General features: G+C 39.0%; 21 protein-coding genes, 1 long non-coding RNA gene and 6 other non-coding genes across 33 annotated transcripts; 6 read left to right on the forward strand and 22 right to left on the reverse strand.

Moving 5' to 3' along the window:
- Positions 1-668: 668 nt before the first annotated feature.
- On the reverse strand, positions 669-19,917 carry amon (prohormone processing protease amontillado). The gene is made up of 12 exons (XM_018112799.3): positions 19,247-19,917; positions 6,894-7,001; positions 6,108-6,378; positions 6,001-6,038; positions 4,229-4,305; positions 3,593-3,681; positions 2,923-3,098; positions 2,538-2,851; positions 2,232-2,465; positions 1,993-2,157; positions 1,818-1,935; positions 669-1,751 (listed from the first exon to the last, which is right to left on the reverse strand). The coding sequence occupies exons 1-12, from the start codon at positions 19,484-19,486 to the stop codon at positions 1,590-1,592; spliced, it is 1,992 nt and encodes a 663-aa protein (XP_017968288.1). The 5' UTR covers positions 19,487-19,917; the 3' UTR covers positions 669-1,589.
- Positions 19,918-21,251: 1,334 nt separating this feature from the next.
- On the reverse strand, positions 21,252-22,786 carry LOC108659747 (uncharacterized). The gene is made up of 3 exons (XM_018112804.3): positions 22,567-22,786; positions 21,549-22,502; positions 21,252-21,483 (listed from the first exon to the last, which is right to left on the reverse strand). The coding sequence occupies exons 1-3, from the start codon at positions 22,640-22,642 to the stop codon at positions 21,452-21,454; spliced, it is 1,062 nt and encodes a 353-aa protein (XP_017968293.1). The 5' UTR covers positions 22,643-22,786; the 3' UTR covers positions 21,252-21,451.
- Positions 22,787-23,343: 557 nt separating this feature from the next.
- Sfxn1-3 (Sideroflexin-1-3) lies at positions 23,344-25,679 on the reverse strand. 3 transcript variants are annotated; one of them, XM_030390961.2, is made up of 6 exons: positions 25,494-25,679; positions 24,485-24,862; positions 24,205-24,322; positions 23,975-24,136; positions 23,773-23,900; positions 23,344-23,711 (listed from the first exon to the last, which is right to left on the reverse strand). In XM_030390961.2, exons 2-6 carry the CDS (start codon positions 24,795-24,797, stop codon positions 23,467-23,469), a joined length of 966 nt encoding a protein of 321 aa, XP_030246821.1. In that variant the 5' UTR covers positions 24,798-24,862; positions 25,494-25,679; the 3' UTR covers positions 23,344-23,466. The 3 variants fall into 3 exon arrangements, with proteins under 3 accessions (XP_030246821.1, XP_017968294.1, XP_089121492.1); XM_018112805.3 differs by lacking the exon at positions 25,494-25,679 and adding an exon at positions 25,342-25,487; XM_089265366.1 differs by lacking the exon at positions 25,494-25,679 and adding an exon at positions 25,199-25,308.
- A 1,790-nt stretch (positions 25,680-27,469) lies between these two features.
- On the reverse strand, positions 27,470-37,844 carry LOC108659744 (putative sodium/potassium/calcium exchanger CG1090). The gene is made up of 7 exons (XM_018112800.3): positions 37,359-37,844; positions 33,741-33,950; positions 33,433-33,679; positions 33,089-33,378; positions 31,160-32,144; positions 30,797-30,985; positions 27,470-30,736 (listed from the first exon to the last, which is right to left on the reverse strand). Exons 1-7 carry the CDS (start codon positions 37,359-37,361, stop codon positions 30,726-30,728), a joined length of 1,935 nt encoding a protein of 644 aa, XP_017968289.1. The 5' UTR covers positions 37,362-37,844; the 3' UTR covers positions 27,470-30,725.
- Positions 37,845-44,423: 6,579 nt separating this feature from the next.
- On the reverse strand, positions 44,424-47,289 carry Cyp9f2 (Cytochrome P450 9f2). Its single transcript, XM_018112802.2, has 4 exons — positions 47,022-47,289; positions 45,453-45,969; positions 44,728-45,385; positions 44,424-44,665 (listed from the first exon to the last, which is right to left on the reverse strand). The coding sequence occupies exons 1-4, from the start codon at positions 47,222-47,224 to the stop codon at positions 44,499-44,501; spliced, it is 1,545 nt and encodes a 514-aa protein (XP_017968291.1). The 5' UTR covers positions 47,225-47,289; the 3' UTR covers positions 44,424-44,498.
- A 4,622-nt stretch (positions 47,290-51,911) lies between these two features.
- On the forward strand, positions 51,912-53,684 carry hkb (zinc finger transcription factor huckebein). The gene is made up of 2 exons (XM_018112806.3): positions 51,912-52,946; positions 53,021-53,684. The coding sequence occupies exons 1-2, from the start codon at positions 52,307-52,309 to the stop codon at positions 53,257-53,259; spliced, it is 879 nt and encodes a 292-aa protein (XP_017968295.1). The 5' UTR covers positions 51,912-52,306; the 3' UTR covers positions 53,260-53,684.
- Positions 53,685-59,019: 5,335 nt separating this feature from the next.
- On the reverse strand, positions 59,020-60,478 carry LOC108659752 (uncharacterized). Its single transcript, XM_018112807.3, has 3 exons — positions 60,236-60,478; positions 59,825-60,051; positions 59,020-59,764 (listed from the first exon to the last, which is right to left on the reverse strand). The coding sequence occupies exons 1-3, from the start codon at positions 60,319-60,321 to the stop codon at positions 59,304-59,306; spliced, it is 774 nt and encodes a 257-aa protein (XP_017968296.1). The 5' UTR covers positions 60,322-60,478; the 3' UTR covers positions 59,020-59,303.
- A 32-nt stretch (positions 60,479-60,510) lies between these two features.
- Skp2 (S-phase kinase-associated protein 2) lies at positions 60,511-62,944 on the forward strand. The gene is made up of 5 exons (XM_018112801.3): positions 60,511-60,686; positions 60,948-61,881; positions 61,941-62,346; positions 62,408-62,567; positions 62,641-62,944. The coding sequence occupies exons 1-5, from the start codon at positions 60,628-60,630 to the stop codon at positions 62,825-62,827; spliced, it is 1,746 nt and encodes a 581-aa protein (XP_017968290.1). The 5' UTR covers positions 60,511-60,627; the 3' UTR covers positions 62,828-62,944.
- Positions 62,869-63,298, reverse strand: LOC108659753 (uncharacterized). Its single transcript, XM_018112809.3, has one exon. The coding sequence runs from the start codon at positions 63,258-63,260 to the stop codon at positions 62,967-62,969; it is 294 nt and encodes a 97-aa protein (XP_017968298.1). The 5' UTR covers positions 63,261-63,298; the 3' UTR covers positions 62,869-62,966.
- Positions 63,299-63,950: 652 nt separating this feature from the next.
- Positions 63,951-65,236, forward strand: Mpc1 (mitochondrial pyruvate carrier). Its single transcript, XM_018113164.3, has 3 exons — positions 63,951-64,188; positions 64,267-64,472; positions 64,734-65,236. The coding sequence occupies exons 2-3, from the start codon at positions 64,298-64,300 to the stop codon at positions 64,889-64,891; spliced, it is 333 nt and encodes a 110-aa protein (XP_017968653.1). The 5' UTR covers positions 63,951-64,188; positions 64,267-64,297; the 3' UTR covers positions 64,892-65,236.
- A 202-nt stretch (positions 65,237-65,438) lies between these two features.
- On the reverse strand, positions 65,439-78,307 carry Xrp1 (transcription factor Xrp1). 2 transcript variants are annotated; one of them, XM_089256434.1, is made up of 5 exons: positions 77,360-78,307; positions 73,060-73,149; positions 71,261-72,170; positions 66,686-67,410; positions 65,439-66,621 (listed from the first exon to the last, which is right to left on the reverse strand). In XM_089256434.1, the coding sequence occupies exons 3-5, from the start codon at positions 71,973-71,975 to the stop codon at positions 66,046-66,048; spliced, it is 2,016 nt and encodes a 671-aa protein (XP_089112560.1). In that variant the 5' UTR covers positions 71,976-72,170; positions 73,060-73,149; positions 77,360-78,307; the 3' UTR covers positions 65,439-66,045. The 2 variants fall into 2 exon arrangements, with proteins under 2 accessions (XP_089112560.1, XP_017968652.1); XM_018113163.2 differs by lacking the exon at positions 77,360-78,307 and adding an exon at positions 74,858-75,283.
- A 1,798-nt stretch (positions 78,308-80,105) lies between these two features.
- pb (homeobox proposcipedia) lies at positions 80,106-121,205 on the reverse strand. 3 transcript variants are annotated; one of them, XM_089260749.1, is made up of 9 exons: positions 120,077-121,205; positions 118,665-119,238; positions 104,293-104,307; positions 84,424-84,566; positions 83,960-84,074; positions 82,738-82,869; positions 82,486-82,661; positions 81,652-82,418; positions 80,106-80,923 (listed from the first exon to the last, which is right to left on the reverse strand). In XM_089260749.1, exons 2-9 carry the CDS (start codon positions 119,152-119,154, stop codon positions 80,446-80,448), a joined length of 2,316 nt encoding a protein of 771 aa, XP_089116875.1. In that variant the 5' UTR covers positions 119,155-119,238; positions 120,077-121,205; the 3' UTR covers positions 80,106-80,445. The 3 variants fall into 3 exon arrangements, with proteins under 3 accessions (XP_089116875.1, XP_017968651.1, XP_089116872.1); XM_018113162.3 differs by having other exon boundaries at positions 84,424-84,581; XM_089260746.1 differs by lacking the exon at positions 104,293-104,307 and having other exon boundaries at positions 84,424-84,581.
- Positions 121,206-124,201: 2,996 nt separating this feature from the next.
- On the forward strand, positions 124,202-125,593 carry zen2 (zerknullt-related). The gene is made up of 2 exons (XM_018101962.3): positions 124,202-124,615; positions 124,686-125,593. The coding sequence occupies exons 1-2, from the start codon at positions 124,523-124,525 to the stop codon at positions 125,517-125,519; spliced, it is 927 nt and encodes a 308-aa protein (XP_017957451.1). The 5' UTR covers positions 124,202-124,522; the 3' UTR covers positions 125,520-125,593.
- A 2,170-nt stretch (positions 125,594-127,763) lies between these two features.
- Positions 127,764-128,680, reverse strand: LOC108659556 (tetratricopeptide repeat protein 12). The gene is made up of 4 exons (XM_018112547.2): positions 128,488-128,680; positions 128,229-128,429; positions 128,042-128,164; positions 127,764-127,980 (listed from the first exon to the last, which is right to left on the reverse strand). Exons 1-4 carry the CDS (start codon positions 128,589-128,591, stop codon positions 127,764-127,766), a joined length of 645 nt encoding a protein of 214 aa, XP_017968036.1. The 5' UTR covers positions 128,592-128,680.
- Positions 128,681-135,070: 6,390 nt separating this feature from the next.
- Positions 135,071-136,927, reverse strand: zen (zerknullt). Its single transcript, XM_018113589.3, has 2 exons — positions 136,271-136,927; positions 135,071-136,197 (listed from the first exon to the last, which is right to left on the reverse strand). The coding sequence occupies exons 1-2, from the start codon at positions 136,349-136,351 to the stop codon at positions 135,268-135,270; spliced, it is 1,011 nt and encodes a 336-aa protein (XP_017969078.1). The 5' UTR covers positions 136,352-136,927; the 3' UTR covers positions 135,071-135,267.
- A 2,113-nt stretch (positions 136,928-139,040) lies between these two features.
- On the reverse strand, positions 139,041-142,357 carry bcd (bicoid). The gene is made up of 4 exons (XM_018113587.3): positions 141,994-142,357; positions 141,838-141,913; positions 140,315-141,402; positions 139,041-140,262 (listed from the first exon to the last, which is right to left on the reverse strand). Exons 1-4 carry the CDS (start codon positions 142,156-142,158, stop codon positions 139,942-139,944), a joined length of 1,650 nt encoding a protein of 549 aa, XP_017969076.1. The 5' UTR covers positions 142,159-142,357; the 3' UTR covers positions 139,041-139,941.
- A 378-nt stretch (positions 142,358-142,735) lies between these two features.
- Positions 142,736-143,983, forward strand: LOC149092270 (uncharacterized). The gene is made up of 2 exons (XR_016197684.1): positions 142,736-143,219; positions 143,387-143,983. It is a non-coding gene; the product is annotated as an uncharacterized LOC149092270 (long non-coding RNA).
- Positions 143,984-144,961: 978 nt separating this feature from the next.
- Positions 144,962-146,618, forward strand: Ama (Amalgam). The gene has a single exon (XM_018113588.3). It carries the CDS (start codon positions 145,341-145,343, stop codon positions 146,322-146,324), a length of 984 nt encoding a protein of 327 aa, XP_017969077.1. The 5' UTR covers positions 144,962-145,340; the 3' UTR covers positions 146,325-146,618.
- A 25,825-nt stretch (positions 146,619-172,443) lies between these two features.
- Dfd (homeotic protein deformed) lies at positions 172,444-187,107 on the reverse strand. Its single transcript, XM_018113586.3, has 5 exons — positions 185,914-187,107; positions 184,784-184,875; positions 184,548-184,722; positions 174,461-174,846; positions 172,444-173,437 (listed from the first exon to the last, which is right to left on the reverse strand). The coding sequence occupies exons 1-5, from the start codon at positions 186,680-186,682 to the stop codon at positions 173,093-173,095; spliced, it is 1,767 nt and encodes a 588-aa protein (XP_017969075.1). The 5' UTR covers positions 186,683-187,107; the 3' UTR covers positions 172,444-173,092.
- A 26,440-nt stretch (positions 187,108-213,547) lies between these two features.
- On the reverse strand, positions 213,548-213,620 carry TRNAK-UUU (transfer RNA lysine (anticodon UUU)). Its single transcript has one exon. It is a non-coding gene; the product is annotated as a tRNA-Lys (tRNA).
- A 221-nt stretch (positions 213,621-213,841) lies between these two features.
- LOC149092271 (signal recognition particle RNA) lies at positions 213,842-214,136 on the reverse strand. Its single transcript, XR_016196299.1, has one exon.
- A 353-nt stretch (positions 214,137-214,489) lies between these two features.
- TRNAK-UUU (transfer RNA lysine (anticodon UUU)) lies at positions 214,490-214,562 on the reverse strand. The gene has a single exon. It is a non-coding gene; the product is annotated as a tRNA-Lys (tRNA).
- Positions 214,563-214,962: 400 nt separating this feature from the next.
- LOC149092272 (putative G protein-coupled receptor Mth-like 11) lies at positions 214,963-222,804 on the reverse strand. The gene is made up of 5 exons (XM_089256753.1): positions 222,641-222,804; positions 216,519-216,740; positions 215,774-215,957; positions 215,542-215,705; positions 214,963-215,193 (listed from the first exon to the last, which is right to left on the reverse strand). Exons 1-5 carry the CDS (start codon positions 222,782-222,784, stop codon positions 214,963-214,965), a joined length of 945 nt encoding a protein of 314 aa, XP_089112879.1. The 5' UTR covers positions 222,785-222,804.
- On the reverse strand, positions 220,868-221,162 carry LOC149092273 (signal recognition particle RNA). The gene has a single exon (XR_016196300.1).
- Positions 221,596-221,668, reverse strand: TRNAK-UUU (transfer RNA lysine (anticodon UUU)). Its single transcript has one exon. It is a non-coding gene; the product is annotated as a tRNA-Lys (tRNA).
- Positions 222,805-223,720: 916 nt separating the features above from the next.
- Positions 223,721-247,744, reverse strand: Scr (homeobox sex combs reduced). Its single transcript, XM_018113302.3, is given in 2 exon segments — positions 223,721-226,266; positions 246,571-247,744. Coding segments are annotated over 2 exon segments (1,725 nt in total). The 5' UTR covers positions 247,520-247,744; the 3' UTR covers positions 223,721-225,490.
- TRNAM-CAU (transfer RNA methionine (anticodon CAU)) lies at positions 236,429-236,500 on the reverse strand. Its single transcript has one exon. It is a non-coding gene; the product is annotated as a tRNA-Met (tRNA).
- Positions 247,745-271,367: 23,623 nt separating the features above from the next.
- Positions 271,368-273,662, reverse strand: ftz (fushi tarazu). Its single transcript, XM_018113301.2, has 2 exons — positions 272,593-273,662; positions 271,368-272,480 (listed from the first exon to the last, which is right to left on the reverse strand). The coding sequence occupies exons 1-2, from the start codon at positions 273,626-273,628 to the stop codon at positions 271,903-271,905; spliced, it is 1,614 nt and encodes a 537-aa protein (XP_017968790.2). The 5' UTR covers positions 273,629-273,662; the 3' UTR covers positions 271,368-271,902.
- Positions 273,663-288,358: the final 14,696 nt, after the last annotated feature.

Genomic DNA, 288,358 nt, shown 5'->3' on the forward strand with positions numbered 1-288,358 from the left:
ACAAACAAACTTTCAATGGCAAATAATAATACTGCTCGAAGATTTATCTGTTCTGTGTTAGTTTCTGTTTAACATATATAGTATATATACTAGATCGGTTTCATTTGGTTTTTTGATTTGCAATTTCATTTATGTGGGTATTTTGTGTGTATTCATAGTATCTACAACATCCAATATAACTTCACATCAATATAAGTTATTTACTCCGATGATATATATATATATATATATATATATATATATATATATATATATGTTTATATATATATAGGTGTGTGTATATTATATTTTATACATTTATTTGTATATATAAGTTCTCTATATAGACACTGTCTTGTTGCATGTATATGTATATATGTATATATATTTGTTATTGATGTATAATATTTATGTCACTGTTGGATAATAATTACACATGTACTGCATAAATTTTGTATATACGTTTATATATATTTATATATGTTGGTATATATAATATATATATCATTCCTTTGCACTTTAGCCCATGAACTTTAACAATGTCATTTATAAATTTAGTTGCTTTACACTAAACACGTCAATCTCTGCTGTTACACATTCAATGTTCTGCACTTGTACTTTCTATTTATCATTAATATTTATATTCCTCGTTTATAAACAAACACACTCCTTTTATATATTTATCTTTGTTTTATCAAAATTATAACTCAAATCATTTGCATACTCGTTTTTATTATTTTTGGCCCCCGAAAGAAACTGAAGAAAATAACTTTGTCTGCAAGTTATATGCATACAATACATTGGAAAGTACAATTACAGATATATTTATATATACTCATAAATAATAGATAGATTATTCTTATAGAGAGATTTCACTGGAAGCGGTGTGCAGCTTGGACTGACTCCCTTTTCATTCAAGATCAACATTTTATGTTCATATTGTATAGAGAAATGAGAATAGTTTTCTTTTCATAATTTGTATATATCGTTATTAAGAGTCTAAGAGCATAGGACACAGTTACAGATAAGGTATATATGTATACACATCGTTATATATAGTACATTTACAAGACATTTCCGTTATTTAAGAAGATAGTTGTGTGTATTGTTCAATGACTCCCTCGCTCTGTTGCTCACTAATGAAATAACTAATGAAATACACGTACGCTATACCTGTTTCAAATGATTCTTTCTGCTTAACGTTGATAGATACTACGGTTTTATCTTTTGCTACGATTCAACTAGTTTGGTTTCTTTCAAAATTTGTGTTTTTTATTCTTTAAGTGAACTTTGCAGTTGACTAAAAAAAATATGTGCGCTTGAACAACTCCATTACAATTCAAATTACTGGAAACTCAAAGGAGAACGTCTCAGGGCATCAAACAGAATTTCATAAAATTGCAACCAAACTGAACTTTTAGCTCAGTTGATATTTCAATTAAAAGTTGTAGAGACTCGAATTTACAGTTCTATCAAATCAAACATTGTGTTCAATCAATCTCGTTTAAATAAAAAGAAACACAGCCTACACATTCTTGCACTTCATACTAAACTGAATGATAAAAGCCAGGTTGACTAATGGACGACGTCGCGGATGTCACGTACAGCGCTTACTTCATCTTTTTGTCTTCGTGCGCCTTCTTAACGATGGCCAGCTTCGAGTGCGGCGAGGACGGCTTCAGGGTGCGGTAAGGGGCCTCCTTCGTGCCGTGCAACACCAGCGACCACTCCACCAGATGGCCAAGTCGCGTCTGAGCTGAATTGAAGCGTGCCTGGAAAGCAAGCGAACCCAATTAATAGCAATGACCTTCAGCTATCTATAACTTCAGTTAACATACTTCCAGTTTCCATACGCCCTGTGGATACTCGCCCCAGGAGTGGGTGGTCATGAAGGGCCATTTGGTGAAGCCATCGCGATGATCATCATCGTTGGCGCGTCGCGACAGAATCATGGATCTAGCACGCGATATAGAGAATAATCTCGACCGACCTGAGATCTAGACTAACACTTACTTGGTGCCCATGGGGGAGGTGAGGAAGAGCTCCAGGTCGCCGCGTCGCGACGCATTCGCCGTGATGACTGCCTGCACGTGCTCCAAGTAGTTCACTTCCGTATCGGTGCCCTTGCACGCATCGGTTTTGATTTCCCAAAACAGCGAGCGACCCATTATGATTGGCCTACATATGAGTAGCCTTGGCTTAGCACAGACCCAAAACTCAGACAACAACAGCAACAATGTGAGTGCACTTACTGTGGCTTGTTAATCTCGCCCGCCTCGCAGTGATAGCGTGCTGGCACCGAGTGCCACTGCTTTGCCAGGGTCACCATGGCGCCCGCATCGAGCACACCGAACCCGAAGAGGTGATTGAACTCCAGCCCGACGCCGTTCATTGTCCAGTAGAATCGGTTCTTGGCATCGAAAAGGGAATTGCGTTTCGATGTCAGCACAGTCAGATGCTGTATGTCGCGCCAAGTGAGCTGAGGGCTGTTGGCCAAATGGGAATTGAGATTTGCATGAATTGATGTAAGCAACTCGACCGCACCTCCCGATACTCACTTCGCTTCCAAAGCCAATGCAAAGACGCCAGCTGCCTCAGGTGCCGCGGCGCTGGTGCCCGAGTGGGTCGTGGTGCACTTGCCGTATAGGTCGGTGGTGGCGACCCCAGTGTTTGGATCCTTGGCACCGTTGCTGAACGTCGATGCCAGCGTCGAGCTGCAGCTTTCGTCGTAGTGCGCATTCTGGCCATCGTTGATGGCGCTGTTAATGGAAATTGTCCACATGGAGGCGGCATAGCCATCGCAGTTGCAGTCATCCTCCTCGCCGCCATCGCCAGACGCCCAGACATAGATGTTGCCCAAGCCATTTCGGCCCTGCAGGGTGGCCAGAAATTAACGGTGCTTAAGATTTCGAGCTGCGAGCTGCGTATATCGTATAGCATTACCTCATTCACACCCTGGACAATGGCGCGCATGGTGGCATTGCGCGGCCCATCCACCGTCTTGCCATCATCTGTGGGACCCCAGGAGGCACTGTATATGTGGATTTTGTGCGGCTCGTGTCCCATTGAGTTGGCTTCGATTAGGTCCGTCATATAGGGCTGGTCCAGCATGCGTATGCCTGCAGAGTGTCCATTAATCTTAATGCTCGCAATTATAAATCAGCATTTATGGTCATCTATATAAATGCCACCCAACTGTTGCCAGCCCCCGCTATTTATTCTTTTTCACTTTCACTTGACGCTTTATGGCAATCGTAAAAAAAAAAAACAGCACGCAATGTGTGTGCGATTATCAAATATTCCCGATTTTTCACATGATTTTTCCCACTTGTGCTATAAAAACGACAGATAAGATTCGAGCCGATTTATGTGCCCACTTGTGGTGCTCTGCTCTCCCGAGTCTCATACTTGGCTTCAGTTAGATATAGAATACATATATAAACATTTGTCATCATTGCAGAATGCAGTGGAATATTCGTCACACAGCGCGTATACGTGATGCAATACTTTAACACTTGACTTGAATAATTTGCTTGACTTGGATTGGCAAAGTCATGACTGCTCCTCGTCACCCGCCCATTCTCCTTATTTACTACGTGGCAAATCCACTTACCTGCGATTTTGCTGTCATAAGCAACACCCACGCCGCAAATTCCATTATCTCTGGCAGCAGCCACTTCGCCAGCACACCGAGTGCCATGGCTGCAGAAATGAAGGATAGAATAAAAGAGAGTGTGAGAGAGAGAGAGAGAGCGTGAGGACCTTAAGGGTGACCATTTCATAACTATATTTGTGAAATACGTGGCATTTGCCTGCGCATCTTTTTCGGACGCTTACAATCGCGCATTGTGAAATGAATGCGATAAGCACCAAGCAGCTAAAACAAATACGACCCTTCGTGAGGAGCCTTCAAATACCGGAAAGCCAGATGAATAACGAAATGCGCAGTAGGAAATCATAACAAAGCAGGCAATTAACGGAAACCTTGCAAATTGCTTTTTTTACTTCGGCTCCAAAGGAAAAGCGAAAACAAACTTAAAACACGAAAAAACTGAAAGAGCAAAACTTTGCGAATTGTTTCGCATTTCGTTCTTTGGCACAGCTGCTTACTTTACACAATTGAAATTCCAAATGCCAAGGCAGTAACTCAAAGTACTTTCCCATCGGCTCTTACTGCCGGGCTATTAAGCCGGTGCTTATGCTTATGAGCATAAGCCCCCAAAGGCGCTTAGGCTCTGCCGCGACTTACCTGTTAAACCAGTCGTCGGTATACCGCGGATAGGGGAATGCATCATTGCTGCTAAAGTCGTAGCTCGCCTCGGCGTTCTGCAAGTGAGAGTACAGCGGATAAAGTGGGTGAGCAAGTGGGTGAACAAATGGCTGCCTGGTGCTCCACACGTAGAGCCATTAATAGAGAGAGATACGCAGTGGTTGCGTCAAATAGTCGGCATGGCGTCAGGTTTAAGTGCATTTTGGTGTCTCATCACGCATAATCTGCCGACTAAAGCCGCCCATTAATGCTAATAACAATTTGCAGTAATATTTGCAGAGCACTTCAATCATGCACATGCCAAGCGAGGGTAGTTCCAAAAGTATACGTAATACACATGGGCGCAAATGTAAAATGGGTTTATATTTTAATAATGACAAATAAGTTAAAGTATAGTCAAAAAAAAAAAAAAATTTCATGTTTGCTCTCTCTTATATTTGCTGAACATGTACGATAGTGCTTTATCTCTCTGTCTGCCCACTTGTTTTGCGCTTAGATAATATATATATTATCTAATAAAGTGCACATTCATTTCTCTTTTTTTTCAAATCCCAACTCATTGATGTAAATAATGTAAACAGAACTACTTTTTTATATATTTTTTTTACCCTCTTTTTGTTCCATTAAATTCTGAGACCCGTTCTGCTTTAATTATACCCAGTGCGGTTAGCATGGCTCCAACAATTGCTGTATGCGCCAGATAGTTGAGACAACACTATCGGGTTTTAATCTGATAGCATTATGCCGAGCAACGAGAGCAATGGGCGGACCAACAGACGGTAAGGGATTGGCTCTTTCCGTGCAGTGACGTAAGCAAGGGACAAAGGCTTGCACAATTAATTATTGGCTACTTTGCTGAGTGCTGTGGGAGGCAGATTTTAGGACAGGCGTTGTATTTAGAGGCTATTAGAACGAGCTAAGCCTTTATTGCAGAGCAACGACAGCAAAAGTGAATTCATTATCAAAATGAAGCTATGTAGCTAGCACAGCTAAGGATAAATTAATTGATTAATTAAAATATATTAAATTATTTGATACTGACAAAATATGTTTTAAATATGTTTAATCAATTAAGCTTTCAATTCTTCCATGATATATTCCTCTAATTTTGGCATTAAATTAGATTGATGAAATAAATTTACAACAACATATTAACAAGATTTAAAACAATAAAAAAATACAATCTAAATAAGTCATCAATATGCAAATGGGAAATTTCGAAATGCCACATGAAATTCATATTATAGTATTTTAATTAAATTCAGAAATGCTAAACTAACACATTAACATTAAATTAAAATAACTGCTGGATTAACACATTTGCAATATTACAGCTTTAATAAGAAAATCAAAAACCAAAACCTGTATTATAGATAGGTCATCAATATGCAAATGGGAAATTACGAAATGCGGCAACTGATTATGTTATTTAAATTGCTTCGGCGCGTATAAATAGTAAAGCATTTTCATTTAGAATCAAACTTTGAATATAAATAAAAAAGCAATCAAAAAGTTCGCATCTTGATTTGAATTGCATCTGTGGATCAACTCGATTCGATGAGGCTGTGTGCAGTTGAATAAACGTCAATCGTTGCGTTCATTTGACCATAGCACTGTGCAAATATAATTTTGAAAGCCATCAACTCACACACACACACCCACACACACACACACACATACACACGCACAGCAATGTATTTGGCGCTGCTGGCTTTTGAGTTTGTTATTTACGACGACTCGCAATTACTTACATAATTGAATTTCAGATCCGGATGCATGTAGTCCACGCCTGCACAGAGGATAAAAATAAAACAATTTGGAATCATATCGACACAGCTTCTTCATGCATGAAACTTACCGTCATCCATGATGGCCGTGGTCACGTTCTTGCCCGTAATGCCCTGAGCCCAGGCAGCCTGTACATTCAGATCCAATCGCACTTTGCCGCCGTTCTGTCCGGTGTTTTTCAGATACCATTGCAGGGGAAAGTACGGATCCGTCGGCTCCACATCAACGGTATTCGGTTCGCCCAGCGTAGCTGCGTAGTGCAGTCCATGAATCGCAGGTATTGCCGGTCGCAGACCACGCTTCTCGCGTCTAAAGCCCGGCTGTTGAACAGCCGTGAGCACCTGACGAAAGATTTCAAAGGGAATGTATCAATATCGAAATGCCTGCTATCAACGGCTGCATAAGCCCCTAGCACATGGACACATTCACGGGTCGGCGTTGTGTACGTGTCCGTCAGTAATTCGGGTTCCGGCTGGGCTGGGCTGACAGCAAACTAAACAAATATAAGGAATCTGCATAATTCTCGTTTTCATGTGGCATTTTGATGCATGCCTGCCTGCCTGCCTGTTGCATTTTGAATAGTAATTATCGAGAGTGGCCCACTGTCACGTAGCGGCCAGCTAGATCCACTGCAATGCAATCAACGTGATTGTGGTTGAGGTGGTGCAACTTGGACTTGGCCGAGAACGCAATTTGCCAACTGATTGCCAACTTGCCAGCGGAAGCACTGAAGCGGCAAACTGAACTCTGACATTTATGCAATGAGGTGGGTGCCAGGCACATGGCTTCAGCTGCAGCTACAGCAGCAGCTACAGCTACAGCTGTCAATAGTCTTTAAGTTTACAGTTATACTCACCGAGGGATGACTCTTGAGGACACGCGTGTGCATCAGGCTGCGCCGCGAGCGAGCGTGCGGCAATGTCTTGTGTTTGAAGTGATACTCGTGTCCATCAGCGCCGACCAGCTGCAACATTAGAGAGGAATATTATTTCATTAGTGGATGCGTGCCAGACTCCAACTCTAATTGAGCTTAACAACACATTAATTCCTTTCTTGTTCTACGTCAGCCATAATTGAGCCATAATTGACTTCAGTTGGCCAATCCCCAGCCGCCGACATCTCTATATGTAGGTGCACGCACATACATAGAGCTGGCAGCACGAGAGCCCATTATTGCGTTTTAAATTGCTAGTCATGGGCATCATCTTCACAGCCCCATCATCAGCATTAACAACAACATCATTAGCTTTATTACGTATATTAGCCCTCGTCCTTGGCCGAGCTTTAGTAAATTGAGAGTTTACAGCGTTCCCTTCCTACCTCCCTATACAGCCTCCCTGCTAGGCTTCCTTTGCCTTGGCTTGCCTTGGCTGGCAGGCTGCTCTAGTTCCAGCAGTTATTTTCCATTTTCCCTCAATGTAATTCCAATAAAGAGCATATCGAGTTACGCACATTACTCACATGTTCCCAAGTCCCCAATGCGAGCCGAGTCAGCCCCAAAATTGTTTTCTTTGCTGAATAACAACGCCCAGATGAACCGACATTTTACACGCATCAATGTAATAAAAGCCTACAATTCTCTCGAATAAAGTTTCATACAAAAATATCTTCAGAAGCAAGTTTATTATGAGCTTGCAAAGGACTAGAAAATTCGGGGAATTCATTTTCTTCAGAAATATTATAACGAACAAGCTGAAAAAAAAGTTTTGAAAACAGTTTAATTTAAAATATTCATATTCTCACAGAATTGAATTCAAGAATATATGGAAATGAAATAATAGTATATACATATATCTATGCCAATAATAATAATGAGTCCATTGCAGTGTCAAAATATGATAGACAACGTCACAAAAGTCACGTCCCTGGGCGATGCCACGCCACGCAGTTGCTCGTGCTTCAGCCCTGAGCCACGCAGCTCGAGAGTAAAAGTTTTCCTGTTTAGACTTTTCGACTGTTTTATAAGTTTCTCACAACTTGGCCAGCTGCTGGGAAGCTCGTGTCCGTGCGATTCCGTTACTCCCACAGATTGCCAATAATTAACTGCCGCCTGAGGGGCGCAGCCTCGCTTCCTTGGGCCTGATAAACGGCTTAACTAATGCGCGGACGAATAATTACTTTGGTAGTCAACAGCTGTTGCGACTGCCCACGCGTATATTTTTTATTTTTACACATAATACGCTTAGAATGCACAGCTTTATCTCAAAGATGTAGCTGGGCCATCTAAAGATGGCCTTGTCCCTTTGTAAGGAGCAAAGTTTGAAACACTCGCCGTGCAGCCTGAGCAGCTGTCAGCGTGTGTGCAACGTGGGCCTAGGCTGGGCTCTGTCTCAAAATATCCTGCGGCCTTACAAAAGGCTTGTGGTTGACGAAGGATATCATTCTGTTGACGTCTCTCAGCCCACTCGGCAGAAGCCGCACAAATGTTTATAAATACACTCCACCCAGATTTCTATTGAACTGAACTAAAATAAAATTGAATTAAAGACAATAAGCGTAATGCAAATCACCCGCTGTCAACAATGAAAATGCCCAGGCCGTGTCCCGCTGTGAGCGTAAGGAAGAAACATGATATTGTGATAAAAATATATCTGCGTTGAATTAAGCCTCAATGTGTATGTAATCAAAGCAGAGAAAATCGCTTGAAGGCTTAATCTACAGTAAATTCCAAAAATATTCAGATAAACGTCATTAAAATCGATTTGTTTTTATTTTTAATTTTTAATTTAAAGACTAAGATTGGCGTGAATTCAAATTTATATTTACCAGAAACTAAACGGCTTTGGCAATCAATTTTAATGGGCTACTTGAAATGTTTATTTCGTTTGTAGGCGATGAATTTTTCGAAAGTCACGTTACCAACAGAGCTGCTATCAGGGTATGTACGAGACAAGAAGAAGCCGGAAAGCGCTTTAAGTTTTTTTTTTTTTTGCGAAGAAGAGAACTGAGCCAACTGTGCGCCGTCAATTCGATGAGGTTCATCATCATTGGGAACCACGGGGCGGATCGAGGGTTGAAGGCTGATGATTATGAGGGCTTGTCTATTTTTATGCCCTGATAATTTGTGCGCTAAGTACGCAGGATACTGTAACAGCTGGCCAGCTGTTAACTGTTGCCCGCTTGCCATTGAAATTAACTGGCGGCGAGCTGTTGGCCAGGGACATCGATAGATAATAATGAGAGCAGTGCGCATGGGGCGCCCGATGTGCGGACCCATGGAAATTAATAAGGCCAGCTCCCTAATCCCAGCAGCCATTCGCGGCTAAATTGAGCGCATATTTTTAGAAAGTCTGTATAATTTTTGCATTACTCCTAATATATGAAGCATATGGCAGCGACAGAATGGAAAAGCAAAATAACAAAATATAATAAACCAAATAAATAAACTTGATGCCTGAGCTTTGAGTGGATTGAGCAAAACAAAAATAGCCACACACAACGCACAGCACACAAAGCTAGCTCTCAGTGTTGTCATTGTCTCTATGGAGCAGTGTGTGCGTATGCGCTTGTGTGTGTGTACATGTAGTACACAACGTATTAGAAAAATAATGTGTCACAGCGGGTGATAACGCGGACAGCAGCCAAGCAGCCAAGCAGCTGAGCAGCCGAGCAGACAGCAGAACAGGCCAAAGCAAAGTCAGGCTGGGCGGGCAGACACTTCATGTGACTTGTGGCATGTGGCACCTCCTTGCCCGCTATCGACCCCAGGGCAAAGCGCCGTGTGAGATACTTAAGCCGAAACAACACCCACGCGCATTTAGCAACATTTGACAAACTGGCAGCACCACGAGTGGGTGATTATTTTCATTTCAAGTAAACGCGTCGATTGCCAAAATGGCGTCGGTAATAGCTTATGTTAATCGTAGATAGCAGTTCATAGCGAAAATGTGAGTGGAAGACATATGATTATTCGCGCCACTTGTTGCACTGTGGTTATTTGAATATGCCACTAGCACGGGCAGGACAAAGGCTGAAGCGAGCCACAGAAGCGGAAGACAGCCGCAGTGTGGGCGGCGACAGCAGCGCTCTGATATGTATGTGGACGTGGCGTGTGGCATGTGGCATGTGGCATCTAGCACATCATCCTTCAAACAATGTCAGCGTCACAAATTTATGGATTTTAGCTCAGCGCGGCAAGTAAATGCACTGACGAGAGAGCTGAAAACAACAGAATGTTCACAAACAACAAACAACAACGACAACAACAACAACAGCAATAAGCAACAGCTGCATTCTTGTTGAATGCACACAGGGCCGCAGACACCCACACACATGTTTGCATGCATTCGTGTATGCATACATCCCGTTTTGTTGTATGTTTTTGATTGCCCTGCGGGCAGTCAGGCCTGGGAGGTGGTAGTCCTTTGGTAAGCTGCGGGCTTAAACCACGCAGCAACGAAGGCTTAAAGTCGACAACATTATGCAAGGGCTTTGGTATGTGCATCTGGGCTGATAGAACAGTTCATTAGTTTTCACAGTTTTCACAGTGCGAGCATTGAAATGTGTTTTCCAGCCAATTCCAATTTACATTCTATTGTGAGTGGAACAAAGAAACTAATATTTGCCACAAATAGATTTTACATTTCGATTTCCACTTAAATGTTCGCATTCAACAATTTCAGCTGAAAAGTAGGCAACACATTTCCTTGATAGCTCGTCTTGAGTGCAATCATTCGTTCATTTTCAGTGCACATTAGGCTTAAGCCCCTTCTCAAGCTATCTAAGTGTGACAACTAAAGTGAAATCCATTTGTCAAATTTATGCCGCTGGCTCAACTGTGTGACAGGCTCTTCTACTGCCATCGTCAGCCATCCCTTATCGGTTCGTGTCGCTTTATCAGTAGCCAACTATATTTCTGGTAGCACTTGAGCAAATGACTACTGCCATGCACATAATAAGTGTGGTATTGATGCACACATCATCACACATATTTGTATACACAATCGATAGATAGGCACGAGTTCCATGTAAACTGATAATTGTGCTTCGTATAGCAACTATCGAGCGACTGAACGTATATAATTTCGATCTATGTATGTATCTATGTATCCATGTATCTATGTGTCCATGTATCTATGTATCTATGTAACAATGTTTCTATATATCTATGTATCTATGTATCTATGTATCTATGTATATATGTATCTATGTATCTGTGTATCCATGTATCTATGTATCTATGTATATATGTATCTATGTATCTATGTATCTATGTATCTATGTATCTATGTATCTATGTATCTATGTATCTATGTATCTATGTATCTATGTATCTATGTATCTATGTATCTATGTATCTATGTATCTATATATCTATGTATCTATGTATCTATGTATCTATGTCTCTTTGTATCTATGTATCTATGTATCTATGTATCTTGGACTTTCAGATCGAACATGACTTTGAAACTATTGAACTAAATAAAGTTGCATATCAAACGTAATCTAAGTCTTGAACATAACTGTTTCTGCTATGCTACGAAAAAGTTAACAAGTTTTGAAGAACTTGCGCTCAATGCAAAAGTTTCATTTGGCTTTTTTGTTTATATGTCACACAAAAGTTTAAATCAATCAAAACTATACGAAATTAGTTTTCTACTTGATGCTGCCATTTCGACGAACAGACTGCTCTTTCTCTGCTAAGAAAAACTAGCTAACAAAGTTTTTATAATATTTAAGTTGTAAATAACTTGAAAATCAAATAGTAAAAGTTGATTTAAATCTCGATTAAAAGAAAATTTTGATAGATATATCAGCTCTAATAATATTAATACAAAAATATATATTTAAAAAATTATTTAAATATCCTATAATACACTGTTTTGAGATATTAAAATTATTCATATATAATAAATATACAGACTAAAAACAACAATTTCAAAATCACATTGTATTCTGTTGTATATGTATGCATATGGAAAAAGTATATCAAGCATGTGAGAGGCAGCTATTTTTGAGCTTTGGAACGTCTGAAATTTAATTTCAAATCGCTCAGCATATGCGACTCGAGCAGCTCCATTGTTTGGCTGAAACTGTGGCAAATAATGGAAAACAAAAGAAGAAAATATTTGATTGGCGTCTGCGTAAGCCCTATTCAGGCGGCAATAAATGGCATGCAAATTACGCAGAAAAAGTTGAAGCTGTACAGGTGTATATATATATATATATATAAATATGTAGCTGTATACAGATAGGCAGGCGGCAAATGAGTGAAATGCAAATGATTTCCACCAACTGTTGAATTATTCAGCAGGATACGCCGCGCGAAGCGAAGACAAACAGACGTCAGGACTAATAGGATTTGATTGAAGATTTTGGCATGTGGCAGTCATTGTGTCAGGTGCCACGGCCTTGCCTGGCCTGGCCAGGTAAACAGAGCCATGATTTGTTGGTCCCAGCTTAAGGTAGTTAACTGGCTAACTGGTGACTTGCGTGAGCTGCATTAAAACTTTGTTGGATATAAATAATTGAAAAGTTCTAAATGGATGCACTCAGGATAGTATGAGCCGTCAACGAGTCGTTGCTCTGCCACAGCAACAGAGTATGACATTTAATTAGCCCTAAATGTCACAACAAGTGGTTGTCATGGCATTGCCGAGCAGCAACGATGCACCGAACGGAGTGAATTTTAATTAAAATTGCCGAGCCGAAAGTGTTAATAAATGGACAGCTGCTTAATAAGGCAGCAGGAACTCATTTCCCAACTGGGTCACTTGGTGGGTCATCAGCCAACCCAAAGGCCAGTTCAGGCTAGGGTGGGCCGAGCCCAGCTGAAATCGATTGACACATTCGAAGAAACAGTGTGACGAAGCGCGTGTAAAAACAAGTTGGCCGAGACTGGCCATAATAATCGTATAATTCCGTGTGCCATTTAGAGCAACAACAGCAACAACTGCTCACTGCTGACATTGACATGCTGTTTGGCTCATGCTGCGTATGCGTGATTTCCCCCAAAAGCAGCAGGAGCGGTGGCCACACCATTGAGTGTGCATTCCATGCATTACTAGAACTCCATCTCACTCCCTCTATCGTTCTCCTTCACTCTCACTGCATCTCGCTCTCTCGTTCTCTCATTGCCACTCTCATTCTCCAGCTGGGTAATTAAGTTTAATTATTTTTATCTAATTATCAAATGTTTTTCTCTGCCTCTCTCTCTTACTCTCTCTCGCTCTCTCACTCTCTCTCTCTCCCTCTCGCTCTCTCTGTGGCCTTTCAAGCAGCACTCCAAGCTCATTTATGAACATTTCACTTACCGCATGGCAATCAAAACTTTTTCGTCTGCTCTTTGACATTTGCAAAGTGCTCACTTAATTAATTTTAAAAGTATCCTTCAACAGGTGTAAGCACTAAGAGTCTAGTACCTGCCCGCTTTGTGTGGGTGCATTCAAATTGATATGTAAGTACAACGGTTGCTCTCAATTTTCGTAATAATAATAATATATAATATATACATATATATTCTTTTTATTTTTATTTATGTTTTTTTTCTTACACACTCAGTCTAGTGCATATAAAATGTATGTAACACTATGTGCTTAATCGATTTAAGCACATCCGTCGCTCTGTTATTACTCCTAAGTACTTAACTTTTCTACTTCTCTTAAGTAAACGAAAATTATAATTTACTTTTTTGTTTGGTTAACTCAACTAATTAATAATATAGATTATAAACAGAGTTTCTACTGATCATAGCTTCACTACCCAAAGAGCTCGGATCTTTGAACGTTTCTGATCATTAAATTAAATAGTAGTAAGAAATTAAGAATAATAATTATTAATATATTAATTCTTTGCTAGTTTCAGGGTATCTTTAATTCGCGCATACCCGACTTTAGAGCTTTTAGTTTTATAATTAATTTATTATTAATAACGCCGCCAACGCCATATCAAATAACACAATTTATGAGAGCTTGTTTGAAATATAATATATATATTTAAAATGTTTGCGCTCTTGTTGGCCATTGCCGGATAGTGTTCCGAAAACTTTTTAATAAGCATTAGTGCTAATTTCGGGCCGAGTATAATGCATTAAGTTTTCATTTAGGTCCATGCATATATAATTCGACATGAAACGGGTAAAGCGAGAGGACTAAAAGCAGAATATTGTGATACCTAACGGGAAAATGGCAAACATTTACCGAAAGTTGGCTTTTCCATCAAAGTTTACCAACTGCTGGTGAATGGGTCAAGGCACACACACATGGATTGAGCTCCTAGTGTGCGTGTGTGTGTGTGTGTGTAGCGTGCTCAGGTAAGTGCCACTCTAATGATTGAAATTTAGTTGCCAAAATATATATATATACGGAAGAGCTATTGTAATATAACCGCAAACTATTATTTTATTAGAAAAATTTCAATATTGATATCATTTCCACAGCTACGATGTATTCGATTGGTTCGAGTCCAATTTATATGAAGCATCGAGCATAGCGCGTGCTCAGACAAAACTGAAGCTGGTCTGCGTTTCTAAAAATAAACATATATGTATATATTGACTTGGCGGTGAGCGCGGCGTATACGTGATGTTCTTCTCAAACCACACACATATACACTTGGAGGCGTGTGCTTGTGTGTGTGTGTGTGTGCTTGGGCTATGCATGTGGAGTTATTTTTTTGTCCCTGAGGGCTTTACAATTTAATAGTAGGAGCATAACCTTTTCCTGGCATGTACGACTTTCGTCTCTGTTTGCCCGACGTGCAAGTCCTTTGTTTGTCTTGTATTTGCCAACATATGTTTGCCTTTGGTTACAAATTGCCAGCAAATGCCTCTGCCGTTAATTTGCGGAGCCTAGCGAACAGACAGCGAGACCGCAGAATTTGTTAACTCATTTCTCATTTTGCATACCAAATGGAACAAAAACAGACGACAAATTGAACCTCAAGCTGAAACTGATGAATGCCTTTAAAATGCCCAAATAAATTACATAAATTTGCCTCTGTCGTACGGCAGCGCCTTGTTAACCATGGCTGCCTTTCTACTTCAATAACCATAAAATGTGTGCGTTTTGTCAGCTAGATTATGCTGAGCAAACAACTAATGAGTGCTGCATATTTTATAAGCATAAAAAATGGAGTGCATTGTGCAGCTATGCATATTTAATTAGCTCTGACATTCCGCCAACTTTTTATGTTGGAAAAAGTTGCGCGAACAAACTCTGCGGTTGCTCTCATTAAGGTTGAAACTTTACTAAATTGAAATGAACTGTGTAATTAGGGCTCAATTTAAGCATAAATTAAGGTGGAATTTAGAGCATTAAATTCTACGACAGATCATTTGCATACGTCTCAGTAGCTAAATTGAAAATATAACTTAAGGAATTCGAGCTGCTGAAGAAGCTGAATGCATTGATATTCACAAGAGCAGAGAAGCATAACATGATACCCCTTTGTCATCTCTATTTTATATTGCTTCTATTCTCCTTTAGCAGTCAGCGAGTCAGTGAGATGAAAAAATAAATAATATATTCCATTACAATTTATTTTGTTATGCTGCATGCACATATTTCATTGTTTCCATACAATATCATATTATTTATGCAGCTGAGATTCAATAGTTTCAGGCTATAATTAATGAATCGCACATACATATACCATTCCCATAGCATATGATTCCATTGTATGTTTTGACCAACAAACAATAACAAAATATAACAAAATATGTTCTGCAAGTTGTTATTGTTACTCCCCGTTCCTCCTCTGGCCCCCTCTGTCCGCCTGTTGCTTCTGTTGTCAAGGCTTAGGTTTGGCAAACAGAGATCTTAGCTTAACGCTTTGTGCGAGGATTTGCGACACACCGCCTGCTGCCGCGCACCTCACAGCTTACATGGGAGTGGCGACAGGTGGGTTTGTTGGCTTTATAAGTTATTACACATACCAGCTGAATGTGTATGCCCAAAGGCTCAGCGCAGCTACAAAGTAGGTATTAAGTAAAACTTTTAAACACCACAAAGGCAAAAAAAAAAAAAATTAATAATAATAATAAAAGTGAAAAAGAAATAAAATCGCTTTAAGGCATTAGCCATGCAGCACTTTGTGAATTTTCTGGTCATTAAAGAGGACAGACGAAAGACGGCACAAAAATATCCAGCCTAGCATAAAATTAAAGGTCGACTACGTTGATTGCGTTGAGCCAGGCTGCGTGGGCGATGGCTGCTCCCTGCCGAGATTCCTTTCTCATTCCGGGACATATGTGTTTACCAAAGCACGAAATTGACTAATTAAAATCAAAATATTTAAATTGTAGACGCAATGCAAGCTCAATTTTCAGTTATATAATAGATCGAAATTTACATATGTAAGCGTGTATCTAATAGCTGATAGCTGATAGTGAAAACTAATAGCCCATTGCTGATAGCAACTCTTACATCGATAGCAATAAAGCCTAAACGAAGTCTGCGCTTATATGGCAGATAAAATCCAGCGCCACTTCACATGCTGCGTATACGCAATATCGATTTGAGCGAGCCGACTGAGTAGAGGCGTGTGCCTGTGCCTACTCGCTATCCCACGCTGAAAGGTTGCCTTTTTATACGTGTATATATATTTCTGTATATACACATATATATATATATATATACTTTTATATATGTATATTGCTGCTTTGTCGTACAGATTGTGTGATTTCGGTTGGCAGCTAGCGTTTGACGTAAGAGCAACAGATTTTTTCGGCAACATGTGCCGCAATTTTATTACCTTCGCCGCAGCAAACAAAAAATAAAAAAAAAACAGTGAAAGAATTTTGCTGTTTATCTACTGAAAGCATTGGGAACGAATTGTATGAGTATACGAAGCGGAAGTCCAGTCGACACAAATTTCCAATTAAATTTCCTTGTACATTTAAGCCCATCCAAAAGGTCGTCCAGACGAAGAGCACAATAAGAAAACCTTTTGTTATCAGAGTACTTTGGTTACAAATTTAATATTGTCCTGCACAGGGATAACGATAATAGCAACGTGCTGTTACGTATTTTGCCATATTTATAGCTTTTCATTTAACACTAAAAATACATTTTCAGAAATGTCTAATCTAGCATTTATACATTCTTAATTATTAATACTAAGAATATTATAAGCGCCTTATCCAATGAACAACGAAATTGCCTATTGCTAAGAATACCAACCGAATGTAAGCTTCTAGCGAAATTAATTAAATGTATAAAAATATATTAAGCAGGAAATAAGAAGCGCGCCGAAACACCATCTCGAAGAATTTAAGAACATCAAAAAATGAAAAGAATACCAATAATTTAATTTAAAAAAAAATGATAATTCAGATATATGTAAGCAAACTATTTAAAACTTTTTTTTTATTAGATAAACCAGCTCTACTTTAAAATTAATCTTTAAAATAAAATTAAATAAAAAGAATTATCAAATATGGTAGATTTTTTTCAAGAATTCCCATTCCCGCTGGGATAGTTTAAAATCATTTAAAACTCGACTTATGTTCAACCTGCCCTAAGATGAATTTGGCCCATTGAGGGTAAATAAATAAATCATTGCTTAAAATGTCAATGTAAAATCAGGGCATGTAGAAAAACAAGCTGCTTTGCTCAAGTTCACTTGGGTCTATTAGGTTTTCCTAGAATACAAATGCAATGAAAGACTATTTGTGTACTACTGTCCATAGGCGAAATTTTAGAGAACTGGCAAATGATATTATGAGGAACATCATTGCAAATGTGATGAACTATTTACGTAGGGGCTACGCTAATTCCATTTTAATATGAAATTTTCTTGGAATACTATAATGATGTACGCTAGTGCTACGCAATATGGTTGTTAACTGAAAATAGTTGAAAATTGACGCATATCAGGAGAGGAGTCTGTGCGTGGATGCAGTGCATTAATGTGCTCCCCCCGATTGCATTGTGCAATATATTAACGTTGTCATGGCGGCAGTCCTCATATATCGCCGGGCTGCAGCTATGTCTGCGGCGTAATAAGTGTAAGCGTAACTAGCACTCGCACAGCCAAGGCTCAGGCGAGGGCGTGTCTCAGGTAACTAACTGGGCACAATAACGGCCACGCGAAGTGGCTAAGCGCCAGCATATCAATTTACCCATAAATCAGCATTACATAAATAATGTAGAGCGTATAAACTAATTGGATTTGGCGCCTGCTTCGCATTTCTTTATTGACGCAATTGTTGACCCTGACATCGTGTTATTAAGCGTTAGCTACCTAATTACAGCACCTAGTCCTGCCACATAATTGCACCCGTTTCGGACATAGAATAGCTGCTGCTTGAGCAACGAACAATTGATGCCACTGATAAGAGCGCAGAAGGTTAAGCAACAAGTAGAACTACTACATACAGAGTCATAATAGCTGTCAATCCCAGACGACTGGCGAAATATTACCCAATTCGCGTCACACAGGGCGTACACATGTTGGCCAGCTCAAGCTGATGGCTTTTGTAGTTGTTGTTGTTGCTGCTGTTGTTGTTAGTGAATGCTATGTTCGACATGTCAGCATGTTAGGTTTGTTATACTTCTAAAGAAAAGTTGTTGCCCATAGTTGCTGGCCTTGTGCCCGTTTGCCACATGCAACACAAAATGCTTGAAATATAACGCCCGGACAGTATGCAATGGAATTTTTTTTGCGCGCCAGCCGGATGATGGCCGCCACAGTTGTAGCTGACTTTATAATGCTTTGTATACCAAGCACGCGCCCCACACTCACCCGCACACACACACACGCACACACACGCAAACACACTCACATGAACACCCACTTAAGCAGTCGCAATAATTAACAGCCCTTGACGATTGCAGCTTGTTTTAGCTGCTGGTTGTCTCTTTTGGGCTGCAAAACATGCCGACGCCGTCGGAACATAAAATAATTGATTTTTCACAGCAAACGACCAACTGACTTGACTGGCTTTTGTAATAAGTAAAGAGTACAGTGAAAGCTCGGCGAGCGAACAGCTCCCGTGGGCATAGATCCCATCCACTTGGATTGACGGAAATAGATGAATACTGAATGGTATACAGTTTTTCTTCTTTCGGTCAAACCTTTGCCTATAATGAACTCTGATCAGCCTGTCAAAGAACAAACAGAGTGTGAACAGAACTCACTTTCGTTATCAATATTTTGGTATATTCCATTAACATACATATATTTACTATTTTCGACACTTATTTGATATATGTGTGGGTGCCTGTAGACGGTATTCCCTGTACTTTTGTATGGCCACTGATTACTCACCGGTCCCAGATTCTCGAAGCCATACTTGTCGGCCAACTTGTGGGCAAAATCATTGTCAACGCCCCGACGGAAGCGCACCAGAAATGAGCTGGTGAAGACGGCATGATTGGGTTGACCGCCGTGGCCACGGGCAGCAGACTCCGATTCGGCGATAGCCAACGGCAGTGCCAGTGCCAGCATCCCGATGCATAGCAGTCGCCATGAAGCAGCAAAGCTCCATGCAGCTGCCACAATAAACATTTCACGCGTTTCGCCTCGCAGTCGTTGCTCGTGCTCCTAGTTTTTTTTCGGCTTTTTTCCTTTGGATTCTATTTGTGGCTCAGTTAATAACTGCGACGATGGGGCAACGCTGGCGCCACAAATTCGTGCACACGATTTTGACTGGCTTAGGCAGAAGCGGGAGTTTTCGGGAGGTGAATAGCAAAAATAAAGACCGCGCTTCACTAAACACACAATTAAAATTCGCACGTTCTTTGTTATTGACAAATCGTTCAAGAGCCGGCAGCACTTGAAACTTATGCTCTGCGTAACTGCTTGGGCAATTAGCTCCACGTCGTTGAGTTAATATTTTGTCCCTTATTATTCTTGTTCTCTATATAATTTGTTGTCTGCGCTGAGTTGCTGCTGTTAGTTATGCGCTGCCACGAACTTTGCTTTGGCGTTGCGCGCAGAAAACTGTTTGCCAGCCTCGGCTGTGGACGCCATTATGAATATACGTAAGGCTACGCACCGTACGAAAGCATTTCGCGGAAAGCTCAAAGAAAGCTCTGCGACAAGCTCTCGCTCACACCCCTTGACAGCTAGCGCCCACACATTGCATTTCATTTGTCACTAGTGCTATGCTGCTCGCACGCCCAGCTGCTCCTTCAGTTTGGGCTCAAGCTCTCCGCGTTCACTTCAATTTTGTTGTTACTTTAGCAGCTCGGTTTGCGCTTTGTAGACGTCACCAATTTGGTTGACCCGCTGCTAATGCCTCCTACCATATTTTGCATCCCCCCTGAATACCACATTCCTCTCGCTCCAAGATGACTATTGTTGCCTATTCTGTTTTGTTTTCTTCGATTGCTCGGCTTGTTGCTCGGCTGCGATTGGCTTATGCTGCGCATTGCCAACATATGGCAGCATACTTTATGTTCTAGATTCATTGCATTTTACAAAAGTCAGTACATACGCACTCATATACATGTATGCGTATGTGTACGTGTGCTTGTGTATGTCTACTTACGCGTGATGGTGTTTGTGGTTGTGTTTGTGAATTGCTTCTTACGCGAATAATAGCTGAAAAGAGCTTCAACTTTGACCTTCGCCCCAATCTAGTGGCGTATGGCCACATGCATTAAGATGCTCAAATGAGAAGCCCTCAGCTTCAGTCCGCTTAAACTGCAGCTTACAATGGCCCTCAAAGGCCAGTAATTAACATGAATTTCCAGGTAAGTCACATTTAATAACAGCACATGTGAAAGTATTTAAAACTTTTAAATAGTCACCAATATCAATGATGAAATGAACACGTTATTGTGGTATCATAAAGTAAAAGATTTGCATTGCGACATTTTTAGCATTTATATGATTAATGCATTGGTGATAAAGTAGTAATTGATACCATATTTTATACTTTTTGGGAAGGAATTTTGTTGTACATGTAAACATAATAATAAACTCCTCAGTGTAATAATAGAAAATGATTTATATTTGGATATTCATAATTTGTTATCTAAAGCTTTATAAAAAACCTAAATCAAACTTAAATTTATTTAAAATGAGCTCAAATCGTGTCCACTATATTTCGTACATACTTAAATCGAATAAAATTGGTCATAAATTGTAAGCTGCTTTCACACTACCATTGAGGAACTGGAAACTAATCCGGTAAAGGGTACCATCGATTGCAATTGACCTTTACCCATTGAACCAGCTGCACAAATCTCTAATCGCAAGCATACGGTCTGCATCCTGTCAGCGCGCTGTAAACGATGCAATTAGTGCGATAGCCATTGAGAGGTACTTTGAAATAAAATTGTGTTTTAATTAAGCTGCAATTCTAATTACGTAAGTATCTTAAGACTATATGGATTAAGTTAACGTATACATGTTCAATGACAACAATATCTGAGAAATAGGAAGGCGGGCGAAACTTTTGCGCATCACATTTGGTATTCGAAAATGGGAAGCCGTTGGAACAGTTTATCGTGGGCGTCTAAGGCTTTACTGCCGTCTGCCAAAAAGATTGCTCCTTGCTAAAAATACAAACAGACACATTAGAAATGGTTTACATTTGTTATGAATAAGCTGCAGCATTTACCATTCGAGGTGGCCGGGGAGAGGACATGGCTGCTGGCATGGCGCTTAATACGGGGTGTGTCGCTCGAGGAGGTGGAGCTCATTGCGTTTGTGGAAACCACATTATCGGCTGCCTTACTGGGCATCGACTTATAACGCTGCAATGAAGTGCGCTGCTTCTTGGGCTGCGTTGCCTCCAGCATGGCCTCGTCGAGGGCGACAAACCAATCTTCAGTTTCGCTCTCATCCTCCAGGAACTTCATGTAGAAGGAACACTGTTTCTCATTTTTTTTCTTGGTGTTGCTTTTGGGCGTGGTCGCAGCAGGCGTTTGCTCTGGTTTCTGCAGCTTTGACTCCAGTTGCTGTGAGGCCTCTAACAAAAAACAATCAGTGTCCGAGTCATTGAGGAAATCAGCCAATGCCGGATCCGCAACTGCTTCAGTTGCATCTGATTTTGTAGCATGTGCTCCAACAGTTTCTACTGGTTCCGACGCAGCTATTTGCTGATCCAGCTGCCTGTGCAGTTTGTCGCAACGTTCCCTGAGCAGCTCGTGATCACGTATTTGCTGTGCCCGCCACTCTCTGTTGTCGAGCTGTTTGCGTCTATGCTCATGGGCGGCATCTGCACGAACCTGTTTCCGCCTTTCCCTCCGCTTGTACGCATCTGTACCAAACTCTTCCGAATCGAAGCCACTGTCCGAAGTGGTGTTCGCTTTATCTCGACGCCCATTGTTATCGCACTGCCAGCGCCAACTAACTTCCGGGCTGCCGGTGACCAGAGTCTGTGAGAACAAGCAGCTAGGCGAGAGGCTGTTGTACTGCGAGAAATCTAGACTGTCGTCTAGCATCTGCATTCTTTTGTGGGGCGGAGTACTCTCCACATTTTCGGAAATACTAACATTCGGTGAACAAGGAGAACCTCCATCGTTTGCACCTTCCTGAGTTGCGCTGGCGCAAACGCGACTCTGTGGAGAAGCTGAAAGCGCGTTGTTGAGAGATTCACACAGTTCTTACTACACAAATAACCATTTTACACTTACCACTGTGTCGCTTTTGTAGTAATCTGCTGCTGAGTGTCAGGGAGCGCCTTTTATTTACAGTCGCTGCGTTATCCATTGTAATGTAATTGGTGCATTAATTTAAAACATCGGCTGACTGCATTAAAAAATGCGCTCCATTCACTGTTTGGTATTTTTTAGTGCTTAGGAATACCAATACATCGATAGGCACGGTTGGCTGGAAATACTTATCGATATATGGCACTTTTAAAAACTGAAAATACCATCCGCAAACATAATTCAAAATTCAAGACAACTATCATTTCACATTTAAAATTGTAAATAAAATATATTAGTAAAGGGAAAGCCGACTAGTTTGCTTGATTCACTTGCAATGGAACCAAATTTATTTTAATGGTATTTGTAGTATTTCAACGCCGCTTAGTATTTTTAGACCTAGCGCTTCAAAACTGCTAGAAGGCTGATTGCTATATCACCATTCAATGACTACCGCCACTGAAATTACTTAAATTGTTTGAAAAATGCGAGGTCATTGAAAAGACCATTCTTTTTATATTCACACATTTAATTAACAATATAAGTTCTTGCTTCGGCAGAACATATACTAAAATTGGAATTAACAATATTTTATATATGGTAAATTTGTGATTTATAAATATCGAGACACATTATCATTCGTTTAAATTGATACAAATTAGTAGAATGTAACTTTAAGTCAAATAATCAACACAATATTTGAGGTTCGCAAATTAATAATTGCCTTTTAAGATCTTAACAAAAATGTAAATGCAATTTAAGTGGATAACTATTTTAAACTTACATATATTTATTGCCCACAGATAACATTGCCTAAATCTTGTCAATTGTTCAATTTTTACATTAATTAATTTTCTCTTCTTTTTTACTTTAATTTACTCTGACTTACAAGCCCTTGTTATACCAAACCGTATCCAAGTCGGGACGCTCCTTTTTTATGTGGTCGCGCACTTCTGGTTCCAAATCGTTCACTTTGATAGCAGCCCGCTGGCTGAAGAACGCGCAACCCAAGGGCGTGGCAAATATCAGAATAAAGCCGCAGAAGAGCGTTTGAATGGGAGCATTGGATCTGGGGTATTTCTTCAGAAAGCCATTCTTCTCCAGCTTATTCATCAGCAGAGGTGTCAAAGCTGGCAAACAATCATTGCTTAGACAGGTATTTATATAAAAGTTGGGCAAGTCAGAACTTACTCATTCCAGGGATAGCCATGGAAATTCTACTGATCACAACGGCTGAAATGCCCACAAAGGCGGCCTTCTTTGAAATACCCACCTCCTTATTCTTTGCATCCAAAAGTGCAATTCCATTGCGTAACTCCCTGGGGAAAGTAAAATGTTTTTATGATGATATACAAAATATTATACTTCCATTATGTTTCGATAGTTTACTTACTGCATGCGCATGCAAGGAATATTTATGCAATTAGCGGCTGCTACCGCCACGAGAGGCACCAGGCGCCCAAAGATTGGACGCATGTTCTTCACCGCACGGTTGAGGGAGAGCGCTGTGGCTAGGGCGCCGCCCGTTGCCAGGCAGTAGGAGGTAACTAGTTGTCTGTGTGCATAACGATAATACAAATTGGGCACCGAAAAAAATAAGCAATCTTCTCTAGAGAAACCTACGATTGACTAATTGGTGAGGAGCCCGAACGGTTTGTGTAGTTGACAATGGCGTTGAACGTTTGATTGAACCACTGCCAGAAGACAACCGCCCGCGTGGTTTTGTAGAAGGTCATCATCCCTAAATGAAAACAACAACAACATTAACAGTTATTTATTAATCAAAGCGCGGAAACGAATAGTTGAAGGTCTCAAACAAAAGCGAAATATAGCCAATATGATGGACAGAGCGGAACGAGGGTGGTGGTGTGGGCAGTGGGCCGAGAGGGTGGCGGTTACTTACCGGCAGTGATGAATGTGTTCATTGGCATCTGAGCGGACATACGGCCTATGATTATCTGTTTCTCGCCTGTCTCTGGGTGGTGAGCCGAGTCGTACAGATACTTGGCCCTCCACACTTCGTCTATAGACTTGACATCAGGCAATGGCTGGTTGGCACGGTACTTGGTGACGATATCTCGGGCCCTCTCCAGCTCCTCATTGGAGGCGAATATGTTCAAAGGATTTGTGACCAAAAAGAAATGCTTGGCACGCCCGAAATAAGTGCTCTGATCGAATTTCGGCTGGTCAATGTCCACACGCGGTAAATTCGACATTGTGTTCGGCTAACTGGAACTGCCTTATGCTTATTGAATTGTTGTTAAGATATGTATGCACAATGCTGCGGAGACAGGCAATTGATATTCAAATCACATTAAATACATTCGCCACATTTCAAAAGAACTGATAACATAATTAATACACTTATCTCCATCCATCCAGCACGCTAAGAAATTAAACAAACACAACGGCTATACGCTTATCAACAGTTCGGCTGACCCATTGCTAATCTCCCGCAAACAAGCGTCAACTAAATGTATGTATGTGTCATATCAATATGTGTGTACATGTGTAGGTATATGTATATATGTACATATTTATAGTATACTACTAGAATTACTCGTCAGCAATTATGCAGTAAATGCAAATCAAAATATTAACTGCGTTACATAATTACTATAGGCCATCATAAATATGTGCAATATTGAAAAATCCATAAATTCTTATCGCTTGGTGCCGGGCACACAGCTGAGTTCAGTATTAACAAATTCTTTTCTCCACCCAACCAGCTGGAGAACAGGTTGCGACAACAACACTTACACATACGCCGATTGAATGTTAACGAGAGAGTACGTGAGCGCTAGGAGATTGCGGTTCTTCAACTTTTACACACGAGCGCCTAACACACACACACACACACAGCCATACGCATCCAGACGAGCCACTTCCTAGCACTTTGGCAGTGAACTTACGACTGAAACGCAGAGCGCAAACTTCAGCACCGTTGTGGCTGCCGCAGAAAGCTGCCTTCAATAAGCTGCAGCTCCAGAAAGCTTTCTATACCCTCCGGTTGAGCCCAATAGCTGTGCCAAGGTATTCGCTAAAATACTGACCGACAATAAAATAAATAAATTTAAAAACTGTAAAAAACTAAAAAAAAAAAAAAAAACAAAAAAAATTTTAAGCCTACTTGTTAGCGCGTAGGCATTATTAATTAAACGCATTTTAGAACAGTCTAATACATATTAATCTATCATATTCCTCCATTTAAATGAGGAGATAAATAAGAAAAAATTCAATGGGAATGGAAAATGGATACGAAGATACAAATTACAGAATAAAGTTTTAGAGCTATACTTATTACTCTAATCTATATTCCGATATTAAAGCAAGGCACACTGAATTTTGACAAATACATTCAAGCAATACACTATGTAAATTTATGGAGATAAAGTAGCGTATTCAACAACAGCATTGCTGACATCACTTTCTCGACGTCAATTCTTTCTTCTGCTGTTTGTTTACCTTTCCATTGCGTGAACGTCGCGACGCGCCGTCGACGCTGGCGTCACAGCGAGAGCGAGAGAGAGCTTTCCTGGTCTGCGCAGCTTATTAACAGTTGGGCTTGTACGCTGCGAAAGCTTTTAAGGTAGCCTGTTGTGCCCCTACTGAAATGTTGAATGCAAGTTGACTTACACATCACCTTCATTAATGTATTTATGTGGGAGTAGATATACAACTGTAACTGAATACAATATATATTATTGACGGTATATGAATCCTAACTTGTTTGCCACTATTTATGTATACTTATAGATGTGGCTATAATAATATTTATTGTTATATCTTGAGTAAATACGTATTGTGTTTTACAAATTAAAATGAGTAAATTGGGTTTTGTACAACAACCATCCAATTGTCCTTAAAGGCTTTCAATCTGAAATATATAATTGTTTGAAAAAGATACTATATTTGATCATGGGGCATGCCAAATTGGAAAAGGTTATATTTATTTTTTAACAAAGAAAATAAATTTGGAATCGTAAAGAAAAGAAAAGAAAAATCGGAATCACCGTTATATTCTCTATAGATAAACATATAAATTGCCTTGGGAAATAATATATATGAAAAATAATTAATATTTATATTTACCTTTTTTGGGAGCCGTAAATTAATCCTCCGGCTCCAAACGACCGTAAATTTTTTTACTTGTTATTAATAATTAATTCTTTTATTTATTTTGCTCAATTTTGTATGAATTACTGACCTGACAACTGGAAACTCATTTAGGGACTTGCGTGTGTATATTCATTTATTTTTGAAATCCATTAATAGACTAAACATAACATCAACAGTTGTGTATATTAGCAATAGTTATTATGTTACTTCATTCACAAATAAATGTAATTATTTGTTTGTCATTATTAAATACATATTTGTCATATCAATAAATAAATATTTATGCATATGTTTGAAGAATCTCTTAAGTGTTTGCAAACAATTATAGTCATAGTTAACACAAATGATAGTTGTATATAATAGCATAGATGACAATTATTGTACATTATTGTAGGTATGTATATATGTTTGTCTGTACATATATACTATATCTATATATATATATATATGTATATATGTGTGTGTGTTTAAAGCGTGTGTATGTGTGTGTGTGTGTTTGTGTATTTGTCTTTCATTAAAGTCCTTTAGCTTTTCCACTTCAATATATTTAGTTACATATGTATAACTATTTATATGCATACATCATTCATATACAATTTTTGCACAAAGTAACGCGAAATATATAATTGATTTGATTTGATTTAGTTTGAAGACATTTAAAAGTAAATTTAATAAAATATTTCATATCTGGGTAAATACGTTTAATAACGATATTTCAACTGTATTTTGTTTTCTTTTTTTCAATTTTTTTGTTTTGGTTTGGTTGTGTTTAAATTTAAATTGAGCTTCTAATTGAAATAGTTAATACTTAACGATCTTGTCAACAATTAAGGATTAGTTCTTTGCATATGTTATGTTAATTGATGTATGACATATTATCTATGTATGCATGGGCTTTCTTGCATATCAATCAAACGTCGATTCGAAACTCGGATTGCTCTATTTACTGGTAACACATTAAACAATTAACAATTTTTACGTTTGCCAATATGCGTTTAGTATATGTAGGTAGAGTATAAGTATGTACGCATGTATGCATGTCTTTATGTATGGTATACATATGTATATATTTTTGTAGCTGGCTAATTTCATTGAGTGGGGAAGAACATTGTACTTGAGAAATGCCCGTAGAAGCATTTTATATAACTATGTATATGTAGATATATGTATATGTATATTGTTTTTGTTTTAAATAGGAGAAGGTATGTATGTATGCATATGTTTGTGGGAGTTTACAATAGGCGATTGTTCGTACATTTATTGTTTTGGTTAAACTTTAGTTCGCTTTATCTTTGCAAATAGTTTCAAGGAAGTTTTTTATCATTTTTTTAAGTATTTGTTTTGAGGATTTTAGTTACTCGTATTTCATATCGGCGCCATCAACAAATCTAGACAACTTAGCGCTCATCGTGTCGTTAATGTTTGTAAACATATGTATGTATATTAATTAGTACATATACTCTATGTAGTATATACTATATCCATATATATACTGTTTGTTTCTTTATGTGTATGTAACTACATATATGTATGTATGTATGTTTTGAGCGCGTCCATTTAATATAGCAGTGCGTTGCTCACTATGTAAGTTCGTTTTGTATCTTTATGCTATATAAATATATATATATATATATATATATATGTATATGTGTGTGTATGCATATGTAAATTGTATGTGTATTGTGTATGTGTGTCTTTTACTTTGCTTGCAGCTAAATTATCATACTGATTCAGTGTCATATCATGTCTACCATTACCAGGGATTAATACGACTGCCACTGCTTATGTGTATGCTAATAATCCTACCAAAGCATAAACCTAAGTATTTAACCAGCACCTAAACATGGTCTGGTAACTAGCAAATCGTTTTGTAATAGTTTTTTCGTAAAATACTTTCGAAATCAAAACAATATATTATAATGAAATATAAAAATATTTAACAATATTATTAATGTATTTCGGCTGAATGTATTATGGCTGAATACCATTAAATGCACCACCGCTAAACAGCGCTCAAGAGCGAAATTTTGTATTTTAAACTTTAAAAGATGTATATAATTTACTAATAAAAATGTAAACAAAAATAAGCTTTTAAATTATATTATTTTCGATTTATTTCTATAAGTAAAAGGAAAAGAGAAACAAAATAATTATTTTAATACAAATCTTTTTTTATTCTTATACTTTAAAACTAAATTAAATTGAATTTAGAAATATATAAATAAACATACAAAATGATAACAATACTTTAACATAAATAAAATCTTTAAAATCGTATAAAATATAGGAATCTTGTTCTTTTGCAAATCATTTTTTTTTTTTTCTCAACACTGTTCGCTGTTGAGCGGTGGTTTTTAGTTTTAAGTTTTTAGTTTTAAATTATATATTTGTATTCGAGTTGAGTACGAAATTTAACAATTTGTACACAGAAGGCTAAAATATATTATTATCTCTTTATTGAGTGCGTTGTTTGGTTAACTATTATACAATTTTTGATTTTTGTATATATTTTTAGATGTTGCTTGTTTATAATTTGTTTTGTTTTTCTCCCGCTGATATATTTTCACTAAACCAAAAATGAAAAGTTACAAATAATATTAATACGAATGTTTCCTATATTGGTAAAAATCCCACAAATGTGTATAAATATGCGCGTGTACGTAATTTGCACCAAAAATTGACTATAAATTTACATTATTAGAATTATAAATTTTGTATACATATAGAATTCATATATTTACAGTAAAAAATTGACGCCATTAATTGCTATGAAGTTGAATATTTTTCAAATGTCAAATACATGTATTTGTTTATATTTTTATGTGTTTACTATTGGCATTATTTCTATTATAATTATTATTATTATTATTATTTTTAACATTGTGGTCGTATGTGTCGAAACTCAGGACGTTTTTTCATCAATATTGTAAATTTACGCGTAAAAAATATGTTTTATTTTCGTTTGTGTTAATGCTTTAAAAAATATCTACATAAATATAAGTTCGTCTTATTCATCTATCTTCATTTCAGATGTATGCGTAAAAGTATAACAAACCGAGTAGAAACAGATAAAAACAATTGCAAAAGCGCTGGTAGAGAATGCTCGACTAGGAAATGCCCTATACAAAGTTAAAATGACGGAATATCATCAAGTAGTTTCTTAAACGTTTTTCTAAAGTGCAACGAGTCTGTTGAGATTACAATTCAATCGTACTGGAAGTACAGACGCCCTACAACAAACCCATTAAAATTCGTTGACATTTTTGTGGCTTATCATAACGTAGATTTAGGACTCGTTTTTTGAGCTAAGCAGCAGCAGCAGCCAAAAAATAGTTTCAAGAGAAATTCAAAAGTTAACAAATTCTAAAAAACTTACGAACCAAACAACATTTTCATTTTGTAATAATAACTTAAAAATCGATGCCTAGTTCTTAACATTTTTTGTTTTTCTTCTAATCCTTGTTTGAGTGGCTATTCCATTTGAAATTTTGCGTTGTTCCTTTTCTATTACTTAGTTGTTGTTCCATTAAACCGTGGCAACAAATATCATTTGCTGTTTTTGCATTTTACTTGTACTAAATATTATACAATTCTCCCTATCTACAGTGCTATATGCATATAATTCTTGTATATGGAGTTTGGTTTTTTTTTTTCTTTTCTTTTCTTTTTTTGTTTGCCTAAATAAATATGCATCTTTGTAATATATGTATATCGTAGATATAATTCTTATTTTTCTTTTTCATTTTGGTGCATGTAAAAATCCATGTAAAACGCACGTTTGAGTAATATTTACTTGAAATACATATGTATGTATATATAATTTTCTTACTGGGACACCTTGCTCTTTACTATAGTTATGATTATTGGATTGATGGCTTTGTATATACCAGTTGTATATATATGTATGTATGTATATATTTATATATAGGTATGTCTTTGTATATGGTACTCGTAATTGGTGCTGGTGATGCGAGTCTAAGTGCGTCTGCTATTTATGGAAAGATGATCGTATGGCAATCAGTTGTTTAGTACGTGCCTGCAAAGGGAGAGGAGTGTGAGCATTCAAATTAATCGTGTTATTCGATGTGCGACTTACTGGGACACTCTGGTGGGTTCATGTAACCAAAGACGTTCATCTCATAGAGCGACGCCAGCGTTATGAAAAATAGGTACCAGAGCATGAGTATTATGCCCAGACGCTTGTCCAACTTCCAGCCATTCAAATGCGTTGAGAGTATCAAGAAGACAACGGTGGAGAAGAGCGAGAGTGTGGAATAGGCCAGACCTACAAGTAAGAGTACTCAGTGCATTAACATCAACAAGCTACGCCAGCTAAAGTTGGCTACAAAACAGCTAAAGGCACATGCCAGGCATTCCACAAAACACACGACGATTTCAAGCACTAACACAGAGAGAGAACGGGAGAGAGGTGGGGAGAGATAGGCGCTATCATACATACCCTTGGATATAACATTGACGTGCGAGCCGGGTTTGATAATGGCCGTTTGTATGAACCATGGAAGACCTAAGCACACTAGTATATCAAAGACATTCGAGCCAATCGCATTCGAAACGGCCATGTCGCCGTAGCCCTCTTTGATAACGGCTATTGAGCTTAGGGCATCAGGCACAGAAACGCCAGCAGCTACGAACGTCAGACCCATCACTGTGTCTGGTATGGCCAGCGTGGATCCAATCACTGTTATCATCCAGACCATGAAGTACGAGTAAAACGAGATCCAAATCATCGACAGCAGAAACGTGAACGGATACCAGTTGCGATACTGCGGCTGTCGGCAATCCGGCATGGTCTTCTTGCACAGATAATGTATGGGGTAGACCACATACCAGGCAATCAGGGCTGGCTGGCCGCCCTCTGTGGGTCGCACCAATGGATCGGGGCGTGGCTCGCGTTGCTTGTCCGTCGACTTGTAGTAGTCAACTCCGGCCGGATTGGCTGCCACTTGAGGTTTGGCCGATGTGGCTGCTGCCTCGCCTGTGACCACAGACTCCGGTTGATCGGCATTGTAGGCCAGATTCTCTTGACCTTGGCCCTGCGTAAACTGACTCATGCCCCAATCGTCCACCGGCGGCTGACTCGGCTTTGCACTGATGGTCATGGCCTGCGGTTGACTCTGACTCTCGTCGCCCCAAGCTGCATTCGGATCCCAGCTGGCATTGGGATCGTTGTAGCTCTGATAGTCGCCCTGGGTCGATGGCTGCGGCTGCTGCTGCTGAGCACTTGTCTCGGCCTCCTTTGGCTGCCCGCCCTGTGTATAGGAACTTTCCGGCACATTCTTATAGGTGACCAATGCCGATTGCTCCTCCTTGCTAGGCAGCTTAAAGGGCAAATTCAGGCTCAAGGCCCAGCGCTCCAGTTCCGTATTGAAATGCAAGGCAATGCAGTAGCCCACATAACACAGTAGCATAAAAACAGATTCGAACTGTAAAATATCAAGATTTGAGCATATAAGTATATGTATATGTATGTATATGAATATTTCCCCCTATGATCATTAAGTATTATGTTGTATAATATGAATATGTAATATATTATATACATATATAATCAAATTATTATACATTCAATATATTATACAATATTGTATGATTTGTTATCGCTTTAACGTGCCCGATGGGCGAACTATATACAGTCGACTCGAGGGACTCTTAACACATTACGAATTATCGAATGTTTAAAATATTAAATCGTTCGAAATTTTTAAAAGAAAATCAATAAACCTTCGAATTATCAATTATCAAGGGATTGCATTTAACTGCTGATATTTTACATATTCAGAACGTATGCTCAAACTAATTCTTTCTTTGATACGGGTTTGCTTCGATGTTTGCTGATATTCTATATATTCGAAACACCATTCTGAGTGCATGTAATTCGAAATATAAAGAGATTCTGTAGGAGGCTCGTGGTAGCTTTGAATTAATGAGAGGTCCGAAATATCGCAGGTTTTAAATAACGAGAGTCGACTGTATATTGAAAATCTATCTGTGGGGAGAATATCATGTTATTCCTGCAGAACTTGTTGATTCTAATTTGTAAAATGTTGAAAATGTAAATATTTCGTTCATTAAATATATTATATTCCTAGCCCATAATTTAATACCAGCCTATTATAATCTGTTTTGATAAAAAAAAAAACATATGTATATTAAAAAAAATAAATGAAAATAAAAAATTAAGTTAAATTTAAAAGAAGGTAAACTATAATGCAATTTTACTTTTCTCCAGACAGACTTGCATATATAGACAGCAAATCGAATGTAATTAATTATATATAATCAAGATCTGACTGTTACATACATTTCATACGTCTAGTATACTATTTCTTCATGCTTCACGCTTTTACCACATCATATATATACTTACGCAAGAGATGACATCATTAAAGATTATTATCAGCATGACCAATATGGACACGCAGTAGAAGAAGCAATCGCGGACGAGCGGCCACCAGTTCAGCTGGCAAACGGTGCCAGAGCAGAGGGCACAAACCGAAATGACAAACATGATGTTGAACACCGCCGAGCCAATGACACCGCTGATGCCGATGTCGTCCTTGGCGAAGAACACGCCAATGACAACGGTGGCCAGCTCTGGAGCTGAGCTGCCGGCGGCCATAAACGTGGCGCCCGCCACATCCGGTGACAGCTTAAGCTCTGCAACGACTCAGACTGATGAGGGACTTAAGGTGATATTTGCGTAGAGCTCACCCTCGCACAGCCGGTCCAGGCTGGCCACGAAGTACTCGTCGCACACAATGGCCAGGCCAAAGAAGGTATAGATGGCCACGATAATGTGTAGGATGAGTCCACCGTGCTGGCGGGCCCATTTGTTCATCAACGGTTGGGGAAACTGCTCAATGGCCGGCGGCGTGCAATTCTCCCGCTTTGCTCGCCAGGTGGGCACAGCGCCGTGTATGGGCGTGGCCATGGTTGTACCCGGCAATGGAGCATTCGTCTGTTAACAAGCAAAATGCGATTAAGTATTTCAACTTCATGGAATCATCCGCTCTGCTCACTTCGCTAGTCTGGAGAGGATTGGGCGAGGTAATCTCATTGTCAGTCTCAAAGTCAGCATCGGCCGCCTCGGGCAGGCTGCCCACGTCAAGTGGAATATCCGGAGTCTCCTTGTTCTCGCCTTTCGCCGAGTAGACGCTCACACAGTAGTAGATTAGGAATAATAATCCCATGTTCCACATGCGCGCGCGGCGGGAGCGATGGCGTACGATCTAAATGGAAAGTGTTAAACAAATGCATTAGATGTACATTCATCCAAATTGTTGTTGTTGTTGTTGTTGTTGCTTAGTACTGGAGGCAGCTTAGGCGCCCTACTAAGCACACAAATCGTGACATAGACAAAACTGCAGAGACAATGAAGCTTATGTGCTCCACATATGTAGATGTCTCAACGCCTGCAGGTGTTCTCTGAAATGGCTTAACGTAGGCACACGCACACACATACGCACATACAGAGAGAGAGTGAGAAAGAGAGAGAGAGACACATCGTACTGAAGGAAGACTAATGCATGTACTTAATGCTAGGTTAACAAGAGGTAAACACGCTATGCTGCCAACTACTCGACTATAAACTACCCTATCCTTGTCATTCCCTTCATCAATCATAAATTAATTGAGCAGGTAATAAATGATTATGTTTAGGTAAACATTTTTTCTTATAATAAATACATTAAAATAAGTATATAACTACATAAATACATTAAGTTATACATATGTACATACATAATTTAGCTAAATTGTATTATTTATATAAATATATGTATAAGAATACATATATAGTTTTGCATAATTATAACTAACTTGGAAAACATAATACGTTATTATTATTAAATTATTAATTATCAATTATTATTATTATTAACTATTAAAATATCAAAATATAGAATCGACTTCATTCAGCAAGAAATATGGAAAAAAAACAAGTTTCAGTCATTTCAAACTACTAAAACCTCGGCAAGAAATATTTAAGTATGTTAGTATTAATATGCACACAATAAAAGTTAATAAATATATGTTAAAACATGGGCTACAAAGGCAATTCAAATCCTTCTATATGTAAGATTTATTCACATAAAAAATAAAAGAATAAAAAAAGAAAAATGCATGTTACCAAAGATTTTAAAAAAATTATTTTATTGGCCAGCTAAATTTAATTAAAAAGGGCTTATATTATCTTAAATTCCTCTAAATTCAAAATATTTTCGTAATTTTAATATTTTATTATTCAAAAAAAAAAAACAAGTTGAACATATACTTAATGGTTTGGAATTTGTGTTATATTATATATAGTAAAATATTAAAATATTGTTAATAATATATATTATTAATTATAATACAAATAATAATATATTCCAAGAACTATATTATCATACTAATTTGATGATAGTAAAAGTTTAAAATATTGTTAATAATATATATATAAATAATATATATTGTTAATAATAATACAAATAATAATATATTCCAAGAACTTTAATATCATACTAATTTGAAAACCACCTCCAGAAATTATAATAATTTTTTAATGATACCAACTGAACATAGCTACCCAATCTTGAACACTTTGTTAGGGAAGGGCTTCCGTGACAGAATATCTGTATGTGAATATCTGTAAGTATGTCTGTATGTTTACCGTTTGGCTTGCGCTCGTGGCCAGCTTATGAGGTTTATTGCCACAACGTCTGCCTCAAGATAGTTTTGTTAAGGGCGTCAACTAACTTGAAATTTAATACATACTACGCCAGCGCTAGAGCTGGGCCCGGTCCATGCTGGGGTAAAGGCGAATGGAAAACAATAATAATAAGTGCAACGACTGCAGCCGGCTTTTGTGGCTAACATATTGGCTAGTTCTGTTCGCTGTCACGGAGTCCAATACAATACAATACGAGACCTCATAGCCATGGCTTATATCGCAGCTAGTTTTTAACTGGCATGAAATCCAATATCTAGCCCCAGCAGCTGTTGCATTTGTTGGCGAACGCAACAGCAAGTTCTGAATAAGTTTCAGCAGTTAGGCATGTGAATACTGACGGCTGTCTGGCAAATACTCAAATGCCAGCCCAACTTATCGATCACCAAGTGGAAAATGTAACTATAAATATAAATTTTAATTAAGGCAAAGACACAACTTCAGCTGCGCTAAGCTAGTATGCGGCCTGATTGTCACGCCAGCTACTTTAGACTTCGATTTGTTTACCCAGGCAATTAGGCGACCACATACATACTATATGCACATAAATCTATATGTATTTATAAATACATGTATATGTGTGTATGTGCGCACTTTCACAATCTGCGCGCCGATAAGCGACGAGTAAACAAAGCCAAAAGCAGACGCTGCTTAGAAATGGAGCATGGAGCATGGGGAAGACACTTTGCACTGCCAACAAATGCTGCATACTTTCAAGACATCACTCAACACACACACACACATATGTATATATATATATATATATTATATATGTATATTGCTATACTCGTATATATGACATCATGTGCTTTCCTTCAGACTCCCTTGACAAAATGCGCAAATCGTGACACAAACTACATAAGCGACAACAACAATAAATGTCATTGAATAAATTTGTGTAGTATTACAGCCATTTGTAAGCTATTGACAACCGATGTAGTTGTTGTTGTTGTTGTTATTGTTACTGCTGCTGCTGCTGCTGCTGGCCTGATAACAGCGCAAATTTGACGCAAATGGCAAAGGCACAGAGTGCGAGAGAGCAAATGAAAGTTTTCACCACAAACGAAAAGGCGAGCTCGAATTCAACCGCCGGGGTGAGAGTAGCGAAAGGAACAACGTTGCGTTGTTGGCGGCTCCATCAGCTCCGTCGGCTCGTCAGCTGCGGCGTCTGGCTGGCTGCTGGCTTACGAAGCCACCACACTACGAGTTACGGTGGCTGGGCGGCTCCACAGCTCCACAGGCAAAACATACAGCGCCTTGTGGGCCACTCGGTCATGCCGCACAATATCGATTTGCTGGCCGACCCGCTGACGTCGCCGTTGCCCCCGCGGCCCCCACAAGCGTTAACTCATACGCGCCGTTGGCTAAGGTTGCAAATGCTCTCGGTGTATGTGTGTGAGCGTGCGAGCTTGTTAGTTACAGCTACAGTTACAGTTATAGCTGGCGTGGATGCTGCTGCAACATCTTATAAAAATAAATGACACTGCTAACTAAATACTTATGCAGATGTGGATGTGTATGGGTATGTGAATGTGTGTGTGTGTGGATGTCTGTAAATGGTGGCAGGAATCCAGCATCCAGCAGGCTGGCTGCCATTGTGGTTGCCGTCGGCTGTTCGGGCTTACATCATATTTTTCTTAACGTCTCAAAACAATAGAGATGGCTGCCTACCCCGCCGACACTCTGGCTCGAAAGCAAAAGTGATGAAGGCTACTGGCCTGCGGTTGAACCAGAAACGTGAAAAGCGATAAACAATTGAAAGATGTGGCAAAAATGCGATTGACTTGGACTTGATATTGTAAACAATTTGCACAAGGCTTTTTGGTGTTTCCACACGCACACACATAAATATCCATGGAAAAGCGCACACATACACGTACACATGCGTAACACAAATTTCATAATCACTTCAATTCCATTTTGTAATTACCATTTTGAAGGTAGTTTTGTCGCTCAGTGTAAAACGTTCAGCAGTAAGTTGAATATATAGTCAGATTATGTGAAAATTCACTCTTAGTTAGTTATTAATAGCTTGCGGTGTGGGTGTTGCGGAAAACAGATACAGAAGAAAACCGTTGCATTGGAAAACATCCGACGATATTGGCAAAGACGACTTTTTGGCCCACACGCACTGCCAAACACCATCCAATCACATTAGTTATATTTCATAATTGCCTAGCTGGCATTTGGATTAACACGTTTATTTAAGAACCATTCATTCATATGAATTTATTTCGCTCGCGCACTGTAGAAAACTTTGGCGTGCGTGTGTGTGTGTGGCTTGGATGTCACGGAGTGTACTGTGTGTGTATGTGTATGAGTGGGTGGTGTATGTGATTCGAAACGCGCACGAACAAGCAAAGCTTTGCTTTCGCCTGGCGAGACGGTTAAACGCAAACTAACAGCAGCAGCAACGTCGCAAAGTCTGCACCAAAGTTTGGTACATCAGCTGCACTGAAAGAAACTAGTGAAACCTTTGAAAAATAACAAAAGTGCTTACAAGAAGAGCGTAAGTACAAAAGTGATGAAGAATAAAACAAATTTTTAGCTAAGTAAACTAATTTATATTAAAAAAAAAAATAATTAAAAATTAAATAAAACTACCTTATTTTAAATGTATTAATTTCTTATTTAATTTAATTAAAAAAAAAAAAAAAACATTTGAAAAAAATAAAAATTAAAATTATATTGTTCTTATATAGACTTTTTTATTAAGTTTTAAAATAAATTAAAGCTAACAACATTTATTTTTCCAGTGTAGGAAAAGTTTCGGCGGAAAATTCACCACAGCCGAGCGCCGCACAGACACGACTCACGCGTGCCAGGAAATGTGAAAGTCTTGCGCTCAGGAAGTTGATGAGTGTGCGTGCGCGCTTCTGGCCGTTGCAGCGCCATCTATGGGCAGCTTATGAAGTCACACGCGAAAGCTGATTGAAATTGATTTAACAGCATAGCATAACGTAGCACTGCACGTACGATTGTGCTGCTGCCGCTTACTTGAAGCCCTGACTTGAAAATTACATTGGAGACAAACAATGAGCCATGAGGCACATATAAATACATACATATAGACATGGATAAATCTATTTGTTTGATTATTATTTATATGCGCCCTCCCCCGGCCGCAACGTCAAGTGTCGTCGCCTGTGTTGCCTGTGCAAACAACAAACAAACGTTTGCGTTCGATGTCTCAGTTGGCGGAGTCGCTGCATTTGAAGTGCCGGCAAAGGACATCAATTGTCAGGATTTTGCCACATTATCCTTCACATTGCGGCCGACCAAACGAGCCGGCACCTCTGAAGTGCAACGTGACATTGCTACATGCATCCGTCTCAGATCTTGCCGCCTTGAGGCCATGCAAAAACAATGCAGGACACTTGGCGAGTATAAAAAATTGCTCACACAATGACGAATTTACCTGTTGACACCTTCCCAAATAGACAATTCGGCTAATTAATAATGGGAGCCGTGGTCCTCAACGCACTCACAGATCTGAAGCTGGCCTGCCATTCAATTGTAACAGGTTACAGTGTTATATGGCTCAATTACACAAAAAACACCAAAAAGAAAACTGGTAGCTCGAAAAGTGGAAGGTGCAAAATTTGAAGAAAATTCCAAGGAATCGCAGCGGCTGCATTGCTTTGAATTGACAGTCCAGTAAAGTGGAATTATGACTTTGATTCACCAATCAGCAAAGTAAATGAGCGGCTTAGCCGTCTATTGTGAATTTAATTCCATATAGTGGGACATGGGAAAAGTGGATTGGTATTATAAAGGAGTCCTAAATCAAAGCTGATTATCTTAAGCGAGTATCCAATTTATAAATCAGATTATATTATTTTATAGATTTATTCGCTTGTTTTTAATATAGCAATTCTAAAAGCACCTGTGATTAAGTTGATTTTCAAATTTAACCAACTATTTAATTGACTGACGAACTAACTAATTTAGATACTAATTAATATATATTCAATTCGATAAAATAAGATTTTATTTGAATATAAGTTTGCCTTAAAAAAATCTTTCTAAACATTCAATATATTTTATACTGCGTTTTATATTCATTTAAATGTATATAAATTTCCCTTAGCATAAGAGTATAGTATCCTCTTCTAATATATTATCAGGCAGCATGTCTAAATTATGGGTACACCCCTGCCAAATTGTATTTCTCAATGAATCCTTGAGCTCTGTTGGTGGCATCGCATCGCATCGCATGCTTCACGCACGCCACATCGTTAATGGGCAACTGAATTTCAAATTAGTTTATAAACTAAATACAAATATTGTAACTAAAATGCGTTAGCTAATCAATTTCATACGCTCAATTTGAGCGGCGACCGAGCGTCTGCGGCAGGACGAGCACCGGCCAGCCACCTTGGCGACCGCATTTAAGGACATGACGCTCAGGATTGTCAGAGCCACGTTGCCCGTTTGTCTGGGGCATACAAAGCGGGCCGGGCTAACAATAGAGCAGCTCGACTTCACTCTTGACGCAACTGCCCAAATTGGCTCGCTCATCATTATTTATATGCCACTTTCTATTGAATTGAATGGATGGCAGGACAAAGCGCTCGAAGGGAAGGTGTCGATTCCAAGGTGTCGGGACAGCCCAGCGACAGATACGGCTGCCTGGCGCAATTCAAGGCGAAGACGTGGCACAGTTTTCCCTGTCTTTTGGCCATTGTTTCATTGTTTGCTCTTTCGCTGGGTCGAGTGCCGAGTGGCTTGAGTGGCTTGGCCGTGGTTTATAGCCGCGGCGGCGATGGCTGCGGCGGCGAGGTAATCCTTTGTCTCAGGCGACTCAATAAAGAACTTATTGTGGACAAATTTCGACATTTTTCAAGCGATGTTTTCGGCTTGTCTCAGTGTGTATGTGAGTGTGTGCATGTGTGTGTGTGCATGTGTGTGTGTTGGTGTGTGCAGTTCCATTTCCAGCTTCAAAGGACATGCTTGACTTTTAACAGGAATCAATTTATTTTATGCGAAATAATCGTGTTGATGGCTGCGTGCTCGCCCCTTTTTTTCAGCCGCTTGACGTTTACGTTTTGGGCCTCTGGCTTTTGGGTTTATTCACACAGCAACCCCAGAGGGCCAACCCTCCGACGGTCCAATACCGCAACGAGGGCTGTGACTGGGTTTGGCCTGGTGGAGCGCCTATGTGAAGAAGGGTGGAAGTAATTTTAATTTATGATGTCAATTTATAGTAGTTTTTGCGGTTTCACAACATTTTACATAAGACCAGAGATACAGCCAAGTGTGATGCGATCGAGTGTCACTTCTGCGATACAGACATAAGCATATACGGACATATATAGATGTATATAGATCTCTAAATAAATTTATATAGAATTCTATGTACACATATATAGATCAAGTTTTTATCGTAGCACAATTGTATGATAGTCATCAATCAAAGAATTGGCATGAACCCATTATTGGAACTGCGTATTACTTCTTTTTTTTATTAAAAAAATCATTGATTTTTTGTGAAAATTCGAAGCGTATTATTGTTATAGAAAATAGCACGAGTGGAACATATTGGCGATCAATCAAGTCTATTGCGATTTCCCCCCGCAATATTTAGTGAACTCAACAATTGCAGTGCCCTTGGTGCCCGTGGGCAGAGAGATTGGCAAGGTTGCGGCATTGAGGCGGCATTGCGTGTACCTAACTCAGACACCTACTACAACGGCAGCAGCAGCTCTCCGATGCAGCTCATCATCATTCATGCCAGTTGACGATTCATGCATTCATTCATTCATCACACAGAGACACACAGAGCACACGCACACATTGAAACAGACACTTGACAGCTGACCAGAACCCTGGGCTGTTAGGTAAACATGAATTTATCGGTTATTATTAGCACCTTTCCATCATAATTGCACCGTAGGAGTCAGGGACCCAGACTCAATTGAGCTCGGGCCAATTGCAATCTCCTACCGGTTGCCTCAAACAGCAGCATGCATTGAATTGGCCAACAATGTCCGGCCGCATTGCATTGATATGTGTGAAAAGGCTTTTGCCAGCAACATTTGCCAATCCTCGGTAGCACGCATTGTGAGCATTCTGCAGAATTCTGCCAGAGCATTGTCCCATTTTTTCAACATTTCAATTTGCATTTGACTTTGGTACTAGCCATGGGCGAGCCGAGCCACTTATGTCTTTGGCCCGTCTCACAACAGGACGGCAGCGAGACACTGCCGCCGCTTGTGTTAGGCGGATCAAGGCACGGCCCGGTCAATGGGTAGGCTTTTGGGCCAAGAGAGCGTGCCGCCGCTGCTGACGATTGTTACAGATTTGCACGCATTATTTGCGCTCGCTTGCACAAATCTTACGAATCCTAAGACGATTTCCTCTTCCAAATCTGTTATAAGCCTTAAAGCGTGTCACACGGCAAATTGAAGAAAGTTGGCCCGAAAATAAATATATTGTATGAGCTGATAGAGATGTGAGATCTGAATACATACATATGTAGATCTATGAGAAACTTTACTACAATCATATACATATATTTATATACTTATGGACACAAATACATATATTTTATGTATAATTTGGTACATCATTTATATTAATTTATATGATATTTATGAGTCGAATTCTTAGTGAAAATATACATATATGCCATATAAATCATATATACAATTTATATACATATGGATATATATTTGGTGTAAAATTTAGTATATCATTTATATTAATTTATATAATATTTGTGATGAATTTTAGCTATTTATTTTATTTTAATTTAAAATTATATAAATTAATTTATATAATATTATATATTTAAATAATATTTGTGATGAATTTCAGCTATTTATTTTATTTTAAATTAAAATTATATAATTTTATAAATTAATTTATATAATTTTATGATGAATTGTAGCTATTTATTTTATTTTAAATTAAAAGAAAATAATATAATAATAATAATATATAATAATAATAATATATAATATAATAATGAGTAAATAAATGAAATTATATACAAAATACATGTATTTCTGTTAGCTCATGGTAATGACAAATTTATGTTTAAATACGAAAATCATGAGGAATGGTACTAATCAAGTAAATAAAAATAAATAATAAATTAAATTAATAATGTTGTAGTAACTTTATTTAAACATAATAATTCATTTATATGATATTTACGAGCTATATTATATTGAGAATATGCATTTATGTACATATAAACCATTTAATTTATTTCCTGAAAAATGAGAAGCAAATAGCACGTGCTAATAACTCATCTATGTTTAAAATAGAGCTCCTTTTCGTTTTATTTAATAGGAAAAAAATCACTAATAATATATAATATATATTCATATACTCTTACTGTAAATATATTCATTTATATATATTTATTCCAATGTATTTATTCCATTGACCCGCTTGATTTGCATATGCCTCGAAGTGACATTGAACTTATTTTGGGCAGGTAAGGTCAGTAGTCGATATGCCACTGTGGCATTGTTTGAAGGCAAATGTTCATTAATAATAGAACGATTACCCGCCGGGGTCAACACTTTACACACCCAGACAGACATACATATATACAAGGTAGATGTATTCTAGCCCGCATAGGTATTCAAATTGAAAAACGCTGCAGGACATGCAGACACAATGCGATGCGATCGCTGGACTTTGGGCATCGGCAGTCGAAGCGCATTTGAATGAACTGAATTACAAGCGGATTATTGGATTTGAGGTTAAGTGCATTTTCAACGATTGCAACTGTAACGAAAATGAAATTTTTCTCGACGATTTTCACAACTGTTTTGACTTTGGAAATGTTTTCGCCCTAAGCTGGGCCCGCAAAGCCGACTACGACAAAAAAGATGAGAAAACGCGTAGGAAACGCGCGCGGTAGGCGGGGCGAGCACAAACGCCATTGCTCGTGCAAGGCAGCTGCTCACACTCACACACACACACGCGTATACATGTAAGTGCGAGTGAGAGAGAGCGCTCACAGCTGACTACTGCCTGTGGCATGCCCCAAACAGAGAGAAGGGTCGTGCGCCAAGGATATCGAGGCAGACGCTCGTTTTTAGTAGGAAAACTAACCAGCATTGATCATATTTGAAGTGGATGCGAGTTAAACGCGCGTGTTGGCTGTCGTCTGCCATTGTCCAAGGGCGCAGAAGGAATGCTCGCTGCGTGGCCCTCGGCCTGGGGTTGGTTGCTCTTTCTATGTGTCCTTTAATGGACCAACGGCCGCCGCGGTTTTTGTGGCGTTGTGTCACGGGATAAATATTAATCGATATCTGTGTATAGTGTGTGTGTGTGTGTGTGTGTGAGCGCGTGTGCGTTTCTATAGTATGTGTGTGTGAAACTTGGGGTGTAGTATCCTTTTGTTGTTGGCTGGCACAGAACCGCACGACCATTGTGTATTCTGTTTGTGCTAAAATGAACAGCATCCGCGCGCTGTACCTTGGCGCGCTCACCGCTCGAATTAGTCGAGTGCATTCGCTTGAAAAACTAATTTGATTTATGTCCTCGCGTTAAAGTGCGGTTTTCCGTCGTGAGCGCTGCCTCTTCCAGCCGCCATTCACACCCATAACTTGGCCAGCTCATCCAAGTATCCAGCTGCTCTCGTAACGCCCCGCCAAGCGCCTTCCCATGCCTCCCGGCCAATTCCAGCCGTGGACTTTGTATAATTAATGTCGGTGCGTTGCGAATTTTTGGGCCAAACGGTCCTCTATCCCAGTTAGATTAAATCACGAGTTATAGTAAATGTGAAAACAATTAAGTATCTTTAAAACAACTTGAAGCCTTCGACTTTTATAAAAAAAAAATATTTGAATAACTAAGAGCTTAAGCTGACTAACTAGACTTTATTTAAAACAGCCTATTTTATATCTTAGCTAAGTTTTTCTGTATACTTGTTTGAAATACTTGTTTCCTATTTATACGGATTCAATTGAAAATTCTACAAGAATCCTTCTTTTCATTCCTTTTACAGTAAATAATAAAACTAAGTTCCATAAACAATTCCAACATGAATACAGCTTTATAAAAATTAAATATTTTTACAATTATTTAAATTTACAATTTGATCGACTTATTTACGCGGAATAAGTTTCACCCAAAATCCAGTTTTGGGCGCCAATTGAAATCCGGATGTGTTAAGGACCAGCGGAATGCAGGTTTGCTTGGCTGGCACAATGCGGAAGTCGCGCAGCATATAGTAGATCACAGCTTTGGCCTCAAGTAATGCGAATCGAGAGCCTAGAGAAAAATTATTTTAAAACAATATTAACCAATCACAGATCTTTGAGTCCGTCACTCACCTATGCAATTGCGTGGCCCTACGCCAAAAGGATAATACGTAAATGGCTGAATTTTGTCCTTGTTCTCCTCGCTGAAACGATCTGGGTCAAATTTATTCGGGTTCTCAAAATACTTGGCATCACGATGAAAGCCGCAGGTGGGCAACCAAATAGCATCTCCTTTTTTGATCTCAATACTTTTGCCATCGACCTCGTATGTGATGTCCTTGTTGCACTCGCGATCAATGGCGATGGCCGCCGGCCACTTTCGCAGAACCTCCGAAACCACCTGATCCATATACTTCATGCCCATTATAGCCTCGTATGTCAGCTGTCCGCCCTCCAAATCACTGTCGACCTGGGCCACCTCTTCGTAGAGCTTCTCCTGCACATCCTCGTTCTCCAACAGCTCATGGGCCGTGAAGCACATGAGTACCGCCGATGTCTCAAAGCCCGCAAAGAAGAAAACAAAGCATTGAGCAACGATGTCACGATCGCTCCAATCCCGAACTGCGCCTGATTTGGGCTTGTCTGAGTTGAGTAGGCCGCGTGCCTCCATCAGCATGTTGATCATATCCGGGCGTATAATGTTATTCTCCTGACGGTACTTCATGGCGTCCAGCACCAGACGCACAAAATAGTCTGTGCTTTTCTTATCAAAGAGTGAGATTTTCAGAGTCTACAAGGGAAAGTATAAACATAATTTGTGAGCCAATTCAGCAATATTAAGATTAGGGATCCTCTACCTTAAACAGTTTCTGCGCAGTTTGGAATAGCAAAAACTTGAGGTTCATCAGCGCCGTGAAGGTGGTCAGCTTCTTTCCCATCAAATAGAACTTGTTCTCCCGTTCTTTGAATGAGTTCACCTGCAGCCCAAATGCTGTGGAGGCAATGACATCGTTTGTGAATCGGGTGCAGTAGTCCTTCATGTCCAGCTCAAGTCCATTCTCTGGAATATCATCGCGCTTCAGGCAGTCAACTGCCTCTTTGGCCACAATATCCATCAGCTGGAACATTTGACGCATTTTGCTGCCCGTGAAGGCAGGACTCAGAGTGCTGCGCATGTCCTTCCAGCGCGCATCGCGCATGGAGAACAAGGAGCTACCGAAGAGATTGTCCATGTCATGAGGATCATCGTTGTCTACGCCAAAGATATTCCGATGATTGATAAAGTGATCGAAATCCTTGATAGTGATCTGCTTAACTAGATCCGGGTCGCGTATCATCAGCAGCGGCTTGCGCTGCTCAAATACACCTAAAACCCTATAAATAGAAATAAATTGCGAATTATTCAAGGGGGCCTTGACCGATAAGTGAGCTGACAATTGGCAAGGCAAAAACTCTTATCTGTATAGCTGGGAGCCGAATATATATTATTCTAAGTGACTCAGAGCTGTGAACGCGTGTGACACATTTAACACGAAGACGCATAAAATATTTTACCTTCTATAGGAATTTTCAATTGTTCTTGATTAACTGATAAAAGCTATCAAACATGTCTTTTACCTATACTTGTATTTGTGTATATGTATATCAGCTATCATAATTGCGATAAAAGTAATTCTTGATATGGTCAAGAGTTATTGTTGTCTGTATATACATATAGTGAGTATATTTACGGGTCTATAGATAAGATTTTGGTAGCTATCTTCAGCACCCAGCAAATGGATTCTAAAAATTTTATTAGTCTACAAATATTTTAGTAAACACTGAGTTTGTCGACGAGGGGGGGAATGTAAGTTTTACAAATTAAATTAATCAATAAATGAATTAATAAATAATCAATAGTTTTTTGCCCTCATATGTGCCCCACCCGACACAGCTATAAAATAAATGTAAATTCTAATTGCATTCAATCAAATAATTTGTAGTCAAAAGGCAGCTCATATGTATCCATGTGCACACATATGGTAAGCACTGTACACATTCTGAGTAGAATGCATTACATCATTCCAGCAGAAGTGCAGCTTTTGCAATTTACAATGGATAAGGAAATAATACGCATTTTGGATATCGGCTATCAAATAAATATACATACAATTAATTATATATGTATATATTTTCTAGTCTTGTATATAGATTATTGATATCATAATTGAACTCAAGCTGTTAATAAAGCATATAAGTTCAGATTTTTGATACAGCTGTGTATCAGGCACTCTAATAATCCTATACATATGTATGTTCTGGAAGTGATGCTCACTTATGTCATTATAAAAATACATATCTATCGATCGAGCTTTAAGCACTGAACTTTTATAATGTAATACGCAGTTAGCATGTTGATATCATTTGAAAATGTTCGATGTACTTACTTGCCATCACCCTTGTGGTACAGATCGACAATTAGATCAAACATTGATTTCTTGCGCAAAAACATTTTGAACATGCTGCCAAAAAATGGATATGGCTTATCATATGGAATGCCACGATCCTTGAAGAAATTATAGTGCAGCGTCGACCAGCGGTAGACCACCAGCAGGAGGACAACAACGAGCGCCAATAACTCTACTAACATCTTGACAAGCTACCGATCTACACCATCTGATCGAGCGAACATCAAATTTAAAACTAAACAACGCAACTCGAAGCGCACTGAAATTACCTTATTTAGTTTCACTCCGTTGGGCGAGTCAAGTGGGAGCTTTAGCTCAACAAAGCTTTGTCTTACAGCCATACAAATGATGAAATTGCGTTGGCACTTGATGAATTAATTAAATATGTGTGCACATGTATGTGTGAGTATGAGGAAAACTCAGATATGTGTGTGTGTACCCATCTAATCATGCAGCTTTGTTACTGTTATTTTGACTGTGAACTTGACCGCCAATCAACCAACACTGAGCGTAGGTGTGGTTAACGAGAGTAAACAAATAGATTTGCCGCCTCAGATGAGGATGCTGTGCTATTAGATACCCTATTTTAAAAATATCTCTGAAAATTCGGTTTCTTTTTTATAAATTATTATTTTTAATTGAACATGATTCATTTTAAAAAAATCTTACCATTATCAAAAACTGGTTTACGATTAGCTCGTTGCTTACCCAATGAAGTGTAGGTACTTCAAAAAGTCTGACGAAGGAATATATGCGAAACTGTTGCCATTATTCATGCAATCAGGTACTACAAACTTGATGGAACAGCTTTATATAACAAATGTATATGATACACATATTATAGAATTGATTATCACTCAGATTGTCATTACGTTACAGTGCCCGCACAGTCAGATACTAGATCATTTTCAACATCTTTCATATGAATATAATTTATTGCATTATTACTTGAAAAGTCATTGATCCATAAGCGTGCTACTAAACCATATCACAGTAATTGGAATAACCTGGCTAGAAGATATCTTTAGCTTTTGTGGATTTCATTAGATGACGATATAACAATTAAAACCAATATAATTTAAGATTATATATTTATATTGTTATATCGGACGGCAGTCCCGATTATCTTCTAGGACTATCTGCAATTACCTATTTGGGTTAGAGCTCTCCACAGACTCATCTTATCAATTTGAAATCAATATATAGCTTATACATATATTGTAAATCATTATAGGATTATATACTCTCTTAAAATAGAATATAAAGGCAAACTTGAAACCTCAACAAATTTTGTCTAAATGTATATTGTTCAAATCATGCGAAAACTTCTTTTAAGGCTCGAAATAAAAAAATGTAAATTCCTCAAACATAAACGGGAAAAAACTAACTAACAGTCAAAGCTCAAAGTGTCAAAATTTGATGCAATACGGAATGTATATAGGTGTGAAGGTGTGATATTGTATTATTGCCTAAGGAAGTCTGACGTCAACTCAAATATTTCAGCAACAAGTTTAAGAGGCTATCTATCAGTCTGATAACTAATACATCATTCTTCATCAACGATGCAAACCGAAACTACTCCAGTCTGTGGATCGTGTTTTACAGAAAACAGCTGCTCAATCAAGCATCGCGAGTTATTGCATGAAAGCTTTTGATTAAGCTTTGGCCTATCGCCGGACAACAGTTAGAAATTGCTCAAACATTTCGAAAGCTCATATATGTACATACATACACATATACACTTGTTTACATATGGTTAGATGGCGAGTCGACTATCAACAAATATGTATGTATGTGTGTGCATGTGTATATATGTATACGCATAAATACATTTTATCTGTTAATAAACCAGTTACACGGACTGTGAACTTGACTCTTACTGAGTGCATGAGAGTAAACAATGTTATTAATCCAATTGCTCGAGAGGCAGACACCCTATAGCATATGTAAAGTAGTCTAAATGCTAATGTTTTTGAAACAGAATTATATGCATAAGATTTTGGTAAGCTCTGGAAGATATTCATATATTTCTAGTTGCTATTTAAAAAGATACAAAATTTTTTAACCAATATTAAAAAAAAGTTAATTGAATCAACTACCATTTTTCTAGGTATCTATGCCAATGCATTTATCAATTGATAAATTCAAGACGTACTGGATCTCTTTTAAATATAACCGCTAACGACAAGCTGTGTAAATCTAGTTTCCATATGAAAAACTACTCTAGTCGCTAGTTATTTAGCATAGTCTCTGGCTTCTAGAAACCCAAACCCCCTAATATACGCTAATACACTCGCATGAATCACACGCTAATCTCTTGTTGAACCCGATTACGATTAATCTATGTATCAAGATCACACCTAGTCCATTACTTGAGACGATCAATTCAAGCTGTTCTAGGCGCTCAAATACCTATCGCACTGGTCCCTAATCCAACAGAGCCGGATGTAGTCTGATCTATGAGCGGATTGTGATTACGAAAGTAAGTCTTAAGCGAAATGCGCGATCCATCGGGGCCAGAGCTAGATCTATGCTTGGCTTATCTGTCTTTGACGGAATGCGACGATAAGCACGTTAGCATAAGTTGCATTTGCAGTTTGGTTAGGATGTGTTTTCCCCTGACCACAACAGAACGACGCCGTCTAATGAGGCGCCTAGCACATATCCATATGCTGCTTGCTCGCGTGAACTGCTGAAATTTCCTCATTAATCAAAATTTGAATATGACGCCATATCCTTATTGTTTGCTCTAATTACGGCCAGGTAGCGATAAGAGAGCGTCGCCGATATATTCCATGAATGAAACGGCTCCTGGCTGGAAATGTGCCATATTTAATTACACTATAAAAATCTTCAATGCACATTTATGAGCATTGCATTGTTCTAGGTAGGTGCTACTTTATGACGCCGATGCCGACGCCGACGCCGACGCCGACGCCGCTGCCGATACCGATGCGAACGACGAATGCGTGGAAAATCCCGCGCTCGTTATTTGACAAACATGCTGGGAAAGTCCAAAGCCCGTTGCCAATCCAAGGCGGCTGCTTGCCTAAGTGCCAGCCTACACAAATAAGCTCATGGATTTTTTATGGTCCTGCCGCACCGCGCCCGGCAGCCCACCTACAACTACCTGACCCAGGATCACCCGCTTCAGTTTCCTGCCACAGCGCATTTATGAATGAGTCCGATCTCCGGCATGGCTCTGCTAACGCGACTCGTGAATGAATCTCCATGGCGCATTTACATTTTATTGCAGGTACTAAAAATCACCTATGCCGCCAGCCCTAAAACCCTACCCAACCCGATGCAATGCAGCGCAGCGCAGCCCAGCCAAAATGCACCCGTTGCATTCATTAGCGTTGAGAGGAACAAAGCAGTTGCACTTAATCCTAATGATTTCCCTTTTGTTTCTAATGACGCAGCGGTAGGCTTATGTGGGACAAGTGAAGACGCGGCTTCAACGATGAAGCCAACGTTCGTAAGAATCGCGGATAAAACAACTGGACTGTCGATTAATGATCGCATCAATTTTTACTGATTCTCTATGAAAATGCAAGGACAAACTGAAAACTTTTCTGCTTAACAATTTTAAAGATTTTAATAGTAAATGACCTACAGATAATTTCAGGTTATTCCATTCTAATAGTTAGAAAACTTATTTACAAATTTTGTTAATACTGAACTAAGTTGCTTAACCTTAGATAAAATTTTCCTTTTGAAAACACAATTATATTTTCAATATATACACAAAATTTCCCATACATTCTCCAAGGGTGATTATCATTTATATTTTACTCAGAAAATAAATATTTTTCTATCTTCATTTTTATTTCACCACGCTTTTCCAATACCCAACTGTACATTTTCTCATATATTATACTTATACATACATATGAGCCCATACAATTATCTCGTCCATTCTTGAAAACTATTACAAAACATTATTCTTACCAACACCCGATATCTCTTAATATATCTACTTTCGTGCTTATCTACTTGGGGCTGGGAGCAAACGCCCACCAGTGGCCATAAAGTGCCCAACAATATATCCATGTCATCCCCTGGAGCAGCTCCCAAGCCATAGAGATAAACTTAAAGCAACTGTACCGTTTTACATGCTCAAACCTTAAGTCAAACCCCCAGGAATGTGCTGTGAATATTGAAGCCACAATTTGCTCCGTTTACAAATCTGAGCATATAACATATAGACGCGCACCGCGCCCGATACACATTTTGCATATTTAAAGCACAACAGTTGCCACAAAACGGAAAGCAGAAGACGGGACCAACCCCCAGAAAGAAGCACTTAATTCAATAATAAATTGCCACCACAAAAGGGCAGCAGCAGCAGCAGCAGCAGCGAAAGCCCCTTGATTTTTCGGGCAAGCCCGAATCAACCCAGCCAGAGCCCACAGATAACCAAGTTACGGCTCAGCTTTGTTCGACTCACGACGGGCCGGGGGGCCAGAGCCCAGCCCAGTTTGTGCCTCAAAGACAACAACTTTTATCAAATTGCGTATAAGGGGGTTTGTCGGGAGGTAAGCGTAAAATTCATAATCATGAATGCTTCGCTTAAACTTCCACCCCGTTGGGAGTTACAAAAGAACAAAAAAATAAGGAGAGAGGCAAACAGATACTTCTTCTCATGCATATACATACAGATAAATATATATATTTATATATATGTATGTGCGTACGTATGTCCTTAATAAATAGTAGCGCATCGCTGGGAATATACACATTAAAAGCGAAAGTCAAGGAAGCTGCCATTGCGAGAGCCGATTAGATTTGCTGGCATGAAAACTAAGCAAAGCGAACATGAGAGTACGTGAGTACATTATATACAGCATGTGTTTCTCTCTGTGTATGTGTACGTGTGTGTGTGTGTGCGTAGCTATGTATTTGAGTCTGCGTGAGCGGCCATTGTTGTGCGGTGCGAAAAAACAACCCCGAAGCGTGCCTCTCGCTCACACAGACAGATAGGCAGCAAATCAATGAATGAAGCAGGCAACGGATGCTCTCAATGTGTGTGTGTGTGTGCGTGTGCGTGCGTAGGTAGGCCGCTAGGTAGGCCTATACTGCCAGGACCTTAACGCTCATTGAAAAAAATCTCTTTAAATTGTGTGCCGCTCGACTGAGAGAGCTCAGTTCGAGTTGAGATCTTGCAACGCACACACACCGCTCCGCCTACGCAATTGCACGCCAAGTGTTCCTCCGCCCAAGTGAAACAGTGAATTTTCATATAAGAATAAGAAACAACGATTATGTCGACAATTAACATGCATCCACCGCAAACGTACTCGCGCCTGTTCCGTCCCTGGGATACGCAACGCCAGATTCCAGCAGCGCCCGCCAGGGCCGTGAAACGTGAACGTGAGCCCGAAACAGTGACCATCAAAACGGAGCTGCCCAGCAGCAGTAGCTGCTGCTATGGACAGGATAGCGACCGCGAGTCCTCCTCATCCTCGTCGAGCAGCAGCAGCCGGAGCAGCAGCAGCAGCAGTAAATCCAGCTATGAGGATGGCCTAAACAACAGCTACACTCGCACATCGACTCCTCTGCTAGATGCCACGCCCCAGCCAGCATTTCCAGCCACCTCAGCTGTGGCGCCACAGCAGCTATCGCCGCAGCCAGCGCCTTTCATGCCCGCCAACGACTTGTACTACGCCGCCGCAGCAGCTGCTGCCGCTGCCGCCGCCAATACCCCAGCCGCAGCTGCCTTTGGCATGGACCCGTTCACGCTGGGCCTGATGGAGCAGGAGTACGCTCGTGTCATGGCCGAGGATGCCCAGCTGAAGGCACTGAATGCCCGCAAGCAGCGCCCAAAGAAATTCAAGTGCCCCCACTGCGACGTGGCCTTCTCAAATAATGGCCAGCTGAAGGGACACATCCGCATTCATACCGGTAATTTTCTTTGAACTGAGAGATCCTCCGCCTGCTTTACTAACTTATATTTTCCCTCTTTCCTATGCTTACAGGCGAACGACCATTCAAGTGCGACGTAGAAACCTGCGGCAAGACCTTCACACGCAACGAGGAGCTGACCCGGCACAAGCGCATTCACTCCGGTCTGCGTCCGTATCCGTGCAGCGCCTGTGGCAAGAAGTTCGGACGACGTGACCACCTCAAGAAGCACATGAAGACGCATATGCCGCAAGAGCGTCAGCTGGGACCGGCCATCTTTATGCCCATGTATCCATATCTGTATGGCTACTAGGCAGCTGACCCCCACTCCAGCCCCAGCCCCAGCCTCAGCTACTATTACAGCTACAGCTTCAGCGATCTGTGAAGCGCTTGCACGCATTAAAAACGCAACAACCAACTACCAACAAACCAACCAAGCAACAAGAACAACAACAAAAAATTACTCAATGCCGGCCAATACTCTATCTCTATGCATCTACCTCAGGCGTACCTGGCGCATCAAGGCGCACTCAAACCAACTACCTCAGCACCAATCTATGCTATGCTAACAATCATAAAGACGATACAGATAGATATCCATGACGATATATGCAAATATTGAGCTATTTATTTTATAATGAATATTTACATTTCCACTACGTGACGTGAGGTAGAAGCGTCGTAAAAAACCCACACTTGTGTAAATAAATCCTTAAGTGATCCTTTCTCCTATGCTAAGCGATTAAGAGTTTTAAGAGACATCTACATTTATATATACATATATAAGCATATTTTTCACATTTTTATATGCTGAATGCGGTTAATAGCAATATACGATTTACATTTAAATGCCTAGTTAAATATTCAGAGCTATATTATACGATTTATGTTTACAAAAGAAAAAGAAAAAACAAATACATAAAACATTTGAAAAAAAAAAAAAAATTACTTTATCTTTTTATCTATAATCTCAGAATTCAGAACTGAAGAGAAATTCTCTTGAGTGAAAATAGTAAATGGAATATTCATTCATTCATCAATAAGCCATATAACTATGAGAATACATACATACATATACACACATATATTATCCATATAATTATTTACAATTTCACGGCCATTTTGGCAATGGCTTAATGACTGTCACTTCCCACTAACCAGATCATTTTGCAAATTATCCGAATCATGCCGGCGAAATCAAAGACGAATTTGCAGTTTGCATTCGTCGGCACATTTGATGCATCCTCATCAAAGGGTTGAAATTCCCAAGTCATTTGGGTAAAATCTGCGAAAATTCATTCACAAAAATCACAAAAAGAAAACTAGAGAAAAATAACCATTAATTTAGGTCAAGTCAAACGCCCAGTCGAAAGCCTTTAGACAAGCAAATCTAACTTTTCAGCCATAACCAATCCATCTATTGTAGTAGTGTTCGCTCTATCTGTGTAGATATATTAGAACTGACTTGACTTGAGATCGAACGACAAGCGATTCACACAGTTTTCTCACAGTCTGTGGAGGAGTCTGTTGCAATTGTTCACGTATCCTTGCCATTACTCACACGACAGCTTGCGTCATTCATAAGGACAATGGAGAGTGGCCCACCTGAGCAAGTAAGTGCGATAGACACAAAGTCTGCTCTGACAACGATTTGGAATTTATATGTACCCCGGGTCCACAATATCAATGTGACTTCTACGTGTGCACAATAGATGCAATTTTCTTAACCGTAGCAGACCGGTGGGCACTGCCTCTCAACCTTTTCCACAGACAGCCAGACAATGGCAATACGGTCGCTTGATAGAGGCGTGCAGGTCCCGCATCGCATCTACATCTATCTACCTGTGCCTCCTGGTCAGTCCTGAGAAGATTTTCTGCCAGACAGTGCGACGTCTTCGTCGTTGTTATTGTTGTTGTTGCTGTTGGTGCTGCTGCAACACAAGTGGCACAATGATCTAACTAATAATATGTCCCATTGATTTCTGTAATTCTGTTTGCAGCAGACACAGCGGCCACACTTTGAGCACTTGGCCAAACCCAACGAGCGGCAACTAGTTCAAATACCCATTTCTCAAGATGATACGCTTTTCGTCAGCATTTCGAATTGATGTCTTTCGATATTGACAGCGATGTTTGCCAAGTATTGTCCTTTAATTGCTGCCAATTAATTAGAGCATTGGTAGAATTCTTTACTCTGAAGTGTGGGAAAATGCTTTAAATTTGTATAAAGTCCATTAATACATATCATCTATCGATGTCAATCACAAATATTGAATAATAGGCTACTCTAAAATATCTATGTATATATGGATGTATATGGAGAGATTTATACATACATATACAATGTATAGGTATAACAAGTGGAAATATAATTTATTTGTATATGTAGATAGGACCTGTAGCTAGTGTTATCTGCATTAAAAGTAATGAATCATGCTATATGCATTAAACTAAGTAAAAGTTAGATACATAGAGCGGCATGAAGAATACCAATATAAACTGAAGCATTTTAAAATTTTTAGCGAGACACAAAATAGTCCTTCCAATAGTGGTATAATCGATAAGAAAATAGAACAAATTGTTATATAAATATATATGATTATATATATAACTAATCATAGATGAGCTCTCTCTTTCTCTCCCTCCCAGGATTACAATATTTTTCACACGTCTTCTTATGCATAAATGAAGGACTGGTTAGAAAAAATACATATTCATAAATTCATCATTGATTTATATAAGTTTTAGATTTTCAAGGCGCCGCTATTATAAGGATCCACCAGTCTAAAATAATTACCATATTATAATATGCTGGCACCTTGGCTACATTAGCCAGAAATGAATAAGTTTATATATATCATAAAGAACTTATTTATATTAATTGGTTACTAAATTGATTTGCTTCAAGTTTTTACTTGGAAGATCTCAAATTTAACTTCGTAGAATATTTTCTTCATTGCATTCAACATACTGATATACTAAAATCGTGCACACAATAATTTAAACAGAAATAAGAGTTAAATAATAAAATTGAAAAATATGTATACGTAAGTAAGTATAAGTTTAAGTATAAGTAAGTGTCCCAGTTCTTCTATTTCTTCTAAGTTCTAATAGACAACATATTGTATATAATTTTAATTCACTTTTCATATAAGCGGTAATTTCTGTTGCAATTCATTATATTAATAACTCAAATGATTATATCTAAAAATTTCCCCTGAAGTTAGAGTAACTTTCAAGCAGGTCTCTCAAATTGAATGAACTGTAGTACTTCACCTTAACGAAATATCGTGTGTGTCACATATAGTCTATAAAGACGTTAAGGAACTTTGCAATCCCTCCAGCATTTCCCAGGAATTAAAATCGAGGAAAAAAATATAATTGCTCAACTATAAACGTAAACAAGATAGTATTGTTCCACAACAATATCGGACAGAGTCACTTCCTAACAAGAAAGTAGTTTGGCTATCAATAACCCACTGACGTCCTAAGGACAATTGCCATGTAGGAGGCACTAGCCTATATGCCATTCATGACCACAAAAAGGCCAAACAAAAGTCATCGGGTGGTCCAGAAATTCCGCAACTATGCTCGTAGAATTGCCAGCTATGTGGACCTGAAGACGCTGTGTCTTCTAGCATACTTTCTAGCCAGGCCACACAGCGCGTCAGACTGAGAAATTGAAATGTATTTTGTGCCCTAATAGAGAAATATACGGGCCATAATTTCGCAATGCAACAATAGCAGAGCAATTGAATGGGCTATGCGAAAAAAAGATGAGAGAGAGCAGTGCATAAAAAAATAAAATGGAGTCGCCGGCCCGATGGGTATAACAGCGTATAGATGCGATTGCTACCTTTCACAGCGCCAGTTCTTGGCCAAGCAGAGTGCGTTGATGGGTTTCAACCCCTCAAGGAACAACCCTCATCCCCTATATGCATAAGCACACGCACACGCACACAACCACAGAGACACACACACTCACACACTCCCCGGGGCTGGCAGGGGGTACTGACAGTAGTAGTAGCCGTTGTGCCTGTGCGCTGACGTTTTATACAAAGTGTCAGAGGATCCATTTAATTGGAAAATTTATTGGGCAGCAGCAGAAGCAGCAACGAGGACGATATCGACCACGGCGCATAGGAATAGGAGACAGCCTGTCTGGCCCTCTTGTTGGCTTTCTTTGGCTCGCATGTTTTGCGGTTGCTGGAAATACTTTCACAAATCCAAATAGGGGACGACAGACTAACCCATAAAAAGTGGAATAAAAATAAAGCAAAGACAAATTCGTGTAAAGAAATGGATTTGTATCGAATACACGAGTAAAGTGCTACAATCAACGCAGTTGCCTGGAACATGCCACGGAGGTCAACGTGTGTGGCTGTGGCTGTGGCTGGCTGGTTGGTAATTCTATTCTATTCTATTTTGTGTTCGTTCCGATTATATGAGTTTCCCGCTAATTATATTTGTACAGGCCACGCTTCCAGAGCCATCCACACATTGCCCAACATTTCCAGCTACTTATCAACGGCTGTCATTGGCGATTTCCAATCGTATTTTCCAAGTGTTTAGGCTAATCCTAGGCGGAAAAGTGGGTATGTCCCGACAAGCGCTAAACGATGCGTTTATCTGCATAAACACTCTTAATAAGTCGATTGTCTGCTGTCTAATCTCGTGTTGAGGACTCACCGCAGCTAATGACCATATCTCCTCATTATCTTACACTGCAAATGTATGCAATTTGGAACCTAATCCTAACGCCGGGACTTGCACAACTCTGCGCAATGCATGAATAGAGATAGCTGCATGCATATATGTACATATGCATATGCATTCACACATGTACATATGTATGTATGTATGTAGTACATAGGACCGAAATACTTATATGGTTATTCCACGCACATGGCACAAGGTGAGCCCTAATCTGTTTGCCCAGATAAACCACAGTCAGTCACTCACTAAGAGATAGTTGGCCCGAGCAAATAGCAGAGACAGATATGCAAGTCAGCAGTTGATATCAGCATGCCGGCTTGCAGGGGTACTGTGGGCCCAATGCCTAGCCCCGATGCACCCTTAATTAGAAACACGTTCATCATTATTATGCAATTGCAGTCAATTCAAACCGAAAATCGACCAAAACAACAGCATACAGCGCCCAGCTGGACAACAGGCCAAAAAGGTAAACAGTAGGTGGTGCCGGAAGTGCCACAAAGTTCAAAACAAACGGCATTGTCTGCGCTGTTTTCCCATCGCAGTGAGCCAACAAACTAATCAAAACTAATGATGACATAATTGGCTCGATTGGGCCAAAGGAAGCAGCCCGATCCTGTGCTGTGTTGTCATGGGCATGAAATCGAATAGAAATAGGAAGTGTTTCTCGCAGCACAAGACAAAGCCACACACAAATTGTCCTTGCAAGGAAACAGCCATCAGCCATCAGTCAGGGGTCCTCAGAAATGCGACAAAACAGTTTGCACAAGTTAAAAAAAAAAAATGAAAATAGAAAATAGAAAAAAAGATAATTGATTTGTTTGCGAAATGCAATGCGATGACACTTGGATTTTGATGCCTGTGGTGTGGTCCTGTTCAGCAATTAGCTGGAACAGTTTAATTACATTGAGGAAATTGTTGTGACAGTTGGTAAAAGTCAAAAGTGTTGAGCAATTCATCAAGCCAATGCCACACGGACTGATTTTCTTTTTAAGTTCCATTTTCTCCAAGATCTTTTTATTATCATTTGCTGTTTTGCCACCACGGAAGTTGTCCCGCGGCGTAGCGTGTGCTACTGCAGTTGCTGCCTTCGTCCCGTGGGGTCTTCGTACAAATATACAATGTGTAAAACAAAACACTTAAATGAGATATATCTTAACAATGACTGTTGTTTTATTTGTATACTGATAAAACGGAATCAACTGTTATTCGTAAACGAAAAAATTTATATAAGACGAGTACGAGTATATCAAGTACATTCGAGTATAAAATGCATCGAGTATAAAATTTCAAGTATCTGTATGTATACATATGTATGTAGATATAAATATGTGTAAAAGTATATGTTTAAGTTATATAGCTTCAACATTTGTTGTGCAATCAAAGTGCTAATCAGACTTAGCTTAAATACATTTGAATGTTGGCTTATAGACTACGATAAATACATATATGTATTTATAAATATATATACATATATCTTGATATGTGTAAATGAAATATATATATTGTGGCATGCAAGGGGCATCTTTAAGTAAGGCACAAACAATTGAGCCGCTGAGATTACGTGGTGCGCGTTTCTGCATCGCTTGATCGAACATTTCCATTTGAGGTTATATTTGGATTATACTTGCTGCAGCATTCTGCCTAGTAGAGCATTATGGCCGCCTGATTCTTGTCTTTGCCCAGCGGCTCCGAACGATGGCGATCACGATGTTCGCGTCGTCTTGCATAGAGCAGAATCGTTATATTTATGAAGACCACAATTGTCGAAATAACAACCAGATAGAAACTGTAGCCCAGATGGGCCAGGCCGGTGCTGTACCAATGCTGTTGCTGGTGCTCCGTTAAGAGAACATTGTGAATGAGATACTGATAGAACTGCACCAGCCATGCCAAGAATGCAACCACCTGTGCACCTGCCGCTGCCATGTTTGAGGCCAACAGGAGCAGCATGGTGCCGCCTTTCTTGGCTGCTGACGCTGACTTCAGCACAGCGGCTATGGCTGCTATGGTGCATGCCAACAGTCCAAAGCCCGTGCCAAGTGTTGTAAGCAACCAGAGCCAGAAGCTAGTGTCACCATGCTCGGTGCGAATGAAGGAGTAAACTGTGGAAGATTAATATTAGTTCATAGTTACGCTTCCATTGAAATTAACAAAAGCCTCACCATCAACCTGGTTGTTACGTACTCCAAAGCCAGGATTCAAGTTTTGGTTACCATAGAACAAACCAAAATTGACGTCACCCTTAGCTTCTGTAGTATTGGTGCGCCGCGGATAGGCGCGCACCCAGTGATTAGTCGTCATACTGGTCAACAGCAATCCGATGGCCAGGCAACTGCCAAAGAATGTAGAGAACACAAGGGCGCGCGTGCGTAGACTCATCTTTACAGATCTACGAATGTGTATAAAATGGAAAGTTATCATACAAATATTTATTGTTTTTGCTTTGGTAATTGAAAATACTTTGCAGCTTGTGCGTAAACGTTTCCATTCTAACTATAATTTCTCTGGCGACAACAAAGAAAACGCAGCACAAAACAGCAACAAAAGCAGAGCCTGCTGTGAAATTCACTCACCTTGCGAAAGTGGCTTTGCGGGAAGGAACGCGAGTGTCGTCGTTGTAATTATCACCTCCGTATTCCTCAATATACCTTTGTATCATTAGCCTCGAAATTCTCTTCTCATATCTTGTGCAATTTATGCGTATAATTGCGATTTGTTATTAAATTAGTGTTTGACTCTTTGTTGAGTTAATTTATGATTTTTCCAGCCGTTTAGTGAACTCTGTTGTTGTGTTTTCCCTATGATTTCTTAGTGTTGGATAATGTGTGCGGTATTGGAAAACATTTCATTCGCGCACTGTCTGGCAGCACTACAACAAAATGTATTGAATGGAAGATGTGGCAACGCTGCATACAAAAATTGCGCGTAATTTGTGCGTGACAAAAAGAGAAAATCTTTAGAAAATATGAGTGGCCGCAAGCACAAAGGAGCCGAAAACATTGAAAATCTGTGTCCCGTAGCCAGGTAAATATATCCATAATAATCTATATACACGATAGCCCATAAATCAAGGGTGCATGCAAAGGCGGTCTATCAAATGGCGCGAACTATTCCAGTGACGTCACATGAATGTATTGCTAAATAAAAAGCAAGAGCAGCACCGAAACGGGGCCAACACATAATTGAAAGGTGCTTGACCCGTGCTGACCAAGCAACTGTCCCGTACTTGCACGCCGATCACTTTTCATTAAATGCCCCTTAAACCGTATTTCAAACTTGTTGCAGAAAACGCTCAATCGGCGCTGCAGCCGCTGTGCCCCCAACCAAAACGACGTCGGCTTACGAGCACACCTCCTCCCCGTCAGTGCTGACCTTTGAGGCACTGGAAGAAATGGGCATCGGGATGTTGGACTCTGAGGAGAGCAGCTCATCTGCTCTGTCAGCAATTGCACTCGCAGTGAGCACAACCAGCGATGAGAACTCAAATGAGACTACGCCCTGCACCAATGTGGCGCGAATGGCACACCAGCAGGCGCGTTTGAGTCTCAACTCGACAGCATCTACGCTCGACAACACTATTATTGAGGTGTTCAGTGAAGATACTCAGGAACGTACGCTGCAACAGTCGGCTGAGAAGCTGCACGCTCTGGCCCAGGCGAAGCGATCGGCGCTGGCCAACAGCGAGTGCAGCAGCAATTCCAATTCACCCAGCAAACGTACTAGAAATCCCCTTGCCACAGTCACATGCAATAATCAAATTGAGCCCTTGCATGCACAGCAACCGCCGCCGCCGCCGCAACAACAACAGACGCCCCTCAGCCTTATGCCCTCAACCAGTAAGCAGGCGCTGAGGCAAAAGAAACCAACGCAAGCACCAACAGCCTCGCAAGGAGCACCACCGCCGCCGCAAACGCTGACTAGCCGATTGGCGGCCACAGAAAACTTCTTTGTCTACCGAACGCCTGTAATGAGCGCCCATATTAGCAGCGGCATCAACTACTTTGACAAATTGTCCGACGAGATTTTGCTGGACATTTTCAAGTGGTTGCCAAAGAAGGCGCTGCTGCGAATAGCTACCGTTTGCCGTCGATTCAATCGTTGTGCACGTGACGAGACTCTGTGGACGCGTCTGGATTTAGGACTCCGGACGCTCCGTCCCACTGCCCTGGAGCAGGTGGTGAAGCGCGGTGTGCCAATACTTCGTCTAGCTCAAGCAGAAGTATATATTGAACAAATCACAATATCTTTTTTATTAATTCTCAACAATCTTTTCACCAGATTCAAGATCCGGCGTTTACGAACGACCCATCCTTCATAGATTTCCAGTCGCGTCTTCAATATCTGGACTTAAGTCTTGCTTCCATTTCACTCAGCTCGTTGCGCACATTACTGGCGCATTGTCGACAACTGAAGAAACTTAGCCTGGAGCACGCCGAGTTGAATGATGAAATCTGTCTTGAGATTGCACAGAACAGCTCGCTGGAAACACTCAATCTGTCGATGGCCAGTGGCCTAACCGCCAACAGTGTTGGACAAATGATGGAGTCGCTAACCAAACTGAACAGCCTAAACATATCGTGGACTGATTTGAGCGCTGATGCTGTAACCGCTCTGGTCACTCACATACCGTCCAATGTGATCAGATTGAACGTGGCCGGCTGCAGGCGTGTGCTCTTCGATATACGTTAGTATCCCACAAATATTGATTAGGCTCACATCGATCTGACATCTTTTTCGGCTTTCAGATGTGGATACACTGCAAAAGCGCTGTCTCCAATTGCTTGAACTCGATCTTTCAGACTGCAATAGTCTGACGCCTGCGGCCCTCACTTCAATCATGAAATTCAACAGTCTGGAATACTTGTCCGTTTCGCGGTGCTATCTCATACCCGCTGCTAGTTTTATGTAAGCTAATCCAAGCTCCCCACGAAGGATTAGGATTCATTCTAAACGTTTTCTCTGTATCTCTCAAATTTAGAGAACTAAAGAACATGACGTCACTTACTTATCTGGACATTTTCGGCATGCTTTCGGATGCCGCCATGGAGGTGCTGGAGAAGCAAATGCCCAAAATTGGAATCAACAAGTTTATACATAGCTCGGTGGGACGCCCAACTGTGGGCACGCGTCGCACCTCCATTTGGGGCCTGCGAACGCGCGACTGAAGCGTCACCAAATCAGACTTGAAATTTTCTTGAATACTACATTTGTTGCGTTTATATGCCGCTTAGAGCAGTATTTATATTCAATTCTCTGACAATAATTAAATGTCACGTTTAGCATTTTAATGTTAACGTCTTTCAATCACTCGTCGACCTCGCTGAGGGGAGCAGCTGGTTTCTCCCATCTCCAGTCGTCCCAGTTGACGCAGTCCTTCAGGCTATCGAGATAGCCCATCTCATCCGGACAACGCATTTTAGTGGCGGGTTCGTTGAGTGCCTCGCACTTCCAGTAGGACGTAGGATCCCAGTTATCACGGAAGATCGCAATGTCCAACTCCTCCTGCGTCTTGCAACCCGGCTGCCCATCGCTACTGTAGGCGTTAGCCAAATTGCATGCAGCCAATAGAACCAAACAGATAGTAAACTGAAGTTTCATTTTACTGCAAATGATGCTCGGCCAGTGCTCGACTAACACCTTTTATAGTTACCTTGGTGCATTGATAAGCCAAATGAAGTGCAATCTTTACCAGAAAATGCTTTTAGATATTGACTGGTATGCAAACATTTGACAACAACGTCTGTATGACTCAACAATTGTACAGTTTCCTTTATAGTCGGAAGTTTTCACAAAAGTATATGAATTGCAAATAAATAGCAGGTCAGCCATCTATTACAACTGTTGAAAATTTTGTTCTGATTTATTTATTTTGTAAATCAAATTAATGATGCAGAATAGCCACGCATTTCTTTGAATTTTCGTCTCAATTTTATCTAATACATATATTCTATTAACGTTAAGCATTATATATGTGATCAATATTTATTGTTATAATATTACATTTAATTCAAAACATGGCGCCGTTGTGTTTTTATGGTGAATATTAAATGTGCTGGTCACCCTAATGCTATGTTTAAGAGTTGATGCGCAGTCAATAAATACGTATTCCATGGAATAAACCTAAGAATTGCATGTTCATTCATCCAAATAACATTCAATTGAACTTCATTTAACATACAATAATTTTCTGTACTGATTTAAGATGCTGTGAAATAAATTCAGCGTTGCCACTATTGAGCTGCCAGACTTCTAAAAAAAAATTGCCCAAAAATGACAGCAATGTTGAATGCGCTATTTACTTAGGATTGTGTGAGTCTCTTAACAGTGCTATTTGCCATTAGTTTATATTAGTGCTGTGAAACTGTTGGATTCGCGTAGGCTTTGTATTCTACTCTCACAAAATTTAAATTTTACATAACTTTTCCCAATACAAAAATTTTTTGGTTGCATTCCAAAATTATTTATTGCTAATAAATAAAATTGGCGACTACCAACAAACACGTACGCAGTAAACAAACAACAACCTGTAAGACCTTGAAAAATTACAAATCTAGAGCGACGCATATGTGTTCAAGGAGAGCGCTAATCTAAATTGCCTTTCTAGGAGCTCAAGTGGAATATTCAACAGCAGCAAGATGTCGATTAGACGGGCAATGTCAAGCTCAGGCTCAAGCTCAAGCGCCGCCGAATGGCGCAATTACTTTCTGAGCACCCACTTTTGGGGACCGGTTGCCAATTGGGGCATCCCGATAGCTGCCATTGCGGACACATCTAAACATCCAAAATTCATCTCTGGCAGAATGACCTTTGGTAAGAGTTAATTAGATTGTGTTATTAAACGTTATCATCTGTCAGCTGCAAAAGATTCCATACAATCGCAATCGGAGCTCTTCGGTAGACACATTTATTTATGATACACGTTTCTGATTCCGCTAATCGAATTGCTCGACACTGATAAGCCAGATACAGACACTTGGCCATGCGCCAGCCGCCGAGCTGCGGCTGATATGTCTGGCGGCAAATCGGTCGTATTCAAATTTAATTTTGCTTCTTTTTATTTCTTCCTAACAGCCCTGACCCTGTACTCGTGTATTTTCATGCGTTTCGCCTACAAAGTGCAGCCTCGTAATTGGCTGCTCTTCGCTTGTCATGCAACGAATGCTTCGGCGCAGGCCTTCCAAGGCATACGCTATCTCAAATACACGTACTCCAACGAATCATCTGCGTAGGGTGTTAGGTAAGCACCTGTCCCAGCGAGCGCCCGATGTCACTCTCTAAATATTTGAACAACAATGATGACACCAACGGTTGCAATTTATCGCGAACACGCAACTGACCGAACGTAATCGCTCGACCACCATCCCAGCCCCCGTCAAATTGGCTGAATCTCATTGAGGAATGCCACCGATTTATTGTTCACGTGTGCTCCACGGCCTCTGAGAGTGCATCGCGCGCTAATTGCTCATTAGTTAGTGGTTTCTACACGGTTCTGGTTATAGTTATACTGTATATGATTTTAACATTTAAAATTTAATGTGCAATAGACAAATGAAAGATTCGGCCAACAATTGTAAGTGTAAATCTGCCTAAAATCTGTATTGAATATATTTTATGAGGCTAATGAAATGAAAATTGTAAAGCTTAAGTTTGCAAATAAAAATTTGAAGAAATCTAATGAAAACTCCCAAGTTCTCCATTTCCAACGATTTAGAATGGGCACGTTTTTATAATGCACTCTAAAGACGTAATTATGTAAGAAATATAAATAAAACAAAATTTGATTTTGGCACGGCCTTCAGCACATGCACTTTATATTATATTTGTATATAAATCTAAAATATATATGGGTAAATATTGTATTTTCATTAATAACATTTTACACATTTTTGTATACATATTTTTGTAACATTTTTTGTTTTCACGACTAAAGGAAATATAATCAATGTAAGTGTGATTAACCGCTACTCAATTTTTTTGTCTTTTTTTTTTTTTTTGCTTCATTGAGCTTGCAAATAAGGTTTCTTGTTGTTGATTATAATTAGTACATAAAACATAAGTATATAAAACGTGTGGATAAAATTTCATAGTTTCAAACATAATAGTGCATTAATTAAAAAATTTTTAAAATCATGCGCACTTTATATGGCGCCTTGCAATTAAGCATATACAAGTTCTTAGGTGCTAACGACATAATAAAAGTTCTGATCATTTGTTTTTTTGTTGTGGTTCCTCAAGTGGATTCCATATTCTACAGCGACTTCTTCAGCGACAACCTTAACTTAATGGATTATTTGAAATTATCGTGTTACAACTAGACCTTTACATCACAATATGCGACAATCGAGAGGTACGACAGTTTGACTATGGCATGGCAATGAGAATCTTAACACACCGGTTCGGGCTTGACATAGGTGCTATTTTTCATGAAGATGCTTTTAAGGTGATTTTCTAAACGCTCTACTTGGCCCTGAAGTTGATGCAGCTCGCATTTGAGTTTGTTGTTGGTATCTTGCAGGCCTTCTTCTTCACGTTTTTCCTCCTCCTCACGCTGCCTGGTCTTCTGGCGCGACACGCGGCTGGCCTCGTTGTTCTTAAGACGATCTCGGTACACCTTCGCCTCATTCTCGGTCATTCTGGACATCAGCTCCGGATCGGGTCCATCAGCGTGCTCTTTGGCAGGACGTCCTCGCTTGCGCTTGGTGTTGCCATTGGTCGATGTTGTGGCGCTGAACGCTGATGTACTGGCAATGGATGCAGCGGGCGATACAGGTGCTGTGATCAAGCCAGCGAATCCCGTCTGGCAAGATGGTGCGTATGAGGTAGAGGTGCTAATTGAGTATGTGCTATTGGGCGTGCCCGGCGCTGAGAAATCTGGTAGTTGGGATGATGTACTATCCTCTGCGCTGCGGAGCTCCTCATAAATTTGATCATGGTTGGACACGTTACTTGGTGGATTGACCTAAAAGCGACAAAAGTAGTCAATTAGTTGCTTTTGTATTTAATGAAACTCTAGAGTAACTCACTTCACAAAGCTTGAGTACCTGATCAATAATGTCAGGGGTGTTTATGACATCTGGATGGCTGATCTGTGATTTGTTGATGTCAAGAATGAGCTTTGTACGCTTCTGTGGCAGGGTCTCAACTGTAGGGACGAGAGACGCTGCAGAGGCTGTGCGCTTCGCGCCCAAACGCTGAGTGGATGGGGCTTCCTGCACAGCCGTAGCTGTGCAAACATCTTCGTTAAAGCCACCAAGTGGGCCAACACCGAAGCCCAACGACTGCTGGCTGAAGCAATAGTTTTCCATGCTGTTCTCGTCAGCTGGTATGGGCAGCTCGTTAAAGTACTTAGTTTGGCTAGATGACCACAGGATGGAACCTTGTGAGAAAGTTGACAGCATAGGATCGCTGTTTAGTATGTTGTCTAGATCCAAATCTGAATGTGGATCACTTCCGAAATCGATGCCATTGCAAATGGAGGCCATGTCTTCCGCCTCCTCCGCATTATCCAATTGTTGAACTTGAAATTCATCCATTACTGTTAAATCGCTGTTAAAGTTGTCGCTGTAATTGCTATCCAATTCCAGATTGCACTGATCCATTTCCTTGCGCTCAATGTGATCCTCGGCAATCAGGTTTATATCAAAGTCAAAGTCAAATATATCCGTCTCACTACAAATCTCTTTCTCAAACTCCTCGCTTTTACCGTTGCTGCTCGTCGTCGACGTAGCTTCTATATTTTGCAGGAATTCTATGGAAGATACAAAAGATTATTAATACCAAAAAATAAAATTCACATGCATTTTAGATTTTGTGCGTGTAGCCAAATTTTTAATTCGTTATAAATTATAGCTTTTTCAGTTGCCCTTGCAATGACCACTTTTGAAAACTTATTGTTTCATATTCACTTAAGTACGCAATACTCTAATAAGAATGTAAAATGTCATTCCCATCGAGTACTTGGATCTAGAAACAACACAAAAATATTTCACGTAATTCTTCTAATTTCTTATTGATATTTAATGTTGATGGCGATAATAAGTTCCCAACCAAATATTCAAAAGTAAAAAGAACTAACTTAGCTTAGCAGAATGAACTGAATGTCACACAACATATTTTGAATAATTCCAATGCGTCGAATTAAAAAATGTTGCATACTCTTAAGCAGTCAGCTAATTTAGAAAGAGACAGCGAGCTACTGTACATCTACTTAATCGCTATCTCGCTCACACAGTTTGTTGTGAAATTCACAAAACGAAACCGAAAAAAAAGACACAAAAGAAATTAATACAGAATGTAAATACTAATAAATAAAAAAATAATAATGACAGACGGAAATAATATATGATATAAAATAATATATAAAAAATTAAGTAAATGAATTAAGTGAATTAAAAACGAAAATATTCTTAGTTTCCAATAAGTTTCTAGTCTGCTTTGCAGTCGACAGAGGAAGGCGCGCAAAGAAAGAGAGAACAAGCGAGCGGGACTGACCGCAAACATGATCGTTCATGCACGCTTTCAAACTGTTGATGACGAACTGTTAAGGGGATGGAATTTGATTGTGTTTGCAACATATTACACATTACACTAAAGTAAACCCTTTAGCGGTAATTTGGCCTAATAGATATAATAATAATATTGATGGCCGATTTATTTAAATATTTAAATTTAATATTATTGTTTTTTATTCAGGGGCATAAAATATTTGTCAATTTAAGTTATGTGAGTTCAAATGCACAAAACAAAAATTCAACACTTTTTACAGATAGACCTGCTAAAGGGCAGAAAAATAAACCAATTTTCATTTAAAACCATTTATATTTTCAAGAAATTAATTTAAATAATTATATAGTTATATTATTTTCATAAATATTCACCTTTTTAACGTATTTTGAATGAGCCCTGCGCGCTATCCGCTTAACGTTCTTCACGTGCGAAAGGTCTAACAATAACTGACTGAGAGTTGCAAAGACAAACTTTTTATCGACAGCGATCGGAGCGTAAACGAGCACATGCATACACACATACACACATACGTGCATGCGCAACAGCAACAAGTGTTATGCGTATACTGTTGTCTCGCTCTGCCTGATGCGTGCTTTACAGGAGCTTCTTATTGGACAATTACATATGATTTCAATGTATTAGATATTGGCCTATGGCAGACATATTACCAATGTATTCCTATGTATAAATAACAGAAGTTTTGGGTTTTTCGATGCACCAATACAATTGCAGTTGGAATTTCACCAGAGCAGAGAAATATTCGTTAATAACTTTAACTGGGATTCTGAACAAAGAGTGTCATCGTACATGGATATTTATCTATTTATTAGCCTTGCAATTATTCATTATTAAGTCTATCGACCCGATTGCCCAAGAGACAAATATTTTTATGTTACTTATGTTACCAATAAATGCAGAAAAAATATATATAAAAAATAAATATTTTATCCAAAATGTTGTTGTTGTGGTACTATTGAGCGTATACGCGATGTGCATACTGCGAGCACATACATACATATGTATAAACACCTTCGTATTTATGTATGTGTATGTGAGAGTCCGACAACCGGCCGGCAAAAATCAGCTGGTGCATATTTAGAGCGAGCAAGAGCGAAAGAGACAGCATGACTGTGTTTGATCGATGCGTCGCCCGTGAGAGCGGCACACATACTCCTACAAACTGGATTCTCTCGCTCGTCTCTTTAAAATTTTGCGCATCATGCTAATCGAATTTCACAACAATTGGCCTAAGAAATCAATGTCAACGTCTCCGAATCGGGCATTAAACAATTAACTTTTACATAAAAATGTACATGCATTTTGAAACAATTTAAATAATGTGCAAATATTGATGTACACAATTGATGAATACATAGGCCGACATAGGTCGGCGCATGTTTTGGCATCAAAATTGAATCTAGGTCATGATTTGACAAACATATGTATACATACATATACATATTTATGTACATGTGTACATACATACATACATATTTGCATGTATGAATAGTTATGAATACATATTCAATTACAACTGTCTTCAATATCATCAATATATAATTAGCTATATACATATACATATATAAAGGTTAAAAATGGCCTGATTTTCGAGCGCTGCAGAACGCGCCTAGCTCTACTTACTCTATGCCCATTTATGGACATGGTCATCGTTTCAAACAAAGACGATAGTAAGGCCCAATGGGATGGCTTGCTGACGCGAGAGTCGACGCCTTTAGTAAGGCTTCTGATAAAACTTATGATTTCTGAATTTTAATTTGAAGTAAATTAAATTAATTTATAATAACAAACACCTAGATTATCTAATTAATAAAACTTCGATAGAGTGAAAGTACTTATGCATATTAATAATCTATAGGGTGCTCAACATAAAAATTTGTAATTGGCTTTTAGGCCAAAATAAAGTAAAAAATTCATATTATAATACAAAATATTTTTGATACAATTATAATAAGTTAGGTATGCAATTCTCCTGTTGCGTTCGAATGCGTTCATAAACAAATGCGCAGTTAATTCGTTGGTGTAAGAAACAAGTGACAGCCAGCATGACTCAGAGTTGCAAAAAGAAAATCTAAAACTGTGAAGAGACCTACGGAAGCAAAGCAGCTGATAAGAACTGTAGAATTCAATGAATTAAAAAAAAAATGTCAATACATACATATATCATTACTAATGTAAATTCATAGTATATAACGATCAATTTATACAATAAAATTATAAATTATGCTTTTTTTTGTCTTTCAAATCATAATAGAAAATATTTAATTGTTCGTATATTGAACGTTAAAAAAAAGAAAGCAACTTCTTCTTACATGTATTTATTTGACTACGCACATACATATGTATGTATTAATGTATCAATGCCATACCTATTTATAAAAAAAAGTTTAGAAGAGTGTACCCGTAAAAGGCAATTATTGAACATTTTAGTTCAAGTAAAAAAATGCTTTGAACCTGATTCATCGTATGGGTATAGTTTGACTCTCTTGAAGAAATTCAGGTTGGCAAGTATTATCGTTTATTAACAGTGTCAGTTAAGTCAAACTAGATTTTAAATATATACTTGCTTTGTCATAGCAACAGCAAATAGAGAGAATTATCATTAACTATATATGTACATATGTATTGAAAATGATGACTGTTGCATATCTGATCAGAATACTAATACAATTATAAATAACAGTAAATAACCTAAAGTGAATATGATTCACGTAACCCTCTATGAAGCCAAGAAGATGGAAAGCAAGACACCTTGTCTGTCCCCATCCGACTTGGCATTACACAAATTACTCATGACTCTGTTGACCGCTTTGTGGTCGCAATGGGTCATTGCACTGTGATCTTCTTCTCATTCATCAGGTGGTAATGTACCTCGATGTCATAGGCCGAAACAGCGTCCGTCTGCCCGCTGTTTCGAAGGAGCCAGCTAGCAGACGGGCGCCTTTCGATGCCTGCTATCTGACTCTTTCTCTAACTGATTGTTTGGCCACGCATGATTGTTGGCTACTTGTTTTGATTTCGAACAGTAACGAGAGAGTGCTGGTACAAATTACACACACAAACACAGTACTCACCATCTATGAACACCGGTACGTCTATCTCTTCAACTGTAGCAGTAGGCATTGCTCCACTCATATCCTGGCGGCACTGCATGTCTGCACCTGTCAGCTGTATACCAGCCATTGACGCCAGAGTCTGGGGCGTGCTCGAAACCGGGACCGTTTGCTTCACCGTTTCCACAGCCGGTGGATTTACCACTTGGTCGTTCGCGACCTGGTTTACTTGCGAAACTGAGCAACTCGAGCTCGGTTCTTGTGGGTATATTGTCCCAGTCAACGGGATACGGGATATTGGCTTCACGATACGGGATGCTGTCGCCGAAGTTGTAAAGTTTACTGAAGATCTCGCCGAAGGCAATGCAGCGTTCAGAGAATCCGTTGTTGGTACCGACCCTGGTAAAAAGGGTATTCTGATAAGACGAGTTCGAGGCGCGCTCTGCTCTGTCCTGTTGTTGCTGCTGCTGCTGTTGCTGCTGTTGCTGCTGGTGTGCGTGGGCACCTTGAGCAGTATAATTCTTGGATTGGGCTGTGTGTTTATAACAATTGGTATCGTTGTTGAATTTGTTGACGTCAACATAGGCGAATCCCTCGTAGGCACTATTTGATCGGTTCTCTTCTGCGAGCAGTTGCAATTGGATGAGTAGATTCTCTCGCCACTTGCTGCTGAGTTTCGATGCTGTTCCTGTGCCTCGTATGTTGTTGCCTGTACTCGTGCTGGCTCCTGGATCATCAATATTATATCTTTGGGATTTTCGGTATTCCGTTTGGTTGCTGCTTGAGCTGGTGCCGTAAGTACAATCGGATAAGTTGTTTTGACAGTCGTTGCTGGTGTTGATCTTGGTATGCTCGATGCTGTTGTTTGATTCGCTCTGTGGCCTATTTTGGCTGGCTTGGATTTCGACGCTGAATGCCATTTTGAACGGGGCTGCTTGATGCAATTGCCACAATTTCAATTCAATTTGATGATTTCGTTTAATGTTTATGTTTTTATTGGTGAACGGTTCGTATTTCAGGTTTCGGTTCGACAGGATTTCAAAATTAATACAAATTTCAGAATTTGTAAAAATTTTTATAAATATTTCAGGATATGGCGATGAGTGGAGCAAGCACATTTTAGAGTTTTTTTTTTGTTTTTATGTGAAAGAAAATAGACAAAAGAAAAAAGATTTTGTTATTACACAGAACGACGACGTTGTGAAGCACGATCCTTAGTTAGGGTTCGCGCCACATCTTTTGTGGAATATGCGAAATGTTGTGTAGGTTTGAATGTTACCCCAAATCATGGGTATATTATCAATAGGTCAGAGACATCAACATATTAACAAAAATAATTGTTGCCTTGATATCTCCAACTATTGAGTGTTATAACAGATCTATTTATTTTAGCAGGATTCATACCGTGAATGATTGAGATGTGTGAGTGGATGGTTTTTTATTTCTTTTTTGGCTCATGCTCGTTAGTGATATTTTCCTTTTTTCCTTTGCCTTTTTTCCATGTTTTCCTTTTTATATACATATTTTTTATACACTTTTTTACTTTTTTTTTGGAATTACTCCTTTTTTGTTTTTTTTTTTAATTTTATTTTTTTATGGAATTACTCCTTTTTTATGGATTACTCCTTTTTTTGGAATTACTCCTTTTTTATGGATTACTCCTTTTTTTGGAATTGCTCCTTTTTTTTGGATTTACTCCTTTTTTGTTGGGATTTCTCCTCTTTTCATAAAACAATCTTACAAACTAATTGGCGATTGTTATTTCAATCAAGCAAGAATGATGCTTACAACTAAAAAACAAAAGGACTTTGTATACTCACTTTTAATTGACCGTTAGAGAGGAACAATGAAATTGTTAGGGAAACTCTAAACAAGCTCTAAAAGAGTCGTCGACACAACTTCCTCTTAGACTGAAAAAAAAAATTAAGAATAATTTGTATTATTGTAAAGGTTAAATAAATATCAACAAGTGTATATACATATATATCTATCTATACATATGCATAATTCTACATCTACATGTGGGATATGTATACATATAGATGTACATATGGATGTAAGCATATAGGTTGAGTGTACGAAGACTTTAATGGAGGGAAAAACGCGTTTTTTATGGTTTTTAGTTATAACTTTTATGCTAAGCCAAATATTGATATTACTTGTTTTCTAATTTGTTGTTAAAATATTAGTTAATAAATCTGCAAATTTAAATTTTTAATTTTTGGCCATCTTGCATCACTTATTCGTTTCCAAAGAAAATTTTGCGTATGGGCTATGTAATCCACAAGTTAATTGATAGAAAATTAAGTAGGCATTAGCTATGTATGTAAGTCTTTTCTATTCGATACGCCCTAAAAGGGCATGGTAGGCAGCAAAGCTTTTTTGTAGCGGCAGAAGATAGCAAAAAGCAAAAGCTGCGAATTTAATTTCACAACAGTGCTTTGAACCAGCAAAACAAAAACAAAAAAAAGTTCGCCACCGGCAGCAAGAACAACAACAGAAACCAGTTCGCAGTGGGGCCTGTCGCCTAATCAGTTGTTGGTTACCCGCGATCGAGGGGTGCTGGCGATGTAAAGACAATTATATAGCGGGCGACATTTAGATAAATATACATATATGTACATATGCGCGCACATACATACGCAAACTCGTTGTAAGACCTGCGTGCTTCAGATAATGGGCCATATCGCAATCTTTTTGCCATATCAAATCGTGCGCCAGACAACAGCGAAAAACAATTACTAATTGCTGGAAAAACACCACGTACTAATACACATATAGACATTTATAGCGTGTGCTTTACTAAATTATTACTCTTCAAACCCCTTGTCAAATATCCACGTACAACAAAATATATGTATGTCAGTAATTATAGCCACGAAAAAGAAGAAAAAAATCCCCGCCTGACATGTGTGGGTGTGTGCGTATGTCTGCTAAGTGTGAGTCATCAGCTCCTAACTATGCTATAGCCACTGTATCCATTGTCATGTGTGCATATTGCATATTTATCTATCAACAGTATTTATGTACATATGTATGCTTTTATGTATGTACATGTACATACATATGTACATATATGTATATTTTCATTATTATTAAGTATTTCCTGGTATATTTCTTTGTATATGATTATATATTTTTATGTAAACACATATGTACGAATGTAAACATGTGCATATGAATGTAAATTACTATGCACATTTCTACATACATATGTATGTATGTATGTATGTATGTATGTGTGTGTGTGTGTGTGTGTGTGTGTGTGTGTGTGTGTGTGTGTGTGTGTGTGTGTGTGTGTGTGTGTGTGTGTGTGTGTGTGTGTGTGTGTGTGTGTGTGTGTGTGTGTGTGTGTGTGTGTGTGTGTGTGTGTGTGTGTGTGTGTGTGTGTGTGTGTGTGTGTGTGTGTGTGTGTGTGTGTGTGTGTGTGTGTGTGTGTGTGTGTGTGTGTGTGTACATACATATATACATGCATATGCGCTGCCTGTAATTGTTGCTAGCACTTAATTCAATATGGCGGCCGGCGAAAAAAAAAAAAAACAAATTAAACACTACGAGCTTTCGATATATAGTATAAGAAAGTCCATTCATATACGAAAACCCTATAATAATACTTACATAAATTTATAATATGTGTCTTCAAGGACTGTTGGCCGGCTGTTAAAGACCTGACCGAAAAATTCACTTGGTTTTTTTTAGCGACGCAGTTTATTGGGTGGTTTTTTGAACCACCTCCTGATTGACTCAACGCGCGTTGCCGTTGCTTTTATAAATGTACTTTAACAAATACGCAGTTGTTGTTCTACGTAGAACAGCAACAATTCTTTAAAAATCTGTTATCCTTATGTAGGAATATACACCGAAATATTAGATGTATATGCGCTTTATTTATATTTTACACCTCACATCCAATAAAAAACAGAGCTGAGTGTGACTCAACTGCTTGCTTGTAGTATTCACTTGGTATTGAACGGACGGATCGCCGCGAATTCAGCCAGTCGAGGCAGAAAAGACCTACAAAATGCACGAAGTGTAATCTGACGAATTTAGTTTCGTTGTGAAATTCAAAAAGCTCTGCAATAAACCAGTTTGCCATAGGCAGATAACTGGCTGCGAGTGTATGCGAAAGAGCTTGTTCCACAGATACTCTTGAGAGCGCTCAGCGAAAGCTTTGTTATGCACAGCTCTCTTTCTCTCTCAAAGCCCGCATAAGGTTCTGCCTCGAGAGCAACATATTAAATGTTACGTCATTACAAATGGTTAAATTAAGTATTGCAAATTTTACTCCAGAAATTAAATAGCAAATTGTAGACATTCTAAATATTGTAATGTAAGATTGAATAACTAACTAACTTTACAGGCCTAATACTATAAAAAATAAGTACAAAAATCGAGAAAACGTGTTTCTCTTGACGTGACGTCACAGCGTTACTTTGACTCTCACTTACGAGCACCAACCTGTTGACTATTCAACAGTGTCGCAACATGTGTGGGTTAATGTATGGATATGTATGTATGTATATATACCTATGTATGCAAAATAAACAAGTGCACCGGCCGGCTAGCAATTCATTTTATTATTACACATAGGAACTTATTTATATGTACATATAATAGGTTAAATTATTGCATACATAAAATTTACATTTTTATTTAAATGTGTAAGCAATATAATAATTGATAAATATGGATGCGAGTTTTAGACTCATAAAATGTACAATTGTCAATAAGAAATGAAGGTTCAAACAAAGATTTCTTACTGTATGCAAAGAGACAATTCAAAATTGAATTCCGCTAACTAAAAGTGGCTTCATGGCATACAATGTACCAATAAAAAAAGTCTTAAGCCAAATTAAGTTATGAGTTTACATTTAAAAATACGTTGGGATTTTTAAATTTTGGTGTTTTGCTCTCACTTGCATATGGCAGCAAAGCTTTTGTGAGCTGGCATTAGCGAACAACTCTTTCGATGTGTGTACACGTCGGTGTAAAGATAAAAGCTTGTCCACCAGTTCTCAGAATTTCAGAGCTTTCATAACTCACACACCTACACATGCTTCACAGATGTGAAAGCGTGCGAGTGCGAATGTATTGTATTGAATTGTGGCGACAATTAAAAAACACATGAGTCATGCTGCCGACGCAGAAACTGAAAAGCTCCTGGGTGCATGTGATGTAGGTAATATTGACTTTGAGGGATAGGTTAGTGAGGGGACTGATGTTGAAAGCTTCGAAAAACAAAAACAACTTGTATGGTCTCTTTGGCAAAAAAGTGCGCAGAATTCGTGGAAATGGAAATGGTTAAACACCTTATATTATTTTATAAAGCATGTACATACATAACAGATATACTTGTGCATGTATGTATGTATGTATGTGTGTACCTGACGTCGCTATTAGGCACTGAACTCAGAGTGGCACTGAATGGCACGAGATCGGAATACAAACGTACATGTCAAGAAGAAGCAATCAAATAATTAACAATGACCAAACTTGTTGCTGAAATCAGTTTTGAAAATTTGCTAGCCGCGATGATTGCACACATTTCTGTGCCAAGGGCCACGTCAATAAAAAACTTTCACGTAACACTTAGTCTGTCGGTATATACACACATGCATACACACATAGGTATGTATGTACATGTGAAGGAATATATCATAGATAGGGCCATTTTATAATGTGTGAACTTATCTTTGTAGTATTATGTGTTTATTTTGATAACTACGTACATGAATACATGGTCTACATGTATTACATACATACATACATATCTATGTATGTACTTGGATCCTTACACAAAGCCTATTCAAGTACTAAAATGTAGGGTGCTCAACTGAGCGATAGTTCATATATGCTGCAAGCGCGTAGGGTATGAAGAGATTCAACATAAAGGCACGTGTAGCACATGTACATATGTATGTATGTAAGCATGTACATACATATGTGCTGTGTGCACATGTGCGTGTGAGCATTAATGACTGATTGTGTGATACTGTGGGTGCCTTCATAGCATTGAGTAAACATGGTATATAAAATAAACTATGTTTAAGGTCATCGAATGTCAGCGACATTATCATAAGTGGGCTCGTCTCTAGGACGGAGGATCGTCAATCTACTTACCGCTCATTTCGATGCCGCCGCGTGTGGCAAGCAAGTTCCGATGCAACAATTTTCCTTTACTTTTGTGTTGAATTAATTTCTCTAAGTGTGGCTCAAAACCGAAAACCTCGGCAACAAATTCTGCGACGAATATTAATGTCACGCTTCTTTCGCAAATTCTTGGAACGCTTTAGTAGAGTCTTATTAGGCGTGGGATTGCCCGTGATGGTCTTAGCCAATAGATACTTATTGTAGTTAATGTTATGATGCCATCCACGCATACGCATACGCATACACATCAAATTGTTGAGCATGGGAACTTGCTGCCCCAAATGTTGCATAGACATAAAGACAACGACAGGCGAATGTTGCATGACGTTGTAGCGTCCCTTGTTATGGTTGATTATCGCGTTGACGCCTCTTGTTGTTGTGGTTCTTGTCGTTGTTTTTGTGTTAGCAATAGTAGGAACGACAAACATAATACTTGGGCGATCCGCCGATAAATTGAAATCAGTTAATTGAATCGCACGTAAAACTTATCAAAGAGATATTCTCTTATCTATATATGTATGTATGTATGTATACAACACTCGTGTACAACTATGAATATCAAATAATATTTAAAGTAGTTTTTAATTTGCGTATTCTTTGTTTTTCAGCACTTTTCGCTCTTGGCTCACTTTTATTAACAAATTGGAAATAAATTATTATTCTATGAATAAAATATCTTTATATGAAAGTTCACTTGCAGATGCCATTAAGACCGTAACCGAAGTATCAATGGAAATGAAACTAGTTTTCCATAAATCCGTGTTTGAAACACTTTTTAAGCAATTTCACGAATTTTCGCAGATTTGCAAAGCTTTTTAATACGTTCGCTGTTGTTTTTGCTAAAAGCTCACTGAATTCACGACTCGACTTGCGATACGATATAAAATTTGCTCTGTTCACGACGGCTAAAGTTTTGTTACTAACGGATGCCAATCGAGTCAACCAGTCGCTGGACTCATTCAACCTACGTATGCATGTACGTAAGCAACTTTGCTGCTGATAAAAAGTTCGCTGCCATCAGTCGTCGAATCCCATGCTATCCTATGCCATACACCTTCTCCATCCCGCCTTCTATGTGTTGACTCTCAGCTGGCTGTTCGATTGCCGTGCCCCCAAAACTCAATTTTATTTATGCTAAGATTCTTCCGTACATAACTTTTATTTTTAGCCTTAGCAACTACTGCAGCTCCTACTTAGTGAGGTTGTTAACTAATTGGATTCTCTTTTCCATTAAATAGCGACATGTGAAGCAGTTTGAATTTCAATAGTTTTGCAAATGTTTGAGGAACTTTTAGACTTTTAAATTGCCGTTGAATTGTACAGAAATATATACAAACTTCTTTCATTAAATCTATTATTAATTTTCCACAGTCAGTTAAATATGTATGAATCACCATTTATATTATATAGTATAAACATGTACATGTATATGTATTATATATTTACTTATAGTAGTTCAAAATTTTTAAGAAATAACAACTAAATTAATAGCTACAGCGGTTACTGCCTACCGAATGTGTGTAAGTGTAGTAAATTTCGGCGTAATCTTGTTGTCTGAATATACGTATTTGCATAAGTCTGTATACACATTCACACACATACATATGTGTATGTACATTGTACATACACAAGAATACAAGTATGTATGTATGTATAGAAAACATATGTACATATATGAAAGTACATACACGCACTCATAAAAGCTTACTGAATTCGCAAACGTACATACATACATACATATGTGAGAGCTTATCAGCGGGCATTTAAGGCACAATACTCATTTGATAAATGAGTGAATTTAATTTTAAAATTGTTCTGTTCATTCATCTATGATGCGTAAAATGTTTGTAGAGTGCACAGTCGTCAGATGCTGGGTCGCGTGAGAGCAGAGAGAGAGAGAGAGAGCTGTGGCAAGAGAGTAAGTTCGCTTTACCGGTTTGGCTGATGCAACAATTGCTACGCATTACAACAGCAGCTGTTCGTCGCGACTCGCGTTTAACAGCTGATGAATAGTTAGTTGCCAAGCTGGTGCAACATGTTGCTACGGGCATTGTGAACTTTTGCTTAGATTCAAGTGAAATGTTTACAAAGATCTCAAATTGAAATAGAGAAACATTGTCATCTTACATACATGCATATATACAAATAACCTCATGTGACTCTGAATCGTACATCATATAAAAATCACGAGTCTAATTCAAAGAATGCACATTTGTATTTTTATTTTCAATATCTTAAGCGTAGGAAAACCAATTTAAAAACATATATGCACAATTTTAATTGGTGCAGCGTTTGTCTTACCTTTTTCTGAAATATTTTTAGCAAAGAAAATACGATTTATTTGATAATATTTATTTATTTATTTCATTCATTCATTCATTTAGTGTCTAAAATGTCTTTCAAGTTAAATTGTATTTGGGAATCGGGGAACAACATACAAACATTACTCACATTTAATTAAAATTAATATTCATTCGAATACAATTGGAAATTTGTATTTGAATCACAAATTCAGATTGAAATTCAATTGAAAAATTTCACAATATTCGATTTGATCTACACTCCAATATCTATTTACAAAACACAATTTGTGAAAGATTTTGTAGATAGGTTTATATGGTGTATATGCTTATATAGTATATCTGAATTATTTTTGATTAGGGCTGGTGGAAAGTTACATTTAATTTTTACTAGCTATTTACAATTTTGTTTTTAGTTTTCTTAATTTTTTAAATTTCTTGTTGAACGGAGAGAATTTTCCTTTAACGCGGGCTTTAAGCCACACTTTTATTTTTGAGAGCTGCAGTGAACTAGATTACCGAGCCTAGAATATATATATATATATGTGTACACATAGGCATATCCATATATATATCACTCTAGCTACTTACATACACATATACATATATAGATCTAGCATTGGGACAGACATACGAACATATTTACAGATATGTATGTGAGCTACGACAAAGTGAGAGCTGAGAGCTTGGAGATTACAAAGTAAAAATTCGACTACATCGATTGCAGTTTAGTATTTACAATCTGGATTATCAGAACTAACTTAACTGATAGTACTCTGGAGCAAAATCATTGGCCAAATTGCTCAGAAAATTGAAGTCCGACGAGCTGTTCGAGTTCTCCAGCCCGCTGATGACGGCTGCACCGCCAACACCTGAGTTGCCGCCAGTGTTGGCAAACGCCTGCAGTTGTCCGCCAAAATTTGTGTTTGAATTGTGGAGATGATTGGCGGGCAGAGGCGGAGCACCGACTACGTGAACAGCAGCAGCTGCAGTGGCTGGATTGTGGTGTGTATGTATATGTGGATGAGCCTGTGCCTGCATCTGGTGATGCGGGTGGTGGGGATTGGCGTGTGGATGCGGCACTGGGTGGCTGTGTGTGGGCGGAGCTGGTGGTTGTTGCTGACCCGCAGCTGGGTCATAGTAGCCACCGGCAAAGTTGTTGTATCCGTCGCAGTTCTCCATTTGCAGGCCAAGCGCGCTATACGTTTCCCCAGCTCCAATGTGGTGCATGTGCCTGAAAGTATTAATTTGTACATTTCAACAATATTGCAGACATCTTTCGCTAAATGCGAAACGAATTACGAAGCAAGGCTACGTCCAATGTGCAGCAAAAGGCTACAATTTGTTAGTTTGCTTATCAACCATAGTGTAATTCAAATTCGTTATTTAATTGGCGGTATCGTTCAATTTGGGGCTTTGAAAATATTCCTCTTGAATTTCGTCATGTGTGGAGCTACTTTAAATGGCTCTGTAATTTACAGGCAGCCATATTCCTTATCTATTGTTAAATATTGCTTATTTATTTTGAGCTGGGCCGCTCGACCAAATTGATCGTAACATTAGTGACTGCACTAACGATGCCATTTCATGGCGATATTTGTGGTGGCAAGCGATAGCTATGGAAATTTATTGAACACTAGATGGCGTCAGGTCTTTACACGTTGAGCATTGCTCAGCGGTTTAATACTTCACTAACACGCCGCTTGAACGAATTTGTCTGGTTGGCTCTCAACGTCACTAACTGGTACTATCGAAATGCAGTCGATAAGAGTTGGGCAATATATGAAATGCTAGACGAATTTCGTAAAGTGGTTCTGTACACCACTAAATGGTCGCATGTCACAAAAGGGCGTTTAAGAAACAAGATAACTTATAAACGAATTGTAAGTGATTGTGTATCTCTAAAGTTGATAGTCTGTCACCTAGAGAATAATTTAGCTGTAACGTTGAATGGCGACTTACTGCTGTTGATTGAGAGGGCCTTGCTGCGGGTGTTGCTGCGGCTGCTGCGGCTGTTGTTGAAAGACCACCGACTGATGTTGGTGTTGAAAATTCATGTTGTCGTAGTAAGCGCCACCCGTCTGTGACTTAGGATCATAAAAGTTGCTCGGTCCGTTAATAGGTGGCGCCTCAAAGTCACCAATTGGATGATGCTGCTGTTGGTGTTGTTGGTGGTTCATGTACGCGCTGCCGCCATTGGTGTCGTTATAGTTGTAGTAGAACTGTTCGTGCTGGTGTTGTTGTTGATTATTCTGATGGAAATTGACATTGGCCGCATTGCTGTTTGGCTTTGGACTTAGATATTCGCCGTGCAGCGGTTGCTGCTGCTGCTGTTGCTGTGGCTGCTTGTGCGGGTTGTGGTGCGGCGAGGCGGCGAATTCAATATCGTATTTCCCGTAATAGTCCTGCGGCATCTGCTGCGGCGCCTGCAAATTTTTCGTATTTGGATTTGGATTAGGGCTGGAATAGTATCCAGCGTTTGGGAAATAAGCCGCCGGCACAGATGCGCCGTTGTTCTCGCCCAGCGGAGAGGCAACGGCAATTGAAATGGCATTCGCATTGGAGCTCTGATATCGTTTCTTGCCGCCAGCCTTGATTGCCGGCGTGTTGGAGGCGGCGGCGGCGGCGGCGGCGTCTGGATCACGGCGAAAACTGGCCAAACTAGGGCCCGCATCATAGCCAAATGGCGAGGCCTTCGATGAGGTGGAAACGGCCTCCTTTTTGATAACCTAATACGTAGAATATACATACATACACATGGATAAACTTAAGATGCGGATCGAGTTAAACACTCACCTGGCTGTGACCGTCGTCTTTTTTCTTAACCTTAATGGGACTTTCATCGATGTCCTCGTCCAGGCTAACGCTGGACGCAACGCTGGAGTCGGCGCTGATGACGTTCGAAGCGGAGACGGTGCTGCTGCCCAGCAGATTGGACGAGATTCCTGTTTCCAGCGATGAATTGGGAGTAACTGTATTTAAGCATCAATTAAGTTTAGTCTAGGATCCCTTTGCTGAAGGAGAGCTGCTGCTCTGCAAACTACTTACGACTGCCGGCGCTCGGATTATTGTTCGTGGCGCTGGGCGTATTGTTGTTGTGTCCTCGGGAATTGGACGTGGAGTCGGGTATATCGTCGGAGGGCAGCTCGCAGCCTTGACACGACTTCTTCGAATTGGAATCTGCGTTTCGTGTGAACCAATAAGTAAATAAGTTTGGTTTGAAGTGCGCAAATTGATGATATGTTTTTATAAAGAAAACCAAACCAAAATACAAAAAATACAAAGAAAAAAAAAATAAATAAAAATAAAACAAAACTAAAAATAAGAATAAGAATAAGAATCAAAAGAAAGAGCCAGCTCGAACCACTAAAGCGATATCCGCAAAAGGGTTAGCTCAAAGTCGCGTGAGGCGACGGGGAAACTCTCTCAGCTCGCAGCTCTCGCTAAAGTTGAGCCCTCCTCCAGCTGACAGTGATTGATAAGCTACAGCATATTCTACTCTTCTTCTTTGCGTAATCAGTCTCAAAAAGTAAAAGTGACCCGCTAAACCCAGCCGAGTGCTTCACGGCAGAGTGGTTAGTGAGTGATTCGTTTAAGTTGGGAATACAATAAGAATTCTATGTCATTTGATCAGGTCTTTAAGATGCCCCAAATATAAAACAAATTTCCATATCTTCAGAAGATTATCATGATTTGGCATGCAAATATATATATATCGAAATTTGAAATAATACTATTATAGAAATTCATATGGAATTACAATATCTTAAGCAAACTTTAGTGAAAACTATTATTGATAAAAATTATAAACTATTTAGGGAGCTCTATCAAAAATTTGCACTGGGACAACGTAACTACATATTTCAATAAACAATTCTCCGTTTTTTCTCCAGTTTTGGGATTTGCTCTGAGCTACCATATATGTATGTATTGAGTATTTAGACTAAAACTCTGAGAACTTTTTCAGCAGACTTTTTTAAGCTTTAAGATCTCAGATCTCAGAATCTGTATTTTAATTTATAGATCTACAATAATTTTACATACATTAATAAGTGTGATTATTTCCTATTCACATTAGTTAATTTCCTAGTCTCAACTAATATTTCCTTCACTTTAGCCTCTTTTCATATTGAAATTTGATTCGATTCGATAAGAAATGAATATTTTTGTATTTAGTAAAACTAAAGTTTATTCAGTCTCTATCGACTCTGTTTTAGTTAATTAAAGCAGATATTTTTAAATACAAATTTGAAATGAACTTTGCACTCACTGCTATCGGACTGATCATCGTCACCTTTGAGGCTGTCCTTGTTGTCCTCGTCGTCGGTCTTCGACAGCGTTTGCCTCTTGTGCTTCATGCGACGATTTTGAAACCAAACTTTGACCTGGAATAGACAAATGGCCAGCCATACGAAATGCATTGCATTACATAATGTCAGTTGAAGCGAGGTGTGAAAGAGGGCAATTAAAACGAAGAAAAGACTTCAGCCGCGACGAACGTGTGCGGAACTCAGCCACTGTCAACCTTGGCGTAGTGTAATTCATCACAAATAATGGAATTTTTGCACCTTTAAGAGAGCAGGTGGAGGGCTGACAGACGGACTGAGTGCCAGACCTTCAAGCTGAGCATTGAAATAAATTGAGTAAGAAATGGCAGACGGAAGCGGGCAGAGCAATCGCGTTGCATTTGGGACAGGAGAGCGGGGGGTTGCAAGGCAAAGAGTTGGCACTCACCTGTCGCTCGGTCAGATCCAGGCTGGCAGCTATTTCAATTCTTCTTGGGCGGCATAAATATTTATTGAAATGGAATTCCTTCTCCAGCTCCAGCAGCTGCGTGTTTGTGTACGCGGTGCGCAGACGTCGGGGCAGGCCGTTTTCTGGAACGAATTCAGCTGCAATTGAAAATTGCATATTCTGGTTTGAGTCCGTGGGTAAATGTGAATTTGAACGTGGCTCTACGTGGATAGCGGAGCGCCTTCTACTAGCAAATTGCAAACGCTTCGACTTTGCGTACAAGTTCGGGGCGTAACCAACTACGGAAGCAACAACGACAACAACAACAACAACAAGGACTGACAGGAATCGTGTGCGACAACTTGAAGTATTGAGGATTTGCTGCAACTGCTCCTGCTCCTGCTGCTGCTGCTCCTGCTCCTGCTCCTGGACTGACTGTGACTGCGATTGCAATTGTGATTCTATGTGATCAATCCATCAGCTCGTCACCGGCCATAACTAATTCGAAGCTGTGGCAACTATGCGGCAAGCGCTTCCTGTCTGTCGCCTCGCCCTCGGTGCGGCTGCAGCTGATGTTAATGTGGCTGCCACGAAATGCGGGTAACGCAGCGCGGCAGCAAAGTTTTGTCGTCGCGCCTCGCGAGCACCTTCCACACTCTCACAATGCGCATCTCTCTGGCTCGGTCTCAAGCGTTAAGTAATTAACAAAAATCTAATCAATCAATCCGTAAGGCGCGTGAAGCATTGCCACAAGGCGGCACGTAGCGACACTTCAAGTAGTTTGGCTACTGTCTCTACAGCATCTTCTTGCAGCTCACCCAGCCTGCTCATCTCTTCGTTAGATTCATTTAAATATCTGGCTAGGTGTTATATGCATGTGAAGAGCAATGGATATTGTAAGATGTTTACTCTTCTCAATATCTGCCTAGTTTCGTATTTAGATAAAGCTTTTCTTGCCTTTAATTTAAGTATTTCTTATTCTTATACAAACTGTGAGTTAAATAATAAAAAAATTGATCATAAGAAAGAAAGTATAACTAAAGAAATTTAATATTATTTATATTTATATATTATCTAACTACAAGAATGACTGGATCAATCAAATATGTGTGGGTATTATTTTCATATTTAAGCTCATCTCTTCGAATAAAGTTATACAAGTAATAAAATAAATGAATTATGTTTAAAATAAATGACAAACGGAAGAGGCCGAGTTTTGCTAGAATATTAAAATAAACTTTTCAAATCTGATTTTCTTTTAAATTGTATTAGTCCATGGTCACTTGATAGAGAAAAGCTGCGTCAATTTGAATATATTTACTATCTTATATCACATCACTTGAAAAAAGTTCCATCTAACGATAGTGCAAATGCCAAAAGTTATAAAAACAAAAGTCAAAAGTCGTAGCGAATTCTTCTATTTCGTATAGCTACGTTAAAAAGGTGTAAGAAAAATAAAATATTCGCATATGATATGATGGGTAAAATGAGCATTTTGATATTTGTACGCCTTATTTGCATTGATGCGATGTAAATGGAAAATGGAAAATGTTTGCACGTGAATTTCCAGTCGAACGAAGCTCGGTCTCCATAGCCAGCCAAATGGCAGCAGCAGCCAGACATAGACACTGATTGAATTACAGATGCGAGTTCCTTCATCAATACTGCCGAAAGCGGATGCCATAAACACCACCTGGATGCCGCACACACACACCCACACACACACAACCCATTTCCTCGCATAGAAGGGCAGGCCTGTGGCTGTGGGTGTGGGTGTGGCAGCAAGTCGCATGCTACGAGTACTTGCGAAAAGTGCCCAGAAATGAGAGGGTATTCGGTGCGAGAAGCATAAATTTCGCACAAAAGTTGCAACCAAACTGTTTACGAGTCAAAGGCAAACAGGCGGCGAGAACGAGAGGCCAAGCGAGAGGGTGTGATAGAGATGGGGCGACTGGCAGGCGGGGAGGCGGGCGACCGACGAAACTGAAAAGTAAAGTGCACAAAAGCAGAAAATATGATTTCCTTTTTGGCGACGACGAGCAGAAAGATAATTTTCTAAACCGAACCGTGCACACACATACACAGAGAGAGAATACGGCACACATACACACGCACAGCCAGGAGGAGAAGGAGTTGGTAGCAAATGGAAAGCAAGTTGGTTGCAATTTCTGCAGCCTGGTCAAAATGAAAACCCAGCAGGCGAACCAGCTCGACGACAGCTGGCTAGGGCATTCAAGGTATCTGAAAATTACAAAATGAATTTTTGGCGTGGGCGTGGACGAGGGCGAGGGCGAGGTGGGTGGGAATTGGGGATCGTTGCATTGGAAATGTCATCAGCATGGATGAAATGCCGGAAAAGTCAAAACGTAACGAAACTTATCAGCAACTACGTCGGATACTTTGTGCAGCAGCAGCAGCAGCGGCAGCACTTGGCCGCACTTGGCCCAGCTGGGCCTAGCCAAAAAGATTTCTGTTGTAAAGCACTAACCTATGTGCATATGTATATGCATGCGTATATATGGCTGCGAAATATTAATTTGCAATTCGGAAGTGCTACTCGTGATTTACAGCACTTGAAATACACTTATTAACATCGCCCCGAGCATAATTTACATGTTAACACTTAAACGCACTCGCTCTCCCTCTCTCTCTCTCTCTCGCACTCACTGGTTTGACCTTTTCTCTTTTTTTCTTTTCTCGCACCCGCCTGCTATGTGAAAATTTATGTCTGCATTTTGGTTAGGCAAACAGCAAAAAAAAAAGGAAAAAAAATAGAAATGGCCACACTCCACGCATCTGCTGCCCCAAGTGCAGCCCGAAATTAAAATGAGCGTAAATTTCGCCAACAATTGCAAAATGTTTGCAACCGAAGCGAAAGGTAGCTCACGGAACTTGCAACTTGTTCATTGCTTATTAAAATTTATACACTGTGAGAAATTCAACATTGTGGCTGATTGTAATGAGGCTGAACAGCTCACAAAAGTTAGGTAAGAATTTGACAGCTCTGCACAGGATTTTAACAATTATAGTAAAGATGAGGAGCACTTTTTTATATATGTATAAAGTAATTAAAAATATGTATAAAAAATAAAGTATTTAAAAAATATTGTATGTACATTTAAATAATTTAGAAAATATGTTAGACCTTGCCGTTCTCTAAGCCTTGAAATGTTGAGAAAATGAGAGCTAAGACGAATATAAATAAAATAAAGTGTAAATGAAATAAAATATAAAAAAAAAATAATAGAAAATAAAATGAAACATAAACAAAATAAAAAATATAAAATTAAACTAATATTATTAAAAGAAAAATATTAAAATATACATAAAAAAAAATGATACAAATATAAAAATTAATTAGAAATAAGCAAAATGTAAATAAAAGCAAAAAACTGTAACTTTTGAACTTGAGAAATTTATTAGATATATATTTATATTTTATTTTATTATATTATTTTCTGTTGTTATTAAAAAGCAAAACAATTTTTATTTCTTTTGCTTGCGTTTATTTATTTAATTATAATCTGTCGAGTTGAGAATAAATAATTTATATTACACAGATATTGACAGTTATATAGGTTTATATATTGGTCTGGAGACGCGTATAAACACAATTAAATATGATTAATAATAAAAAATAAAATAAGAAAAGAAGAAAATTGACCTCTATCTTATGCCCAGTGTATTTATCTCATTTAAATCATGTTCCACGCCCCTGGCATGGCAAAGAATGTGCCTTTTTTACGAGGCAAGCCTCCACAGCCTTTGCCTTTGCGTTTGGCAACTTGTGGCCAAGTACGCTGGGGCTTGGCCTCTGGGCTTAGGGCTTTTGACCACTTTACACGTGTTAGTCCATAAGGATGCACATTAGGAACATTTGTGGACACATGAATGGGACAGCGGTCAACAAGGTGGACACAATTTGTGGCAGGACCTTTGCGAGTCGCCAGCAAAGAACAAACAAGACGACCAAAGGTGGACACCAAAAAAATGACCTCAATTTATCTTGTAAAATATTCTGGCTAGCTACACGGGGCAAGGGGAGCATAGCATAGACGCAGGCGAAGCAACATTCTGTGGCTTGAGTTATGTTCAAGTTTGTGGTTGCAAAACTTTAAAGGGCCAGGCTGAAAGTACTTATGAGAGAATGTGTGGGTAAGGCCGGGGCCATGACAAATTCAATCAAAAGAGCAACTGATGACGCGACGGAGAGGGCGTACGGATGTGCAGCTTATATGGACGGCTTCTTGGCTTGAGTTTCAGCTTCAGCTACCTCGAATGCCAAATGCTGCAATGCAATGCAGTAAAAATGCTCAGGCTGACAACAAAAGACATACAGCTACATAGACAAAGAGAGAGAGAGATACAGATACAGATACACTTACAGAAAAGCAGAGCTGGAGCTGGAGCTGGAATTGGAGGTCTGGTGTGGGACGACAAACGTACGAATGCGCAGAGCTGCATCATTAATCATTTCCAGCCAAGGAAGACAACGACAGAGACGAGACGGAAAAGAAGGCGATGACGACGAAGACGGCGACGACGACGACGATGGCAGTAGAAAAAGTCAATTTCTCATGAAAATATTTTGTATCTGTATCTATTTGCTATGCGTCTGCAAAACTACAAAAAAAAAAAACAAGAAAAAAGAAGAAGAAGAATCTACGTGGCATTTTAAACTGGAGCCACAGTAGCGCTTATCTATTTTATTGGCCATTCAAGTCCAACGTGGCTTGAAGCTTGTTGCTGCCCAATCCTCAGTTGAATGAGTGGTTGAGTGGCTCACTACGGGGTGCTCGACTCTGGAGTGGCTGCTGATTAGCTGCCTAGCTGCCTGGCCTGGCAGGCGGAGACAAAGGCCAAGCTCGGGCCCAGATGAATGTCTTCAATCATTTAATTGTGGGCTTGATTGACATTCATGCGAAAAGTGTGCAGCGCTTCCTGCTGGCCAAGCCTTTCAGCCTGGATTAGATTTAATTAGCCTGGACGAAAGGGTTGTTGCAAACAGCAAAAGTAACAAAGCAACAACAACAACTACAGCAGGAGCTGAAAAGTATAACGATTATCAAGTATATACAGTTTGCGGGGCGTTTCTTAACTCGAATGCTTTTACCGAGCTGCCAGTCTCAAAGATAAATTAGAGAAATATATTTAATGACTTTTCATGACCAGCAAATGTCAACAAACAGAACATTTACAGAGCAGTCACAACAACAACAACAGCAGCGACAACAACGACAACAACGACAATGATAACAAAACTATGTGAATGGTGGATTGTTTATCTAAACTGTAGGACCCTCCTCCTAGCTATTATTGTTGTTGCTGTCGACTGCAGTGCGCGGTAGGTGTGAAAATTGTTGATTAATGTTTAGTTTTTGAATTGTCATTGCTAAAATTGCATATTCAAAACTGTAAAGTGAATTGTGTTGAATATTTTTAAAAACAGCTTTTAAGATATATAAAAATCAAATTTTATTTTTAGCTGTGAATGGAAAGCCATAGTTTAGAAAATTTGGAATGCCAATCGAAATATAATTATATAAAACTTAAAAAAAAAAAACAAATTGAATGAATTTAGTAAATTTTCGATTTTTTTGTGTTAAGTCATACAATTGGATTTTTGGACGTCATCAACAAGTCTAGTTATAATTTTCCTATACTCATCAGAAACAAAAATCGTATCAAAATAAATAAATGAATAAAATAAATGAATGAACTTCGTTCAGGATTGACCTAAATAATAAAAACGTAGTAATTTATGAATAGCATCTTAATTCAAAAAGTAATTATTAATTTAAGAAAAATAATTTGCTATATTTTCTTAAAAATTTACAAATATTGAAATTAAAAATAAAAACATTATCAAGCCGAATGCAATAAACTAAATTCATTTTATAAATGTAGCCCATTTATTTTTTTCTCAAATGTTAAAATCAAAAAACCATTAGGAAGCATTTGGAAACCCAGGCAAAGGCACAATAAAAAACTGTTATCCGTTTAAATATGGTCACAAATTTTACACAACGTTTTACTATAAAAAAAGGCTTCTCACATATTTTTTTAATACAGCAAATACGAAAAAAAAAAAATTAAGTCATGGCAGATCGTCATTGATTCAAGTTGAATACTTTAAAGCGGCTCAAATTGAAAAACTTTCAACATGGCCAGCCCAACTACGTATTGCTATATATGTACGTATATATATATATACTCGTAAAGCTTATGTATTTTATTTTCATATATTTTTTATACAGATGCGCATGTGTCTAAAAAGAAAGAAAGAAAGAAACATTTCGTTTCGTCTCGTCAGGGAAATATGAAAGCTGTTGGTAAACTTTATGCAGCGCCTAAGCCCGTGCCTCATGGCCATGCCCCATGCCGCATACTCCATGCCCCATACCCCTTGCTCGTCTCCAACTTCATCCCCGCCCATGCCGTTGGCTGTGTCTCCGGTCTGTCATTTTGGCCCGCTGCGTGTATTGCCTCAGCCATGGCTCAAATATGAAATCCATCAGGGATGCTAAGAGCTGTCAATCAAAATCAGCGAGGGAAACTTTTTCAGCAGAAATTTACATTTCCCTTTTCCCTCTATCTCTCTTGCTCTCGCTCCTGCCCTGTGCGGGGTAGCTCTGGATTATGCTCAGCATGTTTGCCAGATTGAAAGCGAATTAAAAATGAAATTTAAAGTATGCCCCGATGCAGGCATCCATGCGAAATTGATGTCAATTTAAAAACGTTGCCAAAGGCTTTGCGTTTTAATTCCTAATGGTCGAAAATGACGACAATTCTGCACGCTGGCCGCAAATGATGAGACTCTAGCAAATGCGATTACGAAAAATATAAAACTAACAACAAGCAGAAGCAGTAATTGCCCCTGTTTTCAAATGTCTCCCTCTCCCCCTCTCTCTCTCTCTCTCTCTCTCTCTCTCTCTCTCTCTCTCTCTCTCTCTCTCTCTCTCTTTTCGTGTTGCCAAGAGAAACTGTCCAGCTTTTCGCAGTTGTAGGTGGAGAGCGCGTAACAATGGCGATCGCTGTACAAAAAGTGCCGCCAGCTCATAAAAAAGCGAGTGAAGAATTATCAGCGCTGCTTGTGCTTGTATTGTGTACTTGGCAGACAAAGACACACTCAGCTGAAGGCCAAAAATCAGCTTAAGATCGTTTCAAAGTCCGCCTGGACGCAACGTATTGAATACGCTCATAGTTAGAGTGTGTGGCATGAATGGCAGCAGCAGCAGCAGCAGCAATGGCTGCCTTTCCGTGATTAATCAATATTTTTGTGTGGAAATGCAACAAAAGCGTCGCCAAGTGGCGGGCAGCAGTTGCCACCAGCTAAAGCTACGGCTACAGCTACAGATGCGGCTGCGGCTGCCGCATTTCTTTTGGGCCAGGTTTTTCAGTTTCGGTTGCGGCATTTGACAGATCAACGCGCGCTGACAGCTTTGTGCTGTTGTTGTTGTTGCTGTTGCCGGGTTGCCATTGAGCAATGTTGAGCATAATTGATGATGCGGCTTTGGCTTTTGAATTTCGTATTTTGTATTTGTATTTGTATTTCACATATATATTGTAGTATATTTCTGATTTTTTTTTCGATGGGGTTTTCTTGATCGCATTTGGCTTCACGCTACGCTCCATGTATATATCTCACATTTTGTGGGGGCTTTTGTGATCGATCATTGGGCGAATAGAAGCGAATTTCAGTTGTCTGATCGCATCGGCTACTGTTTATGTTCACGGTTTATTGCTGATGATAGCCATGAGTGGTGTAAAAGAGAAAGAAAAAATCCAAAAACCAAAACAAACCTGTTCGACCAACCGAGAGCTGGCAATTACAATTTGGAAGGCCTCTAATTAGAATTGTGCCGTCAACGGAATATTGATTATTCGTTAACTAAGCGTATAATATACCCATTGGAAATTGAAAAACAAACCTTATTTTTATATTTCTTATCTAAATCTACACGTGCTTTAAATTATTATTGGAATTGACAAACAATATACATATATAAGTTAAGATTTGAAACAGGATATATAAGATTAAAGAATAAATCATAAATTCATTGAAAACACATTTTAGACTCTCATATAAATCTTGTCTTATCATAAAACTTCTTCTAAAAGCTATTTAGTTTTAGGTTCTAAACTTTATTAATAATGAATTTAAGAATTGAAGGCGCTTATTTATTTGCTTTGGGCTCTGAAATTTCTTTAAAAGTTAAGAACTTCGAATGCGAAATGAGGATTGCATTGAATTTCAGCTTTAACGGCAATACATTTAGTATTTCCGTATTTAATTCTTTAAAGTTTTCCGGCTTACTATGATAGTATCAAGGGGTCATTCATTAAAAATTATTATTAAGATTCGATACCATAGTTAAAATCTCTTTCAATTATTCTATCTCAGTCAGAATTAAATATTCGCCGAAAATATTCAGTTTGCCTTGCTCATTGCTTTTGTTTGAAGGATATCAAATTTATTTTTCTGCCCGATTTGATTCACATTAAATAAGCTGTTAAAACGCAAGTAATTCTGGCGCCTTCAACACTGGAGCTGGAATTGGAGCTGGTAGCTGGAAATGAAATGCCGCAATCATTTTGGGCTGCAGCCACAGGAATCAGATATCCAGCTGGGATAAGAAAAGCGCGCACTCATGGCCAGTGCAAATATTTCAGAGGCCGGAGACCGCCGAGGAAATTGCCGCATTCCACAAGCCGAGGACGACGGACGGACGGCTAGGGCGAAGCTCAACCTGTGGCCAGTTCGCATCACGGCGTTTCCGTGGCCGCGGGCAGAAATGAAAATATAGAGAAATACGTATAAATAAGATTGCGACTGGTAAGCCGGATAGCACGCGGGGATGCGGCTGGGGTTGAGGCAGAAACTTTGCTTGAAACAACAGCAAAATAATGCCTCATTTTTTCTTATCGCAGCAATAAAGCAGCATAAACGCTTCATTTCCATTTGTCTCGCAACTGAATCGCCCTCAGCTCGCGGCAGAGACGCAACGTCACTCGCCCGAAGAGACAGCAGATAGAGCAAGAGAGAGCGACAGAGAGAGAGAGAGAGAGAGGTCAGCTTGACTGCAGGGGTAGTGGAAAGGGGGTTTACACGGTGGCCACCCAGTCGGCGACGCCGGCTGTCCACATCAGAAGCTTTACCGAAGTAAAACTAAAGGAAAAAAACCGTTTACACGCCAAGCTCAAGTTTCTTGCTTTCTTTCTTTTTCTTCTACTGCTGTTTCTTGCAATTTTGCCCTGTTCTCTGTTTCGTCATTTCTTGTAAGCCATCAGCCCGCTGTTGCTGTTGCTGTCGCTGTCGCTGTTGTTGTTGTTGCAGCATTTTTATCGCCCGTAAGTTTTGCTTATTTAAACACATCAACAACAACAACAACAACAACCGGCGGCACAATATTCACGGTAAATAAAAAAACAAAAGTCACTTCCGTTGCGCCAAAAGGAAAACGCGAAAAGTCTGCAGACGACGTCTGTGGGCAGTGGCCCCATCGACTTAGGACTAGATGTAGAGTTCTTCTAATTAGTTGAAAAAAAAAGAAGAAAAACATTTGTATGTATCGACGGCAGAAATATTGGAGTAAGCTTAAGCACAAACTACGGGTATTTTATATGCTTTCTTATAAAGTACATGCGGAAGAGAAATCGCAGATTACGTTAATTAAAAATGTCAAAATGCATTAAATTTAGATTTGGGCTAAGACACATTAAACACTGGCTGAGCACTTCCAATTGACAAGTGCATTAAAAGAGTTTTCATCATATAGACCTAGTAAATGTTTACTTTCATTTTAATTTAGACTATAATAATAATTCATACATGATTCGTCAAAGACTGCTTTAGTTACCAAAAATCATGCCCATATTTGAAATTGAGGCCAATCTTTTATTTTTTTAAGTATCAGTAAAATTTATAATAAACAAATTTAATGAATGCAGACAAAATATAGGCACATGTAGAATAATTTAAATACATTTCAGTGCATAAATACTGATTGATTTGTGGATTTGAATTAGTTTTTCGTACGATTCGATTATAATTACTTTATATGAGGCTTAATGATTTCCGGGCCATTAGCAGTCCTCTTATTATAATATTGCAAAAATGATAAATACTTGATTTGTGCACCATTTTTCACATACCTTAAATGGTTCTTTAGTATTTCACATCTGTTGTTCTCTTTCGCTCTCTCGCTCTCGGTCTCTCTCGCTCTCTGTCTCTTTCTCATTCCCTTTCTCTATCTCTTCAGGTAGATGTAGACAGAAAGAGTTAGAGAGAAGGAAGCAGATAGAGGGAGATAGAGAAAGCAGTATCTGTGCATAGTTTTCTTACTCCAATACTTTCTTATATACATTATTATCTTCTTGCTTTACTTCATTATCTTTTGTATATTTAGTATTTTATTGTTTTTGCGATATTATAATTTTCTTGTCTATAAGTCTACGTCCGATCCAGTTAATCGTTTCTGACTAAGTACTCTAGTAAAATTCTCAGATATGCTTATAAATAAAGAATGCGAATGCAATATTAAAAGTTATTATAATATTACTGACTGACCCTGGAAAACCTAGCAATTTTTAATGTGGTGACACAAATGTTGCATTCTATAAATAAAAATGTTGTTAACTAACATCAAGCAGCTCCTAGAACTGACTCTAAAAGCATTATATTAAGAGCCACAATAGTATTTCTGTTCAATATCGTATTAAATCATTAGACTAGACAAATGACATCCGCATACTTTGTGTGCATAATTGACCTGCTCTTGATATTGATATGGGAGTCTAATAGCTCAACAAATTGCTGTGGCTCAGTGTAAATCAATTTGTTTATGGCTAAGCATTAGATTGCCTCGTTTACTTGTCCAGGCGATAGACCATCAATAAAGCTATCAGCACGATGGTGCTCGGTGCACAGATAAGCGGACAGAAACTATTTAAAAATGTGATAAATCTTAACTCGATTGGCTAATTGACAGCAGATATGCGAGTATGTAATGTGTGTGTATGTGTGTGTGTGTGTTTGGTAATCAACAAGTTTGCGGCGCAAATGCAAATTAATTAGAGAGCTGTGCTGTGGCTGCTTTAATTGCGACCGCAGTAAACTTGCCAACTTGGCGTATGCGTGTTGCATGCAGCAAACCAGAGAAAGGGAGAGGGAGAGAGAGAGAGAGAGAGAGAGAGAGAGAGAGAGAGAGACGAGCACGGCCCGATAATTGAATTTACTCGGCTCTTGGTGGCAGCGTCCGCATGCGTACAGCACAGCTGTAGCTGGCTGCAATGTTGCCTCCAATTTGCCACAGGCGCCGCCTTTAAATTTGAGTTATGGCAGCGAACGAGTCGAAGTGCGTATGTATGATGTATCTATACATACACATATATGTACATATATGTATATTCATATGAACATGCTGGAGCCATGCGTAAATTTTGTCCCCGAAAAACAGGCTGCGCTAGTTGGTAGTTTGGTAGTTGGTGTTGTCCTCGTTGTTGTTGCTGTTGCTGTTGCTGTAGCTTCAGCTGGCCAATCTCCACCCTGCAGTGCTCGTCTTGAGACATAAATCATCTAAATCACTCGAACATGCAGCTGCCACTGGCTCAGTCTGTGCCTCAGCGAGCCAAAGACATTAAATAAATCGCTGCCTGCCAAATGTTTCACATACGATTTGCCTAAGCAACTCAGCTTGGCAAAAAGTTTTGCATTTTATGCCAGCTACAGCTACAGCTCTGCCGAGCTCCCTTTGACTTTCAGGGTTTTTGGTTGGAGTGCTCCTTGGGCAGGGCCATGTCAAGTGCATGTGTATCGTACATTACGCACAGGTGGCGACATATGCAAAATGTCACATAGTTTAAGCTCGATTGGAGCAGGCATATGCATGTCCTGCGCACATGTATAATTTATGATATGCCAGCCGGGCCGGGCCGGGCAGCTCACGTCGATTGTACGCTATTTTAGTTACACAGATAGATTGATCTAGAGTAATAATTGAATTGAACTGTAATTGAATAACACTTAATATATTGCAAACAAAGAGCTCTATTTTTAGAGAACAATCGAGTTAATTATATGCTGTGTGCAACATAAATAATTAGAAAATATAATAATGGAGTAATTGAAAAAATCGTTATATATCTCTGAGATATTCCATAGATATGATAGAACTGAGCTAGTATAAATAGTAAATGTAATGCATTTCACTTTAATTTGAAAATCCCACTAGTATACCACAAGTATCTAGCCCAGTTTTTAAAGTGGGTTCCACGTGAATCTCTTTAAAGTCCTCCCTTTCGACAAGTTGGCACATGAGATGCGAGCCCATTTGTCCTTGGTATCAGCGTAAACGCCACTACAGAATCTAGGTTGACTTATATACTTCCGCTTCCGGCAACAGAACATACGTTGCAACTCCACTCCGGCTCTCGTTTTGTGTGTTTTCCGTATTTTATGGCGGTATTATTCTGGCTTTTGCCTTCTGCTTGGGCCCGAGCTGAGTGCTGGGCGCAGAAACAGAATTTTATGCAAATATCCTAATCAAATTCACATTTTGAAGTTCAACTGTTTTATCCAAAACTTTTACCTTCAGCCGCTGACGACGCGCCCCAGCTTCGGCTGTGCTCTCCTCCGCCTCCTGCCCTAGAGGTTTGCCACCCATTTTTAATTTATTTCCACTTAAAAAACGAAGTGCACGACGCGAACGCTAGAAAAGAAGGCCACGGGCATAGGCTCAGCTTCCAAGTTCCAATCCCACTCACACATCTGCCTCCTCCTCCCTGCTCTCTGGGTGTCTCTCATCGGCAGCATCCGCTGCTCGCATCCTGTGCGTGCGTCCGGTGGAGCGCGGGTCGGCGCTGAGTTCGGGCTTTGGGTACTTGGCTGTGGATGGCGGCGTTATCGGGTGGTTCGTGTGGGCTGTTGCCGTGCACACCACAGTGGCAATATCCTCATCCGCCCATTGCCTGCCGCCCGCCTGCTGTACGCCTGCGAGGGGTGCCCTCCATATTTTCACTTATCACAGATCCCACTCCTGGCGGCCCAAAAAACTTAAATCCGCATGTCGAAAGCGATTAAACAGTTACCGTGTGGCTGTGTCCTGAATGTGCTGGAGCTGGAACTGTTGGCTCTTAGCCGCTGACTGCTGGCTGTTGGCTGTTGGCTGCTTCTTCATTTGTTCAGAATTAAAACAAAAGCATCCAAAGGATAAAATTAGTCACCGCAGTGACAGTAATTCAGACCACCTCTCCTCTTTGTCTCTCTCCATCTCTCTATCCCTCTCTCTACTCTCTACTTCTCTCTATGTGTGCCAGTGGCTTTGCAGTTTAATGCAGGAAGTTTTCACAGCGCAGAGGAACTTCCCACTCCCGTCGAGGGAATTCGTTGCGCCACTCGGCAACAACTGTGCAACATTCGGTGGCTCTGCCGTTTGATTAATTGCAATTTAAACGGTTTCAATTAAGGCAATGGCGCATCTTTCTGCTGCACAGCGGCCCAGAGCCCAAAAACAAGCGCAAACAATTTTGTTCTCTTCTTTGTTTTTGCCCCTAAACGTAATATCAATTGAATTGATTTGATGGCATTGACAGACAACGCTGCAGCTGGTGCCGTCTCCAGATATGTATATTCGCTGCGTGGATAATTTTTGTAATTTTTTTTTTTTTTTTTTTGAAAATTAATGAATGATTTTCTATGGAAATTTTTGTGCCGTTTCGAATTGAGGGGAAGTGCACTATAATAACAGGTAATACGGTTTAAAACATTTCAAAATAATTTGAAAACGCGAAGCACCTGCATTGCGCTCTCAATTTAGTTTGCATAGTTGATTATGTAAAATGTGATGCATATCGAAAAGTTGTTGCATAGCAACATTTTTTATGTGATCAACTAATTAAACTAATGTCAATTACAATTACAGCAATGCATAAACAAATATTTAGTCATATAATAAAATATTTAAATATACATATACATATATATTAAATATTTTTGTTTCTATTATATAAATTATTACATATATGTCTGTATAAAAGCATTTAATTATACCAGCAATTAAGTCATATAATAAAGTATTAAAATCAATATATTTATATTTTATATGTTTAAAAAAATTATTTTTGCTTAGAAAAGTATTCAAACTAAGATTGCAGAGTTGAAAGTTATTGATTTATGTATATAGTAACAATTAAATGTTTAGTAACTTTAAGAAAGCTGAACAGAGTTGCTTCTAGTATGCAAGTATAGCAGAGATCAGTTACTGATATAACTCTACTTGGAACTTGAAACAAATTTCCATTGTAAAATATTGAGAAATTACCATACTCTAATATTCAATCAAAAAATTTCAATTAACTATCGATTGCTCAGATAAATATTAAATTAAATTGAATCAATAAATTTTTTAACTTTCTAATATATTTTCAGATAAACAACTTACTCAGAATAAAGAAAATAAAATAATAACAAATAATAATAAACGATGTAATCTGTATCTTTCTTAAAGAGTCTTTAAGCCCTGAACAGCTTGTTCTCGCTGTTGATTATGGCTGAGCTTAAGCTCTGCATGATTTGTGGCAGTATTATTCTCATATTCATCAATGTGTGTTGCAGCTCTTTAAGCATATGCTTCCACACATATGCCACCCCTCTCTATATAGGTCTGTCTGTCTGTCTTTCGTTTTCGTTGTCTTGCCCGCCCTTTTGGCAGTTGTTGCCATGGTCAAGACACAACAATGGCCAACGAGTGGCCGCGAGTGCAGCCAAGGATTAATTCCTAATTTCGGCTAATGCCTCGCCAAGTGTTTCGGTTAGTGTTCGCCGGGTTGTTTACATTTCGGGTGTCGTGTTCTTGTGTTTTTGTCTAAATTACCTTGATAGAATGATGGCACAGCCACAGACAGTGCCAGGGCTAGATGTGGTCCCATTTCCATTTCCATTCTCAAACCCAAACCCAAACCCATTCTCAGTGTCTGTGCGTCCCTTCCCATGGCCCAGTTGGCAGGCCGCACTGCCCTACCCCCAGGCTGTCTCGGTATGGGCCTTTAACTGCAGCCCGGCCTTCGGGCCCACATGCTTGCCACCATCATTAATCATGACGTTTCAGCTCTGACACATTTGTCCGATCGGCAGCAGCAGCAGCGGCGGCGGCAACAGCAGCAGCGACGGCGGCAGCGGCGGCGGCTACGCACTATTGTAATGAAAACGTTTTGGAAGCCCTCGTCAAGACGGCGAGTCGTTCGCACAGCGGGAGCGAGGAGTGCGACGACACGTCAATAGACAACGAAAGTCCCGAGATGAGCAATTTGTAGGCAAATATTTTCATAATGCGACCACAACAGAAGCCGCATGTAAATATTGGCCAACTATTAACGAACTATTAGCCACAGTTAGGAGCAGGCTAATTGTAGTTCACAAGGCAATCCAAATTGAATCTGATGACAGGAATTACCTCAAAGCAGTTGCCGAGAATATGTTGAATACAAGTACTTTTAATGGCTGTTTAGAATTGTTTATGATTAATCGGAGTACAACAACATTGATTCGTTTAAAATAGTCAAATAAAATAATAAACAAATATTTATTATTATTGTTTTAAAAGTAAAAATTTGCATGGTAGTTCATAATTTTTTACTGGATAGCACGGAATCTTATTAAAGCATCACTAATACAACAATAAATAGGCTTAAATGCAATAAAGTTTTCTAAATTCCTATGAGAGTTTTGAATATACATATATATTTATTTATATATGTATATTAATTTTATTTATATTTAATTTTATTACATTTTATTTTCAATTTGTAAGCTTTTTGTCTGAGACAATAGTAAATATACCTTATATAAATATTACAAAAAATACTAAGTAACTCCGAAAATATTATTGCAAAAAAACTATTTTTGTTTTTTCAGTTATACTTTTCGATTGGGGCAACATGGTATAAAGTATAGCAATATTAAACAAGTAAGAAGACTCTAGTCGAGACTGCTCGACTAGGAGATACCCTGAACCCTCCAAGCTGATATTCTTATCATTCCGCACTTCTTTTATGCACGCACACATGCATTTACATGCATCCACCCTCACGCGCCCGCTCTCTGCTAACTGCGCAGTAAGCAGCGACTGCGCTTGGGCTGCGCTGCAGTGTGGGCAATAGTATGAGAATTTACTTGGTGAATAACTTCTTTTGTAAACATACGATCTTCATGAAACTTTCAGGGCGTAATTATATGGTCAAAATGTGTGTACATTCCAAAGCACAAGTCTGTAGTACTTGAAATACGTTTTTTACAAATTGGGGGCGAAGGGGGCGTGGTATCCAAAATCTGTTGATTACAAAATGTTTCTATTCATCATATATATATACACAGTAAATCTGAAGTCTCCACGTCTAATAGTACTCCGATGAGGCTCAAAAAACAAAATCAATTTTTCGATTATTCTCGATAAAAAAGTTATCGGATGAGTTATCGAAAAAATAAAGCAAACTCGTACTGCGTATGGTATACACGAGTACGCACCCAAAATTTCAGCTCTCTAGCTCTTATATCTTCTGAGATCTCGGCGTTCATACGGACAGACGGACGGACGGACGGACGGACGGACGGACGGACAGACGGACAGGGTTATATCGACTCAGCTCGTCGTGCTGATCAAGAATATATATACTTTATGGGGTCTGCGATGATTCCTTCTACCTGTTACATACTTTTACACAAAAACATTATACCCTGATTTCCCATTTTCAATGGGTTCAGGGTATAAAAAAAAAAAACATATACATATATACAAAAAATCTTTAAGAAAACAATTAATTCAAAATTAACCTCATGTTTCCGTAACGTTAAAATTCATGTTCCTATTTATTTCACTATTATTGTATATAGAACGAAAATATTTTTTTGTATATGACATTCATACACTTCCCTTGACTAACGAATGGCCCGCTAGCCAATAAGGCAAAAGCTATGCGGCTTTAGGGTAGGAGCTACAGAGGATAAGGGGTCAAGGGGTGCCCTGGCTAAGGGGACATATGCCTTTGCTTCTGTTGCTCGGTGTGGCACTGTGCAAGCGATACAATAATTGCTCTGGGCCGTCGTCGCCGTCATTGTTGCGGGTTTGGCATGAATTACAAAAAAAGGCCAACAACAACAAGAGCCACAAAAAAAAGGAATAAAGAAAAGAAATAGCAAACAACAACAAAAAGCGAGTACAACAAAACAAGAACTGGGCATACAAAGCCGCCATTCATTTCATAGCCGGCGTTTGCAAACACATACACACACACACACGCACACATACACACACACAGCACAGTGTTTACACACACGACCCTGTCATGCAATGGTCACAGGGCTTCAGAGCACGAGCGGGAGTCCGACCTGGAGCTGACCAAGCGAACGTGTTCTGTTCGATCAGACAACAAAGCTGGCACCACCAACACCACTTGCACCACCACCACCAAGAAGGTTGTCATTGGGTATACACACGTGTATGTGTGTGTGTGTGTGTGTGAGTGCCTCAATCATGTAATTATTTCCTCCGCAACCACTTTACCAATACCAATGCGTCCGGGCAGCACAGTGACCAACACATCCATGCACACACACAGGAATCGACGTCGACAAATGATATTACAAGTGGGGCCAACCTGGCAGGCATTGAAAAAAAAAAAAACAGTCGAAACTGGTAGCGTGTTTCGCTTTGAGTTTTGTTCTCTCTTTGTACATTTTTTACGCTAAGCAAACAACAGAAACAGAACAACTAGGGAATCAAGAAAGAATTGCTAAAGGCAGAAGCTCGAATTCCTAATACCCTGACAGATCATTGAAAGGAATATTCAATAAATAAACAAGTAAGAAAGCTCTAGTCGAGACTGCTCGACTACGAGATCCCCTGAACCCTACAAGCAACTGATATTTCAATAATAATTAGCACCCACACACGCACTCATGCAAACAAATACACGCACACACACACACTCACATATACAGGCGATTGCGCTTGGGTTGCGCTGCAGTGTTGGCAATATTAGGAGAACTTATTTGTTGAATAATTTAATTTCTAGACGTACGATCGTAATGAAACTTTCAGAACGTATTCATATTGTTTAAATGTATGTGTATACCGAAGCACAAGTCTCTAGTATTTGATATACGACTTTTACAAAGATTGGGGTGAGGGGGTTGATTTGGGGGTGGGGGGTAAATTTTAACAAAAACCGAAATTGTATGACATGCGTCTTAATATACATTTTAAATTTGGAGACTGTAGCTTGAAAGATGTAGGAGATATAATTTTTAAACTGATCTTCGATAGGGTTTTTTATCGATAAAAAAGTATCGGAGTGAGTTATCGTTTTTTAGTGATAAACTCGATATCCGCGTGATATATACGGACATTTTAAAAAAAAGTTGAAGTCTCTAGCTCTTGTATCTTCTGAAATCGACGCGTTCAAACATACGGACAGACGGACGGACGGACGGACGGACGGACGGACGGACGGACGGACGGACGGACAGACAGACGGACAGGGCTAAATCGACTCAGCTCGTCGCCCTGATGAAGAATATATATACTTTGTGGGGTCTGCCACGCCTCCTTCTGCCTGTTACATACATTTTAACAAAACCATTATACCCTGATTTCCCATTTTCAATGGGTTCAGGGTATAAAAACAAAGTGGTACAGCTGACTGAATTTGATTAACCTATGACTCTAAAATTTAGAGAATTACAGTTCAAGAATTTTCAATATTCCATTCGATCTATTTGTGATATATGTTATATGTACATATAATCAATTTTAAATATATTTATATTTATTTTAATTAAATTCTGTCTAAAAGCCATTCTCCTAGTATACGCGTTACATTCTTAATGCCAGAACTGGCTTACCCCAAGTCTCACCTTGGTAAGAGCATAAAAAATACAACAACAAAAAACGCAAAAAAAAAAAACAGAACAGTCTGCATATATGTATGTACTATGAGTGTGTATCTTTGCGATACATAAAAAACTGTGTTTCGTGTTTTTGTGTTACTCAATTTAATTCAGGTAAAATATATGTATATATGTATGTATGTACATTTTTTCGTCCAGGCCCGCAGCGCTCTTAAACTTTGGTCACGAACATGAAAAAGCGTCGTTTCCGTCGAATTGCTCGAAAATGGTTGACGGTTGATTGGTTCAGTTTTTGGTCAGAGGCCTCAGGTAGAGGGCAATGTCTAGACGAATCGAGTCTCGATTCAAAATGGCAGCCAAACTAAGTTTGAATACCGAATACTAAATATGAATATGAGTGCGAGCGAATTAGTTCGTACGGCCAAAATATGAAAGGAAAACCACAGTTAGCAAAAGGAAAAAAAAAAGCGAAATACATAAAATAATAGAAAATGTAAAAATGTAATTATGTTTATAATTTCACTCGTAATGCTTTTATCTCTGCTTTTGCAGCTTGTTTTCGTGCCCATTCAAAAAGAGTCGAAAACAAGGCTGAGAAAAAACGTGGCCATTCAAAGTAGCTAACAAAAATTCAATGGAAAATTGAAATGGCCAAAACGAAACGGCTTAAATATCTAGCCGTTTCATTTGCGGCTTTCAGCCTTCAACCTTCGCACACTTTTCAGTCCGGCCGTAAATAAATACGTATTTTATAATGGCATTTAAATATGTTTTGCGGTTCCAGACTTCATTGCACTTGATATATGTATGTACTGTATGTATTTTGTTTGTATTCTGCTTTGTTTTGAGGTTGGTTTATTGGAACAAGCCGAGCCTCAACGAATGCAATTTGCTGTACTTATCTAGCCAATTTAAAATGTTGTGGTTTTGATGTTGCATAATGGTAAGAAACTGCTTCAACTTACTTATGGAGTTATCACCTGAAAGAGAAAAAGAAAGAAATTATTATTTATCTATCAATATTTTGATGAGCTTATTTCATATTAATTTTAAATTAATTGCTACAAATATACCATAAGGAAATTATAAATATGAAAAGTGGTAGAATTTTATATTTACATAGAATATGCATAATATTTCTGAGCTGTTTTCTGTTGAATGAGTTATGAATAGGCAGTCAGAGATTCTTTCAATTAAATAATTTTAAAATTGTACTCAAAGATCCCAAATTGAGTTTGATCATCAATCAACTTTCTAGGGAAAAATAGTTTGTAAATCCGAAAAAATTATACATACTTCAAATTATATTCTTTATTATTTTATTATTCCTTGCTTATATATGAAGTTTTTAATCGAAAGTCTACTTTTCCGAAGAGGTTTTCATAAACAAATAAACCTATCTTCCTGATATAATTAAATTGAATTTCTCTTATTTTTTTTGGTAATTTATTATTCTTAGTCGCGCGTATACAAAACACGATCAACTAGAATTTGAGACAATTTTTTTTAGCAATATTCTTAAAGTATTTGATATATTTTTTTTTATTAATATTATTATTATATTTTTTTAAATATTTTTTCTTGTTTAAAGATTTTATTTTTAACGAAAATATATTTTAAAGTATTTAAAATACAGTAATTTTATTGTTTTGATAGAATATTGAAGATTCCAGCTATTTCTTTTATAAGCTATCTGAATTCAAAACCTGCGCTTAGCACTAACTCTTTTAGCTGTTAAGAGAGTATATCCAACTTTAATCGACATTAATCGATTTACTGTCTTGCCGAGCTACTTTATACTAAGGCAATCTGTACGTAGCTCATAAGAAACTTTCTTGTACACTTCGAGCGGAGTTTGTGGCTACTTACTCGCTGGCAAGTAAGTATTTTGAAATTGAGCACAAAAGTGGAAAATAATTAACCCCAAACTTGAGAGCGGAAGTTTCGACTTGTGTAGCCACTGATGCTGCATGTGAGCCGGGCCATAGTTGAGGCTGATAGGGCAACACATGCAGCACGTAACGAACGGTCAAGCAAATGGCCAGAGAGACCAGGCCGGGCCGGGACTGGCCGCTTCCGGAGTCAGCGACATCAGCAAAATATTAAACAACTTGCAAGCCAAAGTAATTGAGAAGTTTTCTATGCTTCGATGGCTGAGAGACAAACCCGACTCAAACTAAGCAGCGACGATGTCTTAAGGCGGGCATCGTGCTTCCTCTGCCAGTACGTTATTTGCACAAAAATGAAGCGAGCGCCCAACCGAAATATCAAAGGAGTAATCCGCACGGAGTTTGAGTGCCTCGCAAAATAAAATCATGCGCTTGGAAATAATAGCGTCTGGGCTGGCAATAATTTCTGGCTGGGCGTGGAGCCAAGTCTATGGCAGCTTCATGAGCAACAGTCAAATATATGAATTGAGATATTTTTGCTAGCATAGGGCGGCAGCTGCGTGATTAGCAAGTATTCGCATAGATAATAAGTAAATATGAGTATTTATATTTATTGCAGCTGGCCTGAAGCCCATCAAATGTGACTGGCATTTTCCTAGGCATAGCCCAAGAGATGCTTTAACAGTAAATTGCCCATTAGCTTTAAAGATGCAATCGATCCATAGCTCGACTACTAAATTATGACGGAGTTAGAACGTCGCTTGAAGTTAGAAATTTTGTAAGTTAGAGTAAAGTAAATTATGCTCGTTAAGAAGCACACGATTGATAAGAGTTTATATCTATTAAATTTTGTATAGTAAAGTGATTGTTAAGCGGAGAAGAAATTAATCTTATTGTATTAGAGCTAGAAATCAAAGGATTTTCTTTTCCATATAATATATTACATTGATTTGAATGTTTTCATTAATATTTCAGGGTGATTTAATAAATAATAATAAATAATAATATTATTAAAAATTGATCTAATGAATAATAATTTAATAATAATAATAAAAATACAAATACAATATAATAATATATATAAAAATAAAAATAAATAAATATATATATATAAATAATAAATAATAAAATAATATTTATGTTATAGTCTAAATGAATTATAGTAATTTTGTTGATCAAAATTTTATATCATTTAATGGCTTGGGATAGATTCTAAACCTTTAATTTTTGAAATTCTGATACGAATGAAGATATGATTGAATGAAACTAGATATGAATATAATATATACTATTCTCATTCATTGTGTATTCCTATATATAAATTATATTACAGTCTGAGCTGTTATAATGTTCACATATTTGTTCGCAATGCTGGGTTAATGTCTAAATTCAATTTAAAATGTATATAATCAGTTTTCGAAGCATGTTTAAAGGCCATTTGCGTAATTGAAAAACGCGAAATGGACAGCTAATGTGTAGGAACATATTAAAATGTAAGTGAAGTTTAAAGTTGCTTTTGTTGTGGGCTCTGCTCAGGCAACAACAGTCGAAGGCAAAGCCAAAAGCAGACGCAGACGCAGAGCAATGGCAACGCCTTGGTCAGTTCAAAATGATAGCATTGCTCTTGTTGTAGTCGTTGTTTGTGTTGTTGCTGTTGTTGCTGTTGCCCCGTAGCTGACTGACAGTAGGTGTGACCAGTCTACTCATTCATTCTGACAGTTTTCCCACCCACTCTTGCACAAAACGCAATTTGTTGGATTGTAGGTTGTGCCCTCTAAGCACGAAAGGTAAAAGTGCTGGCCATATCGAAATATATGTGTGTGTGTGTGTACGTATACGTATATCAGAGTGTGTGTGTATGTGAACCACCACCGCTGCGGCATTGCTTACAGCCCGCTCTGGCTTCCCCTGGGCGGGGGGTAGTTGGGTGGGTTGCTTGTGGCGCCACAAACAGCATTTTTTTCTTGTAATTTTTTTTTCGTTTCTTTTTGTTTTTTTGGTTTTTGCAGTTGCCAGTCGCGTGTCTCGCTGCGTATTTGAATTCTGGTTTTTCTTGGCTTTTCATTTTGGGGTTTTCTTTTAGGCTGCGCTTGCAACTAATTTTCATTTCCAGCACGGTGCACCTTTTGCCTGGCAAATCTTATTAAAAAGTGAACAGTGCGATAAAATTGAATTTGCATTCAAAAGCCATTAACCGCAGCAGTCGCAGTTGTTGCTGTTGTTGTTGTTGTTGCTGCTGACAGACGTTGTCCTTGCAGCCACAAATTAAGCAGGATACGAGAATTCTGCTTGTCTGACTCGCAGCTTTAATACCGTAGCCTTGCAATTCGTGGATTTTCGCTGTATTTAAAATTCGCGCTTAAAAATTAATATTTCACGCACATTTGGCAAATTCGGCGGCAGCTGCTAATGGCGTCATGTATATATTTTATTTTGATTTTTCATTTTTATTTTCAATACGCAATTGGAACGTGCCATCGATAAATATTGCCGCCGAAATTATTATACAATAAATACAGCAACTCACGTGGAAAAATATTATTTTAATTGCATATCAATTTCACGCTCTTTAACAAAAGCAACGCACGGCAATTTGACCAATCATCTGAACGAAGCGTTTACACACACACACACACACACACACATGCCAGACAGGCAGGCAGACAGATACAGATACCGATACAGATAGAGATACCCACCCACCTGGATACCATTTTGATGCCAATTGACATTCAAAATTAGAGCTAAACGTTCTCCAATTACCCAGAGCACGGAAGCATGTAACCATGGAGGTGATTGCCAGCATTTGTCTGGGGGTTTGGCTTATGGCTAATGTGACTCCAATTGGAACTGTTTGGCTGGTTCATAAATGGCCCACTTATTACAATATTTATATGGCTGCTCGTGCAGGAATATCAATTAATAACTGCACTCTTGTAATTACACTCAACTCGATGTGTGTTTAATTGAATTTCTACCTGTGTTTTCAAATGTCAGTTATTAATTTATTTGCGCACAATAAAGCGCACGCCTCTAATCCATAATATTCAAATGCAACACGTTGCATTTATGCGCGAAATTTGTTGCAGCTGTAAGCATTATTTTAATTACGCGCTGCTCATAGGCATATGAACTAGACATTAAATGGTTTTTATAAAGGAATATTCAATGTTTATGCAAAATATGTGCACATATATATTCTCCTACTATTGGAGCTATATAAATTTAAACTAATGCTGTGTAAAAAATCTAATAAATAAATATTATGTGTAATATACTCATTACTGCTCAACCTTTTTGTCGATTGGATTCGAAATATTTTGAAACCATGCCATTTTAAATATTAATTTATTTTTTGTTTTAATTGAATTTAATATTTCATAATTCTAATAATAAATATTGACTTTAGAAATATTATCAAAATTGTCTTTCATCGCGCATAGATGCCGAATGGTAAAGGTTTATGGCACAAATTTAAAAATGTAAATTTTTTATTTTTTTCTTTCTAACTCGCTAAATCCATATAATTTGTCCTTGCAGTCTAATTTTGCTTTTTCAGAAGAAAACAAATAAATAAAAAATATATAGATCTTATTTTATTTGTATGTTTTAATTTGTATGGGTAATGAAAATAATGAATATATTGTGAATTTTTTTCACGTTACTGTATATATATATATATCTACAATTATTCTTAGCTTTCATTATTTCCAAATAGACGGAGTGAAATATCTTATATTTCACATAAGCAAAGACAATAAAAATGTTTACATTTAGTGAATATTTAATATATGTATACATTATAATTATTTACATTATATACTTTATATTATATTAGACGGAGTGAAGGAGCTTATATTTTTTTATCTTACACATTATAATTATTTTCTCTTTTATTCGATATGGACTTGGTTGATTAAAATTTATTAAAAAATAAGATTCTGTTCGTTTTGCACTAAATTCAAAATGTACAGGGAAAACCATTCCCACAGAATAAACCCGTAATGTTTTCGCACAATAATCTTAGACATGTCATATGTATATGTGTGTTATATGTAAACTTAGTCACAAATACAGCCACACAAAAAGCTAAGCAAACGACAATCCTATCAGTCAACATATTCTATTTATTAGAATGCTTTGTGTCAAGCGTGTAGCTCGTAATCAACTGCCCAATTCCGATTCCAAATGAACTGCATCTGTTGAGTCCCATCGATCACATCGATAAATGTGGCTGACATAATTATTGCAGCTTGGCACAAAGGCGAACGCGAAATAACAATAACAAGACGTCCGAAATAAAAATGTCAGTTTAAATAAAAAAAACAAAATAAAAGAAAACGAAAAAGCGCCGATGCAAATCAATCAGACTTGGAACTGAATGAAAGGGCAACGTTGATGTATTGGCCGGGCTTTGTGTTTCTCTGATTTCTGTTGGTTGCCGATTGGGCTGACGGACTGACTGGCTGGCTGACTGGCTGACTGTCTGCCTGGCGATTTTCGCAAACATGTCACACAGTTTACAGTTAAGAGATGACAAATTCATTTTTAACACGGCGACCAGAGTGAAACCTCGACATGGTGGACCAACAACCATATAATCAACGCCACATCAACAATGAGCCATTGCAGTGCAGATTTCGCCTCGCATATGGGGTGGCATGTCTGGCCGACTGTCTGACAGCGGCTCTCTCCCTCTCCCTCTTCCTCTCACTGTGTATGCTGTCTGCCAAGTGACGTTTGGCTGTCAGCAGGGCCCCCAAAATAACTCAAAAGTCGCAACGTGTGTATTTGTATCCTGTATCTTGTAGCTCTGGCTGCAGCATGTGTGGCACGCACCTCATCTCTCGCCCAGATAAATGTGTACAAAATTAAAGATGCTCCCGCTAAACACAAGCTTAGCCGAAAAAAAAGGTCAAGTCCAAAATGATGGATGATGCCATGACACTCTCTCTCTCACACACACACACACACCCCATAAATCTTCGACATGGAGATGAATGAAATGGCTGAGTGACATTTTCTGCTGCTGCTGCTGTTGCTACGGCTGCTGCTTTACCGTTAAAGGTCTATTAAAATATCGGGGTGGTTGCAAATACGAGCTCACTGCGCTCAAACACTTATTCTTATCGCTCGCTCAGGTAGTACGTGTCCTGTTTGACTACCTTTCTGACAATATCCGTTGTAAAGTTTTGCCGTGTTATTTGCTTTGGTAGCTGCAGGATCATAATTTTTATCGCACCATTCATCGCATAAATAATTCTGTTAACATTTTCAACAAGCCACAAATTAAAACTACAAAGCACTAAAAATTCGTGCTCGCAAAATTTACGACCAACGGAATCACGTGTCATCCACGCGCTGCATACCACCTACCCTTGCCTCCTGTCCCCCTGGCTCATGCTCCCTGTCGTAGATATGATGCATGACTCGGCGGAAGGCGGTCTCAAGGATTCGAGTTACGCTCCAGGATTCACGTGCTAAGCGTATGCGATCTGAGATCTCTTTGTTGGTGTTGGTGTGCATTTGAATACGGAATCCATGAAGCCTTTTTTTGCATGTGGTTCGCTATTTGAATATCAAACAGTGGGAAATCCACACACACACACACACACACACACACACACACACACACACACACACACACACACACACACACACACTCACACATAGACACCCCTCAGTGCCAGTCGATGACAAACCGAAAATCCATTTCACACAAACATTAGTTTTATTTAAATCACAGACTCACACACACACACATACAGGGCACACACGACTGCGACCTTTGTGCCCAGGCTAAAGGAGCATGTGTTCGAGCCCATACTTGTGCGGCTTTTGTGGCTGTTATCCTTGTTGACTTTTCACGCTCTTTTAAACGCCGTTAAATATTTCAACGCTGACTCCGTTTGTTTGTCTGTGCACACAGCCAGCCCTTTGGCTTCGGTTTACATTTATCACATTTAAAACACTAAATGGATATTAAATTTAGGGCAATAAATAACTGAAGTTCAATAAAAAACAAGTCGAGAACTAATCAATGCAGCATGATGATAAATGGGCAAAAATTAATAAGCATGATGAACTGTATGCATGATTATTAATTTTTTTAATTTTTAAGCCGAATGGATGAAGGAAATTGGAAATCCTGCTAGGCAACTTTAGAGCTGCACTCACATGAAATATATCTATCCCTGAACTATTTGTTTCCCTTGATTATCTATCGTACTAGTAAATCTTGTTCCGGCTCTACTCTCAGCTCGGCGAGCTATCAGACACGTGTGAATCGCGCATGTTCTGCTCATGATGAATTCACACTTGTGATTTCGCTCGCCTTTGTGTGATACGAGTCTTTAAACTAATTAGTTTTCGAGGGCTGAGCCGATTCAAATCAGCGGAGCGTTACAGCTGGAATCCAGACGAAACTAAAACGGTGTCTGCGACTGCGAGCTGTGATACAACTAATTTATGGCAGTTTTTTCGCTGTCATTTGTCTTGAGGCGGGCGCCTCAGTGTACGCTCACCTGCACTAATTACGGTAGTTCAGTGGCTCATTGATAACTAAGCGTCGTTTTATGTAAATCCGATAATTTATGAACTTATTATTGCTAGTTAGTGCAGCTCCAGCTGCTGAAAGATGCTGATGCTGATGTAGAGGCGGCTGCAATTGTATTCGCATGCAATCGAGTGTGGGTAATGCGATTAACGGTCTGATATGCGGTTATAAATAGGTGGTGTACGCATACTTGAACACTTGACTGTACTTCTTGTACTCCCAGCCACTAATGCCGGCAACTTAAGTGGTTAAGAATGGGAAGAGCGGGTATTTTGATAAAGCGCTCAACAATGCCGTTGCTAACAAGCAATTTTTATGGCCGAAAATCCAATTCAAATGTTTACAAATCGTTTAAACTGGGCGAGAGGAGAGAAAGACATAAAAATAAATCGCGTACAAATTGAAAATAATTTCGGATTTGATTTTTTCTTTACGATGATGGTTAGCTCAGCAACGACTACGACGAAGCCAGCTGAGGAAAGTGGACAGAGACATTCAAATTGTGGACAAGCGCGGGTCAAACTAAGTGAGTAAGCGACGCAATCCCACTGCGCGCGGGCTCTGCCTTCCATTTCACTAAGTACACAAGAATAGAGCGTAAAAAATTTTTATCGTCGCGCTTTTTACGGAATGTGATCCGCGGCGATTAAGTGTGCGGCTTTTGTGTGTCATTGTCAAGCCAAACAGTAGCAGGAGCAGGAGCAGAATCAGGAACAAGACCAGGAGCAGGGGCTGTTGCTGATGGGCATTGGAATTGTCAATGGGGATGTGGTGCCAGTTACTGCTGCTGCTGCTGCTCACTTTTATTTGCTCAGCGGGCCAAACCCACCACCGCAGCCACAGCCAGGCAGCCCCAACCACAGCGCACCGCAGCACTTGCCGCCCACACGCGTAATGTATTCAAATTTTCTAAGGCGAGGCCAGTGTCAGTGTGCAGTCATTTCATAAAATGCTTTTTTAAAATTTAATCGTGGACAAATATTTTCATTCCTCTTTTTTTATTTTCCTTCTCCTTTGGCTTTTAGCTAAATGAGCGGAAATAAAATTAAATCGATACTGGACGCGGTTTAATTCTATAGTCAACGCTTTTTTTCTCTCTCTCGTTGTTTTCCTAATTCACTGGCGGCAAATGAGCAAGACGCACAGTGGGTCAAGTATGGGCATTTTGTATTCAAATTGAATTTAAGTCAAATTATAGTTTTGTTTTAATGTAAGGAAATAACAGGATGTATGTACCATGGATGGTCAGTTTTTTTTTTTTTTTTGTTATCGTTGGAGATTATTTTAACGTTATTCACTCTAAAAATTTCTTATATTTCTATATCTAGTTTAACATTTTGTACTACTTTACATATTGTTTACTTTAAAGAACAATATTTCAACTACTTGTTAAATTTTGACAATCAGAGTTCCTCTGAGAGCTCACCGAGCCACAATATATGTCCACAGCGCAGTTTGTTTGCCTGTCAAAAACCCATAATGATTGATTTGTTAAACTGTTTTAATCGACATGTCAACCCATCAATAAAAAAATGTTCAATTCATAAGAACAAAAACTTTGCCTTATTCTAAATGAAATAAGCAAAGTTTTAGGCATTTCTGTTTATTCTAATGTTTCCCATTCAAATTTATTTAACCTAGCTCCTCTGTGTCCCGCATTGTTATTGCTCGACTCCAATGAGAAGTCGCCGCACAATTTCTCACAGCTAAATTTTTATTGGAAAAGCTACGTCAGTTGGTCAGAAGTATTTGTGGGCTAAGTATAAACATTAATTTTTCATAATTCTCGAATAAAAAATTACGCTTTAAAATAATGACAAATCAGTTCGCAGATAAACCCACGACAGCAGGAAAAATAAAAATGAAAAAAATGAGTAAAAAATTAAAAAATATATATATATTAGGAGTTTTTTTTTTTTTTTTTTGCTTTTGGGCAGCCGCCAGCGCACTTTTCCTGAGCTTAACTAATCGTAACAGATTTTTTTCACAGTCATGATGGGAGCGATAAAAAATGAGCAAGAAAAGGGACACCCTTGGGCGGAGACGTCTGCCTGGCCATATCCTGCGGCCTGCCAATTAGAACCCTTTGTTTGCCTGCATCTCCTACACAAGACGGCGCTCCAGCTCTATCTCGACGCACTTATCTCCATAATAAAGTCGTAACAATTAATTGCGCGACCTTTTCAATGGCTGCGACTTAGCCCAATCTGAGGCTCCTTCTTAAAGATATCCCTCAGACAGCAGGCCAGCCTCTTTATTTTGAGCACCTTTCGCGTGGTTTGACGCATAATTAGTGCTTAAAATTTATTTGACGAGCCTGCAATTAATTTAATGTAATTTTCCATTTTCAAGTTGGGCTTTTGAGTGAGCTTGATGCGAATTTAGACAAGTTCTAAATTTCTAGCATATGCCAGATATAAATTAAATAAATTATAAAAAATAAAATTACAATTTAAGAATATATTATATTCACTAGATTTCCCTATCTATTCTCATTATGCGATACATGAAATAAAGTCTTTTAAATCTGTTTGGATCTCAGATTGATCTATATATTACCAAATACAGCTGTAATTCCATCTGGCGAATTGAGTTGCTCTTTGAGAGCGACTCCATTGGCTTTTTTATACATATTTAACTGCGGTTTGTTTTGAGTGAATTCAACTGTAAAGGTTAAAATTATAAATGTGCAAATGACTCATCATAAATAAAATTAATAAAAGGCACGCAGTCAAAAGCCGAAAGCCAAAGGAACCTGGACAGGGGCATTGAGACAGCGAGGCCTTCATTGAGAAAAAGTACAACGCATCAACATAAATATTATGATAAATGGTTTGTTATAATCATAATCCGCAGGGGGTAAGTTTCGAGTCGTGCGATACGCATTTTTTATGCAGCGACGCCCCCGAACCCGAGCCAGAGCCCGAGCCAGAGTCACAGCACGACAGGGCACTGGAACTGGAGCTGGCAAGGATATTGAAGCCGGAGCTGAATGAACTGGCGCAACATATGGTCGGTGGGTGGATTATACAGATGGCGCACGAATGGATTTGGATTGCGATTCGATAGCCGCGTCCAACAGGGGCGTACAACAAGTCGAGCCGAGTGGCGTCGAGTGGTGCTGTTCCTTTTTTATTGGTTTTGCTAACTGATGGTCGCACTGGGATTAAGAGCAGAGCACGCTTTTGCATACACAGGCACGGAGCCATGGAGCTTCAAGATTGAGATACTCGCTCGTATCTCACAGATACTTTGCGAACCGAGCATCTTGCGGGGCTATAAACGCTTTGTATCTCAACTTCGTCTACAGTGCATTAAATGAGGAAGCTTTACGCCTAATTAACACTTTATTCAAGTCGAAATTTTATTGTTTCAATTATGTGAGTGAATAAGCTCCCGAGGCAGCAGCAGCAGCAGCAAATTGACAAAACAATTTGTATTCGAGTACGCACACATGAGCAACACACACGCACACACACACATACAGCCATAGACAGAGCAGCCCAACGGGGTATGTACTTCAAGCCCAAAACAACCATTTAGCACACACCCAGGCTCACACATACACTCGCACTCACACTCACACGTTCTTCTCGCGAACACATTAAAATTCAGGATGTGAAGCAAACGATTTGCGGTGAGCGCAACAAGCGGGTTAAAGCATGAAGGACCAGAGAGACGACTGCAATATACATATCTATAGATATCTCGTACTTATATTGTATATACTTGTTGGTAATTAATTAATTCATTTTAAAGGCTAAATTGAAAAACTCCTGTACAACGTATGAAAGTAAAAAAAGGTGTAAGAAAAAAATAATACATCGGGAGCTAAGAAAACGAGCTAATGAAAATTATTTATTGTAGTCTTCTACTGCTGTAAAAGTTGCGCGAGTGTAGTAATAGAGAAGTATTAGCAGAGAGACAATGAGGGAAGAGATGAGAACAAATTAAAACTCCATCCATATATATTTATTTGAAGATATATATTTTCATAATAAACAAATGTGTATTTAATCCTTTTGATGTGTGCAAATGAAATTTGTATATTTTAACTAAAGCAAGATCTGGGAAAGCATTTTCGTCAAAATATGAAGGCTTCAACTTATCAGACAAAATGTATTTTCTATATGATAGAAATGTATATTAATTCGAATAAAATAATCATGTTGTTTTCATATGAACTTTCAGATTCATATACTAGATTAAGCAACATTTGTATATCTGAAATGTGGACTTTATAGATCAGCTCTAGTTAATATATGAAAGAATATGATTAATTTCAAGTGTGAAGCTCTATTTAAATAATTTCCTCTCAACAAGTGCGATCTGAAAAATGTTTATGAGTGATTCTTCAAAATTTTTGCTTTCATTCAATATTAATTAATTAACAGTTGATAAACTAATTGGACTGCCCAGTTCATGGCTCTACATATGTACTTAGCAAAAGGTAAGCTTAGCCCGGCGCATAAGTTTCACTTGTAATGATTCTCGGACTCTGTGGGATACTGCCAACACTTCTAAACGGATACAACCTGACATGGAATTAATTTGACAACATTAACAAATTAAACTGTTAAACCAACACACACACACACACATACACAAGCATTTGTCGAGTCAACTGAAAGCCGTAACAACGTGCTCAGTTCTCTCTCCTTCTGTCCATTTGTCCGACTTGCCGCCCGCTTGGCAAACGGACAGACATTTACAACATCATTTGTAATCCATATCGCTCAGCATGTAGTCCCACAGTCCCAGTCGAATGCCGCCCTATGTGAATCTGTGTGCGTGTGTGTGTGTGTGTGTGTGTGTGTGTGTGTGGGAGCTAAGATGTATTGACCCTTCAACAGATTCTGTGCAAGTGGTGTCGGCGCTTGGAATGCTTCACGCTATTTATTGGCTCACTTTCACTCGGACGTGGCGTAGTCGAGGAACTCTGCTGGGCTTATCCTTCCTCTAGTTGGCAATGCTCAGGATTTGCTACAGAACCCGCCCTCACGCTCGCTGGGGAATCGGAGATGTCGCTGGCCACGTGTTCGGATTTCAGGTTACACTTGAAGCGTCTCTCCGATTAGTGGTTGCCATTTGTCAACATGATGGTGTGGTTGATATTAATTGGCATTGTATTAGTCGAAGTCTATGTTGGCCACACACAGTCACACATACACAGACACACACACACCCAGTAGATATTTATTACACCTAAGCAACCTTGTACTAAGTGCGCTTTAAGATATATCATTTGTTTTTATGAAGTTGTTTCAATGTTATTGCCATCTTAAGCTGATTTTGCTTCATTACAATATTTAATCGCAGTTTTAGCTAGTTAATGTCTAATAATTGTTTGTATAATGTATATTTGCCATTTTAGAAAATATGCGAAAAAAATGAATTTCAACTTGAAATTTGAAATCTAATGAAAACAAGGTCTTCAAACTAAACCCAGTTAATTATATAAGATGGAAAATTCTATTGAAATGTTTGAGAGAAGCAAAGAATTTTTAGATTTATGTTCTTTTTGCAAGAAGTTACATCATGTATAGAAATTTTATGTATAAGTAGATTATACATTGTAATATACATATATAATCCATTCATTTCTTTTCATAGCCCACATCTTATTCAACTCTTTCAAATTCGATTCGCTGCAATTGCCTTAGGTATCGCACATAAGCGCTCGACTTGTGTCCAGTTGTGATTAATTGAAAGTTGGGGCAAGTGAATGGCATTGGCATGGAGTAAATGTTGATAATGCCCGAAATGTGGCAGCAAATGCAAAATGCGCTGCAAATTTCCCGGGGATATACTTTTACGTATGCGCAGCAGCAACAACAGTTGTAACTGCAACTTGCAACTGTTGCAACTGTTGTGCGCTGTCTGCTCGTTCCCATTCCCATTCCCATTCCCATACCCATACCCATACTTATATGCATTGGCCAGCTTTCGGCTGTTTTCCTGCCCCCTTTATCGAGACAGGGGACAGGAAAAATATTTTGACAAATGAACCTAAATAACAGGTTGCAATCGCTCAGAGGGGTAGAGAGGGAGTAGCTGTAGCAGCAGCAGCAGCAGAGGCAAGGGAGACTGAGCATATGCGTGGCCCTGGACCGACCCTGTTCTCTGGATAGAGTGGACCTGTACCTGTGCCTGGACAGGAAAACGTATGGCCAGACAACCTTGATACCTCATTTATTTTAAAACGTTGCGGCCAGAGTCGCAGGCTGGCCTCAGTTTCTGCTGCACAAATGAAATCGACACATCGGGGTAAAAAAAAAAAAAACAAAAACCGAAAACTAAAAGAGAAATAAAAAAGAAAGAACTAAACGCGTCCAGCTCGAAGACGTTGAGCTGTATTCATCAGTCGCACTGACGAATCGACGTCGGGCCACTCTCGAAAATTGTTACAAATGATCGCAAATAACAGATCTTTGCCGGTCTTTGGGCCTGGTTCAGGGCGCGTTGCCCATCAAAGGAGCCGAACCCAGAAACAGAAACAGAAACGAAGACGAAGGCGAAGACGAAGTTGCATTGCGTGTGCTGGGCTGATCGAGTGAGCTACAAATGAGATTGGCCAGCTGGGATTGGGATTGGAGTGATTGGGACCCGGAATCTTTATAGTGGGAAACTGGACTTGGGTACGGGAGGAGGCTGTGGCTATGGCAGCGGCGCCGTTCGATGCTAGGCTAAATTGCACTGATTTCTTGATTAATGAGAGCTTTGCATTTTCCAGTTAAGCCCGCTGCTGATTGCGGCTTTTCATCTCGCCGTTGCAAGTACACCAGTTGCAAGTGGCAAGTGGCAAGTGGAGAGTGGCAAATGGAGAGTTGATTGCAGCTACTGCTACCCTAGGTGAAGACTTGATTGTGGCTATTGATGGTTTGGCACTCACCCTGATTGTTGTTGTTGCTGCTCTTGCGCGATGTCTTCTTCTCCTTCATCCAGGGATACTCGGGCACCGAGTCCATCCCATCCGGTGTCTGTGGCACACCGCCGACATTAACCGGATATCCGCCACCGACACCGCCTCCAACACCAACACCAACACCAACGCCAACGCCAACAGGTGTGCCAATTTTCGGGCTCTCCGGACTCAGGTGATTGAGAAACTCGGCCATCGAGGGCTGAGAGTTGATGAAGCCCCCCTCGGTGGCCATCCAGTAGGCGGTGTCGGCGGCTCGTTTATCACAGTTCGGTGCCATTTTGTTGACAAGCATCACCGCTGGCGGCGGTCCCTGCGGTCCTTGGGCGCCCGCTCCGGGCACAATTGGCACCGACCCCGTCGTCTGGCCCGTTTGCACCTGTAGGGGATTCAGGGGCGACTCGGATTTGATCTGAGCGCCCATCGGGTTGGTGTCCAATGTGCTGCACACCTCTTGCATTGTAAACTAGCTTTTGTTATGGATTTTTGTTGTCTATTTCTTTTAAACTTGTTTGTTTCAACTAATGTTCTTTTATTTGTGCATCTGAAAAGAAAAATTTCAAATATAATGTCATTATTATAATTGCATTATTATTGTGTTAAATCACTTATGAAACTTATATATTCACATTTCTCCAGTTTTCGTTGTAGATTATAGAATATAGTTTAGTAATAAATTATTGTTGAATACATAAAAAAAAAAACTGTTTTGTAAGAAAAATCTAATTCAATAAACGCTATGAAAGCTATTTTATTTATGTTAAAAGGTTTTAGATAATAGCAAGTACACCATGTTATCAAAGAAAAAAGGATGTTGTAAACAATTTTTTGTATAATTGATTATTAAACACTAATAAATTATAGTTTCTTCAAATTTTTATGAATAATTATATTGCCAATTTATTGCTCACTTTGTTTTTGCTTTTCATTTCTTAAATAAAATGGCCGACGGAAAACAAATATCCATTTAAATTCTATGGAAAAACTACAATCAATTCTGCCTTAGGAAATGCCGCATAAAACGAAATAAAATTTAGTTGGTTTGCATGCAAACCTATCATTATTTATAAAAATATATTTCTTAGGCCTAGAAAAAGTGGCAATTTACGTAAAGTAGACAAAAACACCACAATGTATATTAAAATGCTTACAAAAACAGTTTAAATGAACTTAAAAAAGAGCTGATTAAAGGGAACATCATATATTTGTTAAATTCCGCAAGCAACAAAAAAATAATAAAATAAAATAAAATTGATATATGCAGGCAAAATTAATTAAATATATATGAAATAATAATATAAATAATAAAAAACGTAGATAAACAAAAAATGAAAAAGGCACAAAATAAAGATATTATTTTTAGCCATAGAGACACCACGCACCATTTCTAGAGCCCGCTGTGACAGTTCCGCCTGCAAAGTAAGTTTTCATAGGTTTCCATTTTGTGCGCGATGTTTTCGTTTTTTCTCACATTTTTAGCACTTTGACACAATGCGGGTTTTTGACATATTTCTGCGTGTAGAGCGGCACGTTTAAACTATGCGAATCGAGTACTATCTAATTGAGTACTGTATATATTATTATGTGTGTTTTCGAGAGATATTTACGAACAGGGTCAGATAAGACCGCCAAGCAGGCACAAAGTTGTCAGCGGCAAGCGCGACGCGTTGCTCCGACTATTTCGATGGCGATGGCGATGGCGAACGCTGGTGCTTAGCCAAGCGAGACTGTGGCAGTTGTTCCATCATGTCGAATTGCCAGCTACAGCTACAGCTACAGTTTTACACACCTTGGCACCCATGGCGACGCGAGTGCCAAAACAACAATGGGAACAGAGCACAACACGACGGACGCACGATAATGCAATAGTTAGCTACGCGGCACAACGGTGCGTATGCGTAACGACAATTTCAGTTGAAGTTTTGCTTGTGAGCTGAGCTAAGGGCCTGGCAAAGCGACAAAAAAAAAAACACCGAAGCTGATCTTGCAATGGCCAGAGTACATTCACACATACACACACATGCGCGAACTCACACACGCACACACACACACACAGTTGCACTGCAATTTGTAGTTACAAGTTACACTTTTCTACACATTCGCGCCAACTATGTGCTGCCTGTATAGCTGTCTCTCTCTGGCCTGCGGCGTAGGCTCTGGTCTCGCGTATCGGTGCGCAGAACCGGTTTCAGTTGTTTTTGTTGCGGCCGCGATGGCTGGCTTTTGCCGTTAATATTTGTTATTTATTTCAACTAAATAATATGCACTATTTTATTGCACAATTCGCACAGAAAGTTTTTGGGTTTTAGCTAAATGTTTCGACTGATATATTAGTTATTCACGTCAAGACTATTCAGACTCAGAATCGCAACTCTCCCTCCGGTTTGGGCAATACGACGCTGCTTCGTGCGGCACGACACTTAGCCAACCATTTCATCCAATAGCACCGAACGCACTGAAACTTGTCCGCACTTGTCGCAAGGAGTGGCCAAGAATGAGCATATTGGACGACTGTGTATTCAAAGATGAGCGCCACAACCACCAATCAGAGGGGCGTGTCCAAAGCGGCTTGTGTGGTGCATGCATGTGTTGGTTGTGTTAGTTGTGTTGGTTCTGTTGCTGTGGCAGAGCTAGCGGCAGAGCACAATGAAAGTTGGGGTGGTTTCGATAGAGCGGAGAGATGTGCTCGTGAACGCTGAAGTCGTGCTCCGAACGAAATGGTGTGAATTAGAAGTCAGTCACTTATCGAAAACGTGTGGAATATGATGATATAAATAAAAATAAGAATTCCTTAAATTGTAATTATTATTAAAAAAAATAATAATAAACATTTTTATTACATTATATATTTTAACTCACATTAAAGATTTCTCAATGGAGTCAACCTCATATCAACATATCAGCAGTACTTTTTATAAAACAATAATATGTTAATAACTTATTTTCTGTTAAATAAATTCTTGTTTACTTCTGCTTAACATTATTGTTGTAGCTGTTATCGCTAGATCTCCACGGCTCGTGCAATGATAAGCGGAGAGCGGAGACGTGCATGCGCAATGGAGATGGCAAATGTAGTTGCCGGGCCAGTCGCACTCAGGTAGGCGATAGAGCCACTCATACACTCGTTCACACTCTCCGCACTCACTCACACACGCGCACACAGTCAGCGGCTGCAAAGTCTCCGCATCGCTGATTGGTCGCAGTGCATGTGTATGTTTGCGTCGCTCTGTCGCTTTGTGGCGTTGTCGCCGGCGCTGTCTGCCTGTTCAGCGGCTGCAGCGCTGTTTTTACGGTAAACGTGTTGCGTGTGACGGAATTTATTTGGTTTTTGTTATTTACACATTCCGTCGCAGCAGTGACGAGCTTCCATTTCTTTTTGCTCTCTCTATCTATCACTCGTTTTTGTTCTGTTTTTATTTTTGTTGTCTCCGGCGTTGCGTATTTTTGACATTTCGCTTTGCACGCTGCGCGTCTTTCTTTTTGTTTTGAGCGCTTCTTCTTGTCTGTCTAACCATCATGTTGTCAATCTTGGTGGCATTCGTTTTTCTGCTGCCTCACTTTTTCACATTCTGTTTTTATTGGCAACCGCTAGCTGCGTTCGTCGTGTGTTTCATTTATGCTGCACAGTAGCCGATAAAAGTTTACGAACGAGTAGACTAACTACACTGTTAACAATTTGAGTAGACAACTTATAAGAGAATGACATATATTTTTCTACAATAGCCAAGCTTTATTGAAATATTTAAGATAAATTATTTTTATTATTATACTATACTATATTAAAACATAAACTTTATTATTAATTATTGAAATGTTTATGATTTATTTTCTTCTACTTTTTAGTATTTCTTTTTTAATTTGTCTATACAAAATTCTTACTTTTAAATTTATGACAGAGTAACTAGAACAAAAATCGGGGTTATAACCCGATAATATCGTATTTAAAATTCTAGTGATTATTGGAATGGATTTGCAAATATAAGAAATAATCTTGTTTGTAGGTTATTTAGTATAATCTTAAAGATTGGTTAGCTGTTCTGATCTTTCGTTATTTTGCATAATCCTTCGCACGATTCCCTTTTCTTTTAGCCTCTTACCATAAAACTTTATATATGGTGAGGTGGTAACACATGCACCGGGCGAGAGCTCAATTTTTATTGGCCGGGATTAAGTTTAGCCCGCGATTTTGTTCAGGTAATCAGGTAGCTGAGGGTGAAGTATTCACAGTTCTTTTGGAAAACCCGCGGAAAAACCAATTTATTTCTCTTTCATATCTGAGATAAAGGTGAAAATTTACCTGTTGGCTCTTTATGGCAGAGGTCTGCAAGCAAAACTTTCCATTTTTAGCTTAGCTTTAACATTTTGTCGATAGGAGCAATTTTTGGCTAGAGTTACACATTTGATCTCCTGAGTAAATATATTTTATAAAGTACTATCAATCGTTAAAAGTATGGTTACCATATAAAATCTAGATGAAATAATATATAATAAGTCATAATGAAGATAATAAGTGCTTTCAAAATGTGAAATATTTCTATTTAACTCTCAATAATAATTGATTAATTTCGTTATATTTATCATTTTCAATCATATTGTCGATATCATATATTTCTACTCTTTTTCCCACAAGTTCTCCAAAGCAAATAATAATTTGTAGTACTCTGGTGAACATTGGAGTACAATTACATTTTTATACCCTGAACCCATTGAAAATGGGAAATCAGGGTATAATGGTTTTGTTAAAATGTATGTAACAGGCAGAAGGAGGCGTGGCAGACCCCACAAAGTATATATATTCTTGATCAGGGCGACAAGCTGAGTCGATTTAGCCCTGTCCGTCTGTCTGTCCGTCCGTCCGTCCGTCCGTCCGTCCGTCCGTCCGTCCGTCCGTCTGTCCGTATGTTTGAACGCGTCGATTTCAGAAGATATAAGAGCTAGAGACTTCAACTTTTTTTTAAAATGTCCGTATATATCACGCGGATATCGAGTTTATCACTAAAAAACGATAACTCATTCCGATACTTTTTTATCGATAAAAAACCTTATCGAAGATCAGTTAAAAAATTATATCTCCTACATCTTTCAAGCTACAGTCTCCAAATTTAAAATGTATATTAAGACGCATGTCATACAATTTCGGTTTTTGTTAAAATTTACCCCCCACCACTAAATCCACCCCCTCACCCTCATCTTTGTAAAAGTCGTATATCAAATACTAGAGACTTGTGATTCGGTATACACATACATTTTAACATTATGATTACGTTCTGAAAGTTTCATTACGATCGTACGTCTAGAAATTAAATTATTCAACAAATAAGTTCTCCTAATATTGCCAACACTGCAGCGCAACCCAAGCGCAATCGCCTGTATATGTGAGTGTGTGTGTGTGCGTGTATTTGTTTGCATGAGTGCGTGTGTGGGTGCTAATTATTATTGAAATATCAGTTGCTTGTAGGGTTCAGGGGATCTCGTAGTCGAGCAGTCTCGACTAGAGCTTTCTTACTTGTTTTTACATGTCTGACTTTCGATTGGCTTGCTAATGTCTCTTAGGAGTCAATTGAATTATGCATTATAATTAGACTCATACGACGTCGTCGGCAGTCGTTTCGCAATCAGGACTCACGCCACTTACCAAATGTGTCGAGGACCTTGCGGAGACAGAATCTGGACGCGACATATAACAACAGCCGGCTGGGCAGAGTCGTGACGCCGTGCCGTGTGCTCACAGGTAGCAGCCGGGAAGAGTTCTCCGATTTGCAGCGGGATTTACCTGTAGAGTATAAAAGTAAAGCGACAACACGGAATGACAACTAGTTAAAAAACAAATGTGTCACAGAACAGAAGCTCAGATCAGCTCTCTCAGCGAAATGTACAACAATTGCAACACAAGTGAATCGTATATGATGATCGAGGACTTGGTAAGTTTGGCCTTTTCTGGAATTATAATAATATATGCTATAATATATACTTCTCTTTCTCTACTCCCAGATAAACTTGCCTCAATCGTCTGAGTTCCATTGTCCTCCAATCGCCTCCAAGTGCAAGCGGTCTCGCACCGCCTTCACAAGTCACCAACTGCTCGAACTGGAGCGCGAGTTCAATGAGAACAAATATCTGGGCAGACCGCGTCGCATCGGCATTGCTCAACGTCTGCAGCTTACCGAAAGACAAGTGAAGATTTGGTTCCAGAATCGTCGCATGAAGAGCAAGAAGCTAGCCAACAGACAGCTGAGCTCCAAAGTGTTCCTAAATTCGGCTCCAATTCAATCCCCTGATCCTCTAGAGCCGCCACTCAGTGAGCATGAACTGATTGTCGAACGTCTATTGCAATATGTGAGTGGGGGTAATCATCCTGAGACATTTCAACTGCCCGAGCAGCCAAACACCTACACCCCCATGGAGCAACAATTCGATTTCAATGTAGACCAGTTTCCTGATCGCCTACAAACTCCTGGTCTGACTGATCTGGGCATGTGGCAAAATGATTGGCTCAGCGCAGACTTATGGCAAGGAGGTGCAGATTTGAAAGAAACACAATATAGTCAACCTATCGATCAGTTCATAAGTACTACGACGATAGATCAGCAATCTTCTTGGAATTCGGCTAGCTCGATGACTACATCTGCCTGTTCATCCACCGCCTCATATGATTCCTTTGAATCACTTGAATCCTTTCAAAATTTCGATCATTTAAATGCTGCTCCGATTGGCGCCCAACAACTTGAATGGGCTTCCAGTACGAGTTCTCCGACGACATCGGAAGCTTCTTATCAATCATTTGAGGTTGATTTTGACTTTCTACAACATTTATTAAATGATTAATGATTCAAATTAATGTTTGATAATTTATTTTCCAATTTAAGTTAACTAAATTCTATCATCTATTATAAAATAAATTAAACTAAATTAAAATTTAAATTAAACAAATAATTATTTCTTAATATTTTAAACTTATTTATAATTTAATTCTATGTCCTTTTAATCGCTTTAAAAATATTTACATTATTTAATAATATTGAATAAAATTGTTGACTATATATCCAAAATATTTAACTGCACAAATATTAAAATTTAAATTTATTATGATTTTTATCTAAATAAATAATTATAAGTAAAATAGATATGAATATTTTCATTTATTTCAATTTATTATATTTGTTTAAGAACTCCTTCTAGACTTATTTAAAATTATTTAGCTATTTCAAAGTATATATTATGACCTGTTTACACATTTCGTATATTTATTTTTAAATATTTTGCCAAAAGTAAATTTGCAGCAAACCGCAATTGTATTAAAAATCGTAGCCAAATGTTGTTTCATATCCGCCCTTCTGCCGGCTGTTCACTTAGATAAATCGGTGTCATCATATCATAATGTAATTTCCACATATTGAAATTTTGCTCGAACGCACTCACATTTATGTAAGATGTATGCGTCTCTGTGTGTGTGTGTGTGTGGGTGTGTCTTCAGTTTGAATATTGCTTCCGCTTTGAAGCAGATTGTTTTGTGGACAATATTTCATCAGCAGCTGTTGTGGCAGATATTAGTTTTATTATTTCAATAACATTAATGCATCGCATTTCATTATCGATAAACTTTGCCAATATTGATTAGAAAAGTTGAGCACTGGCATAGTGTATATGAAAATATGTATACATGCGTATATACATGCATAAGTGTATTTATTTATATAGAACTCTAGTCAAACTCTGAAGTCCATATTAAATAAATTTAGTAATTCTTGGTGAATATTGGCCTCATTTATTTCATGACATTCGAATTGCAATTAATGTTCATTATTCTTTTGTTAATAATTGATTGATTCTTGCATGATTCTATATAAATAACATTTTCTATTGATGGATGTACTATTCTTATAACTATTAGCTATCTAGTTGGCATACGATATCTATGGCCGCAATAATCGCGTTAATTATGAACTCTTTTGTTTAGTATTTGGTCAAAAGGTTAAATGACAAGTGAAATCAATTAAATCAAACAGGAATAGAAAAAATTTTACGACTCATTTGCAGCGACTGACACACATGTATGTATGTACATATGTACATCTAGTGCTTATATAGATATAAAAGTATTTATTGACTATTTATCATGTGAGATTTTAGCTAGCCTGTCACATGTATGTACCCCAACTCACGCTCTCACTCTCCCCCTCTCTTTCTGTCTCTTACTCTCTGTCGCTCTGGCGGGACTTGAAGCAAAAGATGCAACTACCGCAACAACCGTGACAAGTACAACATTTGTGTCGGCTGCCTTCGCCTCGCTTCAATCTGTCGCCCTCTGGCGCAACCTTTGACACGCATAAATGGAACAGGAACAAGCGAGCCCCCACCACCCACTCGCTGTGTGACGCCTGGGTACATTGGGGGGCCTGTGCACTCGATTCTGGCCGGGACCGGGACCGGGACCGAGACCGGGACAAACAAAGATCGCAATTTGACTCTACACCACGGAGCTGTCAGCTCGCACAGTGTGGAGGAAGATTGATTACCGCCATCGAATTGTTTGCCTTAACGGGGTGAGAATGGGCTCTGGGCCATGGTGTAGGGGTGCGGGGGTTACGAGTTGCCATTGAATGGCATTAGAATCGAAAGAGTTATTCGCCGGTTCACGCTTCCGCAGCGCCTCTCTGCAGTCAGACACTGACAACGTTGACACCAACATGAAAATTCCTGCTGTCATATGTAAACAACACTTGAGTTAGCATTTACCTCGCTCGCGGGTTTTCGGTTTCTATTTGCGGCTCGAAACTTCAAATAAGCTCTTAAATATAGCTAATGCATACAGCTAACATATAAGGCTTTAAATGAAAGAGGTTTTGGCAAACAATAAAATTGTTGTTTATATTAATATTAATCCGAACTTGTCAAACTCAAACATCAATGTCATTTTATATATTATTTTTAAATTATATTAATATTATATATTACATTATATTTAAAAGAGTTGATAATTATTTTTATATTTCTATAATCATATATACCTTAAATAAATATTATTTAGTATAAACTATCAATAATTATTTTAGCTATTTGGTATCATTTTCACTGCATATTGTTCATTTTTTCGATAAAAGAGTCAATGAACTCCAATTGCTTAGAATGATATTTGCGCACGTATCTAATGCAGTTATCGTAGCTGGCCTCGTCGTTGAGGCCTTTGTAGGCCATGGCGCGATAGAGCCAGGCTCTCATATTCTTCTCATCCAGTTTATTCAACACGAAGTCGCAGTCGATGATGGCCCGCTTGAACTGCGACAGTCTGTGGGAAATTCAGTAGAAGTTTTATTAGAAATTGTTTTTGAAGATATGAGTTTACTTACTTGATATAGCTCAGAGAACGATTTATGTACAATATGGGGCTATCCTTAATGTTCTCAAGGGCCTGACTGTACATGCGCACAGCATTCTCGTAGTTACCCTGGCGATAGTTGGCATTACCAAGCCTAAGAAAGGAATTTGGATGTTTAAAATAGTTTACATAGGATTTTCTTTTAATATATTCCATACTTTCTAAATATCTGTGCAACTCTCTCTCGTTCCAGGCGGGCTTTGGTGCGTTCTGTCTGGTCCACCTCCACCTGTCTCATAAATGTAAAGCGATCCTTGTCCTTGTTTGGGGCATTCCCTGGATTTTGTCTCACAGTGACCATAAAATTATCATCTGTAACGCAGTCTGAAGACTCTTCTGGCTCAGTTGAAGTTTCCGTTCTATAGAAGTACTTTATTATAGTTTCATTTTTAACACTCTTAGAGTTAGGTAATTTACTCAGTTGGCTTAATAATACTTCGCAGTAAATTCATAACCTCGTCCACAGTTGAATCGAGTTTCAGAAAACTCTCATCCATTTGTGGATGTTCCAGGGAATACATATTTGAACCACGTATTATTTATTTAATATTTAAGCTAATTTTTCGTAAATATTTGCGTTCACGTTTGTTGATACAATAATCACAAAAGGGGCCATGGCATGGCAACCACGACAATCGTGCTCCATGGATACTCATTGAGTGCTTAGCAACACGCAAGTATAAATGAATATGGGTATATTTGTATACCTGTGTATTTAGAAATGTTAGCTTAAATTCGACATTAAATACAAATTTAATTAAAATTAAAATCTCCAGTTTTAACAAAATATTAATATGATCTACCAAGTAAAATATTTAAGATTATTTCCTGACTACCCTTTATTAATTAATATATTACTACATATATTAATATATATTTTTAAAATACTGAAATAATACTGAAAATCCTGAGATTCTATATTCTTCTCTATTCAGATATATTTATATGTCTTAATATAATTACTCTGAAACTATCTATATATATTTATATATGTAACTGCATTAATTATTGTGTTAATTCGCAGAGTAAATAAACAATTGAATTTGATGACATTTATTAGTTTCTTAAGTAATTTCGAGAGAATCGCAAGCTATTGGGAGGTCTGACTAACAGCTTAAATGTAAGGCATGTTCTTAAAGACTTGCACGAAAGTACGAGTACTTGTATTAATATTTCATTAGATTGTTTGAAGCGATTTCGCTATATTAACCAAGACGACGATTATCTGCGAAAGGTTTTTTACCATGCGCTCCGTAGCGTATAAGTGGATTGTACAATGTGTCCATATTACTTTTCATTTAATCTCAGACAATTTGTAAGATAAAGAAATGCACGCATGCCAAGCTCAGAGGATCAATTATAGACTATAAAACATAATGGCATCTAATAATAGAGCCGCAATCTGAACGCCAAGCCAAAGACCCAAACAAACTTGCAGTCATCCACTTTCATGGCAATGGAAACTGCAACTGGAACTGACTCTGGTTCTGGCACTGGCACTGGCACCGGCTCTGGCACCGGCTCTGGCTCTGGTTGTGCATGTCGGTCGACATTACCTCGTCCTGTGTGTTGGCACTTTGAGAGCTGGCGGCGGATATGTGTCTCGTGTGCACATAGCATTTAGGAGCGCAACAGCAACAGCAATGGCGATGGCGATGGCTATGCAGATGGAGACGGAGACGGAGATGGAAATGGAGATGGAAATGGAGATGGAGTTGAGGTTGAGCATGGCTCTTTCTCTGGCTTTGGCTGGCAGGCCGGACATGGACATGCTTAAGCGCCAGCGACGCTCGTTGCAAAGTTCGACTGTGGCCGTTCGCTCGTTCCGTTCACGCAAGTGGCAACATGCAGGAATAAATAATTGCAGCTCAAAGCGAGCCGGTGAACTGGTTGTGGCACCATTGCGGCACATCCCTCCGTGCAACCCCTTTGGCCGCGCTAACCAGCAGACCTGCAGACCTGCAGACCGACCAAATGGCTCACATGACGCATCGCATTTTTATACGAATTGCGTTTAGGCAAAGTGCTCAAAAGTTGTTTTCCTTTTTTCTTCCCTGCATTCAGCTGCTGCTGTTGTTGTCGTCGTATGATTGTGTGTGTGTGTGTGTGTGTGTGTGTCCATATGACGAGCGTTCCGGCGTCATCAGCATAGATTGCCATTCGGCGTAATTGTTACAAATGGATTTCATGTAATTTAATTGTGGGTTTTACATCATGAAAAATATACCGGCCATTGGCTCATAAATATGCCAACTGAGCCGGCACATCCTTATATATATTTATATGTGTACAAATATATGTATATATGTATGTGCATAAAGTTATAGATATCCTTATTGGGAGGTCAACAACAGCATGCAGCAAAAGGCAGTTGCTGAATGTGAGTTGACAGGAATGATTTATTGGAATAAACACCCTTCATTCTGATGACACTTGAATATTATTATACAATTAATATTATATTTTTATGTTAATTAAAGTTTAAGATGTGGTGCGAAACATGAGTAGAACTGCCCATTAGACTAAACACCTTTAAGAAGTTTGAGCTTAAAATAAGTTATACACTTCATAAAAAGAGACGATGATAGCTAAGTCGTCGTTTTAAACTTCGAATGTGCAAGGGCAGATTCGCAGAATTTTTTAATTTGTATTTATTTTAATTATTTTTATCTCCAATTTTTATTATTTGTTATTTTATTTTTTTTTTATTTATTTATTTTTTTTTGTTGTTTTATTAAATTATTTTTTTTATAAATGTCTATTATTTTTATAAATTTTTATTATAATTATTATAATATAAGTTAATGTTAAATATATTACTTTAATATAACACCCAATATAATCTAATACCAAAAGCAGAATTTTCAAATTTATTTTTTATTTTATTTTTTATTATATTAATTTTTTATACATTTTCAATATAATTATTTAAAATGTAATGTATCAAAGTAACATCTTATATAATCTAATACCAAATACTTCATAGACAAAGGCTCTTTTGTATGCTAAATTAATGAAAATTGAAACTCAGTTGCTGTTTATTCTACCTAAGCCAGTTCAAGGTTCAATTTACACTAGCGATCAAACCGATTCGTTTCAAGCTTCAGTTGTAGCCTTGATTAGGAGCACAAAAAACAATCAAATTTGTAGTCGAAGCTTGAACATTTCAATCATAAATATTCAAATGTAAAATCGTTTAAATTTACATTATATTTCAATATATTATCTATAGGGGCGCTGCAATCAGTTGGTATTTGGTGTATAGAAACGCGTGCGTATTTTGAGGAAATAATCAAATATTCAAATTTTGTCGCACATTATTTTAGCCCCCCGAGCAAAGTCCGAAATGCGAGCAGCAACAGATGCGGGCAACAGCCTCACGACTTTGGCCCATGATTCAAGCTATGTTGGGTACAACAAACAATATTACCGTTGTATTGCGCACAGGATGTGCGGATGCGGTGTATGGCAGCGACAATCCTGTGCAGAAGGACCAAAGGTGCGCAATTGGCATTCAGATGTTAAAGTGAATTTTTTTCACGTGCGAATCCTGCCGTAGAATACAGAGCAACAGCAGTTGAGCCCACTTGATTCTTCTTCGCACAGAGACATATGGAAAGGCCTTTCCCACTATTTTTCACGGCGTGGCAAGCAGGGCAGAGGCTGAGGCTAACCATGGAACTTGGGTCTGCCTACACATTCGCATCGCCTGCTATTCGCTTCCATTGCCATGTGCAAATTTTGTGAGCTGAAAAAACTTTCATATCATTTTTTGTTTTTTTGTTTTTTTGGTTAACTGGGAACGGGGCATACATTTGGCCTGTTTATACGACAGGTGTTGCCATATTGGCAGCGTTGAGGGACTAACACGTCTGTGAAATGTCATAACGTTTAAACGTGCCAAAAATACTGAAAGCAACCGAAGAGCGTACCAAATGTTAAAAGCAGAGACTGGGCTCAGTGAACTAGGAGCAAGTTAAATTTGAGGTACATGCTGAAATTACCTGAATGAATTATTATTTATAAAGATACGATATTAAAGTATTGCCCACGTGGCAAAGAATATAAATTCAATTAGCACCTCAAATCAAATATCTGTCTAGAGTTTCGGTTTCCTTTGATCATTAATAATTTAAGACTTTTTCAAATCTTAATTAATTCAAGGTATTAATTCAACTGTAAAACCATCAAAATATAAGTATGTAGATTTATTTAAATATATATACATAATATATATAAATACATATATATGGAAATAAATTATATTTATTCTAAAATTATTCAAGTGAGTTGATTTTTAATTGAATTTCTTGCATGAAGTAAAGTTCTTTTGAACCATTTGCCTCAGCTAAGTAATGAGCTATAGTTAATATATAATAAATAGAATATAATTCGGAATAAGAAAATTATATGTAGAAACTATTAGAAAGACTTTCCATGGAGCTCTCTTATATTTTAATATAGCAATATATAATGTAATAAATATACTTAAACATAAGTATAGGAATATATAAAAACTAGACAAAATAAGTTATATATCTAAGTTAATAGAGCTCTAGTGAAGCCTTGCCATTAATTGACCCTCAAAAATTAGATAGACAGAGATCTACAACAATTTTATAGGTTCATGTATTGGCACATATTCTAGCATATACATAATTTGACAATAACAATAATAACTCAGAGAGGTTTTTTTTTTTTAAATTTATAATTACGGTCAATTAAAAGTAAATAATATTTGGGTTTATATTATAAAATCTTGTTTTAAGTTTACATTAAAAACAAATCAACAAAAATAATATATATGAAAATGGCAAACGTTTTAGCACACTATAAAATTCTGTTGGCAGAAAATCTCTACACAAATATTTCCACTCTTTCGCTTGCGATTCCAATTAATTTATGAGGCAGAGGCGAATCGTGGTTAGCCAAGAGCCCGTTTAATTAGCACACAAAATACATTTTCTAGCTTTGTGGCTGCTTGGCAAAGTGTTTAAGAAATAATTGGCAAGAGCCGTGAAAGCCGCAAATTCAAAATTCAGAGCTGAAAACGCGCGCTGCGATTAGCCATAAAAATTATAGATTCAATCTAATTAGAAATTGTCGCGGCTGCTCTGGCGGGCCTTGCACTAGCCACAGCTACAGCTCCAACTGCAGAAGCCGAGTGAATATTTAATTTAATTAACAAGAAACCATTTGGTTCTGAAGGGATGGGGGCGTGACAGGGCTGTTCGAGTCAGCGATTGCGGTTCGGAATTTATTGTTATGACCAGGCCAAGGCAGAGGCAGGACCTCATCTGCCTCAGCTGCCTCATCTTGAGGCAGCTCATCAGCGGCCGCCATCCAATAAAATGACAATATTTTGCTTACAGTTAAAGTGGAGCAAGTGCCGCGCTCAGTTGGGAATGATTGAGTCGCGGAATGGTTGGATACGGATGGCACAAGGAATAAGGCATAAGGAAACTACAATTGAAACAATCTGTTGGACATGTTTATTACAATGGTATTTCGCGTAATTGCAGCTGGCGTTTTATGCGGCTTTGATTAGCAGCGTTCAACTGGCCAGACGATTAGCCACGCCCCGGTACGCCTCCAAGCCGAAATCACATCTATATTCATTATGGCAGAGAAATGTGTGGGTGTGTGTGTGTGTGAGAGCAAGGCGAAGGACATGTGATGTCAAGGACTTGCCATTGCCTGTGGCTACCGCAAACGCGTCTGACACATGCTCGCAAATGTCAACAATGCGCATGAAAATTCCAAGGTCCCACCCCTTTTGGTTGGGCCAGCGCCTTGGCACTATTTACGCACTGACGAATTTCCTTCTCCCAGGGGAAGCGATTTGCCACGGCCCAGACCCAACCCCAGGCCAAACCCCAAAAGTCACTTCAAGCCGGAGTAACTAAGCGTGTTTTGTGGCATGTGAGTGAGTGTGTGTGTGTGTTTGTCCCTCTTCTCGAGGACATTCCTTAGACCAGCATCCGCAGCAACAGCAACAGCAACAGCAGTCGAGTCGTATATCCACAAAGATGTCGCCCAAAAACAAGTGTCCCAACAACTCGACACGAGTACTAGTAATGCGTGCGGTTAAATATCCATAAATCAAATCGTAGCACTTCGTACCTCCCCGTAGACCCAGCCGCACTCTCTCCGGCAAATTGTTCAAGATGACCACTGGGCCTGAGCCTCGGCTTGCGTTTAAGGCAAATGCGGTTGACACTTTGCTCTTGCATTAATAGATGGTCAGACAAGCGGGCATTTGGCTCTGCCGTTGCCTCTGGAATTCCTCGACTTGACCCTCAAGCCGCAAGAGGACATTAAATGCAAAAGTGAAAAGCCTGCCCAGTGCGGCGGGCGTGGCCGGTGGATCGGCTTTTTCCACTGTTTAAGTATGCCACAAAAATGAACTCTTTGCTCATTTAAACGCTTTGACATTAGGAATGATGGATATGCTGCTGTTCCATTTCTAAAATGCAACTCTCTTGGGAAAAGCAAGTCTGTTTGAGGGTTAATATAGAATAAAGGTCTCGCTTTAAGTGATAAGTTTTCTTTTTATCTCAATGTGTATAGAACGTATTGAAAATAAATAAATACTTTTGTGTATCAACAACTGGAAAGGTGTTAAGAGGGGGGAAAAAAACTTATCATATAATATTGGTTGTTTAAGTTAAGTTTATATTAACATTTATTTGATTTTAACTTTTTTTTTTAGTTTTGTTTACTGATTTAGTGGTAAAAATGACAATCTAATTGTTATAAAATCCTATACAAATTTTCAGAAGAACTAAACAATTTGTTTTAAACATATTGATAATTTATAAAACTTTAAGATGTGCCAAAAATTTTACGAAAATATTACGAATCCAAAATATAAAATATTTGAAATTTTGGGCACTTGCTTAGAAAATTTACACTGAAAATAAATGACACATTAAGACTAAAAGAAAGACTATTTGTTGCAATGTTTGCTTTATTATTATTATTGTTTATTGTTACTAATACTATTTCTATAATAATTTCTTTGAGTTAGAAGAAGCTTCTTAATATTTGACTGTGCTTAAAATGTTTCACTGAGTTGAGCCTTTTGCGTCGGCGAGGGCATTTTCTTACCAGGGACGAATACTTAACAGAAAAAAATAAAAATAAAATAAAACTTATCAAGTATCAATTATAAATTGTACATTATCAAATAGGGCATCAGTTGTGATAATCGTATGTGCAGGGATTCATGTGGGAGACGCTCAATTTTCTGGACTTGGCCACGGGCTCGCCCCATGATAGATTCATGGAGATCGATGAGTTGGCATGGGACTCGTTGGAATGCTGTCTACTCTGCGCTGGATTGGATATGGACCATGCCTGCGCCGCTGCTTCCAGATCCTGCTTGATGCTCTGCAGCACCAGATCCACATTGTAGGAATAGTGTCCGCTGGAAACAGAGCTCGTAGTTGGCGCATTCGAAGCGGGCGTGGTTGTGGACTGGGCAAGATGTTCTAGAATTTCGCTGAGGTCAGATGTGCCACTGGCCATTGATTGGGGCTTAGGCTTGGGCTTTGCCGGCGCATAGTAGTTCTGCACGGAATTCGGCAGCGTGGCCGGAATAGCGGGCGGGGTCAAGTTCGTTGACCGCTTTTCAGCACTTGGATCTTGGGAGTAGGACATTAGACGCTGCACGATGCCGCGATGAGCACTCTGCTCCGTCTGTGGCTGCGACAGCTTGGCATTGGGCTTGGAATCGCGCTGGCGATGGCCCTGGATGTCCTTCTTGAACTTCATGCGCCGATTCTGGAACCAGATCTTCACCTGCCGCTCGCACAGCGATAGCCGTTGTGCGATCTCGATGCGGCGCGTCCTATACAAATACATGTTGCTCTTGAACTCGTTCTCCAGCTCCACCAGCTGGACACTGGTGAAGGCGGTGCGCGATCGCTTCAGCTTGACGCGCTGCTCCTGCGCCGGCTGCAGCGGCATATTCTCGTCGGACGAGAGCTGCTGTCCGGGCTGCTCTCCCACAGACTGCGGCAGCGTCGTGGGCGGCTGGTAGGTGGGCATTGTATGCACGACTGGAACCGGCTGCAGTTGCTGCATTGTCACTGGCTGCGTGCTGTGATGGTGGCCGTACAGGAGCTAATGTTGAGGGAGATAGAGAAGAGAGATTAGCCAACCTTTAGCTTGGTTTAGTGAGCTGCTTGATGCTTACATTGCTGTACTTGACCGAGGGAGCTGAATAGGCGTTCATCTTGGGCTGGTGCACTGGATAGTAATGCATGACGGATGACATCTTGCGTGTGCTGCTGCTTGGCTGTCCGAATTGCTAGTGATGTCCTGGCCGAGCACACTCGTGCAATATATAGGTTGGCTAGGTAGTCAGTCGGTGGGCTTGCCAAAATTTGCCTAAACTCGCGCACGGGCCATAAATCCTTTTGTATATGGTTGACGCTGCCGGCCGACCCGACTGCCCGACTGTCCGGCTGCCCGCCTATTGCAGTCGCTGTCGCTGTCGCTGTCTCTGTCTTGGTTGCTGCGGAATGTGCGTCTGGCACCGGCCAGACTAGCCAATTCCAAGTCCAGGGCCAATCTAGAGGCTTGTTTTGATCGAAATCCGGCTAGCCTGGGATTTGACGTTACGTGAGTTTGTTCCCGTTCAGATCTAGCCGAATCTGGCTGCCCAGGTAGGCCTGTAGCCCTGTAGCCCTGTAGAGCTGGCTGGCCAATAGCTAGACTGTCGGCTGGCCATAGTTGATGATGATCTGATCTGTTGTTCAACTTGTAGCACCTGTTTGGACGAGACGTCCGCGAAAGTGAATCCCAAGGACATGCGGCGACATACGACATTCGATATTCGACGTTAGGCATCCTGTGCGACGCGGCTTTTGGTCGCTAGCCTCGTCCACAATTATCCTGCATAATGCAAAGAAAGCAGCGCTGCGCGAAAGGATATTCGAGGGTTTTATGCTTGATTTAACAGTTTATGACTTTATTTGTGTGTCACACTCACAATACAGCCTGCCCTCTGCTATCTCTGTCACTGTCTGTCCTCTCTCTATCTCTCTCTCGATTTGTCCCTGTCTCACTCTCTATAGTTATGTTTCTGTTCCTGTCTCTGCCTTTGTCTTTGTCTGGTCTCAGTCCCTGCCCCTGTCGCCGTCTGTACGGCCCTCACATGCGAATTCAACGCGTTCGCAAAACTTTATGGCTGGCGCTATGGGATTTGCTGTTTCTGAGAATACGCTAAAAATATTCCAGAACAAAGGCAAAGTCATAACACATATTTCTGTACAGTTTTGCATAGACGAGACACGTGATTATATACATATGTATATACATATGCACGTACGTTTACATAGGTAATTGTATTCCTAAGAATATCCTCCTCGCTAAGATGTGGCTTCTGTCTCGTTATTGTAAAATTAAATATAATTGTCTGTCTAAATAGTAAGCCTTTTAAATGAAAATATCTCTGCATATGTTCATATAGATGTATATTTCTAGTGCAGAATAATATTTATAATAGTTTTTTGTATAGAAATATAAATAAAAATAATTAGTTTTGATTCACATTAAAAAAATAAATAAATAAATTAAAATAATAATAATAAAAATTAAATAAAAACCCATAAAAAGGAAAATACATATATAACGGATATTTCTCAAGAATATTTTAGATTTCACATTGTATTTAATTTGAGCAATATGAGCTTACAAATTACATGAAATATATTAGCTAATGTATCTATACATATTTACATATTCTAGTATACAAAAAATAATAATGAGTTCCATGGTTATTAGATATTTATATAATTACAAATCATACAAGACCTAATGCTCCATTATTTATTTAGGTCTCAATTAATATCAAAAACTACAAAATATAATTATATTATATTATGTATATATGAATATTTTATTAGAAGTGCTTTAGTTATTGAATATAGCATATTATTTGTTATTTATATTTTATCTATTGTATTCGCAAAAAATTTTCCTTCTGAGTCAATAATAATTTGCAATAATCTGTCATTATGCGCGCCCCCTTTTTAGTTCCTCCAGTTAACAACAAATGATTAGGGAACGAGTCAATAAAATTGCATATGGGAGAAACCCAAGTTTCATTCTTTCATGCAAATGTTGGATTTTCCATATTTTATATCAAAGAAATGTGCTGCAACAAGTTGCCTGCGTTGCAAGAGCCGAGTCTGCGTTCGCGACCTCAAGCACGGCGCCTCGGAGCCAGCGAGTCGAGCACACCCGGCCAGGAGCCAGCCTACCTAAGTAGTTCAGGGCAGGTAGAGGTAAACGGAGGCACCTGGTCGTTGTGGACTTAAATTAAGCGCGAATTTTATTATGCGCGATTCGTAGAATATTCGCGGATCGGATTTTATTGCACACATGTGCCTGCGAATCATAAAAGATTCTCTTTTTAAATTCATAAGATTTTCGGGAAAACCAGCTACAGTTTTCTTTCATCGCATCGTTTTCGAACGTGTCAAATTTGCCTACTTGCATTTTTGTAAGATAATGTTTAACTAAATACATATATAAACATAAAGAAAATTTCATGAAATTCCAAAGTTAAATTTGAAATAAATCTGAACAATTCTTTTTACAAGTTATTAAATTGATTTAATTATGTATGTAGCTACTCCTGATAATTCTGTCAGAGCTATTTAGTTAGTTTGTTGATGGCCCTAAACTAGCCTTATTTATATTTATAATATATATAAATATTCTTTATTTATAATATCAATTTTTGATATATTTATTAATTTTAATAAAACATTTTTAGCCATTTTTTCTCAATCTAAGCTTTAATGAGATGGTATCTAAAAGTACCAACTTAATATACATTTATTATCAAATAAATATTTAAAGAATTACTAAGCCGTTCAGTTCTATTATCGTAACATCTTTGAAACATAGTTTTGCTTGGTTTGTAAAATTTATTAAGAAATTAATTGTGAGAGCTATTCAGTTGAAAATTAAATATATAATCCAAAATGTGCTAGTGGAGAGCCATTGAGTTGAATATTAAATTTATATTCCAAAGTGTTATATGTTTTAACAGTTAAACATAAAGTTAAGGCTTAAAATATCTGCTTAATAGTGCACCATTGAAACCGCAGCTGGTTAAATTTTTCAATACATATTCAATTCATCATAAATCTAAAAAATTTCCAAGCAAATTCTAGGTGTTGTTTTAATAACCGTGATCGAGGTCTTTCATGTAATTTTTAACAATTTTTTAACAATTCTCACGTGTAGAATGTTTGATTGTCACATGAAAACTGTGGCATAGTGGGATTTGAAAATATTCTGATGAATGATTATTGTTTAAACGTTCGATCTTTGGATGATAATAGCAGGAAGAATTATTACAGACGGCCCTGCGATTATCAGCAAGAGAAACATTTTTCATTTAGATCAGTACAGTTTTTGTTAGCCATGCCACTTGATCAAAGCTATAAAATGAGTTCGAACTCTACTTGCAAATTTTTTGTGGAAGCTTCATCTGCAAAACCTTCAATTAAGCCCATATTATCTCAAGTAGATCTGGGTGGGCATTGCTGGGCTTTTGGAAAGGCCCTGCCAGACGAACACGAGATGAATGAACATTTTGCAAAGGACGCTTCCAAGAAAGTATTGACAAATTGAAGATGCATTAACAGCTATAACTTAACTAAGCTAAATGCAATTAAACCAATATTAGTTAGCTTAAAAATACTACAATTATCTACAAATCAGTAAGTCTTTGTACAATCAGGAATTAACGTGTATCCTCTAAAGCTATAGAAACACCACAAACATTCAAATTTGTGTTTTTACAATTTGTATAATATATTATTCTAGATGCTATTATTGGGTTTGCTCCTAATTGAAGCAGTAGGCGAACTGCGTGTTGCCTCCAGCATTACGATGTGGATTATACGCTTGCATTATCGTATCCATCGTGCATTGATATTGATTTGCCTCATGCATGGCCTCCAATGCAGCATTCGGAGGCGGCGGCGTCTGCGTAGCCAGTGGAGCAGTTAGTTTGCCAAATTTGCCAAAGGCGCTGCTGCCGTTGCTGCCACACCCGATCAGACTGTTGCGCGCCACAGTGAGTAGTCCGGCGGCCAGGACGTCGCTGCCATTGTCACAGGATTTGTCTGCGACCACATTACTGGTGGTCTTGAGTGGCTCCAAATTCTGTTTAAATCAGAGTTGTTAGGCTGAACGAGATGAATTTATATGTACTTACTTGTAGCGTCGTCGTCTTCTTATTTGGTCCATTGTCCATGTCGTCATTGACATCGGCGGCGCCGACAGGTATGGCAGATGGGCCGCCAACGCTGACGCCGCCGCCAGCCGGACCAACGCCACACAAACTGTGACTTTCATCATTCTTTGGTGTTAATGGCTCGTAGACCTCGGAGCCGGGCGACATAGCAGACGTCACGCCCGACTCGACGGCCGGCATGCTACCACTACCGCTGCCGCTGCCGCTGCTGCTACTGCCGGACAGAGCCAGCGCCGCCGTTTGTGTCGTTCGCATATAATATGATCCATTGTAGTTGTACTCTTCCTCGTCCTCGCACTTGATCAAGGGCACTCGACAGGCATTTCCTGATTTCTGCTGAAAATCGAAATGGTGATATTGTTGTTGCTGGTGCTGCTGTTGTTGCTGCTGCTGTTGCTGTTGTTGTTGCTGCTGATGTTGTTGTTGCTGTTGTTGGGCAATCACGTGATGATGGTGCAGTTGCTGGGGATGCTGATGGAGCTGCTGCTGCTGTGTATGAAGATTGCCGTGCTGAAAGAATTGAGCAGTTGCACTTGACGCTGAAGAGACTCCATACTGGCCGGTATGCTGTCCGCCGTGCAACTGCACCACATGTCGCTGCTGCTGTTGCTGGTTGTAGTTGTAATAGGCGCCAAAGGACTCGCCGTAATGTTCAACGAGCTGCGCTGTAGGTGTCGACGGCGTGGGCGACGGCGTTAGAGCATTGGGAGTAGCAGCGCCACCACTCAGGGTTAATGCCTGCAGACTAGGTGGATCCGGATCGACCCCTTTTTGTGGCACATTGGGCATGGATGGGGACAGCGGCATGCCATCGTAGGACTGATCCTTGTGCTGGTCCGATTGGATCTTATGACGACGTCGGCGATTCTTGAACCAAATTTTCACTTGGGCTGTGCCCAACGCCAGCTTGGCCGACAAATCTGCCAGACGGGGGGCGGTTAGGTAGCGTCCCTGCAGAAAGTGTTGTTCCAGCTCGGCTATCTGCGAGCTGGTGAATGTAGTGCGAGTTCGACGAGGTCGTCGCATAACCAACGAGTCGGACAACTCATCTGCGTGTGGAGATATGTAGAAACAGCGGAATAACAGTTAAATGATATTTTAAAGAATATATCCTAATAATATATATTATATTTTATATACGCACATTTTTAATGTTTTGTCAAATTTACTCTATGAATTAACCAAAACGTTGAATATTGTGTAATTGGGTTAAAAAGTATTAAATGCTGCTGCACTTCGCGGTTTCTTAACAATTATGTTAATTAATTACATAAAAATGTTAAATGCATTCATATATCTGTTATTTATATGTTAGTTACACACATACACATACATACATACATACTGAGAGTTTTCTGTGTCAATATTTCCAATAGAGTGAATTGTATTTACTTTCTTTTTTAGTTTATAGCTAAAGGGGAGTCTGGTAATATAGGCTTTCTATATAAATAAATGCGTTTGCTTGTATGTATGAGTGTACTTGCCTGGCTTGGTCATTTGATTTGGCAGATAGGGACGTATGTAGTTGTAGTTGATGGCGCCCGTGCGTTCATCGAACAGCTTGGATTAGAAGATAAGAAATGTTGTTGTTGCAGGTTTTTGCTGTTGCTGTTGCAGTTGCAGTTGCACTGTAAACTTACTAAGTCGAATGGATTGCGAAACTGTGGCGGCAACTGCAGCTGTGGATGCTGCGAATGTGAGTGAGAGTGCGGATGTGGATGAGGGTGCGGGTGTGGGTGTGTGTGTGGGTGCGGATGCGGCAAAGTGTGATGGTAAAAATTTTGATCCGGCGGCGGTTGCGCCATTTTCCTTCCACCCAGCACTCAAATTAGTTTCTTGTATTCTTTTGGCGCGTTTCACTTGGAATTAATTCAATTAACTTTTCATTTGCATGTGAATTGTAACCGGTTACATTTGAAAATCGCTAATTTATTATTCCCACATTTTTCTTTCATTTACATCGCATCCGCTAACCGCCGTTATTTCGAGCTAAAGAACAACAATTCAAAACAGAATACGCGAAGTGTTGCCACATAGTTTGACGTAGCTAGTGGCAACGATGTGCTGCGAACGAAATAAGAGGCAAACGCTAGGTGTCGCTTTGTTCAATTTAATGCTGCCAGATAGGAGTTGCAGCTAGTGCATCGTCTAACACATAGATGTCGCTTATAAGAAAGCTGTAAATGGCGGAAATATTTAAAATTTAAATACATGGAATGATACGCTTTTAACTTTATAATTATGGTATAGTTCAAGTTTTTTTGTATTGTATTGTTCAAAAAATGTGCAAGTATATAGTGATACATAATAATACATATTAATAGTCAAACTGATTGCATTAGGAAAAAATTGTTACGTATGATATGGGGAAATTAGTTTTATTAGCCTATTTGCAATAATTTTAATTTGGTTCCTTATTTTTGACATGTATATGTTCATTTTTGTCTACAATTTTAGTCGATGTTTAGTTGAAAGTGATAAAATTGTCAAATTGACAGTAGTTTATGGAGCAGTTTTGAAATGCACTAAGTACCGTTAACCTAATATACATATACATATACATACATATGTACCCGATCATTGTTCATGTTGACTTTAGATGGGAAAAGCTGTCTATTGCTGTTGTTATTGTTGTTGCTATTGCTGTTGTGTCAACTGGCAGCCAGAGTCAATTCACAGTTCAGCCCGGCAGCCAGCCAAAAGCAAACATAACAGGCACAACATACAAACACACACACACATACATGCACACTCGCACACTGGGCCACAAATTCACACGCAATATGTGGACAAAGGACTATGGCAAAGCCTCGACCCCTACCGAATCGAGACACCCAAAAGATTCACTGACAGAAACAGGATTCGGGTAATAAATTACAAAATTTGACATTTTCTGTTTCAGATCCGTGAACGTGCACACAGCCAGCCGTTCCAGTGCACAAATGTACGCACACATACATACATGTGTGTATACATACATACGTATATGTACATAAATTCAATATATGTGTATATGTATATGTATGCATATAGAAAAACCATGTCCAGTCGCTGCATAGCAGAAGGAGCATCGATGATGATGTGAACTGCAGGACTACAGACTGCAAGTGCAACGGCAGCAGCAACTGCTAGAGGGAAACAGCGGGAAAACAGTGGAAACTGGCGGGAAACTCATACGCAGCAATGAAAAAGAATAGAAGCGCCCTATGCGGTCCACAGATAGTTAACTTGAAATTTATTATTTTACACAATTTACAATTATCTGATTCAAATGTGCACCGAGAGCAGAGGATGCACTTTCATCTGCTCCCTGCCACAGAATCTGACGCTGACGCTGACGCTGACTCTGACTCCGCCTCCGACTGCGTCTCGCAGTCTGAATCTGACTGTGAATCGGATTCTGAGTCGTATTCCGCCTTCGTTGCCGCCGCCTTTGCCACATCCGCCGCATTTCGACAGAAGTCACAGTCACGTTTTAAGGTCTGATTTAATTTGCTGCGGCCAGAGGAGCGAACTATCTCACTTGGAATTATCCCACTTGCAAATGCTTCAACAGTTTTATTTGAATTGCGAAATCTGTAAAATATTGGGAAAGCTCTAACGGAAGAATATTACAAAATACTTTAAAGACACTATATGAAAAAAAAAAAATAAATAATAATAATACTTATATTTTGTCTGATAAAAAACCCAAAGACGTCGCTATTATAATATATTTTGGATTAAAAAATACTATTACCTTAACAAACATTAGGATATTAGAGAAATATAAAAAATCCCTACTTAAGTATTTCTAATGGCTGTATTGAATGCTTGATGGGTAAACTTTTAAAGTAATACAAAAAATGAAATGATTGTATTTTTATATAGTACATGTACATGAATATGAAATATGCAAGGTCTCGAAATAATTTATATTTATGCATATGTAAATGATTATGAAAAAAAAAAAAAACATATCATCATTGCCTTAGAGTCGTCTGTCTTAATTCACAGAAATTCAGAAATAAATTAAGGATATTCATGCAAAATTTTTAACAGTCACAGCGTTTCCACCCCCTTTTCAATCTTGTTTTCACGCACGCGCCTCTGCTCTTGAGCATGGCCAGCAGCGTCAGCGCAAAAGAGATGGCATGCATATGGTGGCCATGCAGGATCGCGACCTAGCATTGGCATTTCCACGGGCGAAAGGTCTTTCCAGCAGAGGACGTTGCTGTTGCTGGCTCTGTCGTTGCCGCTGCCAGCATGTCGCTTCCTTTGTTCCCTGCGCCATGTCATAAATCATCAAGCGTATGAGTGTGTATGTGTGTGTGTTTGTGTGAGTGCGTGCAGCACCTTTCCACGAACTTCTAAACGTTTTTCAGGGGCAAATGGCGTCACAAATTCAAAATTTGGCGTCAGTTTTATCCAGTTGCTCGCGAACCGCGATTCTTCGAGGAGATTTCGGTATTTTTTCGCCTTCGCCGTGGCCGTGGCCGTGGCCGTCGCAGTCTACGTCGCTGCAGCCAGCAGTAGAGCAAAACAAATCAATTTATGGTGAAGAGTGCAGAGCCAAAGTTAAAGTGATAAGTGAGCTGTCCAGCAATAACAACAACTCAACTAATAAACACAACAAATACACACCAATACATGCATGCAAACATAGCAACGAAAACATAGCGTGAAAGTAAACAAAAGCAAAGCGGAGATATGATCATGAGCTCTTGCAGCGATTTGGTGTGTTCTTAAAGTAGAGATAACAATAACAAGCGATCGGTCAACGTCAACGTCAACGTCGATGCCGGCGTTGACGCGAGCAGCGCCTGCAGTTTTGAGCGGCGCTCAGAGTTCGCAGCCGAAGCCCGAGCCGAAGACGAGTCAGTCGCTCGGCGAACGTGAAGCAAACAACTGTTACACAACAACGGCGCAGTCAGCAATCGGCAATCGGCAAGCAGCGCATTGAACTCTCGAGCAAATCGAATCTTTTGGCACATTATCAGCAGCCGAAATGCTGAACCTCTTTTATCTATTCGCATGGCTGTGCTGCATCTCGTGGGCCAGCGCAAGCGCTCAGCCAGTTATCAGCTACATCAGTCCGGATGTGGTGGCCCGGGTGGGCGACACCGTGGAGTTCAACTGCACCGTGGAGCATGTGGGACAAATGACCGTCAGCTGGGCCAAGTCGGAGCCCAACTCGGCCGTGGTGCTCAGCATGCGCAATATGCTCAGCTTGCCGGATCAGCGTTATAATATCACCGTGCATGAGAATCCCGACCAGGATAGCGCCGTCTACAGCTTCCGCATACGCCAGATCGAGGCGAACGATAAAGGCCCTTACGAGTGCCAGGTGATCGTCTCCTCCACTGCAAAGGTAACGAAGAAGCTAAATTTGCTTATCAAAACGCCGCCCGTTATCGCTGAGTCAACGCCTAAGAGCACTACGGTGACTGAGGGACAAAATCTGGAGGTGACCTGTCATGCCGATGGCTTTCCCAAGCCCACAATTTCGTGGGCACGCGAGCAACACGCCTTATTGCCGGCCGGTGGCCATGTGCTGAACGAGCCCACACTCAAGATAAAGGAGGTGAATCGTATGGATCGTGGGGGCTACTTTTGCATTGCCCAAAACGGAGAGGGTCAACCGGACAAGCGCTTGATCCGCGTTGAGGTGGAGTTCCGGCCCCAGATAGCCGTGCACCGGCCCAAGGTGGCGCAGATGCTGTACCATACGGCGAACTTGGAGTGCAGCGTTCAGGGCTACCCGGCGCCGACTGTGGTGTGGTTCAAGAAGGGCGTACAGCTGCAGTCTAGCCGGAACTACGAGATCTCCAACACCGCCTCCTCGTCGGAGACAACCACCTCGGTGCTTCGCATAGATAGCGTTTCCGAGGAGGACTACGGCGACTTCTACTGCAATGCGACCAACAAGCTGGGCCATGCCGATGCCCGACTGCATCTCTTCCAGGTCGTCGTGCCCATGCCCGCGTCGTAGACCCATCCGGAGATTCCCACACACGCACACACACACAAAAGACTTGAATTGCTACTTTAATTTTTTCGGCAATTGTTTGGTATTATGTCTTATATACGATATACACATGCATATAGAGTATATATACGTAATTGTCTGGCAAGAGCTTCCAGTCGTATTATTAATGATTCTTTCAATTAACTCTGATTCCGTTTGAATGTTTGTGCCTTGAGAACTCGCTGCCTATCTGCCTCTCAGGCCTGGGTCGCGCTTCCACATACAAATAAACATAAATTCATAAATAATATATATAAACACATATGTATATGTACTTCTTTCCTGTTCGAATCGAGATTATATGCTTGTTGTTGGTAGTGTTTCTTATTTCTATATCGTCGTGTCGCCTGCCTTGGAGGGATGTTTGCTCTGTTGTCGTAAAGATAAGCGAACTTGCACTTCGATATTAAAGGGAGTTGAGATTAAGTATAGACGTAGAATGTTATCACGTATTTATTTGTCTATGTAGCTTCAAAACGGTTCTTTAAAAATACTTGAATTGAAAACCAACTTAGTTAAAAAGGGTGTTTGTAATAATTGGAATACTTGATGGTAGATAAGGAGTAGCTCTTGAATAAAGTTGATTGATTGAGAAGGAGAGTGAAGCTCAAAAGGAATATATACGTATATATGTACATATATAATATAGATGATCGAGAAGTCAATTTGTTATGAATTCTCTTCTAGGCAAAACGAAGAGTTCGATAGGATTATAATTGATCAGTTGGGGGAATCACAATGAACTGATATATTATGAGAGTATGAGAAGAGGAAGCGAAGTAAATGTAAGGGAATGAACAACATTTATCTCAGATATCTATGATATTATTGATATACTTTTAAATATATTTTAAATTCTAGCCATTATTGTGACACTTGTGATTGCATATCAATTATAAATAACTTTAGATAACTACAATTCCTAAGCTCAAACAACTAAGTACATCAACATGTGGGAGAGAGAGAGGGAGAGAAGCAGAGTAAGCGACAGACATAGAGGGGGAGACGAGACTTGGCATTTATGTTGAGCTGACTGGAGCTGTTCAAACTGCCACAACATTTAACTCTTCAATCATGGTTAAAAATGGACTTTAGTTCACCTCTTGATACCCAAACGCACACACACTCACACAAGCACACGCACTCACACAAGTGAGTTGTTCATTGTAATTGAGAAAAATGCGAGGCATTTGTAAAGCCAGACCCAAAGAGTCGTCCTCGTCGTCCTCGTCGTCGTCGTCTCTGTTGCCGCCTTTTTGGCCCAAAAACTTGCCAAAAGCCACAGACGAGTAGGAATAAATATAATATATACCATATAGTATGTAGGTATGTATGTATATACATACATACATACATATACTATATGCTGCCTACTAAGCACGTGGCTCATGAGGGTGCCATGCGGCGGGCAGTTAACCACATGAGCGATGTCTCTGTGGATGCCAACTCCATTATGAGCGGGCGCATTAGTTTACCAGCCACATGCCTCGCAGCCTCCGCCTCCGGTTGCCTCTCGTGGCCAGTCATGAAAATCAACACTTGCTAATGACTTAATTGTTTCCATTAGAAACTCGTTGCTAAATACATTTAGACAACATTTTTCATAGTCATTTTTTGCACATGTGTATTATCCTTTGGGGTCGCAGCAGCAGCGGGCGCAATTCCTAAATGCAATCCTACACTAAATGTCTGTCTATATTGTAATTGGTGTTGTTGCCGTTAACAGCACACACACATACACACAAATGCATACGCACATGTACCCCAGTTGGAGTTGGAGCAGGGAATCGGAACTGGCTGGGTGCCTGGACACAGGACACAGGACTCAGGAACAGAGACAACACGTGCGCTGTTACAAGCGTTGACGCCGTCGGCTTCATCATTTCATTGTCTGCCTAGTCTCTGGGAGCGGGAGCGGGAGCGCGAGCGGAAGCGGGAGGATTGGGTGGCTGGCCAACATGGATGTCGGCGTTATTGATTTTTGGTCCAACCACCCGCAAAAAGTCGATTGGAACGCAAGTGAAACCAGAGTTTAGCATCATTTGCACTCTCCACTCTCACCCTCTCTCGCTGCCTCATGACTGCTCTCGTTCTGGGGGTAGTTTTAGCTTTCAACCCCGCCGTAGAAAATGGCAAAAGTGAAACCCGTATGCGCTGCAGCCGCTGGCGATGCCTGCTCTCAGCTCTCGGTTCAACTGTAGCTCAACTGGGAGCAGTGCAGCCTGTCCAGCATTCAGTGTTCAGGCGCTTGCGCTTCTCGTCTCGTTGTTTACCTTTTTGGGATGCTGAGCGCGCTCTCTGGCTTCCACTTGGGCGAACGTGGAACGTAATCCAAACGGTCTTCCAGCGCGGAACGAAACGCGTTGCTTTGGTTACGGCTCGCACGCCTCCACATGCAGGTTCATTCGACTTGGACCTGGCGCGGCAGCTGCAGCTGCCGTGTGTGCCGCGCCAAACTTATCGTTGTCCGTTGTGCTGCCCACGACTCCGGGCTTTGTTTTTACATTGTGCTCTCGCCTTTTACGATGTGACTGCGATAATACCCAGCAACGCAGCGACTGCCCAGCGTCTATGGGCGCCCATTTCTAGTTGTAAACAAAAGGCGTGTTTTTGACTTTTACGATGCCCGCTACCCGCTGCCCACTGCCCATTGCCAGCTGCACGATGCTCCATGCTCAATGCTCAATGCTCGATGGCCGATGTCCGATTGTCCGACTTCCGTTGTCAGCTGCAGGAGCCACCAAGATGTCATCACAATAAAATCCGACAACGTCCTGCAACCAAATGTATCAACTTCACTGGGTGAGTAGCTCGTTTGAAGAAGACAACAAAACGAAAGCCATTTCCAAAACTTGAGTGCCAATAAAAATTCTTAAGTGCGCAGTGCTTGAGTGAGTGATCAAGTTAAACAGCTCGAAAAACGCACGCATTTCTAAATGCGCTTTTTACACTTGATTGGAATCTATAGCTATTTAACCCAATTCTAGGAAAGAGTGTCAAAAGATATTAAATAATGATTAAGCGCATATTTGGTTTGCAACTAGATTATTCAAGACAATCTGATTAAAAGCAAATTACCATGTCTAGACTTTTGATGGTTCAAATTTTAAATTCCATTTAGTTATCACACGCTGTGTATAATTTATTAAGATTAAATTCAGCATGAGATAGGCTCTTGGTGCTTCTATGTTATAGCTACTTAGAGGTAAGAGTTATAATCTAATAAACTAGTCCACATTGTTAACTTCTATTTATTAAAATAAAAATCAGTATTGAATGCTTCAATGATAAATAATTTAATAAATAATAATTGGTTTCACTTTTATTATAATTATTTTTATTGAAATGTTTATTAAAAGTTTACCCCTAATTTATTTTAATAAAAATCATATAAATAAATCAAAGTGATTATAGTTTAAAAAATTATATATATATATATATTTGTTGTATTTATATTATTGTATTATCATTATTGTATTTATATATATATATATTTATTGTATAGTTAAATTTTTAAATTATTTAAATTTTATTATTATTATTTTCGCTGATAAAGTATGATACATGCCTATCCAAATATATTTTTATTCAACTTAAAAGTATTATTTTTAAATAATTATTATTAATATTTGCATTATTATTAGTTCTTAAAATTAATAATAAAATAATTATTAATATTTATGTATTAAAACTGATCAATTAGTGATTATTTTATTTATTTTACAAAATTAAGATATTCATTATTAAACACAACAAATATTTTTTATATTTTATTAAAGTATTTTTAAAGCATATATGTATATGATTAATTTCGATATTAATTTACATTATTATTTTTTTAAATATTATATATTATTATATATATAATAGCACATTTTAACTAACTATGTTGCATAGTTATGTCACGGCTATTAATTATCCAAAGAGATTACAAACTACGATTCTCTTTGCTTAATTGTCCGAATAATTGAGGGACTTAACATTTGAGCAACTAACTGTTCAACTAACTAGATTCAACTCAGTTAAACTATTAATGAAAAGTGCTTAAGTTCTAGCATTTTAATTACAAGCTCTTACCTTCCCACAGAAGTCTATTATAGAATTAATGCTCATATATTTCGCGCTCTTTTGTTTTGCTTTTGATAAGTAGCATATGTAAATGTTAATTGCCACGCCCACCACCCACTTGCACACGTACCTAATTATAGTCACATATATATATGTAGGTATGTATGTATATATGTAGGTGTGCATAACGGTACGTGGGCATAAGTAATTGCATTGTAATTAATGTAGATATCTGTTTGTGTTTAAGAAGATAAATTAGTAATGAATTATCGATGGGGCTAGTGGAGCATTAATTGAAGTCTCGCCTTTGATTTATGATGCGCAATTTATAGATGAATGCATTCGCCAGCATCCGACACACACACACACACACACACACACACACACTTATATATAGAGAGCGCCAGATGAAAAGTTCCGTTAAAAAGCACTGCAAAAACACGAGAAAAAATGAAATTACCAAACAAATTGCGTTGCATGAAAAAGTGCATCAATAAATAATAATTTAAATATTTTATTTTATGCGAAAAGCATAAAATGGAATTAGCCTGGGCCGCTGCGACACGCTTATGCTTAAAGCCAAATATTTACGAAGCTGCGCTGGGGTCGGCGAATGGGTATGGGTGGAGCATGGGGCATGGGGCATGGGGCTTAGGGTCGGTCGGTCGGATGACAATTTTCATGCATGTCCTAGCAAGTTAAGGATGTCTCGTGGGTCGCTCGGCTCGCTGCTTGTCATTAATCCCAGCGCTTGGAGACAAATGGAAGCTGCTTTGCCGCTGACACATGGCTTCTGGCTGGGATTTCTGGCTGGGTTTGAATTTGGTTTTGAATTTTGGACTTGGTCGCCTGCGCTGCTGCTGCTCTGCTGCGGCTCTGCTGCGGCTCTGCTGCGGTTGCGGTGCCTGCTCAAATAATAAATTTAACTAATTGCCTTGGCGATTGGCAAACAAAGACAACAAGCAGCAGGAGCAGCCAAAGCAGCAGCAGCTCTCTCTCCCATAACATCAACAGCAAATTGTGATTTGCATTCAGAACTTGTCTCTTCCATTAAAATGAAAACTTTGTCCAGGCATCAGCAGCAGCCCTAGCAGCTGGCTCGGAAATCTTAAAGGGGCGTTGCGCTGCCATTTGCAGCAGTTGGACATGAAATGCGACTCCGAATGCTCTCGAACAGGAATGTGAATGCGCACGCGAATGGAACATTTTTGGCAACCCACCAAGAATTCTCAATGCATTTTTCAGCTATAGTGAAGAAGAAGCAGAATAAACTTGAGCATGAGAATGAAAATTTAAAAAATTAATAGATATGCAAAGGGTATAAGGATACGAAAGGGGAGTTATATAATATTTGTTGTTGCCTTGACATGAATTTTGAAGCTACATATATATTGTTTAGAATTAGTATGTCATTTTCAATGAATTGATTGACCTGCAAAGCAAGACAAATTAGTTGAGCTGATTATCATAGCCGATGATATAATAGGAGTAAATGCGAATTATTTGGGTTCTTGTAGATTGATACGCGATTGATTTCGAAACATAACAGAATTTTACTTTGTAAATTTCTTGCATGTATTTGATGCATGCATGATAATATCTGAACATAATCTTAAGAAAGTAATAGTTTTACGTTATATATAATTATAGTCAGAAACGCTCAGTCCTTCAATGTACCCACTGTCCCATTAAACGCTTCCCTCATTGAGCAACAGCTCGTGCGATTAATATGCAGTCATAAGCTTACGATGCAAATCTAGATTGTGGAACAGGATTTATCCAAAAACTGAAATAGAATCAAACTAAATGCCAGGCCAAAGCAAAATGAGTAAATACAAGGGAAAGTATTTTGTTTCTATGCAAATGCGTGTTGGCCAAATAGATTTATGAGGCTCTGGCGCTTGCTACAGCGTATCTATTAGTCAGCCACAGCACACACACACACACACACACACAAAGTCAGAGATATATATTTTTTATAAATGTTTGCAATGTTTTTTGTTTTCTTTGGTTTGGCTCGTTTTTGCTGGGCCACATGTGGCGCCAACATTTTGGCCAATACCCGGCAGTTGCAATTTGGTCAGGGATAAAAAATGCTGCGTCGTGTATTGTTTTAATATTTTAACCAATTTAGATAACTGTTTCCATTTGCAATTAAAATGCAGATGCGTTCGCTGCAGGCGGAGCTGGTTGGGCTGGTTGCGATTTTCCAACTGTAACCAACTCAAATTAAAACTTTTCCTTGACGGCCAGTGGGCGTGGCAATCGTCAGCGCAGCTGGGACGCACTTATCTGCATTGCACGCCTCGATATCACGTTCGTTCGCTGCGCGTCCTCTACCCATTCCAAATTTCCCTTCCCCTTTCCCTTCCCCATTACATGATTTTTTCTTTTTGCGCCAAATTAAAAAAGATATAAAATTTTTGGGGGTACTCAGTGCAAATGCCGCGTTGCCAACACATTTGCATGTTAAGAGTTTCGCACTGCGCGCATTTTATTTTAACAGCCGCCACCTACCAAAGCCCCACTGCCGCCCACGCCCGCTGCCACGCCCCGCCACGCCACGCCTCTTACTGACGTGCAGCGGAAGTTGGTTTCGGTTGCGGGACTCCAGCTTCATGCTGCGGTGCTGCCCATTTCTTTCCCTTTGTTGTCGTTGTTGTTCTTGTTGTTGTCGTTGTAGTTCTTCTTGTTGTTGTTGTTGTGTCGTGGCGGAAGTTTTGTGCAACCGCCATTTTTGTGTACTGCGCATTGCGTTTGGCCAGAAGGACGGACGACGGACGACGGACGACGGGCGAAGGACGCAGGAGGACTTCGGCCTGGCAGCCAAAGGAAGTGACAAGGCGAAGAAGCATTTCGTACGAAACATTTAACAAATAAACACAAATATGAATGAGCTACTTACAACATTTGCGTTAAGTACAATTTAACACTCACTTGACATTTGAAAGATTTTCACAGTCACGAACAAGAAAACGAAGGAAAATTCTCCTTTGAAATGGGCTCTTAATGAGCTACGAATTTGTTTGAAAGTCACATGAGCGAAGTTGATAAATGTTTGCCCGGACGTAGTTTCGAATAGTTTCTAGCTGCTAGAATATGATAAGGGAAAAAGTTCCAGGAGTTTTCTAAAATATGTGTATTTGATGAGAATTGATCTATTTTAGAAACAATGTACTTGATATAATTATTTGATATCTCGAAATGATTAGAATGCATTGCATGCATTTTTTATTCATATCGCAGATAAGATAAAATACGGATTTCTTGATTCCAGAAAGATAATATCACAAGTGATAATAGTATCACAAAATTATAAATTTGATTCACACGTTTTTTCCTGGCCTTGCCCTTGCTTTGCCTATAGGTAATTTGTCTTAGCAGTCTTATTTTATTTTTTTTTCGTATGCATCATATGTTGTATTTCTGTATTATATATAGAAGATAAGCATGCTCTTGCTTACAGTTTTCTACCTAAGCTATAGTCAAATGTTACTAAAGAGGATTGAACACTACAAAGCTTTCAAAAACAAATATTCGGAAATATTCCTCAGTTGTGATAGCTAGCCTTACAAATGTGTTGGTAATCTTATATAATATGTAGCACCCTAGCTCTACTCTTTTATAAAATGTTGATCATATGGTATACCATATAAAGTAGATCCATGTATATCTATGCACACGCATATATTATATATGTTTATATCTATATCCATACCCATATCTATTACACATGCGTGCGTATATAGGTCTTCTTAGAATGTAATACAAATAAATAAGTATGAGCATAAAAATATATATATATTTTCCATATCTAAGTCAAACAGAAGTGTGCCAAGTTTGTAATACTCAAAATATATACATAAAGTAACAAGAGAGCTCCATCTAGAGACAGTGACTGGGTTCGCACTTAGCCAAATTAAATGTGGAGCTTGTTTTTCAACGTGTCCGACAATTTCCTGGGGAACATAAATCAAATGAATGTCCATTATGATCAAAATTTGCTGTATAGTCGAGCCAAGCATAGATTCAGCTTTTAGCTGACAGCTCACAGCTTACAGCTTTTAGTTTTCTGAAGCCAGAAGCAAAAATCCGATGCCAAATGATATGCAATTTATCTACCGAAAATCTAGCGAAATCTGCTGTGTAATGAATGTCCCTGCAATATCCTTATGCGCGTGCATAAGCGCGCGCAGCACCCAAAGTGGGTTGAAATGGCGAGGACATCATTTGCTTTAAGAGTTTCATTATAACATGCATCGCACGCTCTTCTTTATCACTGCGCAAGGTTGCGCTAAAGCTGGAACAGGAACAAGAACAGGAGCAGGAGCTGGAGCTAGAGCAGGAGCTGCTGCTGCTGCCGTATCTATCAACATCAAAGTGCGCCATGTCCTTGTGTTCTGCGTGCTGCGTACAGCGAAATGGCACTTGGCTCTCGGTTAGCCCGCATCATGCCAGCAGATTCATGGCCATGTGCTGGGCCACATTAAAACGCTGCCAATGCTGTGTGCGTGGGCGGCCAATGCCAATCTCCATCCCCATCTCCATCCCAGCTTCAGTCCCCATCTCAATCCCAATCTAAACCTTGCTCCTGTGCACCCGTACATATAAATATACTGGCGCAATCGCCGGCCTCGTCGTCGCATCTGCAATTGCGTATTGCTGCGCCAGTCCTTAAAGCACGAAGCACGGCAGTTGGGAGTGGGAGTTGGAGTGGGAGTTGCGTGGGAGTAGGTAGAGCTGTCTGCGTCTGTTTTTATGTTTGTGTATTTATGTTTGTGTCTGATGCTAATGCCGATGTGGCTGGCTGGCTGGCTGGCTGGCAGGCTGGCTGGACATGGGGCTAGAGGTGTGTCTGGACTTTCCACTTTTGCTTCTTGTCGTCCTAGTCGTTCCGCTAAACCCCACAGGCCGGAGCATACAATTTGCATATAATTTGCGTTCATTTTATTTTATTCTACCCGGCGAGCTGCCGCATCCTACTCACTCTCTCTCTCCCTATCCTTCTATCTGTCTCTCTCTCTCTCTCTCTCTCTCTCTCTCTGTTTCTCTGTATGTACTTTATTGATAGCTCAATATAGCGCTGGAATCGTGCTAGTTATTTAAGTCCGAACATGTCGTTCTCAGATTGACGCCCCCAATTAGCTGATATACGTAGAGCAGAGCATTACTATTATATGTAGCTATATCAGTTCTAAGGGAAATCTGCCTCAGAAGGCGATTCTTTGAACAATAGGACGTCAATAGAAGCTGATCTACTCCAATAGTCCAATGTTTGATCGTTTAGTTTGTATAAGAGTTGAGGTTATTAAAAATATCATGTTATCCGTAGCTTAGACTAGATTTCTTCCTGGCTATTGGTTGATTGGTTAGGATTAGATTTCTGGCTAGCTATTGGTTGATTTACTTAAGCAAATTTCAGGGATTTTTAATATTTCTATGTATATGCATATGTCAAGCTTTGATGCTAGGTATTAATTATAAGGGACGTCCAAAGTGACTTAATTCAAGAAATAATTAAAAATATATTTAATATATGGTATTATTTATATGCATACTCTTATAATATAAACTATATACATTTATTCTTATGCTCTTAAAGATTATAGGAAAGAAAATTTGTATAAATGTTTAGTAGAAACCAATATTAACTATTCCTAGAAGCAAAGTGTTAGACTTATAGAATCATCAGTTTCTGCTTGCAGTTGCATTCGAGAGAGATATTGAGAGAGATATAATCAGAGTTTCATCTCTTATCATCCATCTCTATAGCAACAGCTTAATCAGTGGTTCTGCCATTCTGAATTTTTATGCACTCGCATATAGTATTCCAACTAATTAATTCTTTAATGCACTTCGAATATGTCGTTTGCATTAATGTGGCTCGCTGGCTATGCTCGCAGCTCGCAGCTCGCAGTTCGCAGTGGATATTCGCTGAGGCCATTTACATAAATTCAGTGAGAAATGCAGCACAAGTGCCCCCCAGATACACTTATAGATATGGCTAATGGGTGAATCAAACGATGGGGCTGGCCATCCCGGTATTGGGGCTGGCATTATCTGGTCGCTTGGTGGGCAGTTAGATGGGGCTTTGGGACTTTAATTACACTTTGAATGAATGCTAATTCATAATTGAGTATGTGAGTGCAACGAGCGCAGCTGCAGCTGCTGCATCTGTATCTATAGTTATATCTGTATTCGGACCTGCATCTGCATCTGCATCTGTGTCTGTGTGTGTTGCCTGAAACTGCATTCAGACGGCCATGCAATTATGCTTGTTTAATTTAAAGCAAATTTATGTGCAACACGCTGCGACAGCAGCAGCAGCAGCAGCAGCAGCAGCAGCGGATAAAATAAACTTGGCCATGGCCACTCTGAATTTATGCGAGTACACACACACACACGAGCGCATTCACACCAACACACTCTCTCATTCAGTTAGTTTAACAGGCAACATAAAAATGCTTCAAAAACTCTCAGCCAGGACATGGCACAGCGAGCGGCTGTGGCAGCTGAAAATTACTTGTGCATCCGGCGCATCTAGCTCCGTGTGAATCGCTCCGCGTGGTCCTCTTAGCCAAAAGGCTCCAGGCGTGAGTTTCATGGCGTCTTTTACAGTCGTCTTCCGCTCCCGATGAAGCCATTTCGCCAGCGCTGGCTAAGTGAAAATATGAGCGTGCGGAAGCCAACTAGATTTCCCAAGTCCCCCATCTTCGCACTTCAGCTCCTTCTGCACTGTTGTGGGCGTGGCACAAAATTTCAAATGGAATGCTCAGCACAAATTGAAAACAAATGACGCGCAGGCCTTTTTGGCTTAAAACGGAGACGGAGAGAGAGAGAGAGAGCGAAAGAGGCAGAGGTAGAGCTCGAAAAAAAAGGCGAAAATAATTTTTACAGTTTTACTCGACTGGCCTTTCATTTAGATTTTGGCAGCGTGAGTGTAACCCGCCCGCCGCCTGGCCCTCCCGCCGCCTGGCGTTTTATGCAGCCCATTAGGGTACGTGGCCAAGTCCTGTGGCAGCCGGCCATGCCTCTGGCCCCCATAACTCACAGCGAATGACCTTCTGGCCGGCGCAGTCCGAGCTGGCAGAAAAACTGTGGCTGCCAGACCTTTTAATTCCTCGACAAGGCTGCAACACGGGCCAGTACATGGGCCAGGACACGGCAACTGGCTGACTTTTAAGCATTTGCCTCGTTTTGCGTCTGAGCTTTTTAAGCGATTGCCTAGCCATGATAAATCGCTGGACTAATTTAATTAAACTTTACGGCAGCGCACAAAATGCGAATTCCTGCCCAACTTCTGCACTGTTCCATTTTCTTATCCTTGTCCACATGACTTGCCCAATTTATGTGTTCGCCCAGCACTCGGCTAAAAAGAGTCTCCGGACTCGTGAGCCGGAAGCGAATTGCAACAGCAGCAGCAGCAGCAACTGCAACTGCAGCAGCAGCAGCAGCATCAGAATGACAGTCACATACCTGCACAGATAAAGGATCCAATTAAGTTTATACAAATTATTATGAATGCAGAGCTTGCCAGCTGCATAAAGCCAGCCAAAGTTACCTGGATGAAATTAAAATTACACCTATGTATAACTGAAGAACTTAATGGGTTTCATTTAAAGGCAGTCATTATACATAACTAAGGAATAAATTGCAGGCTCGTGCGGAAATAATCTTTGAAATCGATGGTCAGCCTAAAGCTGTTCGACTGTAGACAAACTACTGAAAACTTTGTGTTTTTATGACAGCTAAAAGCACTAAAGATGTGAAGAGATATGTTGATAAGGAGGTGAAGGAAATGGAGACAAATATTAAGTAAATACAAATAAAGAAAGAAAGGAAGGAGGCAAATATTATGTATAAATCAAATTAGTTTATGGTGAGTATTACAAATAAAACTTATGTAGGAAGACCGGGAAGACTGGAAGACCGTTTAAGGAACACAATCTTATTTTTATATATTAGTGAATAAATGTAAGAGCTTTTGAACAAAGGACTTAAATACAAAATGTTGCTGCTTGTATTACATTTCTTAATATATTTTATCAGTCTAAATATTAAATGATTTTTGAGCATGCTGAAATAATGGTTTTATAGTCCGTTCAATTTTTTGCAGCTCATGCAGCAACACACCTTAACTGATTTTATTATATTTTATTCTACAGTAGGTTATTTTCATTTTCATTTTAGCCTTCGCCTAGGGGTATGATTGCCAGTGTAGATGAGATATCGTTGTATGCGCTCTCACATAAAATTGTTATCTTTGCTTATCCTCGTAACGCTTTAGAACAAATCTTAAGTACTTGGTATTTCAGAGAGCCCTGTAATATTTAGAATTTTTATCTATATATGTATTTATTTTTATTTATTTTTAATAAGGTTTTTTTAGCCATACTGGGTTATCCTGTAACCCCTTCGTGAGCATGTTATCTATTAATTCAGGCCATTTGGGCGCTCCGGCTAACTTGCATTACCTGCTATATGAATTATATTTTAGCATTCGAATTCTACTTGGAAAATACTTCACATAAAATACTGTAGCATACTTTTAGGCATTTGGAAAAATAATTTCTGTCCTACGATTATTTTATATATTTAGACATTTTATTATATTATTATCAAACCAATTGTAAATTATTATCAAGCCTTATTTAGTATAATTAAACAGTTGAATAAAAGGAATTCAAATTAAAGCTTCATTTTAGTAGCCCTAGGGCATTCATGCCAGAGCTGATTCAAGCATGAAATTGGTCAGCCTTTAAATACAATGGCTATAAATTGCATATATAACCATGAAGTTGGCAAAATTATTAATTTGTGAATTGATAATGAGGCTGTTTGTTTGTTAGTTTGTGTATTTATCTAGTCGAGCGTTGTGTAAAGAAAATCTCATTACGCACATTTGCGAGCGTCATAAATAAACACAGTTCTGCTGTAAATTACAGATTATAATGAAAACTAAAATGCAGCTGGGCGCAGCATGTGGCAAGTACACGGATGCGGACAGATGGAAGCACGGACACGGACACGATGCGGATGTGGATGCGGATGAGGTTATAGACGAGGATGTGGATGTGAATACAGATGCGAATGGTTGGCAAACTAGCAAAACGTTTCGAGCGAATGCCGATAGTTGGGCTGGGCACATATATAAATTACAAGTTCATTCTGATTTAATTGCACATTTGTGAATGCAATTTGTTGGGCCGAGTGCAAATAAGTATTATATTAAGTATTATGTTGTGGCATTATGTATTTGCAGCTTAGAAGCATTATGAGTATGCCAGGAGAGCCAGAGCCAGCAGCAGTCGAGCAGCCATTTCCTGTGGCTGCGTTAAGGATGCACACAATTTTAATATTAAATGCGATGCGAACGAACAGGGCAGGCGACGGGAGAAGCAGAAGCAGAAGCAGAAGCTGAAGCAAAGGCAAAGGTAAGTTTGGTATTCAGGTGAAGGGATACTTTCGGCCGGGGCAGGGTTCTATGCTGCCCAGCAGGACATCTGCTCGCTTGTCGCAATTTCGTTTGGCAATGGGCAAACTTTGGCGTCAAGTATTCGATGCGTTTTTGTTTGGCTTGTTTCTCAAATTGTTATTTTACTTCTGGAAAATTTTCAGAGCTCTAGGCAGATACGGACTGCAAAAACTTTGCCCTGTATTTATGGCACTTGTTATTGTTCTATCTACAGTTGCTGCTGCTGCCGCTAGTGCTGAGGCTGATTCCGATGTTGTTGCTGTTTTTCTGTGCCCAACCAAGCCGCAAGGTGCGTGGCATTTATAAACTTCCCAGAAGCACGGAAAAACAAGAACCCGAAACCGAAATTCGGTTTCAATGAATGGCTGCGATATTGCATTCCTCGACATTTACCAGATTACTTTGTCTTAGGTCCTTAAAGCAAGGTAATAAAACATAAAAATACTTTGTGGTCAGTGCTAAACAGAAACGCTCCCGTGACCTACCCTGTAGTTCCGGGCTTTTGTTTAAGTGCATGCAAATGCCATTGTCAATTATCAGAAGCTCGTCTCTACAGGTATCTCACAGGGTAGAAAGAAACAACTCAAACTCAGCTAAAAAGTAAATAAAATGTGTCAAGTGTTCAAGCATAAATTAAGTGACTAAAAAGTAAATATTACAAGATCTCATAATATGCTTTCAATTTACATATAAAAGATATATTGCTTATATGGCAAACATCCTTCTTTGTCTTGAGACAAAGTTTTAATGCACTGCCTAAGTCATCCCTACTAACTCTGTTAGGGCTACTAAAGTTTATTTTAAAACTTTTTCACTCTGATAAGAACCCAGCATAAATATTTTACGTTTATGAATATGAATATGAACATGAATAAAAAATATATAAAAATATATTCAAAGTATCAGCTAGCTGATAATGCATAATCATACCCATTTTCACCTTCAATATTATACAAATAAAATATAGATAATGTAAAAAAAAAAAATATTTATATATATATAGTAAAAAAGGGAAAATTTTAACACGGGTCTTAGGTCAATATCATATAAATATTATATAAACTAAATATTATTAATTTTTAAAAATTTGAATACGTTTCTTGAGCTCAAAATAAAAATTGTATATAAATATTTTATTAAAATTTTTATTATTATCATTGTTGTTTGATTATGATTGATAGAAAATAACTTGGAGAAAAACAAAATAAGTTCAGTTAACGCATGATTAACATTATTCTATTTTCAGCTTAAGTCAGTTTGAGGAGAAAATCTGCTGAATAACAGCTTCTAAATTATGATTTAATTATGCTAAAGTTTTCTATAAGCTCTCTATAATATTTAAGACTTTCAGCTGTATTTTATGCGTCTGCTTCAGCTCCAGTTTCTCTCAGGAGCGAGTCACAGTGAAGGAGACACGGAGGAGGGCAGGAAAATATGTTTGCATCCAACTTGTCGCAGGTGACTTACCAACTACTTAGCACATAAAACATCAACTCAACTATGATGCAAGTAGAGGCGGAAAGGAACAGAGCAACCGCAAGGGAGTAAGGGAAAGAGCAGGAGCTGAAGTAGAAACTAGACGATGGCTTGTCCAGGCGTCAACAATTGGCGGTGCCTTTTAACGTGTATTAATAATTCAGGCTCACGTAGAAGTTGGCGTCACTTAACGAACAGCTCCAGGCGAAAGAGAAAGGAAGGGAGGGAGAGAGATAGAGAGAGAGCGTGTGGGCTACTTGCAAGAAAACAACAACAAGGTGCACGAAAACAAACAACAATGGCTTTGAGGAAATCTGGCGAAAATCACAACAGTCAACAGAAACAACAACAGCAACAACAACAACAACAGGGGGGGGGGGGGGGGCAACGTACATAAACAGAGCTCAATGTGAATCCTGGGCAGCAAAGCAATGGCTGTCGTTGTCTGCAGACGCGAATCAGCGGCCAGAGGTAGCTGGCAAATGAAAGCGAGCTGGGGCACATCCCTGCCGGGAGGCTGTCGAGGCTCAGGTTCAGGCTGTAAGGTATGCGAAACGAAACAAAAAGCGGCTTGGCACGTTCCCATACATAAATAACGATTTGGAAGGCCGTTGGCTGTTGCTGCCGGAGGCCTGTTATGATGACGTTTATATCTTGCTCTCATTCTCATTCGCATTCTCATTCTCATTCTCATTCTCATTCTCTCTTTCGTTCACAGTCTTTGTGTGTTTGTGTTTCTTTATGCCTGACATTAAGTATACGCCGCATGCAGCAGCCTCAACTTGTCTGCGCCCAGATAAAAAATATGTTACTCAAATGGCAAATTTGATGTCTGCTGTCTCGTTCGCAAAACGAAAAGAACAGAGAAAATAAAAAGAAAAAACAAATAATATAAGTAAACGAAATACAAACCAGACCAGCCAAATCGGTATCTTCTGTTGGCCTTTACGGGGCAGATCATTAGTATTCCACATTTGTCTCTGGCCAAACACTTTATTATGAATTCACTTTGGGGAATTTATGATGTTGATCTGATTCATAAATTATATGTAAATTTATCATTAAATCCAAAAAAAACTTGGCACTTCTGGCGTGATTCTGTTCGAGATAACTATTGGACTTTCTCCAATTATTTAATGTGCATTAAACTCTGATTTGTGGGCAAGCTTGAAACTAAGCTGGAAAAATATTTATTGATATTTATAATACATTTATTTATTGCTGTGGGCAAACTAAAATTCATCCAATTGAAAATTATGTATTTTTTTCTGCATTTAAATATTTAAATATATCAAAAAAATATTGCTTAAATGTTTAAAAAAAAATATGAAAAATATGGATCTGAGAAAGGCAAAATAATTGAAATTATAAGACTCATTAGATTTGCGTAAAAATATTTCTATTAAATTAATAATAATAAATTAAATAGATTAAGAGATATAAAATGTAAACTATATAAGATTTATTTACTTACAAATTATTCGAATAAAAATAATTGCAATACAAATATAATATGTTCGCCTTTTTCTGTAGCTTCTTTTGCATTATCCTTGAGTCCTTAAAAATATACAAGTTTCTCTTTCATTCGACAGTTTTGGCCTTCCCGCCGCTGTTCTTCAAGTGAGTTGATATATTGTACCTGATTCAATTTTTAATAATATCTTCAAATATTTCTTGATCAATTTAATAGCTCAGCAAAGTGCAAATTGAGTTCGATTTTGGCTTGGCTCGCTTCAACTTACGTGAAGTTCTCAGCTCAGTCTGAATGCTGGGATAAAAAATTGGCGCACGTTTTATCAAACGATGCCGAACTAAACTTTTTATGGCAGCTGTCGTCATTGGGGACTTGGGACCGAGAAGGCGGGCCATCGGATTATAGGCAAGCGGAACGAGAAGCTGACGTGAAGGGGCTCTCGGTATTTCTCATGCCACGCAGCTGAAACGAAGGAATGCGATTTATTTTCGCATTGACAATCGTTTGATTTTGGTCGTGCGCGTTTTCCTCTACTGCTGATTTTATGGCGCGGCACCAGAGTGGTGATGTGGTGCTGTGGTGTTGTGCTTCAGTGTGCGACATATTGGCACTGGTGGGGAGTGGTGGGCAAGTGGGTGGGGCCGCTGTCCCTTTCATTGAGTTGGCAATTTCTTCGCCATTTGAATTGCTGTTGCTTGTCGTCGCTTGTTTGTTGACTGCTGCCACTGCTGGTGCTGCTGCTGCAGTGGCCCTGGCCTTTGTTTCACTTCCACTCTCAGCTATTTTTTATTTCTTAGAAGGAGGGGAGCGCCTCTCTGCCGGTAAAGGATGCCAGCAGCAGTCGCCGCAGCACAGCGCAGCGCAGCGCAGTTCCTGTTGTCTGTTTTCTGCTTTTCTTTTTCCGCTCGCTCCGCTCGTAAAATGATTCGCACATATAATTGCTTTTGTTGTGCGCCCACTCACACACACACACACACACAGTCTCCCTGACACGCCCCCGTTCATATAACATTCCTCAGCCTCTAGCTGCCTTCCGTCCCCATCGCCTGCCTCCTCTTTTCTACTGCTCGTGGCACTGTTTTGGCCGCGCGTTGAAATCATTCGTCAGGATTTATGCGAATGAGCGACAGTTTTTGCCATTTGTTTGCAACGACGCCGCCAACAAGGACGCGGCGCACGGAGGCGGGGCAAGTGGGAGCAATAGAAACTGTAGGACAGGACGAACGGATGTGGCGAAGCATAAGCGATGAATGATGGTGTATCCGTATCTTGCCACTAAAGTATCTTTGTATCTGTGGCAACAGCGACAGCAACAGCTACAGCAACAGAGCCAACAGCGACAACAGCGGCAACAATTGCTGAATATATTTTACGCGTTTAGTTGCGCCTTCCCGTTGCTCCATATCCTTTCCTGTTGTCTCCTGCCCAAGTCCTTGCCCCCGGGCGCATTTTATTAATTCGTTTTATTTTACTTCGCGTGACAAGTTGACATAAATGGACAAATTGAGCTTTTAAATTTGTTGCACGCTGTCCTGGCAACAGAAGCCCGACAAACGGCAGCAGGACCAAGGCCAGGAGCAGGACCAGGACGAGACGCGCCACGACGATTGCGATAACCGGCAAACAACAAATACAAATTGTTTTCCAAACAAAATTGATTGCCCACTGTGCAGCACATCAGTCGAATAATATTTATTGGATTAACATAAACTGAATGGCATCCTCCGCTCTCCTCCCCAGAACACCCACTCCACACTCCCCACTCTCCACTCCACACCCCTCCTTATACTCGTCTCTTGTTAATTGTTAAGGTCAGCGCCAAGACAAATAAATTGACGCGAAACAGAATCAATCATTTCCAACAAATTGAATTGTTAATTCACGATCAATTTCACAATTTTGCGGAGAAGACTCTGCGAATTAAGTTTAATTGTAATTAATAAATTTATTGAGATTTAACAAAATGAAAATTCTCGTAATAATACTCAGCTCGAGCAGCGACAAATAAATCATCCACATTTGAACTTTTGAATTGAAAAATAAAAACAAAATGCTTTGTCATACCACGAAATTTAATACATTTTTAATTCAAATTATGTAGACCTGATATTTAAAAATAAATCAATAAAATATAAACCAAAATTAAATCAGGCATTTTAATGTTATCTGTAAGTTTTATAAGGATGTCCATCTATAAAAAAGCTATTAAACAATTAGTTCATTAAGTAATAAACTAGTTAATTTAGTAAGTATAATCATCCTCTAAGTATTTTTTCTAAGTCTCTCGTTTGAGTATTCCTGCAAATATCTGCTCTCTGTTTTTCCTCTTAGTATTTCCTCTTAGTACTTCCTCTTAGTATTTCCTCTTAGTCTTTAATGCTTGACTGCATGATCATTAAATATGTACACACACTTCGCTTCACTTTACTACACTACACAAGTGACCCCCACTGGGCCTGGGCGACTGAAGAAATGCTGCAGCTGTTGCCCTTTATATAGGGCACTTTCACTCAACTACTAAGTCCTCTCAGATGTTGAGCCCGGCATCAGTCGAGCAGTCGTTGCAGTCAAGCGTAAAGTGACCAATGGGAGATCTCTCTTTATTGCTTCAAGCATTCTAGCTTCGTTTTACTTAAATATAAATATTAAACGAAGTCTGCTGCATACATATAGACAACTTAAATGATCTTCTGCAGTTCTTCTTCATCTTAAGCTTTTCTTAGGCAAGCAAACTGAGAGACAGACTGATAGACAGAAATACTGATAGATATAGGCAAACTATGCTTAGTTGAATCGGATTACCTCATTACGCTGCTTAAGTATAAATACATATATGTACATATACTTGATTAAGGCTCAGTATTAATATGCTAATTAGCTTATGTACATTCATATTTTTAACTAATAGTTTACAATTATAATTCAAGTTCAGCTCAGATATCTGTTCACCGAGTATGTGTGGATGTGTTATATTTTGGTGAATCTATAGAAAAGGGGTGTAGACTTTGGCGTTTTAGTTCTAGAACTCATTTTACATTTTATAGCGTTTTCGCTTATCGATAAAATGCAGGTTACATCAGCAGTGACATCAACCTGTAGGTGAGTTTCTCAACTAAGCATATGATTGACGTACGTTCAAACAGAAGCGAGAGAGAAGATATGCAGTCCATAAGCAAAGACTTCAACCAAATATGTGTTTGTGAAACATGATGCACATGCTGCCGGCCGATAGATGGCGATTATTTATAAAATAGTGGAATCTATTTGTAGTAATAAGAACTTCCATATATTTTAACAAAATCGTACTGTACAATAAATAAATAAATATGGAGATACTATAGGTTATTGGAAACTATAAAAAAATTATAATTTTATTAAATAAAGTGTTCGAGATGAATAACATAGTAGAACATATATTTGAATTGTAAGTCCTATGTCTAAAGGAGATTATATGGCGTTTAGGTGAACTGTGTTAAATAAATATTAATATATAATTACTTATATAGTAACCTCTCAAAATGATTTGTATAATTTTTGGGTGAAGCCATCAACAGTAATAAAAGCCAATAAGAGAGTCTAATTTTTATTAAGATAGGATTTTTCTTCGCCAAAAAAATGTTTGCAATATTAAAATTTCTATATTAATTTCATGATAATTTAGGCAAGTGGTATATTAAGGAAATTCATGTTTCCAGTTAACATTTGGTTATTTTTATTTGTACATAAACTATAATAAAATCTACATATATTGCATGGGTACAAAAATATTTATATGTATTTTAATAATAACCACTATTGAGAGGGTGTTGAACGATGTCTAACTTCGAAACGTACTTATTCTTGACGAACTTTACTTGGACTTGCGCCACAAATCATCCAACGCGCTTTTGTCCACAAAATACAAAAAAAAAAAAAAAAAAAAAAAGAAAGAAGAAAGAAAAATTCGTTTGTTTTTCGCTTATTTTTATTTTTCTGTTATTTCTCCTTCTTGTTCTTTTGAGGCACGTCAACGAAATAATCAACAAAAGGACATGGCATAAAAAACGGAGAACAGTAGGACTAAGCGCGCGGCAGAAATGACATTGACGGGTATGTGAACAGAATAAAATTTCATCAAAATGCGACTGTCAGAGACAGACACACAAACACACACACACACACGTACATATACATGCCTTGAAGCGGGTGGAAATGGGGAAAATGTATTGCAAATGGAAGAAATTGCTACTTTCATCTTGGCCCTTTGCACGCATGGAGAACTTTCACTGCTCGTATGCCACGACCCAGGGTGGTTCACAGAGAAGGAGAGAGAGAGAGAAAGAGAAAGAGAGAGGGTGAGTAACTGAAACATAGCACACATTTATATCATATATGAGGATTTGCGAGCTCTTCAGCCCGGACAACTGACGCACCATGTCAAGAGCTGTCAGCCAAAGAACAAAGCACTCAGTAGCGCCAGGCGGACTGGCGGACAGATGGACGGGCGGCCATGATGCGCAGCTGAAGAGAAGTAGTGCTGCGGGAACTACTGTGAGCAGTGGTGGCAACCAGCAGCCCCTTGCGTTCACCTTCCCGGCAAGCGACCCGCCGTCGCGTAGGTGTTGAAGGCCGTTCCACTTGTTCGCAATTGCAGCAAAATTTGTTAATGTCCAGCCCTTGTCTGCATCGGGAACATGGCTGCTTACGCCGGCCCGTATCAGAGTCGGAGGAGTCTGAGTCCTCTTGCTTGTGCTGGCACAGCGGGCAGCTCGGCGGCTGAGCTAAAATCGCAATCGAAAAAAAGGCAACGAGCACGAATACAAAACTAAATACAATTCGAAACGAAATGTCTGCATTGTGCACTTTGATTAATGATCGAATGTCAATTACTGCATATACTTCTCATTACACACACATGTACACATCTATCCATCTACACACACACAGAGAGACGCACAATTCCCGTGGCGAACTCAAACCAAATGCTGGAGCGGCTGCAGGCGGAGCTGCTGGACCGCGTACTGGCATCAAGCTGGAATCTGTGACAATAATCAAAGAAAATGCAATGCAGTTAGCTCTCAATGAACAGCAGCTAAACTGGAATGCAAAACTCCCCATCTCTGGCTAATTGGAATGCCAATGAATATTTTCCTAGAACTAACTATTCCATATCTTATGTGAGACCGAAGAACGGTTTCCAATAAGCAACAATATTTTATTACACAGTTGTACGACTGCAAACTTGTGAGTGCAACTGTTAATGTCAGATTTCAGATAATCGGAAAATCTTTAACTGATAGATACAACATTCAATTTTCAATTGTTATTCAAACTTATTTTGACTCCCAATAAAGAACTTCTGCCAAATAAACAATAATTCGTTGGAGACTAAATACGAAAATAAATAAATATCTAAATAACAATTCAGTTCTTAATTTTTCAGAGAGATGATTGGAAATTTAGAACTATTTTGAAATATCTATAATTCAGATTTGTGAAATTCCCAATCGTTATTCGATATTCAGCGATCTATCGAACAAAACTCAAGTTAGTCAAAAAGTGTAAGATAAGAAATTCTTTGATTACGAATATTTAAATATATGTGTATATAAATATAAATTTGTATATACATATGCATACGAGACATAAGAAATAGTCACTCGTGACGTAGTGATATTAATATAGTGTTAGAATAAGTTTTCTGAGAGACGAGAGAGTCTCTATTCCATTTCTGCCTAGAAGTTTGTTAAAAGATGCAAGTCTTATTCTTAGTAGTAAAGGTATATGTATATATAAATATATATCTATAGTTGTACTGACAATCCATATATTATAAATCAATTCTACAATACTTTATAGCAGAGCTTAGAGATCATTAATTATAACGAGCGAGATGCACCTGCAAATAGACTTAAATGATTTCTAACTTTTCACACTTGGCTCGATGTGCGGGCACTTGAGAAGCACAATGGAACGGCCATTTGTTTAAATGGATTTTAATAGACAGAAATCAGTGCTGTCCTTCATCTATCCATCCATCCATGCAGCCATCCTGGCAAGCATCCATGCCTCATTCGTGTGCTCATAACATGGGTAACAGCATGCATTCGCCTGACCAAACATAATACCTCGGTTAATGGTTACAAATTAGGCTGATCGGCCGCACGCACGCACTCACACAGACACACACACATGCATGAAGGGAGCGGAGACAGGGGCAAGAGGGAGCCAAGTATATAAATGGCTAACCGCAAGCAAGAGACCCACTCTCCCTCTCTCTCTCTCTCTCTCTCTCTCTCTCTCTCTCACTCTCTCACTCTCTACCAATACTGGCCAAAAGTGACGTCAAGACTAAACTGCCAATTTAATAAATGGACACACATTAATTAAAACAACACACGCACACTCGCACACACTCACACATGCACATGCACACGGTAGAACTTCGGACTCGAAGGGCTTGTCGATGCTTTTCGAGTGGCTGTGAGTGATGAGCCTTGATTGATTCCTGCGGCCACACTTGAGAGTCTGCATTGTTGGCACAATTGAAAGTGGGCACAGAGCTGAGATCACAGCACTCGGCGTTGGCCTTGGCTGCACTTTGATTTATGCCGTGGGCCGAGTAAATTTGTTTCCAATTCATGCCTAATGAGAATTGATTGCTGGCGAGTGTTTTGACAAACATCAGAGCTGTGAGTGTGTGTGTGTTTGTGTGTGTGCTTGCCATTAATATCGCCAGCTAATTAGCAGGTAAACGCTGCCCAATGCAATTCCCTGGAAAAACTGGGCCGTGCAAAACGGTAGCCGAGCGACAACAAAGGGAAGTGCATCGGCAAAAGCAGTCAAAGCAGTCAAGAAGTCAAACATGGCCGATGGAAAGGAGTAGGGAAGCGGATGGCGTGCGGCGCTCAGCGTGCGGCAATCCTGGCAGCTCGACTTCGACTTCAGCTGAAGCCCTTTGGGTGCAGCCTTTGCTGGTGCCGCCATCGCCGCAGAGTCGGGCGCGTGGGCGTGTCGGGGGCGTTTCGCTGTGCCTCGGCCGCATATGCAAAGTACCGTCACGTAAAGTCAACCTGAGGCACCTCTGAAATTAGCAACAGTAGACGGGTTAATTGTTTTCTTTGTTTCTCGCCGGACAAAAGGGTTGACTGCAGCTCCGTGGGCCGAGCCATGTCCGGTGACTTCTGTTGGGATTAGCCGGGATGAAAGAGGATGAGACGGGATTAAAGCACGGCCTTTAGGCATGCCCGAAACGCCGACTTCGAATAGGGCGGTTACGGTCTGCGTCTCAGTCGGCTAAATCACAGAGTCAAAAGTCAATTTCAAAATGATGAATAGAATGGAATTTATGAAGAATGTTTTGTAAAGAATCATTTTGTTAGGGAATTCCGCTAAAAAGGAGTTTGCTGCATAAAAATCGAGATCTTCTATTTGCATTCAATTCATATGATAAAACAAATGTAATGTTGAGTACTCAACGGAATTAATTAATGATAGAGGGATTACCTTGATAGGGTACATTATGTAAAATTCTACATTCATTGCTTCTTTTTATTTAAAAACATTTATACCAAATAGAATTAAACTATATCTAAAAGTATCACCCACTCTTGTGCATCTTGTGCTAAATTTCAACTACTAAAATTGATCATTAAAAGTACATCGAGCTGTCGAAGAAATGCTGTAGATCCTTACTTGTGCAAAGAACGTATATAAGGGCTATATGGTCTAACTATGATAATGAGAACAGGTAAGAAAACTCTAGTTGAAACTGCTTGACTATTAAATCTCCTTCGAAGAATTGATATTATATTCCCTGGCGTCTTTCTGCTTGCAGGATGGGCTTAACATCGGAACTCAAATGTCTAATAACATTACTTGACGATGGACTATCTTCCTGATCTCCAATTTTTAATGGGTTCAGGGTATGACAATCCGGAAATTAGTAGTCAATGGTATTTTTATTAGTTTTTAAAACAATTTACTCGAATTTAACAAATCATTTCAATCAACAGAAAGGCAAGAGCTTTTATATCTGAAATAAAACTATTTTGAGTACTAAGGCAATTGTAAAATTATTTATTCATTTACTTTTTTTTTATTCATGTTTTTTATTAATTTCATCCATGTCTACTATCTCAGAAGTAATGTTATAACACATGATCTACATGATTTGAAGATCGGGATGATATGGGCAACTGGTTCAGGGTGGCTTCTCACTGCTGTGGCCGATGCAGTCGAAAGGTAGTGACAAGCGGGGCTACCGTTGCCGCTAATTAGGCTGAGGGGAGCTTCGTGACAGTTTTCTCGCCTCTAGGGCCGCGTTGCTTCCTTAACGCGTGCTGCTGCTCTCGTAATCATTTCGAGCTGCTAATTTCGACCCTCTTCAGCTCCCCGTTCCGGTCGGCAGTTGCCGTCGCCGTCGCTGTCGCCGTAAGTAGGTCTTAATCCTTTTTTTATCGCGTTCGGCGAGGGCGCACAATTTTCAGTTCAGTTGCGCCCCTTCCCAGGGCAATGCGGGGAAGGACAGGACACTCGCGCTCTGGCTGGAGCTGTTGGCTAAGAGCTGAATGCGCGTAGATCATTTTGCAATGATAAATTAAGCGCTAAGAGTGTTTCCATGTTCCTGCAAGACAATCCACTGTCAGGCGAGGGAGATTGATTGTGGCGAGCTTCTGGCCAGGCTAAGACTGGCACTCCGACTCGAGCTCGGGTCCAGGCCCAGCTTGTCACATGTGTGCTGTTTACCTTTTGGCTTTATAGGCACACTGTCAACGCGATGTCTGCCTCACTGAGCACCGACAATTTGCAATAGGAGTCCAGATCCGTTTTCAGGGAAGTGGCATATGACGCAGACGCAGCGCTGGCCAAGACCAGTTTTTGACACTCTCGATCTCGCTCTGGCTCTCTCATGAGCAGGCAGGCAGGCCGAGTTTGCTCCGCTGCCACTTTGAAAGATGATGCCTTGTTTAACATATTTCCAGAAGCCAACAGGTGCCAATGGGCTGTGATCAATCATTGCGAATCGATGTTTAATTAAGAACTCTTGTTAGCATTTGCCAACTATCGCTGCCAGCGCATCTCGTGCCTCATTGAGTCTGAGCCCCAATTCCCCAGCCTTAAGTCTCGCCGTTCCCCCAGCAACCCCTCTGTCATTCCACATGAGCGACGCTGATGGGCAACAAAGGCTTGTTGAATTCTCCTGGGCAGCGCAACAAAGGCCGCCAACAGGATGTCTGTCCGTCTGGCAGCGCCCATGCCCAGCAGCGCGATTCCATGATGTTTAAATTTGTCCTAATTAGATGACAATGAACGATGAATCAGCGTTAAGCTCAAATGTTCAGCGAGCATCCTGTGCTGTAAGTCTTTAAAGCTCGCTCCACGCTTCAACAGAACTTCCTGTTTTAGAAATTCCATATTAAATTTCTTATGCAAAACCTAATAAATAGTAATTAAAAAAATATCTAGAAACTCAATTTCTGTATAAAGAATAAAAAATATCGAAAAATACATCTATCAAGAATATGTGATATATGTATATATTTTATATATATGTATATATCTTTTTTAAATAATCTCAGTCTTACACTGAAAAAACACACGCACATACATTTGTAAATTCCAAGTAAAATTTGTTCGGTTTATTTGGTTTTCATATTGTCTAGGTATATTTATATACTTATGCATGTTTGTTTCTCTGTCTGTTTGTTTGTTGGTTGTATCCATAAAATATACGTTCGAACTTATATTAATATCTACGCACAACAGATGCAACTAGTTGGATACAATAATAATAGTATTAATAATAATAATTTTAATAATAATAATAATAATTATATAATAATAATAATAATGATAATTATACATTTACTCATATATTTCTTTCCACTTACAACTATGACAAATTGGGCTTTCGCTTACAATTAATTTGCTATGCTTTATACAAAACGTACCTCTAATTAAGTACCGCTAATTTACAGGGGGTGTTCCTGCCAAGGTCGGCATGGATTGGGTAACGCCAAAGTTGTGGCCCAGTGGTCGTTGGTTTGGTGCTTAACTAACTAGATATACTTTTTCTTTCACTGTATACTCCGAATTGTCCCGATCGATGACTCGACGGGTGTACAAAAATGGGGGTTGCATGATGATTACGACTTAAAGTTAAAGAACTTGGTGCCAGAAAGTATTGCGGGGCTAACTAAAGGATTCAAACTAAAGGACTCAATGCACTAGCTGAGCTGTGGGCGCGCCAAGGATCTCCTAGAGCGCCGTCAGATCATAATCCTGTTTGATGTGCTGCTGCAGATTGTTCATGAGATCGGATTGCTGTTGCTGCTGTTGATGGTGGCTGTGCAGACCCGTGTGCATTTGATTGTTGTTGTTGTTGAGGTTGCTGCTGTTATTGTTGTTGTTGTTGTTATTGTTGTTGTTATTGCTGTTGAGATGTACTGGATGCTGCTGAGATCCAACATAGCCATTGCCATTGCCATTACCATTGCCGCAGGACGTCAGATTCGCCGAGTCCGTGGCAGCGGGAATGTACGGCGTATTGCCCAGCGAGGAACTGACATCTCCAATGCTCTCAAGACTATCAGAGCGTAAGCACTACAATTATACGAAAGAGAAGCATAGAGGATAAGTAAAACAATAGTTAATAATCATAGTAGTTTATTAGTTTATAATGCCTATATAACGTAGCCACGCAGACTCAAGCAACTGCGCATCAACGAAGCATTTTGACATGCTGCATCAGAGCTGCTGAGCTGGAACCCCTCTGTAGTAACTAACTCTCTCTCTCTTTGATATTCTATTCTGACTTGTATTGCTTTTGCCATATTGCGTCTCTTATATGTGATGGCATATATCATAACATACATATATAATAAACATATTTTTCCCTATGATGACTGGCGGGAGCCCAGGTTACTAAATTCTATGAATCTTGGGATTAGTTGTTGAATAACAAAAAATTCTTTGGAGCAAATTTATTAGTAGTATAGTATTTGAGAGCTTAAATATACAATCTTTAAACTCAAGTATTTGAGGCTGTGAATTTACTCAGCAGCAGTAATTTAATTCCAATAGTTTTTTATTTCAATACATTTTTTATAAGCTTATATAAGCTTTTCCTTTACTTTTATCTCTCTCTCTCTCTCTGTTTCTCTCCGTCTGGCTATCTATCTTGCTCTCTCTCGCTCTAGTTTTCTGTATATCTCTCTCTTTCTTTCGCTCTCCCGTTCTCTGTATACCTCTCTAGCTCTCTTTATATCTCTCTCTCGCTCTCTTTCTTCCGCTCTCCTTCTGTTTTACACTCTCTCTTCCACTCTCTCCCTTTGCTCTCTAGCTCTAACTCTCCCTATATGTCTCTCTTTCTCTTTCCCTCTATATATTACCCTCTCCCTTTCACGCTCTGTTTTGCTCTCCCTCTCCCTCACTCTTGCTGTGTCCGTTTTCTCCAATTACCTCCCCATTGATGAGTTTAAATCAACCATACGGTAATTTTTAAAAGCTTCACTTTTACAATTTTCTTTGTGGATTAATCTCTTGTTGCAAATGCATGTTTCAGCTGGTGTCATTCGTGCCTTAAGTGCCTACGCCGTTGATTGTTATGCAGCGCATTCAACTCACCTCATTCATCACCGGCGTTTGCTGTTGCTGTTGTTGGGGTTGCTGTTGTTGTTGTTGTTGCTGCTGTTGGGCCTGCTTCTTGGCAGTGCCGCGCTTTGTGGGCTTCTTGGCTACCGGTGTTGGATTGCCATTGGCATCGACCGTTTTCTTGCGCACATTCTTGGTGTTGGGCAGCTTGTTGTCCTTCTTCCACTTCATGCGGCGGTTCTGGAACCAGATCTTGATCTGGCGCTCCGACAGCACCAGCGTGTGCGCAATTTCGATGCGCCGCCGTCGGGTCAGGTAGCGATTGTAATGGAACTCCTTCTCCAGCTCGAGTATCTGGTGGCGTGTGTAGGCGGTGCGTTGGCGTTTCGGCTCCATGCCTGGCTGATATGAGCCATTCGCTGCAAAACAGAAGAAAAGAGTGCGCGAGAGCATGAAGAGATGCATAATTAATGATTGGAAATTAGAGGAGGGGCAGTCGCAATGGCAGGGGCTGGGGCAGCAACTGAAGGGCAGTGGCATGCCGATTAAGTCGCAACGTGCCACAATTAATACACTTCAAATTTAGTTTCATAATAAGCAGAAGGCGGGCGGCTCAATAAATCTCGCCAGATAAGTTGACAACCCCAAAAAGCGCGCCAAAAACTTTTGACAACACCTTCAGACGCGAAGGGTAGATGTTGTAGATGTTGACGAAGAAGAAGAAGCGGCAGCGGCAGCGGCAGCAGCAGTGACAGCGGGTAGATGAAAGAGCTGCAATCGCACAGCGCCAGTCCAGGATAATTAATCAAAATCAAGTAAAACAACTGCCAGTCCAACTGTCCGTCTGTCCGTCTGTCCGCCTATCGAACGGCGCGGCCGCTGCTCGGGAAAAAGGACAACAGCGCGCAATGTTCGCATTTAGTTTTTCCTCGAGCGCTAAAACAACATTTCTCGCCGCAGCTGCCCTCGCTTTATCCTTTTCCTGTTCCGTTTTTTATGCGCTACACCTGCTGCCCCGCCGCACTCGATTCGTTTCGGGCCTACGATTCCATCAAATAGAGCCAACGGACAGGCCATCAAATTTATATTCGCTCCATCAATTTCAATTTGGCCCGTTCGCAATACCATCGAGGAGTTTGGGGCTTGGGGCTTGGGACTTGGGACTTGGAGTTGATGTTTCTATCGCTATGGCCGCTCTGCTGCTGGGTCCTGCCTTGACCAATCATATCCGGCGCACATCAAGTTGTAATTTATAAAAATTTCATTGCACTGTGACAGACAGCTTTCGATTTGATATAAATATTTCAATCCCAACTGCTGCTGCGCTGCCGTTTCTCAGTCGCTAGATTAATGATGTCGTGCACTGTTGGCTGCTGACAGCCGCAGGGGGAAATGAAATGGGACGGACGGGCAAGGGTTTCGCTCCCCATCTCTCCCCACCATCTCTCGAGACTGTGCTAAAAAGCTTGGCCTTAAAGAGCTGTTGACAAGCTTTGTGAGTACATTTATAAGAATAGACTCCTCTATTGTTTTACTTGTATTAAATAAGTTAATATTTCGTTTTCGAAAACATCGATTTATATATAATATATTATTCTTAATAAATTAAAATTATTTTAGATTTCTCAATAAGTCTTTGTTATTCGTTATCAAAAATCCTTTAAGCAGAAGCTAATTTTTAATTTAATTATATTCCCTATTTGTATAATTTTTTATATTAAACTAAAATAAAGTTCCATTAAGTTCAAAGATGAATATTATACTAATATATTCAAAAACCATTTTAATCGCATTTGAATTTCATTTCTTGTCAAATAAAAAATTAACAACTATAATCACAAATTCTTTCAGAATTCCTTTACGATTCGTCAGGGCTTCTTTACAGACTTCACACAAATTCATAAATGCGTTATTGATTTGATAAAGTTATAAAAAAAGCAATAACAATAACAACGGCGCACAATACCTCAACAAAAACATAAAAATTAAACAATATCAATTACAAAGCCCAAAGGACTGAGGCAGCGCGAACGGACAAGGAGACAAGGAAGAAGAACAATGAAAACGAAACCAGCCAAGGCAATGGCCGCAAAACAACGCAACGTCAGCTGCTGCGCTGGCGTAGGCGTCGACGCCGCCGTCACCGTCGGCGTTGGCAGCATGCTGCGTTAATTCGTTTTTAATAAGTGTGTATCATTTCATTTCAACATTTCAACGAACTGGCCCAGTGTGTGGAGGGAGAGAGGAGGTGTGAGAGAGCGCGGAGCAGCAGCATTGTCCATGTCCAGGAAACGGCCTTCGAGTTGCGGCCGGGTGAGCTCCAAGCTCGAGTCAAAGTCTCGCCGGCCGCAAAAGCGTCGAGTCATTGCAGCCAAAAGAGTGCCAATTGCAATTGCCTGGCAGCCAATTTATGAAAACGCCAAATCATACAAGGCCAAGGAAATCAAGATTGCACAAGCGGCCAGGCAGGAGGAGCGGTACAAGCGGGGCACTGCAGGAACATAGCGTGAAACTGCTAAAGAGCGAGCTGCATGTTTCTAGATGTTTTTTCGTTTTCTTTTATTTTTTGGGAAAATTGGCGCTCTCTGGGGAATTGGCGGCATTGCCTAAGCATATTAGTGCGTAGGTAGGTTAACTCTCTCTCCCTCTCCCTCTCCCTCTCTCTTTCGTTATCGCCTCTCTCCGTGTCGCTCATGTGAAGGTTATAATTGGCCCTGGCTCATGCACGGCTGTCGGCATGTTTGTCCCATCGCATGATTTATCATGCATTTGTGACTCTACAGTTTCATTCATACACAGACACGGGACGTTAGTTTCAAACACAAAAAAAACAAAAAAAAACAAAATTAAAGAAATAAATATGAATAAAGAGAACATATCGAGGCTCAAAACTATGTCAGACGTTGCTTAATAATCATAATCTGCTGTGTCGGTGGCGGCTACAATTGTGTCTCAGCTGAGCAGCTCGACCCCGCCCAGCGATCTGCTCCATATCGGCTTAATCCACAAAACTGATCGCTGCCTTTGAGGTGCGGTCATCCGACGACTTCCGGGCTTTAGCTCCACTTTCATTCATGCGCAGTCCTCGCGTAGCTGCGGCCAACTGCTCCCTAGTAGTTGATTAATTGCCCCAGTGCGGCGAGAGTGTGTAAATATTTTGGAAATGTGGCCGGGCCACGACCTGCGATCGAGAAATTTGACTCGTGCCAAGCACAAAATAATTTTTACGTCTGTCAACTTTGATTCGGCTGCTCATTCATCAAAGCGAGTGCCAAACCCGTTTCTGAGACCCAAAAATCTCTTCTCGGCCGGCGCTATATTTATTAGAAACTATGTGAAAACTCTTATTGAACACGGGCCTTAACAAATGGCAAATAATTATATTTTTTCTGCGCTCAGTGCCGCCCTAATAAATGCACAGCTGCAGGCGAGTGCAAGCCTCAAAGTGCGCATACGACACGTTGACCAACATTCAGTTAAATTCTAAGCTAAATTCTGTTTCAGGCTTAGACTTTTTTCTCTTTAAGTTGAATATTGATGTTGTCGGCAGCTGGTGTGTGGGTAAGGTTTTTGTATTGGTGTGTGTGTGTGTGTGCTTCATGAGCTCATGGAAAAAGGCAAGTCAACATCAGCATTTCAACAACAGCGGGAGCTGCATCAGCAGCTTGTCAAGTGACTTGCAATTTGTGGCAGGCAAATAAAAATAAACATGAGCTCATGCTACTTACACACACACGCACACACACATACACACACTAATGCGTAACACAAATCTCATGTACTTACAAAACAATTGCACACACACGCACACACTCACACAGATGTATATGCCATATAGATACAAAGTGAAGCACCCAAAGCAATTGAACTTGCGACTGGGAGACTGCAGCACAACTCGAATTGTTCATTTGATACATTATGTTTTTTTAACTGCACTCCAAAAATAGACTAAAGACAATATGTTAATTGCGAGCTTTCGAAATGAATCCCAATGCTAGAAGGCACTCAATCAAACGCGACTCCCAAACAACAACAAAAACAACAGCAACAAATTGCTGGGAAGACGCCAACATGATTGATGTCAACCGAAACAAAAGTTGTTCATTAATAAGCCAGCAATGCGATACTAAGATTTTAAATTCTTAAACAAGCTATGACGCGAATACCACAAAAATATAAAACTGCTTAAATTTCACTAATAAATTCCATTTGGTAAAAAATTGCATATTTGTAGAACTCATATTAAATGTTAGATATTTAAATGTTATATGGATATTATTTTGCCTTGCATAAGCAAGTTATTTTTAACCAAAGGTTATATTGTTTTTCTTTTTTTTTTTTTTTGTTTTTTTTTTTTTTAACAATAGTTTGCATAGACTTATTATATTTTAACACAAATGCAAATAAATACTTGTATTATGGTGTAAATAAATGAATACAATGTACTCTAATTAAGCGAAATTTTTATAAATTATACTTTTTAAAGATTTTTATACCCTGAACCCATTGAAAATGGGAAATCAGGGTATAATGGTTTTGTTAAAATGTATGTAACAGGCAGAAGGAGGCGTGGCAGACCCCACAAAGTATATATATTCTTGATCAGGGCGACGAGTTGAGTCGATTTGGCCCTGTCCGTCTGTCTGTCTGTCCGTCCGTCCGTCCGTCCGTCCGTCTGTCCGTATGTATGAACGCGTCGATCTCAGAAGATATAAGAGCTAGAGACTTAAACTTTTTTTTTTAAATGTCCGTATATATCGCGCGCATATCGAGTTTATCACTAAAAAACGATAACTCATTCCGATACTTTTTTATCGATAAAAACCCTTATCGAAGATCAGTTAAAAAATTATATCTCCTACATCTTTCAGGCTAGAGTCTCCAAATTTAAAATGTATATTAAGATGAATTTTATACAATTTCGGTTTTTGTTAAAATTTACCCCCACCCCTAAATCCACCCCCTCACCCTCAACTTTGTAAAAGTCGTATATCAAATACTAGTGAATTGTGCTTCGGTATACACATACATTTAAACATTATAATTATGTTCTGAAAGTTTCATTTCGATCGTACGTCTAGAAATTAAATTATTCAACAAATAAGCTCTGATTATATTTCCAACACTGCAGCGCAACCCAAGCGCAATCGCCCGTATATGTGCTCGTGTGTGTGTGTGCTTGTGTTTGTTTGCTGCCTGTGTGTGTGTGTGTGCTTCTGTTTGTTTGTTTGCGTATGTGTGTGTGCGTGTGTATGTGCGAATTATTATTGAAATATCAGTTGCTCGAAGGGTTCAGGGGATCTCGTAGTCGAGCAGTCTCGACTAGAGTTTTCTTACTTGTTTAGATTAAAATTTATGTATAAATAAAAATCAAAGTTTACTTATAGTCAGAAATTCTTTAAAAGAATATTTGAGAAATAAATAAAATATATGTTGAATATAATATGTATATAAACTAAATATATATTCTGTTTAGTTAGCCAAGTTAGTAGATAGTAAATAGCTGACCTTTAGAATCGACTCTACTGTTCGCTATGGCAATTGTTATTGCTATTGTTTTGTATGATATTTCCATTCAATCTTGCGCGCTGAGCAACAACAATCACAACGCGTTCACAATTGATTTTCACTTTCCATAGAGGCACAACCAGAAGCGAAGCTAATGAGCAAAAAACGGGCTTTTCAAAGAAACTGAATCTAGCACTTGTCTTAAATCCATTTTAAAAGATATTTTTGGAGTTGCAAATAAACCGAAAAGGGGAAAAAACAACACTCTGACCAAAAGCCGAAAGACAAACAGTAACAAGTTAAGAAGCTCACGACTTTAAAGACTTTAACAATAGACGCGACCTTGAACAAACGTTTCGACAAAAAAAGAAGAGAAATATAAAACTCAGAGAGAGAGAAAAAAACCTAACATTTGACTGCAGCAGAATGGAATTATTCTGGTCTGGCGAGTCGGACCAATAAAAGCATCGCTAATTAATGCCAATTTCAATATAATTCCACGCAAGTTGCGAGCTCTAGAGTTTTATTGGCGCAAATTGAGCGCAAGCCGCAGGGAGTTGAGTTGGGAGCCAACTGCGAATACTCTGCCAATGCTCGGCTCCATTCACATTTTTGTGATTTTCGTTTTTTGCATTGGGACGCTAATTACGCTTTGTTCTCGCAATTGGACATGTGCAGATACAAATACAGATATTGATACAGCCACAGATAGCAAGGCACACATACGTATGCCCATGCGCTGTGCAGATCCAGATGGCGAGGCAGCTTCAGCTGTTCGTGCCTCATCTGTCATAAAAGGCGAACTTCTTAATTTTTACTGCGTCATTTTCATCATTGTCATGCCCTGGGCTTGGGCCGCCGCACTAGGGGACTGGTCTGGCCTGGTCTGGCTTGGTCTCTGGGTAGCATTTCGCAAAGGCTGCTCAGTTTCAGTGCCGAGTTTACAGCATCTCGGCTCGAGTCTGAATCTGAGTCTGAGTCGGAGTCTGGGTCTGGGTCTGGGTATGGGTATGGGCTTGCACTTTTTTTCGCCGCCTCAACGGAGGTGAGAGATGCTGATGAGGTTTTTCGCAAGTCATCGGGTAACTGTGACTGCCAGCAGTGAGCCGTGTGCCTGGTCTGGCCTCTGCGGCATATTGGAAACTTAATCGTGGACTTGCCATTGAAATTCAGTTACAAGGCTGGCCACGTTTCCAGTGTGCTTGTTTTACTATGAGCATAAATATGAATACTAGTGCGAATGCGAGAGCGACTATCTCTGTGTATGTGTGTGTGCTTGAATACTAGCTTGCTGCTGCTATTGAATGTTTTTATGTGGAACGTGAACGCGGCGATCAACTTAGCACTCGACGTATTAGCTGAGCTCTCGTGCATAAAATCAATATTCAGCGCATATTCATGCTACTTATGCTCATAGATATAAGTGAGTGCTTTTATGAGTGCACAAGTGCATTCATTTGATTAGCATAATTTATTATGCAGCTCAAGCGATTCTTGATTAAGGTGAAGGTAAAATAAATTCAGTAAAATATTTAAATTTATACTAAAAATAAAATAATAAAATTATATTATAAAAATTATCTTAATAATATAATAAAAAAAATTATATTTATATAATATTGAGATAAAGAATCAACATAATATAATAATAATAACGAAAACTCATCAACTTGTTGACAATAATAATTAGCAGAAGAATTAGATAGATTATTATCTACTACGAATTATATATTGTATACTAGGAATAATTATAAACGATTTCTGAATTACGAATCATTCATTATGGCTTCATGCTATAATTTAACATGAATGTTTTCTACACCTGCAGAAAAATTGTCAACACTTTACAACTATTAAGCAAATTGTAGGAATGTCAAATGTTTTCCTAAATACTTAAACTTTCGCAAATTATGGGGCTGCTTCCAGCTGTTATTATTGTTGTGCCTATGGCTGTATTTGTTGTTGTTTTCGCTGTTGTTGTTGTGGCCGAAAGGCGTATTAAACAAATTGGATGGGCGCAGTTCTCGGACCACACGCCACCTGATACGCACGCCAAGCCGTGTAGCTATGTATATGTATTTTGGGTCTAGGCAAGCGCTAACTGAGTGTAAGTCATTTGTAAAAGAGCTGAGAGCAACAACAACAACAACAACAGCAAGAGCAACAGCGTAGCACCAGCTCAACAGGCAAACGAATTGGTACTGTTGCCTGAGAACCTGGTACTGCGACTGCGACTGCGGCTGCGACTGGGGCTGGGGCTGGGGACAGCCACATTCCGCATAACGAGAGATGATGCACTGGCGATAATCAAGTTTCGTCTTGTTTTCGTAGTCGTGCGCTCATGATAAATGTCACAACATTAACATCAAATGACACGGACCATCCGTCACTCAGTCGGAGTTTTACGTTTGCCCCTGAGCGATCTCTCAGGCGTCCGTCCGTTCGTTTGACTGTCTGTCCGTCTGCCTGCCTGCCGAACTACTTCGATTTGATGCTCATCAGCATAGCTAATCCCCTCGAGTCGCGTTGAGTCGGTGTCGAGATTGTCTCTGGAGTGAGTTTTGAAGCGCGTGGCGAAACCTAATGTTATAATTGCCCATTAGGGTCAAGGTTGTGTTTAATTGGAGTGCAGCGGCTGGCTGCCTAGCTGCATAGTCGCTTCAACTAAGCAAGTATAATACTAATTAAAAAGTCATCCATCAGCTGAGGCCGAGAGCCCGGCCCGAATACAACCTGCATGAACTCATGCCCCGCATGATGATTACGTTGATGATTATGATTGTGTTTATGCAGTTGCCACCTGAGCCTGTCAGCCAATTGTCAGCTGTTCGACTGACATTGCCCCAGGGCCCAATACAGTTCGATATGCGGTAGCCAATTTCCTCGAGAAGAATTAAAACAATAAGCGCTGACAAACGCTGCGACGCGTTTTGATAATGGAACTCAACACATGGCTCAATGAATTTGGTTTTAGGCGCGTTAATGTACCGGCGCGACAATTAATGGTAATTATCTATCGAAGCTGACATTCGAATTCGACCGCACACATACAGAAAGATACACACACAGGCATGTATCAACATATATGTATATGTATGTGTATATGTTGATGTTGGTAGCCAAGTTCATTCGTTCATCGATCAGTGAATGGAAACCTGTTTCTGCAGCCCACATTCGAATCGTTGTTTGGTGTGTGAAAATTTTAGAAACGATATCGAACGCGCTTTGAAATATGTAATTAGAATAAAAGTCGGCATGAATGCGAATGTGTGTGGTAGAAAAACTGTTGGTATTTGTATGTACTGGATATTTAACATCATATATGGTACAGTGAAGCATGTGCACAAGGTCTTTACTATATATTGGAAATGTGCTGCCTTTTGAGAGTTCTTAAAAGGGTTGCCTCAATCTCAATTATGTTTATTATTTAAGAGGAAATGAGTGAAAGTTTCAGTATTTAAAAAAAATATATATATCCAAGTATGTATAAGTTGATTCACATTCAAAAATCATTATGTATATATTATATTTTTCTCACAAGAAGTACTTCAGACATGCTTTTCATGCCTTAGTTGTTATATTCCAAAATATTTATTGTAAAAGTTTCAATGTAATATTTAAATCTAAATCCATTAATCCATATTCATAAATCCATATCCATAAATAGTTTTATAAACAGCATTTAATAAATAAAAGCCCGTTTTAATGATATATTTTGGCGATTGCTGTGAAAGTTTGGCTTTATGAAATCGTCTAGAGCCATGATGGCTACAGAGAAATTTGGCTAAAAATGATTTAACTGAATTTATTGTAGCTTTAAAAGATCTCGAGATTTTTGCTTTGCGTAATATATACAATTCTTATGTATGTAATATAAGTATAGTAAAATTCTGATATTGTATCTAAGATTTTCAAAATGTTGCACTATATGTACATATATTATCATTTGCAGACCGTTTATGATTCAGCTTTTATGATTCCGATCAAGGAATCACTTCCCCAAAACTATTTAACTACATTAAAAGTTCATGACAATTATTAATAAACAAATTCAGGGAATCACTTCATTAAGAACTTAAGCTTATAAATTCAATTAGAAAATGTTCATTTCATATGCAGAAGCTTTTGCTGTGCACTAATTAGGTCTTAAATCAGTTTTCAACGAGGCAAAAACTCATTTAAGCAGCACAATTGTTATCCATACAGGAAAACAGTGACGAATCCACTTAAAGACACTTCAAGTGTTGAAAGAGCACCAAAGAGGCCTTATTTAGTCGACTGGCAGTTGCATACAGAAACATACATAGATACATATGTATTCCTATAGTATGAATATGTCACTCGCCATATACATTTTTGCCCTCAGCAGAAGGCGCGCCATTCTTGATTTTGATTAATGAGCGCACAGAGTTGCTTTTTTTTCGTTTTTGGGGTCTTTTAGTTTTCATTTTAATTTTGCCAAAGTCGAGCATTCGAGCATTACAAAGTCTGTCAGTGGATCATGTGGGTGTTGGCAGCTAAGTAATTTAATTAGCATACAAAAATGGGGCACGTTGTCTGTGATGGGTGCATCTTTAGGTATTGGGTTTGGGATTGTGGGAGCACAACTTACCAACGCCCGCTACGTGAATCTTCTTCATCCAGGGGTAAATGATGCGCTCCCCGTCGGTTGTCTCCGCCATCAGATCGTCTTCGCTGTCTGAATCACCCAGATCGTCATCGTTGTCGTTGGACGCCAACTCGTCTGGGGATCGATCGAGCATCAGGCGATCCTCTTCCGACATATCCTGCACAAATCAAAGCACATTAGTCTATTCACTTGGTTAACCTATTTCTGGTTTCAATTACATTTTCTGATCCCATATCATCACAGTGTAACACTTCCTGCAGTTGCTGACCAGTGGGCGCGGCTTCTTCGAGTCGCTTCTCTAGCTTTAAACCTGTTGGCAGAGTATTCAAATTATTAAGAATCGAACTCATTGCTTAAACAAAATTAGCGTACTGCAAACATTTCTTGAAAACTTAATTTTCAATTGTTAAAGAAAACTCATAATTTGAAAATAAAGATTCTGATTTCCATTCAAAAGTGTATATATTCCAGTATATAGAACAAATATGTATCTTTCAGGAATATATATTATAGATATATAATATATAGCTTGTTTTGACTGTTTAGAATAGACAACTCTGTGATGTTTCCAGACCTTGATATAAATTTTGCATTGATTAGGTAAAATAGATAAATTCGATTTTAAATATTGAATATTGCATGGCTACAATTTTCTATTTGGTTCATTAGACTAAATATGCAACAAAATCTAATTTCAATCGGAAAAATTTGGATAATTAGGACATTAGCTTAATGATGTTTTTGTAGCTCTAGATTTTTTGTTTATAAAATTGTCGACGTATAATATATTTATAAATGTAAACTCGTTTAAAAATGCATATATTATGTCATGAGCTGTTTCTATTTTTATACCCTGAACCCATTCTTTATATTTATTTTGTTCAATATCTAAATATCTATAAATAAGTGCTTCATATAGGATTATTCTTAAAAAGTTATAGCTGCTGTTAATAATTGATTTAAGTCTAACAAATATAGCTTCTGATACATTTATTCATCTATGAAAAAATGTTACTATTTTGCTAATTTAATATCTACATTTTTAAGGCAAATATACAAAAATATTTTGAGTCAACAGCTCTAAGATAAGAATTAAATCGTAAAGCTTTAATTATTTTGTATATATAAGATATATAAATATAAATAAAATTTGTTTATATATAAAAATTTAAAATTAAAAATGAACTACAAAACATAAATAATATTATAAATATTATAGTTCAAGAAATAAATAAATAATTTATTAAATAAAGCATAATTTGTCTTTTGTATGAATAATAGCTTTTTCATATATTCTAAACGAATTTCTTCGGTAAATCTCAACTAAAATATGTATAAATAGACTCACCTAATTCCTGCAGACCCAGCGAGGTGTTCGTTGGTGGCTCCGTCGAGGAGCATTGCAGTGGCAGGTCCATCATCTGTGAGGAGAGGGGCGAATGGCCTTGGGAGTGGGTGCTGCCCACACTGCCGTTTGTGGTGCCATAGTAGCCGCCGTAGTATCCATTCGAGCCGTTAGCACTGCTGCTGTTTGGCACGTTTACCGACGGCGGCGGCCCGTAACCGGCTTCAGAGTGCACCACTCCGGCCGATATATATTCGGGTGCGTGGTGCACGGCTGCAGCGGCCGCCGCCGCGGCATGGTGGCCATAATAGCCCAGACTCTGGTGCGGATGCGAATGCGGATGGTGCGTGGGCGGCGTTGTGGCGTAGTTTGTGGTGTAGCCCGTGTTCTGGTGATGGTGGCCAGAGAGCGCGCTGTTGCTGTGATGGTGCGAGTGCGGGAGCGGGTTATGGTTGTGGTGATGCGCTGCGGCGGCCATATAATCATTGACCATTTCCGCCGGATGCGTAGCGTGCGGGTGCCCAGACATACCAGGGCCGCCGCCACCGAGCCCAACGCCCCCACCACCGACACCACCGCCGCCACCACCGCCGCCGACACCAACACCAACGCCACCCATGTGACCCGTCGAGGCGGTCATGGAGTAGTGGCCATTGTAGTGATGATAGTCATCGGCAACCGGCGGGAACTTCGGTTCTAGCCCATTGCCCATGGACATGGGGCTCTGGACATGATGTGGCGCATGTGGATAGCCCATGAGGAATGAGCTCATTGTAGTTTCTGTATTTGTGTCGTGGATAAAACTTAAACTCTGGCTAGACTCAGCTCAGCTAGTCGTTGAGCGCATATTTCACTTGAATATTCACTTATTGGCACTCAATTTCTGTTGCACTCTGCCCTTTTTCAAATATTTTATTTATTTATTTTCATTTGTGTGTGATCACGATATTTGGTGTGTGGCCAGCATTGCTTTAATGCGGGGGCTCTGTTTATTGAACACAGCGCGAAAGTCGCGCAACCGGCGCGTAAAAAACGTAGAAACCAAGCGGCGTCGTAAATAATAAAAATGCCAAACAATTTTACAGCGGCGTTCAGAAAACATTCAAATATACCGAAAAAAAGCGAATCGTCCGATTCACGAGTGCGAAAGCGAACCGTTCAATTCGAGCCGTTCTTTTGTTATGAATACGAACGAACGCTCTGAGCGCGAGCGAACCTGTTTTCTGTTTTCCTTGTCCACGTTTGCTTCGACTGCTTTTCGCCTCTCTCTCTCTCCTCATTTAAGCGCTCGCTCACTCACTCTCTCTCTCTCTGTCTCTCTTACCGAAGCGCAGCGTGCAAATCGCCATTGCCATTGACAGGCAGCGATGACGTCGACGAGTTTCAAAACTCGATTTACTGGTTTTTGTTTTTGTTTCAACACGAACAACAACAACAGTGGCCAAAGGACAGCCCACACGCAGCGAGAACTTCGTAGCCATGGCTGCACGCCATTTTCAACCACCGAGCGCCGTGCTAGTTGGTAGAGTGGAGAATAATAATGTGCAAGCGAGATGACACGACATTTAGTCACACCCATTCGACGATGTTGATGCTTGCCGTGCGAGCTCTACAGGCATGGCTATAATAATGGGCATACCATGATAAATTATGGAAATGTACATAGTTTAGGCCAGCTATTGGTTGTTAATCTCATTTAATTAGAACCAACAGATAAATTATTTAGGCAGATAAGTCATTTATCTCATATCGTAGTTACTATATTATTATTTATTTTTTAATTTATCATTTATTTTAAGTTACAATTTATTTGCACATATATTTATATATGTATTTATTTATATATTTGGATTGAAAAAAAAGTTATATATTTCGTTTAAGATTCTCTTTTATTTTTTAATAAATTAAATTTTGGTATTGAATAATTTAAAAATATATTTTATATCCATAAGTTAATGTAAACGAATGATTTAATATATGCGTGTCATCATTTCTATATATTGGAGTCCACTGTTAATCAACGGCATGCACTCTTTATTAGAGTCGACTGTTTACTGTTGAGGGTATAACAAGAAAACACAGTGTGCTGTTGTGTGAGCGCTAGTGAGTGTAAATAGTACGAGTGCGAGCGTGAGCGTGAGTATGAATGTTGCTTTTGTGGTATTCGGTCATGGCGCACGCTCAAAAACCGAAAAACTGCCCTCGCCATCTCACAGCGTGCGTGGCCAACAAGCACCGCCTACTTTTCACTGTGCCTTTCATCGATCCCGCATGTGAATATGGCAGGCCGGACCATTTATTTTCCATAGACCAAAAACGGATGCAATCCGAGACTGTTTTGTCTGCGAGCTACTGTCGTATCGATCGCGGCGATGCGATGGCCGGGACTGTTTGCGAGGTGTTGATATGAATTGCTCGTCTTTTGGCTACCGATTCCGATTCGGATTCCGATTCAAGAGGCTCTACTTAAAAACATATACACCAGTCCAAGCACACACACACAAAAAGTTCGATAGGCCTGGGCTGACTTGCAATATTTGCCCATTGCCATTGAATGTTGAATGAATATCACCGCACTTGCCGCAATGTTTCATTTTTATTGTGGTTAGTCTCTGAGTGAGGGGGGAGGCGGGTGGATGCTGATGTTGTTTATTGGTGCTGCTGCTGCTGCTGTTGTTGTTGTAGTTGTTGTTATCATTACTACCGTGATTTGTATTGTTGCTGAAAATGTTGATGAAATGATGAGCATGACTGGCAAATATTCAAATGAGGCGGTCACACACATGAAAAATCGATAGAATGATTGTTGTATAATGCACATAAAGAAGGTCGAGCATTAAACGCTTTAATATTCTTACACCTAAATATTTAGACTCTCTCGTTCAACAACAAACGCATCTTCAACATATTTAATCCATTGAGATTCTAATATATGAGTCACACTTCTGCCATGTGCCCACTATATACAAATGTATAAATGTGGGTGAGTGTTTGGATCGTCTAATTGCCGAATAATTGAACCCATTCCAGAGTAGCACACGTGCTATGCCCAGACCTGTCTGTGTGTTAGTGTGTGTGTGTGCTTGGGTATGAGTGTGGGTGGGTGAATACTAATTAATCGACTTCCAACTGATTCGAATTTGATGGTGGCTATCAAAAGTTAATTAGGACCATTAAGTGCATAAAACTCTAAATTTATTAGCTTACTGAATGTCCCACAATTGTTGATTTTCAGTCGTTAACAATTAACTTTTTTGAACAACTAATGTTGGTCAATTGACATATTTAAAAATTATAGTGAATGTAATGGAAATTTACTTTGATCAGCCTGTGTTACAAAATGATATAACTATGTTTATGAATATAGAGCAATGGATAGAAATACCAACTCAACTGTAATAATTCCCTGTGAAATTCAAATTTCTTTTTTCTTTAACATTAAAAAAAAAAACTTAAAATGGATAATTGCTAAGAGGTTTTTTATGTCGATATCCGCTATTCCATTTAGCACATAAATTTTTTTAAAGACTCGAATATTAAATATTACAATATATAACTATACGACTCTCGATATCCAATATTCCATTTTGCAGATTACCTAACGATATGTAGAGATTTTATATGGTCCCGGTTTTTATTAAGACTCGAATATAAAATATTAAAATGTACGAGTATGGGAGTTTCGATACACAGTATTCCATTTTACATATTTGCCTATATTTAATATTTAGAAAAACTCTACATCTATCTATCTACTCTATATCTTTTTCTAGTCAGTCATTTTTCCACAGATTAGTTTGTAGTACAAAAGCTCTTTGAAATTTGAAGATAAAATAGTTCCTTAAGCTAATCTCGTAATGTAAGATGATTAATTAGCACTTCTAACTATTTAGTTGGTAAACAGCTCCATGGTTATATAAAAACTTTATAATAATAATTTATATTGATATCATATTCAAACAAGATATTGGAAATATATTGGGATTCTAACAAATGGCAATGTATTATAATAAAGATCCGCTGGGATTAGCACTTCATACTTAATACTTTAGCTTATATCCCTCACATCATGAGAAAACATTAGCTCAGGTCTCTTAAAACTTGTCAAATTTTATGCAAACGTGAGCGAAAGTTAAAATGTATTCAAGAACTCCTTGGGTTGACACAGCCTTAAGTGCGTCTATTCTCATGTTATGTGTGATGTGGAGCTGCTTTTGATGTTTTCAAGGAGTAACCGCATTAGTGGCTGCTCCACTGAATTTCCTTTATGGTGCTGGCTGGCTGCCCAAATCGAAAGAGCGTTGAAAGGCGGGCGGGGGGGCTGGCCCACCGAAAGAGCTTTGTGTCTGGCATGAGTCGAGGCTGGGGTGGGAGAACGGCGACGGCAGTGGGTGCTGTGGCCGCTGTGGCTGTTTGCACAGCATTTGAGTTCCAAATCCCAATTCAGAGCCAGCAATCAGTTGCGACTGTCAGGCGGCAAAGGAAGTTCACTTGCTGCACAAGGCAAATGTGATTAATGGTTCTATGCGAGCCACATTATGTGTGCCCTGTCGTGTGGCGCAGTTCGACTTGGGTCGCATTCGCATTCGTTTGCTCACTCGTATTGCTCTTCTTCTTTATTGTCTTTTTCATCTCCTGCTCTCCTTCTCCCTCTCTCTCTTCCTCCATCTCTCTCTCTCTCTCTCTCTCTCTCTGTCTCTCTTTCATTCTTTCTTTCAATCTATCCCTTTCTCCTTTAAGCTACCCATCAAATAGATTTTTATATCAAATTAAGCAACCTGAGAACTTTTTCCGACTACATTGTATGACATCGTTATGTATATGAGTTTTATCCACATAAATCCAATTACTTTATTCTTATATACTGACTTCTTTTATATAAACCGTTTGCATATTTCGATTATGATATAAGTAAATTTCAACGAGATTCGGTGGTGAATTTAGAGATGTGTTGAATAAATTTCCATGCGTCAGTAAATTAACTCAAGGAAACATTAATTTCAAGAGCTAGAAACTATGACTTTCTACTGACTCCAGTATTTTTTTCAATTGATGCAAATGATGCTTTAAAAAATTTGAGCAAGACCTAAAATATTCACTTCAATCGGAATGAAAAACAATAATCAAAAGAATTCCATAGAGTCTTGAGAGAGGAATTCCCAAATTTTGCTATAAATCATATTGATGCGCATAGTTATGCCGAAAAGGAAGTCACAATCAGAGGACCAATCAGGAATTTATAAAAGTATTTATTGATTGTTAAAGCTCGACTGGCTTCAGTTTAAAGTCCGCACTCCCCGTGCTCTGGTCTGCTTAGCATGTAAATTGGTTTAACGACATGTTGACAAGTGAGATTGAAGGCGGCGACAAGTGTGGGAACCGAATGCTGATTAGCTGGATAGGCCTTATCGCAGTCAGCTACCGAGTGCTAGGCGATGAGCTTATGGCTGGGCAGGAGACGGAGCAGGAGCCATCTGTGGAGGCATTGCAATGATTGATTGAGTGATTAATGATTGACTGTGCAGCCTGCGTCAATCACTGGCGACGCAATTAAAGCTCGAAATGTGACTTTTATGGGCTTTAAATTGAAGTTTCGAACATGATTTGAAAGTTGGCAAATTGGACAAGTGCTCGACTAACGGATCGTCCATTTTGTGGCCGACATGTGTGCATTATGGCCAAGACTGAGGGCCAATTAAGTATGTCTCCATATGTGTGTGTGTGTGTCTCATTTGGATGCCATTGGGAGAAACGCTTGTCCATTTATCAACTGTCTCAACTGTTTGCTGTCATATTATGCTCAAATCGGCGACCCAGACTCCGACTACGACTCAGACTCAGACTCAGCTACAGATACAGATACAAGTCACATGTATAGAGATTCGACTGAGACCCCAATTGGGAGCGAGAAGTGTGTTTAACCAAAATTTACACTGCGGCTGTTTAAAATAATTACACGAACAGCTTAAATGGCCAGCGGTGGAGCGGAGTGGAGGGAGGGAGCCGCGACTGGATGGGGACATGGCACAGGTACCCATTATCCATGACAGATTATCTCTGATTGATTTCATTTTAGCCCCTGCACAGGCCATAATGAAGGCTGCGGCTGCACATATGGACCAACAACTTGGCTCGGGGCTAAAATGCTTCGTTTTTGGACCTCTTCGACATCGACCACGTCGATACGATTGCCTTTGCCGCCAATTGGTTAAATGTTAAATGCGCGCGCGTTTTGAAAGATGGGTTCGTAATTGCCTCACATTAGCCGAAATTTAGGAAAACTGTTAAAATTATGTTTAATGATGGCCGCAGTCCACCTTTTTTGCCTGCGAACGCACAAATTTCACAGGCTACGAACGAAGAAAACAAAATCTGTTTTCTGGCAAAGGTATTTCCATGGACCTTTAAAATACATATATTTTTGTGACTCAGTAATGAAATGAAATATATTTAATATTAATTAAAAATTTAATTTTATTTATTGAAGAGAGAATGTTTCAAATATGAAATACATTTATAGAATATTTTCTATATATAGAATACCTTATATTGCACAGATCTCACATGCATGATGTATATATAAAATTTGGTAGTTTGATATGGAAATGAAAGAGTTTATTCTTATAGATCAACATTCCCGATATTTTTCACTGACTTGTACACAAAGAACATCATTATGTCTTCTAATATTTATTAATATACGCCAGAAGTTTCTTATTCATAATATGAAAATAAAACCTGCCTCCGCTCTCATAGTTTAAAACCCTATTTGATTTGATGAAACTTTCTTTCGAATTTTCACACCAAATGTAACTTCAGTCGAAATTGACGCTTGGGGAGAACTTGAGAGCCCCACGCCTCTTGCGCTTATCCATCAAAGAAAGTTAGGTAAGGTATTTAAGCTAACCCTTTAATTTAGTGAAACTTTTGAAGACCGCCGATGCCGACTGCTCGTCTGTCTCACTATCTTTCTTTCTCTCTCTCTCTTTCTCTCTCTCCTTGTCTCTCTGTCTCTGGCTGGTGGTTCGACTGCGCCAATGTTGATGCCAATCGGCCCAAAGCTCTGCTCAAATTTCCAATTACGTCTATGTCAATCATAATTAGTAACAACGTCGATTTTTCATTGAAGGGCCTCTAAAACTCAACCTAAACGTAACATAAACGGCAACAACAACAACAACAACAAGAGCAGCATTGGAATGCCCACAGAATCAACTTTCTCACACATGTGCGTGGCTCGGGAGCTCCACTTGCCATCCACAAAAAAATAAAAACAACAAGTTTTCTTACCAGTCTTACAACAAAAGTAGAAAATATACATATATATATTATAGCAATTAACTCGAAGGATAGATACACTAACAAAGAAGATGGAAAATATAGGTTGAGAGAAAGATAGGTAAAAATATAAAAAAAGACGGATTAAAAAGAATGAAAATTATTATATATAATTAGAAGTATAGTAAGAAGAAATAATACATATGTTTATAAAAAATTATAAAACGAGAAATGTTAAAGGATAAAATCCAAATCACACATTTTTCTTAATCCTAAACATAAATTAAAGACAATGAAATAACAAACCATTTCCTGAAAAATTAATTTTCATAAATGTGCTAAAGACAATTGTATTAACTAATAATCATTATAGAAGACATATATATAAGTAAGACACACATTAATATTCGGTTTTTTTATTATTCGACTTTAAGAGCAAATAACAAATGTAATATATTTTGTTAATTGAAAAATATTAAATGTTAAAATATAGAATGAAAAATTTCCTTTTCGATAGGGCTTATATCAAAATTTTAGAATATAACCCAGCTATCAACAATTATACATAAGCCGGAAAAAAATTCCGCATTACTTAAATATTTTTTGTAGACAAAATTAAATAATAATAATAATAATAATAAAAATAAATAAATAAAATAAATTACTATTATTGTAAGGTCTTTGTCAATTATACTTTATATTCAACAATATTGAATTATTATAATATTCAAGTAGTAACCGTATCGTGATACCCTAACGCAATGAAAGAGTATATCGCACAGCTCTTGTAACGAGGCCCAGCCGAAGCTAAAGCCACAACCAACCCAGGCAATGCAAGAATGAGATGGAACATGTAGGGCCATGTGGAAGAGGAACAGATGGAAATGGAGATGGAGACGGCGATGGCCAAGAGCGACGCACAGTTTGTTGTAACATGTAATTTGGAATGGCATCGGATACGGCGCGGCCCAAATCCCGCAACGGCACACAGCACCCAGCATCGCGCATCGCGCATCCAGCATCGAGCAGCGAGCCCCTGCTCGAGCGAGCATATAGCTTGCTGGCGGTCTGTTATGAATGTGACTAATTAAATTTAAAGATATCCAAGAGATTATCAATCTTTGAAGCGCATCGCCATCGCCATCGCCAACGCCGGCTGAGTCTGTTTCAGACCGGGTCCGGCATGGCCAAGGGGCGGGGCAAGAGTATCGATACGCTTCGACACAACATTTCACAAGACGCAAAACAAAGCCAACAAGAACGTTGCCAACAACAACAGCAACAACAACAACAACCATCAGCACCAAGAGCACATTTGTTTCTTGATCATGATTGAAATAATGATTAATGAATCCAGCGCCAAAATTCAATTCGAATATACTATGTATAGCCCGGGAGGAACTCGAAACTGGGAACTAAAAAACTGTGACTGCGACTACGGCTGTGACTGCGACTGCGACGGCGACTGCGACTGTGAGTGGGCCTCTGGATTTGGTCGGACAGCCAGACCGTCTGGCCGCCGACTGAGTTCCATGCGTGAAATCGAACAACAGCAGAGAGCAGCTAGAGCACAGAGACCAAATCGAGTTGCATATGGGCTCCATGCTGTCCACACACACACACACACACACACACATGGGTGTGTGACTGTGTGTGTGTGTCCTGAACCTACCATCAATTATAGCTTTGCGTTGCCAACAACAAGCCGAGGACGCTCAGGCATCACATCTGGGACCTAGACACCTACCTTTTGGGAGCAGCAGAAGGAGAACGTTTCCATTTTGGCCAAATGGCTTTGTTAACAGCTTTGTGCAGTGGCTCTGGCTAATAAATGCCTTTTTAATTGACTGCAAGTGTGCAAGGTGACACCTCTCGCATTCTCTCCCTTACGCACTCTCTCACTACTTCCTGGCACCGAGTCCAGGTTCCAAGTTCAGGTCTCTGCTAGAGCCCCCACTCGACCCGACCCTCGGTTGCATAAGCCGTTTGCTTTGCTTTGAGCTTCCCTGCAATTATCATTAGGCATCGCAATTGATCAATTAAGTTGGTGCTCGCTGCTGTCATAATGATGCGATTCGAGCTGCGGATTTTGCAGTTCACAATTCGCCTAATGAATCGAAAACCTAATCGCACTTGCGCGCTTCGACAAGTCACGAACTTGAGCATTTGCCATGATTCGCAAGTTTTTCATTTGAGTTTTGCACCTGATGATTCATTGTCTAAGCCAACTAAATGGATTCGAGACTAGACAGACACGCAAATTAACTCGGGGGTTTTGCTATATTCCTTTTCATTTATTTGTTTTTTTTTTTTTTTTGTTTGTTATTCTTTCTAGTTGTACGTCTCTTAACTATCACCTGTTGACTTGAGCAAAAATGCCTTATATAACCGGGGCACAGCTATCAACTAATGACGATTCACAAAGTGTCGAGCTCGCCCATCGATCATTAAATATAGAAAGCACAGCATAATGGATATCGGATACCGGATATCGGATGTCGTTTAGGTATGCATATGCATACGCTGCCAACTACTTGACATTTATAATTCTATTTTTGTTTTTCCTGGAATGTGATATTTTATGTTATTTTCATATGTACATACTTCCCTATCAAATTTCTTAGATTATTAATTTATTAATATCGTAACTTTATTAATAATAAGTATATAAAGTTTAGAGGGATTTTAGAGAGTCGACTGCATATTTTTTCTGATATAAATAAATAAATAAATTATTAATGTTCATATGATTTGTCAACCAGGGTTAATTTTGTTTTTATGCAGTATATAAATATAATTTAGATTTAATAGGAAATTACAAAATATTGTAGAAAATGTTCAAGGAGCATAATTGAATATTTAATATTTAATTCAAACTATATGTTGATATTTTTCGTATATAGGAATGGCAATATTTACAATATATTTAATTATTAAATGTAAAGATCGATATGTTTATTGTTTAAAAACTATATTTTTTATTCTAGTTATTTTTTTATATCAACAGCTGAGTGTAGTCACTATTTAATTTAACATTCATCAATTATATTTCCAAGTAAAAATCAATATATATTAGAATAGTATTATTCTTGTATTTAAAAAATATATATATCAATTATTTGGAAGATGGCAATATCCATAGTCTATGATACTTTACAGCTCACTAAAACATCTGGATCGCTTAAACAACTCAGCTGAAAGGCAAAGCGTAATGCGAATGCGAGACAATCAAATCCCATCAAAGTGAGCTCAGCCGTAAATGAAACTCTTCAATGCTACAGCTCAATTATCTAAAACTGTTACAATTACCAAAAAAATAATAGAAAAAGCAGAGGCCCAATACCAAATCGAATTGCGACTCTTTCTGTCAATTGAGCTCACGTTGGGAGGTGTTGGCTTGTCCGCATGTATATTATATATATGTACATACATTCCTTTACATATGTGAGCGAAGATAACTAATGATCAGTTCGAGGGAATCAAAGTGAACGAAGAAACGTGAGAGAGCGAGAGAAGCATTTCTTTCACTTTTCAAGAAATCCACAGGAAGAGCAAAAACTTTTCAATACGAAACTGTCAGATAAATCGGTCTCAAAAATGCATGCCTTGTATATTTTTGTTTTTCTTCTCTTATTTTGTCGGCTGGCTGGCTGGCTGGCTGGCTGACTGGCCTGGCCTGGTTGACTGGACCGGCCCGTTGTCTTCTCGTCTGGCGCATAATTAATGATCTGCTCCATATTCACGCATTGGTGTAGGTCTACGACTACGTCTCTGTCCCTGTCCCTGTCTCTGACTGCGTTTGTCCGGCAGTTGCAGTGCCTATGCGCCTGCATCTCTGCGTGTCCGTGGGCTGGCAGAGCCCGAGTTTAGATTTGGGATTTACAATTTCTTGTGTTCCGGCAACTGTCACTTTTCTATCTCTGGGCCACGTGATGTGCGTGCGAGACGCCAAAGAAAGACTTTCCTGGACAGACGCTGAGCACTGCGATAGGCGCGTTGCCAGCGATATGTGAGCTGCAGCGCGCAGCGGTGTGGGAGGAGTAGTTGCATCTGCTTAGCCAGCGTAAACACCATAACTCATGCTCGCCTGGGCTGCCACCGCTGAACCACCTTAAGCCACCAAGTTGACAGACAGCAAGTTGACAGGCCACGTTTTGCCCCTCGATTACCCTCTCTCTCAATCTCACTCTCTGCCTCTCCCTTTCTCTCTCTTTAGCATAATTCCATTTCTTATCGACCGCCCGCGCTGTCGCCTGCGTGTGGCCGAGATGCTGTTTGGGGTTTTGAGTGCTTGCTGGAGTATGAGTGGCTGTGGGAGTGGGAGTGGGTGGGCCAGGCCGTGGGGCTCTGGGAGCTGCACGCGCACTCAGCTAATCAACGCGGCCTCAAAATGTAAAGAGGCGCATCCTACAGCAAATATTGTCGCCATTTTCTGTCTGCCACGCGGCTCAACCCCCATGCCAGCTCATCCACTTTTATCCCTCACTTCCTCTCTCTCCCTCTCCCTCTCCCTCTCCCTGCGTAACTGTCGCTCTGTCTGTCAAACTCGTGCAAAAAGATACTTTTCTTCTTATTTTATTTTTTTTTTCTTTATCTGCATTTTTGTTTTTATTTTTCTGCTGCTTTTCGCTTTCTTCGGAAAGTGTGAGTGCGAGCATGTTTTCGTTTTCCCCACATTTTCCTTCTTTCTTTTTCTTCTTCTTTTTTTTTGACACATAAAAGGACACGCACCGCGTCACATCATGAAAGGATTGATTAATGATTCGTTGATTTTCGCCCTTATTCTCTTTAGTTACACTTGGGCACATAATCCGCCTCGTCTCCAGCGCCTCTATTCCATTTCTGCGCCAGCAGGCACCGCGCATCACCACACACACACAGCCGACCTAGTCGAGTTTTACGTAAAATAAGTTTTCAAGAGAAAACAATGCCTCGCCGAGTTTCCCTGCCAATCCATTGTCAGCAGCCAGCCAGTTTGACCAAATACGCTGCCATTTTGCATGCGCACCTCCGCATGCCATTAGCTAATTTCTTAAGGCCGCAAATCTATTATGAAATGGTGTAGTATGATATAAGGAAGAAATGTATATTCAAATGTAATATGTAAAGTATATATATCTTAAAGTTATGAATCAATCCGCCAGTCTGAATATTATTATCATATGCGGCAAGGCAATATTAAGTTTGTGATTTGATTTGCATATCTATTCTCAGTTATTCCCAGCCTACTTGGGTAGTATGATATGGTATAATACATGCACATATTCAAAATGGTTGCAGGATTCATTGATGACTTTTCATTCAGATCTGCTCGGATGGTCTTTTGTTAGGTAATTTTTTAAGGCTTTCTTATTTATTCATGATTTAGATTCTGTGAAGTAACAAGAACATATTTATAGATTTCGGATTTTATTGGCAGCAAAATAAATAATTTAAATATTAATTTAACTAAATATATGAACTAAAATGTATATATTTTGTATTTTTATTTTAATACAAAATCACTAAAAGTCAGTCGACGATAAATGAATTTAAAATCATAAAGTTCGCTCTACTTTAAATATAATCAAGTTATAGTATCTATACTCTAAAGCTATACTCTAAAGCATTTCAAGCTTGTCTTTGAATGGTATAAAAAGTTCATGTATTAGAAGTATTGAGTTCATAGGATACTTAAAATGTAGCCGAATAATATTTATATTGGAATATATGATCAGCTAAGGTCAAATAATTTCAGATTTAGCTTTCATGAAATCATTCCGCAAATTATAGTCTAACACTTGTTAACTAATTTTGTTCTGTTTGATATGCTTATTTAATTCTATTTTAAATACTGCCTATGCTTTCCATATACAACATGCATTTTACTTAAGTTAAGCTAATAAAAAGAAAATATTTTTTAAAAGTAAAAGAATAATGAAAGACATATTTATGAGACATGACGTGAGTGAAATGAACTGACAGTTTAACTCTTGCTGTTATGATCAATATATGATATGTCGAGCATATATGAAATATCGGTCAAAAAATCTATGTAGCTTAAATGAAGTCTTAAGACTATTGATCTAAATGATTTTTTGATTTAAATGATTTTTGGCTTACAGGTTTCCTTAAGGCACAAGATTATATACATTCTATGAAGCTCAAGAGTTTTACGTGTTTTCAATTTGACACATCCTTTCTATATCGAGCCATAATATAAATACTAATTAGCTTTTCTCTTGCAGCCCCTTGAGCTGGGTATCTTAAGTAATTATAGGAAATTGTATTAAACAGCAATGGCTTTCACCCTCTCCCGCTCCAAATGCACTTTGACTTATCAAATGGAATCCATTAAACGAAAACAAATACTAGCTGGCGAGTACAGCTCATGAATAAAAGAGCAGCGGGAAAGTAATTATCATTGGCCATTTCACACGAGGCATTCACACTCCTGTGCCACTTCTGCCTCAACTCCCAGCTGCCCCAATGACAATGACAGTGACAATTAAGAGCAAGCAGGACGAGAAAGTGTGGGTGCGACTCGCATTGGGAGTCTACGCCACGCACCTTGACAAAGTGTTGATGGATCAAAGTAATTAAACAGGGCCTCAGCAGTAGACTAATTCCAGCTCGAGTTGAGTTTTGACCAATGTCCATTCGTTATTAGCGCTTAAGCAGTTGTTGAGAGCACGCAAACCCAGAGGGCTGACCATTCGGAGCAGAGTTTGAGTTGGAGTTGGAACAGAGGGGTCAGGGGATGGGACGTGACATGTGTCGACACTGAATGGGACTGGACTAGCTCAAATCACATTCACATTTTCGCATGCCAGTAGACAGCGCTGACCACTTGGGGTAAAAGTAAAACCAACTCCAACTCCCAACTCCTTGCGACACTCAAATCCTCATTCCCACACACACACACACACACAGCCACGCACTCACACTCACACGCCGGGAGACAGTCAGGGGTGGAACCTGGTGTTTAAAGTGTCGAGTTTTGCGTCTTAAAACTAGAAAAATGATTCCGCTCTAGCAGCTCTACCTACTCGGTTTTAAAATGCGTTTAAGCCCGTGAAACGTAGGTTGGCCCAAAACGGACAACAACAACAACAGCAACACGAAATGAGTCGAAAACATTTAAAAGGCGAACTGCGTAAGAAACCTTCATCAAATTTGACTGACAGGTTTTCAAGATGTTCGCACTGCCAACCAACTGTTTCTCTCCCAACTCCATTTCTTTTGGGCTGCTGCCAGTCAAAATGGCCAACGTCACTGCCAAGTCTCTTTGTTGGCAAAGATACAGTTTTACTTTAAAGTTATTTTGTAGAAAGTTGAGCAAATATTTAATAAACGAAAGATTAACTAATTGTATGCCTTGCCATAATTGAGCACAAGTTATTAGCCAATATTTTGAGAGAAATTTATATCCAATATATAGAATATTTAATAAATATATAAACTTGTATGTATCCGTTTTTTCGTATATTAATATATTTGTTATGTTTTATTTTCTAAACATCTAAATTTATTCTACTTAAATATTTTGATTTGTTTTTTTTTTTTTTTTTTTGTCTTTTTGTTTTTAATTATTCGTACAATATATTAACAATTAACATCAACTCAAAATACTGCTGTTGGCGCCATCTATTGTACAGTAGTTGGCTAGCTATCTTATTATCCACAATATTTAGTATGGACACCAACCAGTCGTACCTTATTGCTGTGCTACTTTACACGCAATGCCGGTCTTTTTCTTTAATATCAATAACAGAGATATAACGCTTATCGATAACTTTGAGCTGTGTCTGCACTTAACAGAGCTATGTTAATGCTCATTTCGTACCAAACAATTCGAAAAAAAAGTTATTCCAAATTATTGAATTATGGCATTTTCCATATCGAACTTCAAGTTTATGGAGTCAGAAAAATGCGTTAGATATGATTTTATTGTGTAAATTCTTTTAAATTACATTTATATCAGATCAGTATGATAAAAAAATCGCAAAGCGAAGACGAAGAATAGAAGAAGTCGGCAGATAATTTCTCTGATGATACAATCAGGAAGTGGTATATAATTGTTAATTGTGTTAAACCTTGTTAATTTTTTATTAGCAATAATTAATAAACACATGATCCAAAGCCAGCAAAATTTACAATATATAATGAAATGACTCAAATGGAAGCTATAAAAAGTGGAAGCTCATGAAGGAGGAAATATGAAATTAGCGATGCCATAATAATTAAATTAGCCTAAATTGTATTTTATAATTTTAATCAATCAACACTTAAAAATATGAAAAGTATTTACTTTTGTAATTCGAAGCAAAATGATATATGAATTCAAAATATTTGATTACGATAAGTAATTAAAAAGTAAACATTAACAAAAATATATTAACTATAAAAAAAACTAGTTCACTTTTGTAAGTTGTTGCCATGTGAACATTTTGTTAACACTTTAACAAATTACTTAATTTCCCTTTATCATTTTACACTTTATCAAAGGTTTATAGCAAACGTGGCAAGTAGATTATTTTATCAAAAAATTATTATCAACTAATTGCGACCAATTTGTGTGTCAAGCAAACGGAGGCCCATCATTTACAATAATACGATTTCTGTTGCTATCTAAATAACTTAAGAAGCCCTGAAATTGGATCCGTTGCAATGCACAGTCGCCATAGGCAGTGCAGATGGTATGAATGTAAAATCTGCATTTGTGCACGTCAAGTTGATTCGCTGGCAGGTTGACAGTCGTCGTAGGCAGTGCAGACGGTACCGGATGTGCTTTCGGGCGGCATATGCAAATAGCATTCAGTGCACGGCCATTTGCACAAGCTCAGCAAAATTGCAAACGGGCCACAAAATCGGCAGACGATTGACCCAAATGCCGAGCCGGAGCTCCCTTAACGCGAATCGTGTTGGCAATTTGTATGCAAACTCTCATATGTAAATTTCAGCTGCACGGCGCATAAATTGAAGTCGGCAAGAAAGAAAACTTTGCAATGTCTTCTCGATGCAACAATAAACTCATTTTTTTAAGTGTAGCAAATATAAAATATATGTGCAAATATAGAGAATACTTTTTGCTAAGCTCAAACATAGAGCCCAATAAATTATAAAAAAAAGTAGGAGAAAATATGAAGGTATATTTTTGGTTGTTTATAACTAATCAATAATAGCAAAGCCTAGACATTCAAAGAGAAGCACATATCATGGCAACTTCAGAAGCCTACAAGTCTTATCTATACTTATGATGGCTTGTCATCATCTATAACTATTTCAGTATTATTAGTTAAAATAATTGAAAGTGAGTCAACACGAATTGAGCCGGCATTAATTTCCTCGTATTTAAACTGATATTTTTGATCTAAATTTAAAAATCAAAAGTTGAAAGATTACAAAATAAAATAGTAAAATTTAGGCTTTGCTATAATTTTATTTAAAGTGAATTTTAATAACATAAGCCCATAGAACTATTATTATAAATTTTTTTTTATAAAAATATAAGAAATGATGATTTTTTTTTAAATCATTATATCATATAATCATTTTACAATTTAATTTCAACCGTTTGATCAAAGCCTTAAAGATTAAACATACAATTTCAAAATATATTATTTATTACTCTTATTATTGAAAAATAAAATAAAATGAATACATTTATTATGACATCAATAGGTCATTGATATAAAATAATATTTATTTAGCTAAAAAGATAATGCTTGCATGTTTTTCCCAATTATTTATAATAATCTTATTTTATTTATCAATCTTTTTATATATTGCTTATTTTTTTCTAAATTTACATTAGTATTTATTATATTAAATGATATTTATATAACTATAACAAAATTTTGCAAATGTACTGATAACAAATTTATAATATTTAAATGAAATAAATCAAAACTTAAACTAATATATTAAATATTTAATTGAAATAGATCAAAACTTAAACTAAAACACATTTAGTGAAATATTAAAAGTATTAAGTATGACTAAAATATATTTATAATTAATATAGAAATATTTACCTTAATGTCATGCCTTTATCTCTTATAGCAAATTTATAATATTTAATTGAAATAGATCAAAACTTAAAGCACACATTTAGTGAAATATTAAAAATTTTAAGTATAACTGAAATATATTTATAATGAATATAGAAATATTCACCTTAGTGTCATGGCTTTATCTCGTTGATAAGATTCCTACGGCATTTAAGAATGAAAAAGCTGCGTGATTCATATGATTAAATGCTTAAGATAGCCAGCACAAATATTTACAGATAAATGAATATTATTTCATAGTTTTATTTTTATTGCGTATGAACGTATATATGTTTAGGAATTAAACAGATTTCGTTAACTTTTATTGCTCGTATTCAGCTGAGATTTCATTCTTATCTGTAGATTTGTGCGTCGAGTCAACAAACGTCAGCAAATCACAGCCGTTATCTATGGATCCTACAAAGAGTAATTTACGGTGTGTGGTAGTAGCAGATGGAATCTTTCCATGTGAAAGACATTAGACTTTAACTTAGAAATAAACACGTTGGTTAACACTTTATAGAGCACGGAACACTCCCGATTCACATTCGATTCGCTGGACAATGAGCCACATAAACCTCTCTAGAACCGAATTTGTCCTTAAAGCTATGGTACAACAAATTCGGATCTACAGGGTAGACGTGGAACAGAGTGGAACATTGATATATGTGTATTTATATACACATTTATGTATGTGTATATATTGAAGTTGTTGAAAAGTTGTGAAACCTGTAAAAGTGAATTGTAATTTGCAGGAACGATTTGAATAGAGTTACGGCTATAATTTCAGTGTCGTGCCACACGTGATGCGAAATTATGAAATGACCCATAAAAATGATTACATTGCGCGCACACACAATCACATCGTGTGTGTGTGTTAGTGTGTGTGCGAGTAATTATACTGAAGCACATGGAAAGCTCCCCGGCACGAACGAAGCGGCGTGCGAGTCCTTGAAGCAGCCCAGCCAACTCCTGCGTTGTCTTCAGCAGCACAGCGAAGCAGCAACTGAAGACGACTCGTTGAACGCGGCGGCCAGGTGAGGGCGCTCGATTAGGTGGCCCGGCCCCAAAATCTATTTGTTTTAATGCTTGATAAGATAGCCGCTGTCTTCCAATATGTCTTGCGCATGTTCTTAGCGCTTTGTGTATCTAATTGATGGCGCACGGATTAGAGCACTTTCTTCATATCGATATTGAGTCGGGGACACCGAAGACTTTGCTCTTCTTGGTGTTGTTGTTGTTGCTGTCGTTGTCGCCTGCGATAAGAGGGAAGCACATTAAATGTATGATAGATAGATTTTGAATAAGTATTTATATGTGTGTTTGCTTTGAGGCCAGGAATCAATCAGGTAGTTTAAGAGCTCCGCCAATTCCAGCTCCAATTCCAATTCCAATTTCGATTCCCATTCCAATGGCTGCACTCAGCCAAATTTGTTTGCACGGTTAAGACGCCAGCGTCGATTAGGCAGGCGACGACAGAGTTGGCGCCATGTGGCAAAGCCTTTTGCTAAGCCCCCCAATGACAGTTGCCAGTGTGCTGCTGTCCCCTTTCCCTTCATTCCGTCTATTCCGCTTCTCAGTGATGATTCAGCATAAGCATTCGCAATACTGCTGAATAATGGAAGAGTCAGCAGCAGCAGCAGAGGCAGCAGCAGCAGCAGGCGGGCAGAACGCGTCTGAAATATGGAACAAATCATTGCCATTGTGCAAGGTCGTTGGGCATTGCAAAGATCCTATCTATAGACATACATATGAGTGAGTGCGTGTGCTTCTCTCTGTGCATGTGTGCGTGTGTGTGTGTGTGTAACAGTGTCCTGCAAGCAAAGCATTTTCGAAACAATTAATTAATGACTTTTTAGCGTTATTCATTAGCACTAATCGCCTAGGACTAAACTTAACTAAGCCGCCCCTAAGCTGCTAGAGAAAGGGGGCGCGTGCCTGGGCGCAAAGTCAAGCTGGCTAGAGTCAAAAACCTTTCGGCCGTAGGCAACTGAGATCCCGGATTAAATCCAGTAATGGCAACAAATCTTGCGTAAACAAAGGCAGGCAGGCAGGCAGGCAAGCAAACCAACTCCTATCCTTCACACACACACACACACACTCGTGCTCACTCGCTCTCGCTCTCTCTCTCTCTTTTGCTCTCGCACACACACATACACACGCACACATTCATTGACTGCGCTGCTGCTTTGTCTTTTTTTGGTGGTTGCGTTTGTCCTTTCTGCAGCCTCAATGGCTGCGAGCGCTCTTGCTCTCACTCTCGCTCCGTCTCCCTCGCTCTCTCGTTCTCCTTCTCTCCAAACGGTATACACACAATCCACAAATGCGAGAGAGAGCCACAGCACAACAGGGTGAGCAGCAGCAGAGGCAGAGACAGAGGCAGAGACCGAGGCTGAGGCAGCGGCAGCGGCAGCTGGGTGTTTTTACATGAGCTGCCATTGCCGTTCGCCCTGCTCTGGTGGTTGCTATCGAGGATAAACGAGCACGATTCGTGCCGCTAGCCACTGGCTGCTGGCTGCTTGGCTGCTTGGCTGCTGGCTGCTGGCTGCTGGGCGAGCGCTGCTCTAAATACTAATAATTAACTAACCTTGGCAAATTAACGCATCTCCGCCAAATTGAAGTTTTGCGAAAAATGCATTACATCATCGACCCAGCCCCAGTACAAATCGTACAAATCGAATGAATCCACAGACCGCATTGCCATTTAATATGCTAATTGATTTCACGTGGAACGCTGAACGCGCTGTTAGCACCAATCCGATCTGGCTAATACCGACAACTGCGATGGCCCAGCGAACATTTTGTGCAAACTGTCAGCACACTAATGAAACAAATGACAAAGCCAATAATTAGATATTTCGAGAGTTCCGTTTAAGTAAATATTTTATGCGAAATTGTCTAAGAAATTACTTCGCATCTTCTTCTTCATATTCTATAAATAAAATGTTTGAATATGTGTTTATAAAACAATCCTAAAATAAAAAATTTAATTTTAATTTGTAAAATAATTATTTTAATATTGTAAACTTAAGGCAAACTGATTTTTTACTGCTCTAAATTATTTTGTAATTTTTTTTGTAATTTTATATCAATTTATAAACTGAACTCTCCACTCAATGCAAAATGACTTCTATGCTCCAAACAAATGTCTTACTTTTAATATATTATTTCTCATACATTATTGTCCAACTGCTAAGCGGACTGTTTGCCTTAAGCGAGTACACATAAACGCAAGCGAAGTAATAACAACGTAGATATCATACAAAAAGTTCAGTTTCTATATACGGCATGCGCTTATCTTAAGATAAACATGATGAATAGTAGCGAAATCAATTTGGAGACCCCTTCAATTGGGGGGTTTCCAAGGCGAGTGCGTAGATAATTTCGGTTTCGTCTTATCAGTGAGTCGATAAATGCACGAGCTTTATAGCAAATACATATATTAATGTAGCCATTATGGAACAGGTAAACACTATTGTTGTATAACATGCAGAGTGTGCGAATGTGTGTGCAAGTGTGTGTGTGTGTGTGCGTGTGTGCGGCTCATTGCATTTACAGTAAAGCCGAACGGAAGTGCACGAAAGGTAAGTCGCGAAAAAGTGCGCTCGACGTGCCCGCTCCTCCTCCCCCTGCCCGACAGCGACACGCCGAGTGGAAAGGAAACGGGGCGATGACTGGCGAATTAAGAGAAGACAGCTTCGCACATAAATCAAAACTGACAACGGGCGACGGGCGACGGGCGACGAGAGAGGGCCACAGTGTCGGTTGAGTTGCGGCAATAGAATAGAATTCCCAAAGTGTTAACTAATGCACATTTGCAATGGGTTTTGTCACACTGTACTTGGCAGCGAGTGTTTCAGCGGCGTATCTGCCACAGTTATTTGTGTGCATCTCGTCGATTGGATATGAAAACCGGCGAGCGGAGAGAGCTTGAGGCCAAGGTTGTTGCTGTTGTTGCTATCAGTTTGTTGTTGCTGTTGTTGTTGTTGTTGTTCTCATATACGAATTTCGGTTTCGGTTTCAGAGCGCGAAATATTTCACTGCTCGCCGTTGCGTCTTGTTGTTGTTGTCGGCGATGTTCGCGAGAAGTTTACGAAAATGGGTGCAGGTAGAAGATAAAGAGAAATAAAAGAATTTCAAAACGGTTCGCCTCACCTTTAGCCGTATTTGCTCTTGTAGTTGTTGTATCTGTGTGTGTGTTTGTTTTTGTTGTTGTTTTGGTAGTCAACCTGCAAGTTGCGGCATTTTGTATCTGTATCTGTATCTGTATCTGTATCTGTTCATGTGCAGCGTATCTGTATCTGTATTCTACTCATACCGGTTGCTGCTGTTGCTGTTGCTGTGGCTGATGATGTTGTTGGCGGTGCCTTTGCCAAAGTTCCTGTTTGTTGTTTACAATATTACGCGCCTTCCTTTCTATATGTACATATATACATATACATATGTATTATCTTCAGGCTCTTAATGAAAATTAGTTCTCACAATGGTTAAGCCCTAGTGACAAGGGCAGAAAATCCCCATAAACAAGCTCTCTCTCACTTCCCCCCCTCTCTAACGAGCAGCTGCAGCTCAGACAGAAAACACACACGAAATTTGCATGAATTTCGAATAAATATGCCAGTGCAGTCTGCCAGGACTTCGAACCAAAAGTGCATTCAGTTCCCACTGCTCGAAAAGAGGCTACGAAATTTACCCCCTTAACTAGGGCTGCGCCCGGTTGGCCAGCCAGTGCAGCACACTCGCACACCCTGTAAATGTGTTTTACACAGGCAGAGCCATCTGCCAGCCAATTATATACGATTCTTGCTAATCGCCAACGATCTAATCTTGATCGCATATTTGTTTAAGCTCTATATCTATTAGCAAACGTTATAAATCAGAAATGTTTGTATTGTTCTTGAGATTAGATATGAAATCAACGCGATTTGTACTCTTAAGAGTATCCGCTAGTCGGCTTACTAACGAAATCTTTAAAGAAATATCTATACTTTAATCTAAAGTGATAATCGTTTGCTCAGTATAGAAATTTATGAGGTATATTACTTTATAAGCAATCCGCACATTGAGAGAAATTAAATTTCTATATATAGACCCTTATATACACACATATATCTATACATTTTCTATATACATATGTGATTATATTTATATGTATATGCTCTTTTAAAAACAAAACACCTGACAAAACGCCAAAAACTTGTTTTACTCTTTTGATTTCTCTGATCGTTATAATGTGTTAATTACCATAAGATATACGAATAATTTCTGCTTTTTGGGCCATGCGAGCCAAATGATTATTTTGGGCAATATATTTCAGTTTTTTGCATTCAATTGTTAGCCAGCTTTTGTTCTCCGTTTAATATTGAATCAACTCTCAGTAATGCCTCAAATTCTTGCATGGCTTAGGCCCATAAAAAAGGCGCATGTTTCACTATATATGGGGTTTTTTTCAGTCGTATAAAGAATTTGGGTCATATCCACAGGAATCGCATGCATTTTGTGAGGAATGTAAATATTTGAATAGCCAACAACGATAAAGAAATATAACATGCTCATAGCTTGGTATGTGAGTCTACATGAATATATTATATATAAATATAGCATATATATAATATATATATAGTTTATATACATGTCGTATTCAGGTCAGCAAACAGAGTCAGCTTATGCCAGTAGAGGGAGTCAGGTCCACGTTTGTCATAAAAAGAAGCGCCGGCTCCAACAAGATTTCAATAATTAATGAGCGAATGCATAAAATAAACATAAAAGCGATTGGCCCATTGGCCAACTTAATTGTTCAGTCGGCGAGGCTTTTATAGATATACACAAATGTATGTATATGTAGGTATATATCTGTAGATCTATACTTTTATTTTTGCAATTCAATTTGCATAAAGCAAAGCAGCTGGAGAAATCAGTGTAAAAACTCCTTGATGAGGCGTTGGCAGTAATTTGATAATTTTCCACACATTAAGCTGGCTGCATAAACGTCGCAGTTTCGCCAAGTGTCTCGTAATTGGTGTAGATGCATGCCACAGACACACACGCACACACACATGCACATGCACACTCTCTTTGAAATGTGGGCGCAGACAGAGTCGCAGTCAAAGTCCTGGCAGCTGCAGCAAATGCGTTGCCCCGAGTCCTGTGACCTTAGCCAAATTTGGGTTTCAGGCGACGCGCCATATTGCGCGACACATACACACACACACACACACACACGCACCTTACACACACACATAGAGAGACATTAAATGCAGCAGGGTTGCAATTTTCGGGTTGGGTCAGCGTCAGCTCTGCAGCTTCGCTTTACAGCGCTGGCAGCTCTCGCTTTTTTTTTTTTTTTTTTTGGCAATTGCCACTAATATTTCGGTATACTACTTAACCCATGCATTAAATGGCGGGACAAGTGTTTTATAGCGCGCATAGAACGCACAACTTGGACTTTGGCTGGGGGTTGATTGCTGCTTAAGTTGTTGTTGTTGCTGCTGCTGCTGCTGCTGCGACTGTGGCTGATAGCGCGACAGCGAAGCTTGGTGGGAGCTGGGGTATTGCTGTTTCTGCGCAAATGAAAAGTGGTTGAAAGGCGCTGGCGTTGGCTGCTTTGCACATTTCCGGGCGCGCACAGCACACACACACACACGCACACGCACACTCATGCAGAGAGGCAACGAAATGAGGACAGACGCAGTCACTAGGAGCTCTGCGAAAGCAGGAGAAGGGCCGAGCTGGGCCCCCAAATTCTGGCACATGCGTACAACCAAATGGCCAGCATCGCTTTGGCGGCTGTCCTTCGTTTTTCCATTGCGATATTCTTTGGGTTTTTCAGTTGCCGTCGAGCAATTTAATAAAGTGCGCACTAGGAACTCACCTGCGGCCATTAGCCAGTTTACCTGGTTCGCTCAACTCTAAGACCACCTGACAGGCCCGTCTTGAAGGCCACAAACCTTCGTCGTTTTCAATGTTAACACTTTGCACATTGTTGAAGTTTGGGGCTTTTGCCCGCCCGCACGCATCCTGGGCAGCCGCTGGGCTGCAGGATGTGCTGGCAGCGACGTCGCTGTCGACGGCGACGCCGACGGGAATGGCAACGGTAGCGGTAGCGGTGGCGGTGGCGGTAACGGTGGCGGTAACGGTGGCAGCGACTATGTCGTTGGCAATGGCCGCGCTCTCGTTTTTAACGAACTGCTGCGCTCGGCGTCAAATTTCAAACTAAAGTCAGTTGTCCCGGCATGGCCGCAGCTAAAACCCAGTGAGAATGCGACCCTCCAAGCCAGAGTTACCCAGCAGGAAACTGCCGGTCGATGTGGTGTGAAGAGTCACTCGAGCGGTGAAGCGAGCGAAAGAAGAAGCAACTCTAGCTAGGTACATGACTATTCAGTGGACTTGTAATGTCTATATGCATGTATGGAAAACAAATGAATGTAAGGCTTCCAATGAATATCTGAAAATTAATATATGTAAATCTGAGCAGAAAAATGTGTTAATGGGAAAACCCCATTATTGAGCCGTTTTTAAATTATTTAAATTATTTAAGTGTTAACAAGAATTATTTAAAAAAATTTCAAATATGCGTATATACATTATATATTTATATAAAACAGATATATGAATGTTAAACTTAATAACGCTGCATACGAAGCTTAGTCGAAAATGTGTTACTTTTTCCGTATATTATTTCATGCTCGATTTTCCTACTGGGTCTCGTGATATTCAGCAACAACAGCAGCAGCAGCGACAACAGCAACAACAACAGCCGCAGCAGCAGCAAACGGTGCTTTTTGTTAAAGTTGATAACAGCCATGTTGCTTTGGTTGTGTGTGTGCAAGCGAGCTGATTTTTGTGTATTGGTGTGAATGCGCGCCATGTATGTATGTGTGTGAGTAACACAACCACCTAGCACCTAGCGCAAAAGAGCGAGTGCGAGTAAGAGAGCGCGACTAGGAATACACTGAACGAAAAATCGTATTTTATTTATTAAATGTGGTTTTGCAGCAAGCATATTGAAACTGACGATGTATTATTTAAAAATGAATAAAATATTTCGACTTCATACATGTCTAGAGACATTTTAATAAAATTTAAAGAAAAATCACAAAGATTTGCTTGTTAAAAATTCTAAATTAAGTTCCTTAAAATTGTTGCCTTATTCTTTGTAGTGCATTAAGATTCATTCATTTTCTAGGACATGCCTTCTGATACATACACATATATACACATGGCATGCACATATATACATGTGTAGTCGTATGTGAGCGTATGTATGCCTGGGAGAGCGGCACAACTTAGCATTGGCTGCGTGTAGACTTTGTGGATTGTATTTCCAAAGCTACATACATACATATATACATACATTTTCATGTGCGTGCTCAGCAAGGACTCTCGCTGAAAGAGCAGAGCGGGCCAATTTTCGAGGCTGAGTATCCGTGTGGCCTGCTCAGCAGCTAACTGGAGTCAATGAAACTTCTTTGTTGCACGCTCCGCGCCTTTCAAAATGAAATCAAAGTGGGATATTTAAAGCCTCATTAATCAGACGCAAGCTATCCACCAGAAGAAAGCCCCAGCTTCGAGGCGATGCCGAGGTGTCGACTGCCCCACAGCTCGGGGCTCACAACTTGAGTGCGTTAATGCGCTCATTAAGCTCAAATTTGTTTCATTGATAATTACTAGATGCTCGAATCGGACATTTTATTTTCGGAAAAAAACTAGATAATATTATTATTTAATAAATCTATTTATGTTTGTAAATACTATGCATTTATGAAGTAGACATGTAAAATCAGTTGCTTTACTACTTATAGTCCTAGATATTAGACCTCGATATATTATTTTTTAAACAAAAAGCTATTTTATTTATTCGCTTTATTATCATATATTTTAAAGCACCAATCGTTGATGTCTTTAGTAAATCTCCTATCCTCTGTGTAATTATTTTCTATGCCTAATGCTTTCCCAAAATACAAAAACTACACACTACGATTTACAATCCATTTTTTCTTTTTCATATTGCCGATATGTACGGTAGCTATATTAGCTATATATATATATATATATATATATATATATATATATATCTTTTTCAAATTTCTTGTATATTATATTATGTTTACATAGTTTATTTTATAATTTAATATTTGGAAATAATATTGGACTCATTAATAAAAATAACGTCTTGAGCTCACAAAAATATAAGGAATTGTAAACCTTGAGCAAAGATATCTGTATAGTTACAAAAAACCATTTGTAGTTCTAAGCAAAATAAAAGAAATAGAAGAAATAAAAAAAAACATGCATCAGGCAAAGAAAATTTTTGTTCTATTGTCTAGGAAGTTTCATAATTTATGGCCCATATTTCCTGCACTTTATTGATATTTGGAAAAATGGAAATTTTACCTGAATTTAACATTTTTGCAATAGCCAAAGGTCTGCAGGCCGAGGCCAACCTTGATAGATGCCATAGAGCTGTACAGTCGGAGAAATGCAACTGGTCGATTTCTCTTTGACGCAACGTCATGGAACAGTTTTGAAAATATATTTGACTCTGGTTTCTAATTATATCAATATTTGCATTTATTTAGTTGATTAACACGAATGTTTCTCGCACAATAACTAGTTCGGTTTGTATTTATTGTTGCAGCGCTTCAGCTGAGGCAATTTGATGATTTGTCGTAATGAATGCTAATTAAACGCATTCGTTTTCTAGTTCATTTGGCAGCCAAACAGCATCTGAATCTCTTGCTCCTCTCTTGATACTCCTATAAGTCTAGTTGCTGTCTATGTATTCGTTCAACTTAAGTGTTTCTCGGATGGCCAGGGCAGCAAAGTGTGTCAAAATTCTTAGGCGTATCCATGAAACAAAACCTTCCTCACACAGCCAGTCGAGCTGTGTGGCTGGCTATGTGCTCTAGCTTAGCAAACAGATAGAGAGATACCCACTCACACATAAACACGTCCACATATATACGCTGGTACATATGTAGCTGGGTATATAGCAAACATAGATACAGATAGTAGATATGCAGGGCCAGCCACAGATAGAGATAGCGATGTTCGGGCATGTTTCACACAATTTGGGTATATCCACGGCTCGAAACGTAAATGGAAAAGCAAATAAAAGGTGCTAATTTCATGAGGGTTCAATTAGACGTTTGGCTGCTGTACGATTTCTTTTTGTAGGTCGAGACTCTAGTTTAAATAAAAAACACTTCACAGCACAACACAACATATTCTCTCATTTTTTAAACAGTGAGCTCCTGCAGATGATTTTTAAGCATAATATAAATATAACAAAAATAAAAAAATTAAAATAAGCCAATAAAAAATTGGCTCGCCCGAGCAGGGACTTGAACCCTGGACCCTTGGATTAAAAGTCCAATGCTCTACCGACTGAGCTACCCGGGCAATTGCTTTGGATGTGCCCAAAAGCCTTTACACTCTTGCTATCGAAAAAGCTCATTCTGAGAATTCATGTTTGAAAGCTTTAAAGAACCGGAAAAAAGCTTTAATTTATTCAGTAAAACGCGATATTTTCTAAGGTTTCATGTTCTTAAAATAACATTTCTTTAATATCTTTAAATATAATAATATTAAAAAAAAAAAAAAATATTGTGATCGGACGGCAAAAAGATTGTGGTCCAACAATTGGCAAGGCTGGTAATGGCAGACCACTCCGGTACGCTATCCCACTACTGCCTACCACGGGAACTCTTGGCTGCTGGTTTTCACCCCTGGCCCGGTTCATCCCTCCTTAGCCAACCTGAATGCCGTGGACTCCTCCTCGGCACCCATATTGATGGCAAGCTTAGTGCGGACGTTCCGTCAACATGGCTGGTCCACTACACAGTGATCCCCAGCCTCAGGCCATCCCACAATCAGACCTCACAGAAGCGTGATTACAGAAGATGCCAACCTTCCAGTCGACAGTTCCGTTTCTACAAATGTATTTATGTCACATTACTCACTGAACTGATTACGAAACGAAGCACTGCTTTACCAATCAACTGCTTTCATCAAAATCTACTTTCAAATTGAGACTATTTCGTTGAGGGCTCGGTGGTTTGTATGGTTTGAATCTTAATGAGGTTTGTTTAGCAGCTCAAAAATAATAATTAATATACATGCATATATCTCAAACGAAAACCGGTATATAATTGCCAGCGACCCGAGGTTACACTGCTTGGTTAACACTGCTTTTCAAAAAAATATTCAGTATTGAACTGCTTTTTTGTTATTACTCATGCTACTCATGAAAATAAGCAAAAAAATAAACTCGCCCGAGCAGGGACTTGAACCCTGGACCCTTGGATTAAAAGTCCAATGCTCTACCGACTGAGCTACCCGGGCATTCAAGCGGGCGCTGCCATAGTCCAATCAAGGCTGTTTTATTGTTGGAATGTCTGCAGTTATGTTAAAGTAAATTTAAAAATATTAAAAATAAATATATAAATATGTATATACATATTGAAACTAAATCTAAATTCAATGAAATATAGAAAGTATTTTTACTTAAAACCAAAGTGCGTTAACTTTATTTTTGATTTTATCAGAGAATATGAATATATTATATATTAGTGATCTTATAAATTTAATCTAATGCTTTATAGTAATTATTTATTAAATAAAAAATTTTTAAGAATCATCTTTAGTTGTAGAGAGATGGGATAGTTCAGAACGAGGGTTGCTTCCAAATTCCATTCTACATGGAGTATACATATTGAAATAGATAAAGAGTATAGTATAAAGATTATATTGATATAATGAAGATAAATTGAGTTAAATACCGTTTATATATGGACTTAAGTATGCTCTTTGTAGGGACTGCTATGAGAAATAATAGGATGCCTTGAGCACTCGGCACGAGGTCTAGAAACATTGCAACGTTTTGAATAATAATTTTATCACTTGTAGTTACAATTTGAGAGATTATAATTTCCATGAACCACAAACCGCCTGTTATAGCAAATAACCTGATTGACTGGGCGAAACTGAAAGGAAAATGGGAAATAATACATATGTAATATACTTATTATTATTAGTTTTTTCCTCTTGACATACTTAGCGCGACTTTTCACATTTCTCTTACTCTCCGAAGTGCCCAAATCGCGTCGGTTTTGTTTATTTTATGTTAATTAGAGTGGCAACCAATATGGGAGAAATAAAGTAGATAATTCCCGATACATCAATCACTAAAAGAAACTTCAATTAAGACATCTAATACATTATATAAGTAAATAGTTTTACTTTTGATCAAACAATTATAAACTCTCACTTCGGGTTTTAAATGGCCAGGAACATCTTCAGGTAAGTATCAATCAGCCCCTACAAAAGCCGTAAGTAATCTAGTAGCTATGCTCCAAACGATGATACTATATTTAAAAAATCTGGATTCGTCCCCAATTCCAAGATTCTTGAAACTCTTCCATAGTGTCAAGTTGATTACGATGAGCCAAAGGAAGGTCGCCATAACGAAAAAATAGTGTACGTAGGCTAATATTTAAGGTAATTTTAATGTGCGTAAGGTGCATCATGCAAAGCAATAAAACTTGTGACATTACCAAGTGAAAGGCATGATTTGAAGGTGAAGTCATCGGGGATTTTGAGAACCGATTCGATAAACGCCAAGAAAAAGGTAATAGTTAGGCAAGTGAAGTAACACATGCAACATCGATTGTACATCGTCTTATATTTCTTGACATATAGAAATATCGCTATAGTCAACACCATGCAGAATAGAAAGAGCTCTTAAAGCTTGGGCTGCCGAGACTACAGTCAAATTAAATGGTATATATATAATATATTTTTGATATGCCACCATTTCCATTCGATATCTTACACGTTGTTATATTTACTCGTTCGGGTAGGGGAAGAACTTTAACCCCAATTTTGTATTCCTTATCATTGTAATCCTTCTTAAATGGGAACAAGCAATATTGATGTTTTGTGAAGCTATTTCCGGGGACGTATAGCATATCATTCTATAAAAGCAAAGTATCACTCTATCTTCAGTCAATAATGTTCATATTTACAGTCTACATATGATTCTACGTGCAAGACTTTAGAATGCACCGATTATCAAATTGGCCACACTATAAGGTCTTAATTGCATATAAGAGTTTTAAATAATACTGATTCCAATTGTAACATGTTTTATAAAATCTTAGAACTGTCCTCCCCATACAAACATACGGACGGACCAAGCAAATGTATTTTTACTTCGTGAATGAGTATAACTTAAAAATAGTCTCATCAAACCTCCGTATCACTCTCGCTGAATGCTCCACACGGGTTTTTATAGAATACTTGCACAGCATAGTCTTTGAGGATATCCTTCTGCACTACTTGACCGTTGAGAAGAGTTATGTTCAAGGCTCGGAATTTAAAGGAGTTTGGAGGATCACAGCAAAAGATTAGGCATGGCTTTATATGACAGACACATCCTCGGATATAGTCATCTACTTCCTTTATTCCATCAAGGAATATCTTATCGTTGAATATCCCAGTTTTTTCTTTAGGAATTATAATGTCTCTATATTGAAAGGATCTGAGAGTTGAACGCTATTTGTTAGATCGACGGTGTCAAAGAAATCGCAGCCTGGAATATCGCCTCGTATCTCAGCTATAATAAGACTGAGTGTAAATATGACACAAAAGATCTTTTTCATTGTATTAGATAAAATAACAAATAATTTTGACATCGACTTTTTAAATGCGGGAACTGTTCTATACAAGATCCAAATATAAACTGAGAGTTTAATTGTACGATTTGTGTACAACACGTACTTTTTACATATATGAACTAAATTATGAAGGGTAGAAAGAAGAATTTATATTAAAACCATGTAAAACCACGAAGGTTTTGAGTGAGTAATGTCTGGCTATGGGTTAAAAATAGTTAGTTATAGTTCTATGTATATAAGGAACAATTACAAGTACTCGACCCCATGATCCCCATGAGCCCTTCGAAAAACCTTTCTCACATACGCACACACATTGATCAATAAATTTGATAATATCATTAAAATATACATATGTCTCTCCCAAGGTACAAGTTATCGGTTACGATAACTATTTATTAGGTTTATAGCTATTGATCGATTTTGGCTTTCAGACTGAAAAAATCCCAAAGAATAATATATAAATGATCTGAGAGTGAATAAAAAACTTGTGGAACTCATATTTTGCTCGCTAAATAAAAGGCATAGCCTTATCAAATGATGATTATGGTAACTCTTTTAATGAATATGACAAACTCAACTTGAAACTTGAGTTAAGGTAGCTGCATGACAAAAGCTGAATGCTATGGAAATCGATGGAAGGTACCTGAATGCTAAAATGTTGATTAATATTGCACATTAAGGCTCATTTGAAATTGCTTTTGAAATCTAATTTCACTCATTCAGTAAAACCACACTAAACAACTGACAACTGAATGGCGCATTAAAACTTTTGGAAATATTCATCATAATTGCTTGCCTAATAAATAACGTAGCCTTATAAATGTCTCTGAAACTGTGGGCCATCTCTTCTAGTGAATATGGCAAAAACTAGAGTGAAGACAGCTGCAGGACACACGCTGAATGTTATGAAACTTATGCAAATATTGATCATAATTTGTTTGTTCAGACAAAAAGCTTAGTCCAAAGAATACCATGAATGCACTGTGGTCCAAACTCTCTAGTGAATATAATAAAAAATACTTGAAACATGGTTTGGGCAGCTGCATGTCAAAGGCTGAATGCTACAAGACTCGATGTAAGGTACATCAATGCAAAGACTGAATAACATGAAGCTTGTGAAGTTATCCTCATCGCTCACGAAGTAGAAAACGCAATTCATATAATCACTGACCAGAGAACACATAGACTAGACATGTAGAACAAATTTTTCTACACCTCGACACTGTTAAGTTGAGCGACCGCTATACTTCGTATTTGCTCGGCTCGGTCGCTGGAGGTTTGATCAATGAAAATACTGCATGACAAAAACAGTGCGCTGTGAGCGCTCAACCGAAATGGTCCCAATTCCGTATGAAGCACAGCTATGAGCCATTTTTTCTACTCTTTCTCTCTCTCAGTCCCTCTCTCTCGCTCTCTGTGGTCGCTGAAATCATCACTCTCAGTATTTTCGTCAATCTTCAGTTAAGAAGACTGTGTGTGTGCATGCTCATCGCGAAAACATTTTCATTATGAGCATCAACACTTTCATACCCTTTTTAGAAATAATTATGAAAAAGCTAGCATTTTGTATGAACGTGGCAAACGCTTTACAAATTTCGGTATACCCTTCACTTAAAAGGAAAGAGTTGGGATCGTCGCGAACAAAAATTTCAATTTCTGTGCGCGGCTGAGAGTGATGATTTCAGCGACCACAGAGAGCGAGAGAGAGGGACTGAGAGAGAGAAAGAGTAGAAAAAATGGCTCATAGCTGTGCTTCATACGGAATTGGGACCATTTCGGTTGAGCGCTCACAGCGCACTGTTTTTGTCATGCAGTATTTTCCACTGCTGCCAATTCAGCTTTTTTCCCGTCAAATCTGGCTTTTTCCGAAGACAAATTGCGGGAAATATTTAAGAATTGCGGGAAGCGGGAATTCTGGCTTTTTTTGAAAATGAATTAGGCTTTTTTCGATTTTTTTTAATACTTCGATTTTTTTTAATACTGAAAACATGTACTTTGTATTAAATATTGTATATATTTTTTGTATATATCGAATGCTAATTGCCTTAGCCTAATATGTATATCGTTCGGATATGTAGCACTAACACACACTTAAGCTAAGTCTTGCACAAACCTCTGCGCGCACCATGGTTAACATGGCGGTTGCCACTTGTAAGAAAAGAGCATGTAGAATCCGATATGTACAAAGGGTATGATTTTGAAAAGAAAATCAAGTCTTTAAATATCGATGCAGGCCTCGAACAAGAAATTCGTGCTCGCTGCTCTTCTTTTGTTATTGAACTTATCAAGCAGCTAAAGCAGAGGTAACCAATTTTTCTGATTCTTCTACCGACCGTTAAATAATTTTGATTTTATCTGCAGTCTCCCCGACAATTTTAAAATCTTAAAAAACATTGACGTTTTTTCCGTTGATAAAATTGTGTCAACTAAAAAAAAAGTAATTACAGAATTGTTGGAACACCTCCAAGTAGACAGAATAGCCGACATTGAGCGGCAGTACTATGATATTAATCTAGTTACGTGGGAAAACGTTAATGACAGCTCCGAATTTTGGAATGAAGTCTCCAATTACAAGGATTCTGGCGGCAACCGCCGATTCCTTGACTTGGCAGCTGTTGCCCTGCAAATGTTTTCATTACCATGGTCCAACGCGGAGGTGGAACGCGTATTTAGCCAGCTTAACTTGGTAAAGTCCAAGTTAAGGAACTCAATGAGCCTAAGCACAATAAACAGTATTCTTAGCATAAGGTAATATTTTATTGAGAGTGAAAAGATGATACCGATATATATATTACTTTTTTATTTAATATAACACACAGATATGGTTTGCGAAGACTGGGCAAATGCTGCTATGAATACAAAGTTCCTTCAAATTATCTTCGCATGATAGGTACTAACAGGTCGTACGATTCTGAAACCGATGCTAGTCGCGAAGAATTAGATAGCATGCTAAAAATCTTGTAAATTAAAAAAAAAAAAGAAACAATCAAACTATAATAACCGCTTTTTTTTAAGGCTTTTTTGTAAAAATTTTCAGCTTTTTTTTCCGTTTCTTCCATCTAAAAACAGCTTTTTATTCTGGTAAAAAGTTGGCAGCACTGGTATTTTCATTGCTCAAACCTCCAGCGACCGAGCCGAGCAAATACGAAGTATAGCGGTCGCTCAACTTAACAGTGTCGAGGTGTAGAAAAATTTGTTCTACATGTCTAGTCTATGTGTTCTCTGGTCAGTGATATAATTCACAGAAATATAAATTCTCTGAGGTCTTTTAGCAGAGGCGGAATGCAATGAGACTGCCTGACAAAAGCTGAATGATATGACATTCGGCGGTTGGTATATCCATTAAACTTGTGTGTATGCCAGCTCTAGCTCTTATAGTTTCTGAAATCGATGTTTTCATACATACGGACAGACGGACGCGAGTTTTATAATATTAGGTATACCACAGAGAGAGAGAGAGAGAGAGAGAGAAAGAGAGAGAGAGGTCATCCTTATCTGTAGGATTATCATGTCAAGATGAGCTATGTAAAAGTATTTAGTTGTCTACGCTCAGTCAATGTGTCAAAATCACAAGAACGGCTCTTAAGATGATTGGACCCATAGCTATTGGACTTCTCATAATATTTCTTGGGACATTTACAATACCTGCAATGGACAAGTGTTTTATCTATGCGATGCCAATTGAATTGGCTAGCATTATCTGTGGCCGCTCCAAATCTACTAAAAGTATTAGTGAAATTATACAGCTTAAATGGGTTGTTCTACCCCAACTTTCAAGAATCTAAATGAAATTGTGTACAAATAAATAATAGAACCGAAATACAGATGCACGCGTATGAATAGATTTTTTTGTAAAGTTATTGAAAAGTATTGTATTGTGAATCTTCTCATATGAGTCTCTTCATTCTACATACAGTCTATAGTTAGATTGCAACGCTTTAAGATTAAATGGTTCAATATTTTCCGTAGCAAAAAGATTGCGGTCCAACAATTGGCAAGGCTGGTAATGGCAGACCACTCCGGTACGCTATCCCACTACTGCCTACCACGGGAACTCTTGGCTGCTGGTTTTCACCCCTGGCCCGGTTCATCCCTCCTTAGCCAACCTGAATGCCGTGGACTCCTCCTCGGCACCCATATTGATGGCAAGCTTAGTGCGGACGTTCCGTCAACATGGCTGGTCCACTACACAGTGATCCCCAGCCTCAGGCCATCCCACAATCAGACCTCACAGAAGCGTGATTACAGAAGATGCCAACCTTCCAGTCGACAGTTCCGTTTCTACAAATGTATTTATGTCACATTACTCACTGAAATGATTACGAAACGAAGCACTGCTTTACCAATCAACTGCTTTCATCAAAAACTACTTTCAAATTGAGACTATTTCGTTAAGAGCTCGACGGTTTATGTATGTGTTGCATATTAATGAAAAGTTTTGCGCTGCAGCACAAATAGAAAACACAGGTATAGAATTTCCGTGACACGTGCATATTGCTTGATAAACACTGCCTCCCCAAAAAAGTGGAATTTATTATTGAACTGCTTTAAACACAATATGCAACTTAAATAGTTGCTCTCAACAGTGAAAGGAAGTTGTAAGCCCTTTCATTTGACTGTAAAAATATAAAATAATTTGGTCATCTATTTGTTATATAACTTTTGCTTATTAATAAAAATAAATAAAAAAAATTTAAAGTCGCCCGAGCAGGGACTTGAACCCTGGACCCTTGGATTAAAAGTCCAATGCTCTACCGACTGAGCTACCCGGGCATATAAGGAATTGATGCTAAGATCCAATTATAAGTTTTTTTTTCCATGAAATCCCTGCAAGAATATTGTTTTTATTTACAAATCGAAAGGCTTATGATGCATATATATTTAATAATTAGTCTTATGAATACGCTTTTGTTGTAGATTCGTGGGGAAGTTGAGATGTTTTTTTTACTGCGAACTCCATTCTAAATCGAAGACACGAAATGAAATGGATTAGTATTAGGAATATATCCAAATGTTATTAAATACCGATTATAGAGAGCTTGAATCATCTTTTTCCTTACGACTGTTATAACAAATATGAAGATGCCTTGAGAGCATGGTAAGAGGTCTAAATAGGTCGAAACATTACCAAAATCCGTTCTAAGTCAAGAAGCTATGATATCTATTAACCACAGCCCGGCTGTTGTAGCGAATAATCGGATGAGTAGACCGAATCTTAAATGGAAATCGATATAATATAACCGGCAATTTAAAACTCTAAGAGATCCGATTTAACCCAAGTTGCCATTCCATCGATGGGCGAACATATATTTGCCATATCTTTTTGTTTTTGGATAATTAATTTCAATTATGTATCATTTTAAATAATAGAAACCGTAGGAGGAAAATTTTGTCAGACACCAAGTCCATGGCTTCTGTAGCAATGAAAGGACGGACGGACAGGAAGGCGGACATTGCTCAAAGCCAATAGCTTTGTGATTTCGTGATTTATAAATACTATAAGTTAAATGGGAATCCATCCTTAGCAGACCTTGAAGAAAGACCATGGGTTTTCCGTATCACTCTCGTTGAATTCTTCACACGCGTAATCATTGGCAACCTGCACAACATAATCTTTGAGTATATCCCTCTGCACCACTTGACCGTCGAGAAGAGTTATATTCAAAAGTCGAAAATCATGGGTGTTTGGGGGATCACAACAAAAGATTAGGCATGGCTTTATATGACAGACTTCGGAATTAAGATGTCTCTATATTGAAAGGATCCGTTTGAGAGTTGGACGCTATTTGTTAGATCGACGATATCAAAATAATCACAGCCTGGAATATCGCCTGCGATCTCAGCAATAATTAGGCTGAGTGTAAATATGGCACAAAAGAACTTTCCCATTTCGCCGTTGTATTTTATAAAATAACATAAAACTTTGAAATCGATTTCTTAAATTCAGAAACTCTTCTCTTCAAGAGCAAAATATCAACTGAGCTGAGCAAAATTATGAAAAATATAAATAAGAATTTATATTATGTAAAACCACGAAGGTTTTGAATGAGTAATACTTGGCTGCAGGATAAAAATAGTTTCCGACATAAATATTGTGTACAAAAAATAAAAACAAATAATTATAATTCCAATCCAATAACAAAATAGAGGTACGTAATAATAATGCTCTTCGATTCAAAAACTAATATATGTGCGTAATTTTTGGTTAATCAAGAGGCGAGGTAAAATAACATACATAACTGTTTAATGTGAAGTTAAAATTTTTAACTTTTATTACATATAAAAATTACAAATTGTAACCCCACATTAAACAGTTGTGTATGTTATTTTACCTTGCCCCTTGATGTACAGCTCAACGAAGAATTTTGGAAATTAAGAGGCACGTTCTAAATGTACCAAAAGTTAAGTGAGAGTGTACCAAATTTATTTTGAGAATACTGCTTCCCGTGTTTTGTTCAGATGTTAGCTGCTTGCCTGTACACTGCTTTCTAATAATTTCTTTTGTGAGTGAGTGAAACACTGCCTGAATTATGCATTGCTTTACATCGATGGACAACTTGGTTAGGATTTGTTTTCTACACTGCTTGGCACACTGCTATACAATAGTATTTCAGCAAAAATAATAATAATAAAAAAAACGAAACAAATATATATTTAAGTTACTTGGTACCTAAGGAAATGATTTTATATAATTTAGCAAAATAATTAATATTTTAATCCAGTTCTCAATATGGATTGCAAGATTCAGTTGCCAACGGTCTACAAAAAAGTAGACGGACATATCAAGAGGATTATATTCTATTCAAATAAAAAACTTTAGCTCTGTACATTTTAAAATAGTTTTATTTTTATGTCATATTCGTACATGTTTACATATGTTTTCGTTTGTTTTGATTTATTTATAGTTGTATGCATTTGTGGTTTTACAGCTTATAAACATTGCATTCGCAATAGAACCCATATCATTACATAAGTACGGATCTCATTTAAAACTATTTATGTTATTTATTTTTACATGGAATGCAGTTAAACTCTTTGCGCCCCCCTAGCCCCGAACTACAAACATTGTATTGCATTTTGATTGGAAAATCATAAAATATTTATATATGTATATATATATTAAAAAAAAAACAAAAACAAGTATATAATTTGTGCTAAGTATTTATGCTTTTTTTTTTCTTACTTTTGTTTGCTTTCGTGTTTCAATGCGCGGGCTTTATTATTATTATTATTATTATTTTTTTTTTTTTGTTATAGTTTTACTTTTTACTAAAATTTGTCATGCTAATTCAATATAATTTAGGCTTATGGTCTAGGTTCACATAGACTACCGATAGGTTCTAGAATGCACTAACCTTAGCTTAGCAAAAAGTACAGCATAAATAATTACATTACATTTACGTATAGGTTTACTCTTTCTTCTGTTTTTCATCGTTGTTATTTTATTGTATTTAAAATTGATTTGTATTATTATTTTAGGTTTTAACAATTTGCGCATTGCTTTATTTAGGTTTCAAGTTGTAATGCACACTTAAGCTAGGAGACAATATGTTAAGGACTTGTTATAATTCTTTTGATTTACAGACATAAGAGTGATACGATAATCGAATAAAAGATAACATTGAGAGAGCGTCTGGTTGGGGCTTTGCTATAGAAATTGTGCTAAGTATTTGAATTTGAGCCACATTTTGACCGCTAGCCAAATTCCCTGTTTCATCTCCGAATTTGTTCTCCAAATTGTGAAATGATTTTCGAATTAAGAAATAAACAAAACGAGCAAAGCAAAACTTATATCCTGTTTCTAGGTAGCTCTCGAGCCAAACAATTTATATATTTAAAAATGAAACACAAACATAATAAGGCGCCGATTGAGAGTGAGACGCTCTGCTATATACAAACTGAACGAAGCCTTATAAAGGACACAGACATATGTACATACATACATATATGTATATGCCATGTGCTGGTAGCTTTTAAGTACATGATTTAGAATTAGAATTAGGCATTAAACGAAAACTAATTTTAGTAGAAATCACTTTGAAATTATTGCAAATATTACGTTTGTTTAAAATTGGTTTTTGTTTAACTTATTTACGTTTTAGTTTTTGTTTTAGTTAGTTTGTTCTTCTGTGTGGACTTAGAGCTATAATTTAAGCTAGACTTATGACTAATTGCTTTTCGAATACTGCTTAGAGAAAGAAGTTTATCATACTGGACGTCTCATGGCAGCAGCTATCGAAAGTTAACTCCAGATCCTTGCCCCAGCTTCAAGCCCAAGGCTCGAGCTGTGTGTGTGAGTGTGTGTGGGTGTTTGTGTGTATGTATGTGTGTGTGTCTGTGTGTGCAGGCAGGTCTAGAGAGAACTAGACGAGTGCGCACAGTTCCACCTCCAGTATCATAAACCCAAATGAGCCGCGCTCCAGCTACGGCTCATTTCTCAGCTTAACACGAATCAGTTGCAAACAAGAAGCATCGTCTTTGATGTTGGTCGATCGACAGCGGCGGCGGATTGCGGTTTGCGGATGCGAATTGCGGATTGCGGATGCGGATGCGAATGCGAGGCAGTGGCAAATGGCAAATGGCGCAGGCACCGGCTCAGCAGCAGAACAAATTACAGCCAACAATGTCCGCTTTGTACTCCAGCTCCAGACCCAAATCTGAATCGGGCTCACAGTCCGAGTCCAGCAGCGGATCGAGTGATTGCGACTGTGGCTGCTGTGACTGCTCTGACTGCTGCTGCTGCTGCTGCTGCCTGATGATAACCTGAGATCAGAACTCTTGAGGATATTTAATGCAGTCGGCATTGGTATTGCTGGCATTGGCCACCGCCGCGGCGGAGCTGAACAGCGAGTTGGGACCGTTGCCGGTGCCAATGGTGCTGCCAGGTCCGCCGTTGGCATTGGCGCCGACGCTGACGCTGCCCAGCACCGATGCCGATGCGGTCGGATCCTGAGGGCCCTGGGACTGATAGCCGCCGGCCACGCTGGCCGCTGCCGCCGCCTGATATGGTTCCTGATACAACTGATTGAGTCTCTAACCAGTACCCGAAAAGTGCCACGCGTCCTATGCGCTCAGATGCGCAAACTGTGACGGATGGATATCGAACTGGTGATAGGGATGGCCGTAGGGGCCCATGTGGTATGGCACAATGTTCATCGATGCCATTTTGTGCTCCTTCTTCCACTTCATGCGCCGATTCTGGAACCAGATCTTGATCTGTCGCTCCGTCAGGCAGAGCGCGTGCGCGATCTCAATGCGTCGCCGGCGCGTCAGGTAGCGATTGAAGTGGAATTCCTTCTCAAGTTCCAGTGTCTGATAGCGGGTGTATGAGGTCCGTTGTCGTTTCGTCTCGCCATTGGCATTCACAGTACCTGCAATATCGAGAAGAACAATTCTGCATGAGTAAAAAGTGAAAGTGAAACACTAATCGCAACAATCTTTGATATCTGTCTAAATAAAAGTTAATTCAATATAAATCTATATTGTTTGCATGACTGTGGATTTATTTATTTTACTCACTATATTATTAAACTATATTATTAAAAAGTTATATTTAGGCTTTCTCATAGAAATAGTCTTTAATATCGCTTACATTTAATTGCAGCTAATAGAAATATCTATTATTGTATGCATTATTATTATTTAAGTAGTATTTGTTTTTCTTATTAATGTAAAAAATATTTGCATTATTATCATCATCATATATCATATATTATTTATTTATCATTGCGATGTAAAAATTCTATTTATAGCATCATTATTTTTATAGCTTGTAAGGAAATGATTTCCCATACTGGCTCTCAGACTTAATAATTTATTAAACATTTAAGAGAATTATTTTCTTAAATGAAAATGATATGCACATAACATTTGTATTACTTTCGAATTTCTTAGCAATTTATCGATATAGATAGCATTTAAGATCAGTTTTTATTGTCATCATTATTATCAATAGGAATGTAATAATCAATTCAATACAATTTGTAAAACAATCAATCTGCCTCAATAATTTATTGAACATTTAGAAGAATTGGCATTTTTATTACTTCCAAATTTCGTAGCAATTTATCGATATGGATATAATTTAAGACAAGTTGCTCTCGTTTACAGTTCGTCGATGTCTCATTTCACAGCTTTACACTTCGCTTCAATGGGGTGTTTCTGGTGCATCGTGAAACATTGAAGTGGACAAGGCACCGCTGAGGCAGTTAATTTGCTGGTTTTCTAGTTTTTTTTTCTTGATTTTCTGCAACGTGGCGCATTTCATAAATATGACGTGTCAAGCGGCAATTTGGGTTTCACTGCCAAAAAGATTTTTCATTTTATTGTTGTTAGTCGAAAAATCAACAATAACTGAGCAGCAGAGCGGAGGGGCAGGCGCGAAGCACGACAAGTATCACTCTAGACTATATAGGCTATATGGACTCCTAGACCTCTAGACCTCAGACAGCTGCCGCTGCCTGCCAATCGAGGGTTGGGAACACTGCTCGATTTCACTGTCTTCCACCCACTGCTGATGGCAATAGATAATGACAATTTCCGAGTTTCATTCCGATCCTCCTACCTCGCCAGCGACTATTGTCATCTTTTGGGCCTGCCCGAGGGGGCGTTCGTAACGCGTCGTTCATAATGAGGGGGCGGACTGTGGCAAAGTAGACTTTTAAAAGCCATTTACCGTGGCGTGTTATTATGGCCAACTCAATTGGCCCGCCCGGTATTCAACAACAATAAAAAAACAAACCGAAAAAACTCAGAGAATGAGACAAACACACACACACACATACAGAGGGAGAAATGTGTGGCAGTCAGTCAATGTGATAGACAGGCCAAGTGAGGAGCGTTTCTGTCAGCAGCGCTTTGGGAAAGCCGACAAATGTTCGCTTTTGGACCCCTCGCACGCCCCAATGAACCTATATGGGTCATGGCCCATTGCTGAACGGCAATTGGATCCAAAAACTTGCTGTCGCATTTCGTTCATTTGCTTTGCTCGACTGCAAACGCCGGACGCAGTGCTAAGCGAGATGCCGGACTTTCAGATTAGTTCAACAACTCTGCTCAAGGTCTACGTAAATATCTTTAAAATCATAATGATTTAAATGGGAATAATAATATATGTAATATGAATAAATATTACTCAACTATAATTTAAAGTAATACAACATAAAAAACAATTGCTATTAGGTGTAGATTATTATTTTAAATATACGTTATATTTCATGTATTCTTTCTCTTTCATTCTGTTTTGTTTATTTAATCAAAATATTAAAGTAGCTGTGCTCAACAGCAATTCTGCTCATGATTCTGTTCAATTTAATTTTGCAGTAAACAAAAAGTTTTGCTCGCATTTCCACTCAATGTGTCCATCTCTCTCTCTCTCTTCCACACACGGTCCCTGCCTTAGTATTGCTGTCTCTGTCTGTTGAGGATGCGCGCGGTAAAAGTTTTTTGTTTTTAGTTTTTAGTTTGTGTGTGTTGGTTTAGCTCTTGAAGTGACGTTGTCGTACGATGTCGGTTCACATCAATCAGAGGGAAATCTAAATGGAATTTCTGATTAAAGTTGAAATTAATTACCGCTCATTTAATTAAAGTGAATTTGAGTGTGGCAAATGCCGAAACGGCGGTTGCCAAAACACACACACACTCACACACCCACACATATGGCAGAGCTGAAGAGCGGGAATTTTAGCCTCTTGGTCACGCCGTAACGGGTTACAACTAATGACCACGTAAACAGTTGGGCAGACAGTAACCAGACAACGACATCAACTTCATCACTCACTCGGATCAACAACAAAGAGAGCGAGAGAGAGAGAGTGAGTAGGAGAGAGTGCGACACTTTGGTGGCAAATGGAATTGCAGAAACTCTTGGCGCAAGTCCTGACCCAGTTTTCCTCCGTTAGCAGGGCTGTCAGTCAGATTATCAACTATCAAATTTGATTCACAAGCTAATATCTCTCGCAAGCCATTAGAACCGAGTCCGAGCTGTCGGTTTCAACTTTGCAGACGGCTTCATGCAACATTCAGTGGCGTTTGATGTATGAAGTGCAGACGCAGCTTCAGACACTATGCACTTAGCTCTCATACACTACTGACCTTGCCCAGCGCTCCGGCACCGGGCCGAGCCGAGCCATTGTGTGCGGAAAATCAATATGAATCGCTCGCCGAGCGCACTTGGCGGACATTTCTCTCTGCTCCTACAAAGTCTGACCGAGGCAGGGCCATTTACAATTGTCAAACGCTGCTGTCATATGGTGTTGCAATTTGTTTACACATGCAACAAACACTCACAGCTGCAGACGCAGCAGCCCCTGTGCATCTGAGAGAATGCGTGCCAAAGTATCGGGGGAATCGCAGCATGCAGAATGTAGAATGCAGATTCGTATAGCATTTTACCACTGCTTCAGGGACTTTGATAAAAAATTTCACACTAGAAATACTAAAGAACAAAGTTCTAGCTATATAAAATAATTCTGATAAAATATAGATTCTTTATACATAAATGAATCAGCACTGATATGATATAAGTTTTTAATGTTATTATTATTATTTTTCATTATTATTATTAGGATTATTAGCAATAATGTTATTATTATTATCATAAGAGCGTTAACGACTTTTCGGGAATCATTTCAGATCTATTTTATCTTTTCAGATTATAGACTTTATATTTATTTACTTTCATTATCTTAAAGAAGATTCCATAACAGAACAGACTAAAATTCCTGTTTATATCTTTATAAACAATTTCCGTTTTATATGTGAATCTACTAAGTCTTGGATATTTTAAGATTCTTTATGACGTTCCACTATTTTAGAGCACGCTATGGCCCATGTTGTGCTTAAGATGTCTCTTATTTCCAGCTAAAAGATCAGCATGTGGCTAAGCCAATTGAAACCGAACTGATTCAAATTCTTGGCAACCCGTTTAGTGAACCACTAAATGTCAACAAGACTCGGCAGGGATTGGAGACGCATATGGATATGGGTATTGGTATGGGAATGGGCATGGGAATGGGAACGGGAACGGGAACGGGAACGGGTGTGTCACTGGGACTAACTACATGGCTACATAAGTAGCGCATCGTTGTCGCTTGTCGTCATGGCCAGGCGCAAAGCCCCATCAGTTGACAGCAGTTTGGCTGAGGCACTGCCGCGGTCGCTAGTCACTTCCACTGGCGGCATCTGTGGCACCTGGCATGTCATATCACTTATCGTCGAAGCAGAGGGGTCTGTGCATGTCGACTCTTGACAGCGCCAATGAGCGAGCATTCGAAGCGTTTTACAACTTTGTGCCCATTTCGCTGGCCGTCTAGGCGGATCGTGAAATACTATATAGATATATTGGATTTTGCATACACACACAAACACAAACACACACACACACACATGCATACGTTTATATTTATATTTGACTTTTTGTTTGGTCTTTTGTTTTGATCTTTTGCATTTAATTTTCATGTAAGATGACGTCAAAGTCAAACGCTGACAGCCGCTTAACATATCAGTTGAAATTTTTTGAAATTTGGTGCATGCAAAAATGTGCAACAGAATTTATTAAGTGCCACGGCGAAAGAGGATGAAGAAGACGACGAAGGCGAACAAGAAGAAGAAGAGGACAGCAACTCTGCAATTCAAATTGCCATTGTCTGTGGCACGTTTTGCATACCTGAGCGAGTCAGGGCAAGGAAGTTGGGGGTGGGGAGAGAGGCAAGGGGACAGTTGATCATGTTGTGATTGACACTGAATTAGCATACGCATGCAGGTTCAAAGTTAAGCTCAAAACCCTTGGCCTAGGTCAGCAAATGCCAGGCGAATCTCCACTGGAGGCTGTTGCTCGAGCCAGCAGTTCAAAGTTTAATCGTTTTTTTTTTTCCTCGATTCTCCTCGCCGGCTGCTGTCTCTGGCTCGTAGCAATAAATACAACGCTTGCGGGTTGTCACAAACACTTGTAACGCTCATTTGTCAACGGCCGGCGTCAGTCCCGCTCCAAAGGCAGTTGAAATTGCGGGAAAAACAGGCGAACATCGTCAGCGTAATCAGCCGCTCAACGTGTGCGGCACGTTGCTCAGCGCGGAGTCCAGCTCGGAGTCCAGTCACCGTCTGGCAGCTTGCGTCTGGGATGCGATCTTATCGCTCAACAGCAACAGCAACAATATTGTAACAACGACAACAATAACAACAGCAACAGTAACAACAACAACATCTGCGATGTATCAGAATTTTTGCGCTCGAGATCGCGGCCAAAACTTCATAAATCAACGCACTTCCGATTACGCAAGCGGCTAATGCCACAGCTCGCTGCAACTTGTTGCGGCTTGCTGCAGCAGCTACTTAGCAGCCGGCTAATGAGTCGTTTACCAAAAACCATTATCAGTGTCAAAATGCAGCCAAACGATCATCACTCATAAGCATGTGCCGCGCTCGCCGTGGGGCATCAAAAACTGTGTTCCAAGTGTTAGAAATGCTGTCATATCTAAATATTGTGTATTCTTTTTCGATTATCTATTCAATTTAGAAATGTGTTTTGTTGTTGAAATTGTGTAGTCAGTTGGAATAACAAAGAAAAAAATAAAATAAAATACAATAAAACAACTTTATATAAAATAAAATAAAATAAGATAGAATAAATAAAAAACTACATAAAAAAAAAGAAAAAATTAAATAAGAGAAGTTGAACTAAAATAAAAATAAAATAAATTAAAATGAAATAAAATAAGAAATTAAATATAAAATAAAAAAAAAATAAAAAAAAATATAACACAATAACAAAATTAATAAAAAAAAAATTATAGTAAAAAAGAAAAAATTAAATAGAATAAGGGAAAAAATAGTTTTTTGTTGTACTTAAATGACAAATTTGTAAAAATAAAAAGATTCTACAAAAAAAAAAGAAATCTAAAAATAAAATTATTTTTTTACGAAGAGCAAAGAAATTTTTTTATAGAGTCAATTCTTTAAATTCTACAGATGAATACATGAAGTCACAGAGAATAAAGTTAAGTTAAATAATACATTTTTTATAAATATTAATGCATGCAACCATTTTTATATATCTTAAAAAACAGTTTTTATGCAAAGGATAAAATGACTTTTTTGTTTTTCATGCAATTTAAAAAATTAACAAAATGTAAATAAATCTATAAATAAATCAGACAACAAAGTGCAAGAGGGCACACAATAAGAGCGAGAGAGAGACAGAGAGAGAGGGAGTAAGGGAACTTCAACTGGAACTGGATTCGGGAGAGAGAAACGTGCGTGGCAGGCGGGGTCATATTGGCCATGCTCGAGCTATGCTGGAAGAGATAAATCTTGAGGCGGCGGCTGCTGCGGCGGCGGCGGCTGCGATCGAGGGGCGCGTCAAAGGGGCCGCTGGGGTCGACATGTGCAGCGGGTTAATTTCTTTCGGAAAAGGAAAATTAATCAAATATATAGCGACTATAATATAACGTGAGTGTGTGTGTGTGTGCCTCACATTCCTTAAGTGATAAATGATGAGCGGGCAGTTTTGTGCAATGCGACAAATGATGTGACATTTGTGATAATGAAAGTGTTGCAGCAGCACGGGCTACAAATAGATACGCCTGAATGATGAATGGATAAGAAGAGAAGAGAGCGTGAGAGAGAGAGGGGAGCGTGTGTGTGTGTGTTAACAGGTGTTTTGGTTGAAGGACTCCTCGTTCACACACCATTAAAGCGCTATTAAATCGTAGTTACAACTGCAATTGTCAGCCAACAGGCAATAGCCGCGAACCGAGAACCGAGAGCCAACAACTGTATCTGTAGCGTATCTTATTGCCAGACTCATCATTAATCACGGCCCAAATAAAGAGAGCTGCAGCCGTCAGTCGGTGGTCAGCATCATAAAAAATGTTCAATATATTAAAAAGCAAGAAACGGTAGCAATTGCCACAACACTTGCGACCCGCCCTTTCCTCCTTCATCCACATTGGCTTCATCTGCATCATCGGCCATTGGCACCCACGAAAATGGTTTGAGCCGCATGTTCTTATAGCCTTCTTTCTTTTTTGTTTTTGTTGTTGTTTTTATTATTCACTAGCCACGTTTTTGTGTGCGAATTGTGCGTGCCTTTGCCGCTGTTGTTCCTGAGCTGTTCATCGGCGTCTTTTGGCATTTTCTCTCAGCTCGCGTGGCTGCCTTTGGTTTCGTGAAAAATGGAAATTATGTCAAGAAGTAAATTGATTATTTCGCTTTAAAGCATTTCTCAATTTATATTCCGTGTTCGTTGTCAACACGAACACATTCAGTTTCGTCAGCACCACCAACAACACCAACACCACCAACAACAAGAGCAACAACAACAGCATCAACAACAATAGTTGCCTGCCTTTTGCATGGCAGTTGTTTCCATTTTTTTGTACATTTTATTATTTTTTGTTTTTTGCTTTTTTGGTTTTCCAAAAGCCATTCAACTGAAATGACATCATGTGCTCCGAACTTCTCGCCCAGCTCAAACAGCTGATGCCGCGCCAAATTAAGCGCGCTCTGAACCCTCACAGCTCCCCAAACAATTGGTAGCATATGGTTTCCGGTGCCAAGCGCTCTGGTCCACTTGCCAGCAGGAGTAGGAGGAATACCATTCGCCATTCAGTAAGCAGGTTTCATATTTCAAGTGTGTGAAAAAAGCAGCTGAACGAAATGTGGCCAAAATCATTGGTTAGATATGCAGCATTTTTATACATTTTGATATTTATTGAAGTTTAAAATGGTTTCTTTGGTAAATTGGCTTTGTTAGGCACAAAAGCACATTTAATGAAGGCACCTTAGTTCACATAAAAACAAGGAATTGACAAAACTAAACATTTGGGCACTATAATTGTTGATCAGATTAACGTATGAATAATTTGCCTTTTGGGAGTTGCAAATACGTGTAAACTGGCTAAAATATATATAAAATACTTATCAAATTCAAACTAAATAATATATAATATTATAAATATGTATTGTGATATATACATTAAATGAATATTCTATATTCATAAACTAATTATTAAATATATTTTTATTTATTAGAAGAATTTAGAGCCAAAAAAAATTAAATAAATAAAAAATAAATAACTAATAAAGTAAAATCAATCTTTATATATTCATAAATTACATTAAATAATAATAACTTTGTTTATTTAATATAATATATGAATACAAAAAGATTTATTTTATTGCTTTCATTTATTTTCTTTTTTATAAGCATAAACCCATTTTTTGTATGCTCTTATTTTTCAAATTACATTAAATAATAACTTTGTTTTTTTAATATTATATATGAATATATAAAGATTTATTTTATTGTTTTCTTTTATTTTCCTTTTTATAAGCATATAACCATATTTTGTATGCTATTATTTTTTCAAATTCATATTTTATTTATTTATTTATTTAAATTTTAACATGCTTTTTTTATGTAATTAACATTATTCTAAAGTAATTAATTAATTGCTATTTTATAGTCGTAATTAAATTGAATGCCCTCAAATCCAACTCAACAGGTTGTTTGGCACTTGAAACTTAAGTGCTTTTTTGGTAGGATTAAGTCCCCACAGCTACAGCCGCAGCTCAGCTGCCCCAGAGACACGTGTCTGTGCCTGACTCACACCCCCGGGGCGATAGAAAGCCACCCTTAGAGGACTGGCAACTCGAAAGCAATAATTGTTTTGCGATTCGAAACAGTTGCCTCACCTTTTTGGGTTGGTCCTGGCCCAATCGTAAGGCCGCGCAGCATAATGAGCCGGGTAACAAATTGTGGCACTGCCTGAGCATTGTGTTGAAAATATAATAAATGAATTATCTGCTTAATTAATGAGCTTTTAATTTTTAATGGCGCGACGCAGGCAGCGCCAACAGGCAACTGCCAACTGGGAACTGCAAACAGACGAATGCCACAGAAAGTTTGTTTAACTCTTGTACTCGTTATTCTTTGGGATCCCAAAACAAGAAACTCGGCTCAACATGGCCAGAGTTGGACAGCGAGCTGCTCTGCTGTGTTATCAAGCGATGCGTATCTTTTAGATACAATTTTAATGTGGCTTCTTGCAAATTATTTATGCGCGCATTTTCGCGCAGATAATTATCGTTTATCTTTGATTTAAGGAGAGGACCTCTCAGAAGCAACATAGCTGATTGTTTCGGCAGATGCTGTCTCACTCTAGCTGAAACAGTACAAGTGTGCGAGTGTGTGTGTGTGCATGTTCGCATTCAAAATGACTACCTCAGTTAATTATGGGGCTCCCGAGTAGGGAGCGAGCGTCGCGCATGCGCACATAAATTAGCTGACGCGCCAACAAAACCGGTTCCTCAGTTACTTGCTCTCTCCCTCCCTCTCTCTCTCTCTCTCTCTCTCTCTCTCTCTCTCTCTTTAGCCTATGGGCCATGTAAAGAGCGTCTAAAGAGCCGTCTGGCCCACCGTCGAGTACCTGTGCACCCATTTTTAATGAGTGTCCTGTCGTCTGCAGTTGAATGAACGCCGCCGCCTGCGTCTTCGTCGTTGTCTGGGCTTCTGGACTTATTTTCGCCATGTCCATGATTAAGTGCGAGGTCTTTGACTGGCGCTGAAGAGCACAAAAAACGAAGAGCAGCAAAAGACGACGAAGAAGAAGAAGTCAACTGGCTGAGCAGCCAGAAGCCAGCAGCAGGCAGCGTGTAATCAATCAAAGGCACGAAACAGAATTTTAAAAAGAATTCATTGACTTTCCATTAATAATTTCCTTTGTAAATTGCATCCTGTGGCAATTGTTGTAATTGTGATGAATTCTTTATTAATGCACATACACACACACACACACACACGCACACACATATATATTCACTCGCAGTTAACTGCTGGTCTTTTCCAGCTACTGTCCAGTCAACGTCAACGGCAATGGCGTTAGCTTCAATTATGTCTCTTGCAGATGGTTTCGATTGGCTCCCTCCGCCCCTTCTCTTCTTCTCATTGCATTGCCTGAGCTCGGATGCTGCTCAATTGGCGCTTGAGCGATGCTCTTTAATTTACCAGCATTTATGATTTTGATGATGCATTTAAATGAAATTATCTCTACTGCGAATCAGAATATATTGCTTAATAAGTGTATTAGATAGCTCTTCGAGAGAGCTGGCCATTCAATAAATGCAATCAATCTTCATCATATATTGTCTTTTCTTGGCAAATTACGCGGATAAGAAATTACATTGATGGCACCTGCTTGTATGAGTTCTATGAACACCTATTGAAGTGAGAATAAATGAGCTTTTTGGTGTTGCAACGGAAGCTAAATTAAATTGTTTTACATCAATTTAATCAGTTTAATTTTTAAAATAACACTTTTTTTTTAATATACTGCAATTACAAATTATTATAATCATACAAAATATGGGCTTTCCTATATAAATACTGTACTCTCATTTGCCATTATAGATAACGAGAAAATCATTATTATTTCAAAATGAAATATTTTACAAAATGTTAATGAAAATAAATTATTTATATTTAAAAAAAAAAAAAAAAAGAGAAATGCCAACTTTTTCTCTGATAAACTCAGATAGCAGAGCAAGGTTTCGATCCTCGGACCTCTGGGTTATGGGCCCAGCACGCTTCCACTGCGCCACTCTGCTCATGTACGGCGGCGTGACAAAAGCTAAATATCACAGCACTTCGGAACAACGAACAGTGCAAACAGGTAATCTGCTTATGGAAGATTGAAAAGTTACCTTATTTTATTTAGCATAACTTTATTTTTATTTATTTATTTTTATTTTTTTAATTTATTTTGTTCAACTTGTGTTTTGTATTTTTACCGGTTTTATTGTTACTTAAGGTGCTGTGCGCTAAGCCATTCGCATTTAAATGTAGACATTTAAATAGAAACAGATACAAATATAGATACAACTGGGTACAGTGGAGAATTGTTTTGGGTGCCATCAGCAACAACAGCAAAATTAACTTGAAATTTAAGTTAAAAACGTTTGCAGCGACGTTTTTAAAAAACAAAAGTATTCAACATGGCTGCCAGCAACACCAACACCAACATCAACAACAACAACAGCAACATTAACAACAACAGCAACGAGTATAGAAAGAAAACAACCACAGAAACAAATCGAGGGACTGAGGAGCTGCGGCGCTGATGAAGATGAAGATGGTGAAGTCAGGCGCGGAACAAGTTTTAAACTTGCTACAAAGGTGTCTTAAAAAATCTTTTAATTTCGACGCAGCGTTTTGGTTGCCGAGCTGCAAATTTGCTGTACTCAGCCAAAAGGCACTGGGTGCTGTGCGGTGGGTTGTGTTGTGTAAGGGGTAAGGGGTGCTCGATACTGGCTGCCGCGACTGCATCCGCCCGCCTTTTAATGAAGCGCGAAGTGCAGCGAATGCGAAAGAGGGCAAAATTGAAAGTAAAGTAAGCCAAATGCATCCCACTGTACGGACAACAACAACAACAGCAAGAAGAAGGAGCACAAGTTCCAGTTTTTCAGTTCCAGTTTCAGTTAGCTCCAGTGCTGTTCCCTGTTCTGGCCCAAGGGCAGGCTGCGAACAAATTGCAATTGTTGCCATTGCATTGGCGCTGTCATTTGTGGCCAGACCCAAACACACATACACACCCAAATACACACATATACATAGGCACACTCGAAGAAATACACCAGCTCGCTTGTTGTTTCTGTTGCGGCTTAGTTTTTATTTGTGGTTCGGCCTCGTGGCAGCATGTCTTCATTGCAGCTTTTAGCTTTTGACCCCCTGAACTCTAACTCGTTTAACACACCATAAAGAGCAACAACAACAACAACAACAATCCTTTCATTTCATATGCAAGTACAATCAAGCAAAGACTGCGGAAAATTATGGCCAGGAAAAGCAAAGTGGAAATGCCAGACATTTAAATCGAATTGGTTTGAGGTGGCAGCGGCTCTGCTTACATGTGTGTGTATGTGTTTCTGTGTGTGTGTGTGTGGTTTTAATCTGCAAAATGTAAGCCACTGCTGCACGTACAACCAGTCAGCTACAAATGCCGGCAAAAGTATTTGCCAGATACATGCTGCCACACTTAAGCGGGGGCAGCACACACATACACACACACACACACACACTTAGACGACTGGAGACCACGCGTGTAACTCAATTTTCAATGGTGGACAAGCAGCTCGACAAAGTGCGAGGGCTACGGTATGGAATGGGTGGGCAGGCAGCTCACGTACGGCGGGGGGAAATGGGAACGAGCCGTGGGTTTGTCTACTAAGTCAAATAGTTTGCCGCCTGCATTAATAATTCACAATTTCATCTGGAATTGTATGCGATTTGTGATGCTTTTCGCTTAGCTGTTGCCTCACTTGGCATTGGCCAAGTCAACCCAAGCCAAGCCATGCCAAGAGGACGCCCCAAGACCGTTCCTTAGCGTCGCGCTCTGCCTCGTCGCCTCGCTGCCGCCTGTTGCTGTTTTTGTTCCTTTCTTTTTCGGTTTTTCTTTTTAATCTTTACTTTTTTGCACCTTTATTTTTTATTTTTTTTGTGAAGCCAACTATCGTACAGTGGAGTTTGTGCGATAAATATTTCAATAAATATACGTGATATTTATGTACAAAATATTTATAATATAAAATTCAACAGATATTTCTAAAATATTAAATTGTCTGTCTGTTCATTTCATAAGCTTTTCAGATATATAAAATTGAAAAAATATTTATATTTATTTATTGCAAATATTTATATATTTATATATATTAAATTTAGAAAAATATTTATATTCACTATGTTCATTTAACGGCCTTTCAGAAATATAATAAATATATATGTATATATATTAAAATATTTATATTTACATTAAAGGCCGTTGTGCGCATTCTAGCTTACTTTTTTATAAAATTTTACTTTTCTGCTCATTTCAAAGAGTTTTTAGCCCACTGTGCGCTTGGCGTTTATCTCCATTGCGTCATTTCGTTTTAGTTAATGCGGCCGTAGATTAATATTCTATGCGTATCGCGGCGTTATCGAGCAGGTAGTCGCTCCACTCACGGGGAAATCGGGAGCTGGGCAACAGGGCAGCTGGGCAGCCGGGCAATGGCAATTTGCAGATGTGCGCCAATTTACGCCTGAATTTGATAAATTCGCATGCGGTGCCGGCGTGACATTCAGTTGAATTTATGGCTCGCACTTTTTCACCATTCAAATCGCAATTACTTTGCGTTATTCGCAATTTAATTTGCTCGGCTGCAATCGCAGTATTCGTAAGATACAAATCGCGGCATAGTTGCACCGCTTGAGCTGTTTGCTCTCTAAACAATGGCGCGATAAACAACAAAAACGAAAGAGAATAAGAAAAAAATCTCTCTCAGTGCTCAAAGGGGGGTGCACTCATTAGAGAATATCATAGACTAATGAACTAATGAACTAGCCGTGTATACAATTTTTGCGTATTTGTATAAAGAAGCGCCCAGCTAGATCGGAGCATCGGTAGCTGTATCTGAATCTGTATCAGTATCTCTGACTGTATCTGTGCCGCTGAGCAAGTGCGCTGCATTTGCATCTATCAGCGCTGCCGCATCATCAGTCATTAGTGGCGCCATTGTTGTTGTTGTTCTTATTGTTATTGTCTTTGTTTCTTTATGCCTCACTTTCTTCCTTTTCATTGTTGGCCTCGCGCGTTTTTATGCGCTTTTATTAACTTTGGCCAAAATGCGGCTGCAGCCACTTGAAGACCTCATCATCTGAGATTTTTGTGCTGCTGCTTCATATAAACAATTTCGGTTCGAGTAATCATTCATCTTTTCTGTATAAAAGCTCTAGAAAGTTTATAGAATGAGTTAGGAACGGAATGGAACTGATTTGGACAATGTGATGAGTGATGCGCATTCAAAGTGCAAGCGAATCGATATGGGTATTACCGCTGACAAACAATAAAGCGGAAAGAGTGTGTATTTAGAAATACAAGCAAGAGTGTTGAATCTAGAGAGCATAGCATCGTAGCCTGTTTTAGAATTCTTACAATTTTCAAATTTATATATATTTGAATATTTATCGTTTCATGCATACCCCTAATGCGCTGCATTCGCAGCAAATGAATTTGAATTCAAGCAAAGTGCTGAGTTTCACATCCGACACAATTTACTTCATGCTCTGCGAGCCGCAGGAATGAATGAGACTAGAATTCATTAAGAACAATCAGATGTGACTCAAAATATATCAAATGCATATAGTATATAGATATCTCTTATATATATACGTATGTTTATCTCTGCATTGTCTGCTGCCAAAATTTTCACGCTTTGTTAGAATTAGTTGAGATGACATTTTAACGAAGAGACGCTGTCTTGCTCTTTGTTAGACATCAGAAGACTTTGCGTATAGTCATCAAAGTGTGCATATAGGAAAGTTTCTCGACTATGTATATGTATATATTTAGCACAGCTTAAGCACCACAATGGCCCTGCAACACCTTGTGCCGGAAAATTAATTAATATTCCACAACATTTTCAGCACCTTGCGCTGCATTTGTGCATTGCCCTGCTGTGCTGCGGCTTAGAAAGCAGTTGGATCGGCCGGCAATATAATAACAATCATTATGATTAAACGTGGCTATTTGAAAAGTCGTGTCCAAAGTTAATGAAAATGTAATTGAGCAGCGAATGCAACTGGGTCTGGTCCTCTTCGGCTCGCCACTTGGCACTGTTCGCTGTCTCTAGGGGTTCGCTCTCTGGGCTTGGGTCTGTGGGCTCTGGTCTGTGGTGTTGCTGCATGAAATGATCGTGCTCAGGAGCCGGCACATAGACGAGCAGCAATCGGGCAAAGGGAACGAGGGGGACGACGACGCACAAACAGCAGGAGTATAAACAGCAGCAGACAACCAGATCCAGAGACAGAGCCAGAGCCAGACCCAGAACAGACATTGAAGTGGCTTTTGTTGCCGTTGCCGTTGCCTTGCAGCCATCGTTGCCATATCTTGTACATATCTGACATTCAACTCGTTTGCGAACTATTAATTTTGTATAACATCCTGCATCTCAATGTGGCCTTCGGGTTGAACGGCACAAACAAGTTAAACGAAAAACTTCAAATGGCTTTTCGACTTGGCCATTGCAATTTCGCTGAACATTTCGAATATAATAACTGAAATACCGTAAGGTGTTTACAGTAGAATAATAGATCCAACTGAGATCGATATTTATGGTTCTATGAACGTGAACCACGGCGAGTCTGTTAGATATGGATATCATACTCTACGTTATATATATATCATTCTCAAGTATTTTAAATACAGATTTCTATAGATAGATGGTGCAGTATGTATAACTTGACTTCAATAGATCATGTGTAGACCCTCTCTCTACAAAATATGTTGAATTTTATACAATTAAAAAATAATTTATAAATAAAATATATTGATTTATTGAAGCAGTTATGAAAAATAAACCAAAAAGTGTATTTAATTAATTTAGCTACATTTATATAGATATATGTATATATAGTATATGCATATACATATATTAAATGTAATTAGTTTTAAAATTGAAATCTGTTTAGGTACGGTCAACAATCCATTCAAGTATTAGTAAATTTGTTCATATAGCATCAACCAATATGTAATTTACATCTCTATATAATTATCTCTAGTTTGAAAATTGTCTTTGAGATTGGCAAGGTCGATTAACTTAGCTTTTCGCCCTTTATAACCCTTTCCTTGTTCAATGTAAATCAATTAAAAGGAAATATATTAGAATATATTCCATTTAATAGCAACGCTTTATTAATTGCCCGTAAATATGAGCATATAAAACCCTCTATTAATTTCTTTTTCTCTTTACTTTGAAAATTCGTATTGTATAAAATTGTGAAAATGCTTCAAATCTTTAACAAAGTGGATATAGTTTTGATATTCTTTTCATTTATCTGCTGTGCTGCAGCTTGCGTTGGCAGACCCTCGTGCTGGGTTGGCCCAGATGCTTGCCTTAATTTTGTTGATTTTGTTGTTGGCTATCGAAATTCGTATGAATAAAGCCCCACTAATTAGGGTGCAGCCCGCGGACTGCCAGCATTTGGTGACGCGCTTCACAAATTTATTAAATTGACAATTTGTGGTAGCGATCGAGAGGGGCAATGGGGATGGGGGCGAGCGGGTGCAGCCGGTTGCAACTAATAAGCATTTGACATTTCTGTGCGCAGCAGGTATGCCAGCATTTCTATCTCATAGATGCGTTTAGCTCTCGATTCGTGGGCGCACGATGAAGCGCAAAGAGCTTTGATGATCTGCTGCTACGAAATTGCTTGGAACGTCGCCAGCTTTGGTCTTGTCAATTAGACAACAACTTCACAAGATTCCAAGCGATATGTATGATATGCTATAAGAATCTGTATCTTTGTTTGCCCTTTTATCTATGGCAAGATCTTTTGCTTTGGCTGCGCATCTTCAGCTATTACGCGGCGCCATTCTGAGCTCATTGAAGTCAAGCCATTTTTAACTAGATGCAAAATGCAAAGTGGAACTTGGTGTACTCAGCCTCGGTCTCTTTCTCTCTCTCTCTCTGTCTCTCTGCCTCTGTCTCTCTTGTTTCATAATAAAGGTGTTTCGTAGAATTCCCTCGTTCTCGCCTGACGATCTCTCCGCATGCAGCGCCTAATTGAGGCGCGACTCGAAGATGGCGTTTAACTTTATTTTAATATGAATATAAAAAAGGCTTGACGTGATTATATGCCATCAACGTAGTAGTTGTAGCTCTTGTTTCAGTTGTTGTTGTTGTTGCACCTTCAACATGCACACAAATTTGCATAATTGTTAACATGCTGTTGTTGTAATTGTCGTTGCTGTTGTTGCTCACTGCTGCTGCTGCTGCTGTTGCTGTTGCTGCTGTTGGATTTTAATCAGCGCCTCAACATGCAGTAGCTGAGCAGACAGCCCCTCACCCCTGCTCTACAGTATATGTTCTGCTTGGCACCTGGGTCCATTGTAGTAGCATTTCTCTAATACCAGTTCTGTTTTCATCTCTCCCCCTGCCTCTGCCTCTGCCTCTGCTAATTCTTCTCCTAGTGGGCTCAATTGGGTGGTTTAATGTAACCACTCAAATTGCAATATGTGTAGAGCAGCGCATTGGCATTTAATGAAGACATTTACCATCGAAAATTAAGTTGTACACGAGAGAGAGAGAAACAACAGAAACAACTATAGCGCGATAAGAAACATTAAAAACAACCGATTTTTAATTGTTAGCCCGGGTATGGGAGGGGCTAATGTGAGCAAAGGTTATTGACTTGGCTCGTTAAAATATAATAATATACCTTAATATATAGAGCACCCATTGAGAGCGATTATGCGGCAGTTGAGCTTGTTTATTAAAACTTGAAGTAAAATTAAATATTTAATGGGAAAAAATTTAACTGAGTTGTGGCTCTGTTGGGAGAAACAAGAAATAATCTTAAAATCATTTCAACAAAATTTTATATTTAACATAAAAAGTTATGTCAACTCAGCCCAATATATCAATCCAGTGCGCAATTCCTTGCTGCCTTGGCTTATATTTGATATTATTAATTATATAATAAATGTTTGCTTAAAGTCTTGTCTTGTTATTTAAATTGGAATTTTAAATAAAATAAAGCTAACGAAAGAAGTTTGAGGTATTTATATTTTCTACCTGCGTGTCGCCTCCACAGATGCGAATAAAAGTAATTCAAAATTGTTTATGCAATTAATAACAATTAAAAACGAAGTTAGACTATTCTCTTTCAGCGCTTGCAATTATTTTTCTATTTATGATAATTGCTGGTGTGTAAAAATAAACAATTTGCTTTAGTTAATTTACAATTTCACTTGTGTTTTTGCTCCTCACTTGAGCATAAATAAACATAACTCGCTCTACACACTCACATAAGCACCTTCCATTCGAAGAGCAAACATGGCTTTGGTTCTGCGGCAGAGGGCTGGACTAATTACCAGTGGCAACGTGTGTATTCATGAATACTCGCACGAACACTCACACATACTCATACACACTCATACTTATTCATGCCTGCATCGCGAACATAGACGAGTGAGCTTCACAGCAGATGGATAGAATGCAATTAAAGCTCATCGATGCATAAAAACAGATACATAAATTAGCTGCATACATACATACATATGTATATTTGTGTGCATGTGTGTATGTCTGCTCAAGATCGTATGCAAATTTATTTGAGTAGATGCTAAAATTGGCAGCCTGTGTCTGCTTTTCGCATTCGCTTCATTCATGTTCTTCAATTACCAGATACGAGTAATACGCATCTTGGCCAATTCGCTTAGCTCGGCTGGGCTATAATTATTTTTTGCACTTGTTCTCCAGTTATCATTGTTGTTGTTGTGTCGTTGTTGGCTGCCATGAGTTACAGATACATAAATAATAATAACAATATGCCCCATTGATTGGACTTGGAATCGGCATGAAACGAGTTTTTATACAAATGGAAAATCGCAAAAACGTTTTTCCTGCTTAATCAATATGTATACACAATCGTTGTTGTTGTTGTTGTTTGTTTGTTTGTTGTATTTATGAATGCAAATGCAAAGCAGGAGCAAAAGCGCCTTTCAACGACTCTTTAATTGGCTGACATGTTGTGATTTGGTCTTGTCAAGTTTTCAGCTGCCAACTGGCAATTATTATTGCCAATTTGTATATAGAGCCATTATGGATACATAAGACTGCATAACTGGGCCATAACTAGAGAGTCCCACTTCAGTCGAAATGCTTTGGGGTAGTCTAGTTAAATGCTAAAGGAGAAATGTATTAGAGTCTGATTTGATTTGCACATTTCCATAAGCCGCTATATACTAAATCTATATTTAGCTAATACAGGCTTCTAGCTGCAGATCAGCTGCAATTAGCCAGGGCTGCCAACTGGCTGCAATCAGCTATGAAGCACGCTGGCTAAAGAGCGCAGTGAAGCGTTTGATCGATGACAGCCCCTTCATGGATATTAATAAAAGTTTATAGGAAATATACAATCATGCCAATTGATTTTAAGCAAAGCGAATTACAAGCAATCGCTCTCCCCACCTCTCTCTCTCTATCTCTCTCTCTCTTTTAGGCCGTGTCTGCCTTTAACTGCGTTCCAATATTTCATTTATGTTGGGCATAAAGGTTAAAGATATTTGCTAATTGATTAATAAGCAGAGCCATAGAGCTCGACTATATACTTAATATTACTGGCCAGACTTTTTAGCTGCAGTCAATAAATTTTGATGATGCCTGATGCAACTCAAGAAGGGGGGGAGGGAAGTTGGCTTCGGGTGCTAAAGAAAAATCGGTGTGCGCTGTGCGCGCCATTGACATGATGAAAAATCGCTCAACAATTTTTCGTCTCACAATTTTCGTATTGTGGTGTATCTATAGAATATAGAGTGCACAGTATCTGGCAGCAGGCCGTGCGAGACGTAACAATTTTTCATGAAATTTGGAGAATTTAAATATAAACGGAGCGAGAGGTGCGAGATTCATAGCAGCAGTAGCTCGACCGGCTACATCTCCATTCTCTGTATCTATGGCCAGAGCCTCTATTTCCAACTATAGCTGCATCTGTATCTGTATTTGTATCTGTATTAGAATTAGGTATTCGGTATTATGAGTTATTGTGGGAGTCTGTCGGCATTAGCCGCGGGTGCCGGCTGCCTCTGTCCGGGGCAGGCAGCAGGGGACGGAGCGGCACACGTTTGTTTACAATTTCACGCGCTGCGATTTTCGCGGTCGACTTTTCACGCAGCGCCGCAAGAAAAATGAAAAAGTGTTGCCGTGTGAGGGAAAATCTTTTGTTATTGTTTATGTATTTTGACAAGCTGCCCCGCGCGCTCTCAGTTTGCCAGACAATTTGGTGCTGGAGATACTCTGAATGCCCTCAGTGCTCTTACTATTCCACTCTCTCTCTCTGTCTCTCTCTCCCTTTCTCTGCCTGTCTCTATGTTGTCTCTCTGTAATTCCCACACTGGTGCTCGCACTCGTTCATTTGAATCAACAAATGAGTTAGGTAACTGTGTAATGGGCCAAGTTTGCTCTTCGATCTGTTCGCATTCAGCAAGCGAATACTTAATTGCAGCTAAAGTCAAGGCAAGTGCAATTTGATATGGGTGTAATTTACCAGCGAAAATTATATATTGACAACCTGACTTGGTCGAATATTAAATAGTTTAAATCATATATGATAGCATTGTTTACGAGTCGGAGCTTTGATTGTAATTATTACAAACTAAAATATTTATATTGAATAGCTTTCATTAGGATACCAAGTTGGCAGTCTACAAAAACAGAAAGATATATTAATACATAGATGATATACGGCAGTATATGACACATATATATGTCATATTTATATTAATAAACAAAAATTTCTATATTTTTGTAAGATTTCAAACTTCAAAGTAATTAGCTTTAACAGCTATCAGAAAATGAGCTATAGATTTAAAAAAAAAAAAAATAGATTTATACATATAAATATGAAAATAATATGTAAAATGGAAGTTTGTTCTATAAGAAATCATAGGTAGATAGATTGATAACTATTCTTAAAAATCGTTTTAAAGGACTTCAGAGCATAAATTGATATATAAATTAATTAATAATATATCAACGAATTTATCAATAAATGTGATATATTATTGTTATACTATTTTAATTTATATATAACTATAATCAAAATAAAATTATAATTCGAATATAACATATTTAGCACTTACTCTGCCCGAGATGTACTCGCTTCATCCATGGATAGATCTGTGGCGGATTCTTCTTGCCGTTGCCGCTGTTCTGGCTGCTGCCCGCCTCGTTGCCGCTGTCGCTCTCCGAGTCGGAGTCGCCGCCCGGACTGTGCATGGGCACGTTGACGTTGACGGGGCCACCGCCGCCTCCTCCGCCGCCGCCGCCGCCACTGCCGCCGCTGTGGTTGTTGTTGAGACTGACGGCGGCGGCGGCGGCGGCCAGGCTGCCGCCGAGGACGCCTTTGTTGAGGGAACGGGCTACGCTCTCCACCACGGAGCTGGGCGACAGCTTGGGCGAGATGTCGCGCGTGGAGAGATCCTGCGGGCTGGCCAGCGATTGGTTGTTGTTGTTGCTGTTGGCGCTGCTGTTGTTGTTGTTGTTGTTGCCAACGGGCGTCGACGGATCGTTGGCATACTTACAGCTGATGCTCGCCTGCTGCTGCTGCTGCTGTTGTTGCGGGAGTTGTTGCTGCTGCGGCAACTGTTGCTGCTGCTGCTGCTGTTGTTGCTGTGCCACAGCGGCAGCCGTCGCATGAGCGTGCTGCTGCTGCTGTTGCTGTTGCTGCTGCTGCAGCAGCAAGCGCTGCGGCTGCAGCTGTGTGTAGTCCACCATGTCGGGATTGGACTGTCCACCGCCCGGCGCACCGCCGCCGCCGCCCAGCCCATAGGCCGCCTGGTTCGCATAGTGCGCCTGCGGTGTGTTTGGATACAAGTTGGGCGTGTACGCGGCCGCCGCTGGAAAGTAATCGTTGCTGCCCGGCGTCGCGGCGCCGGAGTTGCCCTGTCCGTTCGCTCCGCCCGCGCCGCTGTTGCCGCCGCTGCCATTGGCGCCCGGATGGCTCTGCTGCGGGTTCATCTGCTGCGGATAGCAGGAGGCCAGCGAGTTGACAAACTGGTACGAGGACATGGCAAAGCAGTCGGGATCCATTTTGTGGCCGGGACAACGCTACGATTCGTATCTGAAATGAAATTCAAGCGGTTAATCCAACAGTTCCACGTCGCACCAACAGCCGGCCAGATGCCCGCCACAGATTGCACTGAAATGGCTTAAGGTCTACTCCACCCAATCCCCGCCCACTGCAGATCTCCATGCGCGATCAGTCATGCAGCCGGCAGAGCTTCTGTGCTCGCCCAGCCTAGCTGCGTATTAGCATTATTTGCAGACGAAAGTACGCTCAAAATCATGCATAATCTTGCGAAATAATCTGGCTCTGAATTAAGCAGCAAACTACGCGCATATAGACGTCTGGCAAGCATACGACAGACTCGAAACCTCGTGGATCGAATCTGCCAGCTCTATGCACATCAGGCCTCGCTGTATACCCTTGACACTTCCAAACCTCAGATTGCTGAGAATCGCAATCGTAAGGCATCGATAGCAAAGCGTAGGCCAAGATAGCAAAGAATTTGCTTTTTATATATTTAAAAGATTGATTGGCAATAAGAATAATTCTAAGTTTCTCTTTCCGTTTCTATGAGTTTTTAAATTAAATAAAATATATTATTATATTTTTAAATTTTTACTATTCTATTTTCTCTATTCTTTTCTTATACTTTCGTTTCAACTTATTAAATTGTTATATTAACATATTTAATAATTATATAAAATATATCTAATTAATAGAATAATACACATAATAATTTATCTATTATATATATATGTAATATTATAATTTTAATTATATTTTCTTTATATTTATATATATTTAAACAATTGCTATGTTCTCAGCTTACTCAAAAGTTAACTCATTTTTTTTTTCTTAGCTGGTAATTTCAATGTAGTTGCATTTACCCCACTGAGCATCATTATTACAATTATTTTTGAGGCGGCTAAGAGCCGAATTTCGCGTGGCCAAGAGCACGGCCCGTTCGGCTGTTTAGATTTCAGTGGAGCTGATGGGCAGGCGCGGATATGCCTAAGCATTGGCATTACGTGCATGCAATTTTGGTGTGGCACGGCACGGTGCGGCACCGGCTGGAATGCCAGCACCGCCCACTCTCGCTGAATGGACACTTGCTGCACTTGTGGCCGGGCCTGGACCCGCTCGGCGTTGGACACCATCACTGATACAGCGGACGCGGCAGTGGCAGCGCGTTTGTTTGAATGGTGGAAAACTCGTATTGCGGAGATAGCAACAAAAGCTGCCACGATTGCAGCGTTTGTTTGGCCTCAAATGCGGCCCAAAAAAAGGAGAACAAGAGAAAAAAAGCCCCAAAGCCGAAAAGTGTAAAACGCAATGCCCGAGAAGACTTGGCCAAACAACCAGGAAGCCAACGAACATGGCCGTAAAAAAAAGGAGACGTCCATTGCCCAAAAACAATGCAACGACCTCTGCAACGAGCACAGCAAGTATTTCTGCATTCTCTCTCTCTCCCTCTCTCTCTCTCTCTCTCTCTCTCTTTCGCTGCAGTTTCTTCTTCTTGTCGATACTCGCTGCTTGTTGGTGCTGCTTCTTCTTCGTATGAAACCAATAATTTTGATTCAGTGGGCAATTTAACCCTTTAGCATGTTGCCCAAATGAAAGGAGTTGAAGCTTTAAATTAAATCGGCGTACGGGCCTCAACTTGAGCTCTGGCCCTGGCCCTATGCCTCCACCTAACCCTGCGCCTCCTCCCGGCACAACTCAGTCGGGTTTCTGAGACAAAACACAAAAAATAAAGCCCGTCCACAGCCGGGCAGCCAGTGCTCGACAGAGATTTATTTGATGAGCAGCATTTCAGTAAAATAAGAAGAAGCAGAAACAAAAACTTTGTAAGCTCGCTTTCGGCCCTGGGTATTTGTCGATTATGGAGTTTAAAGCAATTGTAACGGCATTTCGCTAAAGTTTTCGATTTTGAATTAGCCCAGAGGCAACGACACACAAACAGTTTGATTATCCAAATTATATGCTTAGATAAACAACAGCAATGACCCGACGACTTGTAGACGTTGGCAAATTATTTGACCCCAGAGTATGAGGCTAAATTATCAAATCAAAATGTGCTTGATGTAGCCAAGAACTGGGATTACCAAGATTGAATGTTGTCAACAGATATTTAAGTTATTTATTTAGATAAATAATAATCGAAATCGAGAAAACAAACAGAGAGAAAGGGTAGAGCTATTGGAATTGGAATCACAATTAATCTAATAAGATAATTAAGATTTGAAAGATGCCGAATCTTAAACCAAATACTAATTGAATTCGAGAAAACAATAATTGGAATTTGCAGTATAATTTACATTTGTTGCGGATCATTATGAAAAGTTTAATGAAATGATGAAACTTTTCATATGATTATGACTACTTTGAATAACATATATTATTAAATATATTATTATCTTCGATCCTTAATCTAATATTTTCAATTTTTAACAGAACTCCCATATTCTTTTAAATTAAAGATCAAGCTCAATCTTGCTCAAATACATGTATTAAATATAAATTCAATTATTATCTCAGTTAAGTGCAGTGACTAAATTCAATTAATATCTCAATAAGCTGAAGTAACTGGAAGTCAAGTCAGTCTTCTATTCGCTGTTCGATAAGAGAGCTTCCATCTTCGAGCCTCAATGAATTGAATGGGTGCTGATCGCACTACCGGCGCCTGTTGTTTATTTTCTTCGATCACTTAACGGCAAATTAAAAATTCGGAAATAATAAAAGCTATAAATTATACGAGTTTGGAAATTATTTACCAACGAGTCGAGTCGACAAGCGGTTCAATTGGTGTTAATTAAATCCATGAATAATGAAAACCCAAACCGAATTTACGGGCTGGCCAGCTACACATATACATATATACACAATATTTATTTTATGCATATATATTTACATATTTATTTGTATATAGAGAGTGGATACAATTATTGTTGTCTTAGATTGGCGCTGGTCGCTTGGCTGATTGTCGCCTCGTATGAAGGCCATAAATTATGCCAGCGACATTTTTGAGACGAGGGAGCGAACAAGACTGAGCGAGTTTCCTTTGTCTCGACGTCTGCGCGGCCTTTGGGCATTTTCTTTGCATTGCATTGCATTGCATTGCCTGCCTTTGTCTAAACAGTTTTGATATGCCCACGAAACGGGAGTGAAATGCTCGCATGGAACTCTTAAACCGCAGAACGAATTTCCTTTTACCAAAAACGTTGAGCCGTCGACTTGGGCACAGGTAAATGCACGAAGAAGCGGCCGAAGGTACGAGTAAATAAACAGCAATTGAGTTGCACATGCGCAGCTCTTGGAGGGGTTTCCCCCTCGCTGTCTTCCAGGACAAAACTCGATGTCACCATAAATCAATTTGTGGTCGATGCGACAGCTGAAAAGGGTTTCTTGACTTGGCAACTTTCCATAAAAAACTCTAACACAATGGCTGAAGTCTTAGGTAAATGATCCTATAACTAGGGTTGCTCCCCGTAATTAAGATGATTAACTTTTGCATAATCGATATTTAATAGGGAGGAACGCAAGGCAGAGAGGCATACAAAGATGCTGCCCTAAGTTTATTTTTATTATTTGAATTCAAAATAAAATATTTTATAATTTAATGTTAAATATATAAAGGTAATAAAATATAATTACTAGTACAGGAAATATATATTAGCAGTATATCACTATTCTATCTATTTGATCTACAATTAGCATTTAATAATCATAGATAATAAATATATGAATGTATGTAATGAACTGAATAAAATAATTCAGATCATCTTCATTTTATATAGCTATATATTTCTGTTGATCTATTTATTTTTGTCAAATACCCACTCCAAATTGATCTAATAATCAATAAAAAGCCTTTTAGTAAATAAGGTATATTCAAGTTATCTCAGATCTCAGCATTTTGTTATAAATGATCTTTAAAAAAATCTTATCCAAAAACCTTAAGCTCTGGCTGTCAAGCACGTTTTCTTCGTTTCTCCTCGACTCTCAACTCTCTACGAATTATTGGTCTGTCATCCATTTCTAAGCACAGGGCTCTTCATCATCCTCAACTGGCGCAGTCATATGCCAGCCATCTCTTAATTATGTAATGAAAACAAAACCCTAAGCAGTTACATATACATATTTCTTTAACAAATGTCGTCGTGGACTTCGTCGTCGTCGTCGTCGTCATCGTGTTCACCATTACAGATTTTGAGCGCGGCTGGTTTGTTTGTTTGCAGTCGAGGTACTGGGGTCTCTGGTCATAAATCATAATTTTTAATATTTGTTGTCAACATGGGCGTAGCTCGTGTGTATGTAAACATGAAAGGGACCCACGAGACGAGACCAGACGAGACGAGGTCGCACTCGCACAATTCTAAAAGGTATTTGCGCACGCGCAGTCACACTCATTGGCTCTGTTTCCCTCTCGCTCTAACTCCCTCTCTCTCTCTCTCTCTATTTCTCTGCTTTTTTCAGTTTCATTCTCTAGAGCAACAATGGGCCAAAAAGGAACGACAAACGCACACGCATGCAAGTGGGCCCATTAAAAACTCATAAAAATTTGTAAGCACCTCATAAAAGTAGTCATAAATATTATTATTTGCTCTTCTCTCGCTCACACACTCATCTCTGCATTTGTCTATCTCTCTCTGTCTCTCGCTCGCTGCTGTTGCCACAGTTTGTCGTCTGAACCCTCGTCTGTGTTTTGTTTGCGGTTGTTTGTGGCTCTCATAATTTTTATGAGTTTTTGATTTGTTTCTCCAGTCTTCGATCCTCACTGCAAGCGGCCATTGTTGACCTTTTGACACGTACTCAAAAACAGTTGTCGCCTCGCTCAGATTTTGCGGTTTCGCCTTTTGTGTCCCTACAATCTGTGTTTTACACATCGTTTACCATGGGTTATGTCACAGCTATATCTATAACGATGTCCTCTAAATAGCTCCAAGGACAATGCGCATTGTGATAAATTATTTGGTTAGCTTCTGGCTGACCTCAATTTTTCAAGGAAATTTTGAGAAAAGTAAAAATATTTTAATTATAATTGGCTAATTTATTTAAGATATTGCTTATATTTACTTTATTTTAAAGACTATATGAAGAGTTTATTTATGTTTTGTCTTAACGTTTTCTACTTGTAAACACCCTAAATTGGATTAATCAAACGCTTATATAATATATCACTGATTAAAAAAAAATATACCTGAGATTTATGAAGAAGTAAACAACTTCTGATTTAAATTTATTAACGATATAAATACGTTGAATTTAGAAGCTCATTAAAAGCTGAGCTGGTAATTAAATCACAATTAAGCAAGCTCACTTGAAATAATTATTGTTTATATGTTGCCGCAATTAATATTTGTAAATAATTTAAATATTTTTATAAGTATTTCTTAAGTCATTAAACAGCTTTAAAAGCACATGAAAGATTCTTCCACCAAAAAAAGGAAAATAAATTATAAATAAAATGTTCAGTTTATTCCTTCAATTGCATATTGCTTTGCAAAAATGAAAAAGAAATATATGAATATAAATCACAAATGTGTTATCAACGTGCATGGCAGAGAAATCGGCGCTGGCAAACAGGATGAAAAGTTGGCGTCTCCTTAGGAGTCGAGTCGAAAATGAATGTGTCCCGGCACTTATTGTACCTACACATCCCAATACAAAGTTGAGCAAATGGCTGCCTGTCGCTCCAATAGATCAACGACTCCCCAACAGCAACAATAACAACAACAACTATTCATTGTGTTATGGCTGTTGTCGCGGCAAAGTTTGCGTGTTTCCTACATTTATTTCATTTATTTTTTGTTCGTTTATTTTTCGGTATTTTGATTTATAAATACAAATAAGTTAGGCTGGAATATCATCATGACATTTTGGCCCGCCGCCGCTGGGTCAGCCGCACATACCGTGATGAATGTGAGCTCCAGGCGCAGCCGAAACGCGAATGTTGATGGCATAAATTCAAGCGCTGACAACCCAAACAAGAGCTGCAAACAAATCCAGACTGCGACTCCCAGTCGGACTCGGACTCAACTAGGCGACCAATTAACTCAACGGGCAGCAGCGGCAACTGTTGTGCCCACATTATGCAATAGCCCATTGAGCGCACTTTGATCCGAGTGGACCGCACGCTGGCAGAGACGGACTGGACGCAAATGCAAATGCAACTGCAAATGAAAGTGACCTACATCAAGTGGCGGCAATACGATTTAACCATGTGCTTCAGAGTGCTCGGGGGTGGCACGGCATCTACGGCATATAGGGATCTAAAGAAGAAGTGCGCATGCAGCGAAATTGGTCTAGGCGCACCATGGGCGCCCAGTGGACCCTGCTGAATGGTGCTACACTTTCGTTCCATATCAGTGCGTATGCAGAGAATGAAGTAGCTGTTGCTGGGCGCAGCTCCGACTCACATTTTAATCCAATTCGAGTCTCGGTCTGGCCAGCATGAGTTCCCCCGGCCATGTGATGGCAGAGCACGCAATTCCTATGTACAAAAACTGTGCTTTCCCAAAAACTATTTACATTTCAAATACACACACATCTATATACCACACTATATACTACCATAGAATGTTATTTACAAATATGTCAGATGTGTATGTATTTTAGTAGGTAGATTGTGGCTGCTTGTTAGGCATTTTTCATTCGCTGTGACATTTCGCCTTTGTGACTCTTAATTATTTCAAAAACGGCTGCATTCGTTTTAATGAAGTGAAAATTCTTTGCGTTGATATCGCGCACGCAACCCAAAACAACAACAGTAGTTACAACAACAAATATATAAGTCAACAAGCCCAATTCGATATAGCCCTAGCACTATGGAATTCTCTTTAATTGAAGGTTTTGCTACTGTATCCCATTTCAATTCGATTCGAGAATTTAATAGTTAAGTGTGACTTAATATATGAATAAGATGTTTAAAACTCGAAATGTTAATTAGTAATGGAGAAGGTATACAAAATTATTTACTATCGAAATGAAAGTATATTACATATAATGAAATCAATTATATACATATGCATATAGTTATATGTATGTATAAGAATTTACAACATGTCAGTATTGAGAACTGCAAGATCTGTAGTCTTCCTATAAAAGTTGGCATCTTATCAATTTTGTTTATTTATGTTCATCTGAGCTAAATGTTTATTAAACCTATGTTTTATTCTGTTTTTTATATTATTAGCTGGAAGCTACAAACAATTTGACGTTGTTGTGTATTATAATATTGTTGTGTATATTATAATATAATTTATTTAAATCTTGTTTGAAAACAAAGAAATGTTTTTTTTTCATAAATAATGTGTTGTGTGCAGGCACAAGAAAAACTAATAATAAGTAAATAAAGAACAAAAATAAAAAATATTTATATGTAAATAAACACAGATATAAAAATAAATAAGTAAATTGTTATTGTTCTGTGTGTATGATTTTTCTTTACTTAAAGCCGTTATTTGGAAGATTTTAACTATATATTTAATTTTAAAAAATTAAATATTTTACTTATTATTGTTTTCTTTTTGAGACGAATTTTTATTTACCAAAAATATACTTTATTGAGCTCATATGTAGATGTGTTCAATTAGAATAAATCAACTTTTGAAAAAAAAAAATTATTATAATACATATTTACTATTTAGTTCCAGAAGTTTCTCTAAATCATATAATCACAGACTAAAAAAAGTTAAGGTTTTCAATTTTCATTTCACAAATGATAGAAGCGACCCTAGAGCTCTCACTAAATAATAATTCGTATAATCTCAATTAGTTCGGACAACGATTTGGCTGATAATAAAATAAAATTGCATTTCAATTTTATAATAAACCGATTTTAAATTGACATTTGTCCTTATAGCCATTATCATCAGTATTATGCCCAAATTAAATTTGTCAACAAAATAATGCAGTGCAGATTCTTAGTCATCGGATTGTATTCAAAATTTATTATTTATTTAGTTAAAATTCTTGCCATATTTTTTGTACTGCTTTCATTGCTCTGCTTGTCTGATCCCTAAAAACAATATAGATCTATTTGTCTTGAAATATGTTTAAAATTATCTTTTTGTGTAGTTTACCTGTTCCTTAAATATTCGAAAACAATTTAATTTTTCACTAATTGCATTCACTTGAATTAAGATTAGCCGACGGCTTTCAGCATTCAGTGTAGAACAATTTTAAACCATTTAAATAGAGGTTTGGTGCACTTCACGAATCGAGAAAAGCTTTTTAGTCTATTGTTGTTAAATTAAGTTAAGTGCGGAAATTAAGTTCCGCGTTGAATCACTTTCGACCTTTAGCTAATTATCGTTAGTCGATTTGGCCCGCATATTTAGAGTTTAATCCGACATTTGACACGGCGTAGTTATACCTGCACTTTTTTGAGTTTGTGTTGCACTTGATGTTCGGCGGATTCTTAAACCGTAATTAGCCGCAGCGGGCAGGCACTTGATTTGTCACAGTTCTAGTTGGGCTGCGGCGTAGATGCGCCGATTCGCATTCTATGGAAAGCGAGTTTCACACCGAATTTATGGTATCCATCAGCGCGAATGTATTTTAAACGTCATCGATGGAAACACTGGCACTGCAAGCACTTGGATGCCCATCCATCTTTCGTTATTATCGCTCAAAGTCAGCGCGTCTTTCAATGTATCTGTATCTGTAACTGTATCTATAGCTGTGGCTGTAGCTGTATCCAACGGATGCCCGTCTTTGTTATTGTATTTATTTGAGAGCCGTCGAGAGGCGCACGATTCGCGGACGTATTGACGGATTGTTTAGCCACGGTCAAACGTTTTCGGAATCGGCTTTTGGTTCTGTTTCTGTTTCAGTTTTAGTTTCTGTTTCGATGAATGTATCCGCGAATACGTGCTCGAAGCGCCAATGTCTCACTTTGACTGCTCGGGCATAATTCAAATATCTGAGCATCAATAAAAAACTCATGCAACGCGCAGCGCCAGCGCCGCCAATTGTAGCAGCGAGTACGAGCAAGTAGAAGCACACTCACACTACTCACACACACATACAAATAGTTGCCGCTTTGCCATGGCAGTGGCGAACACACAGTCAGTCGAGTGCATTCATTAAACACTCGCGGAATAAATGGGAAAAAAAAATAAATTCGAACAGTTCATGCGTGCTAGAGCAGTCAGACAGCATTAAATGCGGTTACTGCTGTCTCGCTCACACGCACTGGCGTTGCTCTGATGTTGTTACCTTTGCGGACGCAGCTATGTGAAGCCGCAAGCGAGAGTGAGTGCGTGTATGTGTGTGTCGTGTATTGCTGTGAGTTCGAAAGAGAGCCAGTTCGAATTCACATGCGCTCTTCGAATGCGAACACATTCTATTTCGAATTTCTGCTCCGACTGTTCTTATTGATCACACAGACAGTGTACGTGTGTCTCATGCACACAAAGAGATGGGATCGCTTCAGTTTATAAATATTCGAGTTTCGAATTCGGCAATAGTGTGAGTGTATGTACGTGTGTCGAAAAAGTTTGATAACAACCGTGAAAGTTAAAGTTTGTTTTATGAAACTGTTTTAAAGGCGTTGAAGGATAATTCGTTATTCAATTATTATGCGAATAAAATTAAAATTTAATGTGGTCTCGTTATTATTTAATGTTCTTGCTTAATAAAAAGTATCTCCGAATTGACAACTTATTATTATTCCATTCTTATTTTTATATGCCGAATTCAATCAAGGCAGCATTATTAGATACGAGACTTATTTGTATATTTGGTCGTTTGCTTACCTTAATATTACAGTGTTTGAAATCCAATCGGATGTGTTGTTGTTTTTCAGAACTAAATTTAAATGATTTGCACTTTTATGATTGTATATATTGTATTTGCTATTCTTGTGGTACACTCAACAATTTCCATGTATTGAATACATTTAAACACTTGTTTCGTTTAGTTTACGCAATTCTCCAATTTCATTGGCATTTTTAAAGCTTTGCAGCCCATTGAAAACATTCCTCTTGCATGGGAAATGCAAAGAAATTCACAATTGGGATTTATGTTATTGCATTTATCCTCAGGCCTGAATTTCGACAAGTTATCCGTTAGATAATTTGTGATTCAAACGAAATATTCCTTGAGATTGATTCACTATGCCGTTGCTGGAGCTGGAGCTAGAGCTGGCCGTCAATCAGCAACCCAGTTGGACATGCAGTAGTTCACGAGACACGACTGTTTTGATTAGTAAGTGGAAAGTTTGATTAAGTTTGAATTTAACCGGGTACCGAGCGCGCAGCTGGCGTACTTGAGTGCGCCACGTTCGATTCACGTTTGACCGAGCCTTTCGGCGAATGTCAGAGTGGAGTCCGAGTGCTGGCAAGTGCGCGAATGTATGGGTATTCGAAAACTGTAAATCATTCGGCGGGCGCACAGGGAGTGCGAGCGAGCCGCACACAGTATGCGCATGTTCGAAAAGCAGTCGCGCTCGCTCGCACTGCGCTAGGCCACGCCTTCTGCTTTGATTTATGCTTCAGGGGGTGCCGCATGGCCTGGACCAACGGCCTATGGCGGAGCAGCGACGACGGCAACGGCAACAGCAACGGCGACGGAGACGGCAACGGCGGCAGCGGCGGTTGCTCCACAGCAGCCACAGCTGGCATACAGAAACGGCACAGAAACAGGTAGTTGGACGCTGGACGAGGCAGATGATTGCCTGCCACTCAACGTCAACGTCAACGGCAACGTCAACGTCAGCGCACCCCGCGCTTTCTCTCGCACTGCTGTAACTCTCTTTGAGCCCGGCAGCAGGAGCAGCTTTCTTTTTTTTTTTTTGCTCCAGATTAGGCAGAAATCATCCTAGATTAGTGCGTCCCACATTGGCCTCCCCCTAACGTTGGCATCTTTATGCCACCCCCCCACGACACTCCAGCCCTGTGCTGGCACTTTATTTGTATTCAATCGTGGCGCTGTTCCGCTAAATCACCGTCACATTATTATTTCGCATTATTATTTTATAAACGTTTCGTTCTGTGCGCCATCATTTCCATTTTTATTGGTTGCGTTCGAAATTTTACAGCGCGCTCTGTAAACGAACAAAAAAGTCACAGAAAACCAAGCGACAAATGACTTTTTTTTCTCTCTTTATATACATATACATATATATTTTTTGTTTGTTTGCATCTCTTTAAAATGAGCTCGTTTGCACTCGAGTTTTGAATGTGATTTCGTATTGGAATTTAAATTTATTGACCACATTGTCTGGCGACGTCTCGGGGCTCTTATGATTCATGCCCGATCTCGGGTTACGGGTTACGGGCTACGGGCTACGGGCTACAGGTTACGGCTTATGACTTCACGACTGTTTGGGCTGGGTCTGGCTGTGGCAGCGCGTTTGGATAAATGCCTTAATTAAAAATCAATTTTGGACTTGCTACCAAATTCCAAGTAAGCAAAACAAGAAACACACGTGTGTATATATTTATTTGTGTACATATGAGCATATGAGTATTTATTTGTTGTCGTGTGAGATTTGCATTTGAATCCGTTAAGATAAATTGTTGATGTCAAGTGGAGAACCTAATACTGTCATATGAAAGTTTAAGGTCTAAGAATCCATCTGACATAACTCCAATTATGATAATATTCTATGCGTTGTTAATTAACATATTTCTGAAATGGGCGATTTCGAAAATGAATACCGGTTTGGTATATGCAATATATGCTAATACATATATATTTATAGTTTAATAATAATCAAAGAATTACAAAATGGTTACGTATGCATATTTTGCAACTAATTTACTTATATATAACTTTAAGGTTTTATAGGACTAAGTCGAACTTTTGAAAAACTGATATTTGTTTTTTAAATACGCTTGAAATAAACCGTTTGCTGTAAAGTTAAGTTTTTGTATATAGATTAAATAGATAAACACAATAGGAGACGGAATATCAGAACATTTCATATATTTGTTATACAGAAGTGTTATTAATATATAAATGTATAAGATGAATTCTGAACTATTTAATTTAAGCAACAAGAATGTCGAATACCTTAACAATATGTATTGATTCCTAGAAAATTGTATAGCAATTTCATATATTTGTTTTGAAACAATCTAAAAATTACTTGAGTCTATAAACCACAATAAATGTCGTCCAGTTTTATTTAATATTCCTGAGAGGATTAAAATTATAAATGTAAATTAATATATGCAAATGCAATTTTAATAGAAAATAATTAAATAATAACAGACATTCGGCAACAAATATTATTTAAACAACGAAATCATAAATAATTCCAATAATTAATACAAATTTAAAATTTGTTTATTTGAAACAATTATTTATTCTAATTGAGTTTCTGAAAGGAAAATGCCAGAGACCTAATTGTTTACAATATTTAATATAGCATTGCTATAAAGATATGATTGAATCTCAATTCGGAAAGAAAAACAATTCGATTAGAAAATTTATTATTAATAAATAAAAAGTTGAATTATCTGTTTAATATTTATCAAGTTCGAGTTGTGCTGCACAATTGATTAGACTGCGTTGTCGTTGCCTTCACTGGGTCTCCAGATGGCTACCAATTCCATAGCAACATGCAACCGTTTCGTTTTTCTAGACCGCACGACATGAGGGAACCCATATTATAAAAATAAAAATAAATAAAATAAGCAACAAGATTAAAGAAAAAATCAACTGAACGGGAAGAGAAAAGAACTAGGAATCATAAGAGAGACGCCTTCGTGTACTTCTGTAATTGGAGTTGATGTCGGAGCTGCCAGCGGGCAGTAAAAATGCTCAGCCAGAGACGGAGATGGAGATGGAGATGGAGCCCTCTCTGCCTGAGAGGCAGCTCAGCCCAGCAGCATCCAACATGTTGCAGGCGATTTTTCATCATCGTTCGCATGTTGTTAATATTGATGTTGTTGTTCTTGTTGCTCTTGTTGTTGTTGTTGTTGTTCCTGTTACATACATGCTTTTAATATGAAACAATCAGCAGCGTTTGTAGTTTTGTTTTCGTCTGCTGCATGGCAACAAAAAACTGGAGGAATTTTCAAATTAAATGTGGGCATAGAAGTAGTGCCACATGCAACTCGCGCAACTGCGCAACTGTGCAACTGTGCAACATGCTTGCAGTTGCGGAACTGCAGCAGTTTTCAATTAAACGCCATGCCATCGACCCAAGAAAAATGGTCAATACCAATGGCACGGGAACGGGGCTGAGCCAGCTCACGACAATTCGTTAATACCCTGCCATTTGAGTTCTTCACGCACTGTGCCGGCTAAAAACCAGCTTAGTGAATGGTCAGCACTGGCAGGGGGCAGTGGCCAGTGGGCGGGCGGCGGGGCCGTGGGGAAGGGATGGCAGTTGGAGCTGCTACTGGCAGTTGATAAATCTGCGCCATTTAGGACAAACACACACAGCGCAAAAGTTGCAGCTACTTAGAGAGCCAACGATAACTGCAGCAAGACAAATCTGGAGCACATACTCTAAGGAGAAGCTGCTGCTGCTGCTGCTGCTGGTGTTGCTGCATTGAGGAATGCATTTACATCAAAAGGCAATTTAAATTAATTTCCGACCTTTTTGTTTGCCCTCGAAATCGGAGTTGGAGTCGCAGTCGAAGTTGCAGTCCATCCACATTTGATTATGATAAACGCGTCTCAGCTGTCAGGCGATGAGCTACTTAGCCGCCAAGATGGCGACCAAAAAAAGTGCGAGCTGAGAGTGGGGAGCTGAGAGCTGTGCAGTGGGAGCCCATTAGGCTATGTCCTTGTTGTTGTTGTTGTTGCAGGGACAACAGCTGCGGCAAAGCGACACGCGAGCTACTGAATTCATCATTAGAGCGGCATTCAAAAATGTTCCGGCTGTGACGCCATTTTGATTTGGTTTGCACACATATTCCAATGCCAATATGTGCACACTATCGTACATAGAAATATATACACATATACATATATAGTGTTTATATAGACAGCGCGTGGCCAGCCAGATAACAAAGCTTTCGATGCGAAAAGCTCCGCTCTATGTATGTGTGTGTGTGTGTGCGTGTGTGTGTTGGTATAGATGTGTATATGCCTCTCGCTTTGGCTGCTGGCCAGAGGACACACGACTGTTGCGCATGTCCTGGCCCACAAGCTGTGAACTTAATGCGAATGATTAATTTGCCAATGGAGGCGGAAAATGGAAAGTGGCTCCACCTCCCAGCGAAAAAAAAGAGAAGAACAACAACAACAGATTAAAGTCTTTAAAATCTTCAGTAAAAACAACACAATTACTGAAATTAGAATAGACAAATTTAAAATGGCGTCGCGAAGAACAGTCTAGGCAGCCATTCGGCAGCTGCTGCCAGGAGCCGTAACCCTCGAGCATGCAGAGAGGTTCCTTGCTCAGTTTCCCAGCCGCATGACAGCAATCAATCAGATTGCAACAAAAGATACACAGCCGAATTCTATAAATGGTTGACTGGCTGTCTGGTCTGTCGAAGCGACTCGTTTCGCTCTTGAACCAATGCGCCAAGGTCGTGTCCTTCCTGCAGCCAAACACACAGCCAAATACAGGCGCGCACACAGAGGACCAACAGGTCCGCCGGCATTTGGCCATTGTTCTCAATGTGTGCTTGCTTGGTTTTTGGCAAATGTTTGCCATTTCGTGAGCGCTTGCAAAAACTGCTTTCGCTCGGCTCATTTGTGTTCATTATCGTCCTGCGGCGCGCCGCCAAATCCTTTAGCCCACATTATGCGTGTGAACAATGAGGTATTCACTTGTATATGGGTTAACTCTACATGTGCCTCTCTGGGCAGTTCCTAGCTACATGGCTGGTGCTGCTGCTTGTGCTGGCTCTGCTTCCCGCTGCGGCTAATCAGCGCCGCTTTAATTAGTTCACCTCATCAAGGCCACATTAAAGCGAATGTGCATGCGCATGCGAAACTAGGATTTAAATCAGTATCTGAATCTGCACACATTTGGCTGGAAATGCTTTAGACACGGTCGTGTGAAACAGGTAAATTGTCAATGATGTCAACTTGAATTTCCGCAAACTAAATTGCAGAACTTTAAGGGTTTCATAATATTATTAGGGAATTAAATATTTAAGTTCCTCATTTGTGGCTGATTAAATTGCCGAATAAGTACTCTAGTTACTATGTATTTCTAACTAAATATCTTCAAATATTGTTTTAAATAATAATATTTTTGGAAAAAGTTCTATTTGAGTAATTTTTTTTAATTAACAATAGTAATATTTTTGGAAAAAGTGATTTTTGAGTAATTTTTTATTTAACAAACAGTTGTTAAGTTGTCAAGTTTAAGGCTATATTCAAGCTTATGCTTATAACTATTATTCGACTATCGAAAAGAAAAAGTCGTATATGAATAGAATCTTGGTGCTATGTTCATTGTTGGCTATTCTAAACTTAAAAGATATAATGAAAAAAAAAAACACACTTTTAGAGTGATTGAAATATAAAAATATATCTATTGATATCAACTAATATCTGCCTCAATATTAATATAGTATACTGCAAACACAATTTGGTATTTGTTTTCTATATTAGTTGTATATTATTAATACTCGAGTTTATTTATGCCTTTATATTTGTTTATAAATTAAAAAAAAAAATATATTTTTTTTCGCTTTTAGTTACATTATTTTTGTTTCTAACTTTATTATTTATTAAAAAAAAAATTATTTTATTCTTTTAATGCATTGAAATAGGCATTTCGCAAGCAGTGCATTCCTCATACAATTCTAGCAAGCAGTGTAAGTTGCACTGCATTACCAGTCGGCTGGGCAGAAATGCATGCCCCCTGGTTCGTGTCCTGAGAAATTTGCACTTTCCAGTTGCATTGGCAGCAAATCGGAAAAGCGGCAAAATGCAGCTAGGAAAATTCCAACTGGAAAACTGTTTTGCAATTATCAATCCTATTTTCGCTACACAAATTCTACTAGATGTCGCTGCAGTACCGCTTTAAGATGAAGTCCTGGCCAGAATTAAGTGAGTTCACATTTTAAACAAATTTAAGGCGATTTCCAAAAATAACTTAAGTTGAGCAAGTTGAATGCGCTCGTTCACAACGAGCTGTCAAACTTAACAGCGACCTTGGCCATTAATCGTCATCGTCTCATTCATGTCAAATTTGTACCATTCAAATGTCAATTGAGAGGAAGAGAAAGTTTTCGCCGAGCCCGAAAATCAATAATTCGAAACGCGTGAATTGCCATTAACAATTTGTTTGGCGAACTTGAAACGTCGTCCCCAGAACGTGAAGGGCCTTGAACCATTTGCTAAAAAATAAATTAGAAAATTCCGCCACACTCCTCGGCACATATGCAGACCCCCGAAAGCATGGCAGCAGCTGCTTCCGGGTGAGCCTCAGGAGCGGGGGAAATGGGGTTGGGGATGGGCCTGGGCTTGGGGGTGGCGCCTTGCCTAATTTGAATATAGTATGCACTCGCATAGGCGTATGAGTGCGTGTGCGTGTGTGTGTGTGTGTGTGTGTGTGTGTGTGTGTGTGTGTGTAGGCCGGGCTGATTGTAAATGGAAATTTTGACGTGGACTGGCGACGGACTGGCTGCTGGCTGGGTGAATTTGCCCGACGAACTGACTGACTGACTGAGAGACTGAGAGACTGTCTGACTGACACATATTTGGGCTTGATCAAAATTAATGACCCGGCGCTCACACACACCTAGAGCGTAGCCCAAAGGCGTAAAAATGTGTGCATAATTGACGTAGAAATGTTCCAGAAAATGGGTCAAACACATATTAAAAAAATATATGTTTGTATTGAGAGATATATACAGAAGGAGTGTTAATAAATTTGTAACTTCACATAAAGATAAAATTTAAGTATATTGAATCACGTAAACAGAAATTATTCAATTCTTATTATTGATTATTATATTGAGTACTGCCGAGCGTCGTAACTCTGTAAAAGGTTCAATATCTATATCAATTATTTCACTTTGCCTGCCTTTTAGCATTTCTTTACCCAATAAAAATTCCCAGCAACTCGAGCGAAAAAACCTTCAATTTTTTCTACAATTTGTATGTGTTTTTTTTTCCTTTTGCTAATCACCGAGCGACAAAATGGAAAACATTTGTGCAACAACTTTTATGATTGTTATTAAAAAATTTTGTTTGGGATTCCCCCGTGGCCCGTATCCCCCATACTCTCGCGTGGTAAAAGTTTTTCAACTTTCTGATGGCAAGATAAGTGCTCGTTTTTGGCATATTGCGGCCCGCCGTCAAATGTGGCTGCAATTAAAAACTGTTACGCCTCATGCTAATCAGCCCAAGCAGCTACCAGCTACCGAGGTCGATTCCATCACCGATCCCTTCACCCAATGGCAGCCAAGCAGCGTAGAGTACGCTTCAACCGAGGCGCTGCTGACCCGGCTCAGGCCCTAAGACGGCAGACAGTAGACAGCAGACAGCAACATGGCAAACTGCAAAGAAAGAATTCATTATTTCAGTTTTAATTGCTTTTTTCATACTTTCGAAATTTCAGCGCCAGCCGGATCCCTCATACAGCGTGGCCGGGGTCGGCGTTTTTGCATGTTCAGGCCACATCTTTCACAAACAAACAACTCTTTGCAAGAAATTCAATTATGCCTTTTAATAACCGACAGCGCGGCTCAAAATCGTTTGTTCGTCGACTAAAACGCATATTGCATGCAGTTGTTGAAATTCTAAAAGCAAAAAACCTCAGCTAAATTGCAGCTCGCCCATCGAAATCGTTGTCATGGCATCCAAAAAGTGTTTCGACTGAATAGTCTAAGCAGGATCTGGTATAACGTGGATGATAATGACAACACTATTTATTTTCTGTTGATATGCCTGTTTACCTAAGCACGAAGAAGAGTGAAAGCGTGAAAGGGTGGGCATAAGCAACAACTAGGGGAAACGTCGAATGAGGTGCATCGAAGGCATTTCAGGGAGAACGGCTTTGGCAATGCTGGGCCAATGCCACTTGTATTGCAGATCAATTTATGTTGAATGTCAGCTCACTATCGACCTAAGTAAACTCAATCGTATTGCCAATGAATATTTTCCAAAATACAGTAGAATTCGAATCAAGGAACTTGATGATCGCTATAACCATATAACTTTGGTCTTATAAGTTTTTCTGCGGGCGGCGTCTTTATAATCTTATTCTACTGTACTTAAAACTATTTAATCATTTCATATCATATCGGAAAATGCATTTTCTTATTTGCCACGCCCCTAGTTGGCGGATCGTGAAAATCTTAACACTATAAATAGGAGATATACGCGAGTATGTCTTCCAAATTTCAAGCTCTAGCTGCAATAGCGCCGAAAAAATTGCGTTCATACAGAAAGACGGACAGACAGACAGACGGACGGACAAGATGGACATTGCACAAAACCAATATACTAATTCACTTTCGTGAATGAGTATATAAATCAAAATTTTACCTTCCTTTCCATCACTATTATTAAATATATTAAAGGTAGTATAAGAACTCTTTTATTCTTCTGATATTAGAAAAGCAAAATAAATAAATTTGAGATGTGTTATTTATAAATCCCACATTAATTAAAAATATCTCAACTAGCAATACTATAGCTGCTTATTAATGTTTGGCTTTTAAACAAATCTTTGTATATTCATAATAAAAACTTTGTTTAGTTGGTAATCATTTTTGTAATCGCCATCCATCTGAAACATTTAACTCGTTGAGCTGAATTATTTATTAGTTATGAAAAGATGTTGGAGTTGAGCAGATAGATTTTTATTTATTTTTATTTTATTTAATTTTCTTTTCTGTTTTTGTGTTTTGGCAATATTCAAAAAGACCGCCGAATCTAATTGCATGCTCTATGAGAGAATAGAATATTTGATTTAAAAAACAAGTCCAGATACCTTTCCGAATACAATCAGCTTAATCATAAATTAACAATGAAATTCGTGGGCAACAGCGTCGCCCTCGCCACAGTGGAGCGTGGATGGAGTCCACAGTGAATACTCCCCAGATAAATTAGTCAAAGCGACACACCATAAAGCATTTGTTGAACCCATAAATCCCCACAGACGGTGGCGGTGGCGGTGGCTGTTGTCGTTGTCGTTGTCAGCCACTGGACCCGCCGCCGCCGACCCGCCAGGCCGACAAGCCGACGAGCCACCGAGCCACCGAGTTGGCCTGATCCCCACATTAACATATTAATGTTTTGGCTAGTTGGTGGATCGACGCAGTAGTTGGCGGCTTTGGCGCACTGATCTAGCCGCCAACGCGGTTGGCTGTAGTCGAAATACATATTTATGTATACATATATGTAGATATAGTTAAATCGTTGACTACGTAGATCGCCGACTTTTGGCGCTGATTTCATCTGGCGCTGCGGATTGAGCCGGGGATTCTGTGGAAGAGCACGTCGCTGCTGCGGTGCTTGTAAAAACTAAAATTTATGCATGCCAATGGAGCATTTAAAGCGACATTTGTCCGCTGCGCTCATAACTCATGTGCGAGTCGAGCAGTCAGCGCCATCGCCATTGCCATCGTCATTGCCTGCGCCTGACCGGCTCACACGCTCTGCTGCTCGGACTCTCGATCGGGCGCATTTACCGGGCCATTAGACCGGACCGTGATCTGCTGGTGTTGCGAACCATTCGAAAACTGTTGATTTGGGTCACAATTAATTGGCTCTCGAGCCCCATAAATATAACCTCGAACGTGGTAATCACAACAAAGGGCACAGCCGCAACTGAGCCACTGTGGAACTGGATGGGTTTCTTGTTCTGACCTAACCACGCCACATGCTAATTATTATAGCGCCAAGGCATTTGTTTTATGCCAACCTGTTGCCCCTAAATAAACTGAGACTGTAGAAATTGCAAGTGATTATTGGGTGACTAAAAGTGAGAGCAATTGATATTATATGACAACTTTTACTACTACTACTTATATTTAAGTTAGAATATTAACGTATATAAGTTAGAATATTAAAATAAATATTTTTCTATAATCAATCAATCTTAAATGTCTAAAATTTTAGCCTGAGTTCCGAATTGATTCTGATATATATTCTATGTACAAAATGTGATATCTAATATTAAGAAGGGAAATAGTGTCAAAAATCTAAGACTTGATTTAGATAATCAATGTTGCTTTAGAAACAACTTTCTCAAATAGCTTACATATGATTGTAATGTAAAAGGTACACAAAACAAATAAATATAAAATGCTTAAAAAAATATGTATTAAATTTTAAACTTTTAAATATAAATACATTGAATTGTAAAAGGCATACCTAATAGATTTATAAAAATTAAATTATTATAATATATATTAAATTGTTAATTTTATAAATAAAATTTATTTTGTAGTATTTATTTAGTAATAATAAGCCTGCAAAATAAATTTAAAAAATATTGTTAAAAATTTTAGCTAATAAACTTTTAAGTATTTATCAATTAGGATGTAAAAGGCATACAAAATAAATGTATAAAAAGTATAAAAATATATTAAACCTAAGTTTTCTCAATATTTATAAATTGTGATATAATGTATGTACATTTATAAAATATTTAAAAACGATCAAATATTAAATTGTCCCATTAAATTACCATTCATTATGTTAAAATAATTACTTAAATTAACGATTTATTTCTTATAGGGGTTAAAGTGTAAATATTTTTCTTTGCAAAGATCATTTCTTCACCTTTAAATTGTTATGATTTGGCTAATATTCAATTATTTTACGTTAGTTTTGCCTAATATTTTCATATAATTGTTTGCTGAGGTTAGACTAGACTGAGGTTGATTATATATTAATGTTAAAGCAGTTGCTTAATCATTATTATGTTCACAATGATACTTTTTACTTATTTTGCATTTATTTCTGAATACATATTTGAAATATATAAAATAAGATTCTAGAATAAGAATAGCTGTGCATAAGCTAAGCCGAGTGATTTATTGCACTATCTTAAATCATATTCAAAATTGAATGCAATGCATTTCAGACTCTTTAATCTTCCTCAGCTCATATTCAAATAATTCTCTTAGATAAGCCATCTTTACTTTGAATTGCGATTAGGTTGCATACCATTCAAGTTCACTTTATAATAGCTCAATTTTTTCGTCATGGTGAAAGTTAATTTAAAGCCGTGCCACATCCAAGATCAGCGAGTTCTGCTGCTTGTGTTTATCTTAGACATAAGGATAATGTAATTTAATCCCTTCCAGTTAACGGCCGAGCCGCACAAACTGCGTAGCATGCTCAGTCATTTGCGAATCGAAGTGGTGGTAGGCGGATGGGCTGTAAACGGGGATTAAGGATACGGCAGCGTCGCAGAAAGGATAATTCGCCAACCGACAATGCTGAGACAAAGGTGTTTTGTTTTTATGACTTTGTAACTCCTTCGCCCGGTAGACGGCGAGCGACGGTCCTTCTGAGGCGGCTGCGTTAGCGTCTGCTCGTGTTTGCGAAAGGATAATTTTACGATCGTTATTCGCGCAGGCAGAGGCTGAGGCAGAGCCAGAGACGGAGGCAGGTACCATGTCCAGCTAAGTGGACACAATAGAACGCCTATTCGCACTGCGAATCCGATGGCCAAAAGGAGTGACCAACCAGTTCTGCACAATTGTTTTGCCAAAGGCGGGCTTTATTTTGACTATTTAAAGGATTACGCTAAAGGATTGACTTTGCAACCTTGACTGCCGCCTCTTCTGCATCGTCTGCATCGTCAGACAACGCACACGCCCACAATGAAGTTTTCCGCGAATCTTGATCTTGCCAATCCGTCCGAGTGCGGGTTTTATGGTTCGCGAATGAGTTAAAAGCGACCTTTGGGTTTTCAATAAAGCGAATGGCATAGCAAAACTCTTCGTTTCCGCGAAGGACGTCGAAGAGTTAACGTAACTCTTTCGCAACTTGCACGTAAACCTTTTACCACTCACCCAGAAGTTGTAAAAAACGAACAATCCACAAAACTGACTCCTAGAAATTCTCTAAAAAATCCTCATCATAATAGCTTTAGACTTAATGTTAGCCAAGACTCTAGGTATATGTGTTATGTTATGTTGAAAACTTTTCGTGTGAAATTCGAGTTACACCTAATATTCCAAAAATACCGGAAGAAGTCACCAAAATGTTTATTTTTCATTTATTTTTGTTATCTATTAGTTATTTGAATAAAAAAATCAAAGATATTGTTTACTTCTATAATTGTTTGTTATTTTGATTTGTTAATTAAAAATTAGATACTGGCAACTAGGGCCTTCGGCTAGAGATTTATTACTTAACTTACTTATTTAGTCAAATTGTATTCAGGTCAAATTATTAAAAAATGGCTGTTTTAATAAATTAGCTTAAATAAAAAATATAAAATATTTAATTATACTTATTGTTTTTAAATATTGATAATAATAATCTATTAAATATATAAAAAATCATAGTTATATAAATTATAATTTAAATAATAAGTACACATAATATATATATTGTAATTACATATCATATATCAAATTTTATTTTTTCTTGAAGTATAAGAATGCAGACAGAGACTCCGGTTTATGTATGATAGTATTTTGTTGGCAAAAGGTAAATGGAATATGTTTGTGTAAAACTATGTATCAATAATTAATGTAATATATATACTTTTGACTATAAATGAATAATAAAAGTAAAAACTATACGTTTTAATACCTTCTAAAAAATATTTTTATTGGCTGTTTAATATTTTTAGTAAAAGTAGTTAACTTAAGTAAAAATAATCTTTTAATAAAATGCAGTTTAGATAATTTCCACGCTACTGTGACTGTGACTGTGTCTCTTATTGTAAAATCAAAATACGTGGCTTTGGCAGCAACTGCCCATGCTCGCAGCTCTGGCAACTACCCACTGTCCACTTTGATCTAATGAGTCGTATAAATGCCGCCCGACTAAGGGCATCGGCACATGGCTCTTGGGTTGCGCCGCCGATAGCTGTCAAGGCGAGCAATGAAAAATGACCAGTCAATGTCTCACTTCAATGGATGAGCAAACAGCGAAAGGCGAAAAGGCGGACAGGCGGAAAGGCGGAAAGGCTGCGCTCTGATCTCTGGCGGTGGTGGAAAAGAGCCAAAGCGACCAAAATGTGACACTTTTCCATTGCGAAAATAGTGCATTTTATATAAAAGTCAAAATCGGGCACGAGGGGAGCAGCAAATTGCAGCTGCTCAAATTTAGAGTCGGTATCAAAAACATTTCTATCCATGGGCTTAAGCTGTGCCAATTTCGGGTGGTTGCTAAGGATTCCTAATGATCCAAAAGTTCGACAAACATAAATTCAATGAAAAAGCGATGGGAAAGGAGAAATTATGAAGTGTATAAAAATGTAAAATAAATTATGAGCGGAGTGTAGAAGAATGTCTAGATATTTTTGGATTTGGATTTATATATTTATGTGCTGTAGATAATTATAAATATGGATTTTGTATATCATAATAAACAATGAAAGTATTTATTTAACGTTATAAATTGAAATTAATGAAGTATATAGTTCATTTTTGCAAAATTTAAAAATATTTTATAAAATTTATTTAATTTATAATAAAAATTTAAGATGTCGAAGGCACTAAAATTCATTCCGAAATTCAATAAATAAATATTTATAGAGTGTATTAAAATAGTAAAAATTATTACATTGTGCATAGAAAAATGCGAAAGAGCTTATATACATTTTATTTAAATATTAACAAAAACAATAGTTCGACTATATTAAAATTTTAATGAAAAATTGAAAAATTCAAGCCACTACTCGAACTCTAATATTTATTATTTATTTGTATGAAATACTTTCATTAATTTTTTTCAAATATTTGAATATTTAATATATATTTGAAATACTCCTATTGATTTATTAATTGAATATTTGTTTTATTTATTAATTCATTGAGCTACCAAGTAATCAATCAAAAGATTTCTCATGTGACATGAAGAAGAATAGGCCATTTTGTTTAATGTTAAATTCGATAGATATATTTCAATAAATATTTAATAATCGACTTATATACTAGCTGTACAATAGAAACAAAACATTCATCAGTCTCCAAGTTGCATTCGTCGTGTTGCATTATCGATGCCTGGCCACAGTCCACGGGCTCAATGATAATCGAGCGCTCCAGGCAACTGGCCATAGGCAGCCGGCAATAGAAAACAGAGGGCAGACAGCAGGCAACGGGTAACCCATGGCCAGCCACTGGGTTTTGAGGTGTCGAGGAGCCGCACATGCGCACTCGTCCTTTTGCCCAAGTCCTGGGCACCGTAGGGAGTGCGACTGCGACTGCAACTGCGACTGCGCAGCATCTCGTTAGACATTTGCGTGTCACCGGCAAATGGTCGAGAATTCGTGGCGCGTTCGTTACGGTTGTGTGCGTATGTGTGTGTGGGTCAGAGTGTGTGTGTGCGTGTGCGGGTTCTTTTAGGGCAGATGATACAGCGCCTGGTTGGAGGTGCTCAGCTCTAGCTGTTGTTGTTGTTGTTGTTGCTGCTGCTGGTAGCTGCACTGCTGCTGCGTCTGTTGATGATATTGCGGTGTGTACTGCGCATCGTACGGCTGGGCGAAGTGCAGCGGCGGCGGTGGCGGCGACTGCTGCGGGTAATCATAGCTCTGCTGGGCAGCGGGCAAGTAGGCAGGGTATGCGGCATAGGGCATGACAGCAGCGGGCTGTAGATGCGACTGTGACTGTGGCTGTGAGTGTGACTGTGACTGTGGCTGTGAGTGTGGTGCCATAGCGGTGGCATCCAACGGTGGCAGGAGCGAGGCATAGCCAGCGGAGGTGCAGTGCTCGGGCGAGGCTTCGAGCGTGCGATCTTTCTTGGACTTCATGCGTCGGTTCTGGAACCATATCTTGATCTGGCGCTCGCTCAGATTGAGCGCATGGGCAATGTCCATGCGTCGACGTCGCGTGATGTAGCGATTGAAGTGGAACTCCTTCTCCAGCTCGAGCGTCTGGTAGCGGGAGTAGGTTTGTCGTGTGCGTTTGGAGTCTTTGCAATCTGCAAGAATCGAAAGAAAAGGCAACAGAAAGTAAGTAACAGTTACATTAGAGGAGTGCGAGGGTGTGTGTGTGTGAGAGAGAGAGAGAGGGAGAGGGAAAGCGATGCCTACCTGATGCGATGGTCTCCTCAATGTGCGACCAATTGAATTCGTTGCTGGCATTGGCAGCTGTCACATTGCGATGATTGATTTCATTCGACTTCTCGGCCGGCGACTGGGGTGGCGTGCTGATGCCGATGCCGAGGCCGAGGCCGAGGCCATCGACGGGCGTGGTGGCTGCTGGTGGTGGGGTGACAAAGTCGCCATGTTTGGCCGGCTTGCGGGGCGAGTAGACGTCCAGATAGTCGACATCCTCGCCGGTGCTGCGCTGTGGCGACATGTGCGTCTGCTGTGTGGAGGGCGTGGGCACGGCGTAGTCCTGCTCGTAGCAGGGCGACAGCTCGCCGGCGGAGCTGCTCTTGCAGGGCCTCTTGACGTGCTCGATCGTCGTGTAGAAGTAGTCGGGCGTGTACTTCAGCTTCTTGACGGGATTCGTGAGCAGGGCGCGCAGTGTGCTGGGTCGCTCCTCCACGGCGGCAATGATCTCCGCTGCGGATTCCTCTGCCTTGCGCTTGCGGCTCTTGGCCGGAGCAGCCGAGCTGGCTTCATTGGTGGTTGGCTCGGAAACTGCAGGCACTTGGTACTGAGGCACTGCATCGAGAGCGGGAAGGCACAATGGTTGCTCCGGTTGCTGTGACTGCAGCTGCTGCTGCTGCTGTTGCTGCTGATGATGGTAGTTGGCATAGTAGCAGCTCTCGCTGTAGCTCTCCTGGCTGTAGTGGGCGTAGCTGCTGGGTTGATAGCTCGCCGGCTGCCAGCCCTGGTTGCTCTGGTAGTAGTTGCTGCTGCTCGTGTTGTCGTAGTATGTGGATGGCAGGGCGTGGTGGTACATGTTGTACATGCTGTCGGCGTAGTAGTGTGTGTTGGTGGCTGCCATTGCGTCTGTCTGTTGTCCTGTGAACGAAATGAACGATGTGTGCGCGACGCTGCTGCGTTTGCGAATGAGCTGCTCTGCCCCGTGATCCTGCCTTAATATAGCCGAGTCGAGTCGGGTCGAGCTGCCAGGCTGCGATGCTGATGTTTGGCACACGCGCTCGTCATAGCGCATAAATATCCCTGCGCATGACACTTTGACACATGCTGCGCGCCCTACCCCTCCGGCCAGGACCTTGCCAGATTTATGGCTCGCAGGGGTAGCGCGCAGTTTATCCGGCCCGGCCGAGCTAACGTTTATCCGGCAAAGCACGAGCGCTCTTCGTCTCTACCTTGGCCTACCTGCTGCGCCTGCTTATTACCTACCCATCGCGCCCATTATCATCGCGAGTTTGCTGCAAGTTATCCGAGCATTTCCCCTGCGCCGAGCCGCGTCCTTGAGATGCCTTGAGACGTGCGCTGGACGTCCCACAGGCGCGTAATTAAGTCGAGCCTCGGGTAGGTGGGCGAGCGGGACAGCGGCTGGTTCGCTGCCCTCCTCTAATTGCAATAATCATAAAGACATAAACAGAACTGTAAACTGTAAACTGTAAACGTTGCTAAAAACGGTTGACACAAAAGGCTTTTCCTTTTGCCCGTTTAGCATCGGCAGCAGCAGCAGCAGCAGCAGCAAATTCGTCAAAATTTCTCCGGCCGGCAATGAAAGGAAGCGAAGCTGCTGCCAGTTGTTCCAGGAATCGGCGAGGTATTCGCTGCTGCAAAGGTTCTATCGGTGCTTGATTAGCCCTGGACTTTCAACTGGTTGCGTGTATCAAGCAGAAGGCGCAAAGGCTGCGAAAGGATAATATTGCGCGTGCTTCTTACCCATTCCATTCCCATTCCCAGACCCATTCGAAGCAGATCCTTTGTTGCGTCGCGTGTTGCGCTTTTTGTTTGCTCGCGAGGGTTTTCCTGCGGCCTGGGCAAGTGCTCCGAAAGAGACTCTTGCGCATATTTGCATAGCCGACCCGTAAGCCGCTCAGCCAAATTGACTGGCCGAAAAGGCGAGTTTACACGACTTTTCTATCCGCTTAGCCGGCAGGAGCAGGAGCAGGAGCAAGAGCATCGCAACACAGCCACCCCCGACTTCGATCGATGGCCCACCCTCTCCGCACCCTTAGCAAGCGGAATCTATAGATTGGCTGGCATATGTGTGCAGTTTGTACATGTGCGAATTGTGCGGCTACCCTCGGCTGCCCCGGCTCCTGCCCCAAACTGCGCTCTACCTCGCCCATTGTCCTTGTTGCTGCAGCGTGCACGTTCGGTGACAGCCGGGCTAAAATTTATGGCGTTTTTCAGCTTGACAGGCCGCCGCACGGACGAACGCGACCCACGACCCACGACAACCCACTTTCTATAAACACTCTCCGAGCTATAGATATATCGAACATCGATGTTGGCAACAGTTACTCAAACAAAACGTTTGCTACAAAAGCGGATTCGGGCTGAGCTGTAAGAAATATATGTATATGGCATAAGAGTTCGATTTCCTTATTTTATATAAATTGACTAGAATATATGACTAAGACGAGCAGCCAAAGGTTTAGTTTTCTAGTTAAACTAATAATTTGAATTATTTATTTTAATTATAAATTAATCAAATATGACTGCAGAAAATAAATATGTATGTCTAAATAAAACAAATTTAAGGATAAGATAATAATTTTTATTCATAATAATATAATTTATATATATCATAGAGAAAATTTAGGCATTAATGAATTTTTTAAGGCAGCTTACAGAGGAACGTATATATGAAGGAGTCTCTTTATTCGTCTAAATGATCCCGATCAACTGCTGCGCATTAGCATAAAATTATATACTTTATTGACTTGAGAGCCAAAAAAGTTATTATTTTATTTATTTAGTATAATGTTTGTACTAATCAGCACATTATTCAAAAATATATATATTGTATATGTAGTCAGTTTTATTATATCTCCATAGTCTTCTTATGGGAATCTCAACTTGGTCTGTATTCTAGACTCAATCTGCTTCAGCAATTTATCAGATCAAATCATTATTTGGCTATATTTCACATATTTATTGCATCAGGTGGAGTTTAAATTGACAGCCACCGCAGACAGTCAACGCTTCGTTTCTGGGCGATTGAGTTTTATCACTCACTCAACTGATTTTATAGTCCCAATGAAATACTTGGAAAAACGGAACGATATGCGGATGAAATCTGAGCCAAAGTCAAGTTTTGGCAACAATAATTGAGTTGTAAGGCCCACATGCGAATGCTCCGACCGCAACACACCCCGTTGCCCGTTCGCCAGGGGACGAGCGTTTCGTGCGTTTTTATTGCCGAATTAATAAATTACCTTGACAGTGGAATCGGGTCCATCCCATTGTGCGAGCGTGCCGCATCGTCTACCCCATACTCCTCTCTGCCTGCTGTCTGCTTGCTGCCTCTTGCCTCCTGCATTCCAAGCCCAGGATCATCCCCTTGCAGTTTCATGAGGGTAACATCCGAGATCCGGCAAATGCTGGACACTGGAGGTTGGGAGTTTTTATCAATGCTGTGGAAGGTGAAACAGGCACGCGCCTGAAGTAGGCGAATGTGTTAATACCGAGCCATAAGCTGTTAATATCATCAGCTGCTCCCAGGGAAACTTTAATTGTGATCATATAATCTTGATGATAATGAAGAAACATCCATAAGTATTTCAATTTGGATTTCTTCAAACTTCAAAGGATTTCACTTAATATTACAAATTGCCATTGGAAATTCGGTTTTCCCCCTCTGTGCTGGGGCATTACATAACATAAGTATCGCTTAAGATACTCCAAATCGTGCGATTGTTTGTTTGTTTATTTCTGCTCTTCGCTGGCTTCGTTTACCCGCCCGAGGGTCACACGCTGTGTCTTTGAAGTTGGCTGGCTGAATCTCCTCTGGGAGTCGCAGATAGCCCATTGCTCATTACGCCGTCCCCAAATGCTAATTGTGCGGCAACAACAACAGCGGCAATCGACAACATCGCCACTCATTATCAGAGCGAAACATGGGACGTCAAGCTGCGTATAAAATCAAAATAGCTGAGAGAGAAATGATCAACAGCAACAAGAAAACAAACAAGACAGGGCGAGATCTATTCTACGGAATGACGAAATATAGATACTCTTCTAGCTGAATCCGTTGCTTAGAACTTCAGCCTTATAGAACTTCAGCCTTATAATGCAAATAAATAAAATACTAAAAATACTAAAAGATAAAGAAATATGAAAAATCATGAGAGCTGCATGACAGCTCCATAATAAAGTAGATCAATGAAAAAATTCTTGTAAATTTGTCTTATTTGTTATAGCCTTAACCCGCCACAAACTCCATGACCTAGTGATAATACCTAGACCCCATACACACAAGAAACAAAGCACTTGAAGTGCTTTTCCCTAGTTCGTTTTATATATAGTATAACCGCCAGAGCGTCTAATCGGAACGCAGCGTGAGTTTTACGCCGTATACCATACCGCCCATCCTCGACCGTTGAAATGCCATCAATGTGATTGCCTCAATCGCTGCCTAATTTGTGAAAAACGAGAGGGCGAGAGAGAAAATTATTCAAAATGTTTGATTTACCAATTAAGATGCACACGTCTCGATTTGGGCTGTGAATAATTTCATTCCTACTCGAGCCCAGCCACGGCAGGTGCTGGCAGATGAAGTAATTTTCAGCTTTGGCTACTCGCCTGCAGCATTCGGCATGCCTCAGTCGGCGGCAGGACAATTTCACTGACCTTGATGCTGCCAAAGTCCAGTCGAGGCCATGCGAGTAGTTGCTGAATGAGCGAATAGGAAAAGCCAGCGTGGGTGAGCTGACCTTGGATAATCACGAACGATCAGAGCTCGGCACCAATCAAAGTCAAGGCGACTCCTAAGGACCTCTCCTGTGTGCTGTGTCCTGTATGCTGTGCTCCTTTCAGCGCTCTGTGTGTACAAACATTCGCTCAATGCGTCACGCGTCGCCTTCGTCCTTGGCTCGTCGTCTTCGCCTTCGGCGTTCCCATCGTCGTTGTCGGCTTCTGTTCTCTTTATTCGGCTGTCGCTAGGCTATTTCTGCTCAATGTCATCCTGCCTGCAATGTCATCCTCCAGTGAGTGTTTGCTTTCGTGTTGACATTTCCCTGGCGCATTAATTGCTTCTGTCACACTTATTCGCATTGTCTCGCACTCTCCATAATGAGCTGCTCGTAAAGTCCTTGCATGGGAATGAATGCATTGCAATGAATTATGCATTTACAGTGAGCCATCGCTTTGTTCTTTTTTATGGCCCACACATGAATTGTGCGACAATCTTTCGACAATGTTAACACCTACTGTGTGGCAATAAACTCAATGCTACGATACCTTAACAATATATAAATATCTTAACGATTCCAATTATTTATTCGCCAATGAGAAGCATATTTATTTTCTGCATGTGTTACTAAACACATTTGTGAATCATTTCCAAAAATATTTCTTCAGATCTAAATTCAATTCGTTTATTACGGGAACTGTATATAACAAGTAAGAACACTCTGGTCGTAAAGAACTGGAATTTCAATAATTCTTCGACTAACATGGGCTGCAATCTGGACCCTCTATGGGAACTTAATTAAAGGTAGATATAGGGGTGGGCCTGAATTATAATGAAAATCTTAGATAAATCATATGAATTAACATTTCGAATTGGGAGATATAATTTTATAACTAAAATTTCGATAATGTCTTTAATCGATACAAAATAACGGGATGTGTTGTCAGGACATAAAAATATAACATTTCTAATAAATGTTGTTTAAGTCAAATTTACTATTTGAAGACTAAATGCTACTTATTGTATAATTTTTGTTACATCCTGAATGCCATTGAAAATGGGAAATCAGGGTAAAATTTTATTAAATTAAAGTTTATATACCTTTTAATTTTGAATTATTTTAATACTTATTTGCCCAATATCCGAGTGATATATTACTGCATATTACATATTCTACATTTAGGCAACTATTAACACAAATCTAAAACATTTGTATTTATTCTTTTTATAAGGCTTTACCTCATTTAACATGAAATTGTTTTGGCTTTCAATATTCTAAAAAATTAATAATAATAATTTTTTGTCTAACACATAAAACATATTTTTTGGACTTTAAATTTTAATTTAATTTTTAAGGACTTTAAATTTTAAAAATTTCAATTTAATATAGAAATAGTATAAATTAATATTATTAATATCATAGTCTAGCAATAAAATAGCAAATTAAAGAAAATTTTCTGAGTTTATAAGTATTATAAGGTTATTTCATTATAGATTTCTTTTGATCAGAAACTGTTTAATTCTTATATACATTTAAAACCCATTTAATTATTTTTCAATCATACCAAGTCATATCATTAGCTAATTTAATATTGCTATTTAAACTAACAAGGGGTCATATGTATTGGACAGTAGTCTGCATTATAACAATATGCTAAGAACTGGAATTACCTAATGTGTATTTGGTAGGGAGAGCTAATAAGGATTGCTTTCATTAACAACGTACTATGGAATACTATGGCCACCCACGAGTTCTTTGTAAATGTTCAATGCAATTCCGTTGACGAGTCGTACGCCCGGGAATCGAAGTCGCGCGCGTTCGACTAAATTCAGCGAATTTGTTGATGGTGATCGCAAGTTCTCAGTTGAGGACGCAGAAGAGCTGTGTCCTAGAGAACTCGTCTGGACTGGCCATCAGAGTTTGGACTGCATTCGCCCCCTGCGGACAGTTTTATAGTTTTACGACGTGGCAATAATATTTCCGCCTTGGAAACCAATTGCGCTTTGCTAGCGAAGGATACGTGCGCAATTAAGATGTTTAAGGACCCATGACACGGTACATTTACATTCCATAAACAGTCGAGTCGAGTCGCGCGAGCCGCGTCCTTCGAACTCCGTCAACAAGACATCATTTCACTGCGAGACACACGCGTCGCTCCGCTCAGGTAGTCCCTGATTGACCAATCGAACAGTCGAAGGGATTCTGTTTACTCTAAACAAAGTTTACGCCTGCTCCCGCCCCTGTCGAATGACCAGGAAACACGCACTAAATCACTCAAATATTTAAGAAGTGTTTAAAGAAAACTCAAAACACAACTTAAATTGCTTTTGGAGGAATGATTATTCTTTAGACATATTCGTTTTAGTTGTCTATTTAAATTAGTTTATAATTTATATATTTGCAAATATATTTAGCTATAAGCATCTATTGCTATTTTTACTAAAATACATTGTGAATTTATTTTTAATAATTACATGGTATAGATAATAATAAAACATTGGGGCTTATATATAAGTTTCCCCACATACTTATGCTAGTTTCTAATAGATCAATTCTATAAATGATTATGTTTAAGTAGAATTAAATACAAAGTGTCCCATATAAATAAAAAACATAATAAAAAGTTTTTTTCTATATATTTTTTTTCTCAAATATATTTATGTAAAGGCTGAGAAAAATTACATATATAACATGGATTTTTAGCCACGATCAAAATCTAATGTCTATATCTCAAATACTATTAGCTGACCCTTCTATCATACTGATCCTTCTAATTTATAAATGTTTGCCTTGAACAATTCTACAAACTAGTAGTATTATTAGACCTTTTCATTTATGTACATGTTAATATTTTAAGTTTGGAAATTTATATAAGTTTACAAATAGCACGAAGCGTTTACAGTAGCTAAGTTCATAAGATTCAACATATGTATACCAAGATGACTTAATAAATGTCTATATTAAAGTTAAGCTCTCCCACACTAGAGCACAACTTTGTGTTCAATGAAATAATATATTTTATATAATTAAGTAACAAAAGATCTAAACTCTCTCTAGTCCGAATATAAACTGACCCAAATCAGTTCTAATGATTGGGTTCTCCCCTTGAATGTCTGACTGGACTCTCCAACCTCCTTAGATTGTCGATAGTCTTCACTTTAATATACCGCATAGACTGTTAAAAAAAAGACATAAAAAATGGGGATTTATTGTATATTGATCTAAATATTCTTAAACAGCAAGAGAAGACAAGCTGAGTTGGCCCTGTATATTGATGAATTTAAGAAAATAAAATGTGTCCTTTAGCAGACGCAAATTAAATTTTGTTTAAATATGGCTATATATTAAATATTTTTATTTTATATCGGTCCACATAGGAGCTTAGACAAAAGCTAACTTATCAACTAACATATGATATGCTATTTAATACTTATAATATTGTTAAATATATATAGCAGTGCTTATGTACATATATATTTTGTTGCCAATGTGCAGTGATTTCTCAATCCCATCCCATATTCTATTGTATTTTAGCTCTTTTTATTTTACTCTCCTCTCTTTATTTCTCATTATGTTTTCTTTTCATTATCTTTTATTTATTATATATTATATATACATATATTTTATATATACATATATTTTAAGATTTATTTTAATTTGTATTACATTAACTATGTTTAAGCCCATTTAATGTATTGTGAGAATTCTCTTTATTTTTTTATTTTTTACCCTACTGACTCACTCTTTTTCAATATTTTTTTGAAAATAAATAATGAAAAAAATAAAAATAAAAATTCTGCAAGCAGAACATGTTTACACATTTTAAGTATATTTCCTTAGCTATTAAGCTTTTGTATTAAAAAATAAAAAAATTTAAAATAAATCCTTGATGCCTTCCAGAGCGTAATAAATATAAACAAGTCGAATCTCAATTAAATAACATGCAAATAAACATGGACAAAAAAATTCAAAATTCTAGTAAATAGCTTCATATTTGCAAAGTTATTTGTCAAGCTAAAAAGCTTTTAATATTATTTAATAATATAATTCAAAACGTGAAAAATTTGTTTTGTTCCTTTCATTAAATTTTTTCGTTAATGTTAACTTATTAATCTAAAATGTTAAGAATCCCTTTACCTCATTTTCACCAGAATCGAGTGCTCTTTGTTTAAGGTAAGCCACGCTTTTTGATGATTTCCAGAACTCTGCGGTATCGTGTATATTTGCAAAGGTAGGCTAAGCAAAAATTATAACAAAAAGAACTTAGCGTTTACAGCATAGTTGATGATAATAAAAATTCGCAGAACTTTTGGCAAAGTCATAAAGATTTAGCATCGAAACTCGAGCACGGAACTGGCCAAACAAAAGTCTGCCGCAAAAACTGGGTAAGTTTTTAGGAAATGTTTAAGCAGCCATCAGAAAGAATAGGAGAATATACAGGGTGAGCAAGACAGGGACAGAGACAGTGAGTGAGAGCGAAAGGGAGCGAGTGTGACCTGGTAATTTAAATTAGAGCAATAGGCGACAGGCGTAATTGTTGGCGGATGACAGGCAACTAATCCCCGGACTTAGGCGCATATTGTGGAATATTGTGTAAGAGGTGCGCGAGGACCTGCCTGCAGTCTATTGACTGGACTGGACTCGTGGGCGTTGCTCCGGGTAAACAATCGAGTGTGAACAATGGAACAATGCAAAGTAGAGCAATTTGGGTTCGGCGGGCGGCTTAAAGCCAATATTTGCATCTATTATGCAAGCCCATCCGTTGCATAGACTTGCATAACCGGGCACGTCCTTGAACTGCAGATTCGCAACAAGGATCGGGATCAAGTTCGCTCTGTGCTGTGCTCGGGCCGTGGCCCTGCTACAGTTTTCGCAGTTTTCGCGGCTACCAAATAAGGTCTACGGTCGGAAACTCGAGCACGGCCGCGACCGTCAGGCAGCTCAATAAACATTTATTGGGTCTGAGACGCGGCTGTAAAGCGATAAACTCATAAATCCGTAAAAACTTTTGTCTCTCCTGCATTTTAAATGGAAAATGCGAGGGCAAAAAATGAGGTCGACGGCGAAAAAAATGCTCAATTTTTTACACAATGGCAAAAATGCGCGACAGAAAGCGAATTCGGTCTAAAACATTTTTATTGCATATCTTTTTTATTGTACCAAGCGCATATTACTGTTCCATTTTTTTGTTCTTCCGGTCGGTCACAGAGGTTTTCTCAAAATTAAACTAGAACTGAAACATTTTTTGTGTGCTTTATTTTTTTGTTTGTTCCACATTTTTACAGCGACTTTGGTAGAAACTGACTTTATGGTAGTCAAGGTCTAGACCTAGAATTCGAAAACTGTCACAATATTTTTTTGTTTCTTTATTTTTTCAGGCTATTCCGCTGTTTCCTCGAAGAGAAGGAGGCTACGAAGTCCAGCGGCGAAGATAACTTGACAACATTTGGAAAATTAGGGAACACAAAGGCCGACTAAAATCCCGGATAGCAAATGATGAAAAAGGTATGAGGAAAATCTCTAAAAATAGTGAAAACTAATATACACAAATGTATTTTTTATCCCATCTGTACTAAAACGAGGCGATATTTAGTTTCCAAGTAGAGCGTATATCTGTATAAGCACACACTCATTCGCATGGCTAATTGAAAGGTTATACTTATTAAGTATATGTACATATTCTTGGCTGTTTATAAATAAGTCGTCTAGTAGCATACATATCGAGTTATTCGTACAATAGACGGGCCTTATAACAACAATGCTGCCGCATCCTCTCTAGATTTGTTTTTAATGCTGTTGGCGCAGAAGAATATTTTGTTATTTCGAAAATGAGAACGACATGCGAAAAATCTCTGGTCGGTTTAGTTTAAATGGGCCGTAAATGATAATTTTAATTTTTAATCAAACATATGTACACAAAATCAGCGCAGCATAAAATGATTTAAGGGCAGAGCCAAAACCAAGAGCGGACCAACTTCCACAGGCCACAACAACTCGTCAAAGAGGCCGCCAAAAACATATGCCGGGCAGCGAGCGGTGCGTCGCATGACTTTATTTCACTTTTGGCATAGCTTTTGGAAACAAAAACTGAATTTTATTTATGCCTGCAAATGAACACAGCGCCAACTGGCGTACAATTTTGTAAGCATCCGCATCTAAATGTTGCATATTGTTTTTGCAAATTGGCTTCGTATTCCCATTGGAACTCACATTTTCCGGCTTTCACTCAATTCCATTTGGCATTGCTCGCTCAGCGGAGACAACAACCATTATGAGCAAGGAACTTTTTCGGCAGCAAGCAGTGCGACCTTTTGGCTGAGCTGCTTGATGATAAGCAAGCAGTGAATGAAATGGTTATGACAAAATTATTTAAAAACGAAATAAAATGTAAAAACAAACTTATATATTTCTTGATATATATATGAGTATTTAAATTATCAGTATCAGTAATATAGCTGTATTTCATATATTAACTAACTAATTTATAGTTGATATAAATAACATCAGCTCACTGACTGAAAAGTGGAGATATAAAATTACATATTTTATTTAATAATTATTTGACAGTGACAGTTATTTTATATGCATTGATGAGTATATGATGTCGTGCAAGAAATATAAAATACATAAAAACAGTAAATGTATATAATAAAATGTAGTTTCCTCAACTTTACATTTCGTTAGTTTAATAATTATAAAAGGCGAGCTGTAATCATCGAAAGGCTTAAAAGAATAGGCTAATTTTCAAGTTTTTTTTTAATTCGATTTGATTTGATTTAGAAGCCAACTCTTTCGAATCAAGTACGATTCACCTATATATGCTTCATTCATTACATTTGTAACAATGCCCTTAGCAATCACTCCTTTTCGGCTTGCCCTCCATTACGAAACATGAATGGGTTTTCGCAGATACACACGCAACATATATATAAATATATAAATATCTATGTTCATTTCTATAGAGACACGTGTATATGTGTACAGAGGTACTTTAGATCTACCATTGTGCAGAGCTTCAAAGATATCCGACATTTTGTTGCGGGTCGCGTGAGCCGCAAGGTTTGCGGCACTCGTGTGCGAGCGTATCTACAGTTGCTGTGGCTCAATTAAAGTTTGAGCCAACGAAAGCCACACACTGTATGTGGCGCAAGTATACAAAAAGTATCTGGAAGATACAATTATACGCACGCAATTCGTCAATCAGAACGACATTTTTCTTTTATTTGTTCTCTGGCCATTAAAAAAAAAAGCACACAGCAAAACAAAGCACAAAATAAAAAAATAGTAATAAAAGTGCCGCAAAGCAACGTTTCCTACCTTTTTTTCATGCCATTAATTACATTTGTTTTGCTGTGTTTGTGTTTGCATTTAATGTTTACGCCCTTCCTAAGACAATTATAATTCAGTTACACGACTTAAACGTGCCGTCTCGCTCCCACTCTCTGGCCCTCCGTCTGACTCAGTTGCAATGGCGACAAAGAGACAGTCGAATTTTGTACAAGAGGTAAACTAATTAATTGATTAATCGCCACGATCACCCGCTATATCACGCGAATTAATATTATTCAGTTTAAAACTGACTTAAAGTCGTTTTCACCACAACTAAGAGTTGTCGCGCTGTAATGGCCTCCATTTGTTGTCAACGAAACAAAAAAGTCAGCAAGATCCTTCTGAGATCTTTATCGTCTTCGAAAACCGATAGCCGCCTCCTTGTCCCTGGCCGGGCCCAACTCCAGCCTCGGCTTGCCTCTCAGCTGGGCCTGGGCCCAATCGCAGAATGAATCAGTTGCCGCTTGTCACAGATAATGTCAATGGATCGCATAACTCAAATCAGAGTCGCGGCCCGGTCTCTGGGCCCAGCTCACATGTGCGCCGTCGGCCCCAAATTAATTGAGCTGTTAAATGTAAGTCTCCACGAAATGAAAGGGAAAAATTAAAGTTGACAACCTAATTAATATTTGGCTCGTTTGCATGTAAGTAAGCAGGAAAGTCCCTAACAGCCCAACAGGTTTAACAGGTACCCCAAATCGAGGCAAAACTAAACATATTTTATCATTGGCTGAAGAGATACAATTTCTGTTTTAAGAGATTTTATTTTATACAGATATTTGCGTGATATTACTAATTAGTTTAGCTCTTTTATATATATGTAAAATTCATTCTCTTTCGCCAATGTAACAGAGTCAGAGGATGCACGCTAGAGAGTGGAAACGAGGCGGAACGCATATTATTATCTAAAATGATTTAAAATATTTACTTTAAATAAATATTAATGAAAAAAAACCTTTTCGATCTTGAACAATTGTTCATAAAACTCGTTTAAATAAATTTAAAAATAATATATTTTTAAATATGGTTTATTAAATAAGCCCACAAACAATAATTTAGATACGTTTTATGATTATTATTATTATTATTATTTTAATTTTATTAATGTTATTTTAAATATTGTATAATTCTATAGATAAATTTAATAATAATAATTATTATTTTTTTAAATCTTAATAATTATTATGACTTTGTTCCTTAATAATCATAAAAATAAAAAATTAACATTTTTTTTTAAAATTATTTATTCTTATTTTTAATACATTTGACAATTATTAGCTACTCGCACATCTCTCGACTGCGACATTCTTAAAGATCACCCTAAGATCTATTGGAAATCAAACTTAACATTTGTTGCCTTTCCATCAATTTTTGGCATGCATTCTCCATTCTCTCTCAACAATTGACAAATGTTAAGCAATTAGTCTACATGACTTCCACTCAATAATTTTCCGTATTACCAAATCGGGTGCGAGACAAATTTATATGCCGAAATATGTGAATTTGCACAAGTGAAAACTGCAGAATGTGCAGAAACTAGAACAAGAAATTTGCATTCATATTAAAATACTTTGACTATGATTCGCGCAGCTTCAAGGGACGAATTCACATTTGAAGCGTGAAGCGCAGCAGTGGGCAGACTGTTCGCTATATTCATATGAATCTAACTGTTGTTATTATATTGCCGTTCCTGACATTCGTGGATACGCGTCCTGGACCCAGGGCCAACGAGAGCCGGTTCCCTGGTTCTACCTCTACGCAACATTGCGTCGTCGTCGCCGTTGCCGTTGCCGTTGCCGTCCCAGCGCTGTTTGTAACAGTCTGATTTTGACATTGACGAATTCCTCGCCATTTATCATGCACGCCCATAAGGGAGGCTCTGGAACAGGCGAAAAGGATACTCGGAGCGCGCACGCTGCAGGCAGCCAGGCCAACAGGCCGACAGGCTGTCAGTCCGACAGTCCATCAGTCCGTCAGTGCGCCAGTCAAGCATCGCCAATGCCATCTTTGTATCTAGCTGACGGTCTGACTCTCTGACTCTCCGACTGTCCCACTGTCTGGCAGTGGCATTCCGTCATTGCTGTCAGTGCGACGTTAGCCATCATTGGCATTGAAATTTTCATTATATTTTATTCACGTAGCGATGCGTGGAACAAATCTAAAATATCCCCGCAATTTGCCTAGCCCATCAACCGAAGCGTGTAATTAAAATGTTTTAATATACGAGTATATATGAAATACCAAAATGTTTTCAACACCACAAGGTTATATTCCCAATTTCATGATCCTCATTCGGAACATTTTCTTGTATTGAGTTACAATTGGGAGAAATATTATAAAATTTAAGCTGACTTAATTTAAAAATTTGTATATTATTATATATGCTGGTTGAATTATGGTAAAATCGATGAAATTGATATACAAATATCTATACTTATATTTATATATTTTGTTAGCTACTTTAAGAAAATAAATATTATTTTCATAATTTTAATAGTTGAAATCTGTAAACTTATATATAAATATTTCTTTCAATTTTTTTTTTCGAATTGGCTGGATTAATTTTAAAATAATTTGTATTATTGTTTGAAGAAATAAAATAACCCAATTCGAATCTTAAAGAATTGAAGAAGTAGTAGTATTACATTTATATATATTTAAACAAATATTGTTCAGAAAAAAGATGTTGCTATTTATCAATAAAGAAATGGAAAAATACAAAATTAACGTAATTTTATATTTTAGATTTTAAGTGAATGAAAAATAAAAATGGTTATTAATATTTGTGTGCTAATAACTGTTAAAGTTACGTTCTTAGGAGCTTAAGATCTTTGTCCATTCAGGAATTTCTCCTTCTCTGTATTCATTCTATATCTACTTCTATATCTTGTTCATTAACTGTGTAGATCAAGAATTAGAATTAGGTCGTCCTCTATCTACCTATACATAAACAAATATGTAGCATAAGCAGTATCTGCCGAGGCAATATAAACAGAAAGCTAAAAACAAACACATTTCACTCTGCTGGCAAAAACAAAATACTCATATCCATGTCCGTGCGGATGTCCACTTCCATCCGGTGCGAGTATTTTGACAAATAGCTCGATTGGACATTGAAACATTTTATCTGCCATGTCGTCGATGCCACGGGCGAGTCGAGAATGGGGCGGTACGGGCTGTGCGGGCTCTGCGTGGGTCAATGCGTGGCATTTTGGTCATTTATATGAACACTCGTCCTTTTTCATTGCCAGTTGGTGTCTCTCTTGCTCAGTGGGTGTGCAGGGTGTGAGTGTGAGTGTGTGTGTGTGCACATGTGTATGACGGGGCTGTGCACAACCCCCAAAACGAAAGGCCGCCTTCGGGAGCACATCATGGCGAATGACAGATTAGCAAAGTCCCAATGGACATTTGTAACCGAACTGCAAAATGCCCAATGCCCGGCCAGGGCTCCAGCAGTTGGTTAGCAATGGCGATGAGGCTGGGATACAGCCGCGCCACTGTAATTTAAATTGCGAGCATCCACGCAATTTTGAGCATGTCCCTGGCAGCCACATCCCCATCCACATCCATCTACAGCCACAGTCGCAGCCCCTGCCTCCCACACATCGTCTCCAGAGACGCTGGACGCTTCTTATCGGCACTGATTACTTTCTAATCCGTGCAGCATCAAGCGCACAAGCGTTGACATAAACAAATGACCGCCGGTCAATGGCAGACCTGGATAGGAGTCGATG

This window comes from Drosophila navojoa, chromosome 2 (genome assembly GCF_054131105.1).
Source record: "Drosophila navojoa isolate 15081-1374.11 chromosome 2, UAZ_NAV_1.0, whole genome shotgun sequence".
NCBI lineage: Eukaryota > Metazoa > Arthropoda > Insecta > Diptera > Drosophilidae > Drosophila > Drosophila navojoa.

Bases quoted from the DNA above. Each gene is read 5' to 3' on its own strand.
- amon (XM_018112799.3), bottom strand. From the start codon at position 19,486: ATGTTTATTGTGGCAGCTGCATGGAGCTTTGCTGCTTCATGGCGACTG. The intron at 6,039-6,107 runs GTAAGTTTCATG...TCCTCTGTGCAG, and splicing joins CACGGCCATCATGGATGACG to GCGTGGACTACATGCATCCG. The intron at 2,852-2,922 runs GTAATGCTATAC...GCCACCCTGCAG, and splicing joins TTGTCCAGGGTGTGAATGAG to GGCCGAAATGGCTTGGGCAA.
- LOC108659747 (XM_018112804.3), bottom strand. From the start codon at position 22,642: ATGGATAACGCAGCGACTGTAAATAAAAGGCGCTCCCTGACACTCAGC. The intron at 22,503-22,566 runs GTAAGTGTAAAA...ACGCGCTTTCAG, and splicing joins ACTACAAAAGCGACACAGTG to CTTCTCCACAGAGTCGCGTT. The intron at 21,484-21,548 runs GTAAATGCTGCA...TTGTATTTTTAG, and splicing joins CTCCCCGGCCACCTCGAATG to CAAGGAGCAATCTTTTTGGC.
- Sfxn1-3 (XM_030390961.2), bottom strand. From the start codon at position 24,797: ATGTCGAATTTACCGCGTGTGGACATTGACCAGCCGAAATTCGATCAG. The intron at 23,901-23,974 runs GTAAGTAAACTA...TACTTTCCCCAG, and splicing joins ATTCCTTGCATGCGCATGCA to GGAGTTACGCAATGGAATTG. The intron at 23,712-23,772 runs GTAAGTTCTGAC...ATTGTTTGCCAG, and splicing joins CATGGCTATCCCTGGAATGA to CTTTGACACCTCTGCTGATG.
- LOC108659744 (XM_018112800.3), bottom strand. The intron at 33,680-33,740 runs GTGAGCAGAGCG...GCTTGTTAACAG, and splicing joins ATCCTCTCCAGACTAGCGAA to ACGAATGCTCCATTGCCGGG. The intron at 30,986-31,159 runs GTATGTATGATA...TCTTACTTGTAG, and splicing joins CGTCAATGTTATATCCAAGG to GTCTGGCCTATTCCACACTC.
- Cyp9f2 (XM_018112802.2), bottom strand. From the start codon at position 47,224: ATGTTAGTAGAGTTATTGGCGCTCGTTGTTGTCCTCCTGCTGGTGGTC. The intron at 45,970-47,021 runs GTAAGTACATCG...TTCTATTTATAG, and splicing joins TACCACAAGGGTGATGGCAA to GGTTTTAGGTGTATTTGAGC. The intron at 45,386-45,452 runs GTAGAGGATCCC...TTTCCCTTGTAG, and splicing joins CTGCGCAGAAACTGTTTAAG to ACTCTGAAAATCTCACTCTT.
- hkb (XM_018112806.3), top strand. From the start codon at position 52,307: ATGTCGACAATTAACATGCATCCACCGCAAACGTACTCGCGCCTGTTC. The intron at 52,947-53,020 runs GTAATTTTCTTT...CTATGCTTACAG, and splicing joins ACACATCCGCATTCATACCG to GCGAACGACCATTCAAGTGC.
- LOC108659752 (XM_018112807.3), bottom strand. From the start codon at position 60,321: ATGATACAAAGGTATATTGAGGAATACGGAGGTGATAATTACAACGAC. The intron at 60,052-60,235 runs GTGAGTGAATTT...ACACATTCGTAG, and splicing joins CGCAAAGCCACTTTCGCAAG to ATCTGTAAAGATGAGTCTAC. The intron at 59,765-59,824 runs GTGAGGCTTTTG...AATCTTCCACAG, and splicing joins ACGTAACAACCAGGTTGATG to TTTACTCCTTCATTCGCACC.
- Skp2 (XM_018112801.3), top strand. From the start codon at position 60,628: ATGAGTGGCCGCAAGCACAAAGGAGCCGAAAACATTGAAAATCTGTGT. The intron at 61,882-61,940 runs GTATATATTGAA...TCTTTTCACCAG, and splicing joins TTCGTCTAGCTCAAGCAGAA to ATTCAAGATCCGGCGTTTAC. The intron at 62,568-62,640 runs GTAAGCTAATCC...TCTCAAATTTAG, and splicing joins ATACCCGCTGCTAGTTTTAT to AGAACTAAAGAACATGACGT.
- LOC108659753 (XM_018112809.3), bottom strand. From the start codon at position 63,260: ATGAAACTTCAGTTTACTATCTGTTTGGTTCTATTGGCTGCATGCAAT.
- Mpc1 (XM_018113164.3), top strand. From the start codon at position 64,298: ATGTCGATTAGACGGGCAATGTCAAGCTCAGGCTCAAGCTCAAGCGCC. The intron at 64,473-64,733 runs GTAAGAGTTAAT...TCTTCCTAACAG, and splicing joins CTCTGGCAGAATGACCTTTG to CCCTGACCCTGTACTCGTGT.
- Xrp1 (XM_089256434.1), bottom strand. From the start codon at position 71,975: ATGATCCAGGAGCCAGCACGAGTACAGGCAACAACATACGAGGCACAG. The intron at 67,411-71,260 runs GTGAGTACTGTG...TATCTTCCATAG, and splicing joins CGTACCGGTGTTCATAGATG to AATTCCTGCAAAATATAGAA. The intron at 66,622-66,685 runs GTGAGTTACTCT...TGTCGCTTTTAG, and splicing joins AGGTACTCAAGCTTTGTGAA to GTCAATCCACCAAGTAACGT.
- pb (XM_018113162.3), bottom strand. From the start codon at position 119,154: ATGCAAGAGGTGTGCAGCACATTGGACACCAACCCGATGGGCGCTCAG. The intron at 84,075-84,423 runs GTGAGTGCCAAC...TGTCTATTCCAG, and splicing joins TGGATCTGACCGAGCGACAG to GTCAAAGTTTGGTTTCAAAA. The intron at 82,662-82,737 runs GTAAGTAGTTTG...GCTTAAATACAG, and splicing joins TAATCCGAGCGCCGGCAGTC to TTACTCCCAATTCATCGCTG.
- zen2 (XM_018101962.3), top strand. From the start codon at position 124,523: ATGTGTCACAGAACAGAAGCTCAGATCAGCTCTCTCAGCGAAATGTAC. The intron at 124,616-124,685 runs GTAAGTTTGGCC...CTCTACTCCCAG, and splicing joins ATATGATGATCGAGGACTTG to ATAAACTTGCCTCAATCGTC.
- LOC108659556 (XM_018112547.2), bottom strand. From the start codon at position 128,591: ATGTATTCCCTGGAACATCCACAAATGGATGAGAGTTTTCTGAAACTC. The intron at 128,430-128,487 runs GTAAATTACCTA...GTACTTCTATAG, and splicing joins AGTATTATTAAGCCAACTGA to AACGGAAACTTCAACTGAGC. The intron at 127,981-128,041 runs GTAAGTAAACTC...AATTTCCCACAG, and splicing joins CGTTCTCTGAGCTATATCAA to ACTGTCGCAGTTCAAGCGGG.
- zen (XM_018113589.3), bottom strand. From the start codon at position 136,351: ATGTCATCCGTCATGCATTACTATCCAGTGCACCAGCCCAAGATGAAC. The intron at 136,198-136,270 runs GTAAGCATCAAG...CCTCAACATTAG, and splicing joins CCTCGGTCAAGTACAGCAAT to CTCCTGTACGGCCACCATCA.
- bcd (XM_018113587.3), bottom strand. From the start codon at position 142,158: ATGGCGCAACCGCCGCCGGATCAAAATTTTTACCATCACACTTTGCCG. The intron at 141,914-141,993 runs GTAAGTTTACAG...TTCTAATCCAAG, and splicing joins TTCGCAATCCATTCGACTTA to CTGTTCGATGAACGCACGGG. The intron at 141,403-141,837 runs GCAAGTACACTC...CTCCACACGCAG, and splicing joins AAATCAAATGACCAAGCCAG to ATGAGTTGTCCGACTCGTTG.
- Ama (XM_018113588.3), top strand. From the start codon at position 145,341: ATGCTGAACCTCTTTTATCTATTCGCATGGCTGTGCTGCATCTCGTGG.
- Dfd (XM_018113586.3), bottom strand. From the start codon at position 186,682: ATGAGCTCATTCCTCATGGGCTATCCACATGCGCCACATCATGTCCAG. The intron at 184,876-185,913 runs GTGAGTCTATTT...CTCTGCCAACAG, and splicing joins GCTGGGTCTGCAGGAATTAG to GTTTAAAGCTAGAGAAGCGA. The intron at 173,438-174,460 runs GTGAGTTGAATG...GTATAATTGTAG, and splicing joins AAACGCCGGTGATGAATGAG to TGCTTACGCTCTGATAGTCT.
- LOC149092272 (XM_089256753.1), bottom strand. From the start codon at position 222,784: ATGGGAAAGTTCTTTTGTGCCATATTTACACTCAGCCTAATTATTGCT. The intron at 215,958-216,518 runs GTATTCTATAAA...AAGCTTTAAGAG, and splicing joins TCAAAGACTATGCTGTGCAA to CTCTTTCTATTCTGCATGGT. The intron at 215,194-215,541 runs GTAGGGGCTGAT...AGTTTCGCCCAG, and splicing joins CTAGATTACTTACGGCTTTT to TCAATCAGGTTATTTGCTAT.
- ftz (XM_018113301.2), bottom strand. From the start codon at position 273,628: ATGCGCTATGACGAGCGCGTGTGCCAAACATCAGCATCGCAGCCTGGC. The intron at 272,481-272,592 runs GTAGGCATCGCT...CGATTCTTGCAG, and splicing joins TGAGGAGACCATCGCATCAG to ATTGCAAAGACTCCAAACGC.